Source organism: Parasteatoda tepidariorum, chromosome 7 (genome assembly GCF_982258835.1).
Source record: "Parasteatoda tepidariorum strain Cologne lab strain chromosome 7, Ptep-v5.0, whole genome shotgun sequence".
Classification (NCBI taxonomy): domain Eukaryota; kingdom Metazoa; phylum Arthropoda; class Arachnida; order Araneae; family Theridiidae; genus Parasteatoda; species Parasteatoda tepidariorum.
The window spans coordinates 87941569-88224076 of NC_141761.1; the positions used below are offsets into that span (position 1 = coordinate 87941569).

General features: G+C 29.4%; 3 protein-coding genes across 4 annotated transcripts; 1 reads left to right on the top strand and 2 right to left on the bottom strand.

Moving 5' to 3' along the window:
• Positions 1–949: 949 nt before the first annotated feature.
• LOC107444016 (uncharacterized) lies at positions 950–131399 on the top strand. The gene is made up of 29 exons (XM_087168226.1): positions 950–1079; positions 48811–48895; positions 55073–55128; positions 61752–61877; positions 61961–62053; positions 64705–64839; positions 65470–65532; positions 67426–67578; positions 68321–68512; positions 70504–70602; positions 73255–73389; positions 74005–74067; positions 76355–76486; positions 78539–78658; positions 79715–79735; positions 79839–79958; positions 80661–80685; positions 85603–85715; positions 86982–87095; positions 88240–88357; positions 92410–92454; positions 93529–93668; positions 97158–97286; positions 100396–100434; positions 106605–106673; positions 114198–114392; positions 117615–117730; positions 120814–120907; positions 130201–131399. Exons 1-29 carry the CDS (start codon positions 990–992, stop codon positions 130411–130413), a joined length of 3093 nt encoding a protein of 1030 aa, XP_087024352.1. The 5' UTR covers positions 950–989; the 3' UTR covers positions 130414–131399.
• A 22155-nt stretch (positions 131400–153554) lies between these two features.
• Wnt6 (Wnt oncogene analog 6) lies at positions 153555–184580 on the bottom strand. Of its 2 annotated transcripts, none has more exons than XM_016050670.5 (4): positions 184424–184580; positions 164613–164833; positions 160211–160506; positions 153555–155686 (listed from the first exon to the last, which is right to left on the bottom strand). In XM_016050670.5, exons 1-4 carry the CDS (start codon positions 184492–184494, stop codon positions 155225–155227), a joined length of 1050 nt encoding a protein of 349 aa, XP_015906156.2. In that variant the 5' UTR covers positions 184495–184580; the 3' UTR covers positions 153555–155224. The 2 variants fall into 2 exon arrangements, with proteins under 2 accessions (XP_015906156.2, XP_015906157.2); XM_016050671.5 differs by having other exon boundaries at positions 184415–184561.
• Positions 184581–216075: 31495 nt separating this feature from the next.
• LOC107438386 (protein Wnt-1) lies at positions 216076–279840 on the bottom strand. The gene is made up of 4 exons (XM_016050668.4): positions 279676–279840; positions 258829–259100; positions 240446–240711; positions 216076–218870 (listed from the first exon to the last, which is right to left on the bottom strand). The coding sequence occupies exons 1-4, from the start codon at positions 279822–279824 to the stop codon at positions 218394–218396; spliced, it is 1164 nt and encodes a 387-aa protein (XP_015906154.1). The 5' UTR covers positions 279825–279840; the 3' UTR covers positions 216076–218393.
• Positions 279841–282508: the final 2668 nt, after the last annotated feature.

The window sequence follows — 282508 nt, forward strand, 5'->3', positions numbered from 1 at the left end:
GATGTTTAAGGAGAAGTAAGGCTTAATTTCAAAAAATTTTAAATATTATAAAAATAAATTATTTGAAAGGCAAACATTTTTACCAATTGGATTTAAAATTTACAAAAAAGTAAAAAAACTCATTCACTGAAATTATGATTTCTTAATATTCTACATTGACTTAATGTACGAAAATACTCGCATGTTAAAGAAATTCTCTATAACATGTATACTTTCCTTATGTTTCTTTTGAATAATTTGATTGATTTGATATCTAATAATTGTTTCAATTTGTTATATTCTATTTCAAAACAGAAACTAAAATATCAGGAAATGCTTTTATATCGTTTATAGAATTGTTTGCTTTAAACTATTTGACTTTAAGCCTTGAAAAATTTATATAAAAAGTATAATATAGGCAAACTATTTTCTAAAAAAGTTTCCGCGTTATGCAAAATTTTAAATATATATTTTTTTATTCAGAGACGGAATGCAGAGTTTGTTTGAATACATTATGGAAAAATCATGCTTAATGTTTTAGTATCATTTTTATTAATTTTTCAGTAAAATTGTTTGACGTGCTGTTATTTTACGAAAAGATTACTCAAATTATATTAGACCGATTTTAATATAAAATGCGATGTTATAAATTTAAGGAAACTCGACGTTTTTTAAAAAGTTTAATTTTAATGGTCAAAAGTTTCAATGTAATTTTAATTTGAAAGCCTCGCTTTTCAAATAAAAGTCAAAACTCGGTTTCACAGTGCCATTTTGCTCTTTGTATGAGCTTACTTTTGGGAAGAAAAAAAAAACATTTTCTCGGTCTGAAACTAATTTAAATAAGGAATGTAATATCAAGCAGTTTAAAACATTAAAAAAGCTAAATTGGAATAATTAACTTTCGGAATGTGTGGAGACCTTTGCGCCGACGCGAACTTTCGGAGGAAGGTGAACGACAAGTAGAGATCCCGTTCTCGGTCAGTGGGAACGACCGCGATAAGAGATTCGAAATGTTTTGGACATTGCTCATCTTTCTTCTCTCCCCATCATTAAGCCCACAACTCACAAAATCGTCCACAATCAAACCTAAATGGAATCAGGTATGAAAACGATTTTTATAAATATTTTCCTTCCATTTTTTTTTTCATTGGCAACGTTTCAAATCGTTTGCTTTTCTTTTGTAATAAAAATGCGTTTGGAAAAATTCGAAAAACTTTCTTTAAAATAACTTTTTTTTGCTGTTGGCAATATTAAAAATAAATATTGGATTCCGAAGAAAAGTTTTATATTAAGTTTGTTTTAATTTGCGTGGAAATGCCAACGTTTATGGCAATAGTTTGGAAGCATATTTAAATTTACTTCAAAATGAACGAAATAATTATACAAATAAATTTATTTTTCAATTTAAATAATCGTTAAATATTGCTTAACTAAGTACCTGTTTTTATTGATTTTTTTCTGAATGTATCTTTTTTTATATTTACTACAAAATATTTGAGTTAAAATATAATTTATTTTCATTTTTACAGTTGCGAAATTATATAATATGCATTATTTTTTAATGAAATGTTTTTTGTTGACATTTTCAAAATGCTGTAATAATAACGTAAAAAATTCTTGTTCCGTGTTGTTAAGACTAAACTTTTAAATTTTTTGTAAGTTAAACTTTTTTAAAAATTTAAGAATCATCAAATATAAACATATTTCTCCTTCAAAATAGCATGAAGTGCCACTTTACATGGACTCATAAAAAAAGGTTTCAGATTTCTCAAAGAGAAATGTTCGAAGTATGTTTTTTCTAAATTGCTGTTTTTTTTTTATTTACGAATTTTTAATTATTTATTTTTATTTATTTATTTATATTTATGTATTTTTATTTATTTATTTTTAGTTATTCATTTTTATTTATAAAATTTGATTTATTTATTTCAATTTTTTATTTTTATTTATTACTTTACTTTATTAAAAAATCGTAAATGTTTTGAAAATGGACTTCATTTAAAAAAAAATAATGGTTTCAAACTTGTTCTCGGTAGTTTCTATAATGAAAAACATGGACAAGGACCGCTATACTGAACTAAAACAGTAAAGTTTGCTTTACTTTTTAAACTAAAAATTTATCGAATACTTTTTAGCCTAATAAAATTTTCCAGACGACATAATTAGATTGCTTTTATTGGGTTAGTTCCGCAATATGGAGCTTTTAAATCTCATTCCAAATTCTTTCAACTCTTAAAAAGTAGACAATCGTTTGTCTTTTTGACCGATCCAGTTCATAGTCTTCAGATGACGTCATTATTCTTTATTTTATAATATTTTTTTATCAATATTTCAAATAATTCTACAGCAAAAAATTTAGAAAAAAGTTGAAAATTTTAAAGAATATTAAATACAATTCTTGATTTTCTCAAACTTAGGAAACATTCTTACTGAATGTAGTTTTGTAGTTCTGCCTAAGTGGCACCTATCAAATTCTTAATTTCAAAATGTATATTTCATGCGATCTTTTATGTTGATCGAAAAGTTACAGTTAAAATTACAGTTTGTGCAGCGATAGGAAATATTTTGCATTTGAATGATAAGCAACCGACAATCGTCTGTTTCTAGCAAAAAAAGAAGAATGAAATATCTTTACTATTTAAATAAAATTAAAACCGTTTAAACTTTTTGCCTGTTTTCAAACGGCAGTGTTGTAACATTTTGGAGCGAATTTCAAAAACTCCAAGTGAGTGAACTCACCCAGTGTTTGTTTTCAAAACTTTTATTTATTTATTATTATTTTTTTTACCTAAATTACAGACTGCCTATTTTTTATCAAGGATTTAACATGGACAAAATTACTCAACTTGTTGATGGTATGGTATCAGTCATTATGAGCAAAGTTTGTGTGATGCCGATACATATATTTCCTAGCTTTTAAAATTAATTGCTTTAATTTCATAAATTTAATTTCTTAATCATTCTTAATTCTATTAAAATTAAATTAAATCTATCATTTAATTTTTATTATATTTTATAAAAAGTGGATATAAATATCTGTATTTTTTTTAAATAATCAATGTAGTAGCCAACTTTTTCATTCTATGCAAATTTATAATTCATTAATACAGTGTTGCGACATATCGAATATCAAAATCTGTTTTTAACTTTATTTCTCTGACCACAAAAATGTTTCGTTTACAGGCTTATATTAACTTATAGTGATCTATTTGGTGATTAAATTGTAGCCATATTATTTAAAATTTATTATTAATAACGTGTTGGCTTTTTTCTGGCTATCTTATCTATCGGTAAATCGCCGACTTCACATGCTTCTAAGTGTATACATTAGCAACTATTCTTTCGCTGAAAATTTTATTTTTTTGTCGTTGACTGAGTTTTTTGGATGACTAATGGCCTCTCAGTATGATCGTTAATTATTTCAAAAATTGCTACATTAAGTAGATGAAATAAAATGCTTTCGTTTCTATAAAAGAGACGCTGCTTCATATTTTATTTTGTTACTATAAGTATAGCCATATTAGTTAATTTTTAAGAATGCCCCGTAATAAAGCAAGATATTTTTTCTTTGATCATATTTCAGAGTGTTCCTCTTTCACTACAGACGCAATGTAAATAGCCGTGATGGCTCGCGTTCGCCTTTCAATTAGGTGAACCGGGTTCGAATCCCACCAATGGCTGGTCGATACGAATCCGCATCAGGCTTGCACCGACCACAGTGCTGACTTGAAATATCCTCAGTGGTAGACGGATCACTGGTTAGAGTCCCTTTGCAGTCAGGCTAACCTTGTGAGGTTCTCGTGGTCTTCCTCTCCGTGTAACGCAAATGTGGGTTAGTTCCATCATAAAATCCTCCACGAAGGCAAATTTTCTCCCAATCCAAGGGATCCAGCAGTTCCCTTGTCTTCTGGATTGGGTTCAAAATTACAAGGCTACGGAGTTGAACATTAGAAGTCATAAACCCAAAAATTGGGTGGACTGTTCAACAACGGTTTTAAAATTATAAAAAAGGCCATGTAAAAGGAATTTCCACTTTTACCAAACGATAGTTTGACCTACGGAAATCAAAAGGGTTAGTAAAACTTTTACTGATATGATTAAATGTCTATCAGAGATATAACAAGCAGTTAGTTGTGTCGAAGCATGTACTCATCAAACTGGTTATGTAATTACTGATCAAAAATGGCAAAACAGAACTTATGGAACAGGAAACAGAATTACAGATAAGAATTTAGCTTGAATCAGTCAAGTGAACTATATAAAGTTCTTTTTGATGCAAACGTAATTATTGTTATATTCTTGCTCTTATTATTATTATTTTGTAAATTTTTCTTTATTTTTTTCATGTCTCGTCTTTTTTCTATTTCATCTTTGACAGGGGTACCTGCTAAAAGCCTTAATTTGGTATCAGAGTCTAATTTCCCTTAATAACTATTTTGAAAAAAAATCCTTCAATTAAAACGTAAAAAATACTGTTTAACTATCACGAGATGAGCTCTTCAGTCAAATCGCTTTTAGTGAAGTCTGGGTACATCTTATGTGTGATTGCCAGGCAATAGATATAATTCTGGGTTCAGTTATGTTATTAAAGTACATAAATAATTCAAGTTTTTTTTATTTTTAAATATTAATGGCAGATGGTACAAAAGAATAGAATTTCCAAAAAAAATGAACTTCTCTGGCTGAAAATTTCTCTTTAGTTTCACTTGCAATTGCCAGATGAACAGAAACAATTGAGATTCTGCTCTATACTATGTTGCAATCAGATGCTCATTAGCTAAATTTAAAATTTCTCTTTGGCTTCACTTGCAAATGCCTGATGAACAGAAACAATTGAGATTCTGCTCTATACTATGTTGCAATCAGATGCTCATTAGCTAAATTTAAAATTTCTCTTTAGTTTCACTTGCAAATGCCTGATGAACAGAAACAATTGAGATTCTGCTCTATACTATGTTGCAATCAGATACTCATTAGCTAAATAAACGTTTAAACATGACATAGTTGAGGTTGGTAAAACCTCCTATGTTCCTCCTAAACAAATAAAATAAACTAGCATAGAATAAAAAGTAAAAGTACAAACTTCTCTCACATAGATTGAAAATTTATAAAAGTTTTAATCTAAGTGTAGAATTAGGCATTATTATTTTTAATCACAATTCCAGTAAAACGCAAACATAATTACAAATTGAGTAGAACAAGGAAAAAATTATAATATTGATTAAATACGATTATGAAGATGTATAGATAGTAATACGATAAAATAATTATTCTTTTCTATGTTAATTCGAATTCGAATTTTTTCCCAATCTTATTAAATGCTTTTATTCAGCAATAACTTTCTTGTTTTTATATTCTAATGCTTTTTCATATATAAAAAAAAGCTTTCAATTTTTAGTTAATTTTTCTTAAAATTAACACCTACAGTATAACAAATATTTTTATAACTGTAAAGCACCATTGAAAAAAAATTTCTCTTTTACCATAATTTTTTCCTTCTAAGAATTTAGGGATAATTAATGCCTTTTAAAGGGTTTTTTTCCCCAACAAAATGTTTATAAAGTCGGCGCTTATCTGGAGCTTTAGTCTGTTTAGTATTGTTACAAAACACTACAAAAAATAGTGTTCTTATCGCGCAAGGCTTTTCCTTTACACGAACTTAACTAGATAATATAGAGTAAATAAAATAGTTAACTTTTTCAATCCGTTTTATTTAATTAACCTTGATATAAATGCACTTTAAGTTGTATTTAACACTATTAATTTTTGATAGAACTCTCAAAATAAAGTGACCACGCATTTTTTTACAGATTTGTTTGCTTAAAAAATAAGTAACTGAAAAAAATAAATATTATAATCTAATTACTATAAATAAAACTTATTTTTAAGTTTGAATATTTATTTCAGCAGAATTTATAGCGGGTGTAGTTTATTTTAAGAACCCCTTATTAAAAGTGATTTAAGAACGATAGACACATTATGGATTGTAATTTAATAATTAAGGGTACAGTAAGCAAACTCGTTATCTAAGTCCAACGATTCATTAGCGAGGATTCTGAAAAAATACAAAAACTCCAATTTTTGATTGCTGAAACAAGGAGGTATTGGCTATAATCGCCTTTCAATTTCGATAATGTACTGTTTCCTCACTAAAATATTAGTTTACGACCTCTAATAAGCATACTTTTTTGACCACACTTTTGACTTGGTTTCTAAACATATATATTGCGATTGATTAGATTTTGAGAATGTGCTGTTTCCTCACTAAAATATTAGTTTGCGACCTCTAATAAGCATACTTTTTTTACTGCATTTTTGACTTGGTTTCCTAACATATGTATTGCTATTCGTTAGATTCTGATAACGTGCTGTTTCCTCACTAAAATATTAGTTTGCGACCACTAATAAGCATACTTTTTTGACAACATTTTTAATTGTTGTTGTAGTTCATTTACGTCGCACTAGAGCTGCACAATGGGCTATTGGCGACCGTCTGGGAAACATCCCTGAGGATGATCCGAAGACATGCCATCACAATTTTGATCCTCTGCTGAGGGGATGTCCCCCCCCCCGCTTCGGTAGCCCGATGACCCTACATTTTTGACTAGGGTTCTAAACATATATATTGCGATTCGTTAGATTTTTATAACGTGTTGTTTCTTCACAAAAATATTAGTTTGCGACCTCTAATAAGCATACTTTTTTGACAACATTTTTAATTGTTGTTGTAGTTCATTTACGTCGCACTAGAGCTGCACAATGGGCTATTGGCGACCGTCTGGGAAACATCCCTGAGGATGATCCGAAGACATGCCATCACAATTTTGATCCTCTGCTGAGGGGATGTCCCCCCCCCCGCTTCGGTAGCCCGATGACCCTACATTTTTGACTAGGGTTCTAAACATATATATTGCGATTCGTTAGATTTTTATAACGTGCTGTTTCTTCACAAAAATATTAGTTTGCGACCTCTAATAAGCATACTTTTTTGACTACATTTTTGACTTGGGTTCTAAACATACATCTTGCGATTCATTAGATATTGATAACGTTTTGTTTCCTCGCTTCTGTTAATTTGCAAACCCTATAAGCATACTTTTTTAAGCTCATTTTTGATTAGGGCTCTAATATCCGTTTCCAGTAGACTATTATGCAGCTCTAGAGCGAAGTAAATAAACAACAACCAAACATATATATTAAGTGGAGTCATTACCAAACACTCTGCTTTACAATCGATGTTTATAAATAAAGATAAAAATTTTAGTTATAAATTTTACCTGCTTATGCGTTTGAGTGTTTGATTTTAAAATCTTTTTATTTGAAACAGGGATATCATACAATTATTTAAAATGTATTGAATCTCGTTATGAAATAATCAACGAATTATAATAAATATAAACTATGAGCTTCTCAGGTGTTCATAAATCTGTCCATATTCTTTTTTGAAACTGAAGTCGTCACTTTTTATCTGCTGAGCGAATTTCAAGAACTGAATTTTCATCGTAATTTAAATTTATGCAGTATTTTAATGAATGTAGTTAGAAAAAGTTTACATTGTCTGTATAAACTAGCATTGAATTTTTCTAATAAAGGCTTTGATAATATACTAACTTAATTGTTCAGTGTTAAGATAAAAGTACTTCATAAAAATTTTGAGTTTTAATTGTATCATTTTAAGTTCCAGGTTTTGATAATTTGTTTACTAATACCCGACACCAGATCATTCCGAGTACTTAGGATAGCAAATGAAGATGTTCCTGGTTTTATTTAAACTTTTCTTTTTAATAAGATAGCTAAAGTTTCAAAAAATGTATCTGAAGCATAAGTCCTTTTTTTAGTATTGTATTATACGAGTAACTTTTCATCAAAAAGTTTTTGCGCTTTCCATTAACAATAACTACAGCAACCGAATTAATTATGAATAAAAACATTAAAGTTGTACTGGATTTTTGATGCTTTCATAAAAAGTGTTTCTGATTGAAATATCTAATGAAAAAATACTTTTTTAAAAGAAAAACTTTAATATCATCGCATTTTATAAGTTTGCAAAAAGCGGTTGATTGTAAAGCTTTCTTTATGTACTAAATGTTTATCAAGACACACGATTTTAGAAATAAAAAGTCATTTTAATTTAAATCGCCACTACTCATAAATAAACTATTTTCCTGGTTATTTATATTGTGTAGACTAGAGTGATAACAATAATTTTAAATAATTTTTCAAAACTTTGTTTGATAGGAATTACACAGAAATCCACATACACAGGAATTCACTACAGGAATTATTCCGTCTATATTTTTCCTGAGTGTTTTTAGAATATGAATTACATTTTATTGCGCTGAAATTCCTTAATGCAAGTTGTAATTCTGTCGAGGGAAAACTATGAAAATTTTTTTTTCACCGTTTTAGCATTTTCTATGTATTGTTTGAATTTATGTATACTTTCTTAAAACTCAAGCAAAATAAAATATTAAATAGCTTAACCGACTCTAGAAATTAATTAAGGATCCTGGAGCTAACGGTTCTGGAGTAGTAAGAACGGCAGTATTTTAGAAAATTGTTTTATCGCCGTAAATTTTGACTATCATCATTTGACATTGGACAAAAGCATCATACTCAAATGGTACTAAATACAGTCAATCTTTATTTTGATGGCAAAATCGTGTTTTGCTCAATCTAATAGCGTAAAGCCACATGGAAAGGGCATCAAATAAACGCAAATGGAAAAAATTTAACCTTTATTTATTATATTTTCATCTTTCTGTTTGTTTTGAGCATGGTTTAAGTGTAATTTAGCATTGATTTAATGATAAGTTAGAACGGAATTTCAGCAAGTTTAAATAAGTAAAATATCCTAAGTTTTACAACTAAAAATCCTTCACAAAAGTTGCAATGAAAGCATGGTTCCAGATTTTTTAGTTTACTTAACACTTCCGTAATTGTTTTTTTATTATTATAATTATATTATAAACTGATTCTTGAAGCTATGCATATAGCTTAAATAAACAATTCTAAGAAGCGGTAAGATATTACTTGATGAAGAAAAATATATTAAGCTGTTAAAAAATATATTAAGCTGTTAAAAATATATATATTAAGCTGTTTAACAAGCAAACTCTCTGACTTTTTATAATTCCATAAGAAACTAATTTCTGCAGCTATGCATGTAGCTGTTATATAATTTTGTTTTTACTCAATATATAACATATGTTCTTCACTTACATGAAATTTTAACAAGATATTATGGAATTACTTTAAAATATTACGCAAACTTATTTAATTTAAAATTTTTAATTACAAATAATATTTTTAATTGATTTTTTTTCAAATTTAGAAAAAAAAACATTGCTTTTGAAATGGCGTTAAAAATATATCAAGCTGTTTAAAAAGCAAACGTTCTAACAATGTACTCATTTATTTAGCTATGCATGTAATTCTTTTATAATTTTGTTAAATTTACTCAATATTCCTTATTTATTTTTCACTTACACTAAATATTAACAAGAAATTGCGGATTTATTATAGAATATTTCATTAACTTAGTTTAAAGTTTTTTATATTTAATAGCTGTTTTTAAATTATTTTTATTTTCAAATATTAAAACAAAAACATTGCTTTTTAAACAATGACGTTTAAAAATATATCAAGCTGTTTACCAAGTAAACGCTCTGACTATCTTATTTTTTTTTAAATTTACTTTATTTATATAATTTTGTTAAATTTACTAAATATTCCTTATTTATTTTTCACTTACACTAAATATTAACAAGAAATTACGGATTTATTATAAAATATTTCATTAACTTAGTTTAAAGTTTTTTATATTTAATAACAGTTTTTGAATTATTTTTATTTTCAAATATTAAAACAAAAACATTACTTTTTAAACAATGACGTTTAAAAATATATCAAGCTGTTTACCAAGTAAGCGCTCTGACTATATTATTAGTTTTAAATTTACTTTATTTATATAATTTTGTTAAATTTACTCAATATTCCTTATTTATTTTTTACTTACATTAAATTTCAACAAGAAATTACGGATTTATTATAAATTATTTTATTAACTTAGTTTAAAGTTTTTTATATTTAATAACAGTTTTTAAATTATTTTTATTTTCAAATATTAAAACAAAAACTTTGCTTTTTAAACAACGACGTTTAAAAATATATCAAGCTGTTAAAAATATGTTTACCAAGTAAACGCTCTGACTATATAATTTTTTTTAAATTTACTTTATTTATATAATTTTGTTAAATTTACTCAATATTCCTAATCTATTTTTTACTTAGATTAAATTTTTAACAAGAAATTACGGATTTATTATAAAATATTTCATTAACTTAGCTTAAAATTTTTTATAACTAATAACAGTTTTTAAATTATTTTTATTTCAAATATTAAAACAAAAACATTGCTTTTTAAACAATGACTTTAAAAAAATATATGAAGCTGTTTACCAAGTAAACGCTCTGACTAGGATTTTATCCAATACATCGATGTTGGTTTCTAAAAGTAGAGTTAAGAAAGAAAAAGGATTGACGGATCGGGTAATGCTTTGCATTTATATGAACCTTAAAAGATATTGAAGAATATAAATAAAGCGGTTCACTTGATTTTTATATAGTTTTCTTACGAATCGATACCGATTTAGTATACTAACATCAAACGTGGAATCGTATTTATCGAATAAGCTAACTATTGAATCGTTCTATATTTCATATTTTTAACCAAACTAAAGCATTGTAAAAATATTAATTATGTATTTTAAAAAGAATTTTATGTTTAAAAAAGGGAATTACAAAATTTATTCGAATTGGAAATAAATTAAAAAGAATTTCTTTAGTATTTTGGACTGTGTAGAAAGTATTTAATCAAATGATATTTCCGAATACAGGTTTTCATATTAAGGTCATGCTATGGTAATTATTAAGGTTGCCATATGAAAGTCATATTAAATATTTCGTCGCTTTTATACTTATATTGTTTCATTTAAAAATGTAAAATAATAACATTAAAACACCTTATTAAATAATAACACTTAATCATATTCTTTTTTAAAGAAATCCAATCACTCATATTATGTTTACCAATTATACATTACATTTACTTATAAATATAGAGTATTAATTAAATTTAAGAAGATAGGGAATCTTTCCTCCATTGTGTATTGCTGAATGTAGTAAAATATAAGTATTAATATTTCCCTTAAATTTCCTGTTATTCTGCACAGATAATATTATATTTCGTCAGGTGTCGCAATTTTTAACGTATTATAATCTTTTTGTTATAATAGTAATTTATAACTCTATATTGCATTTAATAGTATATGGAACGGGAGTTTAAATCCAGCCGGCCGAAGACTTTCCGTGTTGTAAATGGGTGACTGATGCACGTTAAATCTGTCGGGTGACGAAGTCCTCTTTGTTCCCATAACAAATCAATACCTCTGACTTGGAGATTGATTAGCTCTCTGGTTCAGGTCAAAATTACGATCTGTGGACGAATGAATGTATGTATGAATGGGCCCAACATATAAGAGGGTGTGACGTATAGGTGGAGCAGAAGTCTATTTCTTGGCCATAGATGGCGCCACTGGAAAACAAAAACAATCGCACCCCCTCCGCCTTAATAGCCGACGGTAACAACAACAACATGGATTCACAAAAAATTTGTAGATTTGTTCAAATATAAATATTCTGCTTTAAAAAGGCAGTGTTAATACTTTTTAAATATTGAGCGTGACCGAGCTGCTAAAAATATTTTTTACCTTACATAGCATATTGCTTAGTTTTATTTCTTCATAGATTTCACTAGGGAACTATTTTTTTTCCTCTAATGCATGAGGGTTTTTTAATGGATCTTGAATATTTTCACGTTGCTGATTTCAAATCTGCAATTTGTCTTTCTCTTCTAGCTACATTTTTATAAATGACCTTACTTATTTTTTTTCGTTATGCACAAGTTTAAAAACATTATATATAACAAGGAATTGCATAAATTTTACGACAAACTTCTAGATAAGTTACGGCACATCATCGAGATTAAAATTGCATAAGAAACTATGCCCGTAAATATCATCATAAGCCACTAGGGGTGTTTCTCTATTAAGAACTATTTTTTCCTGTGTTTCTGAACAGGTCAAAATAAGGAAACGTCCCTAGCTGCGTACAGCAAAATTTTTCGGACATGGTTTCCTATGCTATTTTAATCCTGATGGCGTGCCCTTACTCTACTATAAGTTTTTCACAACATTTTTGCTGCCCCCTGTTATATATAAAGTTTCTTAATTTACATATTACGACGAAAATATTTCGACATTCAAAAGAAATGTAGTTTAAGAGTAAAAATAATTTCAGCCGTGAAATTCGCCTATCCGAATTAGACAAGATCAAGTATTTGCATAGAAAAGCAAAACTAAAAAAAATTGAACATTTTTTCATGCAAACACACGAGTAAAACTGACTATTTCAAGTGATACTAGTGCAATGTGATGTTTATGTAAAAAAAAAATAGTTATAAGCTAATGGAAAGAAGAAAAAACAAATTTTACTATTTTTTAATCTAGAATATTCTTTAACATTTTTAAGCTTAGATAGATAATACAATTTTTTAGGTGTTTTAGACACTGAAATGTTATTTCATTAAAATGAAACTAACAACGAATAATTAAGTGGTTTAACTAAATATCAGATAGAAAAGATTTTAGCCGTCCTAACTGCGTAATGCTTCGATAGCTTACAATAAGGAATAAACATTTCTTTAATTTTCACTTCTATAATAACAAATACATGTGGAAAATTATGCACTTGCATGATGATTTTTTTCATAAATATAAATGGATTGTTTTTTCTTCATCGCAGCTCAGCATGTTTCCGTTATTTCAATAATTTTGTGCAAATTTTAAAGCTAGATAGAAAAGAAAATTTTGCTCGGTTATTACGGCAATAACAGAATCGCCGATCATTGGTTTTCTTAGTGCAATTTGTACTTAAAGCACAGCATAATGTTAATCTACGAGTTTGAAATTGTGCAACCTATAAAAACTTTGTAGGTGATACTTTTTACGTGACAAACATTATTGTAGACCTTTGAGTGAAGATGGTTGGTAAGTGTTGGGCTCGTGTGCCTGAGAGCCTGAGTTCGAATCCCGTCAGCCGGAGAATCCCCGTGTATTAGATGGTGCATGCTAAATCTGTCGGGATCTCAATGTCCCCCTATTTCCCATAACAAATCAATAACTCTGAAGGTACTGAATTGGAGAATGATCATTCTCTGGTTCAGGTCAAAATTACGATCTTTGCATGAATGAATGGATGTCAGCCCTATAAACGGCCTGTGACGTATGTGCGGCTGAAGTCCTACTTTTGGTCAGAGATTGCACCCCTGGAAAACAAGAAACACACCCTCTGCCTTAAAAATTCGCTTGCATTCCAATAATAGGCCGGCTGTTATTGGCAAGTAGCATTTGTGACAACAACAACTATAGACCTATAAAAGTAAATTCTTCCCTCACAGCCTGTTATTTCCTGTAAAAAAAATGTGCGTCAAGTTACGGTAAAAAGTATTGACACTCTGGGTACCGGAATATTTTTCACCGCAATTTTTTACAGAACAGAAAATCTTATACACCGTAATTTTTATAGTATTATTTGCTGTGAAATTACTGAATCAAAAAAAAATATTGATGTAAAATTATGGTATAAAATTTTATAGTTCTAATGTATTCCGCGGTAAAATTAATTTTACGGATGCTGCATTTATGGTGCCAGTACTTTTCATCGTAATTTGATCCGGAATTTTTCACAATTTGGGTCAAACAGACTTTAAGGCTCCATAGTTTTGAGACCAACGGCATGGTTGTGATAATGTGATCAGCATTGCGAACAAACCGCCCTTACTGTTCCGATAGGCTATTGCTCGGGGTGGCTTCAATCCGTTTCTGAGATTTGAGCCGATTAACTGTTATTGTATGAACAAAAAATTACCAAATGATTATTTTAAATTCCGTTTATTTTAGTTTTATTACCAGAATAATAGTTTTTACTACGAGAAATGTCATTATCATGTAATACGGTAATTTTACCGGAATTTTTTCTCAGTCTAGGTATTAAATAAAAATTTAAAAAATTTAGATGATACCTTTAGTTCATACATATTGCATATCATATCAATATGCATATATGGGTCATTCTCACGAAAACTGTCATTTTTCAGTTCATAAAATCCCAAAAAAGTAAAGTGAATAAAAAGCTCTGAAACTTTTTATATTAATAGAAATATGTCATGGCATTATAAAGAAAGTATATATCCTATAAATTATACTTAATATTTAAAGTAATTAATTTTTTAAATAATTAATTTATAATTAATTAATTTATAATAATTAATAATTAATTTATTTTATAAATAAATTAATTAATTTAATAAATTAATTTATTAATTTTTTAATTTATTTTTCAAATTAATTAATAAGTAAATTAATTATTTTCACTATTTAAAAAGTGAGGGAATGACACTAATAGTGAGGGAATGATATTTTATTTTAATACATGTTTTTATCTAAGTTAGCTCTACCTAAAGTTTGAAAATGATAACATACTAAGTATATCTAATATTTACTATAATTTAGTCTTATATATTTAATAGTTTTTGCAGGTTTGGGAAATAAAATTGGCTGGCACGATTGAACAAAAAAAAATTTGATAATATACTCATCTTGAATCATTCTCTCACTTCAGCGTCATTCCCTCACTTTATACACTAGTGAGGGAATGACGAATTCAATAAAATTTGAAAATAACAGTTAGGCCTAATTAATTTCTGAAGTTAATCACATACAATTATATTCATACAAGAAAGCAACATATAATTATCCACTTTCTCGATGAAGTTGTATTTTATTTTACGCTAAAAAATGACATGAGGGAATGACAAATGTAAAAACTTTTACCTGGTTTGATTCATTCAAATTTATTCCACAGCAAAGCTTCTTTAAGTTGAAGATGGAAACATACTGCAATTTTGTTCTATGATGCCAGTTGTTAACTTCTGAAGTTTTTATTAAAATATTTTTATTCTAAGAAGATTGCAGGTGATATGAACATTGTAGTGAGGGAATGACGCGAAACACTGGGGACAAAGTTTAAAATAGTGCTATGTTAATATTTTTATCAGAAATTAAACTTAAAATTGATTTTCTGAATTCTATATTTCAGTATTCTGAAATAAAAAAACACGAATTTGTAAAAAATTTTTTTTTATTTCAGAAACAATTTTTTCTTTTTTTTAAATCAGCAGTGGGGACAAGTGAGGGAATGACATATTGGTATATTTTAATTACCTAAAATAAATAAAAAATAAAAATTGATAATTTTATTTTTATTCTCTTGTTAGCTTGCATTCTGAAGGACACTTTCCCTGAATTTTTTTTTTTCGTAAGTTGTAAAACAAACATAAAATATACTGGGGACATGAAAATGACTGTTTTTGTGAGAATGACCCATATATACACATATACACGTAATATTTCAATCGAATAATCTTACTGCTTTTGTGACTTCATTTTTTCTAATAGTAACTCATTTCATATTATTCTTTTTCTTTATATTATGTTATTTAATTATATTATCTAAAATTATTAAATAGTGAAATATTTTAGAAAAATCAAAACCAACGTCTAGCCTTAAAAGATCTTGGTACTTCTCTTAACTGCAATATAATATATAAAATTAAACAGGATTTTCTTTAAAAAAATATCTGTTACAAAAAATAGATACTTGGGTCTTGAACAATATAACAAAGACGAGTTAGATTTTTCAAAACTATTTTACGCCAGTTTAAAACAAACTATAAATAGTTTATTTTTTGTTTCATACTATAATTTTAAAAATCACACGCTTAAAAAAACCTGGATGTTTTATTTATTGACGTTTTTAATATTAAATTGCCCATTTGTAACAAAACATTTACAATTTAGTTTTTGTTAGAAGCCGTATAATCACTATACTGAAGAAACATTATTGATTTTTCAAATGCTAGTATAATTTTGTTACTTAAATTTTATTTCCTTTAAAGTGACACATTATACGAAAGTTTTAACATTTTAATGGTCTTAGTCATAATACACGATATAAAAGAAGGATTTTGATCGTTAAGATTAAGGGAGGGAAATGCCCGTAATTAAAAATAATGGCAAAAATGAAGTCTTTTTACAGAATTATGCTAATTAAAACAGCACATACGATTATGTTTTGTCAAAAAATATGTTTTTAATCTTCTCTTACAATGGAGGATATCAAATAGTTGTTAAAACAGGAACTTATCATTAAACGATGATTGGCGATAATAATAATTTGTTTTTAAATTTATTTTTTGTATGTTTAAGCATTTTAAGAGAGTAATTTTAATTTTGTTGATGCATTTGAATATATTGAAATAGAATTTTAGAAGTCATAATTGGGGAAAAGAAGTGAAATTAAGAATACGTGATACAAAATTAATTTTAGAAATTTATATTTATCTTTAAGTTCTTAAGGCAAATGAAATAGAAATGGTTTATTTGAGTTTTCAGGCAAAACATTCCGCAAAAATATATATAATATTGGGAACTATATTCCCTGAAAACTTTAGTTTATAATATATAATCTATCTTCATTGTATTGTTCAGAAGTGGACCGATCGTTAAGACACGGTTCCCAGCAAATCACCGAAGTCAAGCATAACTGACATTGATCACTGTGCGGGTGGGTGACCACTTGGATCAGTCCGAGTAGGGTGCAAGGGTGAGCGGTATCAGTCCTCGTTAAACTGTTCAACCGTAAAGCGCTCGACTTCTCGCGTAGATCGTTTGGCTACCGAAGCTGGGGTGCCAAGCCCTCTGCAGAGCATCAAAATTGTAATAGCATGTCTTCGGATCATCCTCAGGGATATTTCCCAGACAGTCGCCAATAGCCCATTGTGCAGCTCTAGTGCGACGTAAATGAACTACAACAGCATCAACAATCTTAATTGTATTGTCGTTATAATACTAGAACTACAAGGTACTCCGTAAAAATCGTTCTTAATATATATCTTTAGAATCCCTTAAAAAAATAAGAGAGAAAAGTACATACACTGGGAGATGCAAATTAATATTTAACCGTAGAAAAAAATAAAAGCACTATCGAAATCTGGCAATCGATAATACAAGAACAGATATCGTAAACAGCAAGTCGGGTTTAGTTAAGGAAAGGAAGAATAGAGGAAGTGAATCATGTTTCTTATAAATATCTTCAAGTTTCAACCTCCAAATAAACCTGTTTTGATGTTTATTACATTCGCCCTCTTCTACTGTAACTTGTTTATTTTTAAAAATCAACTCAATGTAAAATTGTGATCTACAATTTTCATCGTTTTTTGCTTCCATTCTTGATAAAGATTCTAAAAGTCCACATTAAGCGGTGTTTCACAGCAGTGTTCCCCAACCCCCTGTCCGCGGACCGGTACCGGTACGTGGATCAAATGGTACCGAGCCGCCCATTTCATTGTAACTGAATTTAAATTCCTAGGTTTATACCCCAAATTAAAAATGAATCCCAGATTAAAAATAGTTCCATTAAAATTTTATTTATTGAAAAAAAAGGAGCCCCCGAAGGTAGTGACATAAATTTTTTAATGTTTTAGAAAGTAAAAAAATAAATAAAAAAAAAGAAAGAAAGAAAGAAAACCACTGCAACTATTTTCTTTTTCAATTAAAAAAAATCGATCATCATAACTGTAAATATCATAAATAAAGCACGAAAGCGGGGCGAGAAATTTACATTGGAACTAATGAAGAACATCATCGTCATCTCTCTCGATCGTGACTGAATGATTTAAGTAAGTTAAAATGTTAAAACACTTTATATTTATTTTCGGTGTAATTGTATTTTATTTTGAAGGCATGTTTAAATGCAATTAAATTAAAATTAATAAATCAGAATAATCTGAAACATAAACAATCAACGTCCCCCCCCCCAGAGCAGACCGCGGTAAAATTATCAAATGTTGACAGGTCCGCGGTGATAAAAAGGTTGGGGAATACTGTTTTACAGGATACCGAGCACCCTGTATTCTGTATTGCACTGTCCAAATTATAATAATTTGATTTTTTTTCTCTGATATCAACCTTACAGTGACTTTTGATAAGAAAAAATACTTTCAAAATTCATGAACTACTTTTAAGGGACTCTTGTGCATGTTAGGGGGACATTTTTTAGTTTCATAACAGAAACAGAAAGTTTGTTTTACAAATATATAATAATATGGATACAATATAAAAAGCACAGCATTAAAAACAAAATGAAACACTTTGAATAGTTTTTGATCTAATGATCGGATCTTCACATACTAGGGCTCAATTTTAATAGTTCGATGAGGTGACCTCAATGCAGACAATATCTTACATCGGACATAAAAATTTACTTTCTCTGAATATACATACTTTTAGTTTAGACGGATTTGGATTCCTGACCCTCAAAATATCAGGAGTAGTCACAATTTGAGAAATATTGTCCCAATAATTTGATTTAATGACTAGATGAAGTTTGAACCCCATTATGAAAACTTTACTTTTTGGATATTTTGCCATATCTCAAACTTTTAAAGGGAATTGAAAAATTTTTTACACACTTCTATTGAACAAGTTTATTCAAATATTTTACCTTTGTGCAAAAATTAATTTTTAATAATTATTTAATATTTTATTTAATAACAGTCGAAGTTTTTCAAGTACAGTCTCTTAAAAAATGCTATTTTATGTCGCAAAATACAAAGTTTGAAAATAATAGTTCCTTAGCAATCGATTTTTAAATATGTGTCTTTTTTAAAATTTGATTTCACAGGAACAATTCAACCGATTTCAAACAAATTTTGTATTTTGTCACATAAAATTACGTTCTTTAAAACGATGCAAAAATTTGTATACTCTTACAGTTCAAAATTTTTTGACTATTTATAAGTAAAATAATAAAAAATAATCATTGAAAATTATTTTTTGCATGATCTTTTGGCAAACAAATAGTGCATCAAGTAATAAATCATCGGGCTGTGTATTCCATCTTATCTCACGACTGAATTATTTTAATATTTATGCTGGGCTTACTATGCTGAAAAGTCACGAACTATTACTTAAGTTGGTTTGAGTGATTTAGTGCTTTCCCAGGAGAATTTAAATTATCTCTGAAATTCATAACATAAATAAATTAGACAATATCACGGGCATCTCTTGAAAATAGTCAAAATAGAAATCGAAGTACTTCTGCTTAAAAGATAGACGCAGAGCATCTCTTGAAAATAGTTAAAATAGAAATCGAAGTACTTATGCTTAGAAGATAGACGTAGAACATCTCTTGAAAATAGTTAAAATAGAAATCGAAGTACTTCTGCCTAGAAGATAGACGTGGAACATCTCTTGAAAATAGTTAAAATAGAAATCGAAGTTCTTCTGCCTAGAAGATAGATGTAGAACATCTCTTAAAAATAGTTAATATGGAAATCGAAGTACTTCTGCTTAGAGGATAGACGTAGAACATCTCTTGAAAATAGTAAAAATAGAAATCGAAGTACTTCTGCTTAGAAGATAGACGTAGAACATTTCTTGAAAACAGTTAAAATAGAATCGAAGTACTTATGCTAAGAAGATAGACGTAGAACATCTCTTGAAAATAGTTAAAATGGAAATCGAAGTACTTCTGCTTAGAAGATAGACGTAGAACATTTCTTGAAAATAGTTAAAATAGAAATCGAAGTACTTCTGCCTAGAAGATAGACGTGGAACATCTCTTGAAAATAGTTAATATTGAAATCGAAGTACTTCTGCTGCTTAGAGGATAGACGTAGAACATCTCTTGAAAATAGTAAAAATAGAAATCGAAGTACTTCTGCTTAGAAGATAGACGTAGAACATTTCTTGAAAACAGTTAAAATAGAATCGAAGTACTTATGCTTAGAAGATAGACGTAGAACATCTCTTGAAAATAGTTAAAATGGAAATCGAAGTACTTCTGCTTAGAAGATAGACGTAGAACATTTCTTGAAAATAGTTAAAATAGAAATCGAAATACTTCTGCTTAGAAGATAGACGTAGAGCATTTCCTGAAAATAGTTAGAATGGAAATCGAAGTACTTCTGCTTAGAAGGCAGACGTAGAGCATCTCTTGAAAATAGTTAAAATAGAAATCGAAGTACTTCTGCGTAGAGGATAGACGTGGAACATCTCTTGAAAATAGTTAAAATAGAAATCGAAGTACTTCTGCCTAGAAGATAGACGTGGAACATCTCTTGAAAATAGTTAATATTGAAATCGAAGTACTTCTGCTGCTTAGAGGATAGACGTAGAACATCTCTTGAAAATAGTAAAAATAGAAATCGAAGTACTTCTGCTTAGAAGATAGACGTAGAACATTTCTTGAAAACAGTTAAAATAGAATCGAAGTACTTATGCTTAGAAGATAGACGTAGAACATCTCTTGAAAATAGTTAAAATGGAAATCGAAGTACTTCTGCTTAGAAGATAGACGTAGAACATTTCTTGAAAATAGTTAAAATAGAAATCGAAATACTTCTGCTTAGAAGATAGACGTAGAGCATTTCCTGAAAATAGTTAGAATGGAAATCGAAGTACTTCTGCTTAGAAGGCAGACGTAGAGCATCTCTTGAAAATAGTTAAAATAGAAATCGAAGTACTTCTGCGTAGAGGATAGACGTAGAAAAAATTAGGTTAATATATTGTTTAAAACTAAGTTGGATGGGTTGAGAATTAGAACATTTAAACGCAATTATGGTGTGCATTCAGTTTAGTTACCTTTAAAGTTTTTATGTTGTACAATATAATTTTGAAAGGCGACCAAGTTGATTACGATAGGCGGCTGGTATATTAGTAAAATATCATTGATGAAATTTTAATAAATACAAGTGGGATCCCATATCAACTTCACTCCGCTATTTATATATGGAAAAACTTCATCGCGGGAGGCTTAAGACCAAACTTAGTTATTTAAAAAAAATCATCTCATAAAATCCAAAAATATTTTTCGAAGCAAGTTGATTTATTATTTTTTTTTCTTTCAAAATCACTTGATGATTATGGAATTTTTAGAATCGAATTCCTTGCTTTATTGAATGACTTGACATATGATATTTTTGCTTTACATTCATTGAAATGCAGAAAGATCTATTTTTGAAAAAAAAAATTTATAAAGTTAGAAATGGTGAGGACGAATAAAGTTCTGAGAGCAATTTCGCTCTGATAAGGATCGAAAAATGACTCTTGCTTCGAAATAAGAAACGATGATGGGGTCTCCCCCTTAACAAAATCGTCTAATACAATTGCATCTCTATTTTCGCTACAAGCCCTGCCGAATCTAATAATGTTCCATTTATTCGAACACGTGTATTGGAGGGAACTAGAATATGTTAGCTTTTGCTATATTTCCTATTACGTCATTCTTTATTTGATACCAAAAATTTTTTTTTTCAACATATGAAAGATTTGTCATACAATTACTTCTATAGTTGATTAAAAATAAATGATTGATTTTAATATTATATATTTTAAAACGTATAGCATTAATAATTTTATTGCATATTTATTTGGCGAGATACATTATTTATATATTATTATATTATTTATATGCGTGATGCATTATTATTCGTAAGTTCTCGAGTTTTAAACGTAACGTTATTTTCATTTTATTTAATAAATATATATATTATAAATATATATTATAAATATATATTATAAATATATATTATAAATATATATTATAAATATATATTATAAATATATATTATAAATATTTATTATGAATATATATTTTATTTATATATATATATCGTTGAACTGCCAAGCCGATTCTGACTATCAATCTGATTTACAACAATCAATCTTCAACTGCGTAGCCTTGTAATTTTGAACCCAACCCAGAAGACAGGAGAACTCTCGGATGAAACATTGAGACAAACTAGCTTTCATGGAAGACTTTTTTATTGGAACCAACCCACATTTGCGTTACTTAAAGAGGAAAACCACGAAAACCTCCAGTGGTTAACCCTATGACAAGAGAATTCTAACTTATGATCCATCTATCACTGGTGATATTTTATGTCAGCCCTGTGGTCAGTGTAATCCAGGAGCAGAATTTGCATTGTACGCCCACCGCTGGGATTCGAACCAGACTCCCCAATTTGGGAAAAGAGAACTCTATCCCGTAGCTGTGGCTCCTAGTAAAGTTACTGTAAAAATTTAAAATGAGCAATAAAAAGCATTTTAAAATAACTTCTACACTTTAAGAAATTTCACAACTTTTAATAAAAGATCTACCAATCACTGACTGTAAAAATAAACTTCTTTTAAAAAAGAGATGTCCAGTAAATGTTTTACAAATTGACGTTATGCTATAACCGTTATTTTGTAAATTTTTTACTAAATGATACTTTCTTAAATTTATAGAATGCTGTTAAAATTATCTTCAGTTCACTCGTTGGAATCTCAGAAACTGAATCAAAGTAAATCATAGGGTGAGTGGAATAGGACAATTCCGCCATCTGTTGAGAAGTGGGAGAATCGTTTGTTTGTTATTTGTGGTTATCAATGTATAGGAATTGCGGGAGGAATGTTCTTAGGATTCGGCTGGGTTTAAACCCAAGATCTTTTGTGTTCTAAAAATTATGAATTTTCACTTCCATTTGTATGAGTATATATATCAACTATAAAAATTAACTATATATATTAACTAATATTATTATTATGCACATTAACTATTTTAATTTAAATAGGTTTGTTGCATATAGTATAATAAAAATTTATGTTGTCATGAGCATAATAAAAACATATTAAAAAATGAATTTAGAACGTAGCTAATATATAAGTATTAAAATTATCTGAGAATCAAAATAATAAGCACTATTTTTACAAAAATTATATAAAAGTATTTTTAAAAACACTATGCATTGCTTGACATTGACCAAGAGAGCATTTTTTAAGCAACCTTGCACATACCTTAATTCAGTAAACAAACTTGTTTACCTATTTTATTTTTTAATATTTTATCCCATATTTGGTGATCCAGTTTTATAGCTAAAAGAAACGCCGCTGTTAGAACGTGGAAAGTTTTTCCAGAGAAAATATGTTTAATTAACGTTCAGGGAAAATTGATTAAAAAAGGGGAAAAAATCTTATCCGCTATCTCAAAGATTGATTTCCCATTAGCTCTAATAAGTCCTTTTTTTCTCCCTTCGTGGGATTTCCTTTTTCCTTCCAATAGCCGAATTAATAAACAGTTAAGATGCCTTATTCCTTATGGACACCGGTGTTACTGACCAGCGGAATAATTTTTGCTCAGTTATTTCCGTTGCAATATCATTTCCGTACCAGATTTATATGTTGTTGCTTTTACTTACAATTCTAAATCAGAACAAAATTATTTAGATAGGAAAATATTGTAGATTATTAATGTCGTTCATTCACATACAAAGTAAAATGTAAATCAATAATTCATTACAACCTTTATGTTACCGTTAATGTGCGAAATGAGAGCATTCTATAGAATATTAAAGATTTGTACCTAACTTTTGAGATTTTGAGTCGAGTATGAATCTGTTTTATGATTTTATTAAACATTAGAAACAATATTTTGCTTGTATTTAATGCCACGCAAAAGCAAAGTATAAGATGGGAAAAAATTACAGTACCTATAGCCGAATTAATGAAGGATTAGAACAAAATTATTTAGATGGTAAAATACAGTAGATTATTAATATTCAGTCTGATCAGAACATTCAAATCAGAACAGAATTATTTAGGTTGGAAAATACAGTAGATTATTAATATTGATTTTGTCTGTAATATTCAGACGGGCTTATGATTTTCCCACGCATTTGTAATAATGCCCCAATATTTAGCTCATATTGTGTTGTTTGCAAAATAATTTTGTTTTTTTCCAACAGAGGATTTAATTATACTTTTTCACCGTCAACTTCACACTTAAACCTCATAATCATTATACATTTTGATAGCCGGAATATCAAGGCTTACTTGTAAAAAAGTTTGATTTATTGTAAGCCGTAGTTTTTGGTTCGAGTCCTTTCAAATATGGATAAATAAACGCAGCATTTTCGGTATATTTTACTTTTTCTTTATCGAAAAAGTAAAAATGCTCTTCGAACAAGAAAATAATTATTCGCTGCGTATGGAGAAGATGTATTGGCAGTACGTCAGTGCCAAAACTGTCCATAAAAATTTCGATTAAGATGCATGAAGATGCTCCAAGCCAATTTGTGCTGAATGAAGAAAACGTAAGAGCATGGATTGATGCAAACCAACGAATAACAACTTGCGGGATTGCTGAGAGAATAAATTTATCGAATTCTACCGTTCATGATCATTTGAAAAACCTAGCGTTTAATATTAAAATTCTACATAGGGTTCCTCATACTCTTAGCCAGACTTACTTATAAGCTAGAAAGAAATTTGTGCCGCTATGTTGAATCTACGATTTGTTTCTCAAACACCAAGAAAATTATTAATTTTTGACACTCATTATCAACGAAAAATGGGTTGTCTAGACCAACATTCCTGTCTCTACAAAGTTTTTTAAACAGAAAAACCATTAAGGCTTAACTTTTAATATCCAAAACCTGCAAATACTACTTCTGCACTGATAGCATGTTACGGTCTCCCTGATAAAGTTGCCATGCATGTCAATGTATTCCATTCCTTTTTTATTTTTATTTTTTTGAATTTTCTTTATTTGATAGGGTGTTGATGATTTTTTTTCTTAAATCAGGTATTTTGCATTAATTTAAATTTTTTTTCAGATATTTTATTCCAGTTATAACAGGTTTTTGAAATTTGTAATAATAATTTTCTTTTCTACGAAATCTTTTTTCTTTTTCATTTCTCTCCTTACTTTCTTAGCATTCTTTTCATTTTAGGGGTTTCTTCATGGTATTGCAGCTTATACGTAGTAATAAAATTAAATAATCTCTTAAATTCTTAATTTTTCCTTCAAATTTTATATCATTCTTTAAATTTATATATTATATATATATATAAAGAATAATTTTTATCTTAGGAAAATTATTCTTTATTCAGAAATATCGCATTTATACCAATAGATGTGTCTTGATAACGACTATTGGATTTCCCGTTTTTAGTTTCTCCTTATATTTATTATTTATTTTTAATTTAATATTTATATATATATATATATATATATATATATATATATATATATATATATATATATATATATATATATATATATATATATATATATATATATATATATATATATATATATATATATATATATATATATATATATATATATATATATATATATATATATATATATATATATATATATATATATATATACAGGGTGTCGTTTCAGAACTTCTAAGAGGGGTAGGGGGCATCCTGACGACTCGAAATCATATAGCAATGTGGGGTCGGAAATACTTTCCTGAAGCGGTGACGTACACAGAAGCACCATAAAGAAAAGAGACCGTAAGTGAAAAATCGTTTTAATAACACATTGAAAAAATTATATGGCCTCCTCGGTCACCCGATCTATCATGTCTTGATTTCTGGAGTCATGAAAACACTGGTTTATGACACCCCTGTTGATAATGCTGGTTGCAAGAATCGCAGTAGCTGCCTGCGAGATATGCCTGGAGTATTGCTGAATGTTCGAATGTCCATGCGCCGGAGATGTGAGGTGTACATTGTAGCCGGTGGCAGAAATTTCGAACACTTACTTTGACCCATGTACCTTATGCTTTTTTCAATGTATTATTAAAACGATTTTTCACTTACGGTCTCCTTTCTTTATGGTGCTTCTGTGTACGTCACCGCTTCAGGAAAGCATTTCCGACTCCACATTGCTATATGATTTCGAGTCTTCAGGATGCCCCCTGACGACTCGAATATATATATATATATATATATATATATATATATATATATATATATATATATATATATATATATATATATATATACATATATATATTGAATTAAATTTATTTTTCACGATATTCACAATATAGGATATAGATTCGCATTAATTTTCATTATTTGACTTGAATAACATGATTATGAAGATTGCTTTATTTATCTGGTGACATAGATTACATATAATGAAAAATAAATTAAGAGACCAACATAGTTTGTTTTTAAAAACTAAAATAATTTTAAATATTTCATTGTCAATTTTTTTTCTTCTTCAAAAAATAAAATTGAAAGATTTAATTGCAAAATGTGCCTTAAAATATACTAAATTTCCTTTTACACCAAAAAGTCGTTTGTTATTTGATTCTACATTGCATTATGAATTCGTAATAGCGATACGCCCTTCCCTAAAGTTGCTATTAAGAAGAAACATGATGCCGCTGAAACTTCAAAGCACTTTGTCCGAATCAGCAGAAATAGTCTCTGGGGTAAATAAGGGGAGCGGGGTATAAGTTGTCCTCCCCACTCCTTGACCAGTGTTTAATTTCAGGGGGTAGAGACTCTGATGCACGTCTGCTGAATCCTCAAAACGATTTCGTTCAAATCCATTTTGTTTCCATTTTATTTGGAGATGGTTTTCATTTAATTTTTTTTTCCTTTTCATTATTCTATTTTTTATCTTTCATTTAAGTATAAATTTTAAAAGAACTAGTATGGATTTTTGTAAATCTTTCAAATATAGCATTTTCAGATACTATTAAACATGCTGAGTAAAATTTTAAAATAGTACTGAAAATAGTAAATTTTTAATATTTAAAAGCTTGCAATAATCTATTTATTTAAACTTAAATTTATTTCATTTTCAAAAGGATAAAAAAGACGCTTTTTACACAGCTTAGAATGAATTTATAAACACCCAAATTGGTTTTAACAAATTTAACTAGTTCCTGTCACTAATTTAACATATTCCTACTTCTGTTTAACATGTTCTTGTTATATTTTATGATAACGTATATTTTCTGGCAGGTCTTGTTCACATTTGTGGCACACCGTTTCTATAAGTTAAACTCTCAAGTTAATTTGAACAATGATTCGGTAAATTTTTCATTGTAGTTATTTCAACAACCTGCAATCACGGCAATATATGCAATGCAGCATATGCAATTGGAACAATTTTCTGTAAATGCTTCCATGATATTCAATACACATTTTGTCTTTTAACTACTTTACGCATAGGTGTTTATTATTTTTATGACGTAAGCTGAATTTGTTTAGATATTCAAATTTTTAGAATGCTCATATTTTATTCAAAACTAGCTGAATACCCGTTCTTCGCACGGGGAGAGTAAAATAACAAATAAAAAATCAATGAATCAGAATTGAGAAACACTACGAAAACATGCTCAAAACTGAAAATCATGAACCGACTCAATAAAAAAACTTGGTAGAAGAACCAGGTAAGTGAAATTTTCAGAATTGATGAATCAGAGAAAATAAAAGATGTGGTTGTATCAATACGGGTATGCTTAATGTTATAGAACTGTTTTCGCCTTCACTCAAATCTTAGCATAACTAATTACATCAGTTTTAAGTATGCTTGCATGAATTTTCTTTCAAATTAGGCAGGGGTGAATAAATAAAAACAAATAAATATTCGTCCCTCTATCCAATAAATTGGCAATAAAATAGTTCGGATGCAGCTTTTTTTTAATTCCGAAAGTGTAACTTACCTGGTTCTTCCACAAAGTTATTCAATTAATATAGTTAAAATAATTTAAAAAAATTATATTTAATATTATCTATTGACCTTTTTGGTGGCTTTGCGTTATTGAAGCAAGCGAAACCCGTTTTTTTGTAGTTTATTCCAATAAAACAAAGATATTTAGTATCACTTCGCATGATGCTATTGCACTATCAAGTAATTTTCTAAGGTATTCCTTTCGAGGGCCGTAAAACGCTTATTTCCAAAGTATCAGTATGTACTACTAAGTTTTGGTGCTGTCTTAACAATCCCCAAATATATCAATATGATATTTTATACCTTTATTAGTATATTTGGAGCACATTATATAAACCTTCAACATTTAACTTTTGTCAAAAATACATTTATTAGTGACAGCCAACAAAAGCTGAAATTTAAAAAATAAAAATAAAGAAGAATTCTTATTAGAACTTGATAAGATTTTTGGAGCGTGGGCATTTTTCTGTCCGAACTTTAATTTACCATTCAAATATAAGCAGTAAAGAAACAAAATTCCGTATATTCTAATCCATTAAAATATTTATACACTATCTTTGCTACCACTGAAAAAAATAATTTCTGAAATTACTAAAAACCCAATGTATAAATGATATCAAAACTGCACCAATTACCATAATACCAGTAGAACATATTAATGTCAGTAGTGCGCAATAAGTAAGCGTCATCCGTAAATGGCGATTTTCTACGGTTTACATAGTTAATTTCCCATTACTTTTTTTCCTTTAATTTCGCTTTTTAGAACATGGCTTGGTTTGTTTTATTTCAAGTAATTCATATTATTTTTAGTAATTGAGCATTAGTTTCGATAATAATATCGTGATTTTTTACGGCTCCCCAAAATGAATAAGTACGTATATAGTCTCCATTCTTTTTGTTTCTTGGTACGTTGAGTTTTTTTTTATCAATTAGCATATTACTAACATTAATTAAGCATCGTTCTCGCTAATGATAGCATGATTTATTATTGTTTTTCTAGATAAATGTCTTCACGCCATTACTTTGGAGTTCTAATACATAGTTAATTTATTTTATTTCAATATGCATATATCACCTAGATTAGGCGAACCAAATATATCAATGTAATATTTTATACCTATCCAAGTATATTTGCTACTTATTACATAACCCATCAATATTTGAGTTTTATTTATATTTGTCAGTAGCAGCCAACTAAAGCCAAATTTAAAAAATATATATATTAGAACTTCATAAGGATTTTAGAGCATGACCATTTCTCTATTTGACTTTTAATTTACTGTTAAAATATTTATCAGTAGTGGTGGAAAAAATTTCTTTTATTTCTAATTCAAAATATTAATACACCATTTTAGCTGCAACTGAAATTTTTTTTTCCTGAAACTACGGAAAATCCGTTGTTGAATTCTTATTAAAACCAATTCGCCAATTACAATAATACCATATTACATATTACCGTCTGTAATATGAAATGAATTAATGTCATCCGTGAATGGCTATTTTCTACAGTTTTCTGAAACGAATTTCCAGTTAATCTTTCTTCCATGAGCTTGGCTTTTTAGCAGATAGCTAATTTTATTTTATTTCAATTAATACACTTCAATTGAGCATTAGTGTTACTAATGATCTGCAGATTTTTTTTACGGTTACCCAAAACGCGAATAAATATCTTTTGTACTTATTTTTGCTTTTTAGTTCAGAAGTTACTTTTTTATTTCAATTAATACATATTACCAACTCTAATTAAGCATTATTGTCGTCAATTTTAACAAACCATGGAAATTTTAAGAGATATTTGTTTCGTTTCCATCTGCAGACCAGTGGAATTTGTGCTTGCGGTGATGCTGATGAAGATGCTGAACATACTCTTCTTCATTGTAGTCTGTATGCAAGTGCCCGAATGAATTTAAAGACTGATTTGAGACGTCTTTCTATTTGTTGGCCACCTGTCTTATCAGAACTGGTCAAAAGTATTGAAAGTCTTGCGGCCTTGCGGAATTTTGTTTTTAATGTAAATTTGTAAATTTTTTTTCTTTTTGTTTTCTACTTACAATTGTAAGCCTCATGCTATACTTTGTGGTGCATGAGGAGTTTTAAGTCGTTTAAATAAAATAAAAAGTAAAAAAAAAATGATAGTAAGATTTCGTACTGTTCTAGACAAATAAATATCTTTACTCCATTTATTTTGCTCTCTAGTATATTGCTTACTATTCTATTTTAATATGCATACATTACCTTAATTAGTTAATCATGATTGGCGTAATTAAACCTCATTGACGCCACTTACTTATGTTTCTCCCAAACGAATTAGTACCACTTTCCCATTAACTTTTGCTTTTGATTGCATATATATTTTGTTTTTATTCAATTACCGTTGGTTTTAAATAAGTAATATTTTAGAAACACGCCTAAAAGAATTAATATAAATAAAATAAAAACATGTGGTATTAGACAAAGTGTAAATTTGGTGACGTAGACAACGCGTGCTGTCGCGTAATGTTTATTAAATTCATCTGACATAGCGAATATTAAATAATTAAATATTTAAATACTTGCAATAAACTATTTTTTGATCAAACAGAGCTATAAGCTAGCAATTATCATTGACGTATCTTTAAAATGTGTGAAAATTGATTCGTTAAATTTAAAATAGGGCTAACGCTTAACCAATCAGAAAATTCCATTTCGTTTTTCGCTCATCCTATTAAAACGATTTGTCGTAGAATGTTCTAATGTTGACAGTGACCTTCTTCGTGCTTGAAACTATCTGCATGCCAAGTTTCATAGCTTTCTGTCGGATGATTTAGGAGTCTTTAAAGGACAGACAGACACGCATTCATTTTTATATATATAGACTAGAGGTTATATAATTTTTGATGAAGATAACTAACACTGGATATTTTGAAAACATTTTATTATTTAAAATATTAAACATTGTGATTTAGAAATTACAGGAATAGTATAGATACCACATACGATTTAAAAATTGCAGGAAGATTATTAATATACATGATTATTTATGAATTACAGGATTTAGTATAAATAATATGCACAGTGATTCAGAAACTGAAAGGTTAGAATAATTGCTATATATGGTGATTTAAAGATTACAGGATTAGTATAAATACAGTCAGACCTCTTTTTAACGAACTTCGTTGTTTAGAAAGTTCGTTATATGGAAAATTCGTTAATCAAAAAATTACCTTTAAAATACTTAAACAACGTAAAGCAACAGATCTTAAATCAAAAAACACTAGACATAATTAAAATAGCAATTGATACACCTTTATCTTGTAAACTGGTATCTACTGTTTATTTTATAAATCTTAACCAAAAAAAGAAATCTCTATGAAAGGCAAGAATAGAGGCAAAACATTATCCAGTGCCACACGATCATGCTGCATACATTTTCAACTTAAAAAAAAAAGCTAAATTCATGTATAAAATTATAGCTGCATGAAATAATTTTAAACATACATTAATGCATGCGTTCTTAAGTTTAATTGCTACTGATAATTGCTCCGCTAATTTTGTCTGAGTTTTTCGTTTGAAATGTGAACAAAAAGGGATTTTACTGCTTTCTCTAAAAGTTAAGTGGCTTCAAAAATCAATTCAAGGTCATTTCCCCCATAAAATGCTCCAACACGTTTGAAATATTTTGGGATATATGGAAAGTGGATCTCAAAGAAAAGTTCGTTAAATAGTTATTTTACGAAGCTATTTTAATAAGAAATTCCCCAAATGTTCTTGGTTCCTCAAAAGAAAAAAAAAATCGCAAAATAGATAAATTCGCGAAATGGAGGTTCGTTAAATAAAAGTCCGACTGTACTATATACGATGATTTAAAAATTATAGCAGAATAATTATAATTATACTTGGTCTCTCCCCAATTACAGAATTAAATATAAATAATATACATGGTGATAAAAAGCTACGAGATTAGAACTGTTATGCGTGGTGGTTGCACGATTATAATGCTATGCAAATACTAAACAATATAAATATATATAAATACTATACTACATAAATACTATATAATACGATTTAAAAATTGCAAGATAGTTTTTATGCTTCGCTACTAAAAATATAATCTAATAATAGCAATAAATCGGCAGTCAGTTATTTTAAGTCATGGGAAGGAAATTTTAAATTATGCATAAAATAATAAGTTTCTTTTTTAATATTAAAAAATAAAATAAGGTATACGAAAAGAGACAATAATTTGAAATCGTTAAAATCAATCAATTTATTTTTGCATTCAAAATAACTTTTTTTTCAGATTGAATCTAAATGAATCTGTAGATAAAACGGAGTATTAAGAGCCTATTGATTCCACAAGGAGCTGATAGGTAGTCTGAGGTATCTGGTACCAAGCGCTCACCAACTGGTCCTGCAATTCATTCACATCACGAGGGGGTAACGTGGCAGCACGAATTTGGTTTTCCAAGTGGGACAACAAATGCTCTATTGGATTAAGGTCAGGTGAACTTGGGGTCCAAGACATGACTTGAAAGTCACTGGAATGTTACCCGACGATTCGACCCTTATGACATGGTGCATTATCCTGTTGGTAAACACCATCCCTCGCAGGAAAAACTGTTGCCATGAATGGGTGAACCTGGTCTGCAACTATGTTCAAGTAGCTTACAAACGTCAGGGATTGTTCTACGAGGATTATGGATCCTAATGTGCCCCATGAGAACATTGCTCCTGGGCGAGAAACAATGAAAACCTGGGAGAGCCCATTCTTATATTGTTATAGATGGAGGGTGGTCATAATGTAATAGCTCTTCAGTGTATATATATATATATATATATATATATATATATATATATATATATATATATATATATATATATATATATATATATATATATATATATATATATATATATATATATATATATATATATATATATATATATATATATATATATATATATATATATATATATATATATATATATATATATATATATATATATATATACATATATATATATATATAGAACAAAATAAATAAATACAAAAAAACATGAAGAAAATTAAGAAAAACAATAAGTTTCATTTATTGCGCATAAGCTGCAAGTTAACAGAACTCATTACATAAGTTCAAAAGGAAGTTAAAACAAAGGAAAATTACAGACATATGAAAAAAAAGGGGGGGAGAAGAAAAATATTAATAAAAAAAATAACAAACGCACTTCAGCAATGCAGTAAGAACGGCACTTTGAAACAAAACTCCTCTAGCTATGCTCAATTTGCTCTTTTGTTTTCATATTTTGAAATCTGGCAATCCTGTTACGAAAATATTTTTTAAATCATTTTTGAAAAATTTCCCGTTTATGTAAGTACATTGAATTCGCTACTCGCTTTATAGATTTGTTTTATTCTGTTTTTTCTTTTAATTTAATTTTATTTTATTTTCTGTTTTTACGTGCTATTTTTACTTATTGTGTTCTATTTTATTTGTTGTAATTTTTGTAAAAAAATTTTTGAGTGCTCCTCACACTATTGTATTAATATATTTTGCTTTGGCTATATTGATACAATATCAGAAAGCACTCTTTTTTGAGGATATAATCGTGTGGGCTGATGAAAAGGTTACATCTTTTATTTTCCGGATTTTCAAAAAAAAATTTATCCTTTTTTTTCTCTCCCCCCCCCTAGTTGTTTGTCTTTTTTTATTCTTCTTCTTCTTCCCCCCCTTTTTTCATATGTCTTTAATTTTCCTTTGTTTTAACTTCATTTTGAACTTTTATATATATATATATATATATATATATATATATATATATATATATATATATATATATATATATATATATATATATATATATATATATATATATATATATATATATATATATATATATATATATATATATATATATATATATATATATACACGTAGTAACCTAGGACTGCATTGTAGACCCCCTATTATTCCTATAATTATTACTATAGTTATCCTATATTTATTCCTGAATATTAAGGGGAGTTATAAGGTCATGTTATAAAAAGAATATTGAGAACGAATTTTGTCATTTTATCTCTAATAAACACACTATTATATCTATCTATATCTATCTATATATATATATATATATATACATTAGTAACCAATAAGGCCACATTGTGGGCACTTTATTAGGCCTATAATTATTTTCTCAAGTAAGGTACACTAATACCCGGTAATATAACACCATAGAAGTCAAGGGTCCTGCAAAATACCTTTTGGGAACCGCTGTTCCAATACAAAGAGCCCAAATATCTTTGGTGCTTTTTTAATCATCCGTTGATTAAAATTTTTAAAAAGAATTCTTTGTATTCAAGGAATTTAATGACAGATTTTAAGAGATGTTTTTAAAAAAAAAAGAACCTAAAAATTTTAAATTAACTTTTTGCGGCCATTCTTGACCACAATGTTATTTGCATTATTACTGGTCATCGGCAACAAAAACAGCAGTCAATACATTCTAAAGGTGATGTAATGCTAGACACATCTTTATCGTTCAGTCACTAAATCGTCTAATTCATTTTTTTTCCTTCTTTTCTTTTTCTAAATCCGCATCTGCGACAGTTTTCCCAGTCCCCGCAGTTTGGAAGTCCGTCACGTTCCTGGATTCCCACGTGATCGGGATAAGCCAAGAAACGATCGTAAACGAAGGATTTTGTTGGGAGTCCACCGAAGGGGGCTTAAGTTAGGGGGTCCTATGAAGCACCCCTTTTCCGCCAAGGAATAGCTTATCTGTGTCTGTATCGAGGGTGGGATGGGAAGTGCTTTGTTTTAGACCCTGCTCCCGAAATCAGGTTTATCAGCATGTTAGTGATGAATGGAAGATGTCCCTGTTTGTGGAAATATATTTTTGAATTGAATTTTTTATTGCAATCTGGACTATAAATGTAAAGAAAGGCTCTTTTCAAAAAAAATATTTTTGCTTAAAAGTTTCCCAAAACTGAGTTTAAAAAAATAGCGGGATGTACCCTTAGATGATTTTCTTTACTGAGTAGTTTAAAATATTATTAACAATTAATTAATTATTAATAATGTCAGATATCGATCAATATTGAAATAAATTTTTTTACTTGTCTTAGTGATACTTAGTTTTGTCTTCAATTTATAAGTTTAAATGTGATGTAGTAATTTCTTTCTCCACTTATTTTATTACCCTATCTAATTGAAAAATAGATGTAAATTTCATTAGCATTCGTCAAATTATGATCAACAAAATACTTTTAGAAAAATAGGATTAACTTCGAACCATAATATGGGGCCAATTTGTTACAACCTTAATACGGAGTTAACTTATCCCGTATTTCCATTCAAATTCATCCATACTTCAATTCATAGTGTATTTTTATAAAAATCGGATAAACCTTAAACCATAATATGGGACCATTTTACTATCTCGCAGGGTGCTAAAAACACCTGTCGCGGACAGAGGATGATTGGGGACGAGTTCTTTTCAGACATGAGTCATCATTCAGTTTAGACGTGAGACGCGTTCTCATCTGGGGAAAACTCGGGAGTAAGATATCGACCCTCTAACATTGTCCAAAAGGGCCAATGTGGACGAGGTGGTCTGATAGTTTGGCATCATGGCAGACAGGCATACCGACTTTCATGAGTGCGATAAAGTAGGGACAAAATCTTTGCAATCTAAATTAGACTTCTCCGCGCAGCATATGCACCAAGTTTTATCTTTATGGACGATAACGACCTCCTACAGTCTCAGTTGTTAGACGAATGCCTTTAATCGGCGGATAATCGACGATTGGGGTGGCCTGTGATGTCTCATGACCTTAATCCGATCAGGCACGAATGGGACGCTCTTAGGCGCTTAAATACAGCTCACCAGCGTCACCGATCATCAATGATCTCAAAGGTGCCTTGATGCAAGAGTGGGTGTGGTTGAAAAGAACAGTTGAACAGTGGATAAGAACAGTGGAACAGTGATAACAACATAAAAAACCGTGAAACGCCTTGGTAAACAGTGTTAACCGATGCGAGAGTTGCGTAGCGGTTAGAGGTGATCATTATTAGACGTTTACACACATTATTAGACGTTTTATGTCCTTACTAACAGAGTGCAGGTTGCACCCATTTTGTTTTCCAATATAATGCTCTTATATTAGATGATATTTTAGCCAGGTTTGATCTTACTTGCGTTTTTCCTATTTTTTATTGCAAAATAAATAAATAAATAAAAAATCATTTGCATGAAAAGAAATAGTAAAAATTCTCTGAACTGCAGCTTGTTTTTCTTAAACTTCCTTAACATGGGTATTCAATTTAAAATAGAAGTCAATATACAAACCTAAATAATTCATTCGGTTGCATAGTATGAAATAATTGATCATTCTTAATCTTGTGTATGATTGTTAGCTTTATCGGAGATTGAAGAAATTGTTAAGATATAATTTCCTTGAGTTTTTTAATTGCCAGATTAACCAATATTCTATTTTTGTAATAGCACATCACCTAAAAATCACAATTGAAACAAGCAGTATTTTTATAAGATCGAAATAATTTTATCGCCTTTTTGAAAGAAAAATCAAACTTGACCCTTGAAGGTTACTCCCCCTCCCCTTTAAACAGCACTGAAATAATTCATGTGAAAAAACTGTTAACTTGCAAGAAAAAGAGTTTCTTCTTCGCGAGAAAAGTCTACTCTAATTTCAATTTTGGATAGAGTGAGTTAAATAAGAGTAAGAGCGTTCGATAAAGGGAAAAATGCGAGTTTAGAGGGATGTTTCTTTTATCTTTTTCCCTTCAGTTAAGAGACAGAATGGGAAGTTCGGGTTGTTGAATGCCATAGTTAATCACGTGCGCAAGTGACAAGTGCCTGATGAAATGGTAGCTATATTGCCCCGAGGGATTCGCCTCCAAGCGAAAAACTCACATGTAAAGTCTGTTTTAAAGTGCCTTTTAAAGTTTCTTGATTTAACAGGAAAAACGAATTCAGTTTCTTTAAAAATTACTTGATTAAATAATTCCAATCTTATAATCTTATTGGTCAGAAATTTAAAAGTATTAAATTTCTGAAAAATATTTTTTGTTTAATTGGTTATTGAGTATTGCGGAGGAAATGGATACAAACACAGTGATAATATTTTAGACAAGTGTAAATATTATTGAGGTACATTTTTAATTGGTACAGTTTTATTGAGGTACAATTAAACATATTGCTATACAGTGAGCAAAAGAAATAACTGGCCACCCAGAATAAATTTTGATCTAGATCTTGACTTAGTTTTAATGTTACAAATAGTAATTTGAATGGCAATAGTTGACCTCAAAAAAAAGAGTGCGCCTCCAAAAAAAATAAGTAAATAAAATTTGATTTCTTAGGAAATATTTGCCCAATTTTATCCAAATTCTGTATTTATTAATTTAAGATTTTACAATTTTATGTTTGTATTTTATAAAATTACATTCTTGAAAATGATGTCGAAAATTGTCTACCACAAAATTCACAAGTTTTTCGTCTATTATTAAATAAAATAGTAAAAAATAGTAAGTATGTACGAAAAAATATTTTTGAATAGAATTATCTTTGGCTAAATGAATTTTATAATTGTATGTAAACATTTTTCAATTCGCTTAAAAAGTTCTCGTGAGATATAGCAAAATATGCAAAAAGTAAAACTAACATTTAAGGGGACATACTTTGGACTCCCTCCTGACCAAACTATTGGGACCATATTTCCCAGATTGCAGCTACCCACTATATTTGAGGGGAGAATCCAAATTCGACGAAAAAATAGACATGTTTATTCAGAGAAATTACGTTTTTGTTCCTTATTTCGTAACTTTATTCTCAGATAATGTAATATTTCACTTATAGAAATAAAATTTAGTGGAACTAAATTCGAATGAAGTGGCACCTCTTTATGACAAAGCAGATAATCAAATATCTCCTTTATAGAATCAAAATGTAGTGAAACCAACTTATGGTGGAACCACTTAATGTAAAATTGGATACTATGCTCATAGAAATAAAATTTAGTGGAACTAAATTAGCAAAGCATCTTTATGGCAAAGATTATCAAATATCCTCCTTATAAAGTCAAAATATAGCGGAACTAACTTAACTTACAGTGGAACTAACTTAACTAACTTTACTTAACTTATAATGGAACTAACTTAACTTATAGTGGAACTAACTTAACTATCTTTACTTAACTTATAGTGGAACTAACTTAACTTACAGTGGAACTAACTTTACTTAACTTATAGTGGAACTAACTTAACTTATAGTGGAACTAACTTAGCTTACAGTGGAACTAACTTAACTAACTTTACTTAACTTATAGTGAAACTAACTTAACTTAACTTATAGTGAAACTAACTTAACTTACAATGGAACTAACTTAACTTACAGTGGAACTAACTTAACTTACAGTGGAACTAACTTAACTAACTTTACTTAACTTATAGTGGAACTAACTTAACTTACAGGGGAACTAACTTAACTAACTTTACTTAACTTATAGTGGAACTAACTTAACTTACAGTGGAACTAACTTAACTAACTTTACTTAACTTATAGTGGAACTAACTTATATAGAAATAAAATTTAGCGGAACTAAATTATTTTATAATTGACTCATTTAATGGCATAGCGGATGATGGAAATTTCAGCTTTTAAAAATTGTTTAGAGGAATCAAGCTATCTCTTAATAGAAACACTTAATGGCGTTTGAGAATAGATACAAAATGTGATAAAACCAAATTAGTGTATCGTTAAATCCCCATAAGATATTATTGAGTAGCATGCTTATAGAAATAAAATGTAGTTGAACTAAATTATCTTATCATGGAACCATTCGATGGCAAAGCGAATAATGCTATATACTGCGTGCTTATAGAAAAAAATATGTATTGGAACCAGAATATCTAGTTGAAGAATCAATTAATAGCTTAGTGGATATCTGTGTACCCTTCTTATAGAAATAAAACGTTGTAGAGCCAAATTATCTTATAGTGAAACAAATAAATGGGCAAGGGGTATCCCGCTTCCAGAATCAAAATTTAGCGAAATCTAATAATCTTACAATAGAACCACTTAATTTCAAAAAGGATAATCGAATATCTAGCTTGCAGATAAAAATTGTACTGGGAACGAATTATTTTATATCGAAACAATGTTAAATTTCTCTTTTTAAGCATTATGTATTTTTTGTCACATTTTAACGCTTAAAAGCATAGAAAATATGAAATGAAATTCAAAATTTTCTTTTGTAAAAAGAGGGTTTATGTACCGGAATGGAATTTCTGTTTTTAATTTATGACAATAAGAATACAAAACATAGTCATTTGTGTAGGGACCTTTTACTTTCATGTATTGTTCCAAAAAGGCATCTGGTGTTAAATATGCCATAAATAAATTGAATAATTGAGGCTAATTGAGAAACTCTACATTATTTTCCAATCAGCTTGTCACTTATTAGGTTTATTCCAGTAAGCTAAATAACTTTAGGGTAATTAGGATACGTATCATTAGTTATTAAATCAGTCTTATTTATTTCATTCACAGTATCCTGGATGTACAGGTGACACGAGTTTTACACTTAATCTCAATAGCCACCAAGATCTCCTGACTTAAAGCAATGTAATTTCTTTTTATAGGATGATGTTAAAGGCATTGTTCACGAACTGATGCCAAAAACATGGGAAGTATCTGAATAACAAATTATTCAGCATTAGGAACCATTGGCAATGTAAATTCACAAAATGTGTAAAATGAACTACATTACAGATTAGGTGATTACGGTGTAACAAAAGGGCTATTTCTCGAACTTTGTAACTAAAAGAAACTTGGCGTATTTTTTTTCTATTTTTGTATATTATTTATTATAATATATGCAATAGTTCTGAAATATAAATATTTTAAACTCGATCATTTATCTGTGCTAACCTTATATAGAATATTCATACAATAAGCATGTAATATTCATATAACTATCCTGTAATATTCATATAATGATCCTGTAATATTCATATGATGACCCTGTAATATTCATATCCTATTTCTATATTACTCATTTAGTAACCTTAAAATAGTTATAAAAAATCTGTTCTATTCACAATAGACATGAATGCTTTCAAACTACAAAACATAGCAGCAGTAATTTAAAATGAATAAATAACCACTATCCAATGCGAATATACGTTAATTGAAACAAACGCAGATCCTGAGATAATTTGCTTGTTTCCAGAGAGCATTGTTATTATATATATATATATAAACACAAAAAATAAAATAATATAAAAAAGGAAAATATAAATGGGAAAAAAACTAATAGTCTTCCTCAAGACACATCTGTTGGTATAATTTAATGCGATATTTCTGAATAAAGAATAATTTTATATATATATATATATATATATATATATATATATATATATATATATATATATATATATAATTATTAATTGTTAAAACTAATTTTGATCTAAAGTTAATAATCACGACCTCAAAATTATTTAAAAATATTTTTCTAGCATTATTTAAAAAGCTAACACATTCACCAATTGCTTTCATCGAGAAATAAATAAAAATAAAAATATCCCTTTCCTGAAAAATGAAAACCGTCATATTTAGAATTCTTTCGCAACTTCGCTATTAACAAATAAAAACACCGAAACATAAAACCTTACAAAAATTTTACAAAAGATTTTATTTTTATATCGTAAGAGATTTTCTGCGGTAAAAAGCAAGAGAAAAAAAAACTTAATACTTTATTGAAAGTATTCCTTTAAAAGAGAGAGAGGTAAAAAAAAAATCTTCCTGTCGAAAAAGATATGCACATACCTCTCTCAAAGAAAAAGTTATTTTTTATCCTGCATTTCTGTAATACATCTCTTCTGACAGAAGAAAGCAAAAACGGTACATGTCAGTAGTTTTTCCAAGTCACAAATGCTCTTTAACGAAGCATCAAAACCTAAACTCAACAATTCTTACTGATGCTTCCGTTTTTTGAAAACTACATTGCAAAAATCGAAATTTGTTTCTGTCAAATTTAAGATTGCTTAGAATGTCACTTCAACTATTATAATCAGGAAATTTTAAATGGAATTTACGCCACTACACTTCGTCCTGCCCAGTTGTGATCACAACTAGTGTAAGTCCAAGTCAGCCATTTTTAAGTTCTATTAAGGAAAACTCACATAAAGGGGGTTATTTCAGATCACTTAACAATCTTAATCGTTTTGTTTCATAGCTTGACTATTAAAACACTATTTGGAATCTTTATTATCTCGTTGATAAGGTGGATTCATTTAGAATTTCATCGAAAACTTTGTTTTTGGACTTAGACTATTTCTAACCCAAAAACCTGCTGTAATATATTCCACCCTAAGTCAAGCAACCACAAGAGCAAAAAGATAGAAACAAAAATAAGTAAGGCAAAAAATCCTTTTTGGAATAAAGCGAGGAATAAGTAGGCAATGAAGTCGTGGTGGAACTAAGCCTCCTCTGGATTTTGGTCCGCACCAGGAGATTAAGGATTCGGTAGGGAAGGGATTTAGGAAAACTGGGGGGTTGATAATTGATCCCGTTGTGGACAGGAGACACTTCTTCTGCCTCTTTATCCAATCACGTAGCTCGACGCGTCTTCCGCTTTTCCTTTACAGTGAAAGCCTGGTTTTGTCTTTCATGAGAGAATATATTCCCAAGATATGGAATACAATTTTCACAACAAAGGGAAAATCGAAGAAGAGAATGTATCGGGTATTGTTTTGTTTTCAATAAGAGTTTTAACAGTACAAAGGTTCTCTCCTTAACCTTTATCGAGGTCGACTTTATTTGCATGCGAGAGATAAGGTTACTCAGTTTCGGAAAAATGCACAAATTGTACATCATTAACCAAATTATATATTTTAAATTTTACAGAACTTTTCCAATCAAATTTGTTAGATTTCTACAATAATTTTTAAATTTTGAACCAATTCGTTAGAAATCAATAAATTACACAGATACATCAATACATATTATACGTAAAAGGTTTAAAAATAATTCGATGAAAAGATTGAAATAAAAGTGTAATTTTATCATTTCTCAGAGTGTAATAATGACTATACCCAAAGTTATATTTTTATCACTTGGTTAAGAAACAGATTTTTTTTCATTGAAAAATATAGCTGCTTATTAACTTTTTACTCTAATACATTTAAACACTTCAAAAACTACACTGATGTTCGAAATCAAGAGAATTTTTTATATTTCGTCGATTATCTCCAGAACTACTTGACAGGTTCTAAGAAAATTTGATTTGAATATAAGTTTATATAATACAAAAATACAAACCATTCAACCGTTATAATCCCCCTGCATGATAGTGTGTAACAATTATTGGAGTCAGACGTTATCAAAGAGCGGTTACAGAGGTGAATAAAAAAAAGGGTTCAATATGGGGTATCACCCACTCAGAAGGCGATTTCATACTGGAAATAAGGCAGTTTTTGAGTTCCTGTAGCACTATGTCCCACTGGCTTCGGTCATGAGGAGGCGGGTGACCACTTGGATCAGCCTGCGAAGGGTCCAAGGGTGTGTGGTATCGGTCCTCGTTAAACTGTTCTACAGTGAAGCGCACGACTTCGCGCGTAGATCGCAGGGCTATCGAAGCTTCCTTGGCCGTTGTTGCTCTTGGCCAGCCTTGCTTGGTCTCTCTCTTGGTAAATTCCGAATCTTGAAATTGTTTCTATAAATCGCACACGATTTTGGGTGTTAGACTGAATTCTCTACAAATCTGGATTTGAAACTGTTCCGCTTCATGTCTACCTACAATTCGTTTCCTCATTCGATCGTCTACACGTTGGTGGTCACCCCCTTTGGATGTTTGAAATAAATTTAAAATATTAGGTTCAGACCGCTGCCAAACAAGAAATCCGGCAAAATATTTTAGCGAACGAAATGCAAATTTTGCAATGCGCGCTTATAAAGTCGATTCCTTTGCTAGCACCACCCAAACACGCATATACACTCTCTTGCATATTCGACACGCAAGATTTAGACATTCTTTCTAAGCAGTTGTTTTACATTTTGCCCAGCTGTTTTTAGTAAATTCAACAAAATATGCAAATTTTCTTAATTTTGAACACTATTGTATAAGTGAAATAGTTGTTTCATAGCCAATGAAAGTATTTTCGAATTGAAAAACTTTAGCTCAAATTTTCGATCTTGGATTTCCTAATTTTGACCCTCCTTTCGAAACATTTGGTAAAATTTTCTGGACATTTTTTTCAAACATTCTTTTTTATTACTCTATTCCTTTACGAGACTATTTTACGAAACTCTACTATTTTACGAGATGAACATAACTTTTCGCAAAGTATTTTAAAAAAATGAAAGAAATTTTTTTTCCTCATTTTATTACTGAAAGAAAAACATTCTTAGCATAATTCTTTTCATTAGTATTTTTTTTTTTTAGTTTTAATAAATTATTCTCGCCATTTTTTTTTAATTTTTTGTTAATAGGAACACAATTTTTTATTTAGTATTTTAAGCTTATTAAGAAGAGCTTTATTCTTCCTATATTGTTGGGGGAAAAAAACTATTTTTTTAGCAAAATTCTTGAACTATTTTACCATTTTGAAAATATTCTGACTTTTTTTTTTCAAAACCTTTATTTCTTGCGATGTATACAAGTTCTTATTTAGAGTCTTAAGTTTTTAAATAATGGCTTTATATTTTCTATATAGAACAGAAATTTTTTCTGATATAACAGAAAAAAATTCTATTATAGAACATATGACGAAAAATCAATTAAACTTTTTTTTGTCTTTCATTTTTAATTACTTTTTCAGAATTATTTTTAGCATATATTGAACTAAAAACAATCCATCTCATTCAGCGTAAAAAACTCATTACTTACTATTAAAAATACTGAAATTCACTCTTCGTGAATTAAAGAACTTCATGTAGAACACATATCTAAACAACGATCATGTCGCCAAATGGTTCACAAATTAATCTTAAAATCTCATATTAAGAATAAATATTTTATTAGCAACCACTTCCCGTGCTTGACATTCAAACAGATCTTCTCCAGCTTTCTTAATTCAGAAACAGAGCTACAGAGGTATCAAACATGGAACAGAAAAGCGTGGCATATGATTAGATTTCTCGCTAAACGGCCTGCAGTACGTGACGTCATAAAATCTTAATTACCCGATATTCCAAATAGAGTAGATTCGCTGCATAACTAGTCATTTTTGATATGCTTCTAAGAAAGTATCGAATTTTACGAACTGCTGGTTTATTCAATTCACTTTAGGTGAAAATGTGTTAGATAGTACATATCCTGATGGGTTGAAATGTGTAGTAGTGTTATTTATTGACCAGTGATAATTATGTATAAATGATGATAACGCATAAATTATGAAAGCACAATAAAATTGACTAATATTTGTATGCTTTTGAAATAATCGATACATATGGATATTCTGGTTATTTCATTTACTTTTTCTTCAATCTAACTAAAATAAGGAAACGAGTTTTACATTTGTCTAAAAAGTGTCTCCAAATTAAATTTGATTTCCGAAACACAATAGAAACAAGAAAGACATAATAAAAACATTGTTATTAGCACATTAATAAATTATCGCATTAATTATCACATTAATAATCATGCTCAAAGTTCAATTTAAAATTAATAACTTGAACTTTTTGACTAATGCACAATCTGACTAAAATAAAGGAACAAGTTTTGTATTTGTCTAAAAAGTGTCTCCAAATTAAATTTGATTTCCGGAACACAATAAAAACAAGAAAGACATAATAAAAACATTGTTATTATCACATTAATAATCATGCTCGAAATACAATTCAAAATTCATAATTTGAACTTTTTGACTAATGCACAGTCTGACTAAAATAAGAAAACAAGTTTTGTATTTGTCTAAAAAGTGTCTCCAAATTAAATTTGATTTCCGGAACACCATAAAAACAAGAAAGACATAATGAAAACAGTGTTATTATCACATTAATAAATTATCGCATTAATTATCACATTAATACATTATCGCATTAATTATCACATTAATTCATTATCGCATTAATTGTCGTATTAATAATCACGCTCGAAATACAATTCAAAATTCATAATTTGAACTTTTTGACTAATGCACAATCTGGCTAAAATAAGGAAACAAATTTTGTATTTGACTAAAAAGTGTCTCAAAATCAAATTTGATTTCCGGAACTCAATTAACAACAGGAAAGGCATAATAAAAACTGTGTTATTATCACATTTCTTACAAAATACAATTTAAAATTTATAATTTGAACTTTTTGATTAATTCACAATCTGACTAAGATAAGGAAATAAGTTTTAGATTATTTGTTTAAAAAAACTGTTCCCAAATTAAATTTTTCCAAAATTCTATTAACAAGAAGACACCATAAAATCATCAAAATTTATAATTTGAAATATTTAACCAATTCACAATATGACTAAACTATTGAAATAAGTTTTTGTCAAAAAAAAAGTATCTCCAAATTAAATTTGCTTTCCGGAATTCTATTAACAAGAAGAAAAGACACAAAAAGAAACATTTTCATCATCACATTTCATACTATTTGTAATTGAATATTTGTAATTTAAACTTTTTGATTAATTCACCATTTGACTAAAATAAGGAAATGAGTTTTACATTATTTTTTGTTTAAAAAAAGTGTTCTCAAATTAGATTTTCCGGAATTCTAGTACCAATAAGAAGAATTTTTTGATTGAATTTTTTGATTGTCTAAAATAAGGAAATAAGTTTTACATTATTTGTTATAAAAGTGTGTCCAATTTAAATTAGATTTCCGGAATTCTCTTAACAACAAGAAGACAGAATAAAAAAAAAATTATCATCACATTTCTTTCAATATACAAGTGAATATTTGTAATTTAAACGTTTGATTAGTTCACCATTTGACTAAAATAAGGAAATAAGTTTTGCATTATTTGTTAAAAAAAAGTGTTCTCAAATTATATTTTTCGGAATTCTAGTTACAATAAGAAGACAACAACAAAATTTCACTCGTAACATTTGTTACAATATACAATTCAAGATTTAATGTTTGAACTTTTTGATTGTCTAAAATAAGGAAATAAATTTTACAGCATTTGTTATAAAAGTGTGTTCAATTTAAATTAGATTTCCGGAATTCTATTAACAACAAGAAGACATAATAAAAAAAATTTATCATCACATTTCTTTCAATATACAAGTGAATATTTGTAATTTAAACTTTTGATTAGTTTACCATTTGACTAAAATAAGGAAATAAGTTTTACATTATCTGTTAAAAAAGTGTTCTTAAATTAATATTCTCAACAAAAAAGCACCATAAAAACTTTTTTTATCATCAAATTTTTAGAATCTAATACCCTGAAGACTAATGATTTGAACTTTTTGTCTATAATTCCCCATCTGACAAAAAAAATAAGTAAAATTACTTTGACAGAAACCACGTGATAAATGCTTCAACTGAATCACGTTGCAATCTTTGCCGATGGTAAAATTAGTGAGAACCCTAGAAATAAGACAAAAAAAGAGAAATCGTGTAAAAGAAAAAGAAGTGGTAAATCTGATTTTCTTACTCTAGTCTTCGGATTAGCGCGGATTTTAGTGGCGGTACTAGATCAGCAGGGAAAGCAGTTGATTAGTTGCAGTCGCAGTTCTGACACACTCAATAATTCCTCTACCTCTCTTCCTCTTGCTTTTGCTCAAAGGAATTTCTCTGTTTCGTCGGCCGAAACATCATGATTAGGCGGCCTGCTTTCGTCCCGATGAGATTTGAGGACATTGAAAGCTTACTTTTGGTTATCGAAAAGTAAAATGATTGCTATACCTGGACTCTTGGGAAGAATTATGAAATAGTCTGCGAAAAGAGAGAGAGTTTGTCTTTAGTTTCTAATAAGTCCTTGGTTTGATATTTGTAAAAGTTTCAAACTTTGAAGATTGTTTGCTGCACTCCGTTTTAAATTAAGTAAGAATCAATTTTTCCAGGGTGGATTAAAGAATTATTTATACATCAAATAAAGCAAATACTGTTAGTGACAAAAAAAAGGTCATGTTTTGAAGTTGAAATAGAAATTTTAGAAATGTTATCTTGTTAGAAATTTTAAATTTTTAATTAAATTATTCTTTATTTTGTTTTGTATGGCGCTGTTAAATTTCAAGAGGCAAAGATAAAAAAATAAATAAATAATAGAAACTTAAAATTTTAATGTATTTTCTGGAATAGTAATGTATATTAGAGGGGGGAAAAGTTATATAAAAAAAGAAAAAAGTATTGCAAAAATACCGCATATTGTTAATGATTTTGTAGATAGTTTAGATTTAAAATTCGAATTTTCTTGAAATAAAGTTAAGTTAGCGTGTTTCTCTAAATTCTCAAGTAAAATTACTCTATTCTCAATTATAATAATTTCTATTTTTGAAATACTTAGCTGCTTCTGTATTCTAAGACTATATAAAATTCTAATCTATATCTATCTATCTATCTATCTATCTATTTATCTATCTATCTATCTATATATATATATATATATATATATATATATATATATATATATATATATATATATATATATATATATATATATATATATATATATATATATATATATATATATATATATATATATATATATATATATATATATATATATATATATATATATTTAGTATTATAAACATCCACCATTCTTTTACAATAAACTCGAACCTAAGGTATACTTAGGTTCGAATACTATAGGAACCAAAGGTATACTTTCGTTTATTATGTACTATAGTCTTGAGAAGTATTTTTGGAGGAACTCAAAAAAAAAATGGTGTGCGGCTTAGAACATCAAAGCTAGAGCCTTATCACTCATATAATTAACCTGACATTATTAACTTTACTAAACGATAAGGAATAAAGTGGCCAGGCCAAGTTATCAGAATGTACGAAGATCGTACCGCAAAGAGAGTTTTTAATACCAGACCATTTGTCACGCGACAAAGTGGCAGGCCGAATTTGAGATGGATAGATGGCCTAGAAGAAGACCTTTTGGTCTTAAAAACTAACAACTGGAAAACACTAGCGGGAAAAAGGTTAACCTGGAAAAACTCCTTGAGAAGGCCAGGGCCCACCCTAGGCTATCGAGCCATTGATGATGATGATTATACTCTATAACACTTTCTTTTTTAATAGACTGAACATTAAAGGAATTTTAATAAGTTTAATAATTTAATTACTAGTTGAAAAACATAGAGAGCTTTCATAAACAAAGTTTAATATTTCTTTTGTTATTTACCTTTTAGCATATATTGCACTTATAGCAAATGTAAATGATCATCAATTATTATACTGATTTTTACTATGTTTATTCCAGGTGTATTTTTTGTAGAACATAAGTTATTTTCATTGGTTATTCATATGTATCTAAGAACATTTTATATTTTTTGTTCTAATAAAAATACTCGATTTATTTTTTACGTTTTATTCCGGCTAAATCATAGCAAGAACTGAATGTTCGAAAGAGTAGATAAAATTAGTAGATAAACTTTATTTCGCTTAAAAAATTATACAGTAGCGAAAAAACTCATTCTGCTGTATTTTAATAAATATTGTACAGATACAGAACTTATTATATAAATAATTCTAACAATTTTCAGAAAGAAAAGACAAATTACCCTTTTTTGTACTTTTTTATAGATATCGTATGCTAAACGATATAGTCTGATATATACAGTGTTAAAATATAGAAAACTGAATTAACGAAGGATAACTTGATTTGTTTTATAGTACCAATTCTAGCAATTCTGTTTAACTTTCAAATAGTAGTAAAATTAGAGTTTTCAAGACCATTAGTGATAAAAAAAATCTACCAGCCTTTGTTTTAAACATATAGCAAATTTCACACAATAAATTATGGAATTTATTTTAAACTCACACCTTTATGAAAGAATTACTGTACTTCTTAGCATATTGTCGTAAATTATATTTATGTAAAACTGTATTTTTTCGTACATATCGAATTCATCCAAAATTATATCGAAATATATGATAGATATCAGCATTATACTATGTATGGTAATCAAAGTCATTATTAATTTACTTTTCTTTCAGAGGCATGGGAGAGATTTATTTCCTCATCACAGAAACAATCATTCTGCTCATCATTTTAGCGTAGCTGAACATTCTTATGATCCAGGTAAATACTGTTACTCATTCAGTATATATTTTTTTTAATCTTTGATTTTAATTTTTAAAAAAAGGGATAGTTTTCCCAAAATTTCAATTCAACTCTGTTCAATTTACCTCCTTTGGTACCAAGCTTAGTAACTCTTGAATCCTATGAGCACAGTTTTATAAATTTGGTATTTGTCGATTGATTTAATTATGAACAAAAGCTTGAAGGAAAAAAAATCGAGTGATATAAAAATGTATAGTTTGCTGCATTGAACATAGGAAACTATTTATTTATTCTTACTTATTTTCTATACAAGTAACAAATTTTCTCAATAGATGGAGCTTCTGAGAAAAATTCTAAATTACTGTTTGCAAAATAACAACTGCGTCTATCAACAGCATGGAGTAAATAGTGCAAATATAAAATTTTACTAAATTTCTAAATTAGTAACAAATTTTGTCAATAGATAATACTACTGAGAGAAACTATAAGACATTGCTGTGAGTGCCGACAACAAATAATGCAAGAACAAAATTTCATTAAGTTTCTAAATTAGTAACAAGTTTTGTCAACAGATAGCACTACCGAGGAAAACTATAATACACTGTTATCCAAATAGCCACCGTGTGCATCAATAACGTGGAGTAGATAATAGTAGGTGGTTAAAATTAAACTGACAGTACTCCAGTAGCCCATAGTTCCTGTTCTACTGAAGAATTGAGGATGAAATTTCAAATGCAAGTTATGTAGATAATGTAGTTTAAGTTTTCGTAGAAAAAATTATTTATATCTATACATTTACAATATTAAGTTTTCTGCATATGCTTTATTTATTTTATTGTAAGGCATTCAAGTTTAAAGAAGACATAATAAATCTAAACAGGCTTATCTAGACTTAAACAATATGCTATTTTTTCTTCTTTATTAACTCATACTTTTTATGATTTAAATTTTCCCTTAAAAAACACCACCCTTATAATAATATATACGAAGTTAGTTAAAATTCAGAACTATTTTAAATTTTTTATTAAATTAACAACGAAAAGAACATTTTGATATTATCAAAGTTGTTCACGTATTCTATATTTAAAATATTAAATCAGACACAGCATAATATGCAAATGAAGCCAAATCTGTAAATTACATTTTTACAAAATTAAAATCTCCTTTATATTCTATATTTGTTTTATGGTTAGACATTAAAATTTAAAAATATCTATCTAGACAAAAACAATATGCTCTTTCTTCTTCTCTATTAAATCTGATCTCTTATAATTTAAATATTTCATTAAAAAAACTCAAGTCTTCCAATTACAAGAAATATATTTACCATTCCATTTCATCAATTTATTTATTTCCCTCTTATTACCGTTTGCCAGAAATTTTCCATTGTAACTTAGTCGCAAAAATGTTCATTCTTTTCTTTTACTTATATTCTCACAACTAAACTCGACTTTTCTCATAGAATATCAGAACCATAACGATAATGATTATTGGATGCCGTTACTTCAACGTAATCGATATTCGTTACCAGCTGAGACCGTAACCCTTTCGGAAACTCGCAGATGCTTTGGCACGATCTTAAGAGCTCTTAACGCCAAGTCCCTTCACAACATTTGTTAGTGATGGAATAATAATTTGTACTAGTATTGGCTAGATGTGATTTCTCTGCGGTTTTTAAATATTTAACTAGCTCCTCCTGATTTCGCCGAAGACAAGAATGCGATTTCAGTTCGCTAAATTATTTGAAGAAGTTATGTAATTTGGATATCACTGTTAAAGTTAGTTACCAAAAGAAAAACAATTATTTAAAAGTAATGAATTTTGTTTATATTATAAGAATTTAAGAACTTTATCATTTGGTTTATTATATATTTATGATTAGGATATATACATATTTTTAAAATTATTTTATTGTTGGAGTTAGGAGATATTTAAAGAGCTGTGAAGATGGTTTGTTTAGTAATAAAAATGTTAAATTTTAATATGCATAGAAGCATCAGGAGGCTGTTTGAAAAATTTTCCATTTAAAACTTTTTTATTTCGAAAGGAGAAAAAATTAATCAATATGCTAACTTTACATGAAATATTACAATAGTCACATTGTTGGTTTTGAATTTGAATATACTATATCAACAAATGCGAAAAAATAGCAACATTTTATTGCTCGTAGAGCTGTAATAGTAAGTAGAGCGAGAGTGGTGTTTCGTTTGCCCATTTCTCCTCGACCTAAACGCCAGTCTTTTTTTAACGTGATCCCTCCTCTTCGGCTTTTAATATACACTTAAAAAATGACATTGGTCTATTAGCTTGCAAGTGTGTTAACTTCATATTTTTTTCACTTCAGTTTTGTTAATAGCTCTTAAATTATCTATTTAAGCTTTATAACTATTTTAAATTTGTTATCTTTTAAATGGAGATATCAAGAGAAACAAAGTACATAAAAAAGTACTTAATAATAAAAATATATATAAAAGTAGTCGTATTTGATACTTTAAAACGCCTAACTAATTAATCCACTCAACTTACTGAAAGTTAGTTGACTTAAGACCGATATTGAGTTTGACGTTATAAGTTAAATTCTTTAACTGATTAATCAGCCTAACTCACTGGAAGTTAGCTGACTTAAGACGGATATTGAGTTTGATGTTATCAATTATTTTTTTTAACTAATGAATGTTAGCTGACTTAAGATAGAAATTGAGTATATTATTAGTATATTAGTATATTATAGTATATTGAGTATATTATTAGTATTTTAAGCTAATAGTTAAATTTTTTTAACTCACTCAAAGTTAGCTGACTTAAGACGGATATTGAGTTTGACGTTATTTATCGAAAAATGAGTACCAAGCATGCTTGGGAACTAAACACTGGGGGTTCCGTGTTCAGCTGACCACCTAACCGGAACACCTGCTTCTGCACCCCAGAGCCCAAGGTCAGGAAAACTGAGATGGGCACAGTAGGTCCTGGCCCTCTATGGGCTGTCGCGCCACTAAGTTTAGGTTTAGTTGAGTTATTTGTTAAACTTTTTAACTAATGAATCGATCTAACTCACTGGAAGTTAGCTGACTTAAGATGGATATTGAGTTTGACGTTATCAGTTAAATCCTTTAACTGATTAATCAGCCTAACTCACTGGAAGTTAGCTGACTTAAGACCGATATTGAGTTTGACGTTATCAGTTAAATCCTATAACTGATTAATCAGCCTAACTCACTAGAAGTTAGCTGACTTAAGACGGATATTGAGTTTGATGTTATCAATTATTTTTTTTTAACTAATGAATGTTAGCTGACTTAAGATAGACATTGAGTATATTTTTAGTATATTAGTATATTATAGTATATTGAGTATATTATTAGTATTTTAAGCTAAAAGTTAAATTTTTTGAACTCACTCAAAGTTAGCTGACTTAAGACGGATATTGAGTTTGACGTTATTTATCGATAAATGAGTACCAAGCATGCTTGGGAACTAAACACTGGGGGTTCCGTGTTCAGCTGACCACCTAACCGGAACATCTGCTTCTGCACCCCTGAGCCCAAGGTCAAGAAAACTGAGATGGGCACAGTAGGTCCTGGCCCTCTATGGGCTGTCGTGCCACTAAGTTTAGTTTTAGTTGAGTTATTTGTTAAACTTTTTAACTGATGAATCGATCTAACTCACTGGAAGTTAGCTGACTTAAGATGGATATTGAGTTTGACGTTATTAGTGAAATTTTTTAACTAATGTATCGACCTTACTCATTGGAAGTTAGCTGACTTAAGACGAATATTGAGTTTGACTTCATTAGTTAATTTTTTTTTTTATTTGACACTTATTTCGCGAGGCATTTTTCTTTTAATTGCATTTTGGAATTGCAGAACTATTTGTAATCTAAAATGCCAAAATCTGTAAGTCTATTAGGGCCTTTTTACTATAAAATCAAAATCTGCAATAAAAGAAATAGCGATTCCCATTTTAATTTAAAAATGTCCCAACTCCACATCCTGAGGCAGAATTTAGGGAACCAAGTTTAGTATAATTGAAACATATCATTGGAAAATATTTCAAATGTTTCAGATTTTTGATGCAGTGTGCTTTTCTCGAAACATCAGATGGTTTCCATTTAATGGGCACTCCTTAAAAGAACTAATCTCTTAGAAACTACATTGGAGAACAATTTTTTGTTTCATCGCTGATTTCAAATCTGCAAACAGTTTTTGTCTCCAAGCTATGGTTTTTCTCAGTGACATTTCTTGTCCATTATTTACCGATATGCACAAGCTTATGAAGGCTATATATAACAGAAGGTCCTGTAATTGTCGGGACAAACTTCTAGATGAGTTAGAGAACAGCAATAGGACTAAAATTGCATAGGAACCCATGCCAGGATATGTCGTCATACGTCGCTAGAGGTGCTCTCCTAGGATCTGTTTTTTCATGTGCTTCTAAGCAGGTCATAATAGGGAAGTGCCCCCAGCCGCTTACGACGAGATTTCCAGCATGGATTCTAATGCAGTTTTAATCCAGATGATGTCCCTTAACTCCCCTAAAAGTTTGTCCTCTTAACTACAGGACCCCATTTTTATATATAACGTTTTAAAACATTTACAGTTCCATAAAAATGGAATAAAAATTTCATTTTAGAAAAACTCTGTAACTTTAGAAGCAAAGCTAATATCAGAATAAAAAATTTTACGCCCAAATTAAGCAAAACCAAGTATTGGTATAAATCCAACAAAAAAATTATTTCTTAGTGTTATCTATTGGTTTTCAAGAATAATTATATCTTTGTAGATTAATATTGATGTATTGACCCCAAATTTCGTTTAGATTTTCAAGATTTATTTGATATTTCAGAAAAAGATCTATTGGTTATCTATTATCTATTGGTTTTCAAGAATAATTATATCTCTGTAGATTAATATTGATGTATTAACACCCAATTTCGTTGATATTTTCAAGATTTATTTGATATTTCAGAAAAAGATCCATTGGTTATCTATTATCTATTGGTTATTAAGAATAATTATATCTCTGCAGATTAATATTGATGTATTGACCCCAAATTTCGTTTAGATTTTCAAGATTTATTTGATATTTCAGGAAAAGATCTATTGGTTTTCTATTATCTATTGGTTTTCAAGAATAATTATATCTCTGTAGATTAATATTGATGTATTAACACCCAATTTCGTTGATATTTTCAAGATTTATTTGATATTTCAGAAAAAGATCCATTGGTTATCTATTATCTATTGGTTTTCAAGAATAATTATATCTCTGCAGATTAATATTGATGTATTGACCCCAAATTTCGTTTAGATTTTCAAGATTTATTTGATATTTCAGGAAAAGATCTATTGGTTTTCTATTATCTATTGGTTTTCAAGAATAATTATATCTCTGTAGATTAATATTGATGTATTAACACCCAATTTCGTTGATATTTTCAAGATTTATTTGATATTTCAGAAAAAGATCCATTGGTTATCTATTATCTATTGGTTTTCAAGAATAATTATATCTCTGCAGATTAATATTGATGTATTGACCCCAAATTTCGTTTAGAATTTCAAGATTTATTTGATATTTCAGGAAAAGATCTATTGGTTTTCTATTATCTATTGGTTTTCAAGAATAATTATATCTCTGTAGATTAATATTGATGTATTAACACCCAATTTCGTTGATATTTTCAAGATTTATTTGATATTTCAGAAAAAGATCCATTGGTTATCTATTATCTATTGGTTTTCAAGAATAATTATATCTCTGCAGATTAATATTGATGTATTGACCCCAAATTTCGTTTAGATTTTCAAGATTTATTTGATATTTCAGGAAAAGATCTATTGGTTTTCTATTATCTATTGGTTTTCAAGAATAATTATATCTCTGTAGATTAATATTGATGTATTAACACCCAATTTCGTTGATATTTTCAAGATTTATTTGATATTTCAGAAAAAGATCCATTGGTTATCTATTATCTATTGGTTTTCAAGAATAATTATATCTCTGCAGATTAATATTGATGTATTGACCCCAAATTTCGTTTAGATTTTCAAGATTTATTTGATATTTCAGGAAAAGATCTATTGGTTTTCTATTATCTATTGGTTTTCAAGAATAATTATATCTCTGTAGATTAATATTGATGTATTAACACCAAATTTCGTTTATATTTTCAAGACTTATGTGATATTTCAGGAAAAGATCATCAACATTCACAGGATTATAAAGTACACAAAGGAGCTCATGCAATCGTTAGTATTGTTTACTTTTTCGATTTTCACTTTTTATATTCTTTTATAATCTATAGCAAACGTATTTATTATGTAAGAAATCATATTATGCTTAATATTGAAGTTAATTTTGCTTAAATATTATATACTTTTATGATTAATTGATAACAATTATAATTTAAACTGTTGTTTTATCTGTTTCTACTATTTGACTTCGGTTTATTAATAAAACATTGCGTGTAACTCATAAAAATCAAGTATTATATTATCTCGGATAATTTTTCGAGTGCTATGATTATTTTCTATAAAGCTTTATTTTAAAATGAGTTGCAGGAATTTCTTGTAATATTTTTAAAGATAGCTAATGAAAAGTCGATAATATATTCGGATTTATTATTTTTATTCGAAAACCTGTGACTTTTCATATTCTTTTTTTAAATATTTTATAAGAAATTCTTGTAATACATTTTAAGATAAACTTTATTTAAAATTAACATAATACCTGAAAAATTAACCGTGAAGAAATAAACTCGATTTTTACAAGTTTCAAACAATATTTTATTCATTATTTTTTGGTGCAGTTTCATAAAAACGTTGGTGTTTTTTAAAACGTCTTAAATAGTTTTATATTATATTTTTTTCTTCCAGGATTTCTCTAAGTTTTTCAAACAATAAAAATTGCTACTTATTTTTTTTAAAACCAGAAACACTTTTTAACACCATCTATATACAAAATAAACACATAATTTCAGATAACTTTTAAAAAAATGATTGGGTACTTGCTACTCGATACGAAATGATAGGTGATTATGCGTAACCATGTGGTTTAAAACAAATTCCATTGGATACCCATAAGCGACGTCACACGAGTGTGTCGAACCTGATTGGCTTTGGAATCGACTATTTATGATTTACCTACGATGACGTCACTTTCAATCGGTCCAATTCGGGGACGTAGCACCGATAACTGAACTTGTAAATAATAAAGAAACATTAAAAAAATGGGTGATAAACTCTTAAACAGAATCGTTTACAGTTTTATTTATAACAACGGCTGATTTTTAACTAAAGCAAAAAAATATATCATTTTTCAAGCATTTCTCCCGAATGGAATAATTTAAATTTTGAAACTATTTTTTGCGGATTTGAGGCCTCATAAACACCTTAAATTTTTCTATAGTCGGTAATTTTTAGCAAAGCACTTTGTTAATGAATACGGTAAAATTAACGTAATAATTTTTTCATATGTGATAAAATTTGGTAAATGTGGTAAAATTTGGTAATTTCATCACGATATCTTAGAGCAGGGCATGGAAACCATTTTTTTTTTTGTCGTACGCCTGTTTCGGCAGTGGAGGTGCGATTGTTCCTGTATTTCAGTGGCGCCATCTATGGCCAGGAATTCGACATCTGGCATGCCATTCACACAGCCACAACCCGCTTATAGGGCGGATCACATTCACACACAAAGGAGAAAGGACATAGAACACACACAGAGAGAAAGAAACATCCATGCCTTGCCCGGGATTCGAACACAGGACCTTTCTGCTGCAAGGACAGTTCCCTGCCCCCTACACAGGCGGGTCGGCATGGAAACCATTTAATCTTTTAAATTTACTATTCATTTTCGTATTTTTTACTAAATGTGTGGTAACAATGTGGTGGCCCGGTAAACCTTTCAAATATAAATAATTACCAAGCGAATGTTAGAGATATCGTATATTTTGGTTTTATTAACAAGAATCATGTTGCTTTTTATAACCAGAACTGTCATTAAAAAATAGTAAGACAGTTTTTCAAGAATTTTTTTCTCCATGTAAATTTCAAAACCAACGGTTCTGGAGTTATAAGAAATTAAAACTAACGTTCGAGGATAAGCAAACTGAGTGAACACAAAAGCATGAATGTCTATGAAAGATAACAATAGTTCAAATGTCTATAAAAATAGTAATAAATTTCACATCTGACATTAAATAGCAGACATAATTATATGTTTAGTTAATAATATTGTTACATGAAACAAAATAAACTAATGGTAAATAGATTAATATACATTTCTCTCTGTATTAAGTAAAAATTAAAAAAAAAATAGAAACTTTTGAATTATGCTGATTAATAATATGCTTTTAATGATTTAATTCCCTAATCATCACTATGAATAAAAAATTTCTTTTAGAGTAATAACAATCGAAGTTAATTTCGCTATTTAAATTGGCAAATCACTTAAAACATTTGTTTTCTTTAGAGATCATTAAATTGTCATTTCAATTTTTTGAAATATTTTATAGTTGCTTGTTTCGTTACTCTGTTAATGGAAAATTTAAGCTAAAATTATTGTTTTAGAATTCAAAAATAATAAACAACAGTAGACAAATTTTGTCACGGCATCTAGCAAATAAATAATTTATTAAATAAAATACAACAAAAATATTAATAAAAATTTATTTTAAATAGTATATATCGTGATAGGGTAGAAAATTTTGCAAATCATAGAAATGAACTTTAATTTTGATTTTAGAAATATTTTTTTTTTGAGTCTCCTGTTGTAAGCAAAATGAGAAAGAGAACACCTTAATAACTTTTGATCTAACGATTGTAATTTTATATGATCATGGTTTGGTTTGGTTGTTTAGGTTTTTGGCACAAGAGCCAGTCCTGGCTATATCGTGCCTCCAACTAGATAGATATTTTACAGCTAGGTTCACAATTCTGTTTTGGTTTAAAAACTAGATAGATGTATAAATGCCAATATCCTTAAGGTATGAGAAAATGTTAGAGTGAGGATCATCTTCAATTAGTGAGAACAATGACGGATGGAGGGTACCAAAATGACGCAATCTCTGGCTTTTAAAATACTGCATTCGATCAAAATATATATAACAGTTAAAGGTTCTTTAAAATTTGTGCATTCTGGTTCTGGTTCGTTTAGAAAAAGATGTTTATGAGTTATTCGTGTGTGGCCAATACGCAAGCGGTTTAAAAGCACTTCAAGTTTTCGACTGATGTTTAACTGTTTATAAGGCTGTATGTAAGTTTTAATGGCGTGTAGTTTGTTATTAGTTTCATTCTTCCATCAGTTTTGCCATTGTGATTCGAGAATATTTTGAATTGATTTTTTACATCAGAATAAGTCAGCGGATTGTTCGATAGATTGTTTGTTGATTTTGCTATTGAGTAAGCAACCTCGTTTCCTGTTATGTTTGTATGACCTGGTATCCAGCAAAAAGTTACTTTTCATGATTCATGGATCATGATTCATGGGATCATGGGATATGATCATGATTCATGGGATTAACCTGAAATATGCTAATGAACTAGTGCAGATGATGTTTTGAACTACGAAATCAGACGTAATTCTTGACCCTCAAAATGCTTGCGGTAATCGTCATTTGGAAAATATTGTAAGTTGGAAAAAAAATATATGTTTGTTTAGGGAAAGCAAATTTTCATTCAGATTTCTTAATTTATTAAACTATCGTCTGTAATTAATAAACACATTTAAAGTTACGCTCATAAGTCATAAATATTAGGTCCTAGTACGTGGAAATCTCGTAACTAGTTAAAAAGTTATTAAGTGGTAGTCTTTATTTTGCTCGCTATGCATGTAATTCGATTTCAGTTCATTAGTATCGACAATTAGTGCAGACTTTAATTAAAACATATTAATAATTGCACACAATTAAGCAATTAAAATCCTTTTTTTCAAATGTTTGATCATAAACAACTTTGCATAGAAATTTCTGAAATGTATAGTGTGATAAGATCACTGTATATTCTTCTTTTTTATGAAATTTCATGACATTTTTAAATTTTTTTTTATATTAACATCAAATTTTAAAAACTTTTCTAGTAGTATATAGCCAAAATGCTATTTTTAAGGAAAAAATTATGCGAAAGTTTTAATTAATATCCTCAGGCTATTATTTCCAGCACTTAGTAATAAGCATATATATTTTAAATTTATATGTTTATTACTATTATATAGTTTTTATTTATTTTATTACTTTAATAAATATTCTAAAATATTTAATTTTACTGCATTAAATAAATTGAACCGGATAAACTTAAAGGATACAGAGCTCGAAAAGGAGGTGACTCAATTTTGTGTTTTCGTGATTGCTGGTTGATTCAAAAACTTCTCTGGACTCGGCTGATCTAAAATATTCTCAAATGGTCATGATCATGGTTAAGATCATGGATTAAAAATACCTTTGCCCTAATAGGGAGAGATTTTCGTGGTTTCTATTACTCGTGGCGGGTTAACTCCGTCAAAAGTTTCTCCCCGGAAGTGAATCTAACCCAATGCTTAATCCAGGTTTTCCTGATTAGGCATGGGATGAAACCGTGGGAAGTTTTCGAAGTTTTGTTCTTCAAGTCACGCATTTGCGCATTAGTTGTATTAAAAGTTCTTCCTTAGATGTGTTAGTCTGTACAAGTTCTTAATCCAGATTTTCTTGATTAAACATCAAGTGGATTTACGAAAACCGTTAGAGGTCGGACTTGCTGAAATCGTTAGTTTAATCAAAAAGTACTTTCTGGGGAGCGAGTCTGTCCGGATGATTAATTTTAGGAGTTGGTTATGATAGGAGTTTATAATCCTATGGAGTTGGTTATGATAATCTAAAAGGGGTCGGCTATGAAACGCCAATTACACTGGTTATCATAAATTAAGGAAAATTCACAAAAATCGCGATAACTCAAGAAATTACACATGGAATTTTATGAAACTTACCCACAATATACAACACATAGTAAGGTATTAAACAACATAAAAAGAAATTATCAGGCATTAATAGTAGTATAGAAATTAGCACATGTATAAAATAAACAAATTGGAAGTATCGGTTTGCAATAGAAAAAGTACCTTTAATATGGAATATGATTGCCTCTAGAAGCAATACAGCACAAACAGCGATGTGTGATGCTTTCAATTATGCGGTCTATCAGTTCAATAGGAAGTGAGAGCCATTGCTCTTGTAAAGCAGTTGCAAGCGTGGCAAGGGTCTGAGGGGGCGGATTGATGGCAGATACACGCCTCCCTAGAGCATCCCAAACGTGCTCGATAGGATTCAAGTCCGGGGATCGAGCTGGCCACTCCATGCGAGTAATTGTTTCCTGTTGAAGATAATCATCAACAATGCGAGCTCTGTGTGGTCTTGCATTATCGTCCTGTAACAGGAAGCAATCACCAATTGCCCCGGCATATGGGCGCACATAAGCATCAAGGATGTTGTCTCGATAAACCTGAGCATTCACGGTTCCCCTTGGAAAGACATGGAGGTATGTGCGCCCTCCTAAGGATATGCCTCCCCAAACACAGACACTGCCTCTTCCGTATGCATCTCTTTCACGGATGTTTGATGGATGATAACGGGTCCCAGGTTCTCTCCATATCAAATAACGTCTACTGTCACTTTCTAGACTAAACCTGGACTCATCCGTAAAGAGAACAGGCCTCCATTGATCTGACGTCCAGTGGACATGTTGTCGGGCCCACTGCAAACGGTCTCTCCTATGGCGTGATGTGAGCGGCACGCAAATGGCTGGTCGTCTCGCATACAGACCACCTTCGTGGAGCCTTCTGCGCACAGTTGACGTTGACACCAACCTTCCGGTGGCTGCAGCAAGAGAGGATCTAAGATGTGTCGGAGTAGCGGTTCTATTCCTGCGTGCACTTAATGTCAAATATCGGTCATCGGCACTGGTCGTAACAGTTGGCCGTCCTTGACTGAACCTCCTAGATGCCGAATCTGTGGTTTGAAATTGCCTCCAAAGTCTATGAACCACAGATGGACTCACATTTAGCCATCTGGCCACTTCTGATTGACTCTGCCCTGCCTCTAGTCTCCCGATGGCTCTCCATCGTAGTTCTTCAGGCAAATGATGCCTAGAGGTCATTATTACGAATTGGCTATCTCAGATTTTCAATGTCGCAATCACAGTAAAATTTGTGTGCTTTCTCTCAAACTTGTACTTTTATGCTCCAGGCAGATGACGTAAGCCGAGTGCAGCGCCACTAATTTGCATATTGCAATTTTACTCAGCTACTCTTAGTGGACAACATATGCAAATTTTGCACGGTTTGGCTTACTTTTGAAAGAGTTATCGCTATTTTTGTGATTTTTCCTTAATTTATGATAACCAGTGTATTAAATAAATGCAAAAAAAATATTTAATTAATATTTACAAAGTAAGAGTGTAAAAAAGTATTTAATTAAATATATACAAAATAAAAATGCAAAAAAAAATTTTATTAAATATATACGAAGTAAGAATTTCAAAAAACCGATAATAAAATATATATGGAGTAAAAATAAAAATAAAAATTCAACATAAATATGAAGTGAAAATGTTAAAAAGATTTAAATAAATATTTACAAATTAAGAATGTAAAAGAAATACTCAATTAATATTTATAAAGTAAGAATGTAAAAACAATATTTAATTAAATATATACAAAGTAAGGATATAGAAAAGTATTTAATTAAATATATACAAAGTAAGAATATAAAAAAGCATTTAATTAAATATATACAAAGTAAGAACGTAAAGAAGTAATTAAATATATGCAAAATTAAAATTTAAAATAAATATTTAATTAAATATGTACAAAGTGGAAATATTAAAAAAAATCCTTTTTTCAGACGCATTTTTTCAATCCAAAAGAGGCTGAAAAAGATTTAATACCAAGAATAGAGCTTTTACGTGGTGAAAAGGGAGACACGGGTCCACCAGGTCCCCCAGGACCTGTAGGTCCCAGAGGCGAAAAGGTAAAAATTTTTTGCTATTTTGTACAAAATATTATACCATTTTACTATTTTCCTCATCACGTAAAATGTTTTGAATGTTTCAGGGCGATTGTTCCTTTTTTGGGAATCCTCGTTGGAAGAGGAAAGACAGGAGAGATGAATGGATTTTTCCAGATATTGGATCTGGAGAAGGACCGGTAAGAATATATATATGTGTTTATACTTAAAGCTGTATTTATACTTTTTCTAAATTCCCTTACCATAAAATAAAGTCAAATGTTTAGTTATGTTGGAAACATAAAACTTTTTGTTTATTTTATTCAGAACAGTGTTTCGACGATTCAGCAATCCTTGAGCAGTATTTCGTTAATTTTGAGAATCATTTCATCAGGAAATCGCGTGGCTTAAGACGATATGCAAACTCTTAAATGTATGACAAAAATATTTCCGCAACTCGAAGCTTCATCGTAGTACATTGTTGTAGAGGATTAACTAGAATGACGAAACTATACTAAAGACTATACTATCGAAAACAAAGTGACGAATTAAGGTGATCAAGGAGTCGGTTTCGTACTAGGAAAATCCAAAATTCGAATCCCGCTTCGGGCATGGTTGTAATTTATCTCTATGTTCTTGTTGTGTTGTTCCACCTATATGGTGCCCCCGTTAAAGTGATTATTCTAAAGAAAAACATTAAGCTCAGAGATTTAAAAAAAAAATAGAATGACGAAATATTTCTTACAACTGTGTCGAAATTCGTTTACTCGAAAAAGTGCATTTTGACGGAATTTTTACTCGGATCATGTACCAGGAAACGGTTTCATCAAAAATGAAGAAAATTTCGTGAATCTTTTGCTCTGGTTCCAGTCTTTCATAACAGCTTGACTCCTATTTTATTTCCACCAAATCCAAGGAATATTATGTTAATATTAAATAGTTGTTAATTCCAAATTATATACTTTTATTTCTTTCAGGTACGATTAAAGTAAAAGGCACTACATTACATTTTGTATTTGTATATTAAAGCATAACCTATGAAGAAAATGCAAATAAAATATTTGTACAAAATATTAAGATTGTACGAAACCATTACAAGTAAAAAACAGCTAACATCTATCTCAGACACGTAAAGGGACATATAAAAATATTGTTTACTGAATATTAATGAACTAGGAAATTATTACAAACGATGCATTAAATTTATTCGCACATTTTTTAATTTACTCTGTAGCTGTTTTAAATAAATAAGGTTTGAAATTTATAAGTTAAAAGATAATTTTTTAATAATTCATTTATTAATTTAGATTAAACAATAAATTTTTTATGTTTTTTTTCAATAGTTCAAATTGAACGTAAGCGCAAAGCGTTCAAATGAAGTTAATTAGGAGTTAGTAATTAGTATTAATGAAGTAATTAGTGTTAATTAAGTTAAGTTAGTTATGATAAGTAACTATTTAAATAATTTTCATAACATTAATATTTTCGTTTACATAAATATAAATATTTATCTAAGTAATTTTCACGTGATTCAAAGTTAACAAGACCTAACTTTTAACTAACCAGAATCGGAGTTGAGCAAATTTGTCAATTCCCTTTCCTGATTAAAATTTTTAAATTCCCCCGAGTCGATTAATTTTAATTTTGATATTTCGCTATCAACTAACTTTTTTATTTTTTTTTTATTCATTATATCCATTTTTACCGGAACATGTTACGGAACAAAAGATCGATACATCGTAATTTTTACAGTAACAAATACAGTAAAATCTCTGCATCACTCTTATTCAATAAATATTGCAGTAAAAATTCACCTATAATACTCTACGAATGGATTCTACGAATTATTCAACGAAATATTCTACGAATTCTAATATTCTGCGAAAAAATGGATTTTACAGATAATGTACCCAAAGTGCCCGGTACCGTAGTTTAATCCGGAATTTTTTTACAGTGCATTGAATTAATGAAATAGAAGAGTTACCCTGCCTTGTTTTGCTTTAAGCTGGTTTCGTTTTTAATATACCTATAATAAACAGCCGGAATGAATTTAACAATGTTTGTTTGAATTAATTAAAAAGAAATATGTTAATTTGTTCTCTTGAAAAAAATTTTTTTTTTTTCATTTCACTTTTTTCATCGAAAAATAAAATTGCGGAGTAATTTTATGAAATTAATGTATAATATAATTTATATATATTATAAAATAATATACTATTCCATAAAGTGCTAATTTTGTATATTTTTTTTTTCAAAATGAAATTTCTGGCTTTGCTTTTATGTATGCATGCAATAATGTGTGATAAGGGCTTATGCCTTATTTCAATTGTGGGGGGGGGGGAATTGCAGACCTTTTTTGTAGCAGTTCAATGATAATCCTTTACCCTTTGAAAATGAACAATCTTCAAATATTAAGGAAATACAAGAAGAATTCGGTAACTAATTTAGAAAAAAAACTGCTCAATCAGAAAATTGGTGTCTTCCGTGGTACTCAGAGATGAGCCTTTTTCAATAGAGTGACAGATTAGGATGCATCATTTTCAATAGATTGATATTTTGAGAGGAACCTTTTTTCAATAAAGTGAGAGATTGAAATGAGCTTTTTTAAAATATATTGATGGATTCAGATGAACCATTTTTCGCTTGTTAATCATATTAGTCTATTGTATCATTATAAATTATCACCTAGTTTAAAAAAGATTTAACGGCAAGATAATATGGCACCATCTTTGTTTTTCAGTGAAATTGAATGATATTATATGTAACAAATAAAATTTAAAGAATTTCAAGTATTTTCTAATATTTTGATATTTTTAATCACTTCTGACGTTTTACTTTCCATTGCTTCAAGGCTACAGATTTTAGTGTGCCTTGGGAAACTGAAGAAAATGATAAATGTCACTGTAACATATCAGCTCTAGATCTTCCACCAGGACCACCAGGGCAGGAGGGCAGAGATGGAATGCCTGGTATACCAGGTCATCCCGTAAGTTATTCAATTTTTCTCAATAGTTTTTTTATGAAAAAGTCGTGAGATTTTATTTTTAATAAATATTCAATATGAGTAAAGAGTCTTATAGTTTTTCTCCAAAATTCAAAATATAAGTTCTCCTTTTCTTGCCAATGATTATTTTATGATATTTAATTTTTTTGTAATCCTTTATAATAAAATTGAATTTTCAATTAGTTAAGAGATCGATTTTAATTAAAAGTTAAATAGTTGCAATAAAAATTAAATAGAATGCATCATTATTATCAAAAACTTGGAATATTCTATTATATTCTACTATTGCTTCATTTTTCTTAAAAGTTTCTAATTAGTATCTAAACATTTTAAGTTAACTAAAAGTTTATTAATTAAAAGTGTTAAAACATAAATGTTTTTATACATGTGATTAATTAATTTACCTTTTTATGAACCTGAAATACCTTTTTTAAAGATTTAAACTCTAATAAAAGTAATTGTTGTGAATGCAAAATAAAGTAAGACGAATAAACTATTAATGATATATCTAATATTTCAATACACTTTTAAAACTTTTTTAATAGTTTATTCATTTTGACTTTTTCTGTAAATTTTAAATTCCATAAAATTTATTTAAATTGGATATTGCAGGGAATGACTGGTCCTCAAGGCGAAATAGGTCTTCCAGGACTACCAGGACCTAAAGGAGAAAAGGCAAGGAACCCTTAACTGTAATAATATTAAATTTTCTTAATCAAGGCACGAAATTTGCTCTCTCCAACTCATCATTGGTAACCAAATATTTAAGGCTTCGGGTAGGTTCTGTTTTGCAGAATGTTCTTTTTCAAAACGATGTTCTTTCTCACGCCCGATGGCTGAGAGGTAGTGCTTCGCGCTCCCGTGCCACAGGTCCTGAGTTCGATCCTCGGGCCGGGCAAGGTTGACTCAGCCTTTCATCCCTTCAGTGGGTCGATAAATGAGTACCAAGCATGCTTGGGAACTAAACACTGGGAGTTCCGCGTTCGGCTGACCACCTGACCGGAGCATCTGCTCTTGCACCCCAGAGCCCAAGGTCAAGAAAACTGAGATGGGCACAGAAGGACGCTGAGTTTAGTTTAAATCAAACTACGAGGGCTGGTACAGCCTGGTTGGTAGGGCACTTGATTCATGTCAAGAGGTTGTCTGTTCGATCCCCAGGTAGTAAATGATGACTGATGCACGTTAAATCTGTTGAGTCACAAAGTCCTCCATGTTCCTCATAACAAATCATACAAATGGATTAGAGTCTCCTTGTCATCAGGCAAATCGTGGGAGGTTCTCGTGATCTTCCTCTCCATATAACGCAAATGCGGTTTAGTTCCATCAAAAAGTCCTCGATGAAGGAAAATTTCTCCCAATACTTGATCCATGTGTTTCCTTGTCTTCTGGAATGGGTTCAAAATTACAAGGCTACCGAGTTGAACATTATTAGTCGCAAACCTAATATTAGGTCGGTTGTACAACGACGGTTGTAAAGTAAAATCGGTCTGTGGAAAATATCAGGGAGCAACTTCGGCAAATCTTCAGCGTGAATACGCTCGAAGGAATAATAATAGATCATAAATAGATCACCATAATATAGATCGCCATATATAGATCTCCATAAATAGATCACCCTTAAAATTTTTAACCTGTTCAAATGGTATTATAGTTCCGAAAGATAGAGGTAAACATGAAGTGTTAAAAATATGGGAACATTTCTGTTGTTTTTTTATAACTTACATTGGAGTGATTGAAACTTTATGTTAACCTTATTTTAAATAAATGTTTTTATTAAATTTTTGCAATAAATATGTTTCTACATCATTTTATGGTTTCGATCACCAAAAAGTTTACATTTGTTTATGTTTCGGGTTCTCAATATTTAAAATTATCCATATTTTCCGTTCAGTCGAGAGAAAAATTTGGCCTGTACCTTAAGAATTTATTACATAACTTTTTAATTCAATGACTAAATCATGTTACAGTTTTTCTTTTAATGCAAGATTACTGTAATGTAAACCATGCGTTTTGAAATATTTCACAAAAAGATTCCAAAAGAAAATGTAAAATATATTTTTAGCAATCATATATTTTAGAGACTTTACATATGTAGTCAATATGATTTTGTATATTCAAAATATGTTGTATTGTATAATATATTGCTAGATTTTCCCAAAAAATATTTTTTTCTCAACTATTAACATTTGATCATTTCTATAAAACAAAACCACGACGCACAATTTATAAACTTTACTATTAATTTTTATTTATTTTGATTTTTAATGACTTAGTTTTATTAAAAAATGACTTAAAATTACAATGAAAGAAATAAAATTAACTATTTTAATTAAAGTTTCAAAATCAGTTTAATTCATTTAATTTAAGTATGTATTTTCATTTTATTCGCGGTTTTAATGGATTTTTTTAAAAATTTACTTCAATTGAAATAGTTTATCCAGTTTTTATTCATAATATATTCAGCATCAATCTTCTTATTTTACGCACAACCTTATAGCTCCAATCAATACAAAATAAAAATGATTTAAAACATTTTTAAACTTAATAAGAATGAATTCTTCTTAACAGGGAGCTTCAGGGACAGAAGGGCCACCTGGTACCATGGGACTAAAAGGTGAACCTGGTCTTGACGGTATTCCAGGAGCTCCAGGACCTAGAGGATTACCTGGACCCCCAGGGCCACCTGCATCTGCAACTTCACATAGGGGTAGTATTTTCGATGTAAGTTAAGTTTAAAATGAAATAAGCTTGCAATGTTTAATTCCCAGAATTCATTTTACAAAAATATATTTATAAGTGTAATAATATATATATTTTTGTGATACTAAATGTATGTAATAAATATTTGTAAAAATAAATGTGTTTTTAATTTGAATTAGATTTTATTGCTTGTTTTATTAACTATTGAATTCTTACCTGATTATTTTAATACTTTATCACTTCGTTTTGAAATATTATCAATGTATGAATTTTGTTAGTTTTTAAAAAGACAAAGAAGATTTTCTTTTCATCTTTATAACTAGGAAATGTTGCATATATACATACAATAACATAAATGTAAATATTTATTACTTAAATGTAACATATATTATTTTCATGAACTCACAAAATAATTTTTAAAAAAAAATGGAAATATGTTAAGTTTGGTGAAGACATATGCGTAATAGTTATTTTAACATTAAAGTAACCTAAAAAATAAAGTTTTATTCATGATCTGTTCACAATCGATAAGTTTATGAGCTATGATGCGTTTCAATTGCCTCAATTTTTAAGATAAAATAATTCAAAGGAAATTGATAATTCGTAGTAAGAAGAGAAATTCACTAACAGCTTTAGTCAAAACAAAAATCCGAAAAAGTAAATCAAATTTTTCATGCTATTAAATTATCATGACTGATTAACATTCTCTTATCATGACTAATTAACATGACTGATTAACTGATAAACATTCACATATCATTAGCTTGATGACACTTTTGGAGGAGGAGTATATGGTACACCAGGAGATGGACCTTTCACCTCTTATCTAGGACGACCAGGCCCTCAAGGAATACCAGGATCACCTGGCGTACCAGGACCTAGAGGAGAAAGAGGTTTTCCAGGACAAAAAGGAGATAAAGGAGAAATAGGACTACGGGGCTACAAAGGCGAACGAGTAAGTTGTTATGTCGAAATCATTTTATTGAAGTTCCCCATATTATAACTTATTTTCGAATATTTTATACATAACATTTACATTTAGATATTTATTTTAAGAAATAATTTTTAAATAAAGTTTGAGTTTAATAATATCTCTTTTCATAATTAATTTTAAGCACACAATCGCGTATCCGTAATGGTTGTATAATTTTATCTGTTTTCAGATAATAAATGAAAACTTATTTCAGATGAAAATCTATCGCGGCAATGCGATAGATCAGTACTTACGTATTCAAAAATTCAGTTTATTTGAATTTCAATTTCATGCATTATTTTTCCATTACCAACTATTTCCTGATTTCTACACTATAAAAATATAATACTATATAAAAATGTCTTCGTTCTTTTAAATTCAAGGGCAATAATCTTCAATAGAAAAAAAAAAAAGACGAAATCTCTTAATTTAACGGAAATAAGACCGTTTAAAAAAGGCCGTTTCATGTTATTTGCACCGTCCGTAAACTTAATTTACCGTGAAATGACAGACGAAGCCCGTAAGTTCTCACTGAGCGAATCTTTCAGTCCGCAACTAATTTAAATTCGAATCTTTATATTTAAATTCAAATTTTATTAATTCAGTTTTATTTAATTCAACTCAAATTTTTAGCATTTTTATTCTTTGATTCAAATTTTATTTTTAATTTTTTGTTCAAATTTTATTTTTGAACACAAAAACAATAGTGACTAAATATACCTATATTCTATAAAAATGACAAAAACTGAACTCTTACGAGTCATGGCAGGCAATACTACCAATCGCTGCCTGTATTTTTTCAAGGAAAGTTTTTACGCTTTCTTTTACTTTTGGCTCCTGTAATACACTGTGATAACCAACACCCTTACTCAAAAAAGTCGTATTTTACTCGTGTGCAGAAAACCTTTCGGAAATTACTTAGAAGCTCTTCTCTGAAATCAAACACGTGATTTATTGAGATACAATTCGGTGCTTGTAACTCGAGAAGAAGAGAAGTGTGTATATGCCTAACCATGTGACTTAAATCCAACTTAATTGGATACCTGTAAGTGACGACACGCGTGTGTGTCGAGCCTGATTGGCTTCTGAACTGACAAATGCTACGATTACCTCACTTGGTGTCTAGTTAAGCTCTTATAAGTTTCATAAGTGATTAGATTACCATAAGTTTAGAGTAAGATACGGTTTGAATACAAAATTTTGTATTTAAAGATAAAGCTGGAAAAAAAAATTTTTGATTGCTCTTATCCATAATTTTTTTATTTATTTATTTCTGTAAAATGACTTGTCTCAGACAATTACATCTTGAACTAAATTAAGAGCAAGTTAACCGGTTAAATCTTTACCTTAAAATTAGTGGCACAGTAATAATATTTGCCATACCGTGTTTTTCATCTTAAATTATAATTATAATTGCACATTTAGTGATTTTTAGAAGCGCTTAAACACGAACGTAACATAAATTTATTTCTACAAAATAAAGATTGATGTTGCTTATAATTACTGAAGTCTAATAAAAGTTTTAAACTTAGTTCGCTATTAAATAATTTATTAAAAGTATTGATTCATAGAAAAATAATTTAAATTCTAACCGATGCATGAATCTGAATATAGAATAGTTTAAATTTTTGCAATAGTTCATTATTAAATAATTTTTCAAAATTATTGATTAAATAATAACTTAAGTTCTAACCGATGCATGAATCTGAATATAGAATATTTTAAATGTCTGCAATAGTTCGTTATTAAATAATTTGTTAAAAATAATGATTCTTAAATAATAACTTAAGTTCTAACCAATGCATGAATCTGAATATAGAATAGTTTAAGTGTTTGCAATAGTTTGTTATTAAATAATTTATTAGAAATATTGATTCTTATATGATAACTTAAGTTCTAACCAAAGCATGAATTTGAATACAGAATATTTTAAATTTTTACAACGATATTTTTTTTGGAACTTTAATGTTTAGGGTAGCACAGGAGAAAAGGGTTCCAAAGGTGAACACGGTATTCAAGGTGCTCGGGGTTTAGCTGGTATACCCGGACATGATGGACTTAAAGGATCGAAAGTAAGTTTTGTTTTTTAATCAATTTTGATCCAGTTTTTTGTTTCTAATTTCTTAAAAATAATTTTTAAGAATTCCGGAAACAAAAATCAAAAGTTGAAATCAGCCGTACTTTTGTTTAATTATTGAGAAAAACAGCTGAATTGTTTATTTACGTTTATAATTATTATTATTTTTGCATTAAAATATTACAAAAATTACCTTTAATCGTATAAAATTAGAGTTCCCTAAGTAATTATTTGTGCACATTCATGCATAATTATTTAGAGTCTCTATTATGAAGTTATAGTGAAGCACTATCATATAAAAGTACCTGGTTTAATGAACCCCTATTTACAGAACCCTGGTTTAACGAAACCCAATTTACCGAATTTCACAATTTAAAGAATTTTATGAAGTTAATGAGGTAGATTTATAGGAAACAATGAATGGTGATTCTGACACAGAAGTCGATTATAAGGAATCCCCAGTGAAAACTGTTACTTTTTCTGATGATTTGCATGGTTTGGAAACAGTGAAAACTTACCTAATACAGCAAGATGTAAATGTAGGAGTATTTTTTTCTTATCATGATGTCGAAAAAAAACTTTTTAAAGTAAGAAATCAAGGAACTAAGCAAACCTTACTCACGAAATGCTTCAAAATTTCAAATTCATCAGCGCGTAATCATTAGTCGTATTTTAAGCTCCTGAATAAAAAGTATAAGATATCTATTTATTTTGTGTACTTGCTTATTAGATATGTTCGGATACTCTATAAGATTAGTCAATTGTTTTTTAATTTTGGCCTCGATATCACAAACTATCCTCGATATAGCGAATAATATTTTTGGTCCCTATGAATTCGTTAAATCGGAGTCGGACTGTATAATGTAAATTTTTCAAAAGCTATATCATTTTTACATAGATAGAGGAACAGATAGAGAAATAGATAGATTGAGAGATAGTTAAAATAGATAGATAGATAGATAGAGATAGAAAGATAGAGACATAGATGGAAAATGAGATGGGAGTTTTAAAGAGTTCTTGCTCAATTTGTAGAAAGAGAAAAAAGAAGAATATTTCAACTAGTTACGTTATAAATCTTCCCTTATTTAGTTAGATTCTCTTTTACTTTAATGTTGCTTTCTTTGAAAGTCCACTATAAATTCGACTATGCCTAAAATAGTGCTGAAAAATTATAATCTTATTAGATTCATGAACAATATTTCATTTTAAGTATAATTCCTCTTTCAACAATTATTTGTTTTAAATGCCGCAGGTCAAATTAAGCCATTCAAATCTCAATGATAATTAATTATTTAATTAATTAAATAATTTTGCAATTTTAAGAGCCAAACACACTTAGCCAACTTATGAGTTTCAATTACAATATAAGGTAAAAATGCTTATCAGTTTAAAACTTAGAAAAAAATGCTTATTTTTATTGAATTCTGTTTATACAATAATTTGTCCATTCAACTTGCAATAATTTTTCTACATTTCCCTTTCATTTATTCAAAATATATTTCTTTGCTCAAAACTTTCATAACATGACAATTAAACAATTCAAATTTTTTAAAAGTCTGAATGTTTTATCGATTTAAAAGAAAAATAATTATCAGATTTTAGGAAATTAAAACTGTATAAATGTAATCAATATATAGTTTTTTTAAACACTGAAAATTTCATATCTTTGAAGAAAAAATTAAGTATCAGAATTTAAAAAATCAAAATGTATAAATCTAATCGATATATCAATATAGAAATTCTTTTAAAACACTGAAGGTTTTATCTGTTTGAAAGAAGAAAAATTTTAAGTTTCAAGAAAATAAAATTGTATAAAACTGATAGACATATCAATATAAAAAAATTTTTAAAACGCTGGAAGTTTAATCTTTTTGAAAGAAAAATATTTATCAGATTTCAGGAAATTAAAATTGTATAAATTTAATCAATACACCAATATAGAAATTTTTTTTAAAACACTAAAAGTTTTATGTATTTTATAGAAAAATAATTATCAAATTATTAAGGAAAATAAAATTGCACAAGTCTAATCGGGTATATCAATATAATTTCTTTTAAAAAAAAGCACTGAAAGTTGTAGCTATTTGATAGAAAAATAATTATCATATTTTAGGAAATTAAAATTGCATAAATAATCAATATATCAATGTAGAAATTTATGAACAATGTTGTATCAAGAAAATATATTCATAGCTCTATATTCATAGCAATGATTCATAGCAATATTCCTTTAAATTCAATTACTTGTATTCTATTATTAGAATTCCAAATTATCAAAATATAAAAAAATTATAAATTCAAAACCTGTATATAGAAATGTTTTCTTTAATAGACAGTGAAAAATATCCGAAAGAAACGTTTCACCATAGTCTGATTGAATAAAAATAAATATCTAAATAAACAAAATTTCGATAAACAAACAATATGGAATTTTTTCCCAAAATAGTATTATTTATATTTAAAAGATCTGAAACTAGATTCAATAGGAACATAGATTGTCAGATTAAAGAGAAAAAAGCAGGTTTAAAAGATAAGAAGTAAATCCTTCAGAATAAAAAGAAAAACTTAATGCTCTGAGCGCAAGTCAAATAAAAAGTATTCAGACGGTTATAAGTATAATTCTTATTTAGAAAATAATATTTTACAGGGAGAAATAGGACCTCCAGGAATAGGACTACCAGGACCCAAGGGACCTCCTGGTCCACCAGGACCAATTAGTTACCTTGGAGCAAGCAAAGGCAATCCTCTAGGAGGAGAAGATACAACTGTGATAGTTACAAAAGTATGTTTAACAAACTCAAACAAAGAGGGTATTAAGAAAATGCTTTACCGACTTCTGGCAACTTTTCTTTTAATACTTATTCCCTCCAGTTTAAGATGGTTATTAATTTTAAAATAATATTTTTAAACATAAATTAACTTTTTTGTCAAATTCTGATGTATAATCTAATAGTAAATTGCATGAAAATTACAAACTCTTATATTTCCTGAAAATACGGATTAAATTTCTTTTAAAAATATTTTTTATATTTTTCTAAATAAATCATTTGTTAGCATTCCCAGAAGTTTAAGATGGTTATTAATTTTAATAACCATCTTAACATAATCTTTTTAAACATAAATTATCTTTTTGTCTAATTCTGTTGCAGAATCAAGCAGTAAATTGTATGAAAATTGAGAATATATACTTTTCAAACAAATAAACTTATAATTTTGATTAACATAAGGATCAAATTTTTCAAAACATTCTAATATTTTTCAAAATAAATTATCCTTAGTCTATATTTGTTACGTAATTTTGTTTTGATCTCAAAACATTCTAACACAATATTAGTATTCCATTTTAAAACCACTTTTTGATACAGTTTTTAATTTAATTTATTAATAATATTTAAAGGGTGAAAAAGGAGATAAAGGCGAAGATGGAATTCCAGGTGTTCCCGGTACCGACGGTGAAAAGGTACGTATTTCATAACTGCCGGCATTTTCTTTTTAAGTATGGTTCTGAAATGGCAATATAGTTTTACAGAAACTTTTTTTTTCTCGATATAACTTAGAGATTCCTTTTTTACATCCTTTTATTAATTTGCAACACTTTGTTCAATAGTTAATAATAATAATATCAATAGTTCAAGTTAATAAAATGCCCTGTTTTACTTTCGTGTTCGACTGTTCAGTATTTTTTCGAAAACAAGTAATAAGTTTGTCCGTAAACATTTATTTCTAATAGTTTGTTTACAAATCATTATATAATTTCGTTAAGAATATATTTCAAGGTATGGAATTTTCAGTACCTTACATAACTTTTAACTTCAAAATTTATTTATTTTTTGTTTCCATTTATTTTGCTCCTTGTTATAAGCTTTTACAAAATTGTAGACTTTTTTCAGGATGACAAAATTTTTAGTTAAGTTCTTTCTTTAGTAATTATTATCGTGTTGAATACCACGCTAATTTTACATGGCTTGACCGTCTGGCCGAAATGATTTTTTCAGTACGTATTGCATTAATTTCTTCAAACCATTTTAGAATCGATAACAATGTAAAAAAAATTAAAAGCATTCATACTCGAATTATCTGTTTCTAATAATCATGGCTTCGCCGGACGCTGGTGACCCCCATGGCGCTACGAACAAATTCAGTGCCAGTCACCGGTGACCCCCATGACATTCAACGTGTTAATTGATACTACGTTATCTAATAATAAAATAAAAAAAATCAGGACATTGAAATTAATAACCTAAGCACTGCATACATTATGCAAGTTGTTGTAAAACTAGTTGACACATTTTTAAGGTTGTTGTTGTTGTAGTTAATTTACGTCGCACCAGAGCTGCACATTGGGCTATTGGCGACTATTTGGGAAACATCCCTGAGGATGATCCGAAGACAAGCCATCACAATTTTGATCCTCTGCAGAGGGGATGGCACCCCCGCTTCAGTTGCCCAACGATCTGCACGCGAAGTCATGCACTTTACGGTAGAACAGTTTAACGAGGACCAATACCGCACACCCTCGGTCCCTACGCAGACTGATCCAAGTGGTCACCCACCCACACACTGACCGCAGCCAGTGATGCTTGACTTCGGTGATCCACATTTTTAAGGAGTGGTGCTACTTGTTAAGACAAACGATTTTCATAATACATTGGGGGGGGGCGGAAAGAAAAGGACAAGAGGACGCTTTCTAAGCATCAGTTTTTCTCAGAGCCTTTAAATTCAGCTACTTTTCGTCGCCAGATATGCAGCTATATTTGGTGGGCAGACCGCTGCAACTAACGTTGTCTCTGGAGACTTTAGGGAATTGCCAGGAATCTTCCAATGTCTATGCGAAGCTTGTATTGAATCTAACGAAGTAGAGCCGCTATGGCTCAGGGAATAGAGCGTTCGCCTTCGAATGAGGTGCATCGGGGTTCGATCCCGGCGACGGCTGGTCGATACGAATTCCGTATCTGGCTGGCACCGACCACAGTGCTGACGTGAAATATCCTCAGTGGTAAATGGATCATGTGTCTGGCTAATCCTGGAAGGTTCTCGAGGTCTTCCTGTCCAGATAACGCAAATGCGGCTTAGTACCATCAAAAAGTCCTCCACGAAGGTAAATTTCTCCTTATATTTGATCCAGGAGTTCCCTTGTCTTCTGGAATGGGTTCAAAGTCACAAGGTTACGAAGTTTAACATGAATAGTCGTAAACCCAGAAATTGAGTCGGCTGTTCAACGACGGTTATAAAATAAAAATAAAAATAAAATCTTACGAAGAAAGTTTGGCTGCTATTATGAAGTTTTAGTAATTAAGACTCTTAGTTTTTTGCTACTCGTCTTCATTGTAGTCTCCATTTTCACTAGTCAGGCATTTTCTCGCCTTTTGCTTTCTAACTTAACACTGTTTTGTGTGAGTTTTTTCTATGACATGATCCCTATAAATTAATTTATTATTAGTTTTTGGAATTATTAGTTTATTATAAGGAATATTAGTTTTTTTTTATATAAAGGATATAAAAATGAATCTATTACCATTATTTGTCTTGAATAATAAACAAATTTATCAATACGTTATGTAAAGGAAGAAGGAAGAACGCCATTTCGTTATTACATTTAATTTAAAGAAAATTTCTTTTTAAAAACTATATTTTTATTGATAATTCAAAACAATTTACAAATCTGGAAGATGCTCTTCAGATATTATTAAACATATTTAATAAAAATTACTAATGGTACTTGTAATATTTTTCTTTGTTTTCACTAGGGTGATCGAGGTGATTCTGGGATGGATGGAATACCTGGAATCCCAGGACCAAAAGGAGACGTTGGTCCTATAGGTCCAGCAGGTGCACCAGGTCCTATATCACACATAGCACCTGATGGAACTCTTATCATAGTAAGAATTATTTTTTAAGGGAATATACAATGATGTCTTAAAGGGGGGCGGATAAAAAAATATTTTAAAGAGGAGTATATAAATAATTTAATTTCATTAAAAAAAGAACAACGACTTGGTATAATTGGATACAAACTTTCAATTGAACCCAGTCGTTGGAAAGGTATAGTTTTCTATAGGATAAATTCTGGTGCGCAGTAAATTATATTAAGCCTAATGGTATATTAAGCCTAATGTAATATTATATTAAGCCTAATGTAAATATTATATTAAGCCTAATGGTATATTAAGCCTAATGTTGTATTATATTAAGCCTAAAAAGTTATATTAAGCTTAAGATCAAGTCCACGTCTCTAAATTACGCTTACGGGTATGAGCCGTGTTCCAAAATAGATCGACTTACAGACTTTTGATATCCAAAAAGGTACAGTTTTAAATTTGATTTTTCAATAAAATATAATGAAAAAAAATCAATATCTGCTGGGAACATGGAATAAGTTTTATCTGAAGCTTTATACAACAATGAATACCAATACAATAATTGAATTTCGCTTTCATTGACAAGGAGGGAAAGGTCTTGAATTTTTAATTCCGATTGTGTTGCCTGCATTTCAGTACGCAAACGAAACTTTTAACATTATAACTCCTTAGGCAAATTTAATTACGATAAACAAATATATGTTTTTGTATTAAGCTTATTTTATTATTGAACTATTTATATTTTATCGATGCTTAGTGCTTTTTTTCTTCTTCATTTTTTTTTGTAATATGGATTTATTGACAATGGCATGGATGGTATTCGAAGTGTTTTTTGACGCAATCTGAATTTGTTTCATACAATTTCTTTTTTTGGTTATGAAATAATAATAACATATAAAAAACATTTAGACTATTTCATTTATTTGGTTTCAGATTTATAAATCATTTGAAATGTAAGTTGTTCATAAAAATATGTAAAGAGTTCGCATCAATTTTTCCGAAATGCGTGATAGATAATGCAGTCGGAAAAATCCCGTTTAAGATACTTATAAGAAATTAATTTCAAGTTTATAATAAATTGCTGTTATAAGATACTTATGAAATGTAGAGTTTTACAGGAAATTTTAAATGTATTGCTCGAAATAATGGAATATATAATCTAAGTCTATACTTTGATCTTTTAAATTTTTCTTTTTAAAACGCAAATATTATAGTTTCCGATTAAGGATCAAATTAAAAAAGCTTTTTATAGCTGACTTCATCTGCGAAATGAGTTATACTCGCTATGCAACGACGTATTCGAGGCAAAATTTGTAGTTTTTGACATACTTTTACAGTTTATTATAAATATATAGTTTATAATAAACTATAAAAGTATATCTCAAGTATATATAGTTTTGATATACTTTTACGGACTTAATAACTTTTTTATCGTTTATAACTGAAATAATTACTTCGAAATAAATTTTATACATGATTTCAGAACTTAAAAAAAGCAATCGGTAAAAATAACATTGGCGGTAGACGATTGCTGATTGGCGAGTGTCACTTCGGATACCTTCATAGTTTCATAGTAAGAAATAAAAAAATAATAATCGATGCTTTTCTGAAGAAAAAAGCTTCTGAAGTTTAAAAAAAAAAGTTAAGAAAAGAAAGTTTTTTTTTTCTTAAATATATTTCCATAGTTATAGATACATGCTTCTGATAGATACTGTCTATTTTTGTCATAAATCTAATGTAAGTATATTTAGTTTCAGTATATGTACAGCAAAATATATGTTAAAAACTGACTAAACATCTGAAATTTAGTTGGATCATATAATCTAGTTCATGACAGGTTAAAAGACATTTGGAAAAGTTTTATTATACTCAAGAATGTATTCCTATTTTTGTAAGTAATGTTTTTAAGTATATTCCATACTACAAAATCAATATCTGAATTATTTAAACGAAGATGGTAATAGTTATGTTTCAATCTGTATTGTTTCAAAAATATAATGTTTACTTAAATAGTCAAAATGACTGAAATCCTAGTGAAAATATATATTTTAATTACATTTTTTTTTCTTTTAGGAAGAAAAAGGAGAAAAGGGAGAAAGAGGGCGTCGAGGAAAAAGAGGATATCCCGGACCCCCAGGTCCACCGGGACCTCCAGGAGAACCCGGAAACATAAGCGATATTCCGGGTTTCCCGGTACTAATACTATTAAGCAATGTTGATTGAAATTAAATTAAATTTAATCTTAATTTTTTTAATTTTAAATATAATGCAAGCTTTAAACTATTATTTACAATTTTTTTGCTTGTAAAAAAAACTGTTCTAATTTTTACTTTATATTGTTTGATGCTTAAATACTAATATGAAACTTGTAATATCACGTGATATGAAAAGAAATGTGATAACATAGCTTAATTGGTTACTTGCGACTCGAGAAGAAGTGAAGTGATAATGCCTGGTCACGGGATTCAATTCAGATTTAATTGGATACCTGTCAGTTACGTCACGCATGTGTATTGAACAAGATTGGTTTCTGAATCGACAAATATCAGGATTTACCTACGATTACGTCCTTTGCAAGGATCCAATTAGATACCTGAAGGTGACGCAGTATGTGTATATCGATCCTTATTGGCTGCTGTAACGTGGCATTTGTTTATGTTAGCAACTGTTCTTTTCACTCTATTTGGAATAAGCCTAGCCCGTCAAATATGAATTCTCTTGAGTGGCATATACTTCCAGAAAGAAAGATCTGGCTTATTTATTACTTAACACAAAGACAAGCACGGAGCCATGTAAAACATAAACTAATTATGCAACGAAGTTGTCAGATACAGGAATAAAAATAATCACGGTCCCAATAAAATGCAGAAACAAATAATACATCTAGGTCAAATAAAAGACATAGACAAGAATGAATAACATTTTAGAAAACTCGATATGTGATACAGCGTTTTATTTAATTAATTTCAAGTTAATTAACCTTCTAACGTATGTATAAAACAACTTAGCTCGACTTAAACACTCCATTTTGTTGATAAACAACCAGTTGACGCTGAGGTCAAAGTTCACGTGTCTGTGTATCAGTGATCCTCTTCTTCTTAAGTCGCAAGTATTCAATTATATTTTAATATTCAAAATGCATCGATTATTTAAAAATGTTCTGTTATAAAATGATGGCTCATTGTATTTTTAAAAGTTTCGTTCACTCTGTTATTTAACTAATATTTTTATTCCTTTTTTTTGTTTCAGAACGAGTTTGCTGTTCAACAAGTAAGAGAAAATTAAAACCTTAATAGTTAAATATTTCCATTGTTGAAGTAAATTTGATAATATTTTGGTAAAAAAAAAATTTCTTTGCTCTTTATTACTTTAGGGTCGTCCAGGTATACCCGGGCATCCTGGACAAAAGGGTGAACCTGGTGAAGCTATTAAAGGAGAAAAGGGGGACAGAGGAGCACCTGGACCCCCTGGATCTGGTGGATATGTAAATCCGGTAATCAAGTGTACATTGCTTTCCATGAAAAAAATAGTTTTATAAAAAAATATTTTTTATTCAGAATTGAATTATTTCTATAAAATAGCCTAAACATTTTATAGTGACAGTGCAATGTTTTCCGTCAAATAACAACTAACCCTATATGCTTCAGTTGGATTTAAAGTATAAACGCCCTTATTAAAAAGATTAAGAATTTGTTTTTGCTCGATTTTTTATCATAGTATGATCACAAGTTATGACTTGCAGAAAGGCTTTCAGGGCACCTACCCTGAGCCCAACTCATATTACAATTTTTTTTCTAACTTTTCAATAATTGTATGTTTTTCTTAATAAAATGGAAAATAATTATATATTTTATGTTAGTATCAGTTTAAATAAAGTTTATTTAACATCATGACAAAAAGTTAGCTTCCTATGAAATTGCAGTGAAATATTGCTTTAAAAAAATATTATCAACTCTGTTACAATTATTTATTTGTATAATCAACTCTAAAGAAGCAATCTTTAAATTCTTATGAAATGATAGTTTACTGCACAAAGGCATAATTGTTTGCTTATGTTTTTACATACACTATTTAATATGCGCAGAACAGTTAAATTATTTGTTTACTAATAACCATAATTACGTGATTATTATTAATTTTTTACTTAAAATATACTAATCTATAATTTAAACATTTTATCTGCCTCACGTTTAAGGATGGACTGGATATCATTACAGAGGGTGAGATTTCACGTTTTCTTTAGTCTGATTTTTACTTCTTGTATTCTAGCACGAAATAATAGTTGAAGATGTGTATGAATTATAGGCCTAGTTCCCGAGTTATAAAAAAAAAATTCAATTTGGAAACAATTTGAAGAACGCTAGAAATTGTTTGAAAAGTTGCCATATGGGTCCAATGGATGCATTAGGTAAATCAGGGGATTAGAGCTTTCGCCAAGGTAACCTAGGTTCGAATTCCAGCTATGACTGGTTGCTACGAAATCTTCTCCCGGCTCACACTGACCACAGTGCTGACGTAAAATATTCTCAGTGGTTAACGGATCATGGGTTAGAACTCCCTTGCCATCTGGCAAAACGTGGGAAGTTTTCGTGGTTTTCCTCTCTATGTGACGCAAATGTGGATTAGTTCCATCTAAAAATCCTCCGTGTAGGCTAGTTTGTCCCAATGCTTGATTCAGGAGTTCCTTTGTCTTCTGGTTTTGGTTCAAAGTTACAAGACTACGAAGTGGCTGTTCAACGCCAGCTATAGTTATAAATATTCAATGCATTAAGTTAGCCCTCTTCTCTAATGCCGCCATGTTGAGTTTATTGAGGGGTTAGGGGGGGAAAAATTTAAAACTGTGAATTACTACATAAATGTAATACAGTTTCCTTAGTACTTTTTTTACACTATCTGAATAATACAGATTTTAAGTTGATAGAAGTAATGAAACAAATGTTAGAAAAAGATTTTGTAACTGAAAATAACAAAAAATTAAAATTTCTGATTATTCATATTTATGTTACTTAAGTGCTCGTCTAAGTCAAGTAAGATATTAATTGTAATTGAATTGAGATTATAATTGAATGAAACCAAAACAAAATCGATTGGACATGGAGTTCAAAATATTTTCCCCCACTTCATCTCAGTAAATTCAAAATATTCGTTGAAGCATTAAGTTCATATTAACTAACCTAAGGTTTGTATATCTATATTGGGTCCGAACTACAACTTAAAAAACAATTTCCAGCCTTCCTTTATTTGATAATTTTTTTTTTTGGAACAGGCTTACTATAAGCAATTAAATTTATGGTCGAACAATACATTAAAAACTAGAAAACCTCGTTTTTCGGACTCTACATTGATACTATTTTTAAGCCTATTAAAACTATTTTGAACTACATTAAAAAACTTCATTAAACCTATTTTTAACTACATTAAAACTATTTTTAAGCCATGAAAAATCGAATTTTGAAAATATGACTTCTTTAAAATTCAATTTCCCTGGAACTTCAGCTCAAATTTTGTATTTAAAAATTTGTATATTTTACAAATCATGTAAAAAATTGTATACTTAAAAGTTCGAATATTTTCGACTTTTATTAAATAGAAGAATAAAAAGTAGTACTAACAACTATTTATACTCTAAATTACTATTTTTTTTTCTTTTTGATAAGCGAATTTTATAATTGTGTGCAAAAATTTGTTTAATTCGCTTTAAAAGTTTTCGAGATATGTTCAAAATCAAATTATTGGAACTATAATTCCTACATTGCGGCTACTCTCCCATACTTTAGGGGTCAGAAATTCGAACCCGTCAAAAAAAAGGTAGGTTTATTCAGAGAAAGAACGTTTCAGTATCTGATTTCGTAACTTAAAATATCGTCTTCACTAATTAATTAGCATATTTGAGATCATTCCCTCGAATCATTAAGATTGAGTATTAGAACGTGAAGATCTAATCATTAGATCAAAAGTTATTCCGAGTAGTGTGTTTTTATTTTACGCACTATGCATGAAGCATAAGCAAATTCTAAATTATTTGTCCTGCATTCTTAGGGAATTAATTTCGCTCATTTCAGAGAAATAAAGTACGTAACAAACAATACCTCATTTGTCTACATAGGAATATTTATACTTTGCTCAAATAAGAGCATTTTGTACTTAATTATTTAACAGTATAGGGTGTTTATAAATTCCCGGACCCATTTTGATGTTTATAAAAATACTGAAAACACTCATAAAATACTGAATACACTCATAAAACACTCATAAAACACTCATAAAATACACTCATAAAATACTGAAGATATAAACAAACTTATGGCATTTATCGATGGAATAACTCATATATTTTCCTTTTCAGGTTTGAATATCTTAACTTTTGTAAATATCGTCTGCGCGTGTGGTTAATTTCAGATAATTTCCTTTTCCAGTTTAAATATCTGTACTTTGCTAAATATCGTCTGCTTATTGATTGCATTTTTCTCTCTTTTGTTTTTGGCAACTATTGCAATGTTATGTTTACTTTTGATGTGTTTGTTCTATGTGGTACTTTTCTAAGTGATGTTTTATTCGAGCGGATATTAAGGAGAATGCATAGACCACAAGAGAAAGCACAGATTTTATGGTGGTTCATAGACATGAAATCGATAGTGAAAGCACAGAGAAATTGCAGAAGAATTTACCAAAAAGATCCTCCATCCAAAAGCAGCATCTTGCGGTGGAAAAAGAATTTTCTAGAAACTGGAAGTATCGCAGATAAAAAACGTTCCGGACGTCCCTGCACAAGTGATTTTGACGTTGAGCGTGTCAGACAGACATTTTTAGACGATCCTAGAAGATCTGTGAGATCAGCGGCAAGAGAATTGGATATACCAATTTCGACGGTGTAGTACAAGGTTATTAAGAAACAATTAAGACTGCATGCATACAAATTTCAAATTGTTCAAGGTATGGAACCGGACGATAGGCCTAAGAGGATGACGTTTGCAACAGATGTGGTAGGAAGGATAGAAGATGCTACTGACTTTCTGAAACGCGTAATGTTCTCCGACGAAGCATCCTTTCATGTTTCTGGCATTGTTAATCGTCAGAATGTGCGCATATGTGGATCTGAAAACCCCCATGAATACAGTAAGACACAAAAGGATTCTCCAACGATTAATGTGTGGTGTGGACTAATGCACGACCGAGTCATTGAGCCTTTCTTTTTTACAGAAAAGACGGTCTCATCAGTCGTATACTTAGACATGTTGGAAAACTTCGTATTTCCACAACTAGAAGAGCTTCAGCAGAAGAGCTTGTCACATGTCTTTTTGCAACAAGATGGTGCACCACCTCATTGGGGTATCATCGTTCGTAGTTCTTTGAATGACCATTTTCCAGGAAGATGGATTGGGCGAGGAGGTCCAATTCCTTGGCCACCCAGATCACCTGATATAGCGCCTCTGGACTTTTTTCTTTGGGGATTTATAAAGGACAATGTTTACAGGAGGATTGTGTCGAATATTGAAGACCTGAAAGTCAGAATTACAACCGCAATAACTTCTGTGGATGTCGACATGCTTGCCGCTTCCTGGCGTGAAATTGACTATCGACTTGATATTCTCCGTGCGACGAAGGGGGCACACGTGGAAGTTCATTGACAAGGGTCGTGAAACTTTTTGAGTCTATCTAACCATTTATGTTATTAATTTTAATCTATCTTATTATTTTATGAGTTATTAAACATCAAAATGGGTCCGGGAGTTTATAAACACCCTGTATTTTTAGTTCGTTCACATCGCAGACTTTTAGTAACTAAGTAAGTTTGTAGTAAGTAATCATGACTTACTACACTAAATGCTAATCCTTTCCTTAGTAGACTATAAGGCTTCAGATTTGTGGTTACGAAATTTCAGTTTGAAAAAAAAATGCCTACGTGACAGATTTCTTTTTCTTCCTGAAATCAGCATCCAAAAATCTATCAAAATCACAGATCCAAGGTTTATATTATAAGAGATTAAATTTTTGAGAGGTGAAAACTATCTTACCACACTTTTGCAGACTTTTCTTTAAAAAAATTATTTATATAAATAACATAAAAACTGCATTTAATGCTAATTTTAAGGGAAATGAAATCCATCCCAGATAGCAGGCAACTTTACGGTAAACGTTGTATTTTCATTTGACTGACATAAAAAAGTTGACTACCTAATATTTTTTTAATCTTAGTAAAAATATTAGTATGCCAATCTTGCTTCCTTAAAGATTGTATAAAGGTATTTTTCCTTTTTTTTTTAGCTTTAATTGTAAACTTTGTACTTGCCCTTTTTTTCCCTTCTAGCTTTACATATATTCCTCTCAATTGCAACATTTTGTTTCTGTTGAAAACTTAATGATTAGGCCAACCTTAATTTTAAATCTGTTAAAGAGAGTATATGAAAGCCAGTGCAAATAAAACTTGTCTCAGTGAGGGTCATAAAATCTAAAATGAACCTTGAGAAGTTAAATTTATCCTTGGTTTGAAACTGTTTTCAACTCTTGATTTGCAAATGATGATTCATTCTCGATTTCGGGAATTTTTGTTGCTTTGTTTTGTAAAGGCAGATACAATATCGGTGTAAAATGATAGTTTATGCAAGCTTGATGGATGCGAACCTCATAATGCGTAAACTATAGCATTTGTAATTTAACATTGTTTTCAAACAAGTATTTGCTAATCATTTATAAACTTTGTTGTTGATAATAAAATCAACCTTGCATTGCTATCTGGGATGAAGCATATATTATTTAATAATAAGTCATTTATTTAATCCATTTCAACAAGGAATATTTTTGTTAAGCGTCATTAGTAAAAATTAGATTAAATTGTTAATTATAAGAGATAAAATTTTTAAGAGATTCGTATTTTGAAAACTAGAATAACACATTTTTCTACTTTATAATTACACAATTATTGCAATCAGACCAATTGTGTTCTACTATTTGATGATGTTTATTTGATTTTCTTCTATTTGATGATGCTCTTTTTTTTCACTTATTAAAAAATAATCTATTATTCTATTATAATAATTAACTATTAATCTATAATCTATTATTCTCTTCCTATTGTTAATAACTGAATAGTATTTCACACACATAATGATTGAACTTATCATGTATATGGTATCTGTTTAAAGGAGAAAAGGGCGAGAAAGGTGAGAGGGGCCCAATAGGACCTCAAGGACCTCCAGGTGTCCCAGGAGTGGCCGGAGAAATGGGACCTATGGGATTGACTGGCATGAAGGTAAAATATGACACTGATTGACATTCAATAAAACAATCGCTTGCGCATTCTGTTTTATATTCTGCTAATGATGATTGCTGATCATACTAAAATCAACTCTGACTTTGTTAGAAAAAATTAATTTTTGCATTTTAAACTTTCTATCTCATAAAATTTTCTTACAAATTTTTCGTAGTAGTAGTATTAAAGGAAGTCACGTGACTTTTTTTTACACTATTGATAACTACGTACGGGTACAAATATTTAAAAAAAATTTTATTCAAATTTGGTAAGGTTTTTTTTTTTCTTCATCTTTTTCTACATTGATATGTTTTTCATAATCGTGTATTATACGTGGAGAAAAAAAAATTTGGTAAAATTAACGTACTGTATGATAATGAAATAGGTAATATTTGCTTTCATACAGTTATAATTTTCTGGAAATACAGGTTTTCAAAAGTATAGTTCTTTTTACCACGCATTTAGTAAAAAAATGCAGAACTGAAAAGCAAATTTAGCAGAATATGTGGCCATGGCACGCTCTAAGATATTAAGAAAAAATTAAAAAATTTTACAACGTTTACCAAAATTTTATCACATATTATAAAATCATATTTTATTATTAATTTTACCAAATTCATTAACAGAGAACTTCAGTAAAAATAGCTGAGTTTTTTGGTATTCTCATAGAAAAACATGGTAAATCTTACCATATTCTGGAAGTTTTAACCATTCCTTTTTCTTTTTTTTTTCAATGTTTGATTTGCTTATTGGAATTGCTCATTTTGTTTTCATTTCGAACCTTAAAATTATTATTTTGAGATACATTAAAAAAAAAAGACTATTTTTAATTTTTAAAAAAAACACACTTTAAAGTTTTACAAACAATAAATAAAACTAGAAGGATTAATTAAAATCGAATTCTATTTATTGAGATAATTTAGTCTCATTTTTCTTACCTGTGCCAAAGAAAGGGAAAAAAAGGGGAAAAAAATAACTGAATTTTTCAAATCATGTATTCAAATCATGTATTCAAACTGCAGAAAGGCTTTTAATGCAAAAATAAACTTCCTTCAACTATTTTATATACATGCAATTTTTAAACAAATTGAACTAAAAAGATGTTTTTAACACCGAAGTAAAAATTTCTAGCTGAACCCATGATATCATTTCAATGAACTAGTGACATTATTTCATTTCGTGATAAACAGAATCAAGAAATTGCTTGTTAAGTATATATGCGTCACATTTTTTTTTATTTGTTTTAAATTGTTTTCATTTATCTAGGGTTTGAAAGGAGATCCAGGACCTGCAGGACCACCTGGTCCCGTATCTTATATTGATGAGCTTGATGACAAGTATGTTTATTTGCCAGGACCTCCAGGAACACCAGGGCCACAAGTACGTGTACTGTTGCTATATTTTTCCTCCACAAAAATTCCTTTATAGAAAAAAAGAAAAGATTCATGTACAAATGTCCATACACTGGAACAATTCATTGTTCCTCACATGAGATGTATGGACCGTCCATTGTTCCTTTCGTGAGATGTATGAAATCGTCCATTGTTCTTTACATGAGATGTATGGGACCATCCATTGTTCCTTACATGAGATGTATGGAACCGTCCATTGTTCCTTACATGAGATGTATGAAATCGTCCATTGTCCTTTACATGAGATGCATGGGACCATCCATTGTTCCTTACATGAGATGCATGGAACCACCCATTGTTCTTTACGTGAGATGTATGGGACTATCCATTGTTCCTTACATGAGATGTATGGAACCGTCCATTGTTCCTTACATGAGATGTATGAAATCGTCCATTGTCCTTTACATGAGATGCATGGGACCATCCATTGTTCCTTACATGAGATGCATGGAACCACCCATTGTTCTTTACATGAGATGTATGGGACCATCCATTGTTCCTTACATGAGATGCATGGAACCACCCATTATTCTTTACATGAGATGTATGGGACCATCCATTGTTCCTTACATGAGATGTATGGAACCGTCCATTGTTTCTCACATGAGATATATGAAGCCATCCATTGTTCTTTACATGGGATGCATAGAATCGTCCATTGCTCCTTACATGAGATGTATGTAACCGTCCATTGATTCTAACATGAGCTGTATGGGACGTGCCATTGTTTCTTATAATAAATGCTTCAGCTAATTTTATGTAAAATATTAAACCATAGTTATCTAACAGTCGTAATAATGTCTAAAAATTCAAAACCTGCTATTTTACATAAAAATAAATAAAATTTAGAATAACAAAAACAGTAACGAGGGACAGCTTGTGAAATAGGTACTTAATATAACACTTGCACTTACCTTCGATAAGATTCAATATCTACATCAACATAATATATTGCACTTTTCAAATAGTTTGCCAATACCACTATATTTCTTATATGAATATATTCTTAACATTCGTAAAAATACTGAATCATTTTTGTCAACTTCCTATATCATTCAAAAATATTCTGCTTAATAATAACTTTTTAAAAATATATTAAAATTATTTGAAAGGGTCCACCAGGAAAAGGCCTTCCTGGACCCCCGGGTCCACCTGGTTCACCGGGGCCTCCAGCTGGTTCAGCGTCAGGAGCGACTTGGGCTAACGTAACGCATGGATCTGGTAAAAAAGGTATTTTTTATTTCGTATTAAAGTTATTGAAAAACTTAAATGATTGTTTTAAAAAAATACTAATATATGAACCTACTTACTTGACACCAACAATTTCACTAAAATAATACTCTAATTGTTTTTGTTCTCTTAATAGTTCAGTTAAAAGTAACGCCAATATTTCTTATAGCTTATTATCTAGTTTGAAGAGATCTGTTACACCTACATAGGTTAAATTATAGTGACCAAATAATGGAAACGCATATTTTATTTTCAATTCAAATTTGACGGGGAAAAATTAAATCAATATATACATATATAGATAGATAAAATAATATATATATATATATATATATATATATATATATATATATATATATATATATATATATATATATATATATATATATATATATATATATATATATATATATATATATATATATATATATATATGTATAATTAAAGTCTTATAATTTATCTTTTTTTCCGATTTTTTTAAAAAAATTTCATCCTTTTTTCTTTTTTTTTAATAATTGTTTGTTATTTTTGTAATTATTATTTTTTCCCCTTTTTCATGTGTGTTATCTTCTTTTTGAACTTTGAATTTACATGAATTAAAAATTATATATATAAATTTACAATTAAACAAATTAAAATGTTTATACTATAAATGTATTTATATTTTTAGTATTTATACTGTTGCGTATTAAGTATTAATAAGCTTCCACTTTAGATTTTAAAATACAAATTATGCTAGTAATTGAACCTAATTTGTATGTTCCAGTGAGATTGTCAAATATTCAGGTTCCATTATTTATATGTTTTGTCTCTATAGTTAAACAATCTTCTTACTTCTATGCGGAAACAAATAAGCAATTTTCCTGTAATTCATGAGCCTTACAACACAATTAAAATATTTTTTAGTTTTGCCAAAAGAAATTAACTGAGCAAATCAAGCAATCAATTAAATCAAATAAAGAAAATTTTAAAATGAATCAAAATTTCCTTACCATTCATAATTTGAAAAATAGGGATGAATTATAGCGTTGTAGAGAGTACCATAGGTGATAGATTAATTGAGATAGATAGATAGACGAACACTCTTCTTGATTTAAAAGATAGAATACACATATGCTTTTAATTTTTCGAAAAAAATTTTTGCACACAAGTCTAGTTAATAACTAAAATAATAGATGGCAGCACCAAAACTTCTTTAAGTTATACTCCTCTTGTAAAAATTTTTTAACCCTATTCTACAAGGTAGACATTATACAATAATTATTTGCTCTTGTTTGTTATATTAAATATCTGCTTTCCTCATTTCAATTTCGTTACATCCCTTTTCTTTTCGAAAACTCGATATTTATAGCATTGTTTTACACAGGGATATCCGTTCTTTTTTTTTTTAAACCTTGAACACTTTAAAAACACTATTTAAGTATAAAATTAATGTAGTGTAAGACGCTTTTTACTTTTAAACTGCTAATTAGCTAAATTGCTAATTGCTTAAAAAAAAAATTTTTTTTAAGAATTATAATTTTTAGCATTGAAAAAAAAAAATTAAACCATTAAAGTTTTGGCGAGTTTTTGAATGTTGTGTTTTACTTGGTGTTTCATCAATATGTGACAATTTTTTTCAAAAAATATAAATATTTTTTAAGTGTGGTAAAATATGGGTTAATGTTTACTGATTTTAATATATTAATATATATATATATATATATATATATATATATATATATATATATATATATATATATATATATATATATATATATATATATATATATATATATATATATATATATATATATATATATATATATATATATATATATATATATATATATATATATATATATATATATATATATATATATATATATATACATGTGTGTAATTTTCAATTCATATAAAATATCAAAAACTTAACTTATTTTTGATATGTTCGAGTTTTAAACTGACCTTAATCTAAATGCCCCTCAGCAACGTATTTTTTTATTATTATTATATTATTAAAATGGCTTTAAAGCTGTGTTATATTTACGTCAAAAACAAACTTTTGTCTAGAGATGTTAACAGTGACAAGAATCCAATCTGTCTGTATCAATTTCATTAACAATTTGATTCGATAAACACCTGCTATATTGAATTAATTAAATGCGATTAATGGAACATCTGCATTCTGCTGAATTACTATGGTATGTTTCCGCTTGTCGAAAGCGCGGATTGAATACCAATCAGCATTAATGTTTAAAACGTAACTATAAGTCGGTTGTTCAATAGAATGTCGAACTTCAAATAATAAATTTACTTAATTTTGTAACATAAAGAGATATTTATTTTTTAATTATCTTAAAAGAAGTCGTAGAAGAAAATTGAAAAAAATTTTTGTCTTCCGATTCTATCTTTAAAATAGATATTTTCAAACACTGTTCTTTAAAATGATTTATGCATTGGGCGTTTCAGTAATATTTTTACATAATAGCATGTTTTTGTAATGTTTCTAATTTTTGAGCAACTGTATATTTAAATACATGTTTAATTTTATCATTTATTATATCCTTGTTCTACGGTATTTATGTAATTTTAATTAACTCAAGGAACGATGTTAATTTATCCTGTCTGACTCTTAGACAATTAAGAAAAAAGATATAGGTTTTCATTTTCTGCGCATTAGATGCAAGTACATCGAATTCATAAACTAAGTTAAAAACATAGGGATATAGGGACAACATAGAAAAAGATTTAAGATTTTTTAAAAGGGAAGAGAAAAATTTAGAAAATGGTTTTAAAATATTTACAAATATAAAGAAATTAAAATTTAAAAAAAAAAATACGGAAAATAAAATAAGGAAAATATATAATCTCATCATCAACTCACACGATAATATCCGAAAAAATAGTGCTTTCAAATATTGTATTAACACAACCAAAGCAAAAATGAAGGGTAATTGAATAAAAAAAGTAAGTGTTGAGTTTAAAATAAATTACTTATTCGTATCAGGGAAACAGTAAAAAAAAAATCATCAATTTATTATTGATAATGCTTAATTAATTTTAATAATTGGTGCTTCCGGTATTGTGGTAATAATTTTTTTTATAAGTATAAAATATAGATAATTGATATTGTTTCAGAACTAAAAAATTTCTATTGCCCCGAAAGAGATAATACAGGATAAATTGATAAATTACTTGATGTGTATACATATATCATCACGTGATACTGGTTTATTATGAACGAAAATATTGATTCAATTTAATAATTAATTTTTGTAGTAGTAAATTAACACCCGACTAAGTTCTGATATTGAGCTTCAGTGTTGAACTGTTTTTTCTAAGAACTACGATCCTTAACTACGAAATAAATAAATATTTTTTTAAGGTTAATCCTTTTAAAACATTAGATCTTCTTAATATTTGATTTCAAAGGTATTGTTTAATGTTTTGCAAAGCAAGCTTAACATGCTAGAAACTAGAAAGAAAAAATTTTACTTCAGGTATCATTTTCTGAATAATGCAATTTAAGAAATTTGAGACAAAAAAATTAAATAATAAATTGCAGATCATTTGAGGATTAGTGAAACATGTTTGATATCATTCTAATTTTTTTCCCTTGGATAGATTTGATAAGCACGCTCAGAAAATTAACTTCAACGATGAACCATATTTTTGATTTTTAGAACTATAATATATTAAAAATTCCTTAAGAAGATGTTAATTTGAATTATATCCCAGTTCAAGATGAACCATGATCGGCAATAAAGATTAAGAAATACAAGAGTGTAATTCAAATTGGTACCTTAATAAGTTAGCAGAAAATTTAAACGATAGGATAGTTCAACACACTCTGAATTTTCTAATAGGTTACAACGAGAGCTTCATCTGTCTCTTATTATCTCCCCAGATATTAACTTCCGAAAATTATGAAAGATTTTGAAAAAATTATAAATGATTTTTTTTTTTTTTTTTTCTTTAAGAATAAATTAGATCACATTTGTAAATACATTTTTCAATTATACGAAGTGCTTGTGAAATTCAATTTTAAATGTACGTTTTATTTATTGAAGGAATGATGGGCCTGAAAGGATTGAAAAATCTCATGAGATCTGAAGGTAAATACTACTTCATTTTTAGAATTCAATTCTACTGCTAAAAATTAGTTGATTACTTTTACAAGATAATTTTTTAAAATTATTTTAAAAAAATATTACAATATGCAAGTTTTTTAAACTTAGAAAGACGGTTTTCAAAAGTGCAAAAGTTCAGGCTTAAAGAAAAATGTTTTCAGCTAATTCATGTGTCAGAGCGCAAATATTTTTCCATTTGTTTCTGATTTTAGTTCAATTTGTTTTCAACAGGTGGCTCTGTAACGATTATTTACTCTTCATTCTGATGTTATTAAGTTCGACATATCATTGTAACTAATGCTGGATTTTTCAAAAATTCAGATACAATTTTTTTAAGTTTTCAAACAAGTTGTGTTGTGAATTAGAATTATTTTAATTCTTTGATATACTGCAAAATCTTTGATTTACAGATTTGCAATCTGCAACGTCACCTGTCGGTAAATTTTCTAGCTGAACCATTTATGCCCTGTTACATGAATGTCAGTCGCTTTTGGGGCATCCAATATTCAAATAGTGTAAACTGTTACTGTTTTTAAAATTAAAGATTTCTGTTTGCTCTATTCCTATTGGACAATTCATATTCCTTTCTCAATAGAAATGTATTTCTATTGGTTGCATCTGTTACTGATTGATCATTGATTGATTTCCAGTAGACGGGTTAGTGAAGTGACGTCATTTTACGCATTTCTGTACGCGATTTTCTCATTATCCAAAAAAAAAATTCATGTGAATTTTTTTTTTCATTTTTGAGGATTTTTTTAAAACATTTTTGTTGATCTTCGGCTTTGGAACAGTGATTGAACTTTAGACTTTTATTAAGCTTTATTCATTTTAATTTTAAATAGAATAATTCTTTAACTTGATGATTAAATTTAGGTCAATTGCGATTGAATATTTCAGAATGTAAGAAAAAAATATTTATCATATAGGTTTGCTTGTCGATATTCTGTTTTTCAAAAAGGAAATAAAATATGATAATATGAAATTTGCTACATAAAAAAATTATTATTTTCAGGTTTATATTTAACAGTTTTATTTATTCATTTCTCATTTTCTTAGGTTTTCCAATGAAAGGTTTAGTTGGCCCACCTGGTCCGCCAGGCCCACCTGGTCCGCCAGGCCCACCCGGACCGCCTGGACCATCTGGATCAACGTCAAATGATGATATTAAACGCAATCAACCCTCAGTTGTTCCAGGGGTATCTAAATTTATTTATCATTCTAATATTATATTAATATATTTAGATAGTTAATACTATATACGTCAACTATTTAAATATCCAATAAGATATGCCGATAAGGTACATTTATCCAAAGGTATGTACAAATATCAGCTTATGCAGATGATACTGATTTTCTGGGACGTACCAAACAGGTTGTCTTAGAGCCTTTTACCAGTAGGCTTGAGGATTCTGCTAAAATTGGATTTAACTATTAATCAGGATAAGACCCAATTTATGGCAGTCAGTTATCGAAATTTTAAGGTTTTCCCTCTGACTAATAATTATGCATTTGAAGATGTCAGTCAGTTCTAATACCTAGGGACAATTGTTACAGCTAATAATATCAAAACAGAAATTAATAACAGCATAAAGATTTCTAATATGTGTTATTTTGAATTTAAAAACCAACTGAAATCAAAGCTCATTTCCGGTAAAACTAAAATTAATTTAATATAATACTCTAATTGAACCTATATTACTTAATGGCAGTGATGCTGGCCTTTAAATACAACTGAGGAAAATAAGCTACTAATATATGTAAGAAAAATACTCAGAGCAATCTTCGGAGCTGTTAAAGAAAACAGTGTTTCTTGAATTCAATACAATTATGAATCATGCAGAAAATTTACGCAACCAAGCATAAATTCAGTTATTGAATCCTATAGAATAAGATGGCTGGGCAACAACTATAAAAGGGGTGATGGTGACCCTGCTAGGAAGCTGACTTTTGGATAATTTACAGGCAATCGAACAAAGGGGAATATCAAACACCAGATTCTGTGGAAAATATCTCAAAACCGTGGGAATCAATAAGCGGAGAAATCTAGTGACTGATGGAGCCAGAGGGAGACGACCATAGAGTTGAAATACTGGAGACGACTAGGAGACGACTCTATGGAGACGACTAGTAGGGATGGCTCTGGCTTGTACTAGGCTGTCATGCTATTGAAAAACGAAGAATATATGGAGAAAAAAAATTTAGAAATCTGAAAATATATATGATTAGACTTTTGATAGCCATTTTTAGTTTATTGAACTACATATTATTCTAAATTTTGATTATTAATAGCTGTTTGTATTTTTTTGAACTGTGCTCTAAATATTAACTTATGTAAGTTGTTTGTAAGTTGTTATGCACTGATTTATGTCAACTGTTGGCAGTTTACAAAACTATATAATCTTATAAGTATTGACTTTAGTTAGTAACTGCTAGAAAAATATCTATAAAACGGTGTATTGACTTATTGCTGATGTTTGTGGTTGACTAAACTCTAAATATTAACTTATGTTAGCTGTTTGTAGTTTACAAAGCTATATAACAAACTATATTACTCTAAGTATTGACTTTCGGCAAAGAACTATAAAATATTTTGTTGATTTATGTTGCGACTTGTTGTTTACTTTTGTTAGCTATACTCTAAATATCAACCTATGTTAGCGTTTCCTATGCTGTAGTTTTCAGAACTATATCATATTCTAAAAATTGATTTATTTCAGCTGTTTGCAGTTTAAAGCTGTTTGTAGTTTTCAGAACTGCAGGGTAACAAAAAAGTATAGGGATTACTTTTGTGGCTATCTATCACTAAAGTTTTGAAACCTTTTTGCATATATAGCATACTGATCTAAAGCTCTGCTATTAGAATTTCAATTGCAATACTATTTCATAAAATTACAAAAATGCCTTTGAAGAAATTTGACAAAAAGCTAATTGGTCAAGTGCAAGCATTTTTAGAACTTCGATGGAGCCACAGGATTATACAAACCCATTTTAAAAGGAAAGGTATTGCGATTTCACTCAACCATATCAGTCGCATCAAGAATTCAAAACTCGGATCGATGCAAAGTAATGCAAAACCAAAAAAAAGTGGACTGCCAAGCAAATTGAAGAAATTAGATTTGCAGAAGCTTGATAAGATGACATCAAAACCGGATCCACCAACACATGCAAGCATGGTTAAAGCTCTTAACGTGAGTCAGCAAGTTGTAAGCTATCAACTAAAACAAAAGTTGAAGAAAAAAATGCCATAAAAAACATAAATATCATCTTTTAAGTGAGAGATTGGTGCAGATTAGGAGGCAACGTTCATGTCCCCTCTACAAGCTTCTCCGTAAGGACAGATTTCGAAAGTTCATTACAACTGATGAAGCTTGGATCTATCTATCTGATACCAATGCTAAATCTAAAGCTCAATATCTTAGTCGCGGGCAGAACAGGCGAGACTTGACACCATCAACCACGGTGCCTCATCCCAAAAGCGTAATAGTTTGGATGGGTATATCCGCCCATGGTGTGACCAAACCTCGGTTAGTGAAACCTGGGGCCAAAATAAATTCTGAGTATTACATACAGAAGATATTAAAGCCCTTTCTTAAGGATGATTGCTGCAGATTGTACCCTAATGGTGATGCTGTGTTCCATCAGGACTCTGTCCCATTGCATGCATCTAAGGTCACCCAGAAATTAATAACAGATCAGCAAGTGCAATTCCTGAGACCAGAACAATGGATTCCAAACAGTCCTGATGCTGCACCATGCGACTGTTTCCTATGGGGACATCTGAAAAACAAACTGAATAAGCGAAGAATTTCTACATTGCCTTCAAAGAGCTATTAAAGAAGAAGTGAAGAAAATCCCCCAGGAAATCATTTTGCAGACTTTAAAATCATTGCCGAAGCGTTGTAGGCAAATCTATTATGCCGAAGGTCGACATATTGAGAAGCATCGCCGAATTTATGTAATAAATTATGGAAATAAAAACATTCAAAAATGATCCCTATATTTTTTTGTTACCCTGTACACAACGAACTATAAATTCCTCTAAGTATTGACTATAGTCAAGGAAATATAAAATACTGTATTGACTTAGGGCAATTGTTTGTAATTTATTTTTGCTAGCTATACTATAAATATTGACTTACGTATGCTGATGGTAGTATGCAGAACTATGTCATAACCTAAAAGTTGTTAATGCCTTATATCAGTTGTTTACAGTTTGCAAAGCTTTTAATGCTTTAAATATTTACTTTTGTCAGTTATTTGCAGTTTATAGAACTATAAAATACTCTAAATGTTGACTTATGTCAGCTGTTTGTTGTTTCCAGAATTGTATGATACTCTAAGCCGTTCTGCTAAAAATTGATTTATGTTAGTTGTTTGCAGTTTACAAAACTATATAATGCTTTCAGTAATTACTTTTGTCACCTATTTTAAAATAACAGAACTATATATTACTCTAACCATTGTTTTTAGTCAAAAAGTACTATAAAATACTATGTGGACTTATGACAGCTGTTTGTAGTCTGCAGAACTTTATAATTCTCTAAATGTTGATATATGTCAGCTGTTTACAGTTAACAAAATTATATAATATTTTAAATTTTTACTTTTGTTAGCTATGTGCAATTTACTGAACTGTATAGGCATTGACTTATATTAGCTGCTTATAAATTCTCTAAATCTTTCAGGCATTAACACTGAAAAATGTAGATTCTCTGCTCCGAGTGTCTGAAACAAGTCCTCTGGGAACACTTGGTTTTGTGTTAGACGAAGAAACTCTTTTAGTACGAGTCAGTGGGGGATGGCAGTATGTTGCTGTAAGTACAAATAATAGTTTCTTGAAGAAATTTTAAAATTTTAAATTAATTATTAATTAATTATTAATTTATTATTATTAATTATTTATTAATTTAAAATTTTAGTTGCTGTAAGGAGAAAAATTATGTATACTAGATCTATCCTATTTCCTGCCTTTAATGTATACTTTTAGAATTCATGCCAAAAGTCAATGAAAAAATTGCAAATTAATACTTTTACGTATGTATATATATATATATATATATATATATATATATATATATACTTTTTTGCGGATATAATCGTGTGGGCTGATGAAGAGATTATATCTTTTATTTTACGGATTTTTAAAAACAATTTCGTCCTTTTATTCGGATTTTTTCCCGGTTTTTTGTTATTTTCATTTTCCTTTTTTTTCCTTTTTTTTCATAGTTCTATAATTTTTGCCTTGTTTTATCTACATTTTGAACTTATATATATATTAACCCAATTTTGGGTTAACGACTGCTAATGTTCAACTCCGTAGCCTTGTAATTTTAAACCGTTCCAGAAGACAAGGAAACTCCTGTATCAGTACCCCCAGCGGTATTGATTTGTTATAGGAACATAGAGGACTTTGCGACTCGACACATTTAACGTACATCAGTCACCATTTACTACATGGAGAGTCTTCGGCCGGCTGGGATCGAGCACACAAATTCTTGGACATGGGCCCAGTACCCTACCAACCAGGCTATCCCGGCCCTAAGATAATACTTTAACATTCACCTGTAAGTAAATTACAGCTGTACCAATAATACAGCAAGCGAACAGAACCAACAATGCAGCTGTAAGCGAATAACAGTCTCTTTCCGAATATAAATGTTATGCATAAGTTGCTTTAAGGAGAAAAATTGTGTACACTGGATATTCCGTAATCCCTGTCCTTAATGTATGTTTTTAGAAAAATTTATTGATGAAAATTTGCAAATTAATACTTCATCAAGAAGAAAGTCTTGCCAGAATCAGACGAATCAATAATGTGGCTGTAGGTGCAAATAGCAGTTTCTTGACGAAAATAAAATTTTATGCATAAAAAGCTGTAATAAAAAAACTACCCTACCTGCAGACTGGATGTCCCGTAAAAACAGCCTTTCAGAATTCATGTCAAAAATTAATAGAAAATAATTCGCAAATGAATACTTCAGCAAGAAGAAAGTGTTATCAAAATTAGACGAATCAGTATTGAGGAAAGATTATTAAAAATGTCAAAACTAGTTTTTGATTGCTTCCAGCGATTGAACATGTATTTTGCTTTTATTGATCTTTAGGTTTTGATTATTTTTTATGATATGTGAACTTTCAAATGTGAATTTATCAAATGTGAACTTTCAACTTCAAATGAGTATTTTTCACGCGCAATTTTATTGGCAAAGATTCTAAGTCGTATATTAAAAAAATGTATCTTTCGTTGATCTCGTTTTTTTTTTTTTTTTTTTTTTTTTTTTTTTTTTTTTGCTAGGAAAAATCAATCTACGGATAAATTACAAATTTTTAGTATGAATATGTCCCAAGATTTGTAAATAGTTGTTATGATTTTTTTATTTTTATTTGATACGGTATGCTAAAATCTTGTTCAGCGCGAGTCTGCTTTTTTTCAAAGTCTGCTTTAATTAATTTTAATTTTTTTAATTATGCAACAACTAATCAAGAGGGTAATTAAATTACAGTTTTTATCGCTAAAACATATTACAAATTAAAAGTCAATCAGTTCACAAATACCGATTTCTCTTCTTGATTTAGAATTGGATAAAAATGAATAGCATTCAAATGAAATAGTAAGAAAAAGCAAGTTAAATTTCCGGCCAATTACATTATCAATCGCTGAGATGACTGTATCAGCAGGATTTTAACACAAAAACATGCAACTAAAATTGTTCAATAATAGTCCCTGTAACCTTATTTTTCCAATAAAAACAGTTGATAAGACTTGATTAACTCTTGAAAACTTTCGACTAATTTCTATGTCCTTATATCTTATCTATAAATGTACATTTGAAAATCCCTTAAATCATATATCTCATTTTTATATGTCTAATTAACCGTAAAATTGTTAATCATAAACATTAAACCTATTTGTATACTAACGATTATGTTTTTGTTTGCTATACTGATAGTTGAAATCTTTATAAAATGCAAATTCCGTGAATATTACAGAATAAATTCAGGGAAGAAGGAAAAAAAAGACTTTTGCAATTTTTACAGTTAACTATATATATTAACCATGACTATATATATTAGTAATAGTTAAATATATCTATATACACCGAAGAGCCATTGCATTATGGCCACCCTGCTAATAACATGTAGGACCACCTTTATCCCTCAAAACTGCTAGCACCCGCCGTGGCATTGATTCCACAAGGTGCTGATTGGTAGTCTGATGTATCTGGTACCAAGCGCTCGCCAACTGGTCCTGCAATTCAATCACATTGCGAGGGGGTAGCGTGGCAGCACGAATTTGGTTTTCCAAGTAGGATCACAAATGCTCTATCTGATTAAGGTCAGGTGAGTTTGGGGGCCAAGACATGACTTGAAAGTCACTGGATTGTTCCTCGAACCAATCCATGACGATTCAACCCTTATGACATGGTGCATTATCCTGTTGGTAAACACCATCCTCCGCAGGAAAAACTGTTGCCATAAATGGGTGAACCTGGTCTGCAACTATGTTCAAGTAGCTTACAGACGTCAGGGATTGTTCTATGAGGATTATGGGTCCTAATGTGCCCCATGAAAACATTGTTCCTGGGCGAGAAACCATGAAAACCTGGGATAGCCCATTGTTATAGTTGGAGGGTGGTCATAATGTAATGGCTCTTCGGTGTATATGGTTATGATATTTTACTCCGAACATTATTTGAATTGCTTTCATTATTAATAAAAAAATAAGAAAATAGTTTTAGACAGTAAATTTTATGAGCATATTTGGTTTTTATTTATAGAAATTCGATTGTCTACTTGTTTGAAGAGCAATTTAAAATTGTGAACTTTATTATTTTTGTATTGCACGTATGTTTTGTTAGCCATTATTTTCTTATCTACTTATTCTTGAGAGTTTATGTTCTTTTTTTTTAAATTTCGTTACAGCTCGGTTCATTAGTTCCTCTGCCCTCAGCAACAACAACGGTAAGATTTTCTTTTTAATTTACAATTTTTATTTCTACTTAATTTTCAAATTAAAAACATTTTTCCTATCAAAAATTTAATTTTAACCCCTCACAGTGTTTTTTTTTTCTTAATTATATGTTAAAGGCGATAAATATGGAAGGTATCCTTCGCCCTATGATCTGATTGGATAAAAAAAACAATCACACTTCTTCATTTCTGTACAATCAGTGCAAATTAATCAATTAAGGAGGGAGGGATTTTCTTCTTGGCTGTCTTTGGCTATAATTATAATGCTTTTATTTCTTGTTGAATTTGAAAATAATTCTGAATTAAAAAAAAAGTTGAAAATCATGTTTTTCTTTATTTAAAAATTCCTAACAGGAGAGCGAGTCGTTAGGAGGCCATTACTCTCGCCATCTTGGATTTTATATTAAATTTTAATTTTTTGTTTTATTAATATTCTTTTTTGTTCTTAACAAACTTTTGATGATATAGTATTATTAGACAGCACAATACCTTTCAAAAAGGGAAAAAACTAAAGGAATGCTTTATTATATTAGGAGAAATAATGCTTGATAATTTTCAGAACTTGTATGAATTTTTCCTCAAAGCTTTAAAGCGCTAAATTGATACAATTTGTAGTTTTGAGTTAGTAATTTAAAACTACGCGTTTCTCAAAATCTAAATTCTTATAACAATTTAAGCTGATGAAAACTGATTTGGATGAAGCTAAAAAGTTCTTTTAACGTTAATTGCATATAAACAGATATTTATTGAAACTCTAAGAGCAAGCAACTGTATACTATTTAACTGCCTATCAAAAACTGTTGATTGCACAATTGCATTAATGCATAATTTTGTCTAAAAATTTTTAATAGAGAATCTAAAATACCACACGCTTTTTATGTCAAATTCTGATTGGATAACGGTTTTGTATTTCACATGAATCGCAATATTTTACATGTATAGTAAAATATTGACAAATTAGTAATTATCCATCATCAATTTATTTGTGTTTCAAAGAGGTTAACTTTTCAATTTTTTTTTTAACTCGCTACTTAAGTATCTTTTTATACACGAGTCATTGAATTAAAATTGTTTATATTTATTTCAGCTGTATTGTTCTAAGTCTAGGTTACTATGACAACTATTACTCTGCATGATTCTCAATATAGCAGGTCAGTGGGATACCTGCTAGTGACGTAGAGCAGGTTGAAAAGCGGCATTTATTTACGTTAGCAACTGTTCTTTCCATTCTATTTCAAGTATCAATTCTCTTGAGTGACACATTCTATATTCTTTCGCAATGATTCTTTCAGAAATATTTCAATTCTTTCACTGTATATTTCTCATTTAACAGAAGGACAGGCGCGAAATCATGTAGAATATAAACAAACTAATTATGTATCAAAGTTGTCAGGTACACAAAACAAAAATCTATCACGTTTGCAATAAAATATATAAACAAATAATAAATATAAGTTAAGTAACAGACGTTGACGAAAAATAATTACATTTCAGCAATTTTGATGTTTCATACGGCGCTGTATTTAATTGACTTCACGTTAATTAACATTCTATCTTTTGTAATCTTATGTCATTTTACTAATAAACGATTCGCTGACGTCGTCACGTGTGTGGGTATCCGTGATCTTCTTCTGGACGTGCAAGTACCCAATTGGGTACTTGAAACTCGAGAAGAAAGGAAGAAATACATAAATATAAATTAAAGTGATTATTTGTTTTTCCCCGTCTCATCTGTAAAAAGAAAAGTGAACAGTAATATTATTTATTCATATTTAGTAGCAACTATCATTTAAAAAGGAAATCGGTACTTATATCTTACTAGAAAGATGCATGAAGCGCCACTCCTAAATCAAGCTGATTTTTTTTATAAATTTGTTTTTTGGTTTTGGTTTAGATGATGAATTAATGGAAATAAAACGTTTGTCCTATTTTGCATAGGAAGCAGGGATACAAACTATTAAAAAAAAATTTTGTTTGGGCAAAAACGTTCGAAAAGAATCGCAGAAGTTTCGCCAAATGCGCGATAAATAATAGAGATGGCAAAATCACGCCTAAGATATAGACAAAAAATATAACAGTTCAAACCATTTTTGAAATGAGTTCCAATTTAGCTATTAAATTGTTAGTATAGAAAATTCTTTCAACATGTGGCATTAAACTGTAATTTTTTATTTCATTAACAAAAACAGAGAATTTTATTCGAATTTTACAATTTAATCTTTTTAAACGCAAATATTAAAATTACTGATTACAAAGAATTTTTAATTTGAAGCAACCTTTTAAAGCCAACTATTATGTTCGTTTGCGAAGTGAGTTAAATTTGACGACGTATACGAGGTAAAAATATAAGTTTCCGATAATTTATAAGTCAATATTTACTTCGAAACAGCCAAAATAAATTTTATATATAATTTCAGAATCTAAAAAACTATCTTTTTTAAAAAATCAGCGTGATTGGCGAGTAAGCAATCTTCCTTCTTAGTTCATATCGTTAAATGTTACATGCTGCTTAGAATACTATAGATTTGGGATTAAAAAAAATTTGATTTCTATCAATTCACAACTGCATTCGTTCATTTGAATGAGATTTAAATTTTAATGATAAACATTATTATTTTTCAAAAAGGTTCGTAAAATCTACGTTACCTACTCTACACAAACCTACTGTGCCATTAAATTTAATTTTTTAAAAATAGAAATAAGAAATAGTAATATTCATTTAAGAGAAAACTGAGAAAGTATTAATAATATTTTGCAAAATGTATAACGGAGTTTAGTTGCAGTGAGGTCCGCAAGGTGAAATCCCACTTAAGAAGAAAACAAAATTTACTGAACCTTTGAAACTTAAACGATAAAGCAGACTTATTTTGCATCGACCGTGTCACATAAACACAATATTTGTCTCATATTTGCCGAGGGTTTAATCTAATCTGTTTTCTCACAAAAACTCGAGGAATGCCACAACCAAAAACTTCCCGAGTGGTCAAAGATGGAAGACCAGGTGTGCGATCTTGCATTCCATCAAACACTTCTAACATTTAGCCCAAGTGAAAACGGGGTAGCGCGTCTCATAAACTTGATAAAAAACGTCTCGTAAATGTTCGTAATCAATGTTTTATTAGACATCCGATGAACGACTTTATCTCGTCTTGTATGGTCACCATAATTCCATAGACAACAATCTCGCTGCTACTGCATGGGTGGCTGTGGCTGAAGACTTATTCGAAAAGAGCACATCACTTAATATCAACTGTCTCATTAGCTTAAAAGATAACCTTTCCCATAATGAATGTGATCATCCACCTCTGAAATATTATAGTGGGAACTTTCTTGGGAAAGTTCCTTTGATTTGATTCTAAAGAGCTACCGAATATAAAACAGTTACCGATTTCTTTAAAACCCGCCTGGTGATCAGATATTGTCGAGTGAATATAAAAAAAAAACTAATTTATATGTTAGATGACTCAATTATTTAGTTTGAGTGATTGTAATACCTAAGAATTTTGAAATGATATTTGGTTGATAATTAATTAACACGCATGTGTAAAGCAAAAGAGGATTTATGTTCTAAAGCTAAAAAAATAAATTATCATAAATTAAATAGCCTTTCCAAGATTCATTTTTTTAAAAATAAAAATTGCGTTTTTGCTTTGTGTGATGAATTAATTCATCTGATTACATTTTTCATGATAATTTGAGTTTGAAATTGATAATTTTGTGACTGATTAGATAGTGTTTTTTTTTTAAAGTGTGTAATTTGATCACATTCCATGCACGAGTTTGATGATTCACTTGGACAAACGCTCATCTTATATAAATTTGATACAACTGTTTTTGTGAATATGTCACGGGATGAAATTGAGGCTAACTTATAGGCAGGTGATCAACTCAATTAGGTAGCAACTTAAGAGGTTCATTCTTTATAATTTAAAAAATATATATTAAAGTATGGAAGTACATAACGCTTCATATCAACTTTCTCATTAGCGTCCGAGATAACCTTTTCGTAATGAATGCGATGAAGTATCTTTGAAATACTAAAGCGGGAGCTTTCTTGGGAAAATCTTTGGATTTGGTTAAAAAGAAAGAAACAGAATATAAAATATAAAGAAAAAACAGAATGATACCGAATATAAAACAGTACAAGCAGCGACCGATTTCTGAAAAACCAGCTTAATTATCAGATATCTTCAAAGTGAATGAAAAAAAAGCTAATTTATATGTTGAATGACTCTATTATTTAGTTTGAGTAATTGCAATTCCTAAAAATGTTGAAATGATATTTGATAAATAATTAATTAACGCGCTTGTGCAAAACAAAAAAGGATTTATGTTTCATTGTTAAGGAATACATTATCAATTATCACATATCAAATAACTTTTTACCTCTTTCCCAGATTCATTTTTTTTAAATAGACTAACTACGTTTTTGCGTTGATGCTTGACAAATTAATTCATCTCATTACATTTCTCATAATAATTTCTGCTTGAAACTCCTAATTTTGAGGCTGTTAGATACTGCTTTTTTAAGATTGTTTATATAGTTTAAAGTGTGTAATTTGATCACATTTCATGCTCGAGTTTGATGATTCACTTAGACGAGCAATCAACTTATAAAAATATGACGCAACTGTTTTTGTAAATATGGCACATAGTTAACTAAAGGTTAATTTTTGGGCAGGTGGTCAATTATTAAGGTAGCAATTAAAGACGTTAACTGTTTATACGTAAAAAAATATTAAAGTATAGTAAGTAAAATATTAAAGTACGCAACACTTAATGGCAACTGCCTCATTAGTTCTTAAGCTTATATCATGCAAAGATCAAGATGAGGTAGGACATGATAATGGTCTTTGAACGAGAGAACTTGTTGAGAGTTTTTTTTTTTTTAGTTCGATTGCCACACTATCTATAAAACAGTACAATTTTCTAACAGAATAATAAGGCTGCCAAGTAGTTATAGAGAATACAAAACATATTCATTTATATTTTGATTGAATTTGTGATTCTGTTATTATTCTACCTGAGAGATACTTCTATTTCGACAATGCGCTCAAAATATAATTTCTATGACATTGATAAACGGATAATTTCTAACAAGGAAGTTTCCCGATATGCCATTCGCAAAGCAAGCTGATTTTTCTGGCTCAGAGATTCTTCTATTCCGATAATTCACAAAATATAATTTTTATGAAATTAATAAATGGATTATTTTTTACAAGGAAGTTTTCCGAAATGCCATTCGCAAATCAAGCTGATTTTTCTGCCTCAGAGATTCGTCTATTCTGATAATTCACAAAATATAATTTTTATGAAATTAATAAACGGATTACTCTTAACAAATAAGTTTCCCGAAATGCCATTCGCAAATCAAGCTGATTTTTGTGCCTCAGAGATTCGTCTATTCCGATAATTCACAAAATATAATTTTTATGAAATTAATAAACTGCTTATTTTTTAACAAGGAAGTTTCCCGATATGCCATTCGGAAAGCAAGCTGATTTTTCTGCCTCAGATATTCTTCTATTCCGATAATTCACAAAATATAATTTTTCTGAAATTAATAAACGGATTATTTTTAACAAAGAAGTTTCCCGAAATGCCATTCGCAAATCAAGCTGATTTTTCTGCCTGAGAGATTCTTCCATTCCCGATAATTCACAAAATATAATTTTTATGAAATTAATAAACGGACTATTTTTAACAAGGAAGTTTCCCGAAATGCCATTCGCAAATCAAGCTGATTTTTTTTACATACTCAGTTTTTTAGATCGAATTATAATTATATACATAAATATTTGTCTATTTTGTTACGTTTGTGGATTTTAAATTTCTTTAAAATATAAATTTAGGGCTTAAAAATAAAATTCTTAAAAATATAAATTAAAAATATAAAAAAAGAAAGTAAGTAAATAAATAAATAAAAGAATCCCAGGAAAGTCGCCAAATGAGCGATAACGAAAAGCAGCTGGTAGAACCCCTTCTAAGAAACCTCTAGAGTCGCAAAAATAAAATTAATATTGAAACGATTTCTCGTAGCAGTTCCATTTCATTGAAGCAAATTACCCACGCAATGAAGAATTTTTATAGATATATATATTTTTATGTATTCTTACTTGACCAAAATGTTGCACTTTTCTAAATGTTGTTTGCTTTTTTAGTCTACAACTACAACTCCAGCTCCATTAAATCCCCCTGTAGGAATATTGAAAACAGATGCACCGCCAAGAGTGAGTTTAACATCTCTTCTAATATATACTCGTATATTTGGTATAAAAATATAATTCTCTTTTCCGGTGTGGACCCTGAAAAACAATATCAAAAATTATTAATTGAACCGTGATGTTAATTAAAGTTGCTTCATAGAATCCTGTTCTAAATGGCGAATGTTCATAAGACTTGGTACTCGGGCCATGGCGAAATGAAATCTGCAATCGAAATCTAGTTCAAATTTCGCTTAATAGGTGGCATCTCAGAAAGCATGTAACCTTACAGCGGAATTTTCTTTTTATTGTCACGAAACTGTTTGTACTAAAAACCTTTTTTCAATAAAGCAAAAATATTGCACTTTCAAACCTTTCATCATGTCCATCGTGACGTGTTAGCTGACGTCACACTAGCGATAGGATCAAATTGCATTGTCCATTAAAATTTCATGACAAGGTGGATTATAGCTGTGCTAGCAAGACTTTGCGACAGAGATGGGCATTTGTCATTCAGAATAATGAATAAAGAATGATGAATAATTATTCAAAATCTGAATAATGAATGATGAATAAAGATTTATTCATTAGTCAGAAATATTTTGAATAAAAAATAAATCATTCATTATTCGTTATTCAGTATCCTTTATTCATTAGTCAAGAATAACTGAATAATTTCACTGGTCAACAAAAATGGGCACGGAATACTCTAATTGACTACGATTATGACAACTATAAATAAAACGTTAATCCTTTTCAAGTATATTTATATAATGTTTGAGAAAATTTACTTTTGTCTAACATAATGCATACTTTTGAGAAATGGTTACATGGCTAAAAAGGGTTTAATTTTTTTAATTAAAATTTCATTTAAAAATTTAAAATAATATTATCGTTTGCTTTCAAAAACTACAAAAAATTGCGTTTTATAGATTTTAGAACAGAATTTCAAAATGAACTTAAGTAACTAAACTGTTATAAACCTACTTTTTAGCACAACTAAGTATGTTACGCTGGAGTAAGTTAAAATAACATAAAAATAAATATTCATACTTGTCCTAGTTTTATAGTTTAATTCCTAAAATAAGACGTTTAAGAGCAAACGATGTTTTGCATCTCGTTATAGACAAAGACATATCGATTGCATATTTTGCTGGTTATTCAAATTTTATTCAGAAAAATTAGTCATGACTAATGAGTTTATTCATCAATCATTATTCAAAAATTTTTATACATTTGCATAATGAATGATGAATAATGACTAAATTTTCATGTGAATAATCATTCAGAATAAATTTATTCTGAATAAATTTAGTCATGAATAAAATTTTCGTGAATAATGCCCATCACTGCTTTGCGAAAAGAAAACTTATAATTACTTGGATTTAAGATTATTTTTACCTTGTGACTAGCTTTATTAAAGGTTTTTTCCCGCTTGAAAACTCTAAGTTAACCTCGATGGAAGGGTTTTATATAGAAGGTTGTTTTCCAAGGTTTCGAATTAGGGTAATGTGTGTAGAATAGAGCAGATTGTCACATATCTCGTTTTAAGATTAGAAGGTTTACACGTAAACCGCATGACAAACCTTGTTAGGTTTACATTAAAAGGTTTTTGCTGAGTGAAAATAAACCTTTTTTTGCTATCTGGGATATTTTTAAAAGAAAAAATGTTAATGCAATTTCATACAGTTCTTTAAAGTCAAAAATCACTGTCGTAGCGATCATTTTCTACCATGAAAGTGTAAAAGAAAGAATGAGTGTTTCTAGTAAAAGTATCAGAACCATGGTAATTTGCTGATTGTTCTAGAGAACAACAGCGTCATGTTGCTGCAATATATCGACTCTTTACGCTATAGTTGAACATGCTACAACTCATTTCGAATATGAGAATTACTAAAAATGGAATGCACATATTGAGGATATGCTATGATTCTAAACAGTTTCGCTTTTCGAAATTGTGTTTTGTTTCTTACTAGTGCCCTTTTTACACCTACTGGTTGAAATTTGAATTAACTTTTCATTCAAATTTATTACAAATTTCTTTTTTTCTGTGATCAATATAACTCGTGTATACCAAGTTTCATTAACATCCATCAAACAGAAAGGATATATGTATGTTTAAACTGTGGTAATTTAATCATAAGCAATTTTGCATGTGAAATCGATAGTTTTAATTTTATAAGTAAACACTCGGAGCGTAATTACATTTACTTGCAATTGCATTGCTCCAATAAAAAAAAAACTAGACGTTGCGAACCTGATTGCATCGAAACGGTTGTCTTCTCATAAAATCTTAAATCATTTTTTTTTTAAATTTCCCAAACGTAAATTCTTAAAAAGAAATCTATCTAAATATTTAAATGCAAATTAAAAGAGTCCCATTTTATGTACTCTGAAGGTATTTTTTTTTACTTAAACATATAGCTTTTTTTGCTACATTTCATATTGAAATTATTACCGCTAAATAAATAGATTAAAACCATAGGTATAAAAAGTCAAAAATTTCTAAGACTAGATTGAGAAGCCAACATCATAAAATCATCCTAGTTTTAACTGCAGATGCATATAGAAAATAGATGAAATAATACTAAAACAAAGAGAGCCAACTACTATTTTTTTGGCGGCTTGACATCTTAATCGGCAATTTGTAAGCATCCGATTATACAGTAATAGTTTATTTCTACAATAATCTGAATCCGAAAATGCGCCCTTCAGAATAGTCTGTACGTACAAAAACGGTAATATGTAAATACACAATGAAATTATCTGTTTTTCAAATAATAATAATTCTAAAATATAATGTTTTAAAGAAAAGTAATAAATAAATTTTAACAATCAAAATTAATTTATAATATTTCTCCCTACTTTAAAAAAATAGTCACATTATTGTAGAGCAATGAATTTCCTTTTCGTATTAGCTTATGCAAGAAAATTTTTTTGTAAAAATACTGCAAATCTGTTACGTGGTACTAATAATCTGCAATTTGAATTTGAAAAAAAAATTGCATACGGTTTCGATTTATTTAATACTGAAAAGCAAAAAAGAAAAGTAAAAATTCTGATTGTCATAATCTGTATGCAAATTAAATAACCTTTAACGTTTTATCTTGAATTAAAATCGCTAATCTTAAATTAAAACAAATTTTAAAAAAATGAAGGAAAATAAATAAAGATTTTAGCGCCATAGTAACATTTAAGTTTTGGATATTCAATTACTACACTATTATGCACAGAAAAAAAAATATATAACAGCTTTTGAATTTTGTATTTATCATTTTATTATCAGATTAAGTTAATTCAAATTTACTTTTGGAAAAAAAATTATTAAAAATGGAGTGTGAAAAATACTGTAAGGTATGAATCACTGAATATTAAATGCTTTTAGATGTCTAAATTTGTTTAATATTGTTGAATAAATGAAAGTATGTGTGGTGTTAAAAGTAACTTTAAAAATAAACCTTGATAATATCAGCTCTTATTTCATCCTTATCCTAAGACATATATTTATAAAAGACAAGTGCAAAATGTAATCTAAAATTGTTTTATTTTTCATAATTCAAACCATATATTTAAGGCCACCTGCGTGGTTTTTAAATGCACTGATTTTTATGCTCTGATATCTAATCTTTTAAAAGCAGTATTTTTACCATGTAAAATAGTACTTTAAACGTACATGAAATGTTTTGAATACTAATTGCGTACCTAAGTGTTACTTTCACACATAATCTTTCTTTTAAATTTATTTTTAATACATAAAACCTAAGATGTATTTTTATAGTTTTTTTAGCACTACATGGAAAGATTAAACGTTTTTCTTCTTATATCTGCGATATGGATTTTAGTTTCAGCTTAAAATAATGTATTTTAAATGTTTCTTAAAAAAAATAAAACTGGTACAACGTTCAGAAAAGTATTAATTTTATTCGAATAAGCTTTTGTCTTATCTGATAGCCTTAACAACATCAGACGATTGTTGAAACATTTGCATTTCTACTTTCGAGTATTCTTAAGATAAAATGCAAACGTGCTTGCGAATCCAGATGGCGCTCGTAAATTTGTTTAATCTTTTATAATTTGTGTGTGTTTTATTTCGCCTGTAATTTAATGATGTACTAATATGTGTTCATTTTTATGTTTTTCTTTTCATGCTCGCAGATAAGGAGAAAAGTAGGTTTGATGAAAATATGGCTTTGAATATTAGTTTATTAATTATCGTTTTCAAAAAATATTTTCATTGACTTGTCACGTTGTGTTATATTTTTTTCTTACTAATCTTGGCACAAACGATTTTTTGCTTTCGGAAATCAAAAGTAAAATCACGATTTTAAGGTGCCAAAGGGGCTGATTTCAAAACAATTGAACGTAATTCGGAATTCTAAGACGTTTTTTATTTTATGACGCAGTAAGTTATTTACAGGTTCTTTAAATACGCGTTTCTTGAAGTTATTAAAGATTTTTACTTCAAGATTTTAAATTTTGTAATCATTTACATAGCTAAAAATGCATATTGAGTGCAACTTTTACCTAAACAATCTGGGGTAAATATTTAGGATAGTTTTCCGGCTTAGAGGTCCGATTTAAACCTCGTCTTTAGCATTTTCTTTTTTAGTGAAATGAAAGAATAAGTTATAAAATGACTTCCTGGCTTTATTTCATAAGCTTTCCCCAATTTGAATTTTTTTCTGGCCCGAAATAATTATAAATTAACATTTAACAATTATGGCGAAGATGACACTTTACTCCGAGCTCTGATGGACTAGCTCGATCTCCATAGTGTATATAGTCTGAAACAGTTCACAAATTTATTTTAGGTTTGAATGTGGCTATTGCTTAAACTAAAATAGTCTGAAATGAATTAAAGTTAACAAAAACCTTGCATAATCGCACTTAAAAATATGTAAAAAAAATAGAAATTTTGGAAAATGTTCAATTTTTGCTGATTCAAACTATAGTTATATCAGCTCTCTACAAATTTCTAAAGTATCATCAAAATTGATTGTGTAGTTTTTCTGCAATCCAAAAAGCCCAACCAAAAGAACATTATTTTGGGGAAATCACGCTTAAGGTTTTTATAACGTTTTTCGGGTTTTACTGATGGGATCTACCATTAATAGGCAATGCTTGGGCCATATAGCGAGCCTTCCACGAACTCATGCATTTAGTTGGCGTGCACTGTTTCCACCCAAGCCACAGATCTGCCTTGTTTGAATGGATGCAGAAGTGAAGTGTTAGGCGATTTGCGTTGCGCCTTATACAAAATCCGAACGTTGTGTTTTAATGGGACGTCCGCAAGTGACGTAGTGTGGGTATCTTGATCCTGATTGGCTGTTGAAACGTGGCATTTGCTTACGTTAAAAACTGTTCTTTCTACTTTCCATTCCACTTAGAGTAAGCCAAGCCCGTCAGGTATCAGTTCGCTTAAGTGACACATTCTAAATCTTTCACAAAGATTCTTTCTGAAAGCTTTCAGTTCTTTCACTATATATTCAAACAGAGACTTAACACAAAGACAGGCACGAAGCCATGTGGAACATAAACAAATTAATAATGCATTGAAATTCCCAGGTGCACAAAGCAAAAATAAACCATGGTTACAATACAATACATAATCAAGTAATAAATCTATGCTAAGTAAAAGAAGTAGACGAGAAAGAATTATATTTCAACAAATTCGATGGGAGATACGGGGTTGTGTTTAACTAACTTACTAACTAACTTGAAGTTAGTTAACTTTCGAATTTATGTAGGGAAACTTTTCTCAACTTTAAAACGCCATTTTGCTGATAAAGGTTAGCTGGCGCTGACGGCATAGGTCTCATGTGTTGGTATGGGAGGCCCTCTTCTTGAAGTGCAAGAACCCAGTTCGAATTCTCTCGACAGCTATCATGCTGGCAATTATCATAAAATCGTCGTTGAAGATCACAGATCTAAATAATTGGCAATTCCGTCCACATCCTTACCAGAACAGATGCGCTTCCTAGAAAACGTCCAAATAAGCGAACTAAACGATTCGTTATTGATTTAGGGTTCGATTTGGCACATCTTTCCATTAAACTGTCATTTGACAGATCTTCGAATGTAGGTCTGATTGCCACTTGCGCTGTCCGTGAGCTCTCGATGGCGTGGAATAGCAGGTCCGATTATGGCATTTTTCAACTGCAGTTGAGTGCCCATTATCCACACCCGTCGAAACCAAATCCAATCTGGATAACGAGAACTGCGGATTCTTGGACAATTTTACAAAATGGCTAAGAGAATGTTTTTGAGTAACTTCCCTCCACATTTTTTCCAGGGTTGGGATTGGCAATTGTAGTAGTGCTTATTATAGAATATTACAAATGGCAAGTTTAAAAGTTCTAATTTTTAAAAAAAATTGTTAGAAACCTGTTTCCTTATTAAAAGCTATTTGCCACCCACCATTGAAATTGGGTGGATATCATAGTCACCGAAGAAGAAAAGAAGCCGTACTTCGAATCCTTTCAAATATCTTAAAAATAAAATAAAAAATTTAAGGTAGGAAAAACACATGTCCCATAAACGATCCGGATAATTGAACAATCCGGTACATTGACTTTTCGGGTAATCAGCGCTCTACTATATATCAAATAGTTTTCAGGCAAATAGGATTCAACCACATATACTCCATAGTGTACGATATCGAAATATGCAATGGAAAGAATAATCGATTTTTGAAATTTCTAAACCGGAATAATTATCATAAAAATTTTGAATAATTTGTTAAATATATAGTTAAAGAAATCTCATGGGGGAAATATCTAAGGCATTCCTTTGCTTAGGAACTGTATGAAAATCAATGTCTTATCAAAAAATTTTGCTGTGCAATAAACCGAAAAAAATGAGATTCTTACGCTGTATTGGTAGAGCAAAAAGTAAAAAAGATTAATAATCCTTGATAGATTTTGGTCTGATGATCGGCCTTCATCGGGCAATATTAATGAGTTAATTGGGACTTGCCATATCGCATCGAATTTCATTGGAGGTATGAAGTTATTTTCTGGAATAAATAATGTTCTGGCATAATTTATGTTCTGGTGTAAGTTATGTTCAGGTATAAATTCTGTTCTGGTATAAATTATGTTCTAGTATAAAGGAATTATTCATAATAATGCTCTGGTATGAAGAAAATCATAGAATTTTGAAAAAAGATTGAGATTATTAGACTGTATTGGTAGCGCAAAAAGTCAAAAAGATTAATTGCCCTTGATAGTTTTTGGTCAGATGATCAGTCTTTCATCGGAAAGATTAAAGAGTTAATTAAGACATGCCATATCGCATCCAATTTCATTGGAGGTATGAAGTTATGTTCTAGAATAGTTAATATTCTGGGTATAAATTATGTTCTGGTATAAATTATGTTTTGGTATAAATTATGTTGTGGTGTAAAGTATGTTCTAGTATAAGTTATGTTCTGGTATAAATTATGTTCTGGTATAAATTAAGTCTTGAATCAAAATATGAATGGTGATTGCATCAAGTCAATTAAGAATTACCAAAAATTTGACAGATTTTATTCTACATTCTTTCTTTCAGCTACGTATGGCGGCGCTTAATCAACCATATACTGGCGATATGCATGGAGTAAGAGGGGCTGATTACGAATGTTATCGCCAATCAAGAAGAGCTAATTTGAGAGGAACTTTCAGAGCATTCTTAGCTTCTAGGGTCCAAAATCTTGACAGCATAGTTCGTCATAAAGATTCAGATTTGCCTATCGTCAACATAAAGGTAAGAAATAACTCGATTGATTTTGAAACTTTTGAAAGTTAGATAGTGATTCATGAAGTATAAGACTATATATACACATTATATAAGTCATATATAAGTAAATTTGTTAATGCACTACTTAAAAGAATTTCAAGAAATGACACAGTTTGATAAAAATGCTTATATTATAATCTACTATTTAGAAATTTTTTTTTGTTTCATTATAAAGATTTCTTTTTCATTTCATAAAAACTGCTAAAGTATTGCTCATATTGCATGTTTTTGGAAAATTTTTGACACAATTAAATTTTTAAAAAATATTTATTATTTGTGATCTTTGAATCCCATGTTGAACAACCTAAGAATCATATTGAATTAACACCTTTTTTCTTCAAGCTAACACCAAATTGAGCCTTCAATACAATTCAAAGGGTGCATTTCTTTAAAATGGGAAATTTTATAATGATTCGTGGTGGCTCAAAGGATATAGCGTTCGACTTCCAAAGCGGTGATCCGGGTTCGAATCCCAGTTACGACTGGTCGATACAAATTCCGAGCCCCAACTGGCACGGACCACAGTGCTTGATGTTAAATATCCCCCAATGGTAGATGGATCATGGGTTAGAGTCTCCTTTCCATCAGGCTAACCGTGGGATGTTTTCCTCTCCATGTAACGCAAATGCGAGTTAGTTTCGTCAAAAAATCCTCCACGAAGGCAAATTTCTCCCAATACATGATCCAGGAATTCCCTTGTCTTCTGAATCGTGTTCAAAATTACAAGGAAACGGAGTTGAACATTAGTAGTCGTAAAGCCAAAATCGCGCTTTCACACCATACATTAGATTCTTTTATATTACTTACTAGCCGCTTAAGGCGGCCAGCTGTCCGCCACGCTAAAGGTTTTCACAAATAAAGTTTTTTAAAACATAGCAGGAAATCTAAAGATTAGTGGACAATTAAAGTGTTCCTGTCCTGCAACTTTGTCTTCATATCCAGTTCTGCTGCAGTTGTGTTATAGCTCTTGAGGATGTTTGAAGATGTAACTTTGCTATGTAACCTAAGATCTATGGTAACCTAACCTATAATATAACAGGAAAAATATACTTGAGGGTGTCCCTTGGCGAAATTGGCGACTTATGTTTGGCGCCATACTTGTTTGCCCGGAACGCCGTGGTAACCCACAAACAGGACATTTATATCTATTACTAATTAAACCGTCATTCAGACACCAGTCAATCACCTTTTTTTTTCATTGTTATTCAAATCGTACAGAAACTTTAGATTTATCTTATTGACAGTATTCATTTTTAGTACCAGAAGCAAAAATAACATTACCAGCCGAAATCCAAAGTAGAACTAACGGGTCTCAGAAATTACATTTAAAAATTCATTTAAAAACAATGCTAAATTCTAAACTAATCAGAATCACGATTGGTTTTCAACATCGCCCAGCTTGGCGGTCAATCGCGATCGCAACTTGGCGAGGGCACCCTCAAGTATAGTCTACCCCAAAGTTGCTTTCGAAATCATCATTGGCCAATAGCTGAAAACCTCTTCTAATCTTCTTTGACGTATCTGATACTTCTTGGGCTCTAGAATTGCTTGTCGAAATTCGGTCATGTTCCATCCTTCTTTGACGTTCCACAGACGTTTCTTGGGCCCTTCTTCTTCTTCTTTGAGAATCTCTTAATATCTTTTCTTTGACAAAATACAAAGTTTTTTGGAAGGCGGTTTTGCCATGTCAGTAATCGGGTTTTTAAGAAGTCAACGAATACTTTAGAACAGCAATTACTATGAAAGCAAATCATGAAACTTCAATATTAAAATCTAAGTGCTTACCTGCAAACTGAAACTTTCTGAAAATAACTAATTACATTTAATAAAAACTGTTAAAATAAAGAATAGTAAGTGTGATCGTAAGGTAAGTGTGATCGTTCCTTCAAAAACAATTAAATTCCTATTTTATATATTATATAGCTACAACGCTTAAGAAAAAAAAAACTAAAATGCTAAATACATGAAAAGAACACGAAGACGAATTAATTTTTTATGGTATCAATTTCTATTTCTATATCGCTACAAAAATTATCGTCTTCGCTTAAGAAAACAAAATAGAGCGTGGAAAGGAGAAGGAAAACTTATTATAACAATTATGAACAGCGACAAATATATCAAAGCGAAGCGTTCTATTTACGTTTGCCACATTTTTAATACAAAAGTTAAACTTTTCTCCACTTTGATAAATGTAAACTAATGCGAACCTTACAATTAAATTATTAATTCCTTCGTATATTATTGGTTTAAGTTGTCGAAAATTAATATTTCAATTGTAAGGTTCGCATTAGCATACATTTATAAGAGTGGAGAAAAGTATATGCATTTTTTAATAGTTTTTTGAATATGGCTCTTTGAAGACGAAAAAGCATAGATTTTCTTACAAAATGACTGATAACTGAAAAACTAATCCAAATTTTTGAAAAAGGAAAAAAATACTTCTTCATTATGTCAAAACACAATTATGTGCCGAGTTTCGTGCCTGGGCGAGGCTTCTGGGGCGATATATTGTGATTACAGACACACACACACACAGCCGCGTTTATTATTATGTATAGATATATAACTAGTTGTTGTCTTCAATGAGGTTCATTTACTGAAACAAACTCGCCGTTAAAATATGTATATATGCATTTGTGTAATAAGGATATTTACTTTTTAGTTTTTAAGTCTCTGTAAACTGTATTAACAAATTTTATAATATCTATCCACTTCGGTTCTGTTGACACTAATTCAAACTGATAGTTTTTAAGTCTCTGTAAACTGCATTAAATTATTTTATAATATCTTTCTACTTCGGTTCTGTTGACACTAATTCAAACTCATAGTTTTTAAGTCTCTGTAAACTGTATTAAATAATTTTATAATGTCTATCCACTTCGGTTCTATTGACACTAATTCTAACTCCTCTTAATATTCTCTCTGTACTACGCATACATTTTATTAGCATACTGTATTTATTTAAAGAATTAGTGTATGCATGCATCCTAAATTATTGATCTTTATTTTATATTATTGGGTGTATTTTATCTTAATGTAATTACACCTTGGTGTTTCATTATACTGGAAACTATCTATGATTCTACGCCCCTTTGGTGTAAAAAAAATAATTGCCACCATTTCTTAATCTTAAGGTACACTAAAAAATTTTTGAAGTTTAGTAAATTGATTTTTTATTTTAAATTTAAGGGTGAAGTTTTATTCAATTCATGGAAAGACCTTTTTGCTGGAACTGCAGCACCATTCTCTTATCCACCAAGAATCTACTCATTTGATGGTAGGAATGTTTTAACAGACAATACATGGTGAGTACAAAAAAAATGCTTCTTTTTTTTATGTAACTCATTTTAAGTAGAAAAGCATTCCCACTAAAACATGTTGTGGAACAGAGGGTTAATAGAGATTAAAGTTTCATAATTGTGTAATGAATGGCATGGTGATGCTATTGTTATAAACATACCCATCGATCTGAAGTTTTGTAGACTTGAAACCGCTACCAGCATCAGAACCCAATCCTTCAAAAGCACAGCTCAGCGTCCTAATCACTAGCCATTATGGCTCATAAATATACAACGACCGATCAAGACAAATTCAAGCCCAAGGCCCACAAAATTTTCCAAGCTTCTAAAGAAATATTTTGAAATTAAATTTCTGAATAGTAGTCCTAACAATAAAGAAAATCTATTATACTGCATGACTTAAGAGAAACATTCTAAAAAAATTTTAAAAGCAGACAATTGAAGATTATTTTTCTGAGATAAAGTTTATGCATCTAAATATTAATGCAAAATATAAAACAACAAAACAATGCTGTATGAGAATAAAAATAGTTTGGTGACCACAAACAATTGAAATCAGTGAAATCAGTGATTTTTGCTATAAGTCACTGATTAGCTGAATTATTTTAATGATTGTAGCCTTCCATCTATAGCTTTACATATTTGTTAAAATAAGCTTTTAGTTCTTGTTGACTATCTAATCATTTATAAGAGATTTTGCGAATATGCATTCTCGTTGCAAGCCGTTGGAGTAAAAATTACACCAATTAAAATTCAGCTGTACTTTCAAATTTGATTAGTGTAATGTTTTTACGAGTTTGGTTTATCACAATATAAAGAAAATGAAAAATGAAAAATGCTTTTTTCGAGATAAACTGTTTCCTTCAATATTTTTTTAAAAAAGTAATATTGTGGACTTTTTACCAATATTGAGACCCCCCAGAAAGTGTGGGCCCTAGGCCCGTGCCTATTGGGCCTAGACAGTAATCTTCTTCTTCTTCAGGAGCGCAACAGCCCTTTGCAGGCCTTGGCTGCCTCTAGACAGTAATCAGGCCCTGTAAATATACTTACTTGCATTATTAATAATATGTTTGATTTTCTTGCACTTTTCTGCCTTTCGTGTATAGCAGGGTACTCCTTGACTCAAGGGACATATTGTTAGAAAAGATATTATAACCATCGTTGAATAGCCCACTTAATTTTGAGTTCACGACTACCAGTGTTCAACTTCGTAGCCTTGTAATTTTGAACTCAATTCGGGAGACAAGGGAACTCCTGGATCTAGTACTAGGGGAAATTCACTTTCGTGGAGAACTTTTTGATTAAACTAACTCTTATTTCCGTTATATGGTCAGTAAAACCACGAAAACACCCATGGTTAGCCTGACGGCTAGAGGACTCTAACCTATGATCCGTCTACCTCTGAGCATGGTATTTACGTCAGCACGTAGTCTGTGCTGGCCAGGTGCAGAATTTGCAACGACCAGCCATCGCTGGGATTCTAATCTGAGTCACCTCATTAGAGAAGATGGGAGATAGTTGTATAAGATAGTATAAAGAAGATAGGACAATTGGACAATCCATGGTCGTATTCATTCAAGCACTTGAGGGCACGTATCAGCGAACTTGATATAACTCGCTTGTTAGCAATGGCATTCGTTCGCGGCTTTCGAACTGTGAATAAGCTGAAAGATTGTTGTATACATAAATCATGAGAAATCCAAAATGAACCCTCATACAACGCATAGTAGTGTTAGTAACTGCTGAAAGGTTTTTGAATTTTGAATGCAATTTGTTGAAAAATGGTATTAGTTTAAATTTAGAAAAAGCCGACCTGGTGGCTGAGCGGTCAGCGTGCCTGACTGTGGAGCCACTGGTTGCGGGTTCGAATCCTGCTCAGGGAATGGGTGTTTCTTTCTCTCTGTGTTCTATGTCCCTTCTCCTTTGTGTGTGAATGCGACCCGCCCTATAAACGGGTTTGTGGTTGTGTGACGTGGGCGGCGCTGCTCCACCGCCGTGGCATCGTCACTGGTGCCCACTGGGTAACGAGAAGAGAGTAGCAGTTCTGGCATTCCTGTGGCCAATGGGACAACCCTCAAGTGCCCGCCATTAAAAATAAATAAATAAATAAATTTAGAAAAATGTACTCCAAATTCTACCGCAGTCTCATTCATACCAAGTAACTCGGCTTATACAGATTCGTATCCATTCCAAACTTATCCACAGCGCCAATCATGAAAGAACTGCGTTTTTATTCCACAGGCTGTGAGACGCTTTGAAATCAGTTAGGACCAATAGTTATATAGTGTCTTATCCTTGTTCAGTTGCATAAACCTATTACATATTCACCTTAAGGTCATACACTCCGTATTTTTATTAATTGTTCAGCAGTTGGAAAATTAAAAACACTATGACTCCACGTTAGTTTTAACCATTCTACACTTTTATGTAGCACAGTTAATATTATATTGATTGTCACAATTAAAACTAAGCTTAGTAATAATCAGTAAATTGATTTGATTGTATGAGTATTTAATTGTATTACCTATTGATCAGGAAAAAAGAGAGAGAATTCATTGAATTTAAACGATACGGAATCCACCCATATAAATATATGTGAATTACAGAATTCTCTAGATTTCATACTTTAACGAATCACCGTAGTTAATTTGTGGATTACCCAGATAATGTATACTTTAGCGGAAACAGATTCACTAATAAGCTTCGAAATTGCTCTAAATTTGATTAGTCTTTGGAGACTTCATAGTGTCTTATTGACGTGTGTCTGTGTAGCCGAATGGTTAAAGTTGTTGCCCTGGTGAGACAGAGATACCAAGTTCGATCCTCAACAGAGATAGCGACAGTCCTCTAAGAAGATGTATAAGTGTAATGTAGGCTGTTATTTATTATTTCTGTAGCTCACAGAAGGTTTCTAGAATGCTCCGTTATTTGGTTCTATAAACGATCTGGTGTTTTCAAGTCTAAAAGCTAGATGCTTTGCCCTCTGTATGTTTTTTGAACGTTCTTAATGAATCTCTTTAACTTTCTGGTCTGCTTTTGATTCATTCTAAAGGACATTATTCTTTCTACGCTCATTGCTTATTTTACAGGAAACACAAAATGGTGTGGCACGGAGCAGACAGATTAGGTGTCAGGGAGATGGAAGCTTATTGTGACGCATGGCATTCGGAAGGAACAAATAAAGTAAGTAAGATGTTTATTTGCGTTCGCTTAAGTCATATATATATATATATATATATATATATATATATATATATATATATATATATATATATATATATATATATATATATATATATATATATATATATATAAATATATATTTCGCTACTCGCTTTATATTTTTTGTTTTATACTGTTTTTTTTTAAATATTTTATTTTCTGTTTTTACGTGTTATTTTTGCTTATTGTGTTCTATTTTATTTGTTGTAATTTTTGTAAAAACATTTTTTTGAGTAATCCTTACACTATTGTATTGATATATTTTGCTTTGGCTATATTGATACAATATCAGAAAGCACTCTTTTTTGCGGATATAATCGTGTGGACTGATGAAAAGATTATATCTTTTTCATCCGGTTTTTTTAAAAATATTTCATCCTTTTTTTTTTAAATCAGTTGTTTGTTATTTTTTTAATTTTTATTCCCCCCCCTTTTTTTTCCATATGTCTATAATTTTCCTTTGTTTTAAGTTTTATCTTCGTTTTGAACTTATCTAATGAGTTCTATTTATTTGCAGCTTATGCGCAATAAATGAAACTTATTGTTTTTCGTAAATTTTTTCGTGTTTTCTTGTATTTATTTATTTTGTTATATATATATATATATATATATATATATATATATATATATATATATATATATATATATATATATATATATATATATATATATATATATATATATATATATATATATATATATATATATATATATATATATATATATATATATATATATATATATATATATATATATATATATATATAGCACAATAAAAACAAAACCAAACAAAAACGGAAACAAAAAGAAAACGGAAGTAAGGTAATAGTAGATAATATCAAGCGCTAAAGCTGCTTTAAATATGATCACTATAACATAGCACAAAAAAACAAAGAGAAAAACGAAAATAATTAATAAGTTTTATTAAGTTCGAAGTTTTTCGAAGTTTATTAAGTTTTTTTTTTTTTAAGGTATTAAAAATTATGATCTTTTAAATTCTTTTAAAATATTATTGCTAATAATTTTTTCTCTTGTCATTATTTTGTATTTTTTCCCATATTTTCTCAATTTTTTAGCTTATAAATATATATATATATATATATATATATATATATATATATATATATATATATATATATATATATATATATATATATATATATATATATATATATATATATATATATATATATATATATATATATATATATATATATATATATATATATATATATACCATCAAAGCAGATCTGAAAATACGAAAGTTTTGAGTGGGAAAAATATTTAAAATTTCTTGATGTTTCTAATTATACTTGGATAAGCTAAGAGTGCACCACTGCAAGGAGGAAAGTATGTCTTAGGTCAGAACCCCAAGGATAGTTGGCAGCGACACTTGATTTAGACATAGATTTGAAAGGAAGGAAATTTTTACTGTATCCCTGTACCCTTGGTACTGGTTAGTGACAGACCACGGGATTTTCAATTCCATAGATTTGACGAGAACGTATCTCGCATATACTTGGCAGATCTTACAAGAGGATCAAACCCCCGACTCCTCCGGACCAGAGTTCAATTTTCTAATTACTGGAGGCTACCCAGCCCCATTATATTATCTTAGTGACTGTCAGTCGTAACCTTTTACAAAAGAAATAACGCAAAATTCTACAAAAACTAATTCACCATTTTATTATTCTTTTTTTATCCATCGTTCAAAAAAAACCAAAACAACAAAAAATGATCATATCTATAATATCAAGCTTTTAGCTCGCAACATCAGAAAATGCGTGTTATTACATCACGTGACCCTGACACCTTCCCCCCAGAGTCATATTAGATCCAAAGATCGAATATGGCAAATAATTTAAGGGTCACACTTTACACATAAACAAACTATGTTTCACATTCACCCAAATATTCACTGAATCTTAGGTTTAACTTAACACTAGGTATTTACTTTAATCACCTAATAATAATAATAGGAAAAAATGTTCAGAGTCTTATTTTAGTTTATATTTACAGTCTGGACAATGCATCTGCATTACTAAGTTTCGATCCTTTGATGTGACTTGCCTCAATATCATGGCGTTGAATGGCTAACGCCCATCTCTGCAACCTCGGGCTTTGGGGTGTCGCACTCGTCAGAAATACTAGGGGATTATGATCAGTTAATAAAATAATCTTAGCACCACAGAGTAAGGTTTCAAATCTCTGCAAAGCCCAAATAATAGCATAAGCTTCCCTTTCAATTGTAGACCATTTCTGTTGAGTTGAATTCAGCTTCTGGCTACCGAAAGCTATGGGACGAATATTTCCTTCTTCATCTAACTGACCTAAACAACATCCGACCGCATTTTGAGATGCATCCGTATGCAAGTAGTATGGTTTCTCTATGTCTGGGACTTGTAACTCTGCGATCTTACATAGCGACGTCTTCAATTCCTTGAATGCCTTCTCAGCTTCTTCGCTCCAAGGAATCTCATTAGGAACTTTCTTTTTAGTAAGCTCTGTTAGTGGAAGAGCAATCTTTGCGAAGTTTGGAATATACTGCCTGTAAAAGTTGCATAATCCCAAAGCACTTCTCAGTTGTTTTTTGGTTTTGGGTGCCTCTAATTTCTGTATTACTCTTATTCGTTCTTTGTCAGGAGCATGTTTACCTGAACCAATAATATGTCCTAAGTATTTAACCTTTTGTCTAGCAAATTCGCACTTTCTCAAGTTCACGGAGAAATTAAAATATTCCAATCTCTTAAAAACTTCTTCAAGATGAATCAAATGTTCCTCCCACGTATCAGAAAATACTGCTAAATCATCGATATAAGCACAAGTGAAATCAGACATGGACTGAACCACTTTAGACATAGCTCTTTGGTAGGTTGCAGCAGCATTTCTTAATCCAAAGGGTAATACATTCCATTGGTACTGGCCTCGGTGAGTTCGGAATGCTGTGAGGTGTTTGCTGCCGTTCTCCATCGGTATAGCCCAATATCCCTTCAACATATCTAGCACAGTAATGAATTTCTTCTTTCCTACTAAGAAATTCAACTCCATCATATTTTGCATTGGATATGCATCCGGAACGGTAAGAGCATTCAAACTTCTGAAATCAATGCATAACCTGATTGTTCCGTCTTTCTTATGAACACATACTACCGGGTGTGCTATCTCACTTACCACCGGTTCAATCAGTCCTAACGCTAGCAATTCATTGATCTGTGCATCCACTTTCCCCTTTAAGTTTTCTGGTATCTTATACGTTTTTGGTTTCATCGTATCCTCCTCAGCTTTCAGCTTTATCGCATGTTTCCCAACTTTAGCTATCCTTATCTTCCCCGAAAACAACGTTTTGCGTCTATGTAAAAGATCTTTCAATTGATTTTGTTGCATTTTGGGTAAGTAATCCAAATTTAATCCTTTCAATGCTTCATAGCTTTCCACATCTGTAGGAAGAGTTGGTGTTTCGTATATTTCACCAAATTCATCATCAATATCATAGACAACTCCAACTGTTTGAATTCTCGCTTTGTATTCTCTCATTTTGTTAACATGCAATAATCTTAAATTTCCTTCAGGCATTTGCAAATAATACGAATTCGGTTTCACTCTTCTAATTACCTTTACTGGACCTATCCATCTGGCATATAATGAATTGGATGAATCATGCATTAGCACAAGTACTTGATCTCCTGGCGCAAATTCCCGGTATTTTTTCCTTCTATTGTAATATTTGGCATAATTACTTTGTTGCACATCACTTGTTAACCTTGCCTTTTCGGTTGCTATTTCTAATTTTCCTTTTAACTCTTTTAAATATTCCTCCGCTGATCCTTTCATATTCAAAGGTAAAAACATATCTCCGGCCCAAATTGACTTCAATATAGATAACGGGCCTTTCGGTTCTCTCCCGTACATTAGCAGAAAAGGTGGTACTCCTGTAGTTGCATTTGGAACTTCTCGATAAGCCCATAGTACAAATGGTATGTGTCGATGCCAATTTCTTCCTACTTCTCTAATAATGTGATGTAGCATATTTTTGAAAGTTTGGTTCCATCTTTCAATCAATCCGTTCCCTTCCGGATGGTATGGCGTTGAAAATCGCGGACAAGCTCCTAAAACCTTCAAAAACTCTTGCGTTAAACTTGCCGTAAAATTTGTCGCATTATCCACCACGATTACTTCTGGAATTCCTGTCCTACAGAATATTTCGAGCAGTGCTTCACATGTATTCCTTGCCGTTAACGATTTGAGCGGGACTGCTTCAGGCCATCTTGAATGTTGGTCCATCAAACAAAGGATATATTTATGTCCTTGTGCTGATACTGGATCTAGAGGACCAATTAGATCTACGTTCACCACTTGGAATGGAAGTTCAGGACGTGACACAGGTGTTATCGGAATTTTGTCTACTGAACGAACAACTCTTCTACCTTGGCACCCATGACATGAGCTACAATAAGCTTTAATTTCCTTGACCATCCCTGGCCAATAAAAGGAAAATTTAATTCTTTGAATTGTTTTACGAGCTCCTAGATGTGCTCCGAATACTGACTCGTGGGCAATTTCTAGTATTTTACCTTTTCTAATTTCGGGAATTACTAATTGTTGTATTCTATTCCCGTCCAACAGCTCTTCATGGCATAGTATATTATTTTGTATCACATACCCTCCTTTATTTTGCTTCCCCAATTTCCATGCTTCTTGGAGAGTATCGCAACTTTGTTGTTGTATCTTGAATCGTTCGGTTTCATTTCCATTCTTTTTATCACCGCATTCACCTACTGTTGGCTCCTGCTGCTCTTCTCCGTCACTTGCACTCATATATAACTGCTCCTTTCGGGAATCTGATCTTAGCTTCATAGCAGCAGTAAAACTGGGATTATATACTCTTTTTTGTTCTAATAATGCCTCATAAGTTTCAGCATCCAACAAAATGTCAGCATTTAACCCATTGACGGCTGCTATCATCGTTTTAATTATAGGCGTAATATATCCTTCCGTTACCAAAGCGATTTCCACTTGTTTTAATTCAGCTTTTAGACTTTCGCCAAACGCAGGTTGTAATATTATATGCCCTTTGTAATCCACTTCCTTACCCACTATATCGTTTTTAAATACACTTATTTGTGCACCAGAATCTACTACAGCTTCGTATTCATTTCCATTATATGAAATTCTAACTTTCTTAAGGGCAGCTATTTTTGGTTGAACGCCTTTACATTTTTTGTTTCCTATCATGACTTCACCGTTAAATCTTGCAGTGACTACTTTGCTTTCGATATTTCCATTTCTGAGTACCTTAACTTCGGATACTTGCCCTTCCGATACTTGAACCTCGGCCACTTTGCCTTCAATGTTTCTTCTCCTCTCTTTATTATCTCGACAAAATCGTGCCAAGTGTCCTACTCGTCCACAATTAAAACATGTGACTGGATTTTGGGAAGAACTCCGCTTATCAATTCTGCCATGGTTGTTATGCTCATGTTTATATCCTTCACCAAATGTATGATATCTTCTACTAACCATGTTTGGTTTTTCCCGGTATAAGTTCCTATATGGTTGAGAAGCAATGAATTTAGTAGTTTGGTTATATTTCCTTGCATTCTCGTACTCATCTAGCTTCTCAGCAAGTGTGTCAACTGAGCAAATTCTACTCCACTCATCAATAAAATGATTTTGTATGTCTCCAGGTACTCGTTCTTTTATCTGTTCGACAATGACAAGTTGTTTCAGGCTGTCGAAATCATTAATTTTTAGTCCCGAAACCCATTCGTTAAAATAGTTCGCCAATTCAAATCCAAAATCTCGCCAAGTGCTCTCAGCCGCTTTACAATGTCTCTTAAACTTTATTTTAAATGCTTCTGGGCTCAATTTAAACCTTTTCAATAACATACATTTTACATGTTTATAATCATTTGCTTTTTCTTCAGGCTCCCTTGCAATTAAATTCGCCATTTCTAGAGGCAATAATCCAACAAGATGCGTTACCCAATCTTCTTCTTTTATATGGACTCTTCGTGCTTGTCTTTCAAACAATATTAGATAAAAACTTATATCACCTTCTTTTGGATCAAAAGTACGCATTAATTTTTGCAATCCACCAGGTACATGTTCTCTTGTTTCTTCATTTCGAGAGCTGCTCGTCTCTCCTATAGTACCAGTATGTACCAATGAAGCTTCTATCTTCAACCTCTCCAATTCATATTCCTTTTCTTGCCGCTTTAATTCATCTTCCCTTTCCTGTTCTCGCCGCTTTAATTCACCTTCCCTTTCCTGTTCTCGCCTCTTTAATTCATCTTCCCTTTCCTGTTCTCGCCGCTTTAATTCGTCTTCCCTTTCCTGTTGCTTAATTTCATATTCTTGTCGCCTAATTTCATCTTCTTTTTGTTGGCGCTTTATTTCTTCTCTTCCACTAACTATTCTTTTTAATAATTCCTTCACAAACTCCTCTTCGTACTCCGTACTTGCCAATATAATCTTCTTTAATTCGGTAACTCTCATGTCTTCCGTTGCCGTTTCTCCTAACTCTTCCGCCAAACACTTCAAATCTACTTTTAAAGCTCTTCCTAAAAATGCCATTTTTCACCTACTACTTTCTAAACTGCACCTTCTTACAAAAAAAAAATGCCACTTCCTAAACCAATTTCAAGACAATCTAAATAACTCACTATCTTCCATCAAACAACTTGAAATTCATAGAACAAACAACTACCAATCTTTTATTTCGAAATCCATTGGGGTTTCCCCGCACATTTGTCAGTCGTAACCTTTTACAAAAGAAATAACGCAAAATTCTACAAAAACTAATTCACCATTTTATTATTCTTTTTTTATCCATCGTTCAAAAAAAACCAAAACAACAAAAAATGATCATATCTATAATATCAAGCTTTTAGCTCGCAACATCAGAAAATGCGTGTTATTACATCACGTGACCCTGACAGTGACTATATTTAAAATTTTAATATCGAATAGGAATGAAATTTAATATTTTCGATGAAGTTATTATTAGTACTCCTTTCTGATAACTATATTAATCTTGTGTACTAATTCAATTGATATAAGATTCACGGTAAAAATTTAAATTTAATTCCGGATTTTATAGATTTTAAATATGACTATAATTTATATATTTTATATACAAATATAATTACAATAAATAAACTATATTTCATTTGAAAATATTATCAAATTTAACTCATAAATATTCAATAGAAGCTTTGCTTTTAAAGTAGCAAGTCTAATTAATCACACAAAAAGTACATTTTCCGTAAATTGTAAGAGAAAAAAAGATTTTTTCAAAAAATCCAATTACCTTCTCATTTAAATTAAAAATTAATGAAAAGTTTTTTAAAATATTTTAGCCTGTTTGTACATTTTGCACGTTAAACATTTATTTATTTATTTTCATATAGTCATTTATTTATTTTTTAAAAAAAATCCAATGACACGTTAAAAAAAATATCCTAAAGTTTAAGGCTTTATATGTGTTTAAATGTTCCAGATCCATGTGTATAAGAATCCAGTTTCAGATGTGAAATCAATAACAAAACAACTTTTAAACAAACTTGAAAAACTTATGTAAAACATGATTTCCCACACTTAAAAATATTTACATAAAAACATCCAACAGGATTGATGAGGAGACGCAAGAAAACTGAAACATATGCTTTTTTTAAGTGTTTCAGCCACAAAATGCATTTATGCTGAATCAGACATGGAACTGTGATATTTGTTTGGTATTAAATTTACAATTACAAAACATTAGCACATTTAAGCATCTATTAAGATGGGTTAGAGTCGAAAGTTCCATTACTCGCCATCGTCAATAAAATATTTGATCATTATTATTTCCTTCTTCCTTAAACGACGGTTAGAATCGCAAGTTCTCTTATTCGCGATCAACAATAAACAGTTTTTATTTTCATTAAACATAGGTTGGAATCGTTAATTCTCCTATTCGCCATCGTCAATAAAATATTCGATCAACAATAAATAATTACTTTTTTTCATTAAACATAGGATGGAATCGCAAGTTCTCTTATTCGCCATCGTCAATAAAATATTCGATCAACAATAAACAATTACTTTTTTCATTAAACATAGGTTGGAATCGCAAGTTCTCTTATTCACCATCGTCAATAAAATATTCGATCAACAGTAAACAATTACTTTTTTCATTAAACATAGGATGGAATCGCAAGTTCTCTTATTCGCCATCGTCAATAAAATATTCGATCAACAATAAATAATTACTTTTTTTCATTAAACATAGGATGGAATCGCAAGTTCTCTTATTCGCCATCGTCAATAAAATATTCGATCAACAATAAATAATTACTTTTTTTCATTAAACATAGGATGGAATCGCAAGTTCTCTTATTCGCCATCGTCAATAAAATATTCGATCAACAATAAATAATTACTTTTTTCATTAAACATAGGTTGGAATCGCAAGTTCTCTTATTCGCCATCGTCAATAAAATATTCGATCAACAATAAATAATTACTTTTTTTCATTAAACATAGGATGGAATCGCAAGTTCTCTTATTCGCCATCGTCAATAAAATATTCGATCAACAATAAACAATTACTTTTTTCATTAAACATAGGTTGGAATCGCAAGTTCTCTTATTCGCCATCGTCAATAAAATATTCGATCAACAGTAAACAATTACTTTTTTCATTAAACATAGGATGGAATCGCAAGTTCTCTTATTCGCCATCGTCAATAAAATATTCTACAATTAATAAATAAATTCTTTTTACATTAAGCATAGGTTGGAATCACAAGTTCTCTTATTCTCCATATGTGACATCAATAAACAATATATTTTTTAATTAAATGTAGGTTGGAGTCGCAAGTTCTCTTATTCTCCATCGTCAATATATGTGACATCAATAAACAATATATTTCTTTATTAAATGTAGGTTGGAGTCGCAAGTTCTCTTATTCTCCGTCGTCAATATATGTGACACCAATAAACAATATATTTTTTTATTAAATGTCGTTTGGAACCGAAAGTTCTCTTAATCTCCATCGTCAATATATGTGACATCAATAAACAATATATTTTTTTATTAAATGTAGGTTGGAGTCGCAAGTTCTCTTATTCAACATCGCCAATAAAATATTTGACCATTAATAAACAATTTTTTTCTTTATTACTCGAAGGTTGTAGTCGAAAGTTCCATTACTTTCGCTCGTCATTAAAATATCAGACATCAATAACTAATTACTTTTTTTCATTAAACGTAGGTTGGAGTGGCAAGTTCTCTTCTTCGTCATCGTCTGCTTGATCAAGAGAAACATCCCTGCGACCGTAACTTTGTCGTCCTTTGCATTGAAGCTACAAGTCAAGATGATTTTCGGAAACGTAGGAGACGTACTCTGAGGGGCTTAGATGAAGGAGATGAAATATTATCACCTCACGCTTATGAAAAACTATTGAGAAGATTAGTTAAATCCTAAGTTAACATCTTTTATAGAACAATAAAGTTTTGCTCATCGACAGAAGTATGTCTCGATGTGTGATAAGTTCCATTTAATTAAAATTTTATTCTTACAAATTTATTTCTAATAAAAAATTTAAATTTTAAAATGTTATTATTTTTAAAATTTTGATAGCTGTTAAAATATTTTACTTTAAATTAAGTATGCAAGTCCATCTAAGCAATAGGTTAAATATATCTATGCGATAGGTTAAACCTTAACTTGATATATGCTAAGTTTAATAGACTGGAACTATATGTGTGTGGCATTTTATTGCTGCAAATTGTTTTCTATTAACAAAATTGAGTTAAAAAATTATTTATATTTTTTAAGTTTTTAACATTTTGATGGGAGTTAAAAAAATTATATTTTGTTTCATATTAATAAATCAATATTAATTACATTAATACATCAATGTTGTTTACATTAATATATCGATCTCTTATCAACAAAAATTAATCATGATGTGAGATAAGTTTCAGTTTGGTATATAAAGCGAATTTATTAACATTTTGTTTCTTCAAACTTGTTTCTAATAGCAAAAATGAATTTAAAAATGCTAACTTTTCCAAAATTTTTAACATTTTGATAAATATTTAAAAATTATAACGTTTTTTATATTTTTTTCTGCAAATCATAAAAAATTTACATGCATTTGAATATATTATTTAACTAAAACCATGATATTTTTAATGTAAAATGTTATTTAAGTATGTAAAGTATTTGGTTTTTTATTTTATCTCCTACGGTTACATATCTTGGTTTTGTTTTCTTTTAAATTTCTCTAATGAAAGTTGTTTTGAAATTTCTTTCATTTTTTTTAAATTTGATTTTACTGAAATTAAATTTTTTAGGCATTTTTTTTAGGAAATATCAGAATTTAGTTTGATTAATTAAGACATGACTTTAACAATAAAAAATACAATTCCATTATCCAAAATAATTTTGTTAAATGTAAGAAAAAAGGCATTTTATTAATCTGACAAACTTTACAATTTTGTAAAAAAGTTAGTGAATGAACGAAGGATTCTTATTCGATTCAATTTTTTTACAAACATTTATACCACGATTTTCAATGTTTTTACTTTATAAATTCTTTTTACAAAAACAGAGAATTCTTCTGATAAAAATAAAGAGTATTTAAAAACATTTATAAATTCCATATTGTCTTCTATTATGCTAATTATATTATAAAAAAAAAAGAAAAAAAAATTATTCGAAGCAAACTTGATGCCAATCCTACATCATTTTTTTTGTCATTTATGCTAGACTTTTTTTTTCTTTTTCTTTTTGCAAATTTCAATCGTTGTTTTCTTTTGAATTTCTCACGTAAAGGTTGTTTTTAAATTTCTTTCAATTTTTTTTAAGTTTGTTTTTTACTGAAATAAATTTTTTAAGTATATTTTAAAGAAATATCAGAATTTAGTTTGATCAATTAAAAATATATCAATATAAAAAATGTAGTCAAAACAATAGTCAATATTAAAAAGAAGTTTTGAAATTTTATAAATGTTTGATATTCTGGTTTTTAAGGAGTTTAAAACTTTATGAAGTTTTTAAATTTCTTAAAACCAAATTGTACAGAGGGATTTTTTTAATTTAGTAAAATATTTATCACTTTTTTTAAATTCATCTTTATTTATTTGAAACGTTTTTAATGTCCAATTGATAACATTCATTTGTAATGTTAATATCATTGCCATCTTTTCTACTTTTATATAAATACCTAAATGCCAATTTATTTTTTATTTAATCTAACTCTTTAATTTTAACGTAAAACATAGTGAAAAATTGCAATTGTTAATTATTGTTTCGTGGTTTGATATTGCCAAAAATCTATTTAACATGCCTTTTTTACTAATTTTCAATATTTATTTTTAATATTTTCTTCTAAAGATCTTGCTTCATTTATGCGAAAAGTTTTTAATTACCAATTTGTATCATTCATTTGTAATATGAGGTATTGACGTCATTTCTACTCTTATATAAATGCCTAAATGCCAATTTATTTTTGATTTAATGTAACTTTTTAATTTTAACGTAAAACATAGTGAAAAATAATTAATTAAATATTTTTTGGTTTGATATAGACGAAAAGTATTCAAGATGCTTGTTATTGATTTTTAATACTTATCGCAATAATATAAACTACTGATTTTTAATTAAAAGTAATGGGCAATTAATTATAAGTTGAAGTTTATAAGTTGTTATTAGTTGATGTTTATAATGTTTATAAGTTGATATTTATATATACACTTTTGTAATTCACCGGTTTTTTAAACCACTATTTGTAATTATATTTGCAAGCATCCAACGTTTGTATTATAGATTAGAAGATCATAAAAATTACTAGTAAAAATAAGGAACCAAATCTTCTAAACAATCCTTACATATTTAGATAGTTAACACCAAATACCAAAGTTAGCTTTCCGCAAAATTGTCTTTATGCTTACCGTGGCAATACAAAGCAGAGAGGATTTGTCGTGAAAAAAATGCATGTGTACGTAAGCTACGCTATAGAAGTACTTAGTTTATATCAACAAGTGACAGAAGAATTGGAATCGTTTGATGAATCAAAGAAAGGTCCCCAATTAATTCGATGTAAGCTTGAAGCTAATGAAAAAAATTTAAATGCTTTTAAGCATTACATCTCATACAAAAACGACTTGCACCTTGAGAAGAAGAATACCTTTGAAATCACGCGTTTGGGACTAATCACTCGATTGTGCATGTTGTGCACGCTTGTGTGACATGTTAGCGTTGCAGCTATTTTAGCTTGGTTTATTATCACGCTGAATAAATTTTCTGATCAAATTTTAATTGGATAGCTGCAACTGACGTCACGCTTGTGAGTCGAATCTGATTATCTGCTGTATTGTGGCATAAACAAATGTCACGATTTACCCACGCATGACGTCACTTGCAGGTATCGAATTTGCAAATTTTTGAATGAGGTTCAATACGAAATGCATTTTTCGTACCAAATATTTGATTACATTATCATAATCAAAAAATTAACTCATAGCTTTGTTGGTATTAAACATGTCCCATTCTTAGTGAAATATCTTCAAATTGTAATTGCAATTTTCAATCAGTTCTTTCACCATCTACGTACACTCATTTACTTCATAACCCCTGATGTTGATGAATAATTCGTTTAATTTTGATGATTATTTCATCATTATGATTCTTCATATTTTATTCTTAACTTCCTTCATGTGTACGATATTTTTCACTTTATCAGACTTTATTCTGATATTATGAAAATAGTGTGATTCATAATCTTTTAAGAATTAAAGTTTCCCAAACCTTATTTATAATAACAAAAATGTTATTTATAAATGAACTTCGGGAAAATTATTTATATTTGAACAAATGAAATTAGAAAAGCAGCTTAACATGTGGAAACACAGCCGAGTTTGCAAAAAAAGAAAATTGACTTTTTGCGAAGTTATACATACAGATTTTAGAAGGGTAAATGGAAATGGCAAAAATTTATCTCCGGGTTGACTTATTTTAGTTAAAATATTCTGGTGTCCCATGACTCTCTCCGCTGCTCTGATCCCAGCTTTATTTGACTCTTTTGGTTGGGAAGTTGGGCCACTCCTTCCCTACAGTCCAGACCTTGCAGGCATTGATTTTAATCCTTCCCGATATTTCAAACATCATATTAATGGCAATCACTACAACGATGACGAATGCGTGAAAACGGCAGTGACCCGTTGGTTAACTGGGCAAGCGGCAAGTTTGTATGAAGACGTTATTCTAAATCTAGTTGTAAGGTATAATAAGTGTTTAAAAAGAACTTGGTAACTATGCTGGAAAAAAAAGATATGTAAAATCTGAAAATAAATTTGCTTCTTAAAAATTTTCTTCCATTTGTTTTTTTTTTTTTTTTTTTTTTTTTTTTTTTTTTTTTTCGAAACTGCACCTTATTTAAAAAAAAAACAACCCTCGTACTATCATTGGAAAAATATAAAATTAAAAAGAATTCAAAAATAATTTTTAAAAAAAGCTAGCAACTTTAAGGCATAATATTAAAACAAAACAAACATTAAAACATTCCCTTTTCTAGATTTTTTTTAAAATTTAGCCATACCAATTGTACTAATATTAATGTTAATGTATAAATGAAAAGATAAATTTTAAACTAATATACGATTTAATTTTGTTAAAATTTGTTATTCAGCCAATTGGTAAACAACAAATGATTTCGGCAATGTGCAGCTGAACACTTAAGCCATACTTAATTAAACAAAAGATTAATTTAAATTACTTTATTTTTATTTCCCCCTGGTCATCAACATCCGGGTTCTACCTGTCATACAAAATTTTATATATTGTTGTACGTTAATACAGAAACCACTTTGTATTATTGTAGTGTTTTTTGTATCATTTTTTACTGTGTGTAATAGAATGTGTGGTTCTTAGAATGTAAGGATTTTCGATACGTAATGTACTCTGTTTTTTGGATGTTTTAGAATCCTATTGATCCTAAGCAATAAAATGATTTTACCCTATTTTTTTCTTCTCTTTTATTTAATGAAGTAAAGTAAGAAAAATCCTAGAAGGTTTTCCTGTCAAAAATATTTATTTAAAAAGGGAAAAAATTTGTTAAATAAATTTTAATAATTCATTAATTAAAAATAAATAAATATGTTAATTGCTTTTCAACCTATTCATACAGAGCTACAGCAAGTCGTATTATATTTAAGAGTACTGTTGTTATAAGTAATGAGTAGTATGCATAATATTTAACGACGACAAATATAATTTATAGACTTCGCAATCTATTTAAAATGTATATATATATGTTAGAGGCAAAGTTTGAAATCCGGCATTCTATAGAAAGCCTAGGCATTGTATAAAATACCTAAAACTAGCCGGATTTGTGTGAAACGATTTATATTTCGAACATTTCCTAGGCATTCTATGAAATGCCAAATGAGAAACTGGCTAAGTATAAAATACATCTCCGATTCGTTTCGAATATCACGATTTCCCTTAATAAGAAAGGCATAAATTATATTTTGCCTTTCTTAATGTAAATTATGTTCAAGAATTTCCCTTAATATCAATTTTGTTTCCCTTAATAAGAAAGGCATAAATTATGTTTTGTCTTTCTTAATGTAAATTATGTTCAAGAATTTCCCATAATATTAATTTTGTTTCCCTTAATAAGAAAGGCATAAATTATGTTTTGCACATTTTTCTTTACGCATTTTGATTTTTTATAATTTAAATTATTTATTAAATTTTTTTTTAATGGCACTCTCATTATTTTTTCAGAATAACATTTTTATATTTGAGAAATGCGCATCATTTGCATAATAACCTCATCAGGATGCTTTTTACATACTTTGCCTAAATAGCATTTGTCATTCTGTAGAATGCCTAGGTGATATATACAATGACACGGGAAAATATGTAATACTTCTCATATTTGATACCTTGCCTATAAACATCCGGCATTATATACAATACCTAGGCATTCTATAGAATATCGGCGTTTCATACTTTGCCGGTTACATATATATTATAACCAGCGTCGAACAGCCGATTTAATTCTAAATTTACGACTATCAATATTCAATTCCTTGTGATTCGGATCCTTGTAATTTTGAATCTTTCCCAGAAGGGATCTCCAGAATCAAGCATTGAGACAAACTAACCTACATGGTGGACATTTTTGATGGAAGTTAACAGCATTTGCGTTACACGGAGAGGAAAACTACTCACGGTTAGCTCGACGGCAAGGGGATTCTAACCCATGATCCGTCTACCACTGATGATATTTTAAGTCAGCACTGTGGTCAGTGTTAGCCGGGAGCAGAATTCGTATCGACCAGCTACGGCAGGGAATCGAACCTGGGTTATTTCCTTGGGATGTAAACACTTCGACTCTTAGGAATGCGCTAGCCAACTGGAAAATTCTTAAATATTTTCTAATTCCATTCTTTATTTTTCAGGCTTATTATAATCAGACCATGTACTTTTAGGATAATTAGGAAGTGTGCAAAGAATTACTCAATGAAGCAAAACTTGTTTAACCTAATCGAAATATTGCGAAATATACAGCAAAACCCGTGCGATAACAAATCACCTCTGACATTTGAATGATGAAGAAAAAAAAAACTTTGTATGATTGATATTCAATTAGACCCTTAGTATTAATGTATTCTCACCGATTTTGAAATAACATCACGAAATAATAATTTAATCTTTAACTATTAAATTATAAAACTAAAAATAGCTAAAAGTAAAAACTCTGCAGCAGTTAAAATCCTTTTAATAGTTTAAACCGTACGCCTTCTGATCCTTAACGTAATCCTTCAAATTCAAGAACAAAACTCACGTTTAAATACTAGCCATTTAATCACCGTGACAAGGAATACAAACGGAATCTTTTTTTTTTTCTTTATTGCTTATTTATCGAAAAGATGAGGAAAGGAAGAAAAAAAATAATAAGATCCGGGCGACGCATCTCAAACCACAAGAATAGATTGAGAGCGACAGTTAGCTTTGTCTCAAATGATGCAGAAACAAAAGGGCAACCGCCCCAGACATTTCGAGGTTAAACATGGGATCATGCACGTCATTTAATACTCTCTGTCTCAATCTGACGCTCTTTTGATTAAGTAATCTGCAAAAGGGGCTGTGCTTACAACAGAATATTCGCCACTGGTCTGTAATTAGGACTCCCTACCCTCTTAGATACTGTGTACCTGCCTGAAGGAAGTATTGGGGACCGATTAGAAATTTCAAATGGTAAAATTGACTCTTGGTTTTTGTTATAAACAAAAATAATAACTATTTATTTTTTAAAGCTTTATCCCCCGGATTAAAAAAATAGCCAAACTTTGAACGCCTTTAAGTCTTTGACTCAGAGTTTTGATTAAACATATTTTTTTATACTTTTTTCATTATTTTGTATTGATTTAGGTCAAAATAAGTGAAAAATATATTATGAAGCATTTTAATCGTTTATGGCTATGAAATGCAGCATGTCTTTTTCTGCTCTTAAGGTAAAATATTCCAAACACTGCTCACTTCCGAACAGTATTTTTTTTTTTTTTTAGTTGTACACGTCTGAAGTTATTTAAATCTAAGAGAAACAGTAATTCATCATTGAAATTCGTTTGCAAAATCAATTAATGATCAATTTTTAAATATAAATGAAGAAAAATGTCAAACTACTTTTTGGGTAGATTTTATATTTCAGTATAAATATAATAATCTAACAGGATTTTTAGTAACTATTAAACAGCTTATTGATCACAGCTAGTGATGCTTGATTTCGCTGTTCCACTGGGAATCGTGTCTTTACGATCAGTCCTCTGTGGGATAGAAGAACGTTTGAGAGAACACGCAATTTTTTCTGCCTTAAAACTCTCAGGATAAACTGAGACTAAAGTCTGCGATAGTAAAGTTCTCAGGTACGTGAACCAGAAAGTAGTATCTCGATGTTTGAGACACACAAGCGTATAATTAATACAGAAATTTAACATTTGAGGAGCTTTTAGGGGGCCTCTCTGGCCGATCGGTATTGCCCACCAAATGCTGTGCAAAGCGTGAAGGTAGCGGGTTCGAATCCCGCTGTTACCCTGGATGTATCTTCGTGCTACCTTTTTCTGTATTGTGCTATCTATTCTTCTATTTGACATAAATTTATGAGTCTAAATTGAACACACAAGCCTGGAAATGTATATAATTCCAATAATAACATTTGAGGAGAAAATTACTCTTCTTTTCTTTATTTTTATATCAAACCTTTTATCAAATCAAGGAAACTCAAATTAATAAATAAATCAAATAAATGAAATATAGTTGACGTGTTACTCCACCGGCTGCTGGAATCTCAAGATTTTCCAACATTCACGCAATGGGTTCTTTGAAAGTCTGCATATCACAAATATTACAGCAGAGAAATATAGGACTTCTTATATAAGACTTCGATCTACCAACCCATCGGAAGCGTAATATAGCTCGACCATAGAGCTCGTTGTACCTCCAATCTAATCCAAAATTTATAAAGCTTCTGTGGCTGAAAAGCATTGTCCTTTCAACAAACACTTTGAAACTTGGAGGTAGCGGAATCGAAGCCAGGTTAATTGTGTGTGTGTATCCTTGCGTTGTTTTTCTCTAATTTGTGTTATCTGTTTGACAACTACCGATTTAGATTTCCTTGTATTTACAATCATACAAGCCTGCATATATATGTGTGACAGTAAACAATTCTACAAATTTATGGGACCTTCCTGAACGAGAGGTCTGTAGCGTGGAGGCAGCGGGTTCGAATCATAGAGTTGAAATAGTAGGTAGAGGAACCAAGTTCGCTTTATTCCTTCCGAAAAGACACGCCACAGATAGCAAGCAAAGAGTTACAATCACGTGATGGAAAGAGTGCAATACTTGGCGCAGTATCACAAATGTTGGCGCACTAAGTTTTTAAACAGCTTTATTTCGATATTACCGATGCGCAAATAATCGGAGCATTTGAAAGAGAGAAAAAAAATATTTTCGTTAATCACATTTCTTTAATATTATTAAATGGGTTTTTAAAACATGAGGAGTTTTTTTTTTCTTAACAAAAATTTTTTAATTAAAGTACTGCCTTTATTAAAAAAAATTCAGTAGTTCTCGTCTTTACCCTTAACACTATTCCTTAAAATTTATTCATTAAATCAAAATAAAAAACGATATTCTGCATCACTTATATTTATTACTATATTCGGAAATTTTTTTTTTAAATGCTTTTATTGCAAAGATCTATTTAAAAAAAAATTAACAATATATATTGTAATAACTATTATTACATTTAACTATTGTTATTTTTTTAAAAAAAAATAATAACTTCGATGCAAAAATCAGGATTTTTTTAAATCTACCAGGGCTTAAAATGTGAATTTGAAAATGTTGCATTTCTTTTTTAATGAAACATAAGTTCGTTTAAAAAATAAATTTAATCTTTACGTTTTAAAAGTTTTATCACTGTTAGATAAAACAAATTGTAAAATTAAACAGATTGTCTGAAAAAAGTTCGATGCTTAGAAATAACGTTAATGTTGCAACACTTTCATCATTTTTATTTATGCTCACCAAGAGACTGCTCGAGAGGTAATATCAAATTTCGGGAAAAATATCTTCGGGGAAAATAAAACCCGTTTTTAGTAGAAAAGATTAGTTAGAAAACATATTTTTGATTAGATTTAATTACGTTTAGAATTTTATTTATATATTGAATACATTAAATTATTTATACAATAAAGATTATTTACATTATCAATTTAGAATTTTTACTTCTTTTTTTCCTGACACTTAAAATAGATATTTTCAAAAATAAAACTGCTGTTGCATTTTAACTTAATACTCAACAATTTGTCTAAATATGAAATAAAATATTTATTCTAATATAAAAGTTTTCAGCTCCGAATAGAGAAAAATATAAGATTAAAAGCATTGAACTAATCAAAGAAAATAATAAAGGAGTATAATTAGAAATTTTACTTTGCATTTCATGTACAATCTAATTCCATAAATTACTAGGAAGTTTGAATTGTACACACAAAGAGACTAGTAGAAAAGCTTTCGAAATTTAAACGAAAAATACTTAAATAAAAGAGAAATCAATTAGAATTTTTACTTTGTACGAAATGTAGATTGAAACTAATGACGAACTTATAATTAAAATATCTTACTTTTATTTGTGATAGAAATTGCAATTTATGCAACTTTTTATGAGGTAAATTTATGCAACTATTATAGGTCAATGTATATTTAATAATTTTTATACAGAAAACCAGTAACTTAAAAAGTAACAGTTAAAAATATTTTATTTTACAAATGAGAGAACCATAATCATTTTATGGACATTAAGAAAATTACAATGCCCATCCATAAAAAATGTAATTTTCTTAAAAATAGTAAGTGCATTTAAAACTATATCTTTTAGCCAGCTGCAAATTAAATATATACAATCTATACAAAGGTAAAAACAGTTGAAATTTTACAAGAAAGCTTCATGATGTTAAATCTTTGCACCACAGCCAGCTGTTAGCCTTGGCCGTCTAAGCAGTTTATTCCATACCAATGTATCACATGCGCTAATTTACTGCACTAATTTACTCCTATACAACTTAGCCACTTCTATTTTTTCTAAATTTGTTGCACTAAATCAAACTAATTCTACGCTTTAATATACTAGTAAAATAAAGTATTTCCAATTTAGCAACTATTTTTAAATAAAAAGAAGATAAACAAGTACTTAATGATTACATTAAATATACCTTAATTTATTTTCTAAATAGTACATAATTTGTATTCATTTTATGTATAGTAACAGAATTATACAATTTTATGAAAAATTAACACTAAAACTACTATACACTATTTTATATTTAAATACTAAAAATATTTCATAGAATTTAATTATTTATCAAACATATAAGAATATACAAATAATTTGGTTTTTAAGCATTCCTATGTAATTTAAAAAACACAACTTCTTATGTACCATATTTTCTATTTAAATATATATATTTAAAGGAAACATTTTAGAACAAGATAAATATTGGGTTTTAGGTAAAGATAAACAAAATCTTCAGAATATACAGAAATGATATCGACATTTAAAGAGAACTAAAACAAAACCGAAAGTTTACTCAACTGTTCCTTGGCGCTAAAGTATCTCGCCAAGGAAGCCAACAAAGCTTTGCAGCTATTTCAGCTAAAAATAGAGTATATATTGAAATATACTTAAACATTATAAGTTTAAAGTGTAAGAAACAATTAAAACTTATGTTAAATGCAAAAAAAAGTGAGCAAAAACGAGCGTAATTGATTATTAAAGCAAATAAAACATGATTATCAGAGCATGACTGAGTATCGGAAAAATTTTAAAATCAATTTTAAAATGGAAAAAGTGAAAAAAAATGTCGCCCTTTCTTGTAAAAAGTTATCGGACAGTCCCTAGAAAACTTCTCCGTGCAGCAAAATGCTCAGGACTTTTGTACCATTCTTATTTCTGAATTTAAAAGACAGACAGTTAATTGCATCAGACGATCGCAATGCTAAACGAATGGACGGGAATCGAAGCGGTCTCAGTGAACGGCAAGTTTGGGCTACAGTCACGTGACTTTATCTTGTCCACGGGTCGGGGGTTATTCTACTCTCTCTACCCAGTATTTCAACTCTATGGTTCGAATCCCGTCATAACTCTGGGTGTATCTTCGTGGCTGTCTTTCTCAGAATCGTACTATCTGCCTTTCTACTTGACAAGTCCCGCAGTGGACTGATCGTAAAGACTCGGTTCCCGGTATAACATCGAAGTCTAGCATCACTGGCTGCTTTCAGTAAGCGGGTGGGTGATACTTTGGTAGGTGCGTAAGGACCGAGAGCACGCGATATCGGTCCTTGCAAAACGGCTCTACCGTAAACTGCTCGATTTCGCGCAGATCGTCGAACTACCAAAGCAGGAGAGTCATCCCCTCTGCAAAGGATCAAAATTGCGATGGCATGTGCTTGGATCATCCTCAGGGATGTTTCCCAGACCATCGCCAACAGCTCATTTTGCAGCTCTAGTGCAATGTAAATAAAGTACATACCTCTCTAAATCGTAATTTCTGTCTTTCTACTTGACAAAGGCTTATAAGCCGCACTCATGTTATTGAGCACACAAGCCTACATGTATGTTTACTAATAAATAAATAAATAAATAAAAGACTACTTGGTGCTGTCTCTCCTATTGTGCTACCTGTCCTCTTCTACTTGATGAAGGTTTATAAGCCTATTTTGAGCACACAAGCCTGAAAATGTATGTAATTGCAATAACCATTAACCAATAGCCAATAAATCAATAAACCTACTGATTTATGTGCCTATTTATCAAATTTGTTTACAAAAATTACGCAAAAATCCTTGCTGCTATACAATCATATTACTCGATCATAAACCTACTTTTATGTTGACTACACTAATTATGTTGAAACATTTCTACTATTTATTAAAACTATAGAAACGTATAATTGTGGGGAAAATGTAGAAATTTTACTACTATTTATGTTAAAGCATTTATACTTGGTGTGCCTCTTTCATCTGGTGTTATTATGGAGACAAGGAGAAGATAATTAATCTAACTTTTTTCGTTCATCTGAAAACTTCATCGAGTGTGACGTAAATAAAGTGCTACTACTACTGAAAAATTCAAATCGAAGAAATCAAAGTGTTAGACTACAAGTATATCCAAAAATAAGATTAATTAAATTCAAGAAAAAGGTAAGAATTTATTGTGATAATTGTTTTATTAAATTGCTTTAACTGTAATAGAGAGTCAATTGTTCAAATTTTATACTGTGTCTGGTTTTTCGAAAAATATCTTGCGCTTAGGAAAAGCAATCAAACGCACATCACAGACATTTCTTTATTTTTATGGCAGATATTACTGCTTAGAAAAGTTTAATTGTTCAAATTTAACACTATGTTTGGTTTTCCGAAAAATATCTTGCATTTAGGAAAAGTAATCAAATACGTAAGACAGACATTTATTCATTTTTACAGCAGTTATTACTGTTTAATAAACAGTAATAACTGATATAACTCATAATTTGCTTCAACTCATAGTCTGTTTTACATAATTTCAAAACGATATTTTACCATTTCATTCCATTCCATTTTTCCTTTATTCCACTCCATCCATCCATTTTTCATGAAAATGGATGGCAATTCATTTTTCATAAAAATATTCTCTCAAAAATAAATTTTAATAACCATCAAGAAAAATGATTATGGACATTTTTTATGTTTATAATTCAAGTCTAGTTTTAATTTTTATTGAAACTTAAAATAAAAGATTACTTTTTGCTTCAAATTGCATCTTGTAAACAAGTCAAATCTCTCTAAAAAAAGAAATTATGAGAAGTTTTCAAAACTGGGTTTTTCAAAATTAAAATTCTTCGAAGCATTTGAAAAAGGAATTTTACTTATTAATCAAACTATGGAAATCTAGAATTTAAAGAAAATATATTCAAACAATTTGTATATTTCTCTAAAATTCTCATTTTAACTGGCTTTAATAGATTTGGGAAAATTTTGTAGAATTTTTTTAATCAGCACAATTTTTCCTTCTTATATAAAATTTGGAAAACTGGTAGAAAGGAGTTTAAAAGCAAAATTTTACCAGTTGAGATCTAGAGGGGTATATTTTTTTCATAATATGCTGCTGATAAAGAAATTAAAGCATGACATTATAGCTCAAAATATAGTTACCTATACTAATATACTAATATTCAATGACAACTACAATTATGCCATTCCCATTTCTTCGAGAGAGAAAAAAGAATTATTTTTGTTTTTAATTTGTTTAGTTAATAATTCGTTATCATTGAACATTTAACATAATAAATAATTAATTATAAACAAGTTTGTCGTCATGGTACCTTTCGTTCTGCTATTATGCATTATATTCCAAGATTATTACAAAGGTGTGTAGAAAATAATGTGCAAGAAGTTCTATGAAATAAAATTTAAAAAAATTACGATTCAATTATTAGTTTGAGAATTATCAACTGTTAAACTTGTAGCAAAAAAAAGAAATGTTGGCTGATCTACTGTAAGAATTATTAACTGTTAAACTTGTAGTAAAAAAAGAAATGTTGGCTGATCTACTGTAACAATTATTAACTGTTAAACTTGTAGTAAAAAAAGAAATGTTAGCTGATCTACTGTAACAATTATTAATTGTTAAATTTGTAGCAAAAAAAGCAATGTTGGCTATTCTACTCTAAGAAATATCATTTTTTAAACTCTTGTAGCAAAAAGAAGAAATGTTGGCTGATCTACTGTCCACTGAAACGCAACAACAAAGTTTAAATTTGACAGGCTGATAGGACTATATTGTATTATAATTTTAATAAGAGATTTTTTGTGTAAAAATCCTATTTGTACGAAAGTTATGGCAAATCTAAGAGCGTTTTTGCTATTTTTTTCGGTTTTATTTCTTTAAATATTTACTATATATCAATTGTTCTAAAAAATTTATTTTTTTCCTTACGAGATCTCTCATTCTTTATTTTATAAGCTGGCGCTCGCGTCAATCAAAAGTAGCAAAAAAGAAAGCTTTTACACGTTGCCAGACATAAATTTTAACATTCATAGTTAAATTTTCTGATATAGAAAAACAACTTAATAAATAACGATAAAAACAGTTCTCTGCTGGGTGGGTGGGTGGTTGGCGCAGTTGGTTTGTCGTCGGCCTTCTGAGCCCAAGTCTGCGGGTTCGATCCCCGGCCCAGACACCGGATTTTTGGGATGCAGAAAATCCTCAGCGGCCATGTTGTATGATTATGCGGCATGTAAAAGATCCCTGGAGTGCCTTATTGGCTCTTCGCATTTCCGGCAAAATTAAATTCCTAGTGCACTTTAGCATCCAAAATAGAGTCTCAGTGCTGCCATCTAGTGTGGCAGAAACTAGACGTCCAAATTACCATGACCAACGGTATCTCATCCATTGTGGTGGTCCTGAAAGAGTAGATACCACTTCTGGAGAACGCATTAGGTCTGCTCATCGGGAAGACTGATTGTGCAGCTCATAGGAAATAAAAATAAATAAATAAAACAGTTCTCTGTTTGTTGGAGGAAAAATACCCAAAACTTGAATGGATCAAAATTTACACCGATGGCTCCAAGCTCCAAGGCTAGAGCTGGAGTATATAGTAAACTGTTTTCACATCTCACAGAAAAACCCGCCTCTAGTTTTAACGCTAAAACACATTCCATCTCACTGGCAATGAACGGCCTTTTAGAAAACATCAACTTCTTTATCAAGGCCGTAATTTTGGTATACTCAATAGCTGCAATACAAGCAGTTACAACTAACCACCGAACCGATTCTCACATATTAAACAAACAAGCCCTTAAAAATAATAGTAAGGTAATAGTATTTCAATGGATTCCATCACACGTAGGTATAGATGGTGACGAGAAAGCCGATTCTTTAGCAAAGATGGGTACACAGGAAAAACGGGTAACTTTACCCCTCTCTACAAGGTCTATAAAAAAGCACATTTAAAATAAAATTAATACAGCACACAGAACAGAGCAAGAATTGCGATCCAAAGGAATTCGCTGGGAAAAGATCCAGGAGAGTTGGAAAGACTATTTTTAAAGATCTGGCAATTTATATTTTATTTTATTACCCATTGGCAAAATGGGTCTTGGTATGGATTTGATGGCGTACACACACTTTTCAACTGTGTTCAAGTAAACAGTGTGCATAAATCGTCTTCGCATGCGTTGCTATGGCGACCTTTGCTGTTTTCCTTTTTATTTTCACTACATAATAATAATTTAAAGTATGTTTATATTCTTTTTATTATTAACGTGTAATTACTGGCTTGATGGTGATTTCAGTATAAATATGAATGCTAAAGAAGGAAAAGCACTTTGTGACGTCTTGAAACACGTACACAGGCAGGATTTCAAAATCAATCCGACGACAAACATCAATTGAGACAGTTTTAGCAACTCATGATTTGAAATGTTGTGGAGTTTAACGGAGTCAATCCAGAAGGAAAAAGCATTTGACCAATGGATAACCAGTGCGCGTAATGAGGCGATCACAGCTTTTATTTAATATTTAAAAATAATTTCATTTGTTTTCATTCAAAATTAGTTTTTATTTTATTTTATTTTGATTTGGTTATTCTAACTGTAACTTTATCTTTATTTATATTTCTTATATGTAGACGTGTCCTTGTGAGTATTTCCTCAGTGTACTTTTGACTTGTATTTCATTTGAATTGAATTTTCATCTTTATTTGAATTTTTGAATTTTGGATTACATTTTTTAATTAGTTTATCCATTATGGGGCCACGAAGCACAGTGTTTTTGATTTAACCACTGATTACAGAAAGTCTCCAATGTTTTATCAGAGTATCCCCTGATGAAGTTCAGTTTTTGCAAACATACATATCTTTAGAATTTCGTCTTCGCTTGTTTTTGGCTCCTAACTTTACATTTAAATTGGAAAGACTATAGTCATACATCCCGTATGGAACCCTTTGCTAATTTTGGACTTAAAATCAGTCATGATTGTTTAGCAGAACATCAAAACAACATCGCCGTTCTTCAGACAAGTCAATGTCAAATCTGCAGAGCTGGTAAAATGAATGCTGAGCACTAACTATCTTGCCCAGGATTCGATAAAAAAAATCTCAAAGTAATGGCACTATTCTCAGGTTATATTCTGATACTAGAAGCATAATGAATTCTATTCAGGACTTGCGTTACCTCCATTTGTCTGACACCTTTTACTGTAGTTCACTTTTATTTTGTTATCCTTAATTTTCACTGTTCTCGTTTATTGTTCAAGTATTTCAATTGTTGAGTATTCTTATTGTTCATGTATTCATATTACTCAGATTCTCGCTCTAGTATATGTTGCCTGTAATGTATGGATTCATTTTCCGAATTTTCATTTATCTAAAAATAATTCAATGCAAAAAATATTTTCAGTACATATTTATCTTTTCTTATTCTTTTTTTTTATTCTCCTTGTCAGTCGAAAAAATTTCGAATTTTTAGGTATACAATTTTTAACATTTTAAAGAATGTGATTTTACATGGCAAAATACGAAATGTGTGCGAAATCAGTCGAAATTTAAAATATGATTTTTCTTTTTTGTATTTGTCACATGTAAAAAATCTATCTACTGTTAGTGGTCATTTCAGTTTAACGAACACTAATTAGCAAGACATGGAAGGCGAAAGATCGCAACAATCCAATTATTTAGAATAACATTATGTATTGCATACATCAAATAAAACATTAATTTAATCACTTATCGAAATCCCAAGACTTTAATTTCTCTCATTATCGGAGTTTCATCATCATTGTACAGTGGACAACCAATGAGCCGTGTGACCTTTTAATAGGAGAATTTTATTTTTTACTTTCTTTTAAAAAAATCTGCTTGGGTGGCGCAAGGCCTCGGTATAGGCCCGCAGGCCTTTTGAAGCCTGACGTGAGAAAATTATAGGTCTCAGCAAACGGTCTGTCGGTCGAACCATTTCCAGTACGCTTAAAGATTTTTTTCGTTTCTTTTTCGTTTTCACTGATTTTAACATATCACGAAGAAGGGGAAGCAGATAAAAAAAAATAGGGGGCGAGTCCACAACGCCTAGCACTCTTTAGGTAGTGGGGTTACTGATTCGAATTAAGGAAGGATTTAGTTTTTTCCTTTTATTAACTGTTATATATATTTGCGTCTGAATTTCTAAGATCGTTTTAGCTATTTAATTGGCGCCATTTATGAATATATTCTTATTTACTTAAGCAAATTCAAGGGTATTTAAAATCAAAGGGTTTTGGAGATAGATGTTTTTTTTTTTAGCCAATTCGAAATTAGATTTTTTTCCTTCGTGTTTTTGAAAATCTCCGTTGCTGTTCTCTAGCCTTCTTGAACGATTTCAAAATACGTTTTTCTGCTTTTTAATTTTTTTTTTAAAAAAAAAACCTTCACACAAATAATACAAAAAGTAATTTTTTGCCTTTTTTAAGTGCTATTTTACATTAATAAAATGAATTATATATCTGTAATGTTTTTCATAGCTGGTCTTTAAAAATCATTGCTGTTCTCTAGCCTTCTCGAACGATTTAAAAAAACGTTTTTCCATTTTTTTTTTAATTTCTTAAAAAAAAAACCTCAAGCAACTAATACAAAAAGTAATTTTTTGCATTTTTTAAGTGCTATTTTACATTAATAAAATGAATTATATATCTGTAATGTTTTTCATAGCTAGTCTTTAAAAAACATTGCTGTCTAGCCTTCTCGAACGATTTCAACAAAGGTTTTTCTATTTTTTTTTATTTTTTTAAGAAAAAAACCTTCATGCAATTAATACAAAAAGTACTTTTTTGCATTTTTTAAGTGCTATTTTACATTAATAAAATGAATTATATATGTGTAATGTTTTTCATAGCTGATCTTTAAAAATCATTGCTGTTTTCTAGCCTTCTTGAACGATACAAAAAAAAAAACGTTTTTCTACTTTTTAATTTTTTTGAAGAAACAAAACCTTCAAGCAATTAACACAAAAAGTACTTTTTTGTATTTTTCAAGCGATATTTTGCATTAATAAAATGAATTATATATCTATCATGTTTTTTATAGCTGGTCTTTAAAAGTTTTTAATCTTGAGAAATATTTTTTATAACTATTTTAAGTTAGTTTATAATAGTTATTAATGAATGTAGTTATTAATGGTCATAACAGCTATTACCGATTGCAGTTGTTCATGTACGTAACTGTTCTTAACAGTAACTTTAGTCAGTGCTTTCTATGCTGCTTAAGGAAATGGAGCAAAATGTTAATTTGAAGTAAAGCCGTGGTCTTTCTAAAATTAAAAGCCTTTGTAATTTGATTTTTTTAACTTCAAAAAAGTTACTTTAGTAATGCAATACGTGAGCTCATAAATAGTATGAAAACATTATAAATTATTCATCCATTTTAATAATTTTCATCAAAATGAGAAAACCTCATCAAATTGAAATTTCTTTTATAAAAATTCATTCCTTTTATCTTTAAAATATTTATCCGCTTTAAAACCGAGATAATTCTTTTCAGAATGATAGCAAATCGATAAGTTTTGCTTCGAATTTAATGCGCTGTGTCTATTTCGTTCATTATTTTCCTTAGCAAAACTACTTTGTAAAACAGCCTAATATTTTTGCCTAATGATTTGCTCACTGATTTTGACTTACATAAAAGCTTTAATTTTTCTAATAATTTTGTTTTTAGATTTGTAACAGCAAAAAACTTTTAAAGTGAACCAACGATACATATTTTTAATTATATCATTTTTTTAACTAATTTTATAATTTTCTAGGATACTTAATTTGTTTCTAAAAAAATAGTAACACAGAAATAGTACATCTTAATAGCATTATCACTTACTCCACTCACTTACCAAATCAGTTAAATACTGGTAGCAGCATCGAGTTTTAGAATTTTTTAGTTAGTTTTGGTTTTTTGATTTTATTTGATTTATTTATTTATTTTAAATTTTTACTGATTTTTAACTCATTTTATAATGTTTTACTTATTTTATATCATCGGTTGATTCCATTTCAAGAAAAAACGCTCTCGGAAATAGTGTTTTTTTATAATATAACCACTGGCTCAAGTCACTTACCCAAATCAGGTAAATGCAGGTCCCACAACTCCGAGTTTTGAGCTTTTTTTAGTTTGTTCTGATTTTTAGACGTAATTTATTTATTTATTTTGTTTTGATGATTTTTGCATCTAACTTAACTTATAACATCATTTGATTTTATTACAAATTATATTTAACTCAAATGCTCTAAATACCGTCGAATAAGGATTGACAAATTTATAAAAATTTATCCTTAGGCTTCGAAAGCCCCAGCGCTAAAATATGTGCTACACGGCCCGTTCTCTACGAGCGTAACGTTTCCAAAAAAGTATTACTAATATAAATAGTTAGGGTTCATCATGAGTGCCATACTGTTAATTTTTGTTTATTTATTGATACGCAAATGTGAAGTTATTTGTTAAACATATTATGATAATTGTGAAAGCAAATAGAGTTGCGTTCTTTTTACTTGATAAGTTTATTTTTATTGCAAGGAGAAATATCGATATTTATTCTAAACTTTTAATTATTGTATGCCTTTTCAATAACTTAGAACACATGAATTTGCTCATTATCAAAATACCCAAAAGTTTTGATCTAGGATATACGAGCATTTTAGTAAACTAGACTTGGTGTCAGGGGGGGAATATAAATGAACTCGGAGATTCGGAAAAAAATGCCAAACTGAGTTTTGCATTTTTTCGAGCATAGGGATTTTTGTAGATCGTATATCTTTTTCTTGACACATAGTGTATTTCCCCTTTTTTATGCTATATATGTGAAAATTATATAAAGATTCAATTCTTTATCTTGTATCCAAATTTAGCACTTTTATCAGGGTGTCATTTCTGATCATTTAATACAATCATTTGCAAAGTAAATAATACGAATTGAAATCGATACAAATGCGGAATATTTTATTTTTATTTACTTTTTTTAAACTGATATAGCAAATTAAAATTCATTATTTTGTTACATTAAACATTTATTCTGTTAACGCTGAGTTATTTTAAGGTTATTAATACATTCTCTAGCTATATTTACCATGTCGAAAAAAATATATAATTTCAGATTAATAACATTATTACTAAAAAAAATTGTGATCGCCACAAGCATGGCTGAAAGCCCTTATATAGCAAGATGGAAAAGTGCAAAAACTGGTACGAAAGACATTTCATTTTAGCATTTTTTTCGAGAAAAATAAAACATCTGTAACTATCAAGATTTCTTTTATAATTTTAGTCTATATATGAAACTGCTTATTTTCCAAGGATAATGTATTAAATAGTTTTAAAAAGAATTAGTTAACTCCTCCCGGAAACTAGTTATAACCGAAATGGTTTTACTACCAGCCATTCCTCTTTTCCGTCTCGCTTTCACCCCTGGCCACAAGACGATCACAGGGTACACATTGACAAAATGGTTGTTGTCTAATTTTATTTTTGGAAAAGCAACTATATTGTGTTTTCATCTTGGATATCTTTAACTGTTAATCCAGAACTGCTCAGAACACAATTTCGCAGACATATTTGAAAGCAGCTCAGACACATTCTGTGTAAATTCTTTTGATGACTGAATAGACATTGAACAGCCAATCGAGATCGATATTAACATTTTCGGATTGGTACAATGGTGTTTGAAGGAGACTGTAGGCTGCATCATACCTCCGTTTCGGATTCACAAGTTCATACATGAAATAAGATTTTAAAGCTAGGCTTTTTTTCAATTTTACATGAATAGCGAATGAATCATTTATATTGCGTGGAAGACAGTCTACGGTCTTGTGCAAGTCATTGGGTTCTTTGACAATGGATCCTTTTATCCCTAACTGGTGATCAACACACAGTTCTCGTTTTTGCATGAAAGGGGTTCGGAGAGTCACCATTCGCTCTTCGGTAGGGTTCAATTCTCTCAACCACTTTGGTACTTTTGTAAGGAATGGGCTTCATGCTTGCGTTTGCTAACGGAATCCTTTCATTTTTCCGTTTGTTGTTTTTCCGTTTGTCCTTAAGGTATTCCCGTCTGCGTTCTTTGGCCTTCGCATCGTTTTTTTTTTCTTGCCTCAACATTTGGGATCGTGTCAATCAGTTTGGACCCTCTTTATTTGTGATATTCACCTGAATTAGTATTGAAAACGATCCAGCTTGAATTGTAGGTTAGAATTCCTGAGTCTTAATTAAAACAATAAAAACGAAAATAGCGTTCAAATGATGAAATTTTTTTTTCACAACTCAAGAAGTATTTAAGGGATCTCTCTGGTCCCATATCTCAAAAATAAACTCACCAACTTAATGCATAACAAATTTAAAAGTGAAAAAAAGAATTCCACAAGCAAAAATATATCTAACTGATTTTTATTAGACTATTAGAATGTTTATTATTATTAAAAATACCAAAATATATTTTTACTTGTAATTAGCGAGTCAGAAAAAAATATGTGAAAGGTGCTCCGGTGTTCCATCTGCGTCAAATTGCGGTTCCAATCATTAGCTTAAAGTTTATTTAGGATTTTGCGAAAAGTACTTATACCTTTTTAATGAGACAGTATTTAAATAGTTAAACATTGAAAATAATGTATTTTAGCTGCTAACGGTCAGCTGCATTTAAATTTAGACAATTTCTATTAAGCTTGTACATTTTTAGAAGAGTTTTTTTTTCAATTATAAAATGTGCATTAGTTAACATGTTGGAGAATTGATTTCGGCAAAAAAATGACACTAAATAATTTCAACAAAAACTTTAATAAAACACATATGCTCAGAAAACAACATCTGTCAGACTTATAAGCAACAAACATATTTAATAATCAATTGTCTTAAGTAAAGAATTTTTAAAACGGTGCATAATGCAGCCTTTAATAAATTTTCGGTACAATGTAATACTATCAAAGAAATCAAATAAAACTTAGATTACAGTTTCTTGAAAAAATGACGTAAAAATATTTCATAACACAAATAAAAAATTAAAATGCAATTTTAGTTATTCATATTTAAATTGAAATTTTTTTTTAATTATTTAGGCAATGCTTAAAATAATTGTAAGTGTTTACTTAACAGTAAAAGTATCTGAGAGTTTTGAGTATTCTTTTCCAAAACTAATTCTAAATATATTCAGCGAATTAAATACTCATTTAATATGTTTTGGAGTTACTTCCACTTGCCGTAATTTACTTCCGTACTTGGATGTAAAAGTTTCAGAAGTAATCTTCTCTTTTAATGCTATTTAATTCTGCACTGTAAAAAAAAGCTGCTAAATTCAGGGAAAAACTGTCAGCTGATGTACCAGTATAAAACCGTTTATTTTACAGAAAAATACTAATATTTAAAAACGGACGCCTGTTTTTTAGCAGATAAGTATTGTTATATATATTCATATAATTTATATTTATATAATGTAATATAATTTATATTTATATAATTTGATATAGTTTATATTTATAAATTATTTACTAGGTCAGCATTGTGGGCGGCGAGAGAATTTGTACTGCTAGTCAGCGCTGGGATTCAAACCTGGGTCACTGTTAGGCGAGTGCTTTGAACCGAAGCTCGTTTTCTTTTATGAAGAAAGGTCTTAAACTGTCTTTATCTTAAAAGTCATATTGATATCATATTTAAGTGTAAAAATATTTAAAACTATCGTGATCTACTCTTACAAAATTGACTGGCAACTTAAATAGCCAGAACATTATATCTGAAGAAACATAATGGTCCGGTTTAGCATCATTTGATCCAGTTTAGCATCCTTTTAACAAAAAAGTCAATTCGTAGTCTTACTTATAAAATTTTCAAAACTATAAAGTAATTGCTGAAAAATAAATGCAAATATAGAAAATAATCGTAAAATGATTTGAAAAAAGATAAAAGTTATGGTACGGTAAGCGATATTAGATGACAAAAGCTAGAATTTTAACTGACTGTTTTAATCCATTTATGATAAGGGTAAAAAACAAAAAAAAAACCATTTTGTAAAAAAAAAAAAAAAAAATAGTTTCAAATCGTCAAATATACAGAGAAGGACCGTAAATAAACAGAAATTGTTTATATTTCTCGGATAACGGTTAAGAACAGAAAAAATCTGTATTTTTCTTTATCCAGTTTTTTTCCGTGAATGTTTTTCCCCTGCAGAATTTAGTTATTTTTTACTGTGGGATATTAAGGTTTCCTAATGAACTCGACAACGTTAAACCATATTTCTTTAACATATTTTTCTGTTTCAAAAGCAAAAAAAAAAAAAAAATCTACAAAAGGTTTATCATCAAAACATTCCGAAACCGAAAAACTTGAAAAAAGTATAAGGTTAAGGAGAGTGAAGACGTTTAGAAAACCACGGCATCAAAATTAAAGAACATTCCAATAGTAGACTTTAAAAGTTGTTTCTGAAATTTTTACATCCGTTTAAAGTAGTGAATTAAGGCAAATGGAGGCTACTTCGAAATACATAAATATATATTCATGTTTCCAGGAGTCCTAGAAACTGATTTCAAAGAAGGGTCAATTTTAAGCCTTCATTAAGCTTGTCTAATTTCGCCATATGATGGCCGCGAAATAAACGGAGGGATTGAGCTGGTGTTTGCCTTTACTGTTCAATAAAATGTGGCCTATCGAATCGTAAGATTAAAGCTATTTATAAGAAATATTCTAAGTAGAGTTTGCCTATACTTAAACATTAATAAGAACGAACATTAACCGAAGTTTAATAAGAAACGCTTTTTAGTTGCCCTTTTTCCATAAATAGTTCCGTTTTTCACCTTATATTTCTTGAATGGCTATTACCACGCAGCAAATGTTTTGGAATTATTATCAGATTAAACCATGGATAATCTTTTCACAAAGATAAGCAATACAAATTATGCATATGTTTGTAACTTTCTATTGTCTTTTGATGATTAAAACTTAGTTTAATTTTAATTTCTAAAGCTTCTGAAGTGATGACTCTACAAATTGTTCATCAAGCAAGAAAATTCGGAATAGCTGAATGCATACAACAAAGCATCTAGGAAAAAAACCTCATAAGTATTCACTCCAAATTTCTAGAATATTTTTTATCCTACAGCAATGCAAATATTATCAATGAATGCGAAGTGTCGTTTTTATTAGAATTTCTACGTTCGCGAACTGCGAAACTTTTAAGTTTTCAATGTCCTCAAATTTTAAAGATTTTTTCATACGGAAGGAAATAGTTTAGCTGTTTCTCCTAAACTATGAATGCTACTTTTCTCAAAGCAATAGAATCAGGAAAAAAAGAACTATCATCTTCTTAAGTAACTAATCATTAATGAATTCTGAAATACCCAGACACCATTTGATAATAACTCAACTTATCTTAAACTTCAAGCAAGAAAAGTACGTTAACATGTCTATCCATACGTGCCTAAGGCGAAAAGGCCTTACATTAACATGCCTATCTCTGAACCCTGATGGTAAATTATTGATGGACGAATAATGAAATTCTTAGATCTAAGCAGTACCATTGAAAGTCACGTGAATAATAAATACTCAAATTTCCACAAAATTTTTGTATTATTTAATAAGCTCATATTTTTTTTCACTACGCTAGTTCGGCTTGCTTCCGAATTTAATTGGGAACACACTAAGATTGGCACAATAATTTCAAAAAACACATACTAGATCTCAAAACCTATCACAGACACCGACTGTAAGTATACCTGCGATCACATGTCTCGCATTGGACGTCGCAGCAATATTGAAACCTGCAATTGCAGTTTACCCTATGTGTTCTTCTAACAGCTTCGTAACCTCTCCCACAACATAAGAGCTCGCAACCGTCGACCCCGATCGATGAGTGATTGCAGTGCCTTCCTTGAGTACCCAGAGAGCCAGTTTTCTTGTCTGGCTCACAGTAACTTGGCGACTCTTCGGTGTAAACAATGTCCTCTTTAGTTGGAGGCTTGATAGTTTCGCCTTCCGGTATGAATCCTTGGCCATCGTTCCCTGGCATCACTTTTGCGGCCCCGTCGAAGCGTTCTTTCAGATAATTGCCAACTTCTCGGAATAGTGGTAATTTGCGCCAAGTTGATTTCACGGCACATGAACCAGACATTCCATGGCATTTATATACAAGCTTCATGTGCTTTTGCACTGCCTAAAAAATAGAAACGAATCAGATTGCAATTATTCTCATCAATCAGTAAAAACTAACCTAAGATATTATTTCTAACTATATATAAATCTCTTATGATGTTGTCGCAGTGTTCTATAGTTATCGGTGCATTTTTATTGACTGGAAAATCACACGGTAGCATCCAGTTTTCCAACATTAATTTCTATGTTTTTTGGTTGCCATCAGCATAAAATTAATAAAATTCATAAAGCATTAATTTCCAGTACAATATTTTTGCATCCCAATTTTAAAGGTGGGTAATATTTGAGGGTGCCCCTTGATTCTCGCCAAGTTGTGATCGCGGTTGATCGCCAAGATGGGCGATGTTGAAACCCAATCGTGATTCTGATTGGTTTAGATTTTAGCGTAATTTTTAAATGTTCAACTGTATATGTAATTTCAGAAGTCCGTTAATTCTACGTTGGATACTGGCTGGTAAGGTTACTTTTGCTTCTGGTGAATAAGTTCGAAGGTATGTGGACAGTCATAAAAAGGGACTTTGGAAAAAAATGTCACCGTCAGTGCGGTACCACAGACGCCATTTTCGATTCGCATTTCGCCGAATTCATGTGGCGATGGAGGTACACAGATTTTATTCATGATAAATTTAGACAGTATCTAACTGCATTAGAGAATTCTGTGCACCTAAATCTGAAGATATTTAAGCTTAATGACGACGCGAGTTGCTTTTTTCCTTTTCTTTCTGTGCTTACTCCATTAATTTTTGTTTCGATTAAAAATGCATTTTATTGGGTTTATTAATTTTGCTTATATTGGGTTTATTAATTTTGCTTATATTGGGTTCATTTCAATTTTATAAAGCTTTGGCCGATGTTTTGTAGAAATTTTCCAATGTTTTATTGAAATATCATTATGTTTTGGCCACCATTCCAGCAGGAATGGTGCCCAAAACCGTGGTAACAGAAAACACGATGCTCCGCGCAAACAGGAATAGCACCAAACATAAGTCGCCAATTTCGGTAAGGGGCACCCTCAAATATATTTTTACCTTTAAAGGTATATTTAACAGTACTATCTGCTTTTCTTATTTTACTCTCCTGTAATTAAGCTTTTGATTTTCATTGTTTTCTAAATTAAGAGTTAATTACTAAAATAGTTGTTTCTTTATTGTAACGTAATTTTATGATATTATTTTATTATGCTGCACTGAAAGATAAATTTATTTGAATCGATGTCTAACCTTATTATCTGTACTACAATCATTATTCTTTGGTGTAAATTACATTAATATTATATCATAAATTACCGTTTAAAACGTTCGTTAAATGATTTAAAACTTAACGATCAGCTTTATGCACAAATTGTATTTAATAAATCCCCTTGTTTGTTAAGCGAAAATATTATATTACGGCTGTGAACTCGTCGAAATTACAACAGTATGCCTTTAATTTTAAATGTTAATTATTTTTAAAAACTAATACTAGGCGAACTTTTTTTCATCCGCTAATAAATCTTAATAGAATCATAAAGGAAATAGATCTTTAATACTATTTATCAATCAAATTTGTTTCAAACAATTAATTTGAGCTCAGGGTATAGAGCACTCGCCTTCCAATGAGGCGAACCGGGTTCGAATCCCAGTCGATACGAATTCCGCATCCGTCTTGCATCGATTACAGTGCTGATGTGAAATATCCTCACTGGTAGACGGATCATGGGTTAGAGTCCCCTTGACGTCAGGCTAACCGTGGGAGGTTCTCGTGGTCTTTCTCTCCATGTAACACAAATGCGGGTTAGCTCCATCTAAAAGTCCTCCACGAAGGCAAATTTCTCCCAATACTCGATCTAGGAGTTCCTTTGTCTTCTGGATGGGGCTCAAAATTGCAAGGTTACGAACTTTAGCATTAGTAGTCGTAAACCCATAATATTAGGTCGGCTGTTCAACGACTGTTATATATATATAAACATTTACTTGAAGAAACAAATGTTGAACCGAAGAAGTGGGAAAAAAGGCGTAATCAACATATATCAACATACTATAGTACATATATTTTAAGTGAATAATTTCAACTTTCTTAGAAAAAAAAACTGTTTTATGCTTCGAAACAATAATAATTACGAAGTAATCAATGAGATTAGTGTGGGGCAGCGAGCATGGAGCTTAATCCCTTAGTCTAAAGTAAAAATTAAATATCATTAATATTTAAAAACAACCTGTCATATTAATATGATAAAAATAAAGAAAATAATTCCTTAACAACTTCATATAAATCATGCTTGTTTTCTACAAATCACAAAACAGGTAGTTAACAGATTCCTGTTTTCTAAAACAGTAAAGAGACTTATTATGTCGTAAATGAAATGCTGCCATTTATCGCAGTTAATAATATTTATTTATGAGTAACAGTTGTTATTTCTAATAAGACTTCTTCAATGAAAGTTTGAAATAACGTAAAAGAAGATGAAATTTTTTGCTGTCCTTTGTCCACTATTTCTCACTTTCATTATGATCGCACGTTTTTGTCTTTAAGAGACAAATAAATTCATGAGAGTGAGAAGTTGTTTTGAAATCTACGCTTACTGGAACAATTGCTATGAAATTTTATTACTCAAATGGCAGTCATTCATCACAATAACTTAAATTTTTTTTTAAAAAATAAAAAGAACACTTATGTTTTATTATTATTATTTCCTTTATATCCAATTATTATTTCCCTGAAATTTGACACTCCGTTTAATGTTTGATCTAGAGAAAGACCATACAATAATAAGTAATATCATTTAGCAAGAATTTATTTTATTTCATCACAAAATGAAAATTAGCATTATTTTCCCTCATTTTGATGCATTCAATAATGACCTGTTTAAAATGACCCTATTCATAAAAATCGTCAAAACATGGCAAAATTAGTTTTACCTTGACTACTACTTTTCCAGCCTTAATAATAAATTTCTAAAACTGATACAATGATTTTTTGGAAAGTGAGGACTGATTTTTTAATACTGCATGAATCGTCACGGATTTTCAACAAAAACAGCTTTCATTTTTCCTTACATGTTCTTTATATGTTCTACATGTAGTATTTTTTTTAAACATTTGTACTAACGTTCTACAAGCTTTTGTATGCTTGAGTTATTGAACTGTATGGTCTATGAGGATAACTAGTCTTAAAATTACAGTCAATCTTTCACCTCGTCGTTTGTGGCTGAATTTTGAGAAACTAATAAAAATACTCAACGTCAAATCTCGAATTGTATTATGGGCAGTCAATTCGTTCCCCACCCTAAAGATCTGATTCAATTTCAGATTTGAATAGCAAAATATGATCTGGTATTCTCATGCAATGACAAACTTTCAGACAAAAATGAACCTCCGGATGTCTCGTATGGTCAAAAATCGAATCACTTGCCGAATTTCAAATTTAAGTGGACAGGTCAACTGTCTTAAACATTTTAAACTGACAGCAAAGCACGTTACAACAATGCCAATGCAAATGCCGACGTTTAACGAGCAAGACTTGTGGGGAGTTTAGTGAGCATTGTATGGCTTATAAGCTAATCTGATTCAGACCTTAGTTTCCGAAAAGCTTATGTATTTTATTTTATTACCGTCATTGAACAGCCTAGTCAATTTTGAGTTCACGATTACTAATATTCCACACTGTAGCCTTATAATTTTTAACCCAACCCAAATGACAAGGGAATTCCTAGATCAAGTATTGGTAGAAACTTGTCTCCGGGGAGGACTTTTTGGTGGATCTAGGCCGCATTTGCGTTACAAAGAGAGGAAAACCACGAAAACCTCCCGCGGTTTAGCCTCATGGCAAGGGTACTCTAACCCATAATCAGTCTACCACTGATGATATTTTTCGTCAGCATTGTGGTCGGTGCGAGCCGGGTGCGGAATTCGCATCGACAAGCCATCGGATTCGAACCCCGGGTTACCTCATTGGAGGCGGGAGCTCTGTTGCCACTGCCCAGCTTACGTGTTTATAAGACAGCATCGTTTCGAAGATTAAAAAGGATAAGATATTTTTTTGAGCTTCGTAGACTAAGTGAAAACCAACGTGCATAAAGCACAAATCAAGGACAGAAATGGACTGACTATAGTTTCGAACAAGAAACTTCTTCAGTGTCTAAACAAGAAAAGAAAAAACTTTCTTCTTTGGTGATTTTTGTGTTTGTGTGTGTCTTTAGACACTAAGGAAGGTTCTTTATTTGAGAGAACTGAAATTATAGTATGTCCATTTCTGTACTTGATTTCTGCATTATTCGCGTTGTTTTTTCACTTTAACTTCGAATATTGACTCTTCCGAGAGTATTAAAAAAAGTTGTCTCAGTCGAACAACAAGAACCCTCCTCAGTGTCTAAACAAGAAGAAAGAAACTTTCTTTGGCGACACTGAGGAAGATTTTTTTTATTTAAGAGAACCGAAACTATAGTATGTTCATTTCTGTGGTTGATTTGTGCTTTATCTAAGTCGCTTTTCGAGCATCGTTGCTTCTGAGGGTAAGAAAACAAGGCTGCATCATTTTAATTACTTACCAATCTCCCAGCTTCATAATTATGCTTTAGCAATAGAGTTTTGAGATCACTTCGTTTTCTAAACCGATCATCCATAAATTCCTTTGATTTTTGATAGCCGAAATTGATATTGTCACTGCAACCGCCCCATTCCCACCGTTCTTCCGTGGAAATCTGGGGTGGAGGTGGAAGAGCAGCAGGTGGACTGCTTCTCTCGCAGGAGCAATCCAATAATTGTCCATAACTACAAGCCTGTGTGATGGAGAATATAATGCCTGCAGCAGTGATAGCGTTTACAAATCCTGTTTCTCTGGTATCTGAAGTAAAAGAAAGTGATGTTATCGAAGAGTATTAAGCGATGTTTTAGTTCAGTTAAAATAATTAGATATAAACAGGTGGAATATTAAACATGTTTAGTCAATTCTATGATACACTACAAGTCCTAAAATGGTTTAATAAATTATATTTTATTGCATATTTGGAGAAGTTGGTGAGGAAAAAAACAATTATTTGTTGGCGTTTAAAAAAAAATTAAGAAAACGGCATTGAAGAAGTAGATATATCTTTTTTTGTTTTTAAAAGCGGTTTATAAATTCTATTTTAATGTATTTTTACTTTATAATTGAAGAAGGTACTGAAAAAGCATATAAACAGATGGAATATTAAACATGTTTAGTCAATTCTGTGATACACTACAAGTTCTAAAATGGTTTAATAAATTATATTTTATTGCATATTTGAAGAAGTTGGTGGAAAAAAACAATTATTTGTTTTCGTTTTAAAAAAAAATTAAGAAAACGGCCATTGAAGGAGTAGATATATCTTTTTTTGTTTTTAAAAAGGGTTTATAAATTCTATTTTAATGCATTTTTACTTTATAATTGAAGAAGGTACTGAAAAAGCATATAAACAGATGGAATATTAAACATGTTTAGTCAATTCTATGATACACTACAAGTTCTAAAATGGTTTAATAAATTATATTTTATTGCATATTTGAAGAAGTTGGTGGAAAAAAAACAATTATTTGTTTTGGTTTTAAAAAAAAATTAAGAAAACGGCCATTGAAGGAGTAGATATATCTTTTTTTGTTTTTAAAAAGGGTTCATAAATTATATTTTAATGCATTTTTACTTTATAATTGAAGAAGGTACTGAAAAAGCATATTTACAATTTGTTGGCCGGCAATTTTGCACTGAAATTATTAATCGTAAATTGTATTTGAATATTTAGGTAAAGTAAAATATTCTAAATAAACTCTAATAGATTTTATTTATACTGAATGAAATTAAATTAAACTGTAGAATATTCTATATCGCCTTATGTTTCATAAATTGTGCAAATTGACGACAATGTGTGCAAATTGACGCCTTAATGCGTTTAAGAAAACCGACTTTAGAATGTGTAGATATGTCTTTTTCATTTTTAAAATTAGCTTCTAAATTATATTTTATGTATTAGCTTTATATTTGCTTTTTGCACATTAACACTTTGTTGACCGGCAATTTTACACAGAAATTATTAATCGTAAATTGTATTTGAATATTTAAATAAAGTAAAACATTCTAAATAAACTCCAATAGACATTATGTATACTGAATGAAATGAAATTAAATTTTGGAATATTCTATGTCGTCTTGGCTTTCGTAAATTGAAATAAATAATTCAATTGCAACGACGAGTTATCTCGTCAGCGGTCAACAATGTGTGTAAATTGACGCTTTAATGAATTTAAGAAAACCGCCTTTAGAATGTGTAGATATGTCTTTTTCATTTTTAAAATTAGCTTCAAAATTATATTTTATAATGTAATAGTTTTATATTTAAAGTACTCGTACTAAGCAAAAAGAATATATTAATTGACGATTTAATGCATTCAAGAAAATCAGTTTTAGATTTAGTCGAAAATAATACGATTTGAGTCATAATTTAAATTTTTTACCTCCTTTAAAATTGAAAAGAATCAAATTACTTATACTTGCATTACATTTACTTATGTAAAATACCCTTAATCGAGAAAGAAATATGTTACATCTGGAGCATTAAAAAAAAGCGTATCATTTAAAGTTCTGAAGGAAAAATTATCAATAAAACTGTTTTATTTCTTAAAAAATTAAAGAAAATTTGGGGAAAGCAATAATTTTGTGAAGTTCCTATGTCTACCAACTCACAGCCTATTTTAATAGGAATCCTAATGTTAATGTATAGTTCATTTCAGCTATTTATGGTTTTGTCACTCGAAATTTCGACATTTGCTGTTCTGATCTTCGCTATTTTGACATTTCTGTTGTTTTATTCTTTTTTTTATCGTCGCTTTGTACGGAAATAAAATTGATATTAATAGAAGAGACTTAAATTGTAATAAATGGTAATTAGGTTAACAACATTAATGACTTTGATATAAACAGACAAAAAGCTAATGTTTTAATTTATGTTATGTTCTTTGATTAAATAACAACTTTCCTACTTGATATCTACAGATTATAGTTGTAAGTAATGTTATACATAACTTACAAAAGGCATTCAACTTTAGTATTTCTTTGAAGAAAAATCCATTGCACGCTGGCTAGCTATAAAAACTGTGCAAGTTCTTATTCATTTGTACAAATCAAAACTTCTGTTCAAATATTTAATAAAAGTAAACAAATTGCCTAAAAACACTTAAACTGACTAAACCAAATACTTAATTGTATGACTTAGTAGAATATTGATGTTTTTGTAAATTAGCTTTGAAGTTAATAGAGTGGCAATCGCAAATAAACCTTATTCCTTGGTTTTATTTTAAGTCTGCAAGCTTTTTTTTTCTAATTTCTAACACTCAATTTGACTGTTTGCGATATGACGTTTATAACTATGGTCAATTAGGTGTCTAGAAACTTTTTAAAATTATTCATTGACAGTTTGCTGTCAAATATACGTCTTCTACACTAACACTCTAATTGCTACCTAGTGCTTTCATCCACTGATGTAAGAGGGATTTAAAGGCTTGAGAAAATAAATTGCTGCATAGTAAAATTACACTAGAAAATACATTTCCGCGAGAAATCTCAATTGGCGAGATTTAAAGGCTTAAGAAAATAAAATTGATGTTGCATAGTGAAATAACACTAAAAAAATAAATTTCTGCGAGGAATCTCAATTTTTTTCAAAAAGATGTCTCTTAGAACTTTCTTCCCAAGCAACGTAAAAACTGCGATGTTATACTTATCCGAATTAGGGGCTGAAAAAGTATTCCGAATCTAGCGTTCGTGCTCACTTTAAAAAGTGTAGTTAAATCAAGACACTAATAATTGGGAAAGATTACAGCAAGCTCAGATTGCCTTTACTCTATTCAAAAATTATTTTAGTCAATTTATGCGCGCGTTCGAAAACCATCAAATGGCAACAGTAGATAATTTACGTGAAAGTTTGTCACACTCTCAAAAATAAAATTTCCACTTTTCGCAATTCAGTAATCCTTGAGTCATATTTCGTTAATTTTGAGAATTATTTCGTCACAAAATCATGTGATTTCTGACGAATCGGACACTGTCAAATATATGACGAAAATGTTTCCTCAACTCGAAACCTGTGCATTTAAGGAGATTTTTAACTATAATGACGAGTGTAGACTAGACGATCAAAACTAAAGTGACGAAATATGCTGTATGATGGTCAAGGAGCAGGCCACGTATCAGGAAGATCCCGGGTTTGAATCCCTCTTCGGGCATGAGTATAATTTTTCTTTCTGTTCTACCTGTCTTTCTTGTGGCATTAATCCAGCTATATAGTGCCCACGGTTATGGGATTATTAGAAAAGTTCGATACATAAGACATTACGAGGCTTTTTTTTCCTTGGAAAATAAAAGAATAACAATATATATATTTTTTATTATTGACGGAATTTGTTTCCCCTTAGAGTTGATGATAGTTATTTCGTCACTTCGACAAAATATTCGCTCAGAGCATATATCAGGAAACAATTTCGTCAAAAATGAAAAAAATTCTACGAATTTTGAGCTAAACTGAAAAATTTCACAGATAAAACCAAATCAATTAATCAAAAAACAAGCTATGTTTCATTACAAAAGCATTTCGCTTAAAAAACAAGCACATTTTTAGTAATATATTTGCACTAATTCTTACAAGCAATTGTTATTTTGCTTATTTTATATAATTTTGTGCATGATAATTACAGTCCTGTATTTAGAAATGTATTTGGTATACAACAACACCAAAAATGAAGTCAAATATACACTAAAATTTTCCACAGTGTAATTAATATATATAAATAACAGTTTTCAAACTTCATTTTCTAATAGTGAGTAAAAAGTTTATTTTTGTGTATTTATAATTTATTAATGTAAAATAAGTTACAAATTTGACTTGATTCTTTTTTTAAAAAAAAGCATCCATTAAAATATTAAAAGGTTATTTTTTGTACCTCTTAAAAGTACTTTCTTCAAGGATCTTTTAGCTGTGGTGCAATTCCATTTTCTAAATCGGAACTGATATTGACATTCTTGTACTCCAATTTTCGATCCTTCAGTGATAGCTGTCACAACTTCTGGTTCTTTTTTACATATCTGTGCTTGCTTTCCTCTCATACGACGCGTTTTCCGGCATATGCGGCCCGGATCTAGCACAAGATGGCGACCCATTGCCCTACAGGAACGAAAAAATAACAGTGTAAATATTGTCTTTTCTCAATAAATACCAACTATTTATCATTACACCCAAAGAGAAAGGTTATGTAAATACTTCTAGGTTGAGAAAAATAATGGTAAGGTTAGGTAAATGGTAAAGGGTGGAGCAAAATTATGGTTAGATACTAGTTTTCTTTTACTTTCTTTATTTTTCTCGACTTTCCGTTGAATAAATTTTGCTTACTTTTGTAACCTTTTTGTTAAACAAGCTATGAAAAGAGAGCCAGACGACTATAGATGCTTCTTTTTCTTAATTTTTCTCATTATAACACCATTATTTTTTATATTTACAATACTTTTAAAAGTGGCATAACTGTTTATCACATGATCGTGGAGAAAAACAATCTAGTGTGTGTGAGTTTAATCAGTTTTTTTTATTTCTCCTATGCTTCTTGTGATATAGTTATAAATAAAATAAAACATTTAAAATATACGCATTTACTTAAGTAATTAAATTTGAAAGGCCTAACTGTATTCGTTGAAATGAGGTGTTTTAAAATGCTGATATCAAACTAGTTAATTTGATGGTTAGATAAAGTTGACTACGAATTAAATAAACGAAAGTATTAAATAAACGAAAGTATAAAATGAACGAAAGTGTAAAGTAAACGAAAGTATAAAATAAAGATATTTTTGTAAAAGAAATACAACGAGAGATTATTTTAAAGGCATGAAGGAAAAAAAATATAGAATAAAAAGTTGTAAAAATGTGGAAAAGAACTAGAAATCGGTACCGTTTTATTATACCATTTTTACTAAATTCTTCTTTTGTTCTCAAAGCTCCGAGTATTCCATTTACTTTCTCTCATTTTGTTTGTTGTTTTGCTTCGAGATTTTAGTTTATAACACCGTTCAATTGGAATTGCACTTCAAGAAGAAGACCTTCCGTACCTTCACATGTGATCTATGACGTCAGCGAGAGCTAATCTTTATCAACAAAATGGCGTATTAAAGTTGAGCTAAGTTTCTCTACATGAGTTGGAATGTTAATTAACGATAATTTAATTAAATACAGTGCAGTATCATGCATCAAATTTGTTGAAATATAATTTTTTCTCGTCCTTGTCTCTTACTTAACTTAAATTTATTATTTGTTTATGTATTTTATAGTAACCATGATAATTTTTTGTTTTGTGTACGTGGCAACTTCGATGCATAATTAGTATGTTTAAGTTCCCCTTGGCTTCGTGCCTATCTTTGTGTTAAGTAAGAAATATATAATGAAAGAATTGAAATCTTTGGGAAAGAATCTTTGTTTAAGAATACAGAATGTGTCATTTAAGGGAATTGATACTTGAAGGGCTTGGCTCACTCGAAGTAGAATGGGAAGAACAGTTGCTAACGTAAGCAAATGCCACGTTTCAACAACCAATCAGGATCGAGATACCCACTCTACGTCACTTGCAGGTATCAGGACATAATAGCATTGTAACGCAGTGTAGCCATTGATCTGACTTAACATTCGAAAGTTATAACTTTTATGAAGAAAAAAAGATTTTATTTAAATTTAACTTCTTATTGTGCCGAGATCAATCACATTAATATGAAATTTATAATCTCAAACCCATTTCAGTTGAGGAATGAGAAATGTTTTAATTAATTTCTGTTTATCCAAGATGAAGTGAAGAAGTTGTAAGTGGAACAACAGTGAGATACGTAATATGGGTGACGTAATATGGATATCTCGATCCTGATTGGTTGCTGAAGCGTGGTATTATTTTTCTTACTTTGGAAACTGCTCCTTCCATTCTATTTAGAATAAGACAAGTACCATAAGTATCAATTGACATAAGTGACACATTCTATATTAGTTCGCGAAGATTTCGATTCTTTCTTTCACTCTATATTTCTTACTTAACACAAAGACTTAAATATGAAATCTTAACATAAGTGTTGAGATTTTTATTTAGCACTACATGGCAAGAAGCCATGTAGAACAAAAACAAACTAATTATGCATCGAAGTTGCCAGGCACACAAAACAAACATATATCACGGTTACAAAAAATTATACACAGTCGGACTTTTATTTAACGAACTTCCATTTTGCAAATTTCTCTATTTTGCGATTTTTTTCGAGGAACCAAAAACATTTTGGAAATTTCTTCTTAAAATAACCTCCATATAGCGAAGTGAACTTTCTATTTAACGAACTTTTCTTTGAGATCCACTTTCCCTATTTCCCAAAATATTTCAAAACATTTTAAACTTGTTAACGCATTTTATAGGGGAATGACATCTTGAATTGATTTTTGAAGCCACTTAACTTTTAGAGAAAGCAGTAAAGCCCCTTTCCCTTTTTGTTTGCATTTCAAACTAAAAACTTAGACAAAATTAAGGGATTTTATCAGTAACAATTAAACTTAAGAACGCACGTGGTAATGTATGTTTGAAATTACTTTTTTAATAAATGCAGCTATAATTTTAAACATAAATCTAGCTTTTTTTAGTTGAAAATGCGTGTAGAATGATAGGGTAACACTAGATAATGTTTTGCTCTATTCTTGCTTCCCATGTAGATTTCTTTTATGGTTAAGATTTATAAAATAAATAATAAATACTAATTTACATGATAAAAGAGTATAAATTGCTATTTTAATTATGTCTAGTGCTTATGATTTTGAAACCTGTTTTGTTTAGTTTAAGTATTTCAAAAGGTGACTTTCTATTTAACGAGTTTTCCATATAACGAACATATTATCGGGTTTTAGAGACTTCATTAAATAGAGGTTCCACTGAAACAAATACTAAATCTAAATTAAGTAAAAGACGAGAATTATATTTTAACAAATTCATTGTCCGATGTGGAGTTTTATTTAATTAACATTAATTATAATCCAAACTATCGAAATTTTTTAATGCTTTCACTTGGCGACGCGGGTGTAAATCTTTTGGCTTAATGATTCAATTTCCTGCGTCTAGAATGATCGAAAACAATATTTAGTAACATCGACAGCATCGCTTCCGCTTACAAAAACACCCACACATAGTAAAAGCCTCGTCCGTCTATTGTCTCAATTAAAGTTTTTTGTTTTTTTTATTTTGTGAAAGGCCTTCGAGCGAATTATGTTTGTGTCACGGCGCGTGTGATTTCCTATTACAAATAACGTCGGGCATTTCCCCTTATTCCTAAATAAAATGAAACAGGTAGATTTTTTTTGTTTACTAAATTGGAGTTTTAATTGATCGAAACTCTGTACGTAAAATAAAGGCAATAAAAATGATTATTTCCATTAAAGTTATTGAAATTACGATTATACTTAATTTGTAACCAGTGGCGTGTAAAAAGGGGGGAGAAGGAGGCAATGGTTTCGAGCATCCAATCAATGGTACAGCCAACCGGAGACTAAAGACACTAAAACTAGAAATCTATTTCTATTTTTATTGTATTAGTTTTTTACTCGGTAGATATTTAACTTAAGAAAATATTTTATGATGAGTAAAATATAATTTGCAATCACATTTAATGATGAAGTTTTATGTCATTAAAATTTAAATATTTTTTTAAGGAAAATTAAGACTACAATGAAATTTTCACCATAGAGTATAATTTCCTCAATTATTTAAATAAAAGTGAATTTAAAATATGGGTTTAGATTTTCATAAACATAGTATATGGTTCACTTGTTCCCCCCTCCCCCATTAGTTACAATATTACACTTTTTTTGGGAGAATCTATTAAAGAAATTTTGCTCGAACATGCACTGCCCGCCACTGTTTATTCGAGAAAACATAAGTAGTCAGTCATTCAAAAAATTACGCAAGCTCCAAACGAGGGAGAGGGTTTGTAATTTGCTGTTATTTATTTACTATTGTTATAATTATAATTATTATGATTTTAATTATTATAATTATTATAATTATTATAATAACAATAATTATTATTATTATTATTATTATAAGAGAGAAAATCTCCTATTATAAGAAATAAGGGAGGCAGATTGTCAATTTTAAAAAGGCATCAAGACGGACAACTTTAACCATAGCCTTACTCGGACTCGTTAGGCAGGGGAAAAAATTTCAGGCTGATGATAAAAACTTTCTTTCAATTATTCTTAGATTAAAAATAGAGATTTAAAAAGATACAACTTTAAAAAGATAAAGATTTAAAAAGAGATCTTTTAAAAAGCAGATATTTAATTATATATTTGATCCAATTACAAAGATTAAGAAATGTTAATTGTTAAGCAGAGGCAATCTAGATACGAGTCTTAAGAGTTAAGATTTTCATTGCAAATTCTTTTTCATCTCTATTAGTAATTTAAAATTTAAAGTATTGATAAAGTGAGTTCAGGCAAACCTAAGAGTAATTCACGAAGTTTCAATTGCTGAAAAGAAATTTTCTAATTATCAAAATGAAAACAAATTATGTGAGGATAACTTAAGATTCCAGAATGGAGAAGTTCTCTTCAGATAATTTGCTTGCATTCTGAAATTTTTTATCAGCAATTGAAACTTTATGGCATACTCTAGGTTTGTATGAACTTACTTTTTCTAAACTAGAATTTTGAATTAGTTATAGAGATAAAACAAAATTTGTGATCAAAATTTTCTCTTGTGGTATAGCGTCTTCTTGAGGCACTGAGCTCTCATTGTGAAGTATTGATGTTTAATCCCCCGTTGCTGCTTAATCCTTAGCCAGTAAAAGCAGTCAGTTTATAAAGCATCATGCCGTTGGCCGCTATATTGTGGAGCCTAAACCAGCATAACTTTTTGGGCCCATAATGGGCTGTTACGGGAACGCTTAATATTTTTTTTCAAATTAGAAATATTAAATATTATAATCCCAAAATAAGCAATCCCAAACATTGAGTCGTATATTTTCGCACATTTTGGCCTTACAGATTTTTAGAAGACTCTCCAACATCTAACATAATTAAATCTCGGGCTCAGATAGGCTTGGTCTCAAAAAACTCTAGCGGATCACGGATGGACTTGGACCTCAAAAAACTAAGTCTAAATTATACCCTAGTGCCCTAAAACGTTCGCTTTCCAACGCTTTCCAAACGTTCGAATCTCAGCAATGGCTGGTTGATGCTAATTACGTGCCCGGCTCGCCCCGGCCACAGTTGCTGACGTAAAATAACCTCATGGGTTAGAATCCCCTTGCTGATTGGCTAACAGTGGGGTGTTTTCACGATTTCTCTCAGTTAGTTCCATCAAAAAGTTCTCCACGAAGGCTAGTTTCTCCCGATATTTAATTTAGAAGTTCCCTTGCCTTCTGGATTGGGCGCAGAATTACAAACCTATGGAGTTGAACATTGGTAGTTGTAGACCCAAAATTGATTGGGTCGGCTGCTCAACGACAATAATAAAAAAATAATAGCTTCCCAGATAAATTTCTTTTTCGTTGAGTTCGTTAAATTTGATGTAATACTGCCGTATTTGGTTTTTGTATCATTAAAATTCTATTAATATTTCCTTTTTAAATTTCTAGTTTTATTTCTACCAAAAGTATCTCTAGAGGTTTGGGGATACTGCTCATAACTACATTTTTCTTTATAATTTGCATGATTATACTTCATAAAAATTTTCTTCTGATATTAGCATATTCAAGCTAAATATAAATGTTTGACAAAGGATAAAAATAGATTTCTAAATACCAAATTAAAGTTTTCTTAATCTTTCCTTGAGGGGGGAAAAAACTATTTTTGTAATCACCATTAAAATTCAGCGCAACCAAATAAATTATAAAAACTGCATTTCTTTCTCGAATTGTGCTAAGAATTAAGTCGTTATTATATGCAAAAATTCAAGTATTATAGCTAATCAATCACGAACACTTTTTAATTTACATGCATATGCTGCATAAAAATTTCCCCTGATAATATGGATACACTCAAGCTGAATATAAATGTTTAACAAAAGATAAAAATAGATTTCTAAATACCAGATTAAAGTTTTCGTAATCCTTCCTTGAGTGGAAAGAAAACTATTTTTGGGAATCACTAATCAAATTCAACGCAACCAATTAAATTATAAAAACTGCATTTCTTTCCCGAATTGTGTTAAGAATTGCATAGTTATTACACCCATAAATTATTCTTCCGAATCAAGTATTATATCTAGTCAATTACGAACAGGCTCAGAACACGCGAAGACACCATTTTAGGTCAATAACTACTTACTGAGGTTCTTTATGTTTTATTGCTCATTCATAGAACAGAACAAAAACATGCTGGAATCGAACTTTCCCACCTATACCGAAAATGAGCCATAAAATTTTTATATTATAAACAAAGGTTCGCAAAGTGAACTGTGAGAGTAACCTTTTAAAAGCTTATAAATGGTCTGTAGCAAGTACGAAATCGTTTTACCGTCTGCTTCAGTTTATGCTCTTCTCTTAAGCAGGTGCATTTTACGATTTTTCTCAAAAGATCTCTCGGCACGGAAGGTTGGATAATAGAATTATTTGTTCTAGAAAGTGTAATTACATGAAACATATGGAACTGAACTGACAATTTTTTCTAGAAATTAGTAGCTAATGTTTCTAAGGATATCTGTTAGAAAAAAAAATTTACTAAAATAGTGGATCTTCATTCCTTTCAATCAATTTGACAATATATTTTTTAAAACGGTAGAGAACTTCATCTAGATTTACATCTAGAATCTACATCTAAAACTACTATTTGTTGTAGAAAGTGTAATTGCATGAAACATATGGAACTGAACTGACTATTTTTTCTAGAAATTAGTAGCTAATTTTTCTAAGGATATGTGTGTGAGAACAAAAAATTAGTTAAATTATTGAGTCTTCATTCTTTTCAATCAATTCGACAGTATATTTCCAAAAACGGTAGAGAACTACATCTAGATTTACTTCTAGAATCTGCATCTAGAACTACTATTTGTTCTAGAAAGTGTAATTACATGAAACATATGGAGCTGAACTGACAATTTTTTCTAGAAATTAGTAGCTAATGTTCCTAAGGATATGTCTTAAAACAAACAATTAATTAAAATATTGCGTCTTCAATCTTTTCAATCAATTATACAATATATTTTTAAAAACGGTGGAGAATTACAAACTAAAATTAACAGATTTTCAGTTAATTTTTCCAATTTCTTAAGTAACTCAACCCGGCTTAACAGTAACAAAGGGGCGAAATACGTGAGCCTCTGAATTATTTAGAAGTAGCGGGGAATAAAAGACCCCATGAATTGAATTTACTAAAACCAAGAATCGTATATTAATCAGATATATATATATATATATATATATATATATATATATATATATATATATATATATATATATATATATATATATATATATATATATATATATATATATATATATATATATATATATATATATATATATATATATATATATATATATATATATATATATATATATATATATATATATATATATATATATATATATATATATATATATATATATATATATATATATATATATATATATATATATATATATATATATATATATATATATATATATATATATATATATATATATATATATATATATATATATATATATATATATATATATATATATATATATATATATATATATATATATATATATATATATATATATATATATATATATATATATATATATATATATATATATATATATATATATATATATATATATATATATATATATATATATATATATATATATATATATATATATATATATATATATATATATATATATATATATATATATATATATATATATATATATATATATATATATATATATATATATATATATATATATATATATATATATATATATATATATATATATATATATATATATATATATATATATATATATATATATATATATATATATATATATATATATATATATATATATATATATATATATATATATATATATATATATATATATATATAAAAGAAAGTTAGGGACGCATATTATATATATATATGTATATCTAAGAAAGTTAGGGCACATCATCAAGATTAAAACTGCATAAAAAAAAGTAAGTCTTGAAATGTCCTCACACTGTGCTAAGGGCGCTTCCCGTTCATGAACTATTTCTTCCTGTGCTTTTGAACAGGTCATAATAAGAAAACCACACATAAGAAAGCACGGTTTCATTCCAGGGCATGGGTCTCATGCAATTTTAATCCCGATTGAGAGCTTTAACTCTCTTTTGCGCGACCCCCTGTTATGTATAACGTTTTTAAACTTGCACATTTTGGCCAAAAAAATAGACTAAAATGTCATTTTGAAAATAATTTCAGTTTTAGGAGCAAAACTCATTTAAAATCCAAACACCCGAATTAAGCAAGATCAGGCATTTATATGAATGCAACAAAATCTTTGCTTCCCGGTGTTATCTACCCTACGTAGAGATTAACTTGTACGTTAAAGTGCCAAAGAACTTGTCTCATCTCTCAACCTTTTACGTTAAAGTGCCAAAAAACTTGTCTCATTTCTAAACCTTTTACGTTAAAGTGCCAAAAAACTTGTCTCATTTCTCAAATTTTTTAAGTAATTTTCAAACTATCTAGATATTCGGCACACTACTAGGCACTCGTTATAGGAAAAATAATATTTTTTTCTGGAATAACAGCAATGCTTAAATTAATGTTCTTTATTTTTCACTATCTAAGCAATAGAGTCCCCACAACCAAACAATCAACATATTATCTGATTGAATCAATCATTCATCAATCTAAAAATTTTATAATGCAAGAAATCAGAAGGTTTAAAATATTATAGCTGAGCAAATTAACCTAACGCCGTCTATTTATTTTTAATATCAAAAGAATCAAGTCATTCAACCATTAAACAATCAACAGATTAGAATGAGAGAAGCGAACTAGTGAAGTTTAATGATTCGGAAACCGTTAATGCGTACATAAGCTACATGAATTGCGGAAAACAATTGATTCCGCACTTTAGCGGATTTAATTAGTAACCATAGTTAATCTAAGATTAGTTCCGTACACTGTAAAAATTTTCATTCTAAATTTATGGTAAAATAACTGGCAGTTAATCGGATGGACGGACGTCCATCCGATTAACCGCAAAGTTTAAGGTAAAGAACATTTTTTTCCTTTATGATTTTAAAACCATTTACAAAGAGAATGGTTATAAAACCATGAATACAAAACTATACGGTTTTTTAATCATTTACAACTAGAATTTTTCAAAAACGTAAAACAAAAATTAATATTTAACTAACTAGACATAGGAGCTCGGCTTTTCGTAAGGTAATGGGCACTGGAGAGTGACGGATACTGGAATAGTTAATCTGAGATTAGCTACATAAGGAGCAGATTAAGGGCTTTCGATTTTCAGTGGTAATATTAATGCGTTGAAATTAATTCAATTTGTTTAAATTCTGTTATATTTCTCTTCAAATGTGTTTAAATTTTTTTTTTCTTGCTTTGTTTAAAATACAGGTTTTCCTTAAAAACTAACTTCGAACAAGCTATCTGTTATGCCATAATAGTAGGCAGCCAAATCAATATATCTTTTATTTTTATGGAAAAAATAGGCAGAAATTAAATATATTAATTTATATTTAGCAAGTTGCGATGAAAATAATCTTACGAAGGTGCCATTCTAAGATGAAAGAGCTCATAAAATTTTTGCCCGGGAGAAAATTTCCAGCATGACAATTTCTGAATAGAACAAATGTAATAATAAAAAATATCCAAGAATTGGACTATTTAAAATTACCAGCGAATGCGTTCTTGCTAACCGACGATTACAAGCGTGGGAAAAGTTCCAAAAATTAGCGAGTTTTCGATAAAAATATGTAATACGCATCATACTATTGTATTTCTTATTTGGTGAACAATCCCTTTCATATTTTTTTAAGGAAATAGAGGTGATGAGCAACCCAACTCACTTTTGTAGAAGATATTTTTATGCAATATGCCTTATATAACTCAACCAAACTATTTTTTTCGTTTTTGCAAAATTCTTCAAACTTTCTTCTGTCAATTTCCTCAAACTTTTCTAACCAGAAGCGTAACGAAAAAGTAAGGTCACAGGTGGAAAGAAATATATAACCTTTCCTTAGTCACTGAAATATTTCTTCTTTTTTATTAATCTCATTTATCAACAAAAATTGCTTTATATTTTAGAAGAAAAAAAGAATTTTATTTTTAAAGTAAAATGGAGATTATATTTTTAAAAAAAAGTAGAAGAGAATAACTTAAAAGCTGTCGGAAGTTATTAGGCGGCTTTCAAATATGGGTCATATAAACAGTGAAAACATCCTTCGTAAGGTGTTTTATTATTATCTATTTATTTTGATATCCTTATTACTCAAACAACACTCTTGATAAAAGTATTGCAGAAATAAAATTTTACTTATTATGATTGGAGGGTTAAGAATTAACTATTTCTCAACATTATGGTTAACGCTACTAAAGATGAACGATGTTTTGAGAAAAAATAATCTTTGATATACTATTGAACAGGCATATTAAAAATCAACAATTTTCCTTAAACTATTTCGTGTATGTTTTAAGTTTTATAGATACTGTACAATGAATTAATAAAAGAGTTTAATAAAAATTAAATAGCTATGTTTTGTTTATTTGTAATTTTATTTTGTAATATTTACGTAAAATATAGTGGTTTTGAAAATGTTTTGAGCTTTTATTCGTTTTTAATTCATTTCTTATTATGTATTCATAATAATGAATTTAGCAAATTTTATGAAAATTTTATTAGAGAAAGATTTGAAATTTTTAAAAATTGGAGTGCAGAAAATTGTGAAAAATCTACTGTTCATAATACAATTTATGTATTTTTCTTTAAAAAAAATTTAAAAAACAAAAAAATGTCTTAACTGTCGCTTTGGTGTTTTGTAAAAGGTTAAATTTAATAATGATTAAAAAAAATTATATAGTTCAGATTTAGAGTAAGGGAGAAAGTGCAAAGAATGAAACACAAATTATGAAGTTTTATTTTATGATATTATTGACGATGTTAAGCAAAATGTTTAACCCAAGCAGTACTTAAAATCCAACTACACCGTATTATTACATTTAAGAAAGTTTATCTAAATGTAATAAGTTTAATGAAAAGTAAGAGCTAATCTAGATAAATAGTGAACAGAAATATTCAAATAAACGTTTTTATGAAATTCTGATTATCGGTATCATTTCAAACTTTAAGATTTTGAGCTTATATAGATTTTGAGCTTGACGCTAGCACTTATATAACGTATGTACTATAGTTGCATTCCGTTTGTATGTTTCAAAGGCTGGAACATCTTACAAATTTATGTAAATAATTATTAAAAAAACTTCTATAGAAAATATTAGGATAGATTTAGTCATAACTTTAATATTAAACAACAAAACTTACAATTTAGAAAAGGATGTGATGATAAAAACACGTTAAATTAGATTTAAGGTAAGAAAAGAAGATAAAAATTTTGTCATGTAGAAGTTCCTAACAATTTTTTCAGAGAAACACATTAAAATATAAATCAGAAAAGAAGAGAATTCTGATAAATAGATGTTTCTAAAAATTTTATGTAGTAAAATAAAGTTCAGAAAGGAAAAGAAGAGATGTGATTTAATTGTTCCAAATAATTTTATATCGAAGCACATTAAAATAAGAATCTGAAAGGATAAAAACTTCGTTATACGGACGTTTCTAAAAATTTTAAATTGAAGTACTTTAAAATAAAGTCGTAAAGGGAAAGAATATTTCCATGTAGAATTCCAACAATTATGTATAGAATCACATTAAAATAAAAATTAGAAAGAAATGGAACTTTATTATATAGAAGTTTCTAAAAAGAATTATAGATAAGATTAAGGCAATTTTAGAAAGGGAAAGAAGTTTGCGATGTAGATGTCCCTAACAATTTCATCAAGAAGCATTTTAAAATAGAGTTCGGAAAGGAGAAGAATTCTTCCATGTAGATGTTCTGAATAATTTTGTATAGAATCATATGAAAATAAAAATCAAAAAGGAAAAGAACTTTGCTATTTGGATGTGTCTGAAAATTTCATATAGAAGCATGTTAAAAGAAAGTTTAGAAAGGGAAAAAGAAAAGAAGTTTGCCATGTAGATGTTCCGAACAATTTTGCATAGCATCACACGAAAATAAAAATCAGAAGGGAAAAGAACTTTGCTATTTGGATGTTTCTGAAAATTTCATATAGAAACATGTTAAAAGAAAGCTTAGAATGGGAAAAAGAAAAGAAGTTTGCCATGTAGATGTTCCGAACAATTTTGTATGGAATCACACGAAAATAAAAATCAGAAAGGAAAAGAACTTTGCTATTTGGATGTTTCTGCAAATTTCATATAAAAACATGTTAAAAGAAAGTTTAGAATGGAAAAAAAGAAAAGAAGTTTGCCATGTAGATGTTTCGAACGATTTTGTATAGAATCACATGAAAATAAAAATTAGAAAGGAAAAGAACTTTGCTATTTGGACGTTTCTAAAAATTTCATATAGAAACATGTTAAAAGAAAGTTTAGAAGGGAAGAAAAAAAGAAGTTTGCCATGTAGATGTTGCTAACAATTTTGTATAGAAACACATTAAAATAAAACTCAGGAAAGAAAGGAAAAACTTTGCTACACAGATATTATTAAAGAAATAATTTTATAAAAACACTATAAAATAAAGTTAGGGAGAAAAAGAAGAAAAGAATTTTTCTTTATAAATGATCTTAACAATTTAAAATATGACTGAGGTAGTTATGTGTATAAGCCGTCGTTTGTTATAATCTTGTCATCATTTTTAACATCTGATTTTTTTTTTTTTTTAAATTATGTACTTTTTAATTTACCATGAAGAAGTGACCTGTTTGGGTGGTCACCGCACACATTGATATAAAGGAGACTTTATAAAGGAGACTTTCCAGTTAAGCGAAGGGTAGAGGATAAAAAAATTAGCTTTTCGACGCTCCCTCTAGGACCCGGATGTGAAAAAGGTGGAGTTACAGGTAAAACAGACCTTACTACTAGGCGGAACTTCTAGCTAAAAAAGGATGGACGAGAACTCTTTATTTTTGCAGCGATAAGTGACCTTTTCATTTGATCTGCGTCAATTGGATTTTTTTTTTAAAGCCCTTTCTTTTTTATGTATAGATAAGCGTTGTGATTACAGAATTTTAAAAAGCGCTAAGAACTCCTAAATACTCATGACAGAGAATCACTGAAAAAACCGACATTAATATGTTAAATTCTGATTTTTTTTACTTATTTATTTATTTATTTTTTTTATGGTAGAGATAGAAAGCTTACATCCATTAAGCTTAAATGTTGTACAATTGGTATATATATATATATATATATATATATATATATATATATATATATATATATATATATATATATATATATATATATATATATATATATATATTTATTATTATTATTATTATTATTACCTATGTCAAAATATATTGCAATAAACTTATAACTTACAATAATTACTTTGATTATTGTATACAATAACTGCACAAAAGTTTTAGACGAGTTTCCGATTAATAATAAAACCATCATTTTAAAATTTAAAAATAATTCATTAAAAATTGGGCAAGATATAAGCATTTCAATTAACCCTTTCTTACTGCGCATGCGCAAAAAACATTAAAAGAAATAAAAAAAATTCTGAATTGAATTTGGTAACCTATGAAATAAGTCCGATTTGAATACCTTGAAAATGTGAAAAGTTCTTAATAACTTTCTAAGTAGCTTTTGAACTTTGGTAAAAATGCCCTAACTAAGGGGTTTTCTATAAGTTTAATTGTGTTGTTTTGCCTCGTTTAATTTTATAATTTTTTTTCATTTAATAACAAATTATAATACCTTGCAATGATGGTACGGACAACAATATGCGATGGAATAAGGAAAGAAAAGAAAAAATACTTTAATAGGGGATGGTCTTACATAATGTCAATGAAATTTTTAATAAAATTTAGTTATACTATAAAATATAATTTGTAGAAAGTCCCTTACCATTCACAACTTTCTTTCAATATTTACTATACTAAAACTACTTGGAAAATTGCTAAAAGATTTTTAAATTTTCAAGATATTTAAAGTGAATCTTTTTCCCTTGATTTGTTTTAATAAATTTTTTTAGAAAATGTTTTTTTACATTGGTATTTAATGTGCTGAAACAGTGTGGAAATTTTTTTTAACAATTTGCTGAAAAAGCTCTAAAACGTAAATAAAAGGCTTACATTATGAATTGCCACTTAATAGGTCTTTCCATTAAAAATATTTAAAAATGGTAAATTCTTTAAGTAAAATTTTTGACTAAAATATAGTTTCAGTAAATGCACAATTCATTTTTAGATTTGTCTCTTACATGGGACGCTGATTAGTATCTAAATTTTGAAGATATTTTTAATCAAAACGAAAAAGCATCATCTCTAACATTGAGAGAAAAATTTTCATTAATATTTCGTACAAAATACTGTTAAAAGTAGATTTGAAATGTTGAACATTTTAAAGTCAATTGCTGCAAAATGGCTTCTTACTTAAAATTCTTCATGTTAAGTTCATTTACAATCTAGTTTTAAGTCAGATAGTGTCGTGATAAGATAATTCAAAATCTAGTGCTATAAAATATATTCCAAATTCTTTCTTGATAAACTATTTTATACTCCTTGAGAAGAAAATAATATGTTACCAAAAATTTTTCAGCATAAGATAATTTGCAATCTATTGCTGTAATATAGTTTATAACTCAAAATTTTTAACATAAGGTATTTTACAATTTATTACTGAATGGAAAAGCGTTAAACTGAAAATATTTTTTTGTTAAGCCAATTGGGTATAATATAGCCTACGTCACAGGTTGTGTTGTTCCTACTAAATTTAACCCATGAACGGCATTTTCTGCGAGCCTAACTTCAAGCCACAAATAAACAAACGAAGTGTTCGATCGTTTAAATAGCTGCTCGCCAGATTTTATTGCATTATAAAGAAAAGTTATTGTAAATACAACTAAATAAACAACAACAACTAAAACAAATAACAACAACTACTAATAACAATAACTAAATGAACAACAACTAAATTCCATTCGTTTAGCATTGCGTCATATGTTGTTCCTACTAAATCGAAGTAGTTGTGTTTTTTTCATATTATACCCAATTTACAATATTTTGCTTTAAATTTTTTTTATGCAAAATTTTATTTAACAAGAATATTTTCAATCTATTGTTAAAGAATATTTTGTAATTCAAATATTTGGTAATTCCTTCAAAAAATGCTTCTAAATGAAAAGTAAAGCATTTTTTTTCTACAGAAAACGATTTTTTTTTTTAAAAAAAGGAGAAAAACAATTTTTAAAAATTTTTTTCTGGAGAAAACGATTTTAAAAAATCAGCAGTTTTTAGTATATTTACTTTTAATACGCAATTCCGCAACTTTTCTATCACGTAATCAATTAATAATTCTTAAAATGTGAGAAACTTTTTAAGAATTAAACTATTTTGATAGCACATTGTACGAAATTGGAATATCTGTTCAACAGATAAAGTTAAAAAATATTAAAATAATAGTCATTAATTGTAAGTGACAAAATGAATAATTCATCAGAAAGAAAAAAAATTACCGGTTACAATAAAGGTCATAAATAATATTTTCCCCCTTTTTATTCTTTATATCGAAAACAAAGACATATACTGCAGTTTTGCAACAAAATTAAGTGTTGCAGACGTTTTTTTTTTTTTTTTTATTTACAATGGAGTCATTATTCTAACAAAGTCATTTGAAATGCAAACTACTGCTAATCTTTTACCTCAGCTGGTTCAACTGAATCAACATTATTTACGAACGAAAAATCAAGAAAACTCTTCCCATGTGATCAAATAAGCAATTAGGAGTAGTATTGTGGTAAGGAGTGTTACAATGTTACGGGACATTTCGCGATTCATAAAAGTTGCAATCAAACTTGTTGTGTCTGGTGATTTAATACTTTTCTTGCAAATCAAGTTTTGGGGCCCGTTTAAAAAGTGCACACATAGAAATTTATTACAAAGATTCAAAATGTTTATTAAGATTACCTCTTAATTTTAGTTTTTTGATAGGTTAAGGAACATAATATTTTGCTTATAGCTCTTTTTTTATAATAGGGGTCTGATTTTTCGAATGAATGCTTGTGAAATTTTCAAAATGTGTATTTAATAATTAAAGTTGGTGTATTTAATTAACTAAATAGTTTCTACACTATTTTAATAGCTAAATGTACCAAAAGGATTATATATACATTGTGCTACGCAGACTAAAGTATTTTATTAGTGTTTTATTCACGTTTAGCCAAATGTTCTACAAAGAAATTCAAAAGAATTTAATTTCTCCGGAATAGTTGGACCGATTTCTCTAAATTTTTGTATTTTGCCATGTAAAATAAATTTTTTTTAAATGATGTATGAAATGGTACACCTTACAATTTAAAATTTTTTCGAAGTTATAATTAAATTAATGAAGAATATTTTTTCAATTCGCTTAAAAATTTCTCGAGATATTGCAAAATACGCAAAAAAAACACAATTAATATTAAGGGATCCGAGCTGTACATCGCTTTGTTGACCAAACTATTGAGACTATATTTCCCAGATTACAGCTTAGTTTGGAAGTCAGAAATTCAAATTTTTCGAAAAAAAAGGGGATTTTATACAGAAAAAGTACGTTTTTCTGCCCGATTTCGTATTTTAAAATATCGTCTGCTGGTATCGAACAAGTAAGATTGAGTCTCAGAACGTGAGGATCTGATCATTAGATCAAAAGTTATTCAGGGTAGTGAGTTTATTTATTTTATTTATTTATTTATTTATTTTGCTCCCTGTACATTAAGATGCTACTTACCAAGCAAAATTGACTTAACTTTTTTTGCGCGTGTAATACAATTGTTTTAGTAAAACTCTTGATTTACAATGAAAGGATTTGGGGCCTTGGTGGCTCACGTTATATAGCACTCGCCTCTCAATGAGATGACCAGGGGGAAAATCCAAGCCATGGCTGGTCGATTCGAATTCTATATTTGGCTCGCAGTGACCACGGTGCTAATGTAAGATATCCTCAGTGGTAGACGGATCATGGGTTATAGTGACCCTCTGCCGTCAAGTTAACCATGGGTGGTTTTCATGATTTTCCTCTCCATGTTACACAACTGCGGGTAAGTTCTATCAAAAAGTCCTCCACGAAGGAAAATTACCCAATTCTTGATCCAGGAGCTCCCTTGTCTTTTGGATTGGGCTCAAAATTGCAAGGTTACGGAGTTGAACATCGGTAGTCGTAAACCCAAAGTTGGGTCGGCTGTTCAACGACAGTAATAAAATAAAATTAAATTAAAGGATTTGAGACAATAAAGTGACAAGTCACCGTTGTAAAGTTGATATTAGATTGTTTTTGTATAGCATTTCGGCTTCCCATAACTCTAACACCAACACTATTTGAGCTTAACAGCGCAAGCGCGAAAACTTCAAATGGGGTAGAAAATAAGAGTAGCATTATGGTTATACGATATGCAAAATCTCTCTATTGTTTCTTGATACGTTCATTTAGAAGCATTGTTATCTTAAACAATTTATTGAAACAATGACGTTTTCCTCCGAGATCACTCTAATGATCAATGATAAAATGTGTCTTATCATTATATAGCCCCAAACCTCTTATTCTCATTCAACGTGAAAATATTCGAGTGATTATTAAAGTGATTTTAGACGGTTGTAAAGATATTTTTTTTATCAAAAATTTATTTTAAATGCAATAATAATGCAACGAAAGCACAAATGGTATGTATCTGAAATAAAAAGACATAACTTGAACCATTTTATGAATAACGAACCTTTCATGCTTTCCAACAAACAGAAAAGGGAACTCATATTATCTTGCGTAGAATTATAGGAATGTAATTTCCTTATTTTTTTATTTTTCCTTATTAGTTTTTAAATATTTTATTTTGAGACTAATTAATGTTTTTAAATTTATCTTTCATTTTATTCATTGAATGTGCGATAGATTAAACCTAGTTTCCAATTTTGAAATTTTAAGGATTGTATGTTTTTTTTTTGTTTTTTTTAACGGAACTTGTTTTGAAGATAACTAGGACTTCAAAAGTGTAAAATTCGCTTACTAAGACTCATATATTTTAATAAACAAAATTTAACAAAAATGTCCTTAAATATAAAATTAAATACGCAATAAGAAAGAGAATTTTCGTTCTTAGCAAGGAGACATCGTTAGACAAGAAATAGGACTGTTATTGAAACTAGCAACGATCTTCGTTATGAAGATAGAAATACAATATACAATTAAAATATAAATTTTTTTGATATTGTAATTGTTGTTAATTGATTGTGATTTTTTGACAATAATTATTCTTAAGGCATTTATATTTATCATTATTTGTCAAATGAGAAAAGGAAACGTGTAACATTATTTCTGAAAATTGATGACAGGAAAAAAAGATAGTAAAGAGAGAAAGATGGATAAGTGCATTTTCATACCGCTTTTTTTTTAAACGAAAATAATGATTCTAAAAAGTTTTAAGAAGATCTAAAAAATTAAATGAGAACATAAGGAATATAATAAATAAGAGCATAATAAGCATACGAATAAGAAAAAAATATACAATGCTATTAAAGAACGCAAATAATATACTAAATATCACATGGAAAGAACATCGTTAAAAAACGATTTCTTAACTTTTAAATGATATACAATATGAATATGATAAAAATTTAAAAGACATTGTTTTTAATTGTTTTAACAATTTTTAAAAAAAAATTGAATTTTTTTTTTTTTTTTTTTTTTGAAATTTTTAAATTAATTTTGGTTTGGGAATTATTCATAGTCCAGAAGTTATTTTATCCTAAAACACTTTTCGTTAATTCCTTAAATTTAACATAAACATTATAATTATCATCTTTATTCAATAACTAATTACTGTAATAAAAAATTTACTAAAGATCTGGATCCTTATTTCTAACTAATACTAAGTGTTAGAGAAAAGATAATAATAAAAAATAAGGTGGTTACAGTATTCTCTAGAAAAATAACATTTTTCACGTTTATTTTTTTTAAAAAAATCTCTTAATTCAAAGCTTAATAGTTAAACATTTTAATTACTTTATTTCTACTTATGATCTGTATCATTTATTAATATAAAACGATATCTAGTAGATTTATTAACAAAAATAACAAAATCATTTGGAACAATAAATACTTTAATCAAAGCAGCTCTTCATTATTAATAGTTTAATTAGAAATAAAAAGAAAATTCTAACCTAATGTTAATTAACAACATTAAACTCAACTTTAAATATAAAATCTCAATAAAAAAAATTAAAAAATATTTTTTTCCAAAATTATTTTTTATGAAATACAACAATCAAAATTATTTTTATTTTAAATTATTTCAACTTTAATTAAAAATTCAATTCTAAATTCTGGATAAAGGAATTGTCACTAGCTAGAATGTCATCGCGTCAAAACACGTCGCACCGGAAGATAAACCGCAACACCATTATACCTTATTATTGCGTCATTATTGTTACACATGTAAATGATACGCACATTACTTACCACCAAAGACCGGTGACATGGAGCATGTATATCATGCATAGCAAGACGCATAGCATCCGCCGGCAGTCCATGGGGAAGACTCCGCTTTGAGTAACGTCTTCGCCTCTTTCTTTTGGATCACGGCCGCTTGCCTCATCCAAAACATCGGTGGGAGGAGAGAGAGGCATCACTTGTTTATAGGGAGCATCCACAAATTGCAAATTGTAGTATGTAGGTTTTTGTTGAAAAGCGTGAAAAGTTAAGTAACAAAATTAGAGCAGTTTACTAATTAGAGGTGGGGAAATATTTCATGAAATATTAATGTTATTTTGATGTGATAAAAATGTTTTTAAAAAAAGTATTTTTACAATATATCGTAAATACAATGTCTCGCAATAAATAACAAATGCTATAATATATCGTGAATATTGCTGATAACTTTAATTTTTGTTACATTGCGATCATTATTGTCTGAGAATTGAATGCGATAATATTGCGAGTATTATCAATTATGACAATATTGGGAATATTATCTATAACTATACTGATTGTGCGCAATAATATCATGATCATTATTGACTATTCTTGTTTACAGTTTTTTCATTTAAAAAATTGTGAAAAGCTTATCATCAAAAGTATACTAATGAGTAGTATACTAATTGGAGGTTTAAATATACCGTGATATTAATATTATTTCGACGTGATAACAGTATTTTAAGAAATATTTTTACAATATATCATGATTACTATGTTTTACCATAAATATCGAATAAGAATATTTTATTTAATTTTATAACCGTCGTTGAACAGCCAACCCAATTTTGGGTTTACGACTACTAATGTTCAACTCCGTAGCCTTGTAATTTTGAGCCCAATCCAGAAGACAAGGAAACTCTTAGATCAGTACCCCCAGAGGCATGATTTGTCATGGGAGCATGGAGGACTTAGTGACTCAACAGATCTAACTTGCATCAGTCACCATTTACTACACGGGGAGTCTTCGGCTGGCGGGTATTTGGCCCACGACCTCTTGGACATGGGCCCAGTGCCCTACCAACCAGGCTATCCCGGCCTTCGAATATGAATTTGCAATATTTTACCAAAAAAAAAAAAAACAGTTCATAATCATTATTGACAACGATATATATTGAATACGATAAAATTTCACGTATTATCGATAGCTATAATTATTTAATACTACAATATCGTAATTATTATAGATTGAGATTAGTATTGAGTGCGATAAGGTTGCGTGTATCTAATGTGATATTATCAAGATCATTATCGACGTCAATATATTTTGAATACTGTAGTATTACGAGTATTACAGATAAGTATAATCATCGACTGCGATAACATCCCGATTTTTATAAAAATGGTTATTATTGAATGCAAACATTTTGCGAGTATAAATATTGTCAATGATAATTCTGAGACCTTTATCAATAACTATAGTTATTGATTACGATATTTTCAGGATTATTGTCCGTAACTGATAATATTGAATGCGATAATATCACGAGTATTATTGATTACAATCAACTCTCAAACATAATATTATCGTGAGTGTTACTGTGTCAATTAGTCTAATAAGGTGACAAAAACACTGCATCGATATTTCTTGGCGATATATCGCGATATTAGATTCTGATACTCAACAGACAAGAATTGATATGATAAAGTGGCAAAAAATCAAATTAGTAAGGGGGATTGATATTCATTGATCAAAGACTAATAACCTCATTCAGATATTAAAATGCTTATTAAGCATTTTTTTAGACATGTGACAATAGATTTCACATTGTGTCATTAAGTATTATTCGAGTTATGAGAATGAGAAGCGTGGTTAAAATAACTCTACGACACTCCGTGTATCCTCTATTCCATACTCTATTCCCTAAAGGTGTTCCGTGGAACCGTAGGGTTCCGAAGGAAAGTAACAAGGGTTCCGAGGGTTAAGCTTTCTTTTTACCAGCAAAATGATTGTTAAAATTTGTAACTTTAATTGTAGCCCACAAAAAATCCGTAATCTATTTAATATTTCGTTTCGTTTAATGAAATGCTTTATATAAAATAACAATGAAAAAATTATAGCAAAATTTTAAAAATATAGATATATTTCCTATAAAAAACGATATATTGAGTAAATTGCTAAAAAGATAACCATTTACAAGGAATGCAGAAGTATTTGTCATTATACATTTCAATTCAAATAATTAATTCAAGAAAAAGGAATACAATCGTTCATTTTTGAAAACAATAATTCACCTTATTCCAGTTAATTTCAAAGACTAAACTAGAAGCAGCTCCAATCCTGGGAATTCAATGTCCTGATATTTAATCTAGTTCTAAGACTATTATTCGTAAAACAATAAAAGAATTATCCTTTTCATTAAATTTATCCAAACTAATTTGTAGTCTTTCTTTTATTAATATTTGAATTTTTGACCCTCAATATATATATGGAAGGGAAGCTTCTGTCAAGAAAATATGGTTTTAATAGTTAAGTCAGAACAGTGGTTGTTTTCGGAACACTTTTCCAAACACCACACCGAATTCGGAACACCTTTAATGTTAATTACGCTTTTGCTTGTTTTAAGCTATGTAATATAATTGTAAATCCTATTTATAACACTTTTGAATTTAACCCTTTCAGAAGGAGTACTTTTATATCAAGCAAGTATTGTTATTGTGCAATATCGTTTAATTTTTTAATTTTTTAAATTAATTAAATCATTGGGAGCATTGGGATAAAATTAATGGAAATGCATGTTAGCATAAACTCCTTAACTGTCTTTCCATGTTTAAAAAAAAAGCATAAACGCTGCCCCTGTTTTGGATGTTCAACTTAGTTATTTTGTTTTGTGGCTCAAAGATTATTAGACTTGAAATTATGCAAATGCTTTGAAAATGTACAACAAGTACGATGAAGTAAAAAGAATTTAACATTTGATAACTACTGCAAAAATTATTAACTGTTTAACTTGTAGCAAAAACTAGCATGCAGGCAGCTCTACAAACCGCAAAAATACAGCTAAAGAGCTGAAATTTTACTTACTAGAAAAAAACATTTGTTTATAAAATCAATTTTTTTTCCTTCAAATTTCTCATTTGTTGAAAGTAATTGCAATTTCGAGTGTTTTTTTTTGGGGGGGGGGATTTTTCGTCTCTTTCTTTTTCGCGTTACATTTTGTTTCGCTGTTCAAAAACTTTAAAAAAAAAGAAAAAAATAGAAGAAAAAACTCCAATGGGATGTAGAAAAATGTGGCAGAGAGTGGGACGGAGTAAACGAAGTTAAAATTCGATAATTACTCAAAGAAATGTTAACTGTTATACTTTTAGTAAAATATGCCATTAAAGTTTATCTTCTGCTCGCTCAGTTGGAGCTACGGATTTTAAATTGAACATACTTAAAGAGCGATATTTGTTAACTATATACGAGTTTTTTCTTTTTTTTCTTTCTCGAAATTCTAATTCATTCTGAAGTTATTGGAATTTCAAGTGCTTTTTTCGTGATGTTCTGCTTAATTATTTTGGATTAAGCATTTACTGTTGCAGAAAATGTTATTTTCTCACTAGAAATCTTTCATTTATAAGCTCGCACTTCAATTGATACCAAAGATGTAACAGAAAGAAGAAGAAAAAAAGAGATTCGATGGTGCCGTATAAAAATATTAACATTTATCTTAAATTTCTTAAAAATAAAAACCTTAGTACAGGAAGAAAAAAAACAGTTCCATATTTGAACTGTCATTTATAGGTCTCGTTAGCGAGTAAAATTCCTTCACATTTATTTCTTCTTGTGACGCAGGTAATTCTTGACTAATGATTATTTTTCCAGGAAATCGTTCCAGATAATCGCTCAGCTTGTTAGGATTAACGTATTGACAAAATGTCCTACAATAATTGTATACTTTGCTAACAAAATGTGTTTTTTTTGGGGGGAGGGATTTAAATTTTTTAAAAACTATGAATGAGAAACAAAGACGGAGTTGGGTGCCTCTTGCTAATGTAAAAAAACTCTAAATAATGAAAAAAAATATTATCGGTTTAAAATTTTTATTCACTCATTTAAAAGAAAACTTTAAGTTGGTACAGATTGGTTTTATGTTTTAATGAAAAATATTTGCTGTTGAATTATTGGTGGTAGTGTTTCAAATAATTTCAAAACTTATCATTTTGATATAGAGTTAACAGTTTTTATAAGTATTTTTGTTTTATATCCCTGTGGAAAGAACTTTTCCGATGCATAAGTGAACATTATAAATTTATGTAAGTATAATGTAAGTCAAATAATGTTTTTACAAAAATATTTCGATTGTCTATAGAAAAATATAATTGAATCGGAGATGGAGTAATCCTGGTAGGGATTTGTCGCTGGTCGAGGTTTTTAATTGCAGTGAATAATTATAAGAAAAGTCAGAAATATAATTGAAATATCCTTTTAGTCGGTTTTATGCCTATAGATATCTTGTTGAGCTGTGTGGATGTTGCTTCGTATTCCTTTAAAATCATTTAAAGTTTCATTTATGTTGCTGTTCCTACATTGGTTTAAGGTATCTGAACAGTTTCAACATTTTTTTTAAATATTTGCATGAAATTCTTAAAAAAAGCTAGTTTATTAGTTTTATTATGAGTAAAAGCTTATAAAACTTAGGGAAATAATTATTATTTTCATAATTATAATTTTAAATGGCCATTTTTAGGTAAAAAATAAGGTTATTTTTAGGAATTTCCGCACTTGTCTTTGCGAAAAAACTCGCACAGAAAGTGAAACTCCACTTTTTCTCTTATTCTGTAGTTCAAAACGTGTGCTATAATCAGAAGCACTCCTGAAAAATTGAAGACAATTATTTTAAGAACAATATGAGATATTGTGTTTAAAGTAGTGTAAAATGTAAAAAAATATCTGATTTTAAGATAAACGCATTTAAAAACTTATAATCATTAGTCTATTCATTGTTATCACCTTCCACAAAAACTGCTATAACTATCTAAATAATTGGAGTACAAACAAAATTAAAAGTATTTTTGGAAATCTAAGAGTAGAGAGATTCTAAATTCATAATAAACTGAATTTCAAACATTTTGTCCAAAATCATGTTTTTACACTTTTCTTACCTAAATAATATCAAAATTCCAAATTGGTGGAGCATCGATTGATATTTCATAAGTGGCAACAAACAGCTGATACATTTTTGGGTTTATAACTCTCAATGTACAACTCCATAGCCTTGTAATTTTAAACCCAAACCAGATGATAAGGAAATTCCTACACCAAGGCAGATTGGGTCAGACTTGTCTTCGAAGAGGACTTTTTGGTTGAGAGTTTGTCTCACATGGAGAAGAAAACCACGAAGACTTTGATAGTTAGCCGGACAAGGGTATTTAACCTATGATCCGTCTTCCACTGAGAATATTTAACGTCAGCACTGTGATCTGTGCGAGTCTGGAACAGAATTCGTATAGATTAGTCATTTGGAATTCGAACTTGGGTGAAATCACAAGGAGGCAAGTTTCTTATTTCCTGAGCTACCGCGAAAAAGTTATTCGGGAGACTTTTTCAAGAATGTTATTCTCAAGCTATTCCGTAACGGCCGCTGTTAATTTATATGTTTAGAGTCCTTGTAAAATAACTGAGGAAGTTATGGGTTGCCATTTAATAATTGAGAAAAATTATTCAAATGTATACAAATGTAAAATAATACAAATATATGCAATTGTGAAATAATACAAATGTAAAATAATACAAATATATGCAAATGTAAAATTATACAAATGTAAAATAATACAAATATATGTAAATGTAAAATAATACAAATGTATAGAAATGTAAAATAATACAAATATATGTAAATGTAAAATAATACAAATGTATACAAATGTAAAATAATACAAATGTATACAAATGTAAAATAATACAAATATATGCAAATGTAAAATAATACAAATATATGCAAATGTAAAATTATACAAATGTAAAATATTACAAATATATGTAAATGTAAAATAATACAAATGTATACAAATGTAAAATAATACAAATATATGTAAATGTAAAATAATACAAATATATATAAATGTAAAATAATACAAATGTATACAAATGTAAAATAATACAAATGTATACAAATGTAAAATAATACAAATATATGCAAATGTAAAATAATACAAATGTATGCAAATGTAAAATAATACAAATGTATACAAATGTAAAATAATACAAATGTAAAATAATACAAATATTTGCAAATGTAAAATAAAACAAATGTATACAAATGTAAAATAATACAAATGTACAAAGTGCAAAGGTGGTTCCTAGCGAAAGTCTATATTCTAGTCTAAAAAATCAAGCAAGGTTCGATGATTTTAATCCCTACTTTGTTCTTTCCAATCTCAACAATGATTGGTCTAAGTTTCCTTCGAAAACTCTTAAGCGTATAATTTTCATTATTGACCAGAATTTTAAAAATAAATAGGCTAAATACAAATGAAGAACTTAATTTCGACAATTCATGTGTTCAAAATTATTACGCACATTACAATAAGGGGTACAAAAACTTAAAGAAATAGATACCAAATTTCTTTTTAGATACATACATTCAAAGCATGGTCCTTTCGTGAGACGGAAAATATCTATAATTAAATCTCATTCCACTCACTTTGTGGTTTCACACAGTCAGTAGTGTCCAATACTGTGCAAAAGTATTATTGAAATTCCTTCATTTTTATCGGTGTTTTTTGAGATCTGGAGAACTTGGTGGCAGTGTGCGCGAGACATGGTTAATGAAACATCAATGGCAAAAGCAATGCAAGAACTTAAAAAACTACATTCGTGTAACATCAAGAATCAATAAAAGTGCCAAACTGCAAAATGTTACACTGTAAATGAAGGATATTCAAATATCGATCGTTTCCTATTATGCTCCGACAAAAATTTTGTTAAAGTGACTATCGTTTCTCCGTTGAGGAAACAAATTTTGTCAAAATTTTAAAAGAAATATTTAGTTATTTTATTTTTTCCAAAAAAAAATTATTCGTTGTGCCTAATGTATTATTTTCCAATAACCACTTTAAGCTGGGCACAATATTGGTGGCACATCACAACAGGAACATCACAACAAGAACAATCTACACCCCATGGTGGACCAAATTACTCAGAGAGTTGTGAACAAAACTATCGTTCAAGTTTGCTGCAATCTTAATATATGGTTATAATCTTAATAAGGTTATAATCTTATCATGACTCTTAAACTTAATTACTCGATAACTTACACGATAGCATAATTTAACATCTTATTTAAGTTTAAAGCGAAGTTGCACCATATTATTGTACCGGCTCAACAATGTGTGATCTAGTTATGGTTAAACTTGAACTGATTTTTTTCTGATTGTGACCAAGTATTACACTTATTGAATGTGTATTTTTTTTACTTGATAAAATGCGTCTTATACGATAATTGTTAACTTGAGGGGTTTATCATCTCTAAATACCCCATAATTCCGATCTCCTTTTATTTTTACACCTCTTCTTGCGTCAGGCTAGCACCCAGCACCGCTTTTGTTCAATACAATGAAATAACAAATTTCAATAAAATGAATAGTGTAATGAATAAAAACATTTAATTTTGGCGCATTATAATCGCTTTCTGCACTTGGATTTTATTTCTAATCAATGGCTATTTGCTGTTTAGGAATGGTATTTATATATTGTTAGTCTCTATTATAAATTATACCGATCGGAATCGATGCACAACCACCTGCTCAACATAACGACAATTTGTGATTAATAAGTTAATTTGTTTTATTTGTATATATATGTATACATGTATGTTACATATTCGTTACTGTTGGGTTCACTTATTTCCAACTTTGATCAGCACTTTAATGATATAGCCCGAAATTTCAGTCTACTTTTCTAGTCTTTATCTACTTTTTTTATGAAGAGCATTCAAGTTTAAATTTTTAATGTTTTACATCTCTGTAAACTTCGAACACCTTGAATCGAGCCACGATGGCTCAAAGGATAGAACGTTAGCTTTACAATGAGGTGAATCGGGTTCGAATCCCAGAAACGGCTGGTTGATACGAATTTCGCATCCAGCTAGAACCGATCACAGTGCTGACGTGAAATATCCTCAGTGGTAGACGGATCTTAGAGTCCCCTTGCCATCAGGTTAACCATAGAAGGTTTTCGTGGCTTCCAACCCATGTAACGCAAATGCGAGTTAGTTCCATGATAAAGTCCTCCACGAAGGCAAAATTTCTCCCAATACTTGATTCAGAAGTTCCCTTGTCTTCTGGATTGGGTTCAAAATTACAAGGCTACGGAGATGAATATTAGTAGTGGTAAACCTAAAATTGGGTCGGCTGTTCAACGACGGTTATAAAAAAACATTTTGAATCATGTTGGCAATTTTCGATAAATGTTTTTACTATAATTCTACATTTAGAAATATTTATTATCTGCTAATTAGCAACAATTTTTACCTGTATAGATATTTTTGAGAATAATGAATAAACAAAATACACTCATACTAAAAATTCATATTCCTTCAAATTAAATATTTATGTGTATATATATATATATATATATACAATATAAATAAACTGCTATTTTCTGGCAGATAAGAGAGATAAGTTTTTTCCTTAATAGTAAATTTTTCATCTTAGTTCTTGTAACACTTTTGTTACTGGAGCTTTTAAGTAGTAAGGATAAGGCAATAATTTAAAATGATATTATAATTAAGGAAAGTAATCAAAGTGTTGCTCGGAGAAAGTGAAAGGATGTGTTTGGTGCTGCCATCTATATAGTTTTTGCTGCTGCCATCTATCATCATTAATTTGACAGGTGTATTAGAGTATAATAAAAACTTAAACTGGGGAAACTGAAACAATAGATTTCTCGTAAATATTTGCCGTAGAGTGACAAGTGGGGATTAAAATGGAATTATTTTAATAAAATTTTATAATAAATATTTATAGCTGGTATTGTTTTGTTCATATTGCGTTCGCCGCCCCTAGAGCTGTTTGCACTACGCTGTTCCTAATCACTATTGGTTCTTTTTTTTAAAACAAATTCTACAAATATGCATCATTTACATTCTGTGAAACCTTTGGCTTCATTCAGATTGTATGCTTTATAATTTGATTCTGAAACATTTCATTCAAAGTATATACATAATTATTAGATTTATTGGATTAATTATGATTAATATTTATGATTTGTATTTTATATATATATATATATATATATATATATATATATATATATATATATATATATATATATATATATATATATATATATATATATATATATATATATATATATATACTGCGCTCGCCGGCTCCTGGACCCGCTTTCGCGACGCTGTTTCCTTTCAATATTAGCTGTCTTTTTAAAAAATTCTGAAAATATTCATCAAATACATATTGGGAAACCATTGGTTTGCATTGATTTATTCAAATAAAAAATTTTATGTATTATAATTTGATTTTTAATATTCATTCAAACTATATACATAATTATTATATTTACATAAATTTCATTACTAATGGAAATTTATAATTCACGCTAATAATTTCTAGAATTTTACTATGTACACAGTTAAAAATTTCAGTATTTCAATTTACAATTTCAAATTTCTACTAATCTATTCGTGGCATCAAATAATTCACTGATAAAGTAAATGCTCTACTAATCCATTCGTGGATTAAGTAATCTATTACTAAATTAATTCTACGAATCCATTCGGGGCGTAAAGTAATCTGTTGATAAAATAAATGTTCTACTAATCCATTGGTCGCGTAAAGTAATCCATTAATTAAGTAAATGCTCTAATAATCCATTGCTGGTATTAAGTAGTGCTCTATTAATCCATTCATGGCATTAAGTAATCCATTAATAAAGTAAATGTTCTACTAATCCATAGGTGGTTAACTCGCTGCATGATAGTTATACATTTCTCATGCAAAAAGTAATTTTCTTCTTTTTCAAAAGACTGTCTCATCATTCTTTTTGCTTAAACGATGTAATTTTATACCTAATTGTTACATTAGACCTCATCTGTATATGCCTTTACTAATATATCGTACATTACGTATTTGTGAAATCTTGCTTATGGGGAATGTATAATATATTTACATATTAATTTCTGAAATATGCAATATTTGAACAATAATTTAAACTCATGTATTATTTAATATATATATATATATATATATATATATATTTTGACTTTATCAGAAATATTTTAAATCAGAAATATTTGCAATTAAATTAAATTAAATTTGAATTGAACTGGAAAAAATAATAAAACAAAAAAATGTTTATAAAGATTAAGCTTTTTGAGTGGAAGGGGATTTAAAAGGAAGTATATGTTAAAATTTTTGCTGTAACTGGTGCTACTTTTTTAGGTACTGATAGGAGTTTGTTATTTATAAAGTGTTTATTAATACACTATTATTATTAAATATTATTACGAACTGTTATTAACGTTATGCACACGTTTCGTGTAAAGATTTAAATTTATTTGCTCATTTTTAATCTCTCTAAAAAAAACGTGGTTTTTAAGTTTTAATTTTATGTTCGTTTATATCGGAGATTGTTCAAAATTTCAATCGGCGATAAATTTGTTTGTTTTAGGAATGAATTTTAATTTTTTATAGTTGCTTTTTTATATTTTACTAAAAATTTACTTTATAATTTATTTTTACAATACTTTTTAATTTTTTTTCATTTGTACAAATATATTTTGAAATATCATTGCCTTATGTATTTCCAACCCTAAAATTGTCCGATATATATATATATATATATATATATATATATATATTAAATAATACATGAGTTTAAATTTTTTTTTCTTTTCTTAATTAAACTTTTTCCGAACCCCTAAAATGCTAATATTTTTCACTTCATTTTTGAAAGGTTTCTTAAAAATGCATATTTATGAGCGATGTTATTATTCAACCACTGCAAGTTATTCTGTGGGGACGAAGTTTAGCAGAAAAGTTCACTTTTTCATAAGTGGGAAAAAATAAAGCATGCGAAATCTGAGCGCAATTCTATTGGCAAAACAATCAACTGACATACCATTTCGATTCATTGTTTCCCTTAGATAGAAAGCTCTTTTAAATAAGTTAGATTTTTATTCATTTTTTTCTGTAATGCGCCAAATAAGGATTAACTTTTCTATGATTCTCTTTTTCTATTTTTCGCTTTGTTTTTCTCTACCTTCCACCCCTGAATCGTTGGAATAAACTCTGCCGGTGCACTTGACTCTCACTTTGTACAAGCCAACTCGTGATGGGAGAAATATAAGAATATTTTGATTCTATGCTTCGAAATATATATTAAGATACCTTCTATAAATGTTATATAAATGTTTTAATACAAATTTCTATGTTTTGTAAATGTTTTTAGACTTAAAAATACAACAACAAATAAAATCATCCTACTTGTGTCTAAAAGTAAATAAATTCAAGATTTTTTTTTCTTTACAGTTTTTAGGGGAAAACTTACAGTTGAGAGTCATTAACTCTTTAATATTAGTAAGAGCATAGTCCATAAAAATATCTATGATTTTTATTATAGACTTAGTTACTAAAATAAAAAATGTACGCATGGCATTCCATAATAATTACTTTGAATGCATTTTTCTAAAATCTTTTTCAAAGTAAAGTCGAACAAGTCTGTAACTGGAAAAAACTGAACTAGAAACATCAAGAGTTTAATTAAGGACTACTAAACTTTTAATGTTTTCATTTCCACTCATTTTAATAATTATTCGATAGAATTCAATAGCGTTTTTTTTTTATCTCTTTCGTTTTTTCTTTCCTCGTTCAAGTATTTATTTGAAACCCTTGAACGTGCATGTGTTTTGGTTTACATTTTGAAAAAGATTCTCAAAAGATAATAGAACAAGAAGATCAAAACTTTATCAGATTTTTCATAAATATATTGTATTAAACGTTTCATTCAGTAACATCATTTTTCCTATACTACCTACTGAGTCACGGTGGCTCAGGGGGTAGAGTATTCTCCTTCCAATGAGGTGAATCGGGTTCGAATCCCAGCGATTGCTGGTCGCATACGAATTCCGCAACCGGTGCGCACCGACCACAGCACAGACGTAAAATATTCTCAGTGGTAAGCGGATCATGGGTTAGAGTCCCCTTGCCGTCAGGCTAACCGTGGGAGGCTCTCGTGGTCTTCCTCTCCATGCGCGAATGCGGGTTGATTCCATCCCAAAGTCCTCCACGAAGGCAAATTTCCTCCAATACTTGATTCAGGAGTTCCTTGTCTTCTGGATAAGGTCCAAAATTATAAGACTACGGAGTTGAATATTAGTAGTCGTAAACCTTAAATTGGGTCGGCTGTTCAACTACGGTTATAAAATAAAATAAAATAAAATACTACCTACTAATTTCACAAGCAATAAAACCTTCAATAAATTTAAAACCAAAAGTTAATGGTTTAGTAGACAGCTGATAAGAAACAATTATTCCAAATTTGGTAGATATCCATTCAAATAACGTTTTTATTGTGTCACAAAAGCCCACAAACTTACACTTTATGAATTAATACCATTAGTCAACAATGTTTCTTGCCTTTTTGAACCATTTCCAACTTTAATGGATAATACTAACTCCTGAGATTAGGTCTTTACGTTTTAATTTAGGGGCAAAAGAAGAAAAGCTTTTGTAATAGTGAATATCTCTATTACACGCTGCTGTATTTCATTTGCTATTATGCAAACATTTTTAGTGAAAAGCATAGGAAGATTAAGGACTATAAAACTCTAGGTGCAGTAGTAAACATTATCTAATGGCACGTTTTTCTTCGGGCACAGACACCTGCATCTTTTTAAAAAAAAGCGTCGTAAAATGTCTCTTCTTACCCCCACACAACCCCTGATGGTAATGTTTTCACCCGTCCATCAACCAGAAATTCTAAGTTGTTCATATAGTGCGCCATTTATGGTCAAACATTTATCCTATCAATTGGATTGAAAAAAAAAGAAAGAAAAGAAAACGGAGGGCAAACTAGAATTTTGCTACAATTAAAATAAATGCATATTAATTTACAGTTTCTACTATGGTATTTTATATATTTTAAAGCAAGTAATCACAGTAAATTTTAGATGTTTAGATTTAATTATTCTACATTTCAAACAACAATTTTAATTCATTCACAGTTTTACTAAGATTTTTGCTACTTTTTCAAGAATCGCAGTACGGTGTAGAAGTTTTTTTACGTTTACAACAAATATTGATTTGCAGTATCTGCTAAGATTGTCGATACACTTTTTCAAACTATACTATATTCAAATGTATATATTCTGTCTTAATATTTACATCACTTTTTATACTTTTTAGTTTGATTCAAGTATTAATTAACAATTATATACAATAATTATTGATTAAAATTAATATTAAAACAAATAGTAATTAACAGTTTCAGATCAGTCATTTCAATAAACTTTTTTCTTGCCATGAACTAAAGTATACACTTATCTTGTTACATTTCCCTCTTTTAATAGTTTTTGTATTCCTATTATACTAATGCAATCTTTTGTTTGAAGAAGAAAAATTTAGAATTTGTTCTAAAAACAAATACTAATCAGGAGTTTCTGCTTAGTCATTTAATACATTTAATCCATCCACAGGCTAAAGTATTATTGTATATTTACTTTTTTTAATGATTTTTGTAGTTCAATTGTAATAATTTTTCAATTTGTTTGAAGAAAGAATTCAGCATTTGTCCGAAAAACAAATACAATTAACAGTTTCTATTCTGCCATTCAAAGCACTTTTTCTTTCTATGCCAAAAAGTATATACTTTTTCTTGTTGCATTTCACTTTTTAATGGTTTTTGTAGTCCCATCATAATAAATCAACCATTTGTTTGAAGAAATAATATATATATATATATATATATATATATATATATATATATATATATATATATATATATATATATATATATATATATATATATATATATATATATATATATATATATATATATATATATATATATATATATAGCAATTTATTTTTTAAAAAAATAAATTGCTCAAAAATTAAAGTATAGAAAAAGTGAATTCAGGCGAACCTATAGTGAACTATGAATTTTCAAATGCTGAACTTCTTTTTTCAAAGTATCAAAATGCCAACAAATTGTGTACTTGCAACTCGAGAAGTGTAGTGGTTATGCCAAACCATGGGATTTAAATCAGTTTTGATTAGGTACTTGCAAGCGACGTCACGCCTGTGTGTCAAACCTATTTAAAATCGACAAATCCTCCAATTTACCTACGATGACGTCACTTGCAGGTATCCAATCATGGCTGTATTTCTCAGGAGTACGCGGTGGGATAGTAATCCTGCAGTAATTTGGACACATTTTGAGAATGTTCTTTTCAACATTGGAAACTTTCTGGTTTACTCTAGGTCAGTCTGATCTCACTTTTCTCTAACTTTAAATTTTGAATTACCAAATAGAGATGAAATGAAATTTTCCATTAAAATTTGGTGGCAAGGTAAAGCGTCCATTTTAGAATAAATAATTTGTTTTTAAGTTGATACATCTCAGTCCACTATAAGAGCATTATCTTCTCATATACCTTATTTTACCCTCCATTAACTAAGCAGTTGTGACCAAAAATGAAGCAAATCAGGGGAGTTTTTTTCCCCTCAGTATTTCCAATAAACCCACTTTTATCTGCAGGTAAGATCTTTCCTTATTTTTAGTGCTTATAAATAATCTATAAACTGCCATTCAGGTGGAGAAAAAAAATTTCGAATACTAATTGTCCCAACCCATCATAACACTTTTCGAACTAGATCTGAAAAAAAAAATTTTTTTACCCCAAAAAATCACTTTAAAAAGTTTTTTTATGCTTATGAGTGAAAAAAATAGTGTTGAAAATATTTGCTTAAAAGCAGCAATCAAAGTCGGTGAAAGCTTCAATGACTCGTTGATAGCTCTGAAAAGAGACGGAATTGCTTTTTTGATGCTTATCAATTTTATTGGCTTTTAAGAACAGCTCAGGTGAGAGAGCATCTTAAAGAAAATTGGCGAACAAAATATCGGTTGCTTAGGTAGTTTCTAAATGAAAAACCTTTCTAAAATGTGTCCTATTCAAGTATGAATTTTTCTTACTTATTCAATTTATAAATTATTGATAAAATTTTATGAACAGCTCAGGTGAAAGAGCATCTAAGAAAAATTAGTGAGCAAAATAATGGTTGCTTAGGTAGTTTCTAAATGAAAAACCTTTCTAAAATGTGTCCTATTCAAGTAGGAACTTTTCTTATTTATTTTATTTATAAATTATTGATAAAATTTTATGAACAGCTCAGGTGAAAGAGCATCTAAGAAAAATTAGGGAGCAAAATAATGGTTGCTTAGGTAGTTTCTAAATGAAAAACCTTTCTAAAATGTGTCCTATTCAAGTAGGAATTTTTCTTATTTATTTTATTTATAAATTATTGATAAAATTTTATGAACAGCTCAGGTGAAAGAGCATCTAAGAAAAATTAGGGAGCAAAATAATGGTTGCTTAGGTAGTTTCTAAATGAAAAACCTTTCTAAAATGTGTCCTATTCAAGTATGAATTTTTCTTATTTATTCAATTTATAAATTATTGATAAAATTTTATGAACAGCTCAGGTGAAAGAGCATCTAAGAAAAATTAGTGAGCAAAATAATGGTTGCTTAGGTAGTTTCTAAAGGAAAAACCTTTCTAAAATGTGTCCTATTCAAGTAGGAACTTTTCTTATTTATTTTATTTATAAATTATTGATAAAATTTTATGAACAGCTCAGGTGAGAGAGCATCTAAGAAAAATTAGGGAGCAAAATAATGGTTGCTTAGGTAGTTTCTAAATGAAAAACCTTTCTAAAATGTGTCCTATTCAAGTATGAATTTTTCTTATTTATTCAATTTATAAATTATTGATAAAATTTTATGAACAGCTCAGGTGAAAGAGCATCTAAGAAAAATTAGTGAGCAAAATAATGGTTGCTTAGGTAGTTTCTAAAGGAAAAACCTTTCTAAAATGTGTCCTATTCAAGTAGGAACTTTTCTTATTTATTTTATTTATAAATTATTGATAAAATTTTATGAACAGCTCAGGTGAGAGAGCATCTAAGAAAAATTAGGGAGCAAAATAATGGTTGCTTAGGTAGTTTCTAAATGAAAAACCTTTCTAAAATGTGTCCTATTCAAGTATGAATTTTTCTTATTTATTCAATTTATAAATTATTGATAAAATTTTATGAACAGCTCAGGTGAAAGAGCATCTAAGAAAAATTAGTGAGCAAAATAATGGTTGCTTAGGTAGTTTCTAAAGGAAAAACCTTTCTAAAATGTGTCCTATTCAAGTAGGAACTTTTCTTATTTATTTTATTTATAAATTATTGATAAAATTTTATGAACAGCTCAGGTGAGAGAGCATCTAAGAAAAATTAGGGAGCAAAATAATGGTTGCTTAGGTAGTTTCTAAATGAAAAACCTTTCTAAAATGTGTTCTATTCAAGTAGGAATTTTTCTTATTTATTCTATTTATAAATTATTGATAAAATTTTATGAACAGTTCAGGTGAGAGAGCATCTTGGAAAAATTAGTGAACAAAATATCGGTTGCTTAGGTAGTTTCTAAATGAAAAACATTTCTAAACTGTGTCCTATTCAAGTGGGGCTTTTTATTATTTATTCAATTTATAGATTATTGATAAAATTCATAATTGAAAATTTTACTAGTGTTTATCACTCATTCAATTATTTGTGCATAAAATTCTAACACTATTTTGAAAATGAATTGAAGTTAGCGCTCTTAAGCAATGTTTAATCCAGAGCCATGGTGGCTCAGGGGATAGATTGCTCGGCTGTCAATGAGGTGACCCAGGTTCGATTCCCAGCATTGGTTGGTCGATGTATGAAGTATGGTGAATGGCTGGTCGATGGTGAATGTAGGAAGCACTTTGGAAAACTCGAAAATGAGTCATTCTTAAACTTTATTGTATGACAATAAGAAGAAAAAAGAGATTACCCCTTGTTTTTGTTCTTTTGCCCGCAAGGTTAAAATTGCAAAACTAAAGTTGCAGTCAGTAATTTGTACAAAGAAATACTTTCAACTAATGCATACGCAACTAATTCAATATAAATTTACGTTATACTAATTAAAGTTATGAAATAATGATATTTCATATTTTGCTGATTTCGACATTTGGTATTGTATACAATAACTAATCAATGTAGTAAATGTTATTTTACCGGTAGATTTTTGGCACTGTATATACACTGTATAAAAAATTTTCGTGCATCTGAACACCAAAAATGGTGGCAACTACTTTACACAAAAGTGGTATTCCCCTTAGAGTTTAACTACACGGAAACCCAAAGATAGTTCCTGGTGGTCTGAAACAATAATAGAATGCTCTTTTGCATTATTTGGTGTGATTAAGCTGCCACCATGTTTGATATTCAGTAACACTAAAATTTATAATTATAATTACAGTAGTATATGGTACTCATAAGAATTAATAAATTTATTTTTTCGAGACAACACAAAGTGAGAATCAATATTTAGGTTGAATACATACACTAATTCTTCATATAAAATGAGTTCGTTAATCAAACATACGCGTAGAAGATAGAGTATTAAGGCAAATTCAAACTAGGCTTAATAGATCAGAATTTAATTATACATTATAAAAGTATTTAATACATTTTATAGAAACTTGAAAATTAAAATATAAGTATCCTTATTACACAGCTAAAAAAATACATGCATATTTTTAACGACGAACTTTATTTTCTGCATATGAAAAGCAACATTGAAGACGGTCGTAAACACTCGTCAACTCGTAATCGATTGAAAACAATTACCGACGAAATAAAACGCGCCGACATGGGAGTTTTCCAACGAAAACATATTTACCGTATGATCGTGGTATAAAATGTTTGTATTCATACACCCTGTTGTTGTTACTAATGCCACTTGCCAATGCTAGCAAGCCTGCTATGGGAATCCAAGTTATTTTTAAAGCAGAGGGTGCTTTTCTTGTTTTTTAATGACTCCATTTAAGGGTAGGAATACGACTTCAGCCACACACAGACGTCATAGCCCATTTTAGGCGGTGGACCCATTCATACTCCATTCATTCTTCCACAGATCGTGATTTGACCTGAATCAGAGAACAATCAATCTCTCATTCAGTACCCTCAGAAGTATTGATTTGTCACGGAAATGTGGAGACCCCGTTTAATACACGAGGATTCTTCGGCCAACAGGATTCGAACTCACGATCTCAACACGAGTCCTGCGTCTTACTTACTATCCGGACCCTTCATACACCCTTCAAATTGAATATGAAAGCTCGATATGATGTTAACTTGAAAAAAATTGTTCCTTACCCAACTTTTAGCATTGTTCATTAACTAATTCTGAGAGATATTACATCACAATTTCTACAGTGTACAATGCCGTATTCCTAACTTCTGCCATAACAAATGCATGTTTAAAATGTTTATATTTCTAACGAAAGTCTTAAGTTGGACAAATTATAGTCCAACCAGAGAACTCTATGACTGCAATTCAGTTGTGCTTATTAAGCAAATCGGCCAAGAACTAACTCATAAATTTGATCCACAAGACCTTTACAACATATTCTTTTGGTCATTTTACTAAAAGATCATTGTATGTCTGTTTGAAATAAATAGTTACAGCATTTTACAAATCTTTAAGACAAAATTAAACAAATATAAGTGAAATCCTCAAACTGTTATCGTTTTTGAAGGCACCTCGTTATAATCCGTTTCCTTATATTTCGGAAACAAGAATGCCTATCCACACCGAAGTCTTAAGCTCCTTCTTGTTTGCAAGCATTTCATGTCAAATTCGGAAGCATTGAAAGCTTAATTCAACTTTTCATATCAACATAGATATCTTATCTTAGGAACTGTTTTGAAACCGGTTTATCATCGTTGGAATGAATTTGATTTACAGATTCTTTGGTAAAATAATCCTCCATATATGACAGTAAGTCCCACTCTTTGTCTGTCATCTGTCCATTGGAAGTTGACAGCAGACTTTTTTGTCTCAAACGATTGCAATCTTGCTTAATGTGATCCCTTAATGAACCTCCAATTTATGAGGCGTTCTAAAAATGTCATTATTCACTCTTTTTCTAATGACAAAAGTGGTGAAGTTGAATTCGATGAATGTGACTCTGAGCTTGAAGTTCCATTGTCTTGAACGCATCCGGCTAACTAGAATTCTTTTTTTTTTTTTTTTTTGAGGAGCTCATTCTAGGGAGAGGGAATATGCATGTTGACATAACTCGTTGTCATAGTTTAAAACTAATTGCTTTTGGTTGAAAGACTCGCTTAGGAAGAAAAGAAAATACAGATTCTCGAAGGGATTAACGGAAAATTAATTCTAAATATCCTAAATATTTTATAATAAATCGATCAAAATAATTGCTATCCCCAACTACCTCTTCCCCCTTCTCCTTGTTAGTGATGATGAGTGATAAGTGGTTAATGGCTTGTAATAGGGATAAGGTAGTTTTACGAAGAATTATAAATTCCCCCCCCCGCTTACTTGTGCATATGTTTTATTGACTCTTACTCTACTTTAAATTGTTTATTTGAATTGATGGAGGATTAGAAACTATAAGGAGCTAGAGCAAGCAGTATCCATATAACCACAGTATCTATGTTAAAACTGTACGGTATTGGTCCTGATCTAATAGGTACGGAATGTACTAATATAGGTACAAAGCGTTATATTAGTATATTTAGTGGCTGGGTGGCGCAGTTGGTTTGTCGTCGGCCTTCTGAGCCCAAGTCTGTGGATTCGATCCCCTGCCCAGACACCGGATTTTCGGGATGCAGAAAATCCTCAACGGCCATGTCGTATGATTATGCGGTATGTAACAGATCCCTGAAGTGCCTTATTGGCTCTTGGCATTTCCGGCAAAATTAAATTCCTTGTGCACTTTAGCATCCAAAATAGAGTCTCGGTGCTGCCATCTAGTGTAGCAGAAACTAGACGCCCGAATCAACATGACCAACGGTATCTCACCCATTGTGGTGGTCCTGAAAGAGTGGATACCACCTCTGGAGAACGCACTAGGTCTGCTCATCGGTAAGACCGATTCTGCAGCTCATTGAAAATAAAATATTAGTATATTTAGTACCTATTAAAACTGCACCAATACTTTACAGTTATAATAAAGATGATATGGAAGCAGGTTTCTTACTGTCCTCTTGAAATAGATGGGAACAGGAGAGAAAATTGCTTGATTACGGTAAATTTCGACTATCTCGAGTTGCTTAGAGCACGAGCTTTGTGCCAAATGTGACTAAATCTTTATTTTGATGGGATAAACTACTAAAAATGTGTTTTTCCTATTGGTGGGCTTGGCCAATTCCATGCCCACCATGCAGTATGTTTGACTCATTTCGTCATTTTATTTCCGATAGTCTAGTCTTCATTCTAAATTCGTCAGTCTAATTAACAATCTTCCCTCATGCCCTACGGCGAGGTTTCGAGTTGAGAAAACATTTTTGTCATATATTTGAGAGTTCGAGTTTCGTCGCAAATCACGTGATTTCGTGACAAAATGACTCTCATATTAAATGAAATAATGGTCAAAGATAGCTGAATCGTCAAAAGTGAGAGTTTTATTTCTGAGAGTGCACATTTTTAATTTGTTCAAAAGATTGTTTTTGACGGAAAGTACTATGATTTTCAAATAGATAACACGATTTTTTTAGCAGTGTTCCACAATCTATTACAGATACCGGAAAAACTATAAAGTATCTGGGAACAGTTCTAAGGAACAGTTTTCTTTTAAAAAGTGTTTTTGTATATGTTTGTTAGAAAATATAAAGTTTCGAAAAAGCGTGTCTTAGCACTATTCTTTCTAAACCTTTCAAACATCTCTTAATAAATAAATAGAATAAAGCTGACGTAATTTTCTGCGTTCTTGTCAGCTTACTCAACTGATTACTTTATTCATTATCTCATGAAAGCATTCAATCATCAGGATGTAAAAATATAGACATGAGCTGGCGCGATTTTCAGAAAAAAAGACACGTAATTATAAAAGAATTTTCTCCCCTTCTAGAAAGACAAGGCGTAAATTTGACGAAATAGATGGCAACCCAAAAAAAAAATAATGAAAAATAAAAACCACTTTAAAAACGCAGTTGCATGTAATTATCCCTTTTGATCACCGACCACACTCTAGCTCATTCTACTACTGCCTACCCAAAACTCGAAACCAGAAGTAGGATTTTAGTTATACTATGTGTACTGGGAATTAATTACGACCAACACCTGGGCAGACATTGGAAAGGCTATTTTATTTATATTTTTGCCTCCCCTTAGGCATTTATAAATTAAAAAAAATAAGAAAAAGGAAGGAACTTTAAGTGAAAGAGTGGACGGAGGGTGAACTCGTGGGTCCCCCAAACTGATAATGAAGGCGGGCAAGTGACAGAATGATTAGGGGTTGCAAGTCTACATCTTCATTGGGTCCCGTAAATAGGGGGCCGCTACCGCGTAATTATGAGGAAAGGGCCCAGCCGAGGTGTGAGGTCGAGCCGCATTCCGACAAGCAGGGTGGTCGTGGAACAATTTTTGCTCCTATTCATCTTTCCAGCCTGATTTTCTTAATATCAACCCAAAAATCCCTATTTTTCCCTATTGCATCAAAATTTCAATACCTTTTAAGACGCTGAACAGAATTTATAACTAATTCGTGTTAACTTACATGAGTTCTTTCGATGAATTACTAGATAGGAAATTATATTTTTTACAAAAAAAATTTTTATAAGTCACGAAGTCTATAAGTTGTGCTAAATTTTTTTTATTTTGCAATATTAAATTGCATAGTGAATTTCTTAATTAATGGAGCATTCACCTTTCTAGCATTAAAAATAATTTTTTGTTCTGTGTAATTAAAATATTTATGAAATACATTGCTTACTTACAACTATAATACAGAATAATTTTTTCAAGCATTTTATCTCAAGACTACCATTTACTATATTTGACTTTTATCAAAAGTCCTATCCATAAATGTTAAGTGCTACATATATTGCCAGATGTCTATTGATTCATGTTAATACGAAATAGAAGATGTTAACGCATTGCCAAATATAGGAATAAGTAGCGAACATTGCTTACCATGCCGCCCTTTTCGTCACGTGCTGAGTGGCAAAATCAGACAGATGTTGGTTTCAAAGTGAATGTGAGTTTACCAATGCGAGAGAAGTCTATAGTGCGGCTTTCAGGAGAACTCCTCCAGACTAAAAGTCTATGGTTATCTGCTGCTATGGTTACAATCGAGAGCACATTTCTAATGGGGGTGCAATGGAGAAATGAAGGAGTTGATTGGTTTACTCATGCTGACCTATGCGAAGATCAAGACAAAACAATTCACCCCACACCCCTATACGAAGTGACTTTTCCACGTAACCATGGTACCCGCCACGATGCGAGACAGGTGTCTGGAGGAGTTCTCCTGAAAGCCACACTATACTTATATTATTAGTCTATGGTGGTAAACAACTAAAGCCATATTTTTGTGTAGAATTCTTATCAAAACTCCACCAATTACCATAATACCAGTAGTACATATTACCGTCAATAATACATATTATTTAAGCGTTATATGTTAATGGCAATTTTCTGCGGTTTTCCAACACGGATTTCCTATTAACCTTTTCTCCGTTAATAGGAAATTTGTGCTCCGCTTTATAGCATATAGCTTATTTTATTTTATTTCAAATAATATAAATTATCGATATTAATTGAGCATTAGTGTCAATGCGGATTTTTTACCGCTCTCCAAAACGAATAAGTATCTTTTCTCCATTATTTTTGCTTTTTAGTACATTAGTTACTTTTTTCACTTCAATTAATACATATTACCAGCATTAGTTAAGCATCTTTGTCGTCAATGATAGTATGACGATTTCTTACTGTTCTTCTAGACAAATAAATATCTTTACTCCATTACTTTTGCTTTCTAGTACATAGCTTATTTCTTTTATATCAATATGCATATACATTGCAAAAATTAAAGATGAAATGGAAAAACTAGCATAATAAAAAAAAAACAGGTTGTTACAACGGAAGGAAAGCTCATTGAGACGACCAATCACGTTAAAGTAAAGTAGAATATTTGCATAGATACACCAAGACGTACCAGGGGACGTGCTGTAAGGAAATAAAGCGTGCTGGAGGTAGTAGCTCAGTATTTATGTGAGTGGTATTGCCCGGTATATAGTTTGTCTAAAATAAGAACTCCTCCAGACAGTCGCCTGGACCTGTGGCTGTGACTATGGTAGCGAGGTATGACTATTTCAAGTAGGGGTGAGGGGTCACTATTTTGAAGTGGTGTTGGCTCAGGTCGGCGAGAGAAAGGGAATCTCTTGCTCCGGTCTATTGTGTTAGTCCTAGAGTGAGACTACTCTCCCTAAAATGTGCCATTCTTATTTCCACAGCCCCATACGGCCTCAGATTTTGTGGCGAGAGGAGTTCTTAGCTTAGACAAACTATACATCTGCTTAAATGAAGTGAATTTGTTGTCACGGTGTGATATTGCCAACAGATAACACAGAAAACGACATCTGGATCATCAGGAAGTTGATAGAAGGTCGTACTATGATCAGTGTGGCTGCGGAGTTTGGGATCACCCACAGCATCATTTCAAGAGCGTGGAACATTTCAGGGGACAAAAACAGCTGTCCGAAGGTTTAATAGAGGTCGTCCTCGCGCAACCTCGGCAGCGGACGACTGGTATATAGACCTACAGGCTAGAAGAAACAGACGGTTGATAACAGCAGAAATCGCTAAACAAAAAACAGCAAAGTACTGGACACCCGATATCTTGTTCTACTGTGGCCAGGAGACTGAACAGGGGTAATCTATTTGTATGACGTCCAGTACAGTGTGTTCCATTAACGTCAGTTCACCGTTGATGCCATTTAGTGATGTGTATGGAAAACATCAACTGGACAGATGCGCAATGGAGGGGGCAGAGATTCTGGACGTATGCACGTCAGAAGAGAGCGAGTAACACGCAATAACCCCTTTAACATTATCAAAAGATATTTGGAGGAGGACTTCTTGTATGGGGTGAAAGTTCTTGCACATAGCGGTATCATGCTTGGTACCCATACTGATCTACATATCTCCCAAGGTGGTTCACTCACTGGTGCCCGCTATTACACCGAGGATTTCCTTCCTCATGTGCGGCTTTTTAGAGGTGCTGTGGGTTCTGAGTTTATCTTCATGGGCGATAATGTTACACCTCATCGCACAGTAGCTATCACAGAACTGCTGAAGAGTGAAGATATTGTGCGCATGTAATGGCCACCGAGGTCTACGGAATAAAATCCGACTGAACTCGTGTGGGACACTCTAAAGGAGACGCTTGGCAATACGTCCCCAGGCACCAGCAACAACTCCGCAGCTGCAATTAGCACTACAAGAGGAATAGGAATGGGAAAAAATTCCTCAAAAGCTTCTTAACTCCTCAGCATGGGCAGACGATATCAATCCAGCATGACAGTCAGAGGTGATCATATATATATATATATATATATATATATATATATATATATATATATATATATATATATATATATATATATATATATATATATATCAGTAACATGGAGAAAAGACTGCAGGCAAACATATAACATGTGCTTCACTAACTCCTTCATATTTTCACTCAGCAACATGGGAATAACACACTTGACACAGCAGATGATCAAGTAAAGTGTTTTTACTCAATCATTTACTTTTCATTACTCATAAAATTTCAAAATACCTAGTACTGCAAGGATGCAAACAATTTGTCTTCATCTTCGTAATTTATCTGATCATAAATAAAATATATTCTGTAATTTTGAGTTAACGACTACCATTGTTCCCTTCCGTAGCCTTGTAATTTTGAACCCAATCCAAAAGACAAGAAGAAAAACTCCAGGATCAAGTATTGGAAGAGAAATTTTGCCTTCGCTGAGGACTTTTTGATTAAACTAACCCGTATTTGCGTTACATGGAGAGGAAAACCTCCCACGGTTAGTCTGAAGGCAAGGGGACGCTAACCCATGATCTGTCTTCCATTGAGGATATTTTACGCCAGCTCTTCTGTCAGAGCGAGACAGGTGAGGAATTCGTATCGACCAGCCAATGGGTATTCGAACCCAGGTTCACACTTATGTAAATGCACCATCCCTTGATAAATAAATGTTTATCAAATAGAATAAATACACCTATGAATCTGAGAAGCTGAGATAAAGGAAATGTTAAATAGTATTTTGAAAGCACTTAAATTTCAGCACTAAATTTAAAAACAAATACAGTGAAAATCAGCAGTAAGCGTTTTACTGTATCCCTACATGTAAAACGCTTACTGCTGATTGGTACGATTGGAACGATGTTTTGTAAACGTATTTCTAACGTAATTGTAACATAATTTTGTAAGCGTTTTGTAAATGTTTAGTGTTAGTTTTTTTCCCCCCCTAAAGCTTATCTTTTCCTCTAATAGACAATATACATAACAAAATTCTATTTCCTTCGTATGTAGAGCATTAACGTAACATCCAATTTATATAAACTTTTAATTGAAAAATTATTAGTTTCAACTTTATCAGAAATATTTTAAATCAGAAATATTTGCAATTAAATTAAACTAAATTTGAATTGAGCTTGAAAAAATAATAAAACAGAAAAATGTTTTTAAAGATTAAGCTTTTTGAGTGGAAGTGATTTGAAAAGGAAGCATATGTTAAAATTTTTGCTGTTACTGGTGCTGATTTTTTAGGTACTGATAGGAGTTTATTATTTATAAAGTGTTTATTAATACACTATTATTATTAAATATTATTGCAAACTATTATTAACGTGATGCACACGTTTTGTGTAAAGATTTAAATTCATTTGCTCATTTTTAATCTCTCTAAAAAAAAAACGTGGTTTTTTAAGTTTTAATTTTATGTTCGTTTATATCGGAGATTGTTCTAAATTTCAATCGGCGATAAATTAGTTTGTTTTAGGAATGAATTTTAATTTTTTTAAGTCAGACACTTGCTTAAGCTTTATATTTTACTATAAATTAACTTTATAATTAATTTTTACAATACTTTTTAATTTTTTTTCATTTGTACAAATATATTTTTGAAATATCATTGCTTTATGTATTTCCAACCCTAAAATTCTCCGACATATATATATATATATATATATATATATATATATAATTAAAATGCCGATTAAATAGCTCGGCAGAGAAGATTCTTTGAAAAATAGGGAATAATCTGGTCGAAAAATCCCTCTAAGTAGGTGAGGTAAGACGGAAAAGCATCCGCGTGACTTCGTGAACTGTAGTGATCGTGCATTTCACTGGTAATTCATCTTAAGTGCCTATGCCTACGCAAGAACAGGCTTCTTTGCATCTTCTTGGGGGTTGACAAAAAAGACCATTTTCGATTCCCCCTTCTTCGCACTCCCTCTGATTTTCCGATTCACGCCGCTAAATTGACCGTGAAGAAAATGTGAGGGACCACGAGGCTCAGAGAGACAGGTAACTAAATTAAAGCCCTGTTCAAAAATGTTCGTTTCTTTTTTATTTCTGCAATGCTATTTTTTCGTTTTTCCACAAGTAAAAATACCTTCTTCACTCATGTTTTCCCCCCTTTTAAGCCCCTTCCCCTCCATCTCAATCGACATCGAAGTTAATGGAGAAATTTTTCCTAAATATGGGTTTGTGGAGCTAAAGTATTTCGGACAAACATGCATTCACCCCGCCCTGTTTTCTACTTGTTTATTTACTTCTTTTTTTACCTAAACAATAAATACGGGCGTTCTTTTTTAACGACTGAAAGAGAAGAAAATTGAAAGTAAAATTTGGTATAAACCGTCAATTTTCAAATTCTAAATATTAGAATTAGATCCAATTTTTTTTCTCGAATTATTTCATGAATTCGCATTTCTGTTAAAAATTTATTTACGAATTCATCGGTTCTACGAATTATTTACAATAATATGATTCATTTCATTAAATTTTTCATTCTATTTATTAATTAGTTTTTATAATTGTTCTCATCACATTTATAAATTGTTTTTAAATTTTGATGTCATTGTTATACTAGATCTCTAATGGGCTATTATCGACGCCCTGGGACTCATACATAGGGAAGATCCAAAACAATTACTCGTGTACACTACGCTACTATAATTTAGATCTAGCGCAAGTGGGGGTAGTAATGCTTCAATCGATGTATTTCCCTACCACTTACTTTGAAAATTATTCATCAATCTGTAAAATAGCAAAAAATAAATAAAGAGGGAAAAAAAGGCAACGGAGAAAAAACGCATAATTAATTAGCGAAATTTTTTAATTGAAATTATTTTAAAACTGCACTGGATAAAAATATGCTCTGAGAAAGTGATCTAAGTCAAATTTTAATTGATAAAGACTACAAATTTAAAAATTTACGTAGCTACATCATTTAAAAGTAAATGTTCCAGAAAAGCATTTATTTAAAAATGAATTTGTTATAAAATAGACATTAATGGGATAGAACAAAAAAAAAAAGAATGGAATAAGAGTAAAAAGAATGAATCGAAAAAAAGAGAAGAAGAAAAAAAATAGAAGAGAAGAGATTAGAATAGAAAAACACAATAGAATAGAATAAAAAGTAACGAAATAAAATAGAAAAAAAAAGAATAGATTAAAATAGAAAAGATAGAAAACAAAAAATTAGAATAAAAAATATAGAATAGGAAAAATTAGAATAGAAGAAATATAATGAAAATTAGAATGGAACAAATGTATTAAACAATAGAATAGAAAAATAAAATCGAACAGAATAAAATTAATGGAATAGAATGGGGAAAAAAAACAGTTTAGAATAGAACAGTATAGAAAAAATTGAAACAGATAATATCGAGAAAACAGAGAGAAAGATATAAAAAAATTTTAAAGGAGAAAAAATTATTTAACAAAAATTTTCTTTCACTTATTTTTCTTTAAAAATTTTTTTTTATCTTCTTCTATGTTTTCTCTACATTTTTAATTTATTTAATGAATTCTATGTACTTGCAGCTTATGCGCAGTATATAAAACTTATTATTATTTTTCTTAATTTTCTTCGTTAATGTCTCTTTTCTTCTTTTCTTTTATTCTTTTTCTTAGATATATAATATATACACACACAGGGGTGGAAAAATAATGGAAAACACTATACTAATATATTTTTTGTATTTCGCAAGAAATACTTAAAGAATCATTCTATAACTTCAGAAGTGCTTAAGTCATGCATTTTTTCATACTTATCTATGCAGTTTAAATCTTTCACAGGTTTGAGGGACCGACTATAAATTACAAACGGAAAATAGTGCTTTTAATCACCCCATACCGAAAAATTTTGCAGTAATCTCGCCTATGTAATTTTCCCCTATGATCCCCCTATGATAAAATAACTAATTTCTTATGTTTTAAGTCATTTAATAAGCCTATAATGAAGATTTTGATCACCCAGTTTAAATTTTTATATAACATTAATTATGCATATTACTTTTTTATCTTTAATAAATGATTTTGTTTTGTCTATGAGTTTGAATTATTCTTCAAAAAACATTTTTTTCTATTTCCAGTAATAATTTGTAATCAAAAATCTGATCTGATAATTATATTTTTCAAATATTTTAATATCATTAAAAATTAACTTATTTTTAACCATTTACTCTCGAAATTTTTTAAAACTTGAAAACTAGTCTTAAGTAGTAAATATTATAATCTTTAACTTTGTACCTGCAATTAAAACTTGTTGTTTTTTGAAAAATAGCAAATTTTTACCCATTTTCAAAGTTTTTTGAAAACTTGAAATTAATCTTAATAAATAAAATGTACTGCATATTCACTATATTTAAGATTTATTATTTTTAGATTGAAACCAATTTCAAAACCTCTCGAAATTCCCAAAAGGCTTAAACCAATTTCAATTACAGCGAAATTTATATGGTTTGCTTGTAATCAAAATTTGCTACTTTAAAAAGGAAATAGAACATTTTTACCCGTTTCCAAATTCTCCCAAGATTCTCATAAATTGTAAACTAATTTACTTTATGTTATTTATTGTCTGAAATTAAAATTTGATTTTTTTTTTCTTTTAAATAGCAACTTTTTACCCATATACCAAATTTCCTCAAATTCTCAAAACTTGAAAACTATCTACGATTTAAAAAAAAATTTCCATTAATTAATTGTCCATAAATGAAATTTTGTTATTTTTGGAAAAATAACCCCTTTTTACCCATCTTTCAAATCGCTTGAAAATTTGAAAAATTGAAAACTATTTTCAACCGATAAAATTTAATGTTTGCGTTGAAGATAGCATAACTTTTCGATTATTTCTTAAAGAATAATTGTATAATCGACTCTCTCTCTCAAAATAGCAGAAAATATTCCGCGTCGTTTATAAGTTTACCATTTCCTAAAATTGAGTGGTTTTTCTAGCCCTATTGCGTTGTATAACTGAAAATATACAAAGTGCAACTATAAAAAATCTAAGTAAATCTAAACTAAAAGTGCGTAAAAAATCTTAATAATGTAACTTTCATAAATCATAAATGTAACTTTTTTTTTTACTCTGAATCGATAGAAATTAAAGAAAAAGACAAAAAATTTTATTCGTCGGTGAGCTCTTTATTCTAAACACAGCTTAAAACTGATGATTAATTAAACCAACACGCTTAAAACGCGTGTTAAATAAAATCAACACAGTTTAAAATGCGTGTTTAATAAAATGAACACAGTTTAAAGTGAGTGTGTAGCAAAATCGACGCAGCTTAAAATGCAAGTTTAATAAAATAAACCCAGCTTAAAATGCATATTAAAAAAATGGGCACAGCTCAAAATGCGTGTTTAATAAAATGGACACAACTCAAAATGCACTTTTAATGTAATGGAAGCAGCAAAAAATGCACCTTTTTAATGCTCAACCTAAGTTTAATAAATAGACACAAAATTTCGTGCGTAATTTTTTAAACACTAAATATAAACATTAAGGAGGCTAAGTACTGAACTTAGGGGCTGGAGGCCGGAGTTGTTGGGTATATATATATTTTTTTATTTCCAGTGGCAGGCCAATTTGAAAGAACAAACAGGATAAAATAAAAAGAAAAACAAGGCAAAAAGAGATAAATAGAATAGAATGCATAGTGACATGCTTAGTCCATACGGGCCCTAACCTCTCAGCAGCGTCCACACACAGTAGTGGAAATGAGCACAGGACAGACGGAAATATGGGGCAAGTCCATGTCCTCTACAAGGAGCTTGCATTTAGGACAGTCAAAAATGTTTATACTAAAAAGGTGTTTGGCCAGACAGTCATGGCCCGTTACAAGTCTAAAGAGAGCAACTGCCTTAAACCTGGGCTGATTTGGAATAGTTAAAATATAGTTGAACCAGGTTTTGTGTATATTGCTTTTACGGAAATTCTCTAAGAGCGTGTTCCGGAATTGATTTTGGACCAGCAATTTAAATGAGTGCAGAGAGATGGAGCAACGAGATGCTTGGGCAATAGTTGTTCCTTTCTTGGCCAAGAAATCAGCTTTTTCATTACCCCAAATCCTGCAATGTCCCGGGATCCATTGGAGGACGATTTGCTTGCCTTTTAGTGTCAGGTCTTATTACAGACGCAACTTTTCAAACATCTCTTCCTAATAAACATAATATGCATAAATTATATACTCTGACATAAATTTCCAGAGCCGATGACAATTACATCAATATAAATGTTGACTTTTAATATCTTCTCCAGAAGGACTAATTTAAAACTGATGCATTACGTAATTTAAGCGAATGGACAACATCACATTTCGAATTTAATTAGATCCATTAGTTTAAACTTTAAAAAAGGAAAACAATTTTCGTAAGAGAAGTTTGAAAAGCGGAAAAAATGCCCATTTAAACACGCATTTTGAGCTATATCCAAAATTTAAAAAAAAAAAAACACTGATTGAGCTACATTTTATTTTATTTTATAACCGGCGTTGAACAGCTGACCCAAATCAGAGTCTACGATCATTCAACTCCATTGCATTGTAATTTTGAACCCAACCCAGAAAACAAGGAAACTCCGGGATCAAGCATTGGGACAAACTGGCTTACGTGGAGGATTTTTGATGGAACTAACCCGCATTTGCGTTACATGGTGAGGAAAAGTACGAAATTTTATCATGGTTAACCCGACGGCAAAGGGATTCAAACCCATGATCCGTCTACCACTGAGAATAGTTAACGCCAGTACTGTGGTAGATGCGAGCCGTTAGCAGAATTCGTATCAACTAGCCATCGCTGGGATTTGAACCACATTGGCAAGCGAACGCTCTATCTCCTGAGCCATCACAACTGGCTGACCTACATTTGATCTTTTCCTGCATTCAGAATACTTTTCAATCTAGCTTAATGACATTGTTGTACTTAATAATGCTTTTACATAAAAATAAGTTTGCTACGAAATTTATGGATTTGTTCTCACTATATAATAAAAATTCATTCAAAACATGTTTAAAATTAGCACGTTTCAGAAAAAAATGTAAAAACAAAAAGAAACAAAGCAAATTTTGTTAAGCACAAGTCATTTATTTTACATAAAATCAAAACATTTATATCACATTTTCTGTAAAACACACAAAAACACACAATCTTTTGATTATAATTCTTTTTTAAATAGTATTTTGCGAAATTGCTGTAAAGAGATAAATTACGACCAAAACTGTATGTCTGAAAAAATAGTAACTCAGTTATAAAAATAGCATTGTATTCTCTACAGTAACAAATACTCAACTCAAATACATTTTACATTGCATTGTTATAATACAATAATACATCAAATACATTTTTTTTCTCAATAAACAAAAGTGAGATAGCTACTATAGTCTAGCTGTTTACTCATGTTTTCCATTTTCCTTAAATATTCATTTTAAACTTTAATATCGTGAAACCTGATTTGATTATAATAAATATTTCAATGTAAACATAATTTATCAAGGAAAAAAAATTGTTTTTTCTCTGTTCTTCAAATTGTTTGTATGCTTGTTAAAATTCTTAGTTGAGAAACATGTTAAGCAATGTTGTGAAAACTTACCCCTTTCTGGGTGTAAAAGTACATGTTGCAATCAAGTGTCATTATTTGAAGGTTTATTTAATCAGTCAGATCATTCATGGGCGTTTTTAGGAACTCTTTCTCCACGAAAAATTCAAAAAGCCAAACTTTAAGTAAATACCTTAAACTAAATCAAAGTTGCAATTTTAAACTAAATGCCCATTGCTGCAAACAAATTGGATGTCTGCAAGTGACGTCATCGCTGGTAAATCGTGGCATTTAAAGTTAATCAATCACGTATGCGTGACGTCACTTGCAGGCATCCAATTAAATCTGATCATAATGACTTTCTTCTCTAGTTGCCTGTATTCTATAATCTGGATTTAAAAAGAAAAATAGTTTAAATGTTTGGAAAATTATTAAACTTTACAAAAACGAAGGAAAAACGCAAACATTTGACACAATTTTTCACCTTCTTGTAGTCATCAACTGTGTTTTTTTTTTCCTTTTTTTTCCTAAGCTTTTCGCCAAGGAAAATAAAATAATAAAAAAGCCGAAGTTTTTAACACAGTGCTTTGAAGCATAGCTATAATTTTAGGCTGCACAAACCATCATAGCGTGAAAAATTATTTGCGCTTTAGAACATACAGGTATGTTAAATATTTTAAGAGTTCAATTTTTTTTCACCAAAAATTTCAAATTTGGTGAGTTTTTCACCTAGATGACAATTTTTAAAACTGAGAAATAATTTTCAATTTTCGCAAATTTTTAGAATTTTAGATAATGCAGCGTTGTAGCACTTTCCTAAATACTAAACAATTACATCCCTAACCCTTTCCCTTTTCACGAAACTGTGGATTTTCTTTATATTGACTTTTTGCGTCTTTTTCAGAATTATCACAGAGATTGCTGGATGGAGATAGGCTATATTTGATCTAACTGTCCTGAATAACCGTTGTAAACTCATATCAGTTATAAAAATAGCCTATTATATGTAGGCAAAATATCATTATTTCATATGACGGTCAGACTGTCCGAAAAACCGCCTTACTAATAAACAACTCATAGTCCTTATATTTTCTTATGAATCTAGAAAATGCACCTTGATAATAATTTTCCGAATATTAAAAAAATCAAATTGCAAACACTTTTTAATTTCAAAAAACCATGACAGCTCTTTAGACTGACAGTTTGTTTCATTTTTATATCAGTATAAAGGCTGCTAACTCGACAAAACTTAGCCTAACTGCCATGAATCCCTCTTACAAAATCACAACAGTAATAAAAATAGTATAAAAATCCTAAAAAGTGTTATTTTATGAGACGAAAAAGAACAGCTTTAAATAAAAGGTTTGTCTGAGGAAAATGTTTAATGAATAATTTCTTGATGTTTCTGTCCATTGTAAAACTTATTATCACTGATTCACTAAAATTAGGCTTGACATATTTTATCATGTCTTAGCCTTTCCACGTTAACAACCCAGCAAGAATTTCTAAAACCACATTCGCTACTTCGATGAAATTATCGCACAGTAATGGTTCATTCTCATTTTTTTTTTCACCACTTATATGCGCAATCACGTAACTGTGTGCAAAAAATATCTTTCTGTTTCACTATTTCAACTTCGAAACACATCCCTTTCTACTAACACAAAATAACATACAAGTAATACTGCGATGTATTGCAGATATATCGGGTCAACGCAAGCATATCATGTGTAGGGTTCGACTGGAAGACGTTCTTAAACTCGCAAAATGAGCTGACATTTAATCTTACAAAGATTCCCGTTCATGGCACTTCAGAGAGTTGGAATGCATAAATATTGGAATTCCTTCACAGGCACGAATGAACTAAACGCCTCGTCTTGCAAGTCCTGCACTCAACTTGACAACACCAGTGAAAAGTACAGTTACACCTACTCGTTTCCTCTCTGTGCTCCGCCTTGTGGCCCCGACCACAGCACATGAGGTCACATCCATCGACCCCGATGGAAGATGCATTGCAGATCCTGCCCAAAGTTCCTCGGTGGCCGAGATTCGAGTCTGGAAAGCAGAAATCTGGTGAGTTCTCAAAGTAGACGAGATCTTTTTTGGATGGTGGTTTGTGTTCTGGGTGGTATGGCTTGAAGAGTGCTCTTCTACGAACATTTCCCCGGTTGGTGACAAGAACCCTCGAGGCACCGTCGAACCTGTCTTTCAGTCCGTCTCCTACAGCTCGGAAAGGTGGCAATTGCATCCAGCAAGTTTGGACCGTGCAACTTCCTGACATTCCATGGCATTTACATTGCCTTCGCATGCCGGCTGCGACATGCTGCAAAAAAATAAGATTTTGTTTAACAAATGCATGATGCTGATATTTTATTGCAGTTCAAACAGTAACATAATAACATTAATAACACTATTGAACAAATGTTTTACTGCATTTAAGCAAATATTTGATATTGCCTGATTCTGGGATTTCAAATTTGAAATTAGTTTTGTTCTTAAAGCTACAGATTTTTTTAAATGACCTTTTTAGTAAAATTTTTGCTGAAATGAACAAAAAGCGTTATATATAACAAGGGGGGAACGAAAAAATGTTGCGACAAATTTCGAGGAAAGTTAAGGCACATCATCAGGATCAAAAATGCATAGAAACCTATGCACAGAAATGCTCCTCACCGCATATGATGACATTTCCGAGCATGGATTTCGACGCAGTTTTAATGATGTACCCTGATAATGTACCCTTACTTTCCTAAAAATTTGTATCAACATTTATGAGACCCCCTGTTCCATATAATATTTCTAAACTTTCTAAACGTATATTTCGACAAAAAGTAGACTAAAAATGCTATTTTAAGCAACAACAAGAAAAAAATTGGAGTTTGGAGAGGGAAGCTGATTGCATATTTAAAACAGCGATAAAAAGTATCTAAGATATTTTAAAAAAAAATTGTTTCCTAGTGTAAACATCATAACTTTTATCACAGTTCATCTAATTATTTTAAACATTTTCTGGATATTTTAAATCCGCTGTTGTTTAAAGAATCAAATTTGGTTGACTGCAATTAAAATAAATGAGACCCTATATCAGAGGAATCATAGTTCTTACACACTTTACAAACTGACCAAGAACACTATAATGCGTTATTTGTTCCTTAAAAAGACGTAATATGTCCTCCCTAATATGCCTTATTAATTATAAGCCATATTAATTTAAAAAGTTGGCATTGAATTTAGCTTTGGTAAAAAGGTACGTTTCTTTTCATTCGATAAATTGACAACAGTAACAGTGTACGAAACAATAAAATTGGCACAGCTTAGTCAAGCATGTATAAATCTTATGTAAATATTATTACTGTATATAGAAAAAAATGACTATTTTATTAGTTAATGGTTGGAAATGGGAGAAGTATTAATATTGTTTTCTAAAATAATATAATTTTCTTTGTGTAATTAATCGTTATGTATTAAAAGTTTAATGCAATTGTTGCCTCACTTGCTAATTAACATGCCTAAAATTAAATTGCTTTTGGAAAACCACAATGTCCATAATTAAGTTTCTTAAGAAATTACATCAGTCATTTGTGGATTGTCCTTCGGCCGCCAACATGAAGATAACAAGTTAACTGAGTCCACCTACCGGGGAATTTTCAATATTGATGATCAGGACATGGTGTGCACAGAGTAAAGTCTAAGAAAAACTCACATTATTAGTAGACGAGATAATTAGTTCTCAGACTTTATAGATGAGAAACTTTGTATCTATTTATAGAACTGTCCCAGTAGAAAAACATGCTATAACTTGTTATAAATTCAATATTCAATTGGATTTGAGTCGTTGGACACGAATTTAATGTAATTAAATAATTATCCGAACTTAATTAGATTTTTTTTATGAAGCTAATTACTACACAGAGTTTAATTTCAAGTTGATTGAAAGAATATATAATACTTTATGTATTTTTAAATGTAAATATAAATATAATAGTTCTGTTATCAGAAATTTATCAATTAACTACTGCCACTCAGAGAATTAATCTCTTGATGAGTTATAAACTTAAACAAAGATGTTTAAGTATTTCAATTTAATGCCGATTTTAAAAAAATTTCAACGTGAAAAATTACTTTTTTTACTTTATAGCTTATTATCTTTTACTACAAACAAATATAATTGTTGAAATTTCGAACGATTTTAGAATTAAACTAAACTAAACCAAAGAAACCAAATTGAGTCGGTTTTAAAATTCATTTTAATTACAAATAATATGCTTTTTAATGGACTTTTTTCAAGAACTTTTTTCTGTTTCTTTTTTTCTTTTTTTTTAATCCAGCCCACTGTTACAATTCGATACTTTTCTTCTTAGTTCAATAAACTAATGGTTCAATAAAGCCAGTAAAACTTACTGGTGGACGAGATATCTCGTTCATAAACGTTATAAATTACCTGTTGGATGCATCAAATGTATTAATTTTTGAATTGTAGTTGTAATTTTCTAATATTACTTATACCAAAATTATATATAATATTAATACCAAACTTAGCTTCAGTGAATTATTTTCCTGGTTCACAAAATTTCTTTCCTAAGCCTTAAAAATATATCTATTGTAAAAATGAAAAAAAAAATAATTTTATTAAAAAATATAGTGAAATGGTTCTTTTCTTTTTGGGGTATTATCGAGCATTCCTAAAATACGACAAAGACAAAGTCTGTTTTTAAAAAAAGGATCATGGTTCACTTCTATTAAAAATCCCAGATAGACGAGTTATCTCGTTCATAAACTTCATAAATTATCCATTGGATGAAATACGTTGTATCAATTTTTGAGTTGCAGTCACAAATCATTAATTTTACTAACAATGTGCAACATCAAACTCAGCTTCAGTGGATGTAAATATTTCCCAGGCTTACGAAAGCTCTGACTTAAGCCTACAAAAAACAGTTGTTGTGAAGCAATTTCGAATTTTAAAAAAAAATATATATTGAAATGGTTCTTTTATTTTTGTGTTATTAAACCCTTGTTACTTTACTATTATTTTTTTTTTCAATCTGCTCTTCTGATTTGTGGGAAGACATTCTTTGTTCAGCCTATCGTGCATTCCCATAGTACAGCGAAGTCAAAGTCTGTACCTATAAAAAGAGGCATGGTTCGTTAGAGTGCAGCTTGAGGAATAAAGCTCTTTAAAAAAGAAAAAGAAAAAAAGAAGAATGAGAACAGGTTCTTAGTGTCACGACACACAATTCTTCTCTGCTCAATATTTCAAGTAAGGTGAAAAAAGAGGAGTGGATAAAGAAGAGACAGAGAAAGAAAAAAAAAAAACAGCAACAGCTGACGACCACCGGTGGTGAGTATTGTCCAGTGAAGTGTTTTGCAATTCATAAATCAATTAGTCCTTTTTGCCTCAGGGGTCTTTGCGTGACTCCATTAACTGGTATCTTGGGGTGGTCCCGAACACAGCTCTATCCGTCACAATCACCACGCTTTGTGGTAAAGTGTGGTGTAAGCTAGAATCATCTCAATCGAGTTGGAAAAATCGCGCTTCTGCTTGATTAGAGGTAAAAAGAAAACTACAAACACAATGGAACAGGGTTTACAAGACAAAGAAATACTGCTATTTGCGAATGGAAAAGTCCTCACGCCTGGCAAGCTGTTAGCTTTGTTGTTTTTGTTGTTAATTAATGATGGCTTGGCAGAGAAGGAACATCTCTTTTTAGTGATGTTTCTCTCACGAAGGAATTCAATCTACAGAAATATGTCGTTCAAAAACTCTTTGTTAGAGTGGATGGAACTAAATGTAATTTTTAGCTATAATAATTCATGATTAATATAAAATAATTCATAGGTATAGCGGTTTATAATCAAAAATTCATTTTGATTTTTGTATCAATTATCATCCACTCTCAAAAATTCGGTTCGATGTAGGCAAATAATACTTTGCAATCTTAGAAAGTAACCGAATCATGTTTTCCTTCTAATAGAAACAGAGTTTCATGTAACCGAGATAACTATGGATTAATTTGCACGATAGTATGGTTCAAGTTGGCTCCATATTCAGATTTAAGCAATTTTGAACAATATTAGGGTTCAATCACGTTGCTTCAAAAATTCTAACAGCTGAAAAAACTCGAAAATAAATCCTAGCCAGAATTTTTTTTATTCGTTTAATTTTATTTTATTTAATTTGATGAAGTTGAAGCACATGTTAACCTTTGATACACAATACATAGTGTCAAAGATCTATCAAAATGTGAAATTATAAGGAATTCCTTATTCAAATTCCTAAAATATTTGATGAATATAAAGGAATTATTAAAAAAAAAGAAGAAAAAAACAGCTAAACGAAGATAACACTTTATTTTGGACCTTAAAAATATTCTTTTCAAAACGAACTGAAAAAGAGAAAGGGAAAAAAAAGCAATGCACTATTAACGAAGACTTGATGAGCGTTGCCGTTGATAAAAAGAAGAAAAACAATTTTAAAGGAAAAAAATCTAAAACTAGTCGGTGTAAGAAATAAGTCCTTTGTGCTTATAATGCTTTTTTAGAGCTAAATCTGACACTAATGAATCAAATAGGAATGGGATTATATGGCTTAGTTCAATGTAGTACACAAATAACAGGTCAGTACATTTAAATTCACACTGTTTAGTGAATTACTATGAAAGTGTAATGATACAAAAGGAATTTTTGCAACTTAAACTGCTTAAAAGTTTCCAGTTCCGTGTGCTGCACATAAAAGTGCAGGGTATCCAAAAAAAGACTATTTTTGAAAATTTAACAGAGAAGTACTGAATGCTGAAAAAGAATAACTCTTTTATCGAATTTACGAGACTGGGCATAAATTTTATACTCAGAATTCCTGTTTTATGTTCCAAAAGCAAGAATTTCAACAGATGCCGCTGCAAGTAGTAAATCTCAAAAAAGAAAATGAAATTAACATCACAAATTTTTAAAATCTTTCAAGAAGTAAAATTCACATCATCGTGTTTTCGAAATGTCTTTCATGAACCACTATCTCATGTTATAATTAGAGGACGAAATTTGCCTATTTCAATACGTAACGTAAAAAAAATGGTAGAAAGTATTCGCAGCGCTATCTATCGGAAAATGTTTGAACTAAAACTAAATCCTGGAAGAAAACATGCCCTCTCACGTGATTTTTCCGCAAGAAGTGTTTTTTCAACTTCAACTAATTTTAATTAATAAACAATTGCCTAATTTGAAGTATCCCAGTACATCAATAAAAAGTGTTCTTACTTTCCTGTCTAAAAGTGTTTTTCTTTTTTTTCTTTTTAATGTTCTTCCGAATTTTCCCTGCAGTACATACAGCAGTGCGCTTTATTATCCAATCAAGCGATTGAAAATTTCGTATATAGTGACACTTGTATGGCAAACTTTATGGACTTAATAGTTGAAAGTAGATCTTTCATAAATGCTTTTATAATACAAGAATTTAATTTCAAAACAAATAAAACTAAAATAAAATCGGGTGAAAACGACCACTTCACATGTTTGTTTAGGAACACAAACTAACCCAGACAATGTTCCATGAATGAAACCATTTTATTTGGTTTCGCTAAATAGTGAGATCAAAGCGAGAAGTCTACTTGAACAAATAATAACTAAAGCAATACAGTATAAACAAAAATCGTACAAAAACTAACGTAAAACGTACATTTTTCTCTTAACGTACTTAAAATTTTGTACGTGAAAATTTGCGTATTTAAATTTTATACATAGTTGAATTTCATGCATTTTATACAATTGCACATTAAGGCACTATGCATTCGTTTCAAATTAAAATAAAATCAAAGTTGCCCTTTCCCCATAGGATTGAACTTGCACTGTAATTGACTTCAGATGATCTACAAACAAATGAAATGTAAAGCCTCTGAGTTCGCTGCAACTCCGACAGCTAACTAACGTAATAACTCTGCCGGTAAAATAAAAAACAAAATCAATGCATTTAAAATAAAGAAAAATTGACTAGACGTTAAAAGAAAAATAATTAAGAATTGTAAACTAGACATTGAAGAAAAAGAAAGAAAGAAAAGCAAGCAAAAAATGTTCTTCAAAAAAAAAATCTGATTGATTATTTCCGTAAACGTCGAGAAGTTGCAAACGATGTGAAAAGCAATATGATAAAATACACTTATTTTTTATACAACTGTTTGAAGTCATTCATTAGTGTTGATTTCCTATTCGACTAGTCGGGGTTCTTCTGCCCCCGACCGGGCTGAATGACAGCCCTACAGGATGATCCCTGTTGTCGTATTCGCCAACTTCTTGTTGGGTCCCCGCAGGAGGGGGGCTCTCACCAGAAGTATCTACTGATTTCATTACACGTATCAAATGTTGAACACAGATTTAAACACTACTAAAGGCAAATAATAATAATAATAAAAGGTAAAAGCTATGAGAAAATTTTTGTTTTTGGAAAAAAAGAAACGGAAATTTTGTGGCAGAATTTAATTAAAATTAATTACAATAATATTTGTTCAATATTATTTTTTATTAAAATATTATATGTAATTTATGAATTTTTTCATAAATCATGTTTATTATTATTACTTGTTAGATTGCTTTGTTTCAGTGCAAAGGTTCTGGTACTAAACAATTACTTCTAAATTAAGACACTTTCTAATTACTGATCAACTAATCAAAATTAATTATAAAATTAATACATTATTAATTGAATAAGCCTATTAAAGTGAAACAAGTAAAGCCAATGAGAATTTTTTTGTTTTTGAAAGGGAAAAAAAAACGGAAATTTTGTAGTCGAATTTAAAAATAAATTACAATCATGTTTGTTTAATGTTCCTTTTATTAAATTTTACACACAATTTATGAATTTTTTCAATAAAATAAATTTATAAAATTAATGCATTATTAAATGAATAAACCTATTAAAGTAAGTTCAAATTAGTTCAATTAATAATTACTTCCAAGTTAGTTTAAAAAATACTTACTTTTAATTCTTAATAAAATATGTATTGAAATAATACTTAAATATCTTATTAATTAAATCTCCTCGAGTTAATAATTAATTGAAGAAGATGCATAATTTAATTTAATTTAAGAAACTTTATTATATTTAATTATTTTTTTTAATATTTTTGCCAAAAGTTAGGTTTTATCATTGTAATTAATATAATTGATAAGCTTGGAGACATTATAACGTTAAGCCACATTTCAAATTATTCAGGTGAGTGTCTGCATTTAGGCATTTAGTATGTTACTGAATATCATGCCATTACCTAGTGGAAATTCCAGAAATTCATTAAGTACCTATCCGGAAACAATTCAAAAGAATAGGTTGATATAAATTTGTCATCTTTGGAAAAAGTGAGGCTTTTCAAAACATTAGCCAAATCAGTTTGTAAGAAATTTGCTTAAAATTACAGAAACCCAACAGTGGTTAATATTGATTAAACCGATACAGCATTTAAAATGTTGTTCTTTTTCTTAACTGTGAGTTTTGAAACCTGAAACTGAATTTTCATCTATAATTCTTTTTAATATTTCGATTATTTTTGAAAATAATGTAAAATGCCAACAAAAAATGTGGCAAAACTTAAAAAATATAATTTTTCTTTCAATAAGAAAATATTAAATAAGTTACGAAAAGGATATGCTTTCAAAAATAATGCGCAAATATTTCTCACCAAACTTTTTAATTTAAAATAACTAAATAAATAATTACGTTTCTCTGATCATCGTTCTCCCAGTTCATAATTGTTCGTTTTCAGAAACTATGATTCTGATTATTTTATTCAGTTTCAACTAATGCATACGTTACAAATCAAATTCAGGAGTAGAAGACCATCCAGACTTGAGACTTCAGTCACTTGACATTTAATTCTAATTCTAATATTGTTATGCAAAAATAAAAAAATTATTCTTCGCATTAAATATATCCAAATAATTCGTAGTCTTTTTGATTCGTAGTCATTTACAGCTGATAATGAGTTTCATTTATGAAGTCTGGGTTCTATCAAAAAAGGAGATCAATCATTTAGGGTTCTATAACCCAAAACAATAGGGTACCACCAATCGAGTGCAAGAGCGCAAAAACCAGATATATGTCTACTCGTAAACTAAACTGAAAGCGTTAAGAACGAACTTTGGTCCGCATACTCTTTTTGAACTCTCAACATTAGCGTATAAAATTTTAGAAAGCGTATAGAATTTTAATTTGAAAAGGATTCACTTTTAGTTAATTTTTGTTTAATAATATAAAAAAAAATCAAAATAAAAAATAATATTTTTAAAAACCACGTTTTTGTAGTGTAGAATAATAATTAAAAAACAAAAATTTGAAAAGCGAAAAACGTGGGGCGCATGTAATACATTACAGTAACAGTACGTGTGCTCATGAGAATATGTGTATGTATATCTGTAACTGTATCGGAGCGTGTATGTGTATGAGCAAGAAAATGTTTATATGTATGTGTATATGACTGTTATATATTTCATGCGCCCCACTTCCTTCGTTTTTCAAATATTTGTTTTTTAATTATTATTCTCCACTACAAAAACGTGGTTTTTAAAAATATTCTTTTTTATTTTTATTTTTTATTTTTACTCACTTCCAAAATCTCAATTTTTTCACTCACTGCACACAAAACTTTTCAACTGACATGTGACACTAATTTGAAATAATCTAATCGACAACAAAAGACAATCACGAAAATATTAATTTTTCTTTAATTTTAATATTATATTACTTTGTATGTCTTTTTTCTCTTCATTTTTATGCATTGTCATCCAATTCTGAACTATGTGCCAAATTTGAAGCCTGTAGCTAGTCGGGAAGTTAGTTTAAAATCGATTACAAAATTCCATCCGAACAGACATACACGAAGGCAAATTGATATAAACGTGGTAAAATAGCAATGCTAGAATTGCTAAGCAATGCTTTCAAGCTTGATTATTTTTGTCATAAATAAATAAAATAGAAAAATTACAATACGAGGTTGTGCGCTCTTTTATGAGCTCAAGACTTTCATTTTAGATAAATTGATCCTCAGTTAACGTTTAAATAATAAAAAGCTTTATCCCATACGATTAATTTAGCTACCACATCAAGATCTAAATACTTTCACGTTAAGTATTTTTTTTTCAGTAGATTTCTTTAATTTAAAACAAGTAACAATAAATTCAAAATTTTGATAAAATTATCCGCATTACGTTCTTTACCAAAATACAGAAATCACGTTGAACTATAATAACATACTCCTTTTCAGATAACATCAAATTAAAATTCATGATAAATTAAGTATGCAAAAATCTAAAAAAAAGGTAATAACTTTTAGTTAACATAACTATCCGTCTCAATTTCTAAGATCTAAAGACTGTAATTTTTGCAGTCCTTAATTAAGCATGGCTTGTCGTAACAACTATCATAAACTTTCTGGCTTGGATCACCAGCTAGGTCTTGCTTAATTTTCTAATGAGGGACTAAACGTATAGTTTGATTTACTTCAATGTCCTCCTGGTTTAACTATCATTGCTTTGGCCGTCCCGCTGTGGAACGCGCAATTAAGCAGGAATGAATGATAATATTTGATGCGGAACGTATATCAGGTTTTTTCCATAGGAATTATGGAGTGCTATTAACTTCTAAATGAGAGTGTTTTATTTCTGTCTAATGTTTTGATTGTCGATTACGTGTCCTTATAACGAGTCCAAACTAGTTTTGTTTTGCGCTTGTTCGGAGTTATGAGACGGAATTATAAATGAGTTGTTCGTAAAGTTTATGCTGGTTGGTAGGTGGCATATGGACAGATATATATTACCTAATTAAAAACTTCATTCGCTTCAAAAAAATATATATAAATAGCAAATAACTGTCGACATGTGTAAGGCGCTTCAAAAATCGGTGCCCGTTTTCAAGACTTGCCAAAGTTGAATGAGAAGAAACAAAAGTGATTTGAAATAAAAACGTAAAGGTGACAACGAAAAATGAAGGAGAGAAACAAATCTAGAAAAAACGCAATAGCCAAGAGAAAGAAAAGGGGGAAAACAGAACAAGAAAAACCATAGTGGCCGAGAGAGGCAAATCAGGGTAAAATGCATTTCCTCGCACACTATGGTAGTGAGGAATTTATGGCATTAACAAGGGAATCAGCATTCATATGAATGAAGCAATGTTACGTTTTCATCTTTCTTCGAAACTGTAATTTTCCTAGTTTAGTACCTCACCTTTATTTTTCCATTTTTCATTAGCAACTTTTCGTTTTTTATTTCAAATCGCTTTTACTTCTTTTCATTCACGTCTGGCAAGTCTTGAAAATAGGCGCCTGTTTTTAAAGCGCTTGAAATATTCTACTGTTATTTGCTATTTATATCTTTTTGAAGCGAAATGAAGTTTATCAGGTAATATCTCACCGCTTCAGTTCCTAGGAATTATTTATTTAAGATATATATATATATATATATATATATATATATATATATATATATATATATATATTTGAGTACATGGAAGCAAATGACAATTATAGAAAACGAAGTTGCATTACTCTGAAAGAGGGGAATTAATAATAGTCACCTACTTCAAAGTCAATGCGAGATTATTATTTTTTTTTTCATTCATAAAAGCTGTAGTAGTATTATTAATTCATTTTCTGTTCCTTTATTTCTTTATGCATAAAATAAAATTAAACTCGCAAAAATAAATTGCGGTTTTTTTTAGTATCAGTTACTACTAAATATACAGTCAATTTTGTTCCCAATGTGTTTTATTGCATTGCGTATTATTGTATTGCATGTGCTCCCTATTGTATCCTATTGTATGAGTCCTATTGCATAATCAGCATTAATGTAATTTTGTCCGGGTCAGCCTGGTACCTAGCACCTCCCTAGTTTTATTTATGTATTTATATTATAAAACTTTTTAAAATCTGTTTTGGAAGCAGATTTTTAAAAATGAACTTACATTTTGTGCATTTGTTCTAAAATAAATACTTAAGTTGCTTCAACTTTTTTTTTACTAAAGTAATAATAAATACTGCAACACATATATTTTTCATGACTTAATGCTACTTAGCCTTTTTCCTCGATATTAAAAAAATAGTAAGGGCCGCCGACGCTGTTTTGGGTGCTCAACTTAACTTTACATTATAACTTTATAAAACTTAAAAAGTTGAAAAAGTTTAGTGTGTAGAAAAATTTATAGGAATTATGATGGAATAAAAATTAATTTTCGATAATTCGTTTGAGAATTATTAGCTGTTAAACATGTTAGAAAAAATACCATATGAGCCGCTCTGCAGACCGCAGGAACGCAGAATTTAAATTCGGCATGCCGTAATTTTTTTATGACTTTAATTTTTTTTTTAGAAATTAAATTTGTTTGAAAGTTATTTCATTTTTAAGTACTTTTTTGCAATTTTTCTCACCTTTTTTCTTTGCGTTACATTTTTCTGTGCCGAGCAAAAACTTTAAAACTTAACTTGAAATCGCGAAGTTGTGTAGAAAAAAAATTTACAAGGAGTTCGCTGAAATAAAAAAAAAAATACGATTCGATTAGTTCAAGAAATTAACAACTTATAGCAAAAACAAAAGCAAAAAAAAAATGTTGGGAGATCTACAGCCCACTGAAATGCAGCTACCGAGTTAAAACTTGACGTGCTGATTACACCATTTTCAATTATTAGTTTAACGTGAGTTTTTTTTTCTTTAATTTTCAAAATTTCTATATGTTCTAAAGTTATTGTAGAAAGTTCTTTTCCAATTTTTTTCTTTAAGTAATAATTATTTATTCATTGTAGTACTATCGATACATTTGATTTATGAGCTCACGCTTGTTGTCAAAATTAACAGAAAAGGAAAAACCGATAATGCCTGATACAAATCTTACAGTCTACATTGAAAGATAATATAATGAAAGAAAATTTTGTTTAAAACTCAAAACACTTAACTCATGAGAAACAAAACCCTTTCCCTATTTGAATAGTTAAAAGTCCAGTTAATGACTAAAATTATTTTTTATATCTTTTGACTAAGTCACACAAACTGTATTACATTGATAATTTTTTTTTCAAGTACAAATGATTATTTTTCGAATTCAGAAAATCGTTCATTAACGCTAGCTCGTAACATCGTTCGTTCATAACGATTAACAAACTAGCAAAATGTTCTTACATAAAACTACGAAAATTGCATATTTTGTAGTCAAAATTTCTTTTGTTTTTCCACGTGAAATATTGACTTTTATAGTGCATTACGAACTACTTCAAGTAGTGCATTAAGAAATAACATACTTGTCCCACAGTACTGAAACGGTATTTTTTTTCTTCTTTAAACTGTAATGACGGTCTAATTTAAAAATGAAAAATTCTTGATAATCGCAATTAATTTTAAAGCGCAAACGAAAACAATAGATGATATATTCATTGAAATAAAAGGAAATATATTCACAGAATCATTTTAGTATTGCTAATAAATACACATTTTTAACAAAACGAATAAACTATGTATAATGACTTTTTTAATTACGCCTACAAAGTTGAATTTCTTTCCTCCGCTTTTTAATTTCTGGTTTTACCCAGACATATATAACCTTAAAAAATAAAAGTTTGACAGTGGTGGGTAATTTTTATTGTAACGTGAAAATGACTTCCTTTATTTTTGTTTTATTGTTTGCGAAAGGAGAGAAATAGATTTAGAAATATAATTTATATTAATTTTAAGATCCTGATATTTAATTTGTATTTTTTTTATTTCAATAAACCATCTGCTAGATTTTTATTTTAAATTTAGCTCAAATTACGAGCTTAGGAAAATGGGCATGATATAGCCTGAAATGCATATTTGAAAGGAAAAAAAAATTTCTAATATGTATTTACAAAAATGAACATAACTTAAAATACAATTCTTAAAAAATGTTTCAAATGTGTATTTAAGAAAACGGACATAACTTAAAATGCATATTTGAAATATGTTTCAAATTTGTATTTATGAAAACGGACAAAACTTGGCATGCATATTTGAAACTTGTCTCAAATGTGTATTTAAGGAAGCGGAGATAACTTAAAATGCATGTTTGAAATATGTTTCAAATCTGTATTTATGAAAACGGACAAAATTTGTCATGCGTATTTGACACATGTTTCAAATGCGTATTTAAGGGGATAACTTAAAATGCGTGTTTGAAATTTTTATTTAAAACAACGGAAACAACTTAAACGGCATGTTTGAAATATATTTCAAATATGTATTTAAGAAAACGGACTTAATCCAAGCATGTTTGAAAAAAAATGCTTCAAAATTTTATTTAAAAAAACGGACAAAACTTAAAATATATGTTTGGAGTATGTTTCAAATGAGTATTTAGAAAATGGACGTAACTTGAAATGCCTGTTTGAAAGAAATGGGCTTACGTTTTAAAAAAATAGATATAAAGTAAATCAGGAGCCATTTTAATTTTCTTAAAAGCGCATTTGACCAAAATAAAAAATTCAGTTACGAAATTCTAAATTTCAAATCGGACAACCATTTGTATATTATATTTGTATTACTAGTATATTTGTTCTATTTATTTGTATTACAATTATTATTAATGTTAACAATATAGCAAAAGTATATAGTTATTAGAAGATGTACATTTTTTGTATTAAAATTTTCATTATTTATGTAACCTGGAAAAATACAATAGGCATAAAAATAGTTTGAAAACCAAGTAAAATACCATAAAAACATTCTTAAAACTGAAATTGTCTAAAATAAAAAGTTCAGCTACGAAATTCTATATTTTAAATCATTTGTTTACAGTGTGAGTATTATAATCATTATTATTAATTATATAATTATTATAATCATTATTATTAATTATATAATTATTATAATCATTATTATTAATTATATAATTATTATAATCATTATTATTAATACTAACCGTAAATGTACATTGTTTTTATTTGGAAATATATATTACTTGTAATAAAATTGTTATGTACCCTAGAACATCATTAATTTATCAACTAAGCCAGATGGAGAAAAAAATATGTTAATTTTGAGACCCACAATTTTCGGTAAACTGGTGAAGATTAATATGAACAGAAAAATTACTAAGTGGATAGTTTAAATACCGTATATTTTGGCCGTTTATTACCAGAATTATGATTTTTTTTTTACGTGAAAAGTTCAGTACAGTAATTTAACAGAAGTTTTTTTCTCTGTGCAGAAACTTATTAATTTGTCAACAAAGCCAGGTAAAAAAATTTAATTTTGAAAGCCAGAATTTCCTGTTAACCGTTGCCATATGAGCAGAAAAACTATCCAATGAATGGTTTAAGTACCGTGTTTGTTGGTTCTTACAACCAAAAATATGGGTTTACTTTACCAGAAAAGCTTTTACCATGCAATACGGGAATTTTACAGGAATTTTTTTCTTCGTGCACAAAAGTTATTAATTTATCAATAAAGCCAGGTAAGAAAAAAATCATTCTGAAAACCAGAATTTCCTGAAAACAGTTACCATATGAACGGAAAAATTATAAGTCAATGGTTTAAGTACCGTATATTTTAGTTTCTACTACCAGAATTATGGATTTTCTTTACCAGAAACGTCTTTACCATAGATAGCGGTAGTTTTACCAGAATTTTTTCTCCGTGAAGAAACTTATTAATTTATGAACTAAGCCACAGATAAATAATCTAAATATAAATGACTGGAACAGAGCGGAATTGTTCAAAACAAAATTAATTCTGAAAACCAGAATTTCTTGTAGACCGTTACCATATGAACGGAAAAATTATCCAATGAATGGTTTAAGTACAGTATATTTTAGTTTATACTACCAGAATTATGGGTTTTCTCTACCAGAAAAGTCTTTACCCTAGATAACGGAAATTTTACCTGAATTTCTTTCTCCGTGAAGAAACTTATTAATTTATGAACAGATAAATAATCTAAATTTAAATGACCGGAACCGAGCGGAAGTGTTCCAAAAATTTATGCGACTAGAAACGATGATAAAATGTCTGAACAGGTTAAGAAGTATTTAGACAGCAGGGGGAACGAGTCATTGAGTCTTAATTGCTTTATCTTCCCAGGATGAGTTCGAAATCTTAGGAAGTCTTATTGTAACAAGTTTGGAACGTGTAATTAGACCACCCAGTTGTTAGGAATTTCATTTCACGTTAATTGCATTATTCAATGACGCTTCTACTGCAACTTAACAAATAATTTTCCATGAGAATAAACATTTCAGTGATTTACGGTTTATTTATACTGGATTAAATTTCAAATCTATTATTCGTTTTTTTTTTCCAGTTCTAGAGTTTTTTTCTTAAAAGAAAAAGTCTGTTGCATTGTAGTCAACGAGATAATAGATAAAGGGAAAAATCAACTACAGTAGGAATTATAGAACTGGAAAAAAAAATAATAAAAGAATTATAGCAGTATAGAAAACTAGAGGGAAAAAATTAATGACTTAAAAAAGTATCTTTTATGGTTTATATCATATTTACGGTTCATTTATACAGGATTAAATTTAAAATCTATTATTCGGTTCTTTTTCTATTTTAGAGTCTTTCCTTAAAAGAAAAAATATGTTACATTGTAGGCAGCAAAATAATGGATAAAGAGAAAAAATAACTACATCAGGAATTGTAGCAGAAATAGAATAAAAAAAATAATTATAGCAGTATATAAAAATTTCAAAAAAAATTTATGATTAAAAAAGTATCTTCTACGTATTATACCATATTTATGGCTTACTTATACTAAATTAAATTTCAAACCATTATTAGTTATTTTTTTCTGTTCTGAAGTTTTTCCTTGAAAGGAAAAGTATGTTACATTGTAGTCAACGAGATAATAGATAAAGGGGGGAAAAACAACTCCAGCAGGATTTATAGCCTGAACAGGAACATAAAATTATAGCAGTCCAGAAAATTTTGAAAAAAATCTATGATTAAAAAAAAAGTATCTTTTATCTATTATATCATATTTGTAACCCTTTATTGAGCAATATTCATTATTTATGTTATTACAAAAATAATGGCTCTCTCTAGTATTAGGGGGACAGGAAAGTAATGTCGTTTGACTGCATTTGATGTTTGTTATTAAGATTTTATATTTTATCAATAATGTATTCACCCTCGTTAGCAACAGCCTTTCAATGCCGGATCAAAAATGTATCGAAATGCATCGAAAAAAAATGAATTGGGGTTTAAGACTAACGAATATTTAATGCTCCCAAACAACATTACTTTCCGGTCCCCTTAATATATGTTTTCTCTATGGTAGTATCCTGTTTGCATTATTTGACAATTTATTAATTAACATTCAAATACGGGGTTGCGTGCTCAATACAATAGTACAGCTCATTAATCCAATATAGTACAATATACATAGAAGTATAAAAATCAAAAATTAAAGACAAAAAAAAGAAAGAAAAAAAAGAGAAAAAAAAGAAAAAACATCCAGGTATAAAATGGGGCTACGTATTATAGCTTATTTGTGACAATTTATTGAACAATATTTACCTATTTACCCACTTCAGAAATCTTCGATATTCACAAAATAGATGTCAATATCAAAATACATCCATCATAATTTTGATCATTTTTATTATGAACTAATTAAATACCCATTCCTTGAACAGGGTGAAAAAGTATATCAACATTACACAATCACGAACAAAACTGAAAGCTAAAATAATTCCAATATTTTATTATTATTATTATTATTTATTGCACATGGTGACTGACTTCACATTATTTGATAGTGCAAAACACGTATTTAGAAATTCAACATATTTTAAATAACTATTACCAAAACTCAATATTTTTCGGCACAAAAAAATGAGGCTATTGCTCGCAGCCAACTAGACATCATTAATATTTACCACAATAAAGCGATTTTCCGCATTAATTTTGCACCTTAGTGCATGACTTATTATTTTTTATTAATTAGACATATTTATTGATTATATTTATTTGATTATATTTGCTTGATTTTAAATTATTTATGCTTATAGAAGCGCATTCCTAGAGGGTAATTATAAAAAAAAAAAAAAAAAAAAATTACTAGACTTTTTCTTATAATTAAGAATAGTAAAATATATTTTTACTTGTAGTGAGAGAGTCGGAAAAAAATTATATAAAAGAGATTCCGGTGTTCATCTTTGCTAAGGGGTTAACTGCGAGCAATGTTTGTGAATAAAATAATCGAACAAATGAATTACTTAACTCTCCAAATATGATTTCAATATACACAGAAGAGCCATTACATTATGACCACCCTGCTAATAACATGTAGGACCACCTTTAGCCCTCAAAACAGCTAGCACCCGCAGTGGCATTGATTCCACAAGGTGCTGATAGGTAGTCTGAGGTATCTAGTACCAAGCGCTCACCAACTGGTCCTGCATATTGCGAGAGGTAGCGTTTCAGCACGAATTTGGTTTTCCAAGTAGGACCACAAATGCTCTATTGGATTAAAGTCAGGTGAATTTGGGGGCCAAGACATGACTTGAAAGTCACTGGAATGTTCCTCGACGATTCGACCCTTATGACATGGTGCGTTATCCTGTTGGTAAACACCATCCCCCGAAGGAAAAACTGTTGCCATGAATGGGTGAACCTGGTCTGCAACTATGTTCAAGTAGCTTGGAGACGTCAGGGATTGTTCTATGAGGATTATGGGTCCTAATGTGCCCCATGAAAACACTGTTCCTGGGCGAGAAACCATGAAAACCTGGGCGAGCCCATTGTTATAGATGGAGGGTGGTCATAATGTAATGGCTCTTCGGTGTAAAACTATTCCATTGGACGTATCATAAATATTCAACAATTCTTTTCCTTGATGATTGTTACCTTGTTTCCCATATTCCGATTAATGAGCAAAATATTCATGCAATGTTTAAGAGCACAATATTCATGTAAGTAAAATGCATCAAAAAACGACTGGGTATGGAGTTTTAGTTTTTGCAACTCTGTTTCACGGAATAAAAAGAAGAAAATTATCCATGTTCTGTAGAAAAACTGAAGGATTGGAAAGGAAGGAATTGTCGGCATTCTACACTCAAACTCTTAGTGTACAACTTTTTCTTGAATGAAACAACTTACACTACCGGTCAAAAGTTTGCGAAAATTTTGAAATCTATAAAAAAAAGTTCTAAATTCAAATGTTCATAGAACTGCGAAAAATCATTCAAATTGCATGAAAATTTGATATGTTCTAAGGTAAACCCTCTACAGTTAGTTACATATGATCAAGTTGCAATACTTTGTTTTTTGCGAACTGAATCCAGCTTTTCATCATGAGTTGTTTCTACGGTAAAATGTTGTTAAGTTTGAACACTTGCCAAACTTGCAAAAAAAAAATTTTGTTCCTTCTGTTAATAGAAAATAGTTATTTGAACAGTTCTATGTAAGCCCTCAAAATTTCAAATCGATTTGATTTTTTTGACGAAGTTATAGGATTTTGAAAAACATGTGTACTTTTCTCGATTTTTAAGCATTCCACATTTGCGATCCTTTGGTCTATACATCCTCGACCAAAGAACTTTTTAATTTTAATGTTTTCTATATTTTCAAATAATTAATATTGATTATAAAACAAATATTCTTATTTATTATTGTAATTATTGTTACTTCAAAGAATTTATTATAAATATAATTAAAACAATATCTCGTAGATGTCACATTTCATCGAAAATTTGTTTGTTCTTACAAACGATGCTCTGATATTTGAATCGAAGTCAGTTATGGGACATTTTACAACAGGAATGGAACTCTATATCACTTGAAGTGATTAATGGTTTATTAGAACGAATGCTATGCATATGTAAGGCTATAATAAAATCAAAAGGTGGATGGTTCGAGGAATCTAAGATTTAAATGTTAATTTATTTAATTACAAATTACGAATAAGAATATGTTAAATATTTGACCTGTTGTAAATAAAATAGTTTAATAAAAATGCAAATTTTTTATACTATTGTTATAATTTTTTTAGAATTATTTATGTAATTATTGTTATAACTTTTTATTTTAATTTAATATAAAGTAAAAATATCACAACAAAACTAATACATGTAAGCAATAAATATAAACAATAAATATAAACAATAATAATTACAATAATGAATAGGAGTATTTGTTTTATGATAAATATTAATTATTTGAAAATATAGAAAACATAAAAATTAAAAAGTTCTTTGATAGAAGATGTATACACCAGAAGACTGCATATGTGGAATGCTCAAAAATCGAAAGAAGTACACATGTTTTTCAAAATTCTATAACTTCGTCAAAAAAAATCGAATCGATTTGAAATTTTGAGGGCTTACATAGAACTGTTCAAATAACTATTTTCTATTAACAGAAAGTACAAAAAATATTTTTTGCATGTTTGGCAAGTGTTCAAACTTAAAAACTTTTTTCACCATAAAAACAATCCGGGATGAAAAGCTGGATTCAGTTCGCAAAAAACAAAGTATTGCAATTTGATCATATGTAACTAACAGTAGAGAGTTCACTTTAGAACATGTCAAATTTTCATGCCATTTGAATGATTTTTCGCAGTTCTATGAACATTTGAATTTAGACCTTTTCTTTGCAGATTTCAAAATTTTCGCAAACTTTTGACCGGTAGTGTAATTTTTATATTTGAAGGAAATTTGATACAATTGCTCTATAAATGATACTAATAAAAAAATGTAAAAAACATTTTTCTGAAATGCGATATTCTTAATTTTTTCCTTAAATCGATGTAAATCCATTCTCAAAAACTACATCTCGAAATAAACTTCCATAACTTAAAGATATTAAATAACTTTCTTTTTAAACATTTAAAAAATTACATAAATATATATTTCATTTTAAGTGTATTAAAAAGGCTGAAAGGTTATGAAAACATAAGTTTTTTTCGGTACAAATTTAAACCCTTTAGTTCATTTCTTCATTTAGTTCTAAATCTTCATTTTTCTAAAAGGCTAACTTTGCACAAGACAACTGATGAGACAATTTTACACCAATTAATTATATAATATTTATAATTGATTGGAGTAAAATTTTCTTATCATTTGTCTTTTTATTGGTAAAGTGAGTCTTTTAGAAAAATAAAGGTTTGAACAAAAGGATTTAATTTTAAACCGAAAAAAAAACTTCGTTTTTAAAACCTTTCGCAAAAAATAGTTTAAATCTAACTTAGTTTAACAATTATTTCCGAGAATTGCTTATGATGTGCTGATTATTTTCGATTTAATAGGTAATACTAGCCTAAACATTTTTAAAAAAGGCATTCTATTTCATTTTTATTTATAATTTTCCTTTGCTTATCCTTAATGCCCTCATAGAAGGAACAAAAAATTATTTTGTTAGGCAATTTTTAAGTTTCCTCCCATATTTAAAATTGACATTCCTTAAACCACAAAAATGTCACTTAACACTTAATTTCCCAAATATCAAATATTTAGACAAATTTTATTATTTCGAAACCACTAAAAAAATATTTGCTAGTCATTTAAAAATTTCTCTCTAGACAAAAAATGAGTCACCACTGGAGAAATCAATGAAAATAATAGTTTAATAATCTGCATCTCCATCAGAGATTCTGGTAATCACATGGAATGGGGTACTTGCAACTCGAAAGGAAGTGAAGTGATTATGCCTAGCCATTTAATTCAAATCAGATTTAATTGGTTACCTATAAGCGACGTCACGCATGCGTGTCGAACCTGATTGGCTTCTGAACAGACAAATGCCATCATGATATACCTACGATGACGTCTTTTGCTGGTATTCAATCGATGAGTAAGTCAACTTATATAACTCAATGTGCCAACCTACCAAATTAGGGAGATGCAGATTTTGCCATTTTGGCCGCTGTTACGACAAACCCCTCAGATTTCCTGTTGGATTCAAATCAGGTGACTTTCCAGGTCAATCGATATGAACAAAGGTGTATAACTGCTCATAATATTTGTAATATATTTTCCCCAGTTGAACTTTGCTGATGTCATCTTCAAACATCGGGGCATCAACAGCGTACTCACCACGAAGAGGTAGAGTGCAAGGTTGCACCTGATTATAAGGAATGTAAAATTAAACATGCTGGTTCATGTTAGTGGTCCCACCGCGGAGCAAACCCCATTCATATAAAAATAAATAAAACATCCCCGAAAGTAGCCTGGTTGGGGTATCCTGGTTGGTGGGGCACAGGGCCCATGTCCAAGAGTTCGTGCGTTCAATCCCTGTTGGCCGAAGACTCCCCGTGTGGCAAAAAGTGATTGATGCACGTTAAATCTGTGGAGTCGTAAAGTCCTCCATGTTCCCATAACCGGTGGTAGCGGATTGCGCTAATGGTTTTCTAAAACAGGGTGGACTGCGCTGCTAACACCTTATTCCTCATGAGAAAGGTTGGTGAACTGCGCTCAAGGTAACCCTTATGACCATTCCTCCAACTTTAATTCTGCAGTAAAACAATTTTTAAAAGAAACATCGTCTCACCAATATTTTTCATCAGAAGCTAGAGTGATGTGGGGGGATAGGTCAATAAGTGTTCCTCCATCTTTTAGCAATTTTCAATTAGAAGAAGTTTTTTATATTTTGTAAATTTTGATATTTCTGTAGTTTTAAAATGCAAACTATATTTGAACTATGAAAAAAAAAGCAATACCCCCATAACAAATCAATACCTCTGGGGGTACTGATCCAGGAGTTCCCTTGTCTTCTGAATTGGTTAAAAATTACAAGGCTACAGAGTTGGAAATTAGTAGTCGTAAATCCAAAATTGGGTCGACTGTTTAACGACGGATGTTAAAAAAAAAGAAAAGAAAAAAAAAACATCTCTGACTTGAACTTGACGTTGCATGCAATCAGTAGTGACTAATTTTTTATCTAGTGATTGCTTGATTTAGCTTGCTTGATTTAGAAACTTACCGTTCTTCCAGCTTCGTTGTTGTGCAGGTTCATTGTAAACCTCAAATCTTTACCTCGTTCTGCAGCACCTACAAACTGTTTTGTGAATTTGGATCCGAATTCAATGTTATCGCTGCAACCTCCCCATTCCCAATCCAAGCCACTGGGACCGCGACGTTTGTAATCACAGCTACAAGAAGTGACCAAGCCTTCCCTGCATGCTCGAGCCATAGCATGCGTGACACCTGCACTTGTTATTGCGTAAAGGAAGGCTGTTTCCCGGCAACCTGTAAATATAAATTAGAAATTAAAATTTGTTTGGCTAATAAGATTTTTTTTTAAAATTCAAGGCTTTTGAAATTAATTTTAACCCGCAATGAACGATGTGAGAGCCATGATGGCCCAGGGGATAGAGCCTTCCAATGAGGTAATTCAGGTTCGAATCCCAGCGATGGCTGTTCGATACGAATTCCGCATCCTACTTGCACCGATCACAGTGCTGACGTAAAATATCCTCAGTGGTAGACGGATCATGGGCTAAAGTCCCCTTGCCATCACTTTAACCATGCGAGGTTTTAGGGGTTTTCCCCTCCATATGACGCAAATGCTGGTTTTCATCAAAAACGTCCTCCATGAAGGCAAATTTCTCCTAATATTTAATTCAGGAGTTCCTTTGTCTTCTGTATAGGGTTCAAAATTACACTTCTACGGAGTTGAACATTAGTAGTTCTAAGCCCCCCAAAAATTGGTCAGTATTTATTCATGACAAAAATAATCAAGCTTGCCAACATTGTTTAACATTTCCAGAGCTGCCGCTTGATTCAAATAAATCTTTCCAGTCTTAAAGTTGTAGTTCTAGCCACCATATTCAGTGTCGAGATTCTCTTTCTGAAATTTTATACGCTTATGTTAAGCGTTCAAAAAGAGTACCCAGACCCTTATCAGTTCTTAAAGCTTTCAGTTAAGTTTACGGAAGACAAGTACAGTTTGTATAACGTAAGAATTTCCCTAGCCCTTCATCTGGACCCGTGGTGGTGACTATTCTCACGCGGTATAACTATTTCAAGTAGGGGTGTGGGATGACTATTTAGAACAGGTTTTGGCTCAGGTCGGCGAGAGAAAGAGAATCTTTTTCGTTGGTCTACTGTGCTAGCCCTAGAGTGAAAAGAAGCTAACCTCCCATAAATGCGCTATTCTTGTTTCCACTGCAGCAGACTTTGAGGCGAGGGGTGTTCTTACCGTAGACAAACTATAAAAACTTGGAGTTTTGATTTAGATTGAAAAAGTTTCGGAATCATAATGCGAGGTATGCTTGCATTACAATCAAATGAAAATGGTCTTAAACGCACTTTTATGGTTGCGTTAGTAGTAACAAGTGAAAAATACTAAAAAAAATAATAATAATAATTGCCAAGTGATTTTAAGTAAAAACTTAATGAAAAGCGCAAATAGTTTTGTAGGACACTCCGGGAGATAAATAAAGATTTTGTAAATAAAAATATATGCTATGAGTTAAAATTTTTCTTTACTTTACTATTTCTGTCAGCTAACTAAAAATTATAATAATACGCGTACGCAGTGGACAATGTAATCAAAGTGCCAAATCTACGAAAAAGCATTCTCCAAATAAAAAAAATACTATAAATTAATGTTTTTTCTTTACTACTTATGTTAGCTTATAAAAATTATAATATGCGTATGCAATAGAGACGAAACACTCAGAGTGGCAAATCTACGAAAAAAATAAAGATTCTCTAACTAAAAAAAATCCCTTAAGTTAATTTTTTTTCCACTAATTCTGTTAGCTTACTAAAAATTGTAAGACGCGAATACAATGGAAAATACACTCAAAGAGATAGATAAACGAATATTTTCTAGATAAAATAAAAAAAATGCTATGAGTTAATGTATTTTTTTTTTTCTTTACTTAACTTTACCTGTCAGATTACTTAAAATTGTAATACGCACTTTTTAAACAAAAGTTACCCGATTTTAAACTCTAGCCAATAAAACTATCAGATAGTTAAAGAAATTTCTCAACATCTCAGAAAATTTACCATTATTGACTTCGTGAAAAAGTCGGTAACCAGCAAGTTATAAGAAAAGAAAAATTATGAAAAACACGAAAAGCTCTGTATAACATACACATAAACAAACACATTATTAAAAATATATATTTTTTGCAAATCAATAAAAAAAAATTCCCTATATTGATGCCTTCCCACCTTTCTGATAAATATATCGTTATGATTTCCCCTTCAACTTCTGGTGGACAAATTCTGATAAATACCCTCAACGGTTTCTAACAGATTTCTGTTGATAGACCTTCGATTTCTGACGGATATATTCTGATGGGTTCCCTTTTGATTTTAAATGGATATATTCTGATGGATATCCCAACCGTTTCTCACGGATATATTCTGATAGATTCCCCTTCGATTTCTGACAGATATATTCCGATGGTTTCTCTTTTGAAATTTAACATATTCTTATTGAATACCCCAAGTGTTTCTAACCGATATTGTCTGATGGATCCCTCTTCGATTTCTGACGGATGTACTCTGTTGGTTTCCCTTTTAAAATTCAACATTCTTATTGGATACCCCAATTGTTTCTAACAGATGTATTCTGATGGATCCCTCTTCGATTTCTGACAGATATATTCCGATGGTTTCTCTTTTGAAATTTAACATATTCTTATTGAATACCCCAAGTGTTTCTAACCGATATAGTCTGATGGATCCCTCTTCGATTTCTGACGGATGTACTCTGTTGGTTTCCCTTTTAAAATTCAACATTCTTATTGGATACCCCAATTGTTTCTAACAGATGTATTCTGATGGATCCCTCTTCGATTTCTGACAGATATATTCCGATGGTTTCTCTTTTGAAATTTAACATATTCTTATTGAATACCCCAAGTGTTTCTAACCGATATTGTCTGATGGATCCCTCTTCGATTTCTGACGCATGTACTCTGTTGGTTTCCCTTTTAAAATTCAACATTCTTATTGGATACCCCAATTGTTTCTAACAGATGTATTCTGATGGATCCCTCTTCGATTTCTGACAGATATATTCCGATGGTTTCTCTTTTGAAATTTAACATATTCTTATTGAATACCCCAAGTGTTTCTAACCGATATAGTCTGATGGATCCCTCTTCGATTTCTGACGGATGTACTCCGTTGGTTTCCCTTTTAAAATTCAACATTCTTATTGGATACCCCAATTGTTTCTAACAGATGTATTCTGATGGATCCCTCTTCGATTTCTGACAGATATATTCCGATGGTTTCTCTTTTGAAATTTAACATATTCTTATTGAATACCCCAAGTGTTTCTAACCGATATTGTCTGATGGATCCCTCTTCGATTTCTGACGGATGTACTCTGTTGGTTTCCCTTTTAAAATTCAACATTCTTATTGGATACCCCAATTGTTTCTAACAGATGTATTCTGATGGATCCCTCTTCGATTTCTGACAGATATATTCCGATGGTTTCTCTTTTGAAATTTAACATATTCTTATTGAATACCCCAAGTGTTTCTAACCGATATAGTCTGATGGATCCCTCTTCGATTTCTGACGGATGTACTCTGTTGGTTTCCCTTTTAAAATTCAACATTCTTATTGGATACCCCAATTGTTTCTAACAGATGTATTCTGATGGATCCCTCTTCGATTTCTGACAGATATATTCCGATGGTTTCTCTTTTGAAATTTAACATATTCTTATTGAATACCCCAAGTGTTTCTAACCGATATTGTCTGATGGATCCCTCTTCGATTTCTGACGGATGTACTCTGTTGGTTTCCCTTTTAAAATTCAACATTCTTATTGGATACCCCAATTGTTTCTAACAGATGTATTCTGATGGATCCCTCTTCGATTTCTGACAGATATATTCCGATGGTTTCTCTTTTGAAATTTAACATATTCTTATTGAATACCCCAAGTGTTTCTAACCGATATAGTCTGATGGATCCCTCTTCGATTTCTGACGGATGTACTCTGTTGGTTTCCCTTTTAAAATTCAACATTCTTATTGGATACCCCAATTGTTTCTAACAGATGTATTCTGATGGATCCCTCTTCGATTTCTGACAGATATATTCCGATGGTTTCTCTTTTGAAATTTAACATATTCTTATTGAATACCCCAAGTGTTTCTAACCGATATTGTCTGATGGATCCCTCTTCGATTTCTGACGGATGTACTCTGTTGGTTTCCCTTTTAAAATTCAACATTCTTATTGGATACCCCAATTGTTTCTAACAGATGTATTCTGATGGATCCCTCTTCGATTTCTGACAGATATATTCCGATGGTTTCTCTTTTGAAATTTAACATATTCTTATTGAATACCCCAAGTGTTTCTAACCGATATAGTCTGATGGATCCCTCTTCGATTTCTGACGGATGTACTCTGTTGGTTTCCCTTTTAAAATTCAACATTCTTATTGGATACCCCAATTGTTTCTAACAGATGTATTCTGATGGATCCCTCTTCGATTTCTGACAGATATATTCCGATGGTTTCTCTTTTGAAATTTAACATATTCTTATTGAATACCCCAAGTGTTTCTAACCGATATTGTCTGATGGATCCCTCTTCGATTTCTGACGGATGTACTCTGTTGGTTTCCCTTTTAAAATTCAACATTCTTATTGGATACCCCAATTGTTTCTAACAGATGTATTCTGATGGATCCCTCTTCGATTTCTGACAGATATATTCCGATGGTTTCTCTTTTGAAATTTAACATATTCTTATTGAATACCCCAAGTGTTTCTAACCGATATAGTCTGATGGATCCCTCTTCGATTTCTGACGGATGTACTCTGTTGGTTTCCCTTTTAAAATTCAACATTCTTATTGGATACCCCAATTGTTTCTAACAGATGTATTCTGATGGATCCCTCTTCGATTTCAGACAGATATATTCCGATGGTTTCTCTTTTGAAATTTAACATATTCTTATTGAATACCCCAAGTGTTTCTAACCGATATTGTCTGATGGATCCCTCTTCGATTTCTGACGGATGTACTCTGTTGGTTTCCCTTTTAAAATTCAACATTCTTATTGGATACCCCAATTGTTTCTAACAGATGTATTCTGATGGATCCCTCTTCGATTTCTGACAGATATATTCCGATGGTTTCTCTTTTGAAATTTAACATATTCTTATTGAATACCCCAAGTGTTTCTAACCGATATAGTCTGATGGATCCCTCTTCGATTTCTGACGGATGTACTCTGTTGGTTTCCCTTTTAAAATTCAACATTCTTATTGGATACCCCAATTGTTTCTAACAGATGTATTCTGATGGATCCCTCTTCGATTTCTGACAGATATATTCCGATGGTTTCTCTTTTGAAATTTAACATATTCTTATTGAATACCCCAAGTGTTTCTAACCGATATTGTCTGATGGATCCCTCTTCGATTTCTGACGGATGTACTCTGTTGGTTTCCCTTTTAAAATTCAACATTCTTATTGGATACCCCAATTGTTTCTAACAGATGTATTCTGATGGATCCCTCTTCGATTTCTGACAGATATATTCCGATGGTTTCTCTTTTGAAATTTAACATATTCTTATTGAATACCCCAAGTGTTTCTAACCGATATAGTCTGATGGATCCCTCTTCGATTTCTGACGGATGTACTCTGTTGGTTTCCCTTTTAAAATTCAACATTCTTATTGGATACCCCAATTGTTTCTAACAGATGTATTCTGATGGATCCCTCTTCGATTTCTGACAGATATATTCCGATGGTTTCTCTTTTGAAATTTAACATATTCTTATTGAATACCCCAAGTGTTTCTAACCGATATTGTCTGATGGATCCCTCTTCGATTTCTGACGGATGTACTCTGTTGGTTTCCCTTTTAAAATTCAACATTCTTATTGGATACCCCAATTGTTTCTAACAGATGTATTCTGATGGATCCCTCTTCGATTTCTGACAGATATATTCCGATGGTTTCTCTTTTGAAATTTAACATATTCTTATTGAATACCCCAAGTGTTTCTAACCGATATAGTCTGATGGATCCCTCTTCGATTTCTGACGGATGTACTCTGTTGGTTTCCCTTTTAAAATTCAACATTCTTATTGGATACCCCAATTGTTTCTAACAGATGTATTCTGATGGATCCCTCTTCGATTTCTGACAGATATATTCCGATGGTTTCTCTTTTGAAATTTAACATATTCTTATTGAATACCCCAAGTGTTTCTAACCGATATTGTCTGATGGATCCCTCTTCGATTTCTGACGGATGTACTCTGTTGGTTTCCCTTTTAAAATTCAACATTCTTATTGGATACCCCAATTGTTTCTAACAGATGTATTCTGATGGATCCCTCTTCGATTTCTGACAGATATATTCCGATGGTTTCTCTTTTGAAATTTAACATATTCTTATTGAATACCCCAAGTGTTTCTAACCGATATTGTCTGATGGATCCCTCTTCGATTTCTGACGGATGTACTCTGTTGGTTTCCCTTTTAAAATTCAACATTCTTATTGGATACCCCAATTGTTTCTAACGGATGTATTCTGATGGATCCCTCTTCGATTTCTGACGGATATATTCCGATGGTTTCTCTTTTGAAATTTAACATATTCTTATTGAATACCCCAAGTGTTTCTAACCGATATAGTCTGATGGATCCCTCTTCGATTTCTGACGGATGTACTCTGTTGGTTTCCCTTTTAAAATTCAACATTCTTATTGGATACCCCAAGTGTTTCTAACGGATGTATTCTGATGGATCCCTCTTCGATTTCTGACGGATATATTCCGATGGTTTCTCTTTTGAAATTTAACATATTCTTGTTGAATACCCCAATTGTTTCTAACAGATATAGTCTGATGGATCTCCCTTGGAATTTTGACAGATATATTCTGTTGGTTTCTCGTTTGAATTTATACATATTCTTATATATGGATACCCTAATTGTTTCTAACAGATATATTCTGACGGATTCCCTTCGATTTCTGATGGATTTATTTTGAAGGATTATTTTTCTATTTCTGATGAATGACAGTAGCAACGTATTTTAGAAATTCCAAAAATTTGAAATTCTATCAAAACGAGTATTTTATATCAGATTTTTCATATTATTAACACGATTAGTCAATTTTTGATAAAACCAAATGGATTTACAGAAAAAGAAATATGAAAATACTATTGGTTTCTGTTAAACTCACGATAAATCTAACAAATTATTACTTTTCTAAACAAAATTACAATTTAGTGCTTTTCTTATTTAACTACTTTAATGTTGATATTTTGCTTAACTACTAAAACTGATCCTGAACAACTCCACGCAAATTGAAATTATAACCAGGCAAGACTTATAAAAAGTGAAAGACATTTCTTCTATTATCTACTAATCATTCCATCAAAGATCAATTTCCAAATGCTTTGGCAGAAAAAAAAAGAAAGAAACAAAAGCAAAATAAATAACAAAAAAAAACAGCTAATAGTTCTGTAGAACACATCGGGAAACCAACTCTGAAATAACAACGCATTTTGCGAATAAAAATCCCGTCAACTTCGCAACTCAAGAGTTCAGAGGTCAGACTGGAAAAGAAAGAAAGCGAAAACAAATATAAAAAAACGAATCTCGGTAGTGATAAATTTTTTTTCAAGTCCTGGGAAGAATGTTTTTGAGATAATTTTCATCCATTTATTCGACTTTATGTTCCTCCCCTTCTCTCTTCATTAATTTATTAGACTCTTAGACCTTATCAGAAAACTTCACTTTTCCCTGCTACCGAAGGAGTCTAAGAACTTTTATTTCTTTAGTTCACACATTTGAGGACGAACTGTTGTCCGGTTGGGTTAGTTCGTGAAACAAGCATTAAATGTCTAATTTACATAAAGACTGCAGATATAAAAATGGACGGTAATTTGGCGAAGCTTATTTTTTCGGCCACGGAAGGTTAATAGCGCATTAATTTGCGACTTCGCTAATGCTTTTGTTATTAATAACGGATTTAATCCATTTAGGAATGGCATTATAACATAATTCATTGGATGCTGCCCACCTTGGAGGGAAGGGAACGCTTACAAGGGTCAGCAGAGGTGAGAAAAGAACTAATTGTCGGGATTATAGACAATGAAAAAACTATGAAACAAAAGGAATTGCGTAAATATCTCTCGTTTTTTTTATGGGAAAGTAAGAATTGTACTAATTAGTTGCGGAATAAATGTGATGTATGATGGCTAAATGAGGGAAAATTCCGAGAAAAGATTCTTTTTATTGCTTGGAAATTCTTTGGAATTAATTGAAGTTGGCACTATCGTTGAAATTCCTTGTATTATTATTCCTTATATTTCTTCTCTTCAGTAAACGTTAAAGGAGGAAGTATGAGTAAATGTTTTTAAAACTTGGTTAAAAATGGAATTATATTGGGCAAACCAAAGAAAAAAAGAAAATTCCTTGAAGTTATTTAAAGTTGGCACTATTGTGGCAACATTATAACGTCTTCCCCTTCAGAAGCGTTAGATCAAACAGGATGAAAAAATATTTTGAGACTTTTTTAGAATTTGTTAGGTAAAATCGGAGAAAAAGTGAATAAATATAAGATGGTAAAAGCTTTCATGGCTTTAGTATATTCAAAGCCGAGGACTCTATCATTAATGTTAAAATAACAGTGTTGCTTTGGTGTATGACACGTACTTTAACTTTTCTTGTTGATTTCTGTAAGTTTTGTTACATTTTCATTTATGAGAATACGAAATTCGAGAGTTAGTTATTATTTCTAAAAGGAATTAAAGATTAAGTCTAAATTAAATGTCATTGACTTATAAAAAAACTCTCAAACAAATGTCCAAGAAATATTGATTTCAAACAAACAAACATTCAATATAACTAAAATCTTCAACGATTGCTTGAAAGAAATTTATTAAACGTTTATAAAACTTTACGTTTATAATACTTTTTTACTTTATTTACTTTCGTTATATTTTATTTCAATTAATCATAGAGTTAATTTACGAAAAAATATTTCTCCCTCTCAATTTCCCTCTCTCAATTTTAATATAACGTATGAAAAATTTGTAGAGAAAATCTGTAATAAATCGGTTGAATAAATTATGAATTTATGAAATGAATTATTATGAATGCATAAATTATGAATTTATGATCGGAAGTATTTTTAATCAATTATACATAAAAATGTAAACAATGCAAATCCATGCAATACAAAATCAGAAACCAATCGGTTGTATAAATCCTGAACTTACCAAATGTTTGCTTAATAGACCGAAAAATATTTCTTTATTTTTTTCTATTCATAATCGCTGTATTGGAGAAGAAATACAAACTAATTAAGTTAGAATTAAGCCTTTTTTAAGTATATAGAAACGTTTCTGATAGCTTGATGAGGATTAATGGATTCGTATGACTGTTAGAATAATGTACAAAATATAAAATACGAGCTTTTAATTTCCAAAACTTAAAATGAAATCTGATTTCGAACACTTGAACTGAAAAAAGTTCCATGAAACATGTAATATTTATTTTTAGGTAAATAAAAATTTCGATAGATTTTTTTACTGGATTATAATTATTTTAAAAATAGTTCATAACTTAAACATAACCACAAGAACTATTAACGCAAATATAATTGTAGAACAAAACAACCAGTAAAAGCTTAAGAATGTTTTTCAGAAAAAAAATAAACAGTTTTAAATTACTTCCAGCAATCTTTTTTCAAAATTTATATAATTCATTAAAGTAGTAGAAAAATCCTCTTGTTAAGAAGCAAAACAAAAATCTCAAAATTGTGCTAATCGATTTTAAAACAAAGTTCTTTTTTTATATCTTCAAGTTAAATTTAAAAATAATTACAATTAAGATTATTTGAATAGTGACACGACCCACCCTATTTGTGTAGGGTTTACGTCAAATACAATTAAGATTAAATAATTATTTCTACTTTAAACGCAAAAAAAGAAATCCGTGGTTGAAAACTGTTTCAATCTCTGGAGAAAAAGTTCTTTTTATCTGTAATGCACTAAAGAATTTAAACAACTTTATTGAAGATCTTTTTGCCGTTATGAGTCATTTAGAAAATCGATTGCAAAACAAATTTCATTTTTATACTTTTTAATCAAGTTAAGAGTAATTACAAAAAAGTAAAATAAGTATTGTAAGCGAAGTAGAAATTCTAGACCAGAAAATAAACCCTCTCAAATTCTCGTGTACCAATTGAAATACCTATTGAAGATCTTTTTTGTCGTCAAAATTAAAAAATAGTAATTACAATTAAGATTAAATAATTATTTCTACTTTAAACGCAAAAAAAGAAATCCGTGGTTGAAAACTGCTTCAATCTCTGGAGAAAAAGTTCTTCTTATCTGTAATGCACTAAAGAATTTAAACAACCCTATTGAAGATCTTTTTGCCTTTATGGGTCATTTAGAAAACCGATAGAGAAAAAAAATTTATTTTTAGAAATTTTAATCAGGTTAAAAATTAATTATAATGAAGATAAAGTAACTATTTTAAACGAAGTAGAAATTTGAGATTCAAAAAGAGCTCGCAAACTCTCAGGCAAATAATTAAAAAAAAGCATTGAAGATTTTTTTTTGTTGTTTATATAATATATGTTGTTGTTTATATATGTTGTTTATATTTTTGTTTTGTAAAAAATAATTACATTTACGATAAAAAAAAATTATTTCTAATTTAAACCCTGAAACGGAAATCAGGAGTAAATGTTCGGTTTGTCTGTAATACATAAAAGAATTTAGATCTTTATGAATCACTTAAGAAATTGATAGTGAAACAAATTTCCTCTAAACAATTTTTAATTAAGTCAAAAAGTTTTTACAATGAAGAAAAAATAACTATTTTAAAAAAAGTTGAAATTCCAGCGTCCCCTCCTCCAAGGAAAGAAGCTCTCAAAATGTCAAGCAAAAGATAAAAAAAATTTAAAAAACATCTATTAAAGATTTTTTCGTCGTCAGTATAGAAAAAAAAAAATCTATATTGATTCCACTTTACCAACGTCATGACCACTTACGACCAACCTCAAATAGTTCAAAGCATCACAATAACAAAAAACAGTATGCAAATTCCAGGATGAACCGAACATTTTTCAGATCGTTCGAATCCGGATGAAGGGAATGATGAAGAGAGAGCGAACGATAGCATCGCGAGGGTCCTTGTAATTCAGAGTCATTACAGAAGAGAGACACAATGTCAGCTAAGGGCAATGGCTTTCTCAAGGTAGCAGCAAATTCCAGAAGCTCACCAGGATTCTGAAGATAACAATGGGCAATCGCTGACAGGAGAAAGATCTTGGTGACGGAATGTGGCGATCGCTTATCACTTGCGTCAACGGGCATCATGGACCACCCTCGTATGAACCCTACCCCCACGTCATCGATAGTGTACAAGAAACTTCAAGGGAAACAGCTTTTTCCTCTGCTGATCCTTTAGTACAGCAAGAACTTAATTCATCGGCCATTTTGGTTCTTACCACGTTAAGTACCTAAAGGCCGTGTTTCGGAGGCTATTTAGTCGCATGAAATGATGCTTTTTTTTACGAATAGTATGCTATTTTCAAATCTACTGTGAGTTCGCAACAGTTACTCATGATGACTGTTAGGTCAAGTGTAGCCTATCTATAAACAGCGGTTTCCATGCTTATTCTGAAAATGGTGCAAAACGTCAATATGGGAATAAGCCACAGTTTTGTGAAAAGGAAAAGCGGTTGTGTTCTAATTTTTTAATATTTAAAAATTTACTCTTATGCTACATTATCATAGCTCGTAAAGGTTTGCAAAAATTTAGAAAAATTAATGATTCTGTTAAGTTCCACCTAGGCGGCAAAACGTCGCCAAATTGGCAATTTTTAATTGATTGGCCGTTCTAAAGCCCAGATAATTCTTCTATTCTTTAAAGATAGTTTAAAATTATAGCTTTGCTTCAAGCGTAATTGTGGTTCGCTTTTTTTTTTTTTTTTTTTTTTTTTGTCGAGGAGCTTTGTGAAACCATGGTAAAGACCACTAAAATTATGTTTTTAAATTGGCGAGTGTCCGATTAATACCAATCGCAATAACAAATGAAAACAATTGAAGAAAGAATAAAGAAAATAGTCCTTTAGAAAATTCTTCCAATGCATTCCTAGCGAAGTGGTGCGACAAATTAATTATTTGAAATATGGAATTTAAGAAGAAAAAAAACTCACGGATAAGTGTGAGTATTCGCTTCGAAACAAGTTTTCCGGGGAAAAAAAAAATTTTTTTTGCTTTGACATAGGTGAAAATGCCAACCTATGAGCTTTATTACTCCCGTTTTCCAGGAAAAGTGTGCGCTTTCTTTAAAATTCAATTTATGAATAATCCCATTCCTGTATTCCATTATATACCTTTCACTTTCAATTATATTTGTGCTTTGAAAAAGATTTACTGTAATGCCGTTACACTGCTAGAGAAGTTTTAAAGCATGTAGTACAATAATATGTTTTAAATTTATTGGAACCTTTATATGGTGCTAAGCCATGATGCATCGTACTTTTTAAACATGATCACAGGACACACTTATATCTGAGCGAGAAAAAATTATTAAATTTAATGCCTTATTAAGAGTGCCAGCTCATTTGTACAGTTTTGTGGTTCGAAGTACTGCTATTTCGGTTAAACCTTGAATCTAAATTTCTGAAAATAAATTTTAAACATTTACATGTTAAAAATTTTTTTTTTTCTTTTTTTGCCAGCCAAAGTCAATTCATTTGTATTTTGTAATCAGAGATCTTTACGAACATTTTTATTTTATATTATTTAAAGTTCCTTTCTTGTTGTTTTGCAAGCTAGAAAGTGAAATGTTACAAATTTTTCAATATATATATATATATATATATATATATATATCTATATATATATATATATATATATATATATATATATATATATATATATATATATATATATATATATATATATATATATATATATATATATATATATATATATATATATATATATATATATATATATATATATATATATATATATTTCGAAAAGCCGATTCAAATCTGATTAGCAGTTTCCAATTTTTATGATACTGATTGTAAGATAACTAACTAACATGACACAATTAATCAAAATAAGCTACTGACAATAAGTATATGAAAATGCGCTTTATAGAGGTATTTCGTACACTAAACCTATTCAATGTGCACCAAAAATACTTAAGAAAAAAAATTAAATTTGAGGTGTTTTATTTCCAAACAATGAAACCTTTGAAAAAAAACAATTTGAGTCATTTTAATATTTCGAAGAAACCAAACCATATCTTTAAGAATAATTTTTTTTTTCTGTCAAAATTTTCGAAACATATTTGTACCATTTTTTTTATTTCAAAAATATTATTAATGATTTTATAAATTAGAAAATAGTCTAAATTAATTTTAAAAAATAAAATCTTAAAAATGAGTAAGCAAGCAGTTTTTCCCCATCTCTTACTTTCGTTTTAGCAATACAGTTTTTGCCAAACATTAATCATAATTGTGATTTTTTTTCAGTAAATGCTACGGGACTTTCTGCAAATCAAAAAATTATGCAAGTATATACAAAATTAAAAAAATTAATCTCCAAATTTCCTAATTAGTAATATTTAAATACAATAAATCCTTGCTCAAAAATCCATTGTTAGTTCATTTTTTTTATTGCTAAGTACTGCCTCATGATCCCAAAAATGGCGGATTTGTTAGTTTGTCATTCAGAATTATACTATTATATTTTCAGTATCTTTTACAACTCAGCATGTGAAATGTTTGCAGGTATAACAATCCCCTCTCCCATGCAAGAATAAGATAAGCATCTTAGCGACCATTTTTTTTTTCTTCCGTCAGCGCTTTTAAGTAAGCGATTTCAATAAGTTTTGAATACAGATATTTATCAATGCAAGTCAGAGAGCACGAAGAAAAAAATTAGAATGCTACTGAAAAAGAAAATTAGCTGAGTAATTTTTTTTACCGACTTTACCTTATTCTTTTCAAGTCTCATGAATTAAGGAAAGATAGAGATAGCTTATGATGAGCAATATGTTATGATAGAAACATTTACAAAGTGAACAAAATAAGTAAATAAAAATGGATGTGTATCAATTGCATAGGAAAAAAAGAGAAAATCTATATTCTTTTTTCCTTCTTTCTTCGTAATTTTATTTCATTTAATATTTGTTGAGTTAAACCTCTCAATGAGATTGATTACTTTATAAAAGCTGTTAAAACAAATCATTTCTGGTACAAAAGAAATTTTATTGATTGCTTGATTAAAATTGTTAAAAAAATTCATTTCTGGCACAGGGGAAATTTAACATTTTTAACAAATGCCCTATAAAAAAATATTTTAATATTCTAATTTTTTGGCTGCTTTCACTTTTATCACTACGGATAAAATCAATTCTGTTTTTTCCTTGCAATGAAATACAAATAATAATTATAAATAAATAATCAAATTTATTTTAAATGTATTTTATGATAAGAATTTTGTACTGATTCAGGAGTTTCCTTGTCTTCTGGATTGGTTCAAAATTATAAGGCTACGGAGTTGAACATAGGCAGTCGTAAACCCAAAATTGGATCGGCTGTTCAACGACGGTTATAAAATTCATATCTCTTATCATTCCACTTTATTTACGCGGTGTTTCCAGGCATGCACTGTACTACTAATCTTTTTATTACCATCTTCGCTAATCCTCTTAAAATATTTGTCAAACATTTTCTAACTTTGTTCTGAAGTTCCAATTCATACAACGAATTTTTATTCTATAGTTTGTCTAAGCTAAGAACTCCTCCCGGGGCAATGGTTGACTGCGCTCAGTAATTGCCTCAATTATAACCCCCACCCCTAACAGTATGCTGATTGCGCTGCTAGTTGATAACGTTTGTAGGTAGATCTCTCTCCTCATTGACATGTGAGGGGTGCAATTTATAAAAATCAAGCCCTAACTAGGCGATAAGCTTCTACTTGGCCAAGAAATATATCAAAATATATTAGTCCAATTTATTAAATTCGAGTTATTTCAAACAGGATTAGATTTACAATTAGAATATAATACATTTACTGATAGTATTGCATTTATCATTACAATTTTATTATCTTTATGGGTAAGTTAATTTACAAATGTAATTATAGAGCGGGTGAACTTATGCATTTGAGAACATTGTGTTATTCCCTTTTCAACTTTCGATTTATTGTGAATAAAAAATTTGATTAGGACACATTTAAAAGCATTATTTTGTTTAAATATAGTACTCAGTGTTTTGTAGTTAAAATTAAGAAACAGTTTCAATCACAAGATATCTTCAGAGTAAGAATGAAATAATTTTTAAAAATTTTACAAAACAGCTCTTTTATAGTTTTATTCGATGAAGTAAGAATTAGAATATTGAGGGTAACTTTCTAATTTTGGGAAAATCGAGTTAATATATTTTCGGTTAATTTTTCTGATATTAAGGCATTTTATTAAATTTTACTTTAAAATTTCTTGCAAGATTTTCTTATTAACTCTAAAAATAAAGATAAAAAGTCGACTAATGTAAAAATATCAAATATGTTACCAACTTTTATTCTTTTTTTTTTTTAGAAAAATAAATTATTAGAAATTCTTGCAACGCCTTTTATGATAAAAATTATATATATAAAAAAAGCATGTACTTGGAAAATTAACTGAGACTATGTCGACTCGACACTCATAAGTTAAAAAGTTACACTCAGTATTTTAAGTTTCGCTTTTCCTCACAAAACTTTCGAAAAGTTGTTGTTTTTTGAAACTATTTTATTTTATAAGACATATTAGGATTTTTATTAAGTGATTAAAGAAAAATAATTGAATTGTGTTAAAAAAATTGTTTCCAATATTTTCTTCTTTTTTTAAATTTTGAATTGACAGCAAAACTCGATATAAGATCATATTTGTATTGCACATAACTATAGAGTAAAGCTTATTTTAATCTGCTGATTGACTCAATTATCAACTTAGTAGATAAAAAGAATATGATTTTCAATATATATATTGAAAATCAAATTCTTACTACGATGTTACTGTAAGCAAAACAAAAAGAATTTGTTAAAAATAATTTCGAATGAAAAAAAATGTACGAAATAATTCAACTTTATTTTAAGGTTTTTCTTTAAAAACACATAAATTAAATTTTAAAAAAATATACTAGATTTTTAAGTTTCTGATTGCTTCTGTCAGGGTTGGCATAAATCACTTCATTTTAGTCATGAATTAAATCCTGATCAAATGTTTTCAATTTTTTGAAAATAAATCACTAATTTAAATCAGTTTAATTTTTAAAAAAACATTAACTTAAACAAACATAATTTTTATAACATTAATTATGAATAAATTTTTAAAAAAATTATTAATTTAAGTTTTACATATTTTCATACAGTATAATTGATAAATACATTCTTAAATGTCTGAATTTTTAAAAAGTCTGATTTAATTGATAATGTATGTTTATTAAGGAAGCTATTTTATTTGAAATCACTATATTATCCCTTTCATTATAAAATGCATTGATGTAAATAGTAATTATTTTTTTTAAGAAAATAAATCAGTAACTTCAACAAAATTATTAAAAAATATTAATTGAAAAAATGTATAATTTAAAATATTTTTTTACTAAGAAATTTGATTTGAATTGAAAGATTTTTTTACTGAGAAATATCGAAAGGGATATTCATGTAATTATTATGTTTCAAAATAGACTACACTTAAATAAGAGTGATATGAAACCTTTAAATAGTAATTTTCCATTTAATATGTTTAAAATAATTTTCAAAAAACATATTTCAATTATATTCATTTAGTTTTTTGCTAATTAAAATGCAAAGCTTTCTATCTTATTGAATATAGAGTTAGAGTGTATCAAGTTTTCCTCAAACCAGAATGACGTAATTTTTTTTTCAGTAATGTTTTCTTATCTAAACTAATTCACTTTTCATTAGACGTCTAGTTGACAAAATGTCACCATGTCTAGTTGACAATTTTAGCAATTATCACCAAGTTGAATCTGAGAAATATAACTATGATTTTTTTTTCTTAACGCAGTGATTAGTATGTAATAATATAATAATAATTTTATCCATTTTCAGTAAGAAATATTAACTATTTTACTTCTATTTTTAAACAATAGTATTATTAAAATATTGTATCAGATGCTTTGGATGGTAAATTTTGAAAAATCCAATTAATTTTATTCGAATAAAAAAATATCCATTTTAAATCAAATATGTGCGATTTTGGAGTAAAAAAAATAATGATTGCCAACTATGTCTTCTGGTCAGAGTCATTTTATGTTCAAATATTTTTTAAAAAATAATATGCAGAAGTTTGGTGTTAAAATAGATTGGTTAAAACTGGTTTAAAATTCAAATCAATAAATATATTCAAAAATTGCATGTAAAATTTTTTTTTTAAATTATTAAATATATTAAATAAATTCAAATTATTAAATATTAAAGTAAGGTTTTTTAAACTTAATTAAAACTTGATACTACACCCTGAACTTTTAATTTTTAACCAACTTAAGACGACATGTGAGCAACAAATGTATACATTTGTTAACTTTTTAACCAATATTCTTGAAACAATTGCATAGGTCTAGTTAAAATTTTGACCGATTTTCGAAACTTTGAAAGCCATATGGCACCTTAAAATGAACTAGAATTTTTTTTTTCATAGCTTAAATACAGTTTGTATTTTAAAATTACAGAAGTATTAAAATCTACAAACATATAAAAAAATTCCTTTCAAATAAAAATTACTAAAAGATGGAAGAAAACTTATTGACAAATCACCTTCCACCCTCAACACACTAGCTTCTGGCGAACAATATTGGCGAGACGATGCTTTTATCAGAAATTGTTTTACTGCATGAATGAAGTAGGAGGGATGGTCATAAGGGTTGTCTTAAGCGCAGTCCACCAACCTTTATTAAAGGGGGATAAAATGTTAGCAGCGCAGTCCACCATATTTCAGAAAACCATTGGCGCAATCAGGTATCACCGTCCTCCCGCCATAAAGTCTGAGACTGCCTGGTGCTATGGAAACAAGAATGGTGCATTTTAGGAAGGGTAGCTTTACCCTAGGAAACACAATAGACTGAAGAAAGAGATTCCCTTTCTCTCGCCGACACGAGTAGAAACGGTGACCCCGCACCCCTACTTAAAATAGTCATACCTCGTTACCATAGTCACCGCCACAGGTCCAGACGAATGACTGGAGGAGTTCTTATTTTAGACAAACTATACATCGAAGTAACCAACTGTAAACTTAGATATTAAGCTGAGTTATAGAACAAAAGAAAAAAAAGCGTAAGTTTAAAATAATTGATAAATACCTTTTTGAACAATCTTTCCAAAAATATTTCTACCCCTTGTGTAATCAATTGTTGGACAATTCCACCTTCTTTTTTTAAACTGATGTTTGCATTCGGAAATAGATAATCGAACTCCTCTGCCGATGGCTGTCATGGCGCCTGGATTTTCCCTCACCAGTCGCCTTTGCTTCTTCCGGAGTAGAGTGTGAGGGGCAAAACCCCTTCCAACTAATGTATTAGTTCTGTGAAAATCCACTACAAAGTTCGAAATCTCTTCAGAATAAGCAATATTCCTAGGAAGACACAAATTCGCTCATTTTAATTTGGCATATGAATGTTACTGATAAATTTGGATATCCGCCATTGTATACAATGCAGGATATCCAAGGTAAAATATAAAATGTTTAGAAATTTTTTCACACTGCTTGGCATTGTATACAATAACAAAACAGTCGAGTTGGTAAAATGATAATGCAGAAAATCATACTGTTAACTCAGAATGATTTGCCAGTTCTTTTTTTTTATTAGTATTATTTAAATAAGTACTTGGCACCTTTGGCGACCCAGGTTGGTAACCTTTCAAAGTTTTCTTGCACAGCATATAAACTTTAATGGTACCCAAGACAAATCTTCAGCATAAGCGTATTCAAATATTAAAATTTCTCAACCTCTCTCCCAATTCTCATACCTTATTTAGTTTTAAACAATATATTAAACAATGTAATTAAATAATTATTTTAAACAATATAATTTTCAACGCCTAGCTGTTGCACGCTGCTTTGCTTCGGCGAAAGTTCTTTGATTTCAGTTTTAACGATTTTCAAGAGATTTCCGCCATATTGCGAAAGTTCTCTATGTCTTGAATTTTAGTAGTAATTTAAAATCTTTCCGGAAGGCATTAAATCCCACAAACTAATGTAACTATGAATTTGGGACAATTCATCATAATAAGCACCAAAAAATATTCAAATTATTTCTATCTCTGTCATGCGATAGGATAAAAAACTCATATTAAAGCTCCATTACTTGCTGTATTAATTTCTCATGCACTTTTCCAGTCATAACTTGAGTATCGCATAATATATACATGCTATTGCTCTAAAAAAGCAAGCTACAGTCACTGGTATGACAGTAGGGGGCAACATAGCGTGGCTTATATTTAAAATTTCTCCAGCCATTGGCATCAAAAATAAATCTAAATAATTACGTCGTAACTAAAATTTTATTCACGTAAAAAAAATGAGTCTAAATAAATATTTAAGGTACGACTAATTATTCAACTCTACTTAGAATATTAAAGGCAACCTAACAAAATTAATCTAAATAAGTTCTTAACACATAATTAATTTTTTAACACAACTTAAATTATTAATTATTATTATTATTATTATTATTATTATTATATATATATATATATATATATATATATATATATATATATATATATATATATATATATATATATATATATATATATATATATATATATATATATATATATATATATATATTATTTTAAAGTAATTTTTGGTGCAATAAGTAGGTTTGCTCTAATAAAACAGGTGTGAGTTTTTTTTGTTGGATTAACTAGGTTAATTACCCCACAAGGACATAAGGGCCATTTTCTGGCATACACTTTCCTGGTATCCCTACCCAAATCTTTTTAAGCTAAAGGTAAAGGGTAAAACCCAGTTATATTCTTGACCAGATCTTAATAATAATAACCCAATAAGGCAATAAGGCAGTTTATTAAAAATTCATGTTTTGTGAAGAAAAAAATTCTTTGCAAGTCAGTTCACTAATTCCTTTCTTTTTTTTCTTTTTTTTTTCTTTTTTTTTTAAAGAAAGTGAATTAAAAATAATTATAAAAAATAACAGAAATATGGAGATCATAGAATTTTTCTTTTATGTATATTTAAAACTTTCTAAATTGTTTTTTTTTTTAAATATAGGTAATTATTTTAATAGGTTATACAATAACCTATTAAAATAAATAAGTTGTAACGTTAATTTGAAATTAAAAAAAATTTTAGTGCAACAAATAAGATTTTAAATTTCTGATTTATTATAGATTTATTCAATTAACTCTCGCATTATCGAATTTTTTAAGTCTTCTTAATCATTGATAAAAATAATACAAAATCTGTATTTACAGAGGGTAAAAATATAATAATATTAGCTAATGTTTTGATTTGTTCCAATTTTTATTTTTTTTAAGCTTGATTTGTTCCATTTCAAGTCAGTATTCCATTTTTGATTACACTAGGGAATAATTTTTTTTTCTACTGCAGGAAATTATTTTAAAAGATCTTAAATATCGCTGATTTAAAATTTGAAATCGGTTTTTCTCTCCAAACTACTGATTTTCAATCTATTTTATGTTGAAATGTACAAGTTTAAAAACGTTATATAGTTCAAGGGGTCATGTAAATGTTGCACCAAACTTATTCTAAAGGAGATAAGGGACATCATTAGAATTAAAACTGTACAGGAACTCATCCCCAAAATTTTCTCATAAGCCGTTATATGCGCTTCCCTATTATGAACTGTTTCTTCGTGCTCTTGTGAACCGGTCTTAATAGGAAAGCGTCCCTAGCTGCGAAAGGTGGCATTTCTGGGAAGGGGTTTCTATGCAATTTTAATCCTGATGATGTGCTTTAACTCAACGCCCGGTCCGTGGACCGGTACCGGTCCGTGGATCAAACAGTACCGGGCCGCCCATTTCATCGAAACTAAATTTAAATTCCTGGGTTTACACCCCAAATTAAAAATATCCGTGTTTCATTAAAATTTTATTTATTTAAAGAAAAGGGGCCCCGAGGGTAGTGACATACATTTTTTAATTTTTGTATTGTATCATCGTCTCCGATTACCACCAGGTGGAGCTGTCTCATTGAAACGAATTCAAGCTCAGGGTTCTCATTGATTTAACGTTCTAGTAAGTTAAAATGTTAAATCACTTTATGTTTTATTTTTTGGTGTAACTGTATTTTATTTTGAAGGCATGCTTAAATACAATTAAATTAAAACAAATATATCAAAATAATCTAAAATATAAACAATCAACGTCGTCGTCCCAGCGGGCCGCGGTAAAATTATCAAACGTTGACATGTCCGACGGTGATAAAAAGGTTGAGGAACACTGCCTGAACTCACCTAGATGTTTGTCGCAGCATTTGTACGAAGACCTTTTATTATTACGTTTTTAAACTTGTAAATTTCGACATAAGACTAAAAATATAGTTTCAAAATAAATCTGTAGTCTTAGAATCAAAACTAATGTCAAATTTGAAATCCTCCCACCCGTACTACTCAGTATGAAGTATTTGCATGAACGCAACAAAAATTTGTTCCACAGTGTTATCTGCATATTGTTTTCGTTTCTAAGAAATCAAATCAGCATATTTTTTACTAAAGTTTTAATGGGTGCTTTAAACATAGACCAAAGAATATTACATTTCCAAAAATTCCAAAAATCTGTTCCACATTTGTTCCACGACATATTATTTTTGTTTTCGCTTTCAAGAAATCAAACCAATGTATTTTTTATTTAAATTTTAAAGAGTACTTTAAACTTAAGACCACAGAATAATAAATTTATTAACAAAGTATAACGAAGGACATTTGGGGAAAAAGAAAAGAAAAAGAATTAGAAAAGAGCTTAGGAAACTTTTAATATTGGCATGCATTTGATTTGTCCCGTTTTCTATCTGCACAGCATTTTTGATCGTCTATGTATTAATTTTGTAAACGTAGTTAAAAAAAAATAAACTATTAAAATCAGTTTTTAATTTTTTTTAAACGCTTAAAAACATTTAGGTATGATATTTTTTTAAAAAAACATTAAATAAATATAACTAAGAATGCAAAGAAAATTCCCATGGGAAACATTTAATATTAGCAGAAATTTGATTTGTTCCATTTCATGCCAATATTCCATTTCGAGACCATCTGTCTTCGGTAGTGAGACATATCTTGCTCGATGCTGATTGGTTCCCACTCCAACAAAAGTATATCTGAGAGGATGAGGATTAAATTGGTGGCAATATGAGGAAGCGAGAGGGTTTATCACGACCTTTTTGACTCGGATTGAAGTAAATGGGCAAATTGGACCTTAAAATGACACTTTTATGACTCCCTCTTAGCTCTGTTTGGTAACGCATTTGTTGCTCTGGAAAATCATGGCTGTCTCTTAGATTCTCAAAATAAGCATTTCAAACAGATTTTTTTTTCGCTGCTTTTATAGTTTTTCATAGGCGATTTAAGGCTATTGTATCCTTATGTAAAAGTTTGTGAAAATAATAACAAGAAAGAATGAAATATTTACACGTTAACACAGTATTAGTATAAATTAATCTCAGCATATTGGAATTCTAAAAATAAGCATTTCAAACAGATATTGTTTTCTTGTAATCACGGTTTTTCATGGATGATTTAAGGCTAGTGTCTCGTTATTTAAAGGTTCGCAAAAATATTAACACGAAAGTTTAAAATATTTACATGATCAATCATTATTTGTATAAGTTATAAACATATTAGAACGGTTTTTCATAGATGATTAAACACTGTCTCCTTATGTAAAATTGTCATAAAATAATAATAAATATTAAAATATTTGCATGAGGGGACAGTTTTACTATAAATTGTTATGTAGAATTCTAAAAGCGAGCATTTATTTCAAATAGGTTTTTTTCGTTGTATTACGGTTTTTCATAGATGATTAAACGCTGTCTCCTTATGTAAAATTGTGATAAAATAATAATAAATATTAAAATATTTGCATGAGGGGACAGTTTTAGTATAAATTATTATGTAGAATTCTAAAAGCGAGCATTTCAAATAGGTTTTTTTCGTTGTATTACGGTTTTTCATAGATGATTAAACACTGTCTCCTTATGTAAAATTGTGATAAAATAATAATAAATATTAAAATATTTGCATGAGGGGACAGTTTTAGAATAAATTGTTATGTAGAATTCTAAAAATGAGCATTTCAAATAGGATTTTTTCGTTGTATTTACGGTTTTTCATAGATGATTAAACACTGTCTCCTTATGTAAAATTGTGATAAAATAATAATAAATATTAAAATATTTGCATGAGGGGACAGTTTTAGTATAAATTGTTATGTAGAATTCTAAAAGCGAGCATTTCAAATAGGTTTTTTTCGTTGCATTTACGGTTTCATAGATGATTAAACGCTGTCTCCTTATGTAAAATTGTGATAAAATAATAATAAATATTAAAATACTTGCATGAGGGGACAGTTTTAGTATAAATTGTTATGTAGAATTCTAAAAGTGAGCATTTCAAATAGGTTTCTTTCGTTGCATTTACGCGCTTTCATAGATGATTAAACGCTATCTCCTTATGTAAAATTGCGATAAAATTGCAATAAATATTAAAATATTTGCATAAGGAGACAGTTTTAGTATAAATTGTTACGAGCATATTAGAATTCTGAAGCCGAACATTTCAAATATGTTTTTTTTTCGTTGTATTTACGGGTTTTCATAGATAATTTAAAGTTATTGTCTTATTATATAAGTTTTCGAAAATAATTATACGTAAGATTGAAATATTTGCACGATGAAACAGTATTAGTATAAAATATTAAGAACATATAAGAATTCGAAAAATGAGCATTACAATCAAATTGTTTTTGTTCTTTTTAAAGTGTTTCTTAGAAAATTTAAGACTATTATGTTACGTAAATAATTGAGAAAATAATAATACGAAAGATAAAAATATCTATATGATAAAACAGTTTTTGTATAAAGTCAATATTAAGAGCATATATGAGCATATTAGAATTCTAAAATAAGTATTTTAAACGGATTTTTTTCGTTGCATGTATGGTTTTACATAGAAGATTTAAGACATTGTTTCCTCATGTGAAAGTTTAAGAAATACTAATACAAAGGATAAAAATATTTACATGATGAAACAGTATTAGTATAAATTATTATGAGCATGGAAGAATATTAGAATTCTAAAAATGAGACTCAAACACATTTTTATCGTCGAATTTACTGTTTTTCATAGATGATTTAAGGCTGTTGTCTCCTGATTCGAAAGTTTGCAAAAATAATAGAACGGAAGATTGAAACAGTCACAAGATAAAACAGTATTGGTTCAAATTATTATGAGCCTGTTAGAATTCTTAAAAGGTCCTTGGATAAAAGTTTAAGATTCAGATAAAGCTAAAATTATCATTGAAATTTTACACGCTTTACGAAATATAAAACTATTTAAATTATCAAATGAGCCTTATTATAAGCTATCATAAAAATAAAAGCATATTAGAAATGATTTAAAAATGAACATTAACGAAGATCTGAACTATTTGTTTAATACAATGAGTCTTGATACAAAATTTTTTGAACAGATAAACGTATCAGAAATTTTCTACAAATGAGCATTTCCAGCAGATTTTTGCTTCATTTATGTTTTTTTTTCTTTTGTAGACGATTCAATGTTGCTGTTTACTTAAGTAAAAGTTTTCTTCTGAGTAAGTTAAAATAAGCTTTTGAATTTTATTTAATTTACTAAATACAAAACTATTTACATGATAAAATGAGTTTTATTATGAATTTACATTTTTAGTAAAAATATTCAGAAAATGAGCGTATCAAACAGAATTTCATTATATAACAATTTTCATAAAATATTTCATTATGTTGTCTCCAAAATTTAGATTCAGGTAAGGTTAAATTCAGCTTAAAAATTTTATATGACTTATGAAATATGAAAATATTTTTATAATAATACAATCTTTAGTAAAAATTGTTATGATTCATTGATATATATATAAACATTGAAAATATTCCTATAATTAGCTCTTTTGACTGATTTTTCTAGGATTTGCACTCTTTAATTGACGCTTTAAAGTTTTTGTCTTCTAATGTAATCGTTTCAGATTCTGATTCTTTCAAATTTGACGTAGTTTATAAAATATTAAAACATATGCATAGTATTACAAATTTTCTATAAAATATTAAGAACAAATATTTGTATTATACATGTTATGAAAACGAACATTTTTTATGAATTTTTATAATCAGTTTAAAACTATCGTTTCCTATAGTAAAAGCTTAAGATTCACATTTTTTATTCGGAATGGGCTAAAAAATTTAACAAAATTTACGAAATGTAAAGATTTTCTACAACCAAAGGAATATCAGTACAACATAAAATTGAACTTTTATACGTATTACAGGTACTACTGAACGTATTACAAGTACTACAAGTACTTATACGTATTAGAAGTACTGCAAGTATTACTGAATTCATAATCAACTTTAATTTCTATAGTCTTTCATTTCAAATGTCTCGGTAAAATTTGTAGCTAACTATTTCAGGATAATTAGGTTGAATTTATCTTTTAAAATCTACTTAAATTACAAAATATAAAAGATATATGTATTACGAATATTCTCATAATTTAACGTTTCTTTTGGTGATTTTTATTTACTTAAGGTTCTATAGTCTGCAGGTCAAAAAATGTGAAACGTTTCTATATCTGATGAGAATTCGGCTAAAATTGGCTTTTAAAATTTCAATAATAAAGACACAATTAAGAATGAAGATATCATTTAGTAAGCCATGTATTATAGAAGAGTGTTTTGGAAAATTTCAATCCATTAAGACAATGACTGGAATAAAAGTAAAATAAAATACTTTGAAACTGAATGAATAAACACTTTCTTGATACTTTTTTCTTTGATTTTTAACAGTTTTTAAACAATGACTGGAATAAAAGTAAAATAAAATACTTTTGAGTTGAATGAATAAACACTCTTTTGATACTTTTTTCTTCGATTTTTAACACTTTTTAAACAATGACTGGAATAAAAGTAAAATAAAATACTTTGAAACTGAATGAGTAAACACTTTCTTGATACTTTTTTCTTTGATTTTTAACAGTTTTTAAACAATGACTGGAATAAAAGTAAAATAAATACTTTTAAGTTGAATGAATAAACACTCTTTTAATACTTTTTTCTTTGATTTTTAACGCTTTTTTAAACAATGACTGGAATAAAAGTAAAATAAAATAGTTTTGAGTTGAATGAATAAACACTCTTTTGATACTTTTTTCTTTGATTTTTAACGCTTTTTAAACAATGACTGGAATAAAAGTGAAATAAAATTCTTTTGAGTTGAATGAATAAACACTCTTTTGATACTTTTTCTTTGATTTTTAGCACTTTTTGAACAATGACTGGAATAAAAGTAAAATAAAATACTTTTAAGTTGAATGAATAAACACTCTTTTAATACTTTTTTCTTTGATTTTTAACGCTTTTTAAACAATGACTGGAATAAAAGTAAAATAAAATACTTTTAATTTGAATGAATAAGCACTCTTTTGATACTTTTTTCTTAGATTTTTAATGTATTTCAGACAGTAACAGAAATAAATATTTTAATTTTTAGATAAGTAAACTCGTTTTCAATACCATTCATTTCAATAAACTTTTTTACAACAGAAAAAATTTCATAAAAAATGTATTTTTTATTAATAAATTTTTTGTTTGACTTTTTAACGCTTTTATCTCATATTAATTTTTTCTTAAACTTACTTTTTTAAATAATTCCTTTTTACTGTTTCGGCTGAATTTTCTTTTTCATAACATTCATTCGTAATACAATTAAGATTAGGTTTTATCTACGCCTCTTGTTCCCTTTGAAACATTTCATCCTTACAACAGAACATAAAACCTCTGTAATAGATAAGCTAAGTTATAGAATTACATAAATCACTGGCACTCTTATGAATAAAACTGTGACAATTTACTTTACAAAATTAGCTTACTTAATTTTCTTTATAAAAATAATTAATTTACATAATTTTCTTACTAAAATTAATTTACTTAAATTGTTTTACCAGGAAATGCAATGTTGGAAAATAATAAATTTTATTACGTTTGTTCAGATATTTATTTATGTGATACCATTAAAACAGTTCTATTTAATTTTGTTTAAAATCAAAAAAAAATAGATAAATTCTACATTATTTACCTTCGCATAAAGATTTTTTTACAGGATTGTTACAAATAGCGTGGATATAAATAGTAAGGAATAATTAAACTATTTATTGCGAAACTTAAAAGAAACTATTTCAAAAATTTAGCTGCAATCACTGCTTAATTCACTTTTCGAATTAACTCCTTCATATTTTAAGGAATTTTTTTAATTAAACAGGTTTAAATAATATAAATTTGATAACATTATATAATAAGATTATATAATAATATTTTACTCTTTAAAATATGTCTAAAAATTTACATATATCTTCCTACAAACCTTTTTTTGTATCTATTTCGAATTCTAAATTTATGTACAATAAGGAAATAAAAAAGTCCACCCACTTTCTAACTTCTTTCCTATTTATCAGATTTTTACGTTCTTAAGGATTTGAATGCTTAACCTTAAGTATACTAAATACTTAAAGCAAAAGATATTATAAGTTATGAAATTAGATACGAAAAAGAATTAGTTGTTGATTTTTCACTTTTAAGAAATCTTTAATAAACTATACAATTTAAAGATTAACAATAAGACAATGATGCAATAAATTGTAATAAAATAATTTAATAAATTATAAATTTGACAATAACAGTTTCAGAGAATTATTCATATCATATTAACCGTAGAGATGATAAGATATTTATTACCTTTTCAATAATAATAATAATAACATTGTTCTTTTAATTTTTAATTACGACTTTCTTACTGTACTTTTTCGTCTAAAACATAAAACAGGAAAGTGCTTATAATATAAAATTAAGAAATATCACTAAATTCGAAAATCATAGATAATTAATAGCATTTTAAAAAAAGTTTATAGCAATGGTTATTACGTCTCTTTTTATTACATTGCTTCAAAATTTCGCTTTGTTTTCTTTTTGTGATTTAAACTTAACAATACATGATAAAAATTATAAAATATCATAAGTATATTATTATATATATAATTATAAATATAATTATATATACAACTATATATATAATTATAAATATTATTATATATACAACTATATATATAATTATATTTATAATTATATATATAATTGCACATATAATTATATATATATATATATAATTATATATATAATTATATTTGTAAATTTTATAATGTTTTCTTGGAGGAGGGTGCATTAAGAAAAGTAAATTGTTTTCGTATTTGTACTTTATTTAGAGTTGCAAAATAATAATAATAAGGTTTTGATGAATACATTTAAAATAAAACATTATTAAGCATTTAGGTGTTTCCAAATATAGTAATATCTTTAAATATTCAGAAACTGGAATCTCTGACGCATCTTTCGAAACTGTAATGAGAACGGAACAATTGAGCAAATTATGTGTTCGAAATCTCAACTTTGGATAAAAACTTTCTGTATGAAACGCCATCTATCGACTTTCTCTAGATTTAAAGACAGACTCCACATTTCAATAACGTTCTAAGCAATAAACGAAGTAATTTAAGATACATCCTGTTCGGATGTATCAATTTTTCTTTCAGAGCAAGTATCAGTACGCACGCCGATAATAAGACAGCGGAAACTAGATTAGTTTTGAAGGCGCGTGACATCTAAACTTAATGTTCTTATTAATATATTTCACTAAAATCCAGGGGTGTAGTGGAGGGGGAGTACGTAGGGGAGCGTCCTATCTATAAATCCCGTCTAAAATCCTATTTTTTTCATCAATGTTGTATTGTTTTATAATTGTAAAGAACATTTTGTTCGCTGTAAAATTTGTTTTTAGCTCAGTAATTTTTTAATGTGCTTCAAAGACTTTTCTTTGTTTTTACAAAGTTGGTTGGTGAGCAGAATGATTTTTTTGCTGCAGCGGGCATATTAGAGATAAAATTCCACCAAAGCCTTTCGCTAAGCCTAGTTTATTAATACAAATGATATTATTCACAGCTCAGTAGATGTTACAAGAACGAAAACAGAAAAACCTGTTGAAATAAAGATAATGTCGTGAAAGAAAAAAAACTATTTTTTTGACTTTTTTCGTGAATTAAATCATTTAACTTGTCGATGTATATGATGTCTTTATTTTGTATTAGCTGTTTCTTTAGCATTAAAATATATTATGAACTGAAATTAAATAGTAAAAACCTTACTTTAAACTGTCTATAATGTAGAGAATTTTAAAACAAGTGCAAATCGAAATAAAAGTTTTTGTAATTATTCTAAATTCTGTTATATTTTTTTAAAAAATATGCTCAAAACAAAAAAGTGCATTCTTAGTGTTTCTCTGAAAAAATTGCCCATACAACAATGGTATCTTCTCCGCAAAACAATGTCTTCCATTCTGAATACTGTTGTCAAGGTTTTTTATTTATTTTTTCTTACCGGCGTTGAACAGCCGACTCAATTCAGAGTTTACAACTACCAATGTTCAACTCAGCAGCATTGTAGTATAGAACCTAATACAAAAGACAAGGGAACTCCTAAATAAATCATTAAGACAAACTTGCCTTCGTAGAGGAATTTCTGAGGGAACTAACCAGTATTTGTGCTATATGGAGAAGAAACCACCTACGCTTAGCCTGACAGCAAGGGATTATAACCTATGTTAAGTCAACCACTAAGGATATTTTTCGTTAAAACTGTGGACTGTGCAAGCTTAGAACAGAATTCGTATCAACCAGCCACTGCTGGAATTCAAACCGTCGTTACCTCATTCGGAGGTGAATGCTCAATTCTCTGAGCAAACGCGACCCTGTCAAGATGTGAAAATCCTCTCAGCATATTTTCTCTTACTAAATTTGAAACGTTTTCTTTTACCAAATATTGTTATTTTTTATTAATAAATTTGTAGCGCATAGTGTAATAGAACTTTAAAAGAAATTTTTAATAAATGGTTTTGAGTGACCAAATACATAAATAAATAAAGTTTGCCTTCGGATATAATTATCTACCCTTACTAAATTTAACAAGTTTGCAAACTTGAGTGACCAAATACATAAATAAATAAATATTGTCTTCGGATATAATTATCTACCACTACTAAATTTAACAAGCTTACAAACTTGAGTGACCAAATACATAAAGTTTGTCTTCGGATATAATTATCTACCACTACTAAATTTAACAAGCTTACAAACTTGAGTGACCAAATACATAAATAAATAAAGTTTGTCTTCGGATATAATTATCAACCCCTACTAAATTTAACAAGCTTACAAATTTTTGAAATTCAATTTCTGTTTGTATAATATATGTTTTAAAATTTTTTAACTCAAAGTACGCAAAATACTGAATAAAACAGAAAAATATTACCGCGAAACTATCAAAACATTTTTTTTTTTTGACCAACTCGTAATGTTTTAGACACGAAATTACACATGAACAGTGGGCAAAAAAATGGGAAAGAAAACTGTATACGTTGCATAACTTTTGATTTATTTTAATTCACCAAGATTTAATCGTAATGGTAATTTTTTAGTCTTATTCGGATTAAAATTCAAAATGTTTTTTAATGCAAAATGAGGAATTTTTAATGCTATAAGAAAGAAGAAGTTCCAAAAAAAACTTTCGGATAAATTTTCATTTTAAGCTACAAAATAGCTATAGACAAAAATTAAACGCAACAGGTGAGAAATCTTTAGAAAACTTTCGTTACTCTTTGAGAGTATTAATAAAAAAATCTTTTTTGGATCATTATTACTCTTTTCTAAACTAAGAAAGTTTTTATGGGGAACATTTTATTGCATATAAACGTTATTTATAAGATAATAAATTATCTATCATTCAATATTTAACAAATGCGAAAGTAATAGCAGCATGAAGAAGAAGAAGAATAGCATATATATATATATATATATATATATACAACAAAATAAATAAATACGAGAAAACACGAAGAAAATTAAGAACTCTTTTTTGCGGATATAATCGTGTGGGCTGATGAAAAGATTATATCTTTTATTTACTTCTATTTATTTTCAAAAATGTATCAATAATAGATTTTGTAAATTAAAAAAATACTGATAAGGAATGTATGTTTCTCACAATTCTAAATAACTGCAAATAAGGGTAAATTTGAAAAATCGTTGCTTGAAAATGAGCCGTGTTTGGAAGATTTTGCCTTTAATGCAGAAAAAGACACCGGTGTTTCGGCCGTATTTTATAATCATAAATCATTCAAATTCTCAATATAATATTTTTCACTTATTTTTATACGAATTTATACAAAAAATTTTAAAAAAAGTATGGAAAATATGCTTGATAAAACTTCTGTGAAAAAGGGTTATAATAGAATTTATTGAATGACTTTGGTAAAAAATAAAGCTTAAAAAAAACACATTTTATTTGTCACCACGAAAAAAGAGAGCAAACTCAAAATATTTTATGGAAAGAAATTTCGTTTGTTTTAATTAAATTGATCCATCTTAAAACAGACCGTCATGTCTATAAAAAATCCGTAAGGAACTACATGATGTTCTTTGATTCTATGTTACAACTAAAATATCCTATAAAGTTAATGATTGCAACATTTATTCAAGACAAATAAATAAATAAATATCTAAATCAGTCTTGTCTTTAAAGAACATGAAAAAAAAATATACAACAATAAAAACAGTTAATTATTATATTCACCATAAATTTAAAAATTAACGAATTTTTTATATAAAGTTATGTGCATAAAAATTGTTTTTGAGAAGTATGATGATATGGAATCTAACTTTAAGTAACAGAAATAAAGAATGTACGCATTAAGGTTTATACTGAGTTAACTTTTTTTTTAAATAAAATATATTCAAAATATAGATTTATTGAATTCTTGTGCAAGGCAATTTAAAATTATATAATAAAATTTATTTTTCTATTACAGCTTCAAAATTTCTTGTTTTTACCATAGAAAGTTAATTACGTGTTTATAGGTATAAAAATCGGAAAAGAATTCAGTAGAAAATATTACTTTCAGTAAAAATTGTTACTAGAAGTTAAAGGATTAACATTTTCATTCATATCATTTCATTAAAGTATTATATGCGTAATCGACTGCTTTTAAAAACTTACCAAGCTTATTGCTTATAAGCTTGATACTAGCTTATTATTAGCTTATTGCTAGCTTTTATCTATAGAGCTGGTCAATTTCTTTGTTCATTATCAGTTATTTTAATGATAAAATAATTTTTAAGTTTTCAACAAGTTTTTATACATTAAAAAAATTTGGACTCATAGTTCGACATCAAATTAGAGAACAATCAACTCGTTATCATAATCGAGTAATCAAATTCGATACTTGCTAGATTTCATATTCGAAAAAATTTAACTGCTAATTAAAGCTAACTAAAATGCTCAATTAATTGCTTAATAAAACGAACTAAAAAAAATCAGTAATAAATGGTGATACAGGTTAAAAAATTTAAAAGAAAAATTTTTCTAAAAAAAAAAAAAAGGATTTGTTTATTAGTAAGCAATTTTCCCACAATTTTTATTTAAAGTGATATAAATATAGGAAAGAAAGTTTTTAGAAATTCTTACCATTTACAATTTATCTGAACTACCGAGACCTAATAAAACATAAATTCTTTCTTGTTTTAATCTTGGAAAACATTGAAATTTTTCATGTTTGAATCTTAAAAAACATAACTTTTGTTTCAACAAAAAAAAATTTCTCTATTGCAACCTGCGATGATCTTTAAAATCCAATGTTCTTTGAAATCTAATAAGCTTTGAAATTTTTGATATAATTTTCAATTGCATTTGAAAATGTTATCTGCCTCAGATAATATTTCGATTAGTTTTCGTTAAACTCTATTTTCAAACATATAAAACATTTTTTATAAACTATCTTCGCTGTGTAACTTTCAAGGGTCTTGGAATCATTACATTTTAGGATATGAATATTAATAAACAAAATAGAATATGAAATATTTCTTGAATAACTTCTATTTAATATATTACATTAGTTAAAAATACTATATATTTTATATAACATTTTCAATTAAATTTCAAAATACTATATATTTTGGATAAAATTTCTTAATGTAATTAACAACTTGAAACGGATAATATTTTCCAAATGTTAAACGTTTTAGATAACATTTTCAATTACATTTCAAAATGTTATATGCTTAAATGTTTTGAAATGCAAAATATTAATCTTAAACATTAAACATTTTAAAAAAGTTATTAACATTTATTACAAACTTTTGAAACAACGAACATTTATTGCAACAAACATTTACAAAATATTTTCAAGAGTTTTAAGTATTTTCGATTAGTTTTAAACTCTATTTTTTAACGATTGAAACATTTTACTTTTCCAAAAATATAAAATTTCAATTGAATCTAAAAATATTTTCCCTGTGACCTATAATGGTCTTATAATATTTATAATATAGCTTAAATATAGCTTTTTGATTGAAATATTCTTAGAATGAAATTCTTAGAATGAAATTCCTAGAATTTGTATGAAATATTCCTAGAATTATTTATTTTAAATATTTTATATTAGTTTAAAATTTTATCAATTTAAAATAACATTTTGAATAGATTTTCTCATAACTCTATTTTAAAAGTTTAAAACATTTTAATTTTCCAATCATATAAAATTTCCGTTAGATTTGGAAATATATTTTTTCGGTAAACTTCGATGATCTTGGAATTATATCATTTTGATAAAGTATGAACTCTTTCTAGAATAATTTATTTTAAATATTTTTCGTTAGTTAAAAATTCGAGATAAAATTTTCAATTACATTTCAAAATATTATATGTTTTAAATTGCATTTTTAAATGTAATTAAAAATCTGAAATAGATAATATTTATAGAAAATAATTTTAACAGATACTACAATCCTTAATTACATAAAGTAAAAATTCCTTTAAAAAAATTTTAAAAAGCTAATAATAAAGCAATCCTTTTATTATTATTTAAAAAAGCAATAAATATTTATAGAATGTTATTTGCTTAAAAGATAAAAATAAAATAAAAATTCTAAAAGACATTCGCTAATTCAACAAAAAAACATTAAATTTCAGTAGAGAATACCAAAACTGCATATTACAATAGTTATAGAATGTTTTAGTAACTTTTAATGTGGATGATGTAAATAAAGTTTGATATAAATAACAATCATATAAGTTTCAAATTGTTTGCACAAAACATATTCAACCGAAATTGTTTGATACGCTAATATTTTACAAATGATTAATAAAAATTTGAGTATTCCTTATATAATATTTAAAAATGCAATAATTAGTGTTCAATTAGAAGAAAATATAGACTAAAAATATCAATCTGAAAAACACAACCAAATTTGATTTACATATATATTTTAAAAAACAAAATAAACCTGGACGTACAATTTTTTATACAACTATATTAAAAATAAATAAATTAACAAAACATGAATAATTATAGGTAGACTTTTACCAATAAATATATTTCATTAGGTTTAAAGTGGCCACTTTTTGCAGCAATGCTAAAGTGCAAACGCTTATTGAATTTTTCAGCAATGGGCCGTATGTCTATTACCTTTAATCTATCCAACTCCCGACGAAGCTTCAAAAAGTACAACGAGTGTAACGAGTGTACAACGTTGTACTTTTGTGTACAACGAGTGTAAGCGGAGCAAACGAATTTCACTCTGTAGTTTACTAATTCTAAAATAGCAAATCTTTTGCTTGACTTAAAAGCCAAAAAAAATAATAATAAATAAATAAAAATTCGTAAACGAAGAATTATATTTTGAAATTAAAGTGACTGATAGAAAAAGGAACACACAAATTAAAAAGAAATTAGTGATCTTCAATTCAATGATGTAATATGTTTTTCAGGTTCTCGCAACAAATCATACGCATCAAATTCTAAACTCATTATGATGAAAACATTGGAGGTTGTTACAACTATTTGAATCAAGGACTGATAAATGTCGTAAAAGACAATTTTGATTCGTAAAAGACAATAATATTTAATAATGCTTAATATTTAATTTTTAATAATGCTTAAGTGCAAGGATAAATATTTCATTCACTTAAATATGACCAACAAAATGAAACTCAACATGACTTAATATACTTAATACTTAACTACTTAACATACTTAATACTTAACTGATATACTTAAACATGACCCACAAAATAATTAACAAAAATGTTAACCTGAAAATTTCAAAACTTTCAATAAAATTGAATGAAAATAATTTTATTATTGTAGGCTCAATTTTGCTAAATAAAATAGCTCTAATTTACAATGAAATGAGTAATACTTATCTATTTTTTGACTTGAATATCAGTTTAATTATATTTTAAATTTTGAAAATCAAAATTTTTTATATCTTTAATATAGGAAGTAAAATAATAATCAATTAAATACTAAAAACGAATTTTTAAATGTATGTGGATCTCTACAATTCGATTGATTGCAATGATAGTATGCAAACTAAATTAAAGAATTATTAATATTCTGGGTAAATTTATTACGTAATCAATTTACTCAGAATATGTTGTAAAAGATTTTTGAATCATCGGAATTGTAATATTGTTTAAATTTGCTACGACTATAACATGGTTCTGTGTTGAAATATAATTTTGCTTTTTTTTGAGCTTCAAAGGGCGATATACACTGGGAAGAAAAGAATAGCCAAAACTACCACAATATGATAAAATTTACCGTACTTCTGGATCTATGGGAACAGCAAAGAGCTTGGTAACTTTTACCGAAGCGCTTTCGTAATGATTTTAGCAAAATTTAACGATAAAATATAGTTTTATAATATGTGATAAAATTTGGTAAATGAGGTAAAATTTGGTAATTTTATCATACCTTAGAACAGGATCTAAAAACCATTTATTCGGTTAAATTTACTTTTCAATTCTTTATTTCTTACTAAATGTGTAGTACTAAGATCTATAATCCTTAAAACAAAAATTTCCAATAAACCGGTACCACATGAAAGGAAAAATTAACAAATGAATGGTTTAAATACCGCATATAATACCATTTCTAAAACCAGAATTATGGTTTTCTTTTAGCAAAAATTTTATTAATACAGTATGATAATTTTTCAAAACATATTTTTCTCTATGTGGCTATTATACTTTTAAGGAATGTGATATTATGGTTTTATTTCATTTAAAGATGGTTTGATTTAGCACTTTATTTTAATTGAACCGTATTACGCCTCAATTTACCAAACTTTTGGTTCTATGATGAATCAGTTTTTCTGAGAGTGTACTGTGTATTATTATTGATGTTATAATGTATTAATATAGTGCATTAATATCGCTCGTTGCACTATTTTATAGTGTTATAAAAATTTAAAGAAATTTATTTAACTTTTAAAGCTTTAAGAAAGATTACATTATATAATTTTTATTATATTATTATGTACCATGCTATAATATTCTTTAGTTAAAAAAACAATCGTTTAGTGATGAACCTGTTATATTGTCTTATAAATCTGATTTAAGATTTGTTTATTTATTATAATTAAGTAACTTATATCTTAAGTTGATTAAAAACTTAATTTTCACTGAAAACTTTAAAAATGTTAGAAATCAAAACTGTCAGTGAAAGCTTTGCTTAAGAAAATCTTAGAATGCACTTAGTCTACCTTGGATTCTAGGTAAACTTAATTTATCAAGAACTTGAATGTAGAAGAAAGAAGCATATTTCTCTTTTCCTTTCTAAAAATATCCATTATAACGATAATTTACAATATCAAATGGAATATTCGTTATAAAGAACTTATGATTCTATGTAAGTATATGTTAGGTCTGTGTAAGTCTTATGTTAAAATAACAAACAAAATTATTCGATTGTAGCTGTGTGTAGTTGCTTTGGCATCATTACTAACACTAATATGTGGTAAATAACAGTCATATTTTTCTTGAAGTGTAATACGATAAGATCTCTAAAAAGTGATAGAGTTTTCTTTTATAGTTAGAATAATTACTTGGTTGATGATCCTCATACACATTTTTGCTTTACGTTAAGATCGCAATTAAAAAAATACGAGGAAAGGTTATTATTTTTTCCTTTTTCTGTACTGTTAACCGAAATAATTAAAACTATTTTTAATTTTACCTTTCTTCATATTATATTGCCAACTTAACAGCATAAAAATGTATTTTCCTTAAAAAAACATTGTCGCAATAGCGGATATAATTAGTAATTTTGATCGTTATAAAATTACAATTTGTGCAACTTTAATATTAGCATTTTAAAATGGCATTTTAAAAATGGCTCGTAGTAGAAGAATTTCGTATAATATGCCGCACTCATCACATTTAACTATTGCTGCATTTTTAAATTTTTATCTATAAGCATTTTTAAAGATTTGGGGAAAGAGAACTAATTTTTTAGTGAAATAAGAATTAAGTTTATAAATGATTAATTAAATAAAGCACTTCAAAACACATTTTCTTTTTTTTTTTTTTTTTGTATTTCAGTACTATTTAGCTCAGCAGTACACGGCAAGTACTTTTCTATTTAATTTATATATTTTTCTACAATTCTATAAATTAAAATTGCCCAGCCTATCCCTATTACACAATGAGGGTGAAATCAAATTAAACGTTTTGAGATTAAAAGTAGTTTTTCTAGAAGATAGGAATATACATTTTAGATGAAAGAAGAAAAATCATTATTTTACCAACTTAACCAGGGGGAAAAAATTCCTTAGTTAAATCTTTTCTTAGTTACAAAAAACATATTGGAAATCAACCATAATTTCTCTTCTGCTTCATTTTTTAATTCTTCTATTTCAATTACAAGCAAACTAAAATCTACCTATATAATCCAAAAACAGGCAATAAATATTTCAAAATGATGATAATAACTCGCGACTATAACAAAACTCACTACTGTACGGAATTATGTTTTTTTCCACTTTTAAAAACATTTTGACACTTTATTTCCTAATATATTTGCAGAAACGTCCTAAAAAACTTAAATGAGTTTAATACAGAGGCAGCTCAATGCAAATTCAGTTTCGTTTTAAAATAACTTTGAAAACTCTCTGATAATTTCCATGAATGTTTCTTTAAAATAATAGGCACTTAGATTTTCCATTTTATCCCATCTCCAGAAACGAAAAAACGAATTTTAAAGAGTTTTACAAATTTCCAGTTTTTTTTATATCAGTAGAATTTTATAGTAAAACCTAATAACACGACTAACAACAGTAAAACCTAATAACACGACTAACAACAGTAAAACCTATCAACAATATTTTACAGTAAAACCTAACAGCATAACAAAACTGTAAAACAAATCAGTGTTGATATTATATAGAACCATGATGCCAATATCTTGAACTATAACACATTGCGAATTTACAAAAAACTTTGTAAAGTTTTAAAATTTTTATTATTGTGGTTCAAAGGATATGCATGTTTTGTATTATTAAATTTAATTATACCATATTTTTATTCAAGTTAAAATCACATGATCATGCAATTAAGTTTGTGAAATACGATAATATAGTTGTAATTAGAGTAATAGTAAGATTATAGCAAATGTAAGCGATTTAATGGTTCAATTCGTTCCAATATTTCTATAAAGCGCATTGATGATTTCCCTTAATGTTTTTCAGATATTAATTACTATGTCCATTTTTGTACCAAAATAAGCGGCGTACTTTTATCATTTACAGTTATACACCTTATTGTTATTGAATACAAATCCCATGAATACTAAACTGTAAAATTCTTTAGTTGTAAATAATAATCTAACGAAAAAGAATCAGCATGTTTTTCCAGGTACGTATTACCGGTACCATGCTTAAGTAAATCACTTTCTGAATATCAAAGTAAAATTTCCAATATGAATATTAATAGTTCGAATCAAATCACGTGATTCGAAGAAAAGGGAAAAAAAAGAACTCACCACCACCGTGATCCCCTCCCCCTTGATCTAGATCTGTGGTTGGCGGCTTCTATGAACAAGAAGAGAAAGATGAGGACTGCTGCTGCACGGATTAAGCAGAAGAGCATCGTCGACTGCTTCAATCGAATGCACAGCTCCTTCTCTGCCATTCTTTTGGATTCTACTCGCACGCGCTCGCCACACCCCCGCTCGACCCCAGGGGGAGGGATGGGAAAAGGAGGTCCCATCGGACACAGCAGTGGAGCCTAAATTACAATTCCATCTCTTCATTTCCTGCTTAAAATGTATCTACTCATTTAAAGAGAAAACGATTTTTTTTTATACCGTATGGAATGTTTTTAGTTTTCAAATTCTTATGAGAAATGAATCGTTTGCTTTAGAGACGTGTTAACAAATTTTAATCCCTCGATATCCAAATCTTTAATAATGGCAGAAAATGAAATTTTTAATATAAAATATATACACACAAAAATCCGGATCAAGTTGCAGTAAACAGTATTGGCACTCAGGGTGCCGTAACTTTTTACCCTAAAATCCATTTTTACCTTTTATACGGAACAAAAATCTGATGTACCGTAATTCTTACAATATTAACTACCGTAAAATTTTTTTATTAATATTACGGTATAATCACGGCTATTTAAATAAATATTACGGTATAATATTTTTCGGTGAAAATGGACTTTACGAAGAAAAAAAAAGATATAGATTTTACGGATAATGCATCCAAAGTGTCGATTCTTTGTGCCGTAATTTGATTCTTTAATTCTTACAGCGTAGCCTAAAATAAAATGAACTCATAAATTTGACAAAATATCTTTTTAAAAATTCTCTTCATTAAATTGAATTTTTTTTAACTGCTTTTAATAATTACACAATATAACATTTAAGTTTTAGCATAAAAAAATAATGTGAATGATTCATCAACGGATGTTTATCCATAGCTCAGCTTCAGATTCGAAAAAACAAGGCAAGAAGGATAACATTTCGAACAATTTTATTATAAAGTATCTGTTTTTTTTTCAGTTTATTTTTAAAATAGTAATGGCAAAAATAATTTGATACTATAATTAAAATAAAGTGAATGATTCACTATTAAATCACTGAGTTAACGCCACGGCGTTGAACAGGCAGTAACTACAGACTTGTGAAGTAATTACAGATTCTGTCACAGGACTTATTACAAAAGATTACCATATACAGCCATGATATAATTTTCCACGATATGTCATCAATTCTGTAGTCACTGTCACAAGCGTACCGGTGACTGCGGAATTAAATAGATATCTTAGAAGAGAAACAAATATAGATAAAATATGCACAAGAAATCGGAAAATTAACAATAAACAACTATAGCGTGTAGTAAATGCCCATAAAAATCATGCTTCTGGGGTACTGATCCAGGAGTCTCTATGTCTTCTGGATTGGTTCAAAATGGATTGGAACCCAAAAATTGGGTCGGCTGTTCGACAAGGGTTATAGAATAAAATAAAATGAATGAAACAACTATAAAATTTTACGGCAATCCACAGTTATTGATTCAATCAGCAGTTGCCAGTTATTCACAAGTTTAAATTCTCAGTCAAAGAAGTTGGGGAAGAGGTGAAGTTGGGAAGTTGGAAATCATTAACTGTGAAAATACATGTAAAATAGAGTTAGTGGCAGCGAAAATTGCTAAGGGATAATATCTGCTACATTAAATACAGAAAAAACAATTTTTGTAAAAGCCTTTTTTTTAAAAAATTTAAGCTGCTGTTAGAACGTTTAACAGCTAAAGGTAATAGTTTAAAGTATTTGGGTAATAAATGGCAATGGTCTTTAAGGTAAAATGTCCTTATTATGCCTGGAAATAGAATAAACTTGATTATGTCTTTTCAAACTAATGATGTCCTTTTCCTATGTAGACTATATATATATATATATATATATATATATAGTCTACATATATATATATATATATATATATATATATATATATATATATATATATATATATATATATATATATATATATATATATATATATATATATATATATATATATATATATATATATATATATATATATATAACACATAGCCAATCACAGAAGACTTCTAGTTAGTAACGCACAAAACAGCCAATCAAAATTGAGAACGCATGTGTGTGAAAAGGTAATAATTTTTAATAATGCTGTCAAAAAATACAAAATACAAACTGACCTCAAATAAAACTCAGAGGACTTCGAATCAAATAATTAAGAAAACTCTACTATTACGTTTATAAAAAGGAAGATTTATTAACTCAACAACAAAATTATAACATCGCCATTCCAAAAAAAAAAAATAATAAATAAAAAAATCTCACACTTGTTACGTAAAGCTATAAAAAGCATGAACGATTATTCATGCAAACGATTATACTCGTATATGATTATTCTGAAATAAACTTTATGCAAACGATTGTTTATGACGTCATTAGATAAAAGTGTCATTAACGCAACATTATCCAGTGCTAATTAATAATTTTGAGTGGCAATGTAAAAACATAGTTGTTCTAAAGTTTTATAATAAAATGTTTGTTTTGATAAATCGGGTAGAGTTATTGGAAGAACGAATCAACACTCACTCAAAAAACTATTTACATTCCAAATTATCAAAATATATTGAACAGAGTTTACTTTAAAATACGGATCGCTTTTATAAAATCTGGAATATCCAGAAGTATTAAAAGATCTTTTACTTGGCAGCCATTCTGATGCAATTAACTTTAAGCAGAATGTTCGATCGTACAACTCTGCATTTGCGATGGCAGCTTGTTGCCCATCTCATGAAATTTCTTTTAAAGGGATCAG

What these genes read in the sequence shown, in the direction of transcription:
- LOC107444016 (XM_087168226.1), top strand. Translation starts at nt 990, where the DNA reads ATGTTTTGGACATTGCTCATCTTTCTTCTCTCCCCATCATTAAGCCCA. An exon ending in TTGGATCTGGAGAAGGACCG is followed by an intron (nt 62,054 to 64,704) that starts GTAAGAATATAT and finishes CATTGCTTCAAG; the next exon opens with GCTACAGATTTTAGTGTGCC. An exon ending in TGGGATTGACTGGCATGAAG is followed by an intron (nt 85,716 to 86,981) that starts GTAAAATATGAC and finishes TCATTTATCTAG; the next exon opens with GGTTTGAAAGGAGATCCAGG.
- Wnt6 (XM_016050670.5), bottom strand. Translation starts at nt 184,494, where the DNA reads ATGGACTGCCGGCGGATGCTATGCGTCTTGCTATGCATGATATACATG. An exon ending in CATGTCACCGGTCTTTGGTG is followed by an intron (nt 164,834 to 184,423) that starts GTAAGTAATGTG and finishes TCGTTCCTGTAG; the next exon opens with GGCAATGGGTCGCCATCTTG. An exon ending in GAAGAAAGTACTTTTAAGAG is followed by an intron (nt 160,507 to 164,612) that starts GTACAAAAAATA and finishes CTTTTACTTCAG; the next exon opens with ATACCAGAGAAACAGGATTT.
- LOC107438386 (XM_016050668.4), bottom strand. Translation starts at nt 279,824, where the DNA reads ATGGCAGAGAAGGAGCTGTGCATTCGATTGAAGCAGTCGACGATGCTC. An exon ending in TGGAAAGATTGTTCAAAAAG is followed by an intron (nt 240,712 to 258,828) that starts GTATTTATCAAT and finishes TTATATTTACAG; the next exon opens with GTTGCCGGGAAACAGCCTTC. An exon ending in ACAACGAAGCTGGAAGAACG is followed by an intron (nt 218,871 to 240,445) that starts GTAAGTTTCTAA and finishes ATTTTTTTGCAG; the next exon opens with CATGTCGCAGCCGGCATGCG.